At 42.8% G+C, this 283,547-nt stretch overlaps 4 protein-coding genes across 9 annotated transcripts; 1 reads left to right on the top strand and 3 right to left on the bottom strand.

Moving 5' to 3' along the window:
* Window positions 1-52,290: 52,290 nt before the first annotated feature.
* On the bottom strand, window positions 52,291-73,956 carry upk3b (uroplakin 3b). Its single transcript, XM_048556785.2, has 6 exons — window positions 73,762-73,956; window positions 61,495-61,656; window positions 59,257-59,491; window positions 58,420-58,508; window positions 56,400-56,526; window positions 52,291-55,347 (listed from the first exon to the last, which is right to left on the bottom strand). The coding sequence occupies exons 1-6, from the start codon at window positions 73,814-73,816 to the stop codon at window positions 55,224-55,226; spliced, it is 792 nt and encodes a 263-aa protein (XP_048412742.1). The 5' UTR covers window positions 73,817-73,956; the 3' UTR covers window positions 52,291-55,223.
* Window positions 73,957-138,398: 64,442 nt separating this feature from the next.
* On the bottom strand, window positions 138,399-212,582 carry dtx2 (deltex 2, E3 ubiquitin ligase). 3 transcript variants are annotated; one of them, XM_048557168.2, is made up of 9 exons: window positions 212,121-212,582; window positions 188,561-189,143; window positions 167,440-167,498; window positions 160,750-160,905; window positions 149,478-149,545; window positions 146,528-146,686; window positions 145,555-145,716; window positions 143,549-143,638; window positions 138,399-142,236 (listed from the first exon to the last, which is right to left on the bottom strand). In XM_048557168.2, exons 1-9 carry the CDS (start codon window positions 212,458-212,460, stop codon window positions 142,012-142,014), a joined length of 1,842 nt encoding a protein of 613 aa, XP_048413125.1. In that variant the 5' UTR covers window positions 212,461-212,582; the 3' UTR covers window positions 138,399-142,011. The 3 variants fall into 3 exon arrangements, with proteins under 3 accessions (XP_048413125.1, XP_048413127.1, XP_048413126.1); XM_048557170.2 differs by lacking the exon at window positions 212,121-212,582 and adding an exon at window positions 198,970-199,077; XM_048557169.2 differs by lacking the exon at window positions 160,750-160,905.
* On the top strand, window positions 155,626-283,140 carry lrwd1 (leucine-rich repeats and WD repeat domain containing 1). Of its 4 annotated transcripts, none has more exons than XM_059655491.1 (16): window positions 155,626-155,715; window positions 232,910-233,055; window positions 233,620-233,854; window positions 234,258-234,377; window positions 234,758-234,913; window positions 236,689-236,802; window positions 239,739-240,071; window positions 253,541-253,667; window positions 260,229-260,332; window positions 260,797-261,001; window positions 265,624-265,696; window positions 268,234-268,374; window positions 270,921-271,021; window positions 271,956-272,114; window positions 278,597-278,706; window positions 279,679-283,140. In XM_059655491.1, exons 2-16 carry the CDS (start codon window positions 232,976-232,978, stop codon window positions 279,817-279,819), a joined length of 2,199 nt encoding a protein of 732 aa, XP_059511474.1. In that variant the 5' UTR covers window positions 155,626-155,715; window positions 232,910-232,975; the 3' UTR covers window positions 279,820-283,140. The 4 variants fall into 4 exon arrangements, with proteins under 4 accessions (XP_059511474.1, XP_048413166.1, XP_048413167.1 ...); XM_048557209.2 differs by lacking the exon at window positions 155,626-155,715 and adding an exon at window positions 227,216-227,291; XM_048557210.2 differs by lacking the exon at window positions 155,626-155,715 and adding an exon at window positions 227,273-227,304.
* alkbh4 (alkB homolog 4, lysine demthylase) lies at window positions 218,448-227,271 on the bottom strand. The gene is made up of 3 exons (XM_048557212.2): window positions 227,007-227,271; window positions 225,104-225,301; window positions 218,448-223,074 (listed from the first exon to the last, which is right to left on the bottom strand). The coding sequence occupies exons 1-3, from the start codon at window positions 227,109-227,111 to the stop codon at window positions 222,421-222,423; spliced, it is 957 nt and encodes a 318-aa protein (XP_048413169.2). The 5' UTR covers window positions 227,112-227,271; the 3' UTR covers window positions 218,448-222,420.
* Window positions 283,141-283,547: the final 407 nt, after the last annotated feature.

The raw sequence follows: 283,547 nt of genomic DNA, 5'->3' as shown, positions 1-283,547 counted from the left end.
ACAGGGCACTGGACCCGAAACGTAACTCGGTACTTTTTCTCACAGATGCTGCCTGACCTGCTGAGCTTTTCCAGCAACTTCTGTTTTTGTTCCTGATTTACAGCATCTGTAGTTCTTTCAGGTATTTTATTTACAGAGTAGCTGATGCTTTGATGAGGTTGCAGTTTTCACAATGAGATGTTAAATGCATTTCCAAGCCTCCCTTACAGCCGCGCATAAAAGTTCCCAGGACACTTTCGAAAAGTTCTCCCAGTATCCTAGCCAACATTCCTTCCTCAATCAAGTGCACCAAAAATTGCTCATCTAATCATTAATTCATTTATTTGCTGTTTGCGGGTCTTGCTGTGAGTAATTTCACAGCAGTAAATTGTTTTGAGATGTCCTAAGGATATACGAATATGATTATGTGTATGTTGTGGAGACAACAGATGATAGTATAATACTGGAGCACAATGTGAAATATGTTAACATAAGTACCCAGACATTTCAGAAACAGCATGCTGTCACTCAGTTATAAATATCTCAACACATGTTAAACCCATTGATTCTGGTTCACCACAGGCAACTGTTTTATGCAACATTGGACACAAACCATCTGATGTAATCAGCGATTATATTCCTAACGAACAACTCATTGATTTAGCAGGTCAGTGGTCGGTAGTATCCACCATTAATGTATTTAATGTTTGTGATGTGGACGTGCCAGTTTTGGACTGGGGAGGACAAAGTCAGAAATCACATGACACCAGGTTATAGTCCAACAGGTTTATTTGGAATCACACAAGCTTTCAGAGTGCACCCCCTTCATCAGTTACAGTGAGAGAGGAGGGCACATAGATACAGAGTTTATAGGCAGGGAGATCAAGGTCAGAGAGATCAAAAGATCATGCGAGGGGTTGAGTGGAGTGTCAGATAATAAGTCTCTGCAGGTGAACAAGAGTGTTAGACGGTGTTCAAAGTGTTTATAAAGTCAATGTCAGTACTGTGCTGTCATGACAATCAGGCAGAATGATAGGAATATATGAATGGTGTCATCTCAGATCAGACGCTGAATTGTTGATGTGAGTCCTTGTCCAGAATCTGTCTCTGAGTTTTAACTTGGAATCAGGCTGGTTTTATCCCGAAAGCTGAAATTTATGAGATTCCATGCTGACTGACTGTTCTTTGAGCAAAATACAATGTATCTGCAAATAAGCAAACATCTTGGATGAAATTGTGTGTGTGTGTGTGTGTGTGTGTGTGTGTGTGTGTGTGTGTGTGTGTGTGTGTGTGTGTGTGTCTGTGTGGAAGAAGTAATTCAAGACTGTGCAAACTAATGAAGGTAGAGACATCATAACAAGTTATCAAGGCGATAAAACAGGACAGTAGGGAAGATTTTACAGGTACAAAACACTGTGGTGGGGTCACCTTTAACATGACATGAACCCAAGGTCATGGCTGAGGCCATTTTCAATGTACAGAACTCGCCTGTAAGTCCCTGCTCGGTGATTCTGCATTGTTGTGTATCTTGAAGGCCGCCCTGGAGGATGCTTACCTGAAGATCAGACACTGAATGTCCTCGACCACTGACATGTCTTGCAGAGGTTGCCATGGCAGTGTTGTATAGTGTTGTGGCCGATGTTGTCCTGAAGGCTGGGTAGTTTCCTGCAAACAATGGTCTGTTTAAGGTTTGGCTGTTGTTTGAAGGTGAGAGGTGCAGGCGTGGCGACGATCTGGGCGAGATGCTCATCATCGTCGATGACATGTTGAAGATTGTAAAGAACATGGAGTAGTCTCTCCACTCCAGTAAAGTACCAGATGAAGAAGGTTAGTCTATCACTTGTATCCTGTGTCTGTCTTCTGAGGAGACCGTTGTGGCTTTTCAATGTGGCATGTCAGAACTGGTGATCAATAGGTTGTGCATCATATCCCATTCTTATGAGAGTGTCTTTCAAAACCCTTATGTATCTGTTGCCTTCCTCCTCATCTGAGTCGACCCTGTGTATACTCAGGGCGTGTCTGTAGGGGGTGGCTTCTTTTACCATGTTTAGGGTGGAAGCTCGAGACGTGCAGCCTCATGTGGTTACCCATGGGTTTGCGGTTGAGTGAGGTACTGAGGTGTCCATCCCTGAAGGAGATGAATTTGTCCAAGAATGAGACTGATTCTGAAGATTGTTCCCAATTTTGAATCTGATTCTGTTCACGAACTGAGTTCACACTTTATATACCCCAGTAAAAAATAATTCTGCTCCATTAAAGTGTGCTTGTCATCTCAATGTAATCTCCCACTGTTTGTAAAACCCAGCCCCTGGTGAACTGATGCCATTGAAAGGATTTAATTGCCCTGGTAAGATTTGACTTGATAAAATCTTAGTCGTAGGGTTATAGAGATGTGCAGCACAGAAACAGACCCTTCAGTCCAACTCGTCCATGCCTATCAGATATCCTAGTCTCACTTACCAGCTTTGGGCCCACATTTCTCTCAACTTTTCTTATTCATGCACCCCTCCAGATGCCATTTAAATGTTGTAATTGGACCCGCCTCCATCACTTCCTCTGGCAGCTCAATCCACACACATCGTCTGTGTGGAAAAGTTGCACCTCAGGTGCCTTTTAAATCTTTCCCCTCTGATCTTAAACCCATGCTCTCAAGTTTTGGATTCTCCTACCTTGGAGAAAAGACCTTGGCTCTTCACCCTATCCATGCCCCTCATGATTTTATAAACTTCTTTGAAAAATTCAATCAAACATCCTGAGAAGCTATGGAAGAAATTGTGGGGCCCCTAGCCAGAGACATTTGCATCATCTATAAGCACGGGTGAGGCGCTGGAAGACTGGAGGGTGGCTAATTTTTAAAAATTCATTCTCAGGATGATGGTGTCGCAGACTAGGCAGGATTTATTGCCCAGAGGCAAAATTGAGAATCAACCACGTTGCTAAGAGTCTGGAGTCACTTGTAGGCCAGAGCAGGTAAGGATGGCAGTTTCCTTCGCTAAAAGAAATTTGTGAACCAAATGGGTTTTTCTAACATTTGGCAACAGATCTGTGGTCATTGTTAATTCCAGATATTTGTTGAATTCAAATTCCACTCTCTGCTGTGATGGGATTTGAATCCAGGTCCCCAGAGCATTATCTGGGTCTTGGGATTAACAGTCCAGCAATGGTACCACTAGGCTATCATTTCCCCTTAATGTTGTGCTTTCTTTAATAAAGACTACAAGGAGAAGCCTGGGAACTATAGATCTGTGAGCCGGATGTCAGTGGTAGGTAAGTTGTCAGAGGGAATGCTTACAAACAGGATTTACATGTATTTGGAGAGACAAGGACTGATTAGAGATAGACAGCTTGGGTTTGTGTGTGGGAAATCAAGTCTCACAAACTTGAGTTTTTTGATGAAGTGACAAGGAGGATTGATGAAAGCAGAGCTGTGGATATTGTCTACATGGACTTTTGTAAGGCCTTTGATAAGGTTTTGCAATGTAGACTGGTTAATAAGGTTAGATCATATGGATTCAGGGAGAGTTTGATAATTGATACAAGCTGGTTTGATGGTAGGAGACAGAGTGGTGGGTGAAGGATTGATTTTTGGACTGGAGGCCTGTAACCAGAGATGTTCCTCAGGGATCAGTACCAGGTCTACAGTTGTTTGTCATTTATGTAAGCAAATTTGAATGAGAATACAGAAAGCATGGGTAGTAAGTTTGTGGAAGACAGCAAAATTGGTGCTATCATATTCAGTGAGGAATGTTATCTAAGAGTACGGGATCTTGAGCAGTTGGGCCAATGGACTGAGGATTGGCAGAAGGAGTTTACTCAAGATAAATGTGAGGTGCTGCATTTTGGTAAAATTAACAAGGCCAGGACTTACACAGTTAATGGTAGAGCCCTAGGGAGTGTTGTTGAACAGAGACAAATAGGAGTGTAGGTATATAGTTCCTTGGAAGTGGCCACACAGTTATTCAAGGGGGATAAAGAAGCTTTTTGGCATGCTTGCCTTCATTGGTCAGGCCATTGAATATAGGATTTGGGACGTTAAGTTGCAGTTGTACAGGATGTCGGTGAGGCCACTTTTGGAGTACTGAGCACTGTTCTAGTTGCCCTGCTATGGGAAAGACATTATTAAATTTGGGAGGTTGCAGAAAACATTTACAAAGATGTTACGAGGACGGGAGGATTATAAGGAGAGGCTAGATAGGCTGGGACCTTATTCACTGGAGCATAGGAGGTTGAGGGGTGACCTTACTGAAGTTTATAAAATCACGAGGGGCATTGATAGGGTGAATATCAAAGGTCTTTTCTCCAGGATAGGAGAGTTCCCAACTATAGGGCATAGGTTTAAGGTGAGGGGAAAGGGACATGAGACTCGACTTTTTCACACAGAGGGTAGTTAGTAAGTGGAATGGATAGCCAGAGGAAGTGATAGATGCAGGTATAGTTACAATATTTAAAAGGCGTATGGACAGGTACATGAATAGGAAGGGCTCAGAGGGATATGGGCCAAATGCAGGAAGTGGGACTAGTTTAGTTTGGCAAACTTGGTTGGCATGGACGAGTTGGACCAAAGGGTCTGCTTCCATGCTGTATAGCTCTAAGTGGGTCAATCATAATCTCCCTCTAACAAAACCATACTGACTGTTCTTGGTTAAGCCCTGTCTGTTCAAGTGCAAACTAATTCTGTCCCTCAGGAATGCTTCCAATAATTTCCTCACCACTGGGGTTGGACTGACTGGCCTGTAGTTTAATGCTTTATATCTTTCTCCTTTGTTGAATCATGGGATCACAATGACTATCCTCCAGTCTTTTGGTACACTCCTTAAGATAGGGAAGAGTTGAAAATTATTGTCCTTGCTATATCTTCCTAGCCTCACTCAACAACCTGAGATATATTTCATCCAACCCAGGCGAATCAGCAGTAAAGTCTTCAACATTGCTACCAACAGCACCCGCTCAGCAATAACCTGCTCAGTGACGCCCAGTTTGGGCTCTGCCAGGGCCACTCAGCTCCTGACCTCATTAAAGCCTTGGTCCAAACATGGACAAAAGAGCTGAATTCCAGAGGTGAGGTGAAAGTGACAGCCCTTGGCATCGAGGCTGCATTCGACCGAGTGTGGCATCAAGGACACCCAGCGAAACTGGAATTAGTGGGTATCAGGAGCAGACTCTCCACTGGTTAGAGTCACACCTGGCAAATTGGAAGGTGGTCGTGGCTTTTGGAGGCCAGTCATTTCAGCTCCAGGAAATCTCTGCAGGAGTTCCTCAGGGTACTGCCCTCTGCCCGATAAGAACCAAAAGAACTGCAGATGCTGTAAATCAGGGAGAAAAACAAAGTTGCTGGAAAAGCTCAGCAGGTCTGGAAGCATCTGTGGAACAGAAAAAAGTAACGTTTCTGGTCTGGTGACCCTTCCTCAGAACCGAACCTGAAACATTAACTTTTTTTTCTCTTCCACAGATGCTTCCAGGCCTGCTGAGCTTTACCAGCAACTTTGTTTTTGGTCCCTCGGCCCTACCTTTAGCTGCTTCATCAATGACCTTCCCTCTGTCATTAGACCTGAAATTGGGATGTTTGCTGATGATTACATGAGCATCAGCAAACATCTGTGACTGCTTGGATAATGAAGCAGCCCATGTCCAAATGCAGCAATACCTGAACCATATCTAGGTTTTGGGCTAGAAAGTGGCAAATAACATTCATGTTACACAAATGCTCGGCAAGGGTCATTGCTAACAACAGAGAATCTAACCAATTGGTCTTTCACATTCAATGGTATCACCATTGCTGAATTCTCCACTATCCTAGGAGTTACTGTTGACCAAAAGCTGAACTGGACTTGTCATACAAACACATCGGCCACAAGAGTAGGCCAGAGGCTGGGAATACTGTGGCGAGTAACTCACCTCCTGACTCTCCAAAGCCGGTACACCAGCTAAAAGGCACAAGTCAGGAGTGTGATGGAATACTCCCGACTTGCCTGGATGGGTGCAGCCCCAACAACACGCAAGAAGCTTGACACTGTCTAGGATAAAACAGTCCGCTTGATTGGCACCACATCCTCAAACATCCACTCCCACCACCGCTGTAACAGCAGTGTATACTATCTACAAGATGCACCGCAGAAATTCATCAACAATCCTTAGACAGCACCTTCCAAACTCATGACCATTTCCATCTAGAAGGACAAGGGCAGCAAATATATGGGAACACCACCCCCTGCATGTTCCTCTCCAAGTCACTCACCATCCTAACTTGGAAATATATGACCGTTACTTCACTGTCATTTGGTTAAAAATCCTAGATTTCCTTCCAAAGGGCATTGTGGGTCAACCTATAAGATGTGAACTGCAGTGGTTCAAGAAGGCAGCTCACTACTGCCTTCTCAAGGGCAACTAGGGATGGGTAATAAATGCTGGCCAGTCAAAGGCGCCTTCTCCTCACAAATGAATAAAATAAATTATACGCTTTTAAGCCTGCCAGGCACCTCAGAACTCCTCTTTGTCTATGCTAACCTCTTTAACTATATTACAATCCTTCTCCCTGATTTCTATACCCACATCATCCCTCTTACTACCGAACACTGACACACAGTATTCAGATAGAAACTTACCGATGTCCTCCAACTTCACACACAAATTAGCACTTAATGGACCCTGCCTTTTCTCTAGTTATCCTTGTACCATTAATGTACTTGTAAAATAACAGAATCTTCCTTTATTTTATCTGCCATTATTCTTTCAAGCTCTCCTTTAGCTCTTCTGAATTCTTATTAAGTTTCCTCTTGTGCATTCTGTACTCCTTGGAGCCATCAGTATCTGCTGTAAACCGACGTTTTCCCTTCATCCAATCTGGCATAACCCTCAAAATGGTCTGCTGAAAGTTTTCGTCCCATCCTCCGTCTTTTTTGGAACATATTGACCCTGTGCTCTCCTTATTTCCTTCTTGAATGTGTCCCACTGCTCTTGCACCATTAAAGAGAGATTAATTATTAGGATTGACCATTCAGTGCAAGCTGCTATTGCAGTTAACCAACACAGCAGGTTAACAGGAACAGTAGACCAGCATATAACACTGGTTAGTACTAAAAGTTGAATTTATGATTTTTTGCGTTTCAAGAACATTCATTCATTTGTTGTCACTACAGTTTTTTTGGGGCAGATGGTATAATCTTTCTTCTTCAAATCTCTCTCAGTTGACGTGTCAACATTGTCCACAATTTTTCTTCTTTCTCTTCTTTTCATTCTCAATTTCTACTTCAACTGTTGCAGGTCACCTTGTTTGAAACCTGTCTGTGGCTACCTCTTTCTCTCTAACTGAATTTAGCAAAGCTGTTTCGGTACCCACAGCCCCATTTTTCCATCCATCGATATTATTCAGCAACATAATGGTTTAATTTCTATTTTTAAAAAATCTGATTGTCTAGCAAAGTTAAATCTTTGAGATATAATCTATCTCAGGGCATAATATGCATCTTAGACATAAAATGAGCGGTTACCTATCAGTAGTCAGTTAGTTAGCTAGTTACTTGAGAGCTGTTAGAGAAATACGATTAGACGAGCATTGTATTGACAACATTTCTGTTCTCAGAAATTCCTGTGCTACAAATTCATGCACAGAAAGAGCCTGTCAATTTGACCTGTATCCATTTACAACCAACAAAAGAAAGACAGGTAGTGATTTATTGAGAAAATGCAGAAAATATTCGTCAATCTTCACAGATCCTTCACAATGACAAAATAGCTTTCTAGCATCGATGTTACAAACTGCAACAATGCATGAAATAAAGCTTGTGATTTCTGACTACAATAACCTCACTAAATTATACCGAGATAAAAGGCATAGGCAATAGGGGATTGTTAGAAGCTGCTGGTGAAAAGAAATATATCGGTGCACCATCTCTGAGACTATGCCACTGCTCACACTCTCCAAAATGACTTTGAAGGTCCCTGCCAAAGCTTTCCAAGCAATTTCCCACTGTGCACCATTTTGAGGTTTGAAAATTGTTGCTATCCCCTCTGGGAGGACTGTGTGAATTGGTTGGGGATGGGAAGCTCCATGAGAGCAGGAGCTGCAATAGAAGACCTCTGAGAGTGAGGTGAGAGGTGGGGCAGTGCTACATGTTTGCCATTGCAACCTCTCAGCTCACAATCACCAAACCTCAACTCACAACCATTAGGGGTTGAAATCCCTCGCCCATATAGACACCTACGGGGTGAGTTGGAAGAAGTGTTTTTAAATAAAGGACTATATGCTTGAGATATGTGTCTTGCTAACACTTTTTGTCTGCTGTTCCTCTTTATACTTGGCTACCCACGTGGTGTTCCCACCATTATTTTAATATTACAGCATAACATTTAGTTAGAAAGGCAGAGGCTAGCACTATTTAAAATTGAGTTGGTTTCAAAAATAAGGACAAAGGGAGAGGACAGTGAAGTTGGAACTGAGCAGAGAGCTCCAGTTGGAAAACTAACACTCCTATACATAGAGTGGTCACCATTCATATCCCAATCTTTATAGTTCTTTCAGCAGAGACAAAGAGCAGTCCCTGACAGTCATTCCAGACTGACACCTGGGTTTTTCCCATTACACGGCACGGTGGCCTGGTGGTTAGCACTGCAGCCTCACAGCGCCAGGAACCTGGGTTCGATTCCAGCCTCGGATAACTGTCTGTGCCGAATTTGTATATTCTCCCCGTGTCTGCGTGGGTTTCCTCTGGGTGCTCCGGTTTCCTCCCACAGTCCAAAGATGTGCATGCTAGGTGGATTGGCCATGCTAAATTGCCCATAGTGTGCAGGGGTGTCTGGGTTATAGGGGGATGGATCTGGGTGGGATGCTTCAAGGGACAGTGTGGGCTTGCTGGGCTGAAGGGCCTGTTTCCACGCTGTAGGGAATCTAATCTAATCTAATCTTCTGTCAATGAACATTTGTGCCTTATCACAATTGTGATGTTGTGGCAGAGTTGCTGTAGGTGCACTGATATTGTTACTTTGAGTGTTGCAAATTGGCTGCATGCAGCATTAATATTCTTCTCTATAAGTGACCGTGGCGAACTGTTTCCCTCAGGGACAGTGCCCATTCCTGTATTTCATATGCTCTCTAATCCACCTTTCTTCAGACCTCCTTCCCAGCCTACAGTGGAGAACACAGAGGCTTAAGTTGATTTGGTTTACACATTATACCAAAGCGCTCAACAAGCTTAGGCGAAAGAGCTGTTCAGACTTCAAACCAACACTTACAGTGTCTTTAAGATGCAATTTTGTCACAGTGACCTTCAGACAGGTGAGACAAAAGGCCCATGGAACTAACCTGAATATACTTTTTCTTGAGTTGACGCTGACTTATGGTGAGGTGTCAATAATATTCTTGCTCCTAAGCACTGTTAGTAAAGGTTGGAAATCCTCGGCAATGAAATAAATATAATACATTTTCACTATTTTTGTGGCAGCGGAGATGCGCTTGTTGCCAACGTATTATTTTTAATGACTAACTGGCATCACTGGCTGGACCAGCATTTATTGGGCACTCTACATGTCCTTGAGAATGTGGTGGTGAGCTGCCTCTTGAACTGCTGTTGTCTTTGGACTGTAGGTAGACCCATAACGCTTTTCCGAATGTATGGTGTATCACTCTACAGCAAGCACCGTTCCCTTTACGCAACGTGATGTGTTTCCCCACTCTCCCCTAAGCTATTGGCCTGTCAGAGGTGTTTCCTGCATAAACTGTTTAAGAACATATTTTATACAAGGCAGAGGCACAACTGTCATGTTTCAATTACAACATTGACAAGCTGGTTCAGCATATTTGGCACTATCTGTTTATTTATTAAATCGCATTTGGTTCTTTTGCAAACACAAATCATTAGAAGTTTGGATCGAATGGGAAACATTACTGATTAAACCTCAAAGGTCTGTCATTGCTTAACAGACAATGTGTGGATACAATTGTTCTCAGGTACAGCATGAGCAACGATGCACAATGGGTAGAGGGACCGGAGGCAGAAGTGTGGTAGGGAGTACAATAAAATTGCCTCTTGATACATGCTTCCTGTGTTCTTTCCGTCTACATGTTGTTTAACCTGCCCTAACACATTGGAACATTAGGATTTGTCATCCACTTTGTCAGATACAGTCAGTTCATGGTCAGATATTGAATGATCCATCCCGCAGACAGCAACGCAAACAGCAGCAATGTGTAGGCCACCAATAGGAAGCCAAGGAGCTCTTGGACTGCTCTGAGAAATGTAGCCAACGTTGCTTCAAAGTTTGTCTTGACCATGTTGGGATTAATCAGATCTGCTGCACAGTTTGTGGCTGCAAGAAAAAAGTAGATGCCTCTTTAAAGGAGAGCAAAATTGATTTAACCTCAGAGCATCACAACTAAAAATTGCGAACATGGTTCCAAGACTCATCACCTGACTCATACTTCCGAACCCTGCCTGGGATACGTAAAATTCTGCATAGAACATACAGTACAGGAACAGCCCCTTCGGCTCACAAAGTAATTCAAGATATCTGGTCAATTTATGAAGTGGAATTGTATTGCAGATGCATTTAGCAGCATTTTGTGTAAACAATTTTCTCCATTGTTGAATATATAGGAAAATAGCAACAGTAAGCCATTCAGTACATTGAACCTGCCCTTCCAGTCAATAAATCAAGGTTCGTCAAAGACTTCAATACCTTTTAACCACCCAGTCCCAGAGCCTTGTGTGCCATTGGTAATCAGGAATCTATCATACTTGAAGACCGAGCTTCCACAGCCTCCTATGTTAGAGAAGGGAAGTGATTGCTGGGCCCCTTGCTGAGATATTTGTATCATCAACAACCGCAGGTGAGATGTCAGAAGACTGGAGGTTGGCTAATTTGGTGCCACTATTTAAGTAGGGGAGTAAGACAAAGCCAGGGGCTGGCGAACTTGACATTGATGGTGGGCAAATTGTTGGAAGGGATCAGTATTTACATGTATTTGGAAAGGCAAGGACTGATTAGGGATATCAACATGGCTCTGTGCGTGAGAAATCATGTCTCACTAACTTAGGAGATAGTAGGAACTCCCGACGCTGGAGAATCTGAGATTACAAAATGTAGAGCTGCAGGAACACAGCAGGCCAGGTAGCATCAGAGGAGCAGGAAAGCTGACGTTTTGGGTCTGGGCCCTTCTTCAGAAATGGGGGAGGGGAAGGGGTCTCTGAAATAAATGGAGAGAGGGGAAGGTGATGATGAAAGGTGGATAGAGGAGCAGATAGGTGGAGAAAAGATGGATAGGTCAAGGAGGCAGGGATGGAGCCAGTAAAGGTGAGTGTACGTAGGGAGTTGGGATGAGGATTGGTCAGTGAGGAGGGAGGGGCAGGTAGGTGGGAGGGAAGATGGACAGGTCAAGGAGGCGGGGACAGGTTTGGCTGGTTTTGGGATGAGGTTGGGGGTGGGGAGATTTTGAAGCTTGTGAAGTCCACATTGAGACCATTGGGCTGCAGTGTTCCCAAGTGAAATATGATGTGCTGTTCCTCCAGCCTTCAGGTGGCATCGTGGCACTGCAGGAGGCCCAGGATGGGCATGTTGTCCAAGGAGTCGGAGGGGGAGTTGAAATGGCTTGCGACTGGGAGGTGCAGTTGTTTGTCATGAGCCAACCGTAGGTGTTCCACAAAGTGGTCTCCAAGCTTCTGCTCGGTTTCCCCAATGTAGAGGAAGCCACATCGGGTACAGCAGATACCGTATACCACATTAGTATATATGCAGGTGAACATCTGTTTGATGTGGAAGGTCTTCTTGGGACCTGGGATGGGGCTGAGGGGGGGAGGTGTGGGGGCAGGTGTAGCACTTCCTGCGGTTGCAGGGAAAAGTGCCGGGTGTGGTGGGGCTGGAGGGAAGTGTGGAGTGGACAAGGGAGTCGCAGAGACAGCGGTCCTGGAAAGCAGATAATAAGGGTGGGGAAGGAAAAATGTCCTTAGTAGTGCGGTCAGTTTGCAGGTGGCAGAAGTGCTGGAGGATGATGCATTAGATCCGGAGGTTAATGGGGTGGTGCGTGAGGACGAGGGGGATTCTGTTTTGGTTGTTATTGTTGGGATAGGGTGTGAGGGATGAGTTGCGGGAAATGCGAGAGGCACAGTCGAGGGTGTTTTCAACCACTGTGGAGAGGAAGTTGCGATCCTTGAAAAGCGAGGACATCTGGGATGTTCAGGAGCGAAATGCCTCGTTTCAGAATTGGGAATAGGGGATGGCATTCTTGCAGGAAGGTGGGTGGGAGGAGGTGTATTCCAGGTAGCTGTGGGAGTCGGTGGGCTTGAAATAGATATCAGTTTCCAGGCGTTTACCAGACATGGAGACAGAGAGGTCCAGGAAGGAGAGAGAGAGGTATTAGAGATGGTCCAGGTGAACTTAAGGTTGGGGTGGAAGGTGTTGGTGAAGTAGATGAACTGTTCGAGCTCCTCATGGGAGCACGAGGCAGCGCCGAGACAGTCATCAGTGTAACTGAGGAAGAGGTGAGGTACAGGTCCAGTGTCTTCAGACTAGGAACTTCACAACCTTCTGGACTTAATATTGAGCTCAACACCTTCAAATTGTGAACCTAGTCCCATTTCTTCCCCTCATTTTAGCTTTATCTTGTTGTATTTTCTACCACCATGTCCTCACTCCCCTCCGCCTATCCCAAGGGAATGTCTGTCCTTTCCAGCCTGACAGTTAGACACACCATTGATCTGCCATTCGCACATTCTCATCATTTAATCTGAACTATCAACGTCCTTTTGCGCCCCCCCCGCACTTTACACCCCAACTCCCACCTGTAGCATAAATGCTCCCTCCTCCATACTTCACTTCAGCTCTGATGAAGAGTCATGTAGACTTGAAATGTTATCTTGTTCTCTCTCCATGGATACTGTCTGACCCACTGTGATCTGGTTGACTTATTGATTAACAGATTTATTGTCACGTGTGCTGAAGTACAGTGAAAAGCTTTGTTTACAAGCAAAACAGGCAGACCACTCTGAGAAAGGTCGTACAGATCAACAAGTCTTAGAGACACACAGAGTACATTGCACAGGGTGTGCACTAGGCAAGATCAACATTTGCAAGATCAGCATGAATTGAGGCAGGACAGTCCATTCATCTCTCTAATAACAGCCAGGAAGAAGCCCTCCTGAACCTGTTTGTGCATGTGTAGGAGGTTGTCGGAGATCGCTAGCGGGATGCGGTGGGTCTTTGGTGATGTTAGCCGCCTTTCTGTGGCAGTGAGCCGTGTAAATAGAGTCCGTGGATGGGAGGTTGGCTTCTGTGACGATCTGGGCTATGCACACCACCTTCTGTAGTTTCTTACAGTCCTGGGCCGAGCAGTCACTGTACCAGGCTGTTACGTACCCAAGACAGTATGGTTTCAGTGGTGCATCTGTAGAAGGTGGTTATGGACATGTCAAATTTCCTGAGCTGCCTGAGGAAGAAGAAGCATCGTTGTGCCACTTTGACCGTTGTATTTACAACCTCCAGCATTAGTTGTTCCCAGCGAAGAGAAGAAGGGCCTGGAACTAGATTGATTATATGAAATTGAGTCAATGGCCAGAGTCTTTCAGAGGGAATGTAAGCGCAGCCAAAGAGAGACTGGTCTCAAGGAGGAAGTGGCAGTGCATTGTGTTGAAAGTAGATTGATAAAATCGAGTGGATTGAGGAGTTGTGAATCGGCCTTGAGGAATCCACTGCATGAGGCTGCCATTACATTTTGAAAACCAGGTGGAACTTGCAGAAACCAGAAACTTGCGAGGAAAGCATTGCAGCTGTGAGAGTGAGTTCTAAGATGATTGCATTAATGCACAGTGGCAGTGTCCCTACCTCTGTGACAAGAGGCCTGAGTTCAAATCCCACCAGTTTCAGGAGTGTGTGATTATATCTGTCAACAGGTCAGTTAGAGACAATGTGTGATACTTGTGACAAGGCAGCACTTTTCATAAATTGTGTTTTGCTCAGGATATACAACGCAGCCCCTTTCATCGCTGAAATCTGTTATGGAAACTTGGCATTGAGAGCTTGACTGTACAGTACGCCCACGCAAAGCCTGATTATACTGGCTCTGATCTTGAAAGTTGGTCCAATCCTGTGTGAGCATCACAGCTAAATGATGCTGCACCCAGCCCTTTGCCATTTGTTTGGATGTTGAACATTTTTAGACAATCTTTGTGCAAGTATGAAGTGGGCAAATTCATTACTCAAAGCCCTCAGCGGTGTTGCTGCTCTCCAAGTGTCTTCTCCCTGCCACTTTATAATTGTACAGCTGAAAGTGGTGTTATACATACATAATTACAGGAAATGTGCTGTCCTATTACAATGACTCGCAGACACAGATGCATCATTAAGCAATTATCTGTATGTATATTAACTGTAATAGGATTAATTCATTGGCAAAAAGCCTTTGTGAACCTGTAAACAAATGGACTGCCATATCAATTAACAAAAATAACTTTCTCCTCAGCTTATGGGTTTTTATTGCTAATTTGCTGAATCAATTGTACAGTAACCAGCATGTTAGTTTTGATTTCAACGATTTAATTGTCTTCATCTCCTCTCCACGTAAGGTCTTGTAGTGTAGTGGTGGTGGCCCCACTTTCGGGTCTATAGGTTTAGGTCACCCAGAAGTGGGAAGGATATTATTAAGTTGGGGAGGGTTCAGAAGAGATTTACCAGGATGTTGCCAGATGTGGAAGGATTGAGTTATAAAGAAAGGCTGGGACCTTTCTCCACTGGCACAGAGGAGATGACCTTATAGAGGTTTAAAAAATCATAACGAGTATACTTAGGGTTAATTGTAGGTGTCTTTTCCCTGGAACGGGGGAGTTCAAGACCAGTCAGGCATTTTATTTTAAGGTGGGAGCAGAGAGATTTAAGCAAGATACAAGGAGCGACTTCTTTTACACAGAGTGTTTCATGTGTGAAATGAACTGCCAGAGGAAGTGGTGGATATGGGTACAATTAAAATGTTTTATAAGCGTTTGGATAAGTACATTAATAGGAAAAGTTTGGAGGGATATGGGCCAGGAGCAGGCAGGTGGGACTGGTTTAGATTGGGATAATGTTCCACATGGACTGGTTGGACCAAAGGGCATGTTTCTGTGCTGTATGACTCTGTGGGAATGACTCTATGGGAATAACTCTATGGGAATGACTCTATGATTCAGGATGTGATGGCTTTGGGGGTGTATCCTAACACATCCAAAAAGGTTACAAAGCAATTTTCTCCTTCCCTCTGTGTTAAATCTTTACCACCAACCTCCCCACCCACCGCCCCGGCCTTATTTTCAATGAAGAGATCACAAAGTATGCGTGCTGTAGCTTCTCAATCTTTTGGGGAGCAGGTATGTGGAATGGTTGGCTCCAGGCCATTTCATCTGGTTCATGCACCATCCTAATAATGTGACTTAGATGAAGAGGGGGTCACAACTGAAGCCTCATCCTATTTACTTTCAAGTGCATCCAAGCTAGTTGGGACACAGGCATATTCCACGTGAAAACTGTAAATGCCGGGCACACCCAGCCACTCAGACAGTATCTGTGGGTAAATCGAGGATGGGGAAGTGCTGACAGATTGGGCTCATTAACTAAGCCTTCCTGTCTATGCAAGAGCTCAGACTTTTCAGAATCTGCTTCATAATTCCATCGAGAAATTTCAGGGCTTGCAGTATTTTATTATATGTGTGTTTCCCAAAATATTGGGCTGTTACCTGCAATCTAAACTGCATTTCAAGTATTGCATTGATTCCACTGAAACGTAATTCACACCCTTAGGCCCAAAGGCCACCACCCTAACTCCTGACATTGGTGTGACTTCATCACAGCAGGGAAATGGATATACCACTGCACCAGCACTGTGTAATCAACACGCACATGGCATCATTAACTATACATGAGTATGTTCATTTTAACTATTTTTTTTTAATCATGCGAAGGTATCTGAATTACAGAACCAGTGTCTGCCAAAACTCAGAGGCTGCACTCTTGTCTGTGTCAGAATGTTGCCAGCTCAAATCCCACTGCAGTGACTATAGCACCAGATCCAGGGTGGCACTCCAGCTTTATACACTATCGGAGGCGAAATGCCGACTCCAGGCCCTCTCACGTAACATAAAACATCAAATGGCACTACGGACAGGAGAGTTTACCCAGTGTCCAGCTCAACACTTAGCCTTCCACCAATGTCAGCACAAAACGTTATCTGATGGGATCAACAGTCCTGCTGGTGGGATCTTGCTGTACACAAAGATACAGCTACATTTCCTACACTTCAACAGTGACAACACTTAAACAGCATTCATAGGCTTTGAAACATAGAACATAGAACGACACATCACAGGAATGGGCCTATGATGTTGTGCTGAACATGATGCCAAATTAAACTAATCCCTTCTGCCTGCCCCTGGCCCATATCCCTCCATTCTTTGCATTATTCATAGAACATAGAACATTACAGTGCAGTACAGGCCCTTTGGCCCTCAATGTTGCACTGACCTATGAAACCAATGTGCTCAGCTAAGTGTCCCTTAGATGCCTCTATCATATCTGCCTCCAACACCACCCCTGGCAGTGCATTCCAGACTCCTACCACTCTCTGTGTAAAAAGACTTGTGCCTCATGTCTCCTTTGAACTTTCCCTTTCTCACCTTAAAAGCACGTCCCCTAGTTTTAGACATTTCAACTCTGGGCATGAGATTCTGACCGTCAACCCTATCTGTGCATCTCATAATTCTTTAAACTTTTATGAAATCTCCACTCAGTCTCTGTCTCCCTAAACAAAAACAATCAGAGTTTTTCTATCCTCTGCGCCCTCCCCAAAGCCTCCACATCCTTCCTGTAATGAGGCAACCAGAAATGAATGTGATACTCTAAGTGTGGCCTAACCAAAGCCTTATAAAGCTGCAACATGACATTCTGACTCAATTCCCCAACCAATAAAAGTAAGCAGGCTGTCAGCCTTCTTTATCACCCTATCTATTTGTGTGGCCAATTTCAGGGAGCTATGGACTTGAACCCCAAGATCCCTCTGCACATTAATGCTGTTCAGGCTCCTCCTATTAACTGTATACTTTTCCTTAACATTTGATCTCCCAAAATGCAGCACTTCCAACTCAGAAGCCAGCAGGCTTTCTGAAAGGGTGAAATTTCCAATAGAATTGCAAATCCTTTCCATCATTTGTATAAAATAATCAGCTATTGTAACACGGCTTTGGTTTTTCGAGAAGGATTAGTTCTTGGGTCTGTAATTTATACCAGCTCCTTTGTATGGCACATCAATTTAAAGTACAGGCACACCCAAATGACTTTGTTTGTTTCGTTTTAATCAGGTCACTGCGTATGGTCAGGATCAGCTGCGATTTCAAGTTGTGGGGGGTCTCATGCACCTCGCTATCTCCCTCTGCTGTACAAGTGCATCATTACACAAATTGAAGAAGCTGGGACTGTGGCTGTTTGAGTAGATAGGGAGAAACATTAGCCATCAGGGCAAGTGTCAAGGATTAGAGGATGCCAATTTCCGGTGATCGGCAGAAGGAACAAGGTCAACATGAGGTTAAACTCTCCTTATTTTATTCGGCATGTGATTCAGATCTGGAATGCACTGTCTGAAAATGTTGTTCCTCTTTGAAAAGCCAAACAATGTCTCCATTATAAACAGCAATCTAATTTCATAGCACTATTGTTTCACATAGTGATACTCCCAATCTTATTTTTGATTTATTTACCAGGTCATGTTGGGTGAGACAATGGCCTATTTTAATGCTATTAATCCAGAGACCCTCATGATGTTCTGGAAATCTGGGATCAGAGTCTCATCATAGGCAGTGATGGAATTTGAAACCAATAGTAATGTGAAATTAAGGGTCTAATGGTGACCATGAAACCGTTACCAATGTTTGGGGAAAATCTCAACTGGTTCACTAATGTCCTTTAGGGAAGGGAACTACCATCCTCACCTGGTCTGGCCTACATGTGACTCCAGACCCACAGCAATCTGGTTGATCTCAACTACAGTCTGGGCAAGTAGCGATGGGCAATAAATGCTGGTCTAGCCAGTGACACTCACATCCCAGGAATACATTTTTAAAAAGTGCAAAATGCCCTGATAGACATCAAGTAAAATTGCGCAAAATTTCCAAGTCCGACATTTACATGTGTCAGCAATAATACGTGAGCATTAATTTATAAACAAGAAACACTGATAGTCCCAGTAGGTCCAGTAGCATTTACGTATTCAGCAGCTTCCGTTAACACTTCAGATTTAGCTTTCTCTGCAGTCTTTTATCTTTTGTCTCCGTTTTAGCTTAGTTTAGTCTATTTTAAGTTTGCATTTCTCTATTACTCTGACTAATTTGGTTTGCCACTCTCCTGTGGGATTAAGAATTTGATATGGAAGGCAAAATTTTGGAAAATAATGGGTTGTCACTATGAAGTGGTTGGAAGAGCTGAGGGTCACGCCATCTCTCCAGGGTGCCCCATTAGCCAACAGCTGACTGACAGTCAGTCTGCAGGCTCGAAATGTTCAGTCCAGAGGTGGTGAAGGCAGGTATTGGGTGCATATGCTTGTGCGAGTTGGTGAAAGGGATAAAGATTGTTGGAAGTGTAGAGAAACTGTGATCATTTACGATAACAACACAAGATGGCTAATGGAAAATACCTGGGAAAAGAATCTCACTTAGGAGTTACACAAGACTTAGCTGCATCCATACAACTCAGGGCTTCTATACAAAATTGGCACAAAATTCAGATCCAGAGAGCTGGATGTCGGGGTGTTATTGTAGGTTTGGAGGGTTCAAAGAGGCTTCTACCTCACAACCCTGGACAAGTCATACCATGTGCAATATTGGTGAGATCATTTATTTTGTTCACTCACAGGCATTGCTGGCTGGGGTGGTATTTTTTGTCTGTTCCCAAGTTGCCTTGGAGAAGGTGGTAATGTGCTGCAGTGTATATCTGCTGTAAAAACACACAGTGAGGATCAACTAGATCATGCCACTGAATTAGCCACATTGGAGTATAACACCATTTCAATTACAAATATGCTTTCAACAGCAGCACTGATGTCGCATCTGCTTTATTTAAAGATTTGAAACAAAAATCAGAAAATGCTGGTGAAACTCGGCAGGTCTGATAGCATCTGTGGGGAGAAAGCAGAGTTAATGTTTCAAGTCTTCATCAGAACAGGTACAGTTAGATTGATTTCTAATGGCTGGCTATAATTCAGGAACTGTTTTGTGCTTCGTAGAGTTATATAAAATTATTAAAGTGGTTAGGGAGTGGTGTGGAAGGAATTCCAGGCTTTTGCAGAAATCAATATAGGTGGAATGTACAGCCTTACTAGGAAAATGAACTGAGGCAGCACAGAGCACAATAAGCTGCAAGAAGAGGGAGGAGAAGGCAGACTGCATGAAAGGCTCTCATCAGGAAGGCTCATCTGCCTCAGAAGTGGAAGGAGCAATTCTCCCCACTGAAACCTGGAACTATGAGGAACAATGTGGCGGAGATCTGAACTTCATGGGAATGTGCTCACTGAATTTCACCACAGCCTCAACTGCAACAACTATATAACCAAAGCCAGTTCCACATTGCTACTGGCTGATCAAGTGAACATGATGAGCTCCTTCCAGGCTGGGAGCCAGAGATACGTTGCAACATCTTATGGTTTGTTGTTGCCTGTTGCATTAAGGAGCTCTCAATTCTAAGAGGGGTGTCTACACATCATTCTCTTGCCTGTGAGTAATAGGTCGAATGAGCATATGAGCTTGACAGGAGAACAGGCTTCCCCGTAATGCAGCATTCAAATCTGCACACATTCACACTTCACTTCGTTGGTGGCCAATTTTGAGGGGTATCGCATTTCGAATGCATTCTAGTGTCTTAACAATGACCTGGTTTGCAAATTAGGCACCTCAGTGCCTGGTGCCCTGTGGGTGTCATGACACCTTCATTTTGCCACATCTCCATCCATATTTGCCACCAAAATGCAAATGTGTACTATCCACACAGCTGTGGATCCCACCTCACAAGCCCTGCGCACCTACAAAGTGGGCACACAATAAAGGTCACTCAGCTGCCCTTTGACACAATAAATGAACACTGTCAGCGCTGTTCAGGAGAAGTCCTCTTTTTTTGGGCAGTGCAGGAGTGAGGATTCACTGTGTGCTCATGACCTCCTCTGTCAGGGGGCTGCAACCCTTTCCACAGGCTGCACAGGGAACAGCTGAGGGATGGGGGGAGCAGGGAGTCAGGGGACGCAGTGGCCTTTCTGCCCAGACTGTCCCTGAGTGAGCCACCTGACTGCAATCCTGAGGTTCGCAGTCTGAACTCCACCTCTCACCGGCAGTCCCCAAACCTCTCCTTACAGATTGTCACCGTATCCACTTGGCCAAGACATAAAGATAAAAGCTGATGTCAAATTAATAAATTTATAAATGAAAGTACATGACGTGCAAATGCCGACCAATCACTGTCGTGTAGTCCCTGTTTATCACATACTCCTGCCCGTCCCACTGTCTCACACCTCGCAGCATGGACGGTCAGAGCTCGCTGACCTGCAGCAGATGGCCTTGTGTCTGAGTTTCTTCTGGCATTGGATGGTCTGAAGCAGACAGAACCATCTGTCCTTGGGCAGCGACTGGCAACAGGAGGCGCACAGGCAGGGTGGCAATGGTGGGAGGGAGATGGGAGATCCATGGACTCCTCAGGGCAATGCCTCCGAAATCCTGGTGATCTGTTAGAGCACCATTTACTTGATGCTGAAGATACAATGATAGATTGAGATGGAAGAAAGCATGATCTGGTTGGGCTGAATGGCCTGTTCCACGCTATAAATCCAATGTAATTTCATCTCATTTGAACTCTGACACCAAGCATACATGTTTGTAGTGGGTTAAAAATGGAGGTGATGGCCAGGCCTTCTTAAATTGTCTCCTTTGTCTTTCAATCTCCAGATGCCCTCCAAATATGCCAGCTCCCTTCTCCCTGTGGGAATGACTACAATCAAGAGCAGGGATCTCCTCACATTCCCATGAGAATCTAGTCTCGTTGAAGCCTTCGCCTTTCCAGCAAAAGCCAGGCTTTTGTGGATTTGGGGTCGAGAGCTCACCCCCGTTTGACGCTTTGCACACAGATACCAGAATCGGAAAGGTCACAGTGAGAAAAAGTAAGGATTGCTCAATAGAAAATCTGTGACAATTCAGATCTTGATGCTGTTTGGCTCCTTGGTTTGTTTTCATTTTGATGAATTTCCTCACCTAAATGTGCCTTCCGTCACGGAGTACACACTGGGGCATCGCATAATGCCATCTACGTTCTTAACATCCAGATCTCGTAATAATATAGCTCGACTGTGACAAATCCCAACATTTTCAAAATGCTTACTATATCCACCTGGTGGTGCTGTTTGACAAAGATGAGCTACAATTTGCAAAAGCAGTGTGAGATTAAAGTCTTCAAGAGATTTCCCAAATCACCAGCCTTAACCTCAGAGAAGGACGAATGGAAACATTAACATTAGGAACTACTCCCCTCGTTTTTCTGGAGTCTCTGGCACAGTCATGGAGAAGATGTGGTACTTCTATCACAAAGCGATACATTTCACCTTGTTCCCTGGACATTATTTGTAAAGATAAAAGCTGATGTCAGATTAATAAATGCAAGTACATGACATGCAAATGCCAACCAATCACTGTTGTGTAGTCCCTGTTTATCACATAATCCTGCCCGTCCCACTGTCTCACACCTCGCAGCATGGATGGCCAGAGCTCACTGACCTACAGCCAGATGCTGACCTGAAAAGGGAACCAGTTCTCTTTCCGCACTTCAATGTTTCACTGGCGAACCAACCCCTTTCTGCTGTTTGATCAGCTATCAGACTAGAAATGGTGTGCTCACACATTTTGGGTCCAGGGATCAATCACCGTCCTACAAGAGTTAGGCCCATTCCCCAGCCTCATGTTGGTCACTCTCAGGAGCTAGCCATTGGCCAGCAGCGGTACTCTAGTCTCTGAAATAGAGGCTGGGGACAGTTCCGGTCTCACTCCACAGGCCAGCTCTCCCACTGCATGAACAAAGAAGGGCTGCATTGTGTACATGGCATCTTGTGAGTGAGCCCATCTATCCTCTCCAGTGGGCGTTGAAAGATTACAGTGCAATATTTGAAGAAGTGATGATTTTCTGATGTAACTGATGTTATTACTGAATAAATCAGATCCAAGACTGAAGTCAGGCTTAGTAGATCATAATTTGTCTTTGGATATAAAGAGATGGCCCTTCACTGATTCATTTTGGAAGGTCGAATTTGAATTCAGAATACATGGTTAATGGCAGGATTCTCGGCAGTGTGGCAGAACAGAGGGATCTTGGGGTCCACGTCTACAGACCCCTCAAAGTTGCTACCCAAGTTGATAGGGCTGTAAAGAAGGCGTATGGTGTGTTGGCTTTCATTGGCAGGGGAGTTGAGTTTAAGAGCTGTGAGGTTATGCTGCAGCTCTATAAAACTCTGTTCAGGCCACACTCGAAATATTGTGTTCAGTTCTGGTCACCTCATTACGGGAAAGATGTGGAAGATTTAGGGAGGATGTAGAGGAGACTTGCCAGGATGCTGCCTGGACTGGACAGCAGGTCTTATGAGGAAATGTTGAAGGAGCTACGGCTTTTATCATTACAGCGAAGAAGGATGAGAGGTGACTTGATAGACATGTACAAGATGATGAGAGGCATAGATAGAGTGGATAGTCAGAGGCTTTTTTCCAGGGTGACAGAAATGACTATTACAAGGGGCATAATTTTAAGGTGATTGGACAAAGGTATAGGGCAGATGTCAGAGGTAGGTTCTTCACACAGAGAGTGATGGGCGTGTGGAATGCGTTGCCGGCAGTGGTAGTGGAGTCAGATACTTTAGAGACATTTTAAGCGACTCTTGGATAGGCACATGGAGGATAGTAAAATGTAGGGAATGCAGGGTAGATTGATCTTAGTAGAATAATAGGTCAGCACAACATTCGTGGGCTGAAGGAATAGAATATAAAAGTCGAGGTGTTGCTGAATTGTACAAGGCATTACTGAAGTCACACCTGGAGTATGGTGTGAAGTTTTGGTCCCCTTACTTGAGGAGGGATCTAATTGTATTGGATTCACTTCAGAGGAGGTTCATTAGATTGATTCCAGAAATGAAGGGTTTGTCTTATGAAGAGACATTGAGCTTAGGCCTTACTCTCTGGAGTTTAGAAGAACAAGAGGAGATCTAATACAAGCTGCTAATGGGGATTGACAAAATGGACACAGAAAGTATGTTTCCTTATGTGGCACAATCTAGAACGAGAGGTCATGATGTTAGGGTAAGGGGTAACAGATTTATAAGAGAGATGAGGAGAAATTACTTTTCTGAAGGAATTATGAATCCGTGGAATTCAAAGGGCCTGCAGGGAAGTGGAGTCGAGGATGAGCCATGATTGTATTAAATGGCAGAACAGGTTTGAGGGTCTGATTGGCCTTTTACTATTCTTACTTCTTACATTCTAATGCTGTAGGTTTGGTTTTATCAGTTAATCAGAAGTTTGTCAGCAAAAGAAATTAAGACAGAATAGAATAAGCCAAATTATTTATATACAACACGTGTAAAGATTTTGAACTCATGGCAAACTACAATCCCAACAGCTGCCTGTAATAGTGCTCAAACACCAGCGGGAATTCCCTTCTCTATCACACATTAGGTTTGACCTAACTGTCACTTGAATTCACCTCTTCCTTAAGCCTTCATACAACCGGGTGTATACTTTCTCAGCTTCAAATAATCCCATCAGAGTTTTAACCAAACAATTCTGGTTTGGAACTTACAAACAGCATTGCTTACACTGAGGTAACCTATTAAAAGTTGTAAATCATCTCTTTTCAGGAAACACAACTGCCTTACACATCCAGTTTCAGCTAAGACTTCTGCAAGCTGAAGCTAAAAAGCTTCCTAAGCCAAAAAAACCCCACAATTCCCAGAACCTTCTAACTAAAGCCTAACATGTAACATTGTTTGCTCTGTCCTTATAAAACCGTCCCAAAGTAAACAAAACCTCATTAGTATCCAATAACAAAAGCTCTAATGCTTTTTAACAAAAAGAATAAGTCATCCATGGTGATAAAGATACTTACAAAATTAAACCTCTTTGCACACAAAACATCCACATGCTACACTATACATCACACACTGCATCAGTAAATACTTACAGATGATCATATTGTTGATTGCAACACCTTGATGCATCCAATTGGATGTCATAGAGTCATACAGATGTACATCATAGAAACAGACCAACTTGACCATGCCAATCATGGTCCTAAATTAATCTAGTCCCATTTGCCAGCATTTCACCACATATCCTTCTAACCCCTTCATATTCATATATCCATCCAGATAACCTTTAAATGTTGTAATTGAACCAGCCTCCACCACTTCCCCTGGCAGCTCATTCCATATGCACACCACCCTCTGTGAGAAAATGTTCCTCATTAGGTCCCTTTTATATCTTTCCCCTCTCTCTTTAAACCTATACACTCTAGGTTTGGACTCCCTACCTCTACCCTGAGGAAAAGACCTTGGGTTGTTCAGCCTATCCATGCCCCTCATGATTTTAGAAATCTCTGTAAGGTCACTCCTCAGCCTCTGACGTTCCAGGGAAAATAGCCCCAGCCTATTCAGCCCCTCCCTATAGCTCAAACCGTCCAACCCTGACAACATCCTTGTAAATCTTTTCTGAACACTTTCAAGTTTAACATCTTTCTTATAGGAGAGAGGCCAGAATTGAACTTCGTACTCTAAAAGTGGCCTAACCAATATTCTGTTCAGCCACAACATGACCTCCCAACTCCTGTAGTCAATACACTGGCCAATAAATGCAAGAGTGCCACATGCCTTCTGTACTAGTCTATCTACTCCACCTTCAAGGAACTATGAACCTGCACTCCAAGGTCTCTTTGTTCAGCACCACCTCCAGAATCTTACCATTAAGTGTATGAGTCCTGTCCTAATTTGACTTTCCAAATGCAGCCCCTTATGTTTATCTAAATTAAACTCCATCATTCATTTGTCAGCCCATGGGCCCATCTGGATCAAGGTCCTGTTGTGCTCTGAGATAACCTTCTTCACTGTCCAATACATCATCTATTTTGGTGTCATCTGCAAACTTACTAACCATACGTCCTATATTCACAAATAAATCATTTACACAAATAACAAAAAACAGTGGACCCAGCACCAATCCTTTCAGCACACCAGCCCAAAAAACAACCCTCTACCATCATCCTCTGTCTCCTAACTTCCAGCCAATTTTGTATCCAAATGGCTAGTTCTCCCTGAATTCAATGTGATCTAACCTTACTAATCTGTCTACTATACAGAACCTTGTTGAACACCTTACTGAAGTCCATGCAGACAAAGTCCAATGCTCTGTCTTCATTAATTTTCTTTGTCACTACTTCAAAGAGCTCAATCGAGTTAGTGAGACATGATTTCTCATGCTCAGAGCAATGTTGACTATCTCTAATCAGCCCTTGCTTTTCCAAATGCATGCAAATCCTGTCTCAGAATCCTATCCAACAACTCACCCACCACTGATGTCAGGCTCAGTGATCTATAATTCCCTGGCTTTTCCTTACCACCTTTCTTAAATAATGGCACAGCGTTAGCCAACCTCCAGTCTTCTGGCAATTTGCCTGCTGCTATCGATGATACAAATATCTCAGCAGGGGCCCAGCAATCACTTCCCCTGCTTCCCATAGAGTTCTAGGATAAACCTGATCAGGTCACGGGGATTTATCCACCTTTATGCATTTTAAAATGCATCCTTCTCTATGACATGGACACTTTTAAAGTTATTAATATTTATTTTTCCAAGTTGTCTCCCTTCCACATCCTTCTCCACAGTAAATGCTGATATGAAATACTCGTTTAGTATCTCACCCATCTTCCGCAGTTCCACACATAGACCTTTAGGGGGCGCTACGCTCACCCTAGTTAACCTTTTGTCCTTGACAACAAAATGTGAGGCTGGATGAACACAGCAGGCCCAGCAGCATCTCAGGAGCACAAAAGCTGACGTTTCAGTCCTAGACCCTTCATCAGAGAGGGGGATGGGGGGAGGGAACTGGAATAAATAGGGAGAGAGGGAGAGGTGGACCGAAGATGGAGAGAAAAGAAGGTAGGTGGAGAGGAGAGTATAGGTGGGGAGGTAGGGAGGGGATAGGTCAGTCCAGGGAAGACGGACAGGTCAAGGAGGTGGGATGAGGTTAGTAGGTAGGAGATGGAGGTGCAGCTTGAGGTGGGAGGAAGGGATGGGTGAGAGAAAGAACAGGTTAGGGAGGCAGAGACAGGCTGGACTGGTTGTGTGGTGCAGTGGGGGGAGGGGAAGAGCTGGGCTGGTTTTGGGATGCGGTGGGGGAAGGGGAGATTTTGAAGCTGGTGAAGTCCGCACTGATACCATTGGGCTGCAGGATTCCCAAGCGGAATATGAGTTGCTGTTCCTGCAACCTTCGGGTGGCATCATTGTGGCACTGCAGGAGGCCCACGATGGACATGTCATCTAAAGAATGGGAGGGGGAGTGGAAATGGTTTGCGACTGGGAGGTGCAGTTGTTTATTGCGAACCGAGCGGAGGTGTTCTGCAAGCCTCCGCTTGGTGTCTCCCAATGTAGAGGAAGCCACACCTGCACATCTGCCAATGTGGTATACTGCATCCATTGTACCCGGTGTGGCTACCTCTACATTGGGGAAACCAAGCGGAGGCTTGGGGACCACTTTGCAGAACAACTCCGCTCGGTTCGCAATAAACAACTGCACCTCCCAGTCGCAAACCATTTCCACTCCCCCTCCCATTCTTTAGATGACATGTCCATCATGGGCCTCCTGCAGTGCCACAATGATGCCACCCGAATGTTGCAGGAACAGCAACTCATATTCCGCTTGGGAACTCTGCAGCCCAATGGTATCAATGTGGGCTTCACCAGCTTCAAAATCTCCCCTGCCCCCACCGCATCCCAAAACCAGCCCAGTTCGTCCCCTCCCCCCACTGCACCACACAACCAGCCCAGCTCTTCCCCTCCATCCACTGCATCCCAAAACCAGTCCAACCTGTCTCTGCATCCCTAACCTGTTCTTCCTCTGACCCATCCCTTCCTCCCACCCCAAGCCGCACCTCCATCTCCTACCTACTAACCTCATCCCACCTCCTTGACCTGTCTGTCTTCCCTGGACTGATCTATCCCCTCCCTACCTCCCCACCTATACTCTCCTCTCCACCTATCTTCTTTTCTCTCCATCTTCGGTCCGCCTCCCCCTCTCTCCCTATTTATTCCAGAACCCTCACCCCATCCCCCTCTCTGATGAAGGGTCTAGGCCTGAAACGTCAGCTTTTGTGCTCCTGAGATGCTGCTTGGCCTGCTGTGTTCATCCAGCTTCACATTTTGTTGTCTTGGATTCTCCAGCATCTGCAGTTCCCATTATCACCCTTTTGTCCTTAATGTATTAGTAGAATCCCTCTGGATTCTCCTTATCCCTGCTTGCCAAAGCTATCCCACATGCCCTTTTTGCCCTCCTGATTTCTCTCACCAGGAGCAATCCAGATATTATTACCCTTAAAGAGCTACTTTTTAACCTCCTGCCTAATTCTGCTCAAGTATACTCCTACTGCTCCTATACTCCTTGAGGGATTCACTTGATCCCAGCTGTATGTAACATCAATTTCTTTTGTCATCAAGCATTCCCTACAGATACCAGCTTTGCCCTTCACACTAACACAAACGTCCTGCCTCTGGACTTTCGTTATGTCACTTCTGAAGGCCTCCCACTTTCTAGTCGCGAATCGCCGCTCCCAATCAGATTTTGAAAGTACTTACCTAAAACTGTCAAAATGGGCCTTCCTCCAATTTAGAACTTTAATGTTTAGATCTGGTTTATCCTTTTCCATTACTGTTTTAAAATGAATAGAATTACGATCATTAGCTCCAAAGCGCTCTCCCACTGATACCTCAGTCACCTGCCCTGCCCTATTTCCCAAGAGTAGGTCAAGTTTTGCACCTCCTCTAGTAGGGACATCCACACACTGAAACAGGACATTTTCTTGTGTACACTTTACAAATTCGTCTCCATCCAAGCCCTTAACAAAATGGCAGTCCCAGTCTAAGTTTGGAAATTTAAAATCCTCTATCATTACAATCCTAACATTTTTATGAGTGTCTGAGATCTCCTTACGAACTTGCTTCTCAATTTTCTGTGACTGTTGAGGGACCTTTGGTACAAACACAATAAGGTGATCATCTCTTCCTTATTTCTCAGTTCGACCCACATAACTTCACTAGATGTACTCTCAGGAATATTCTCCTTAAACTCAGCTGTAATATTACCCCAAAACATACACTCAACTCCACCTCCTCTCTTGCCCTCTTTCTATCCTTCCCATAACATCTATACTCTGCCAGCCCTGTCTTTCCCCTGAGCCATGTCTCTGTAATAGCTATGATATTCCAGTCCAATGTTTCCCTGAGTTCATCTGCCTTGCCTGTTCGGCCTCTTGCATTGAAATAAATGCTGTTTAATTTATCAGTCCTACTTCGTCCTCTGCCTTGTTCCTGCCTGCCTTGACTATTTGACTTTCTCCTCCTCACAACTGGACCAGCCTCAGACTGATCTCTTTTCTCACCCTCTCTTTGTACACCACCCCCCCGCCCGCCCTCACCAGTTTAAATCCTCTCGAGCAGCTCTAGCAAATCTCCCCGCCAGTATATTAGTCCCCTTCCAATTCAGGTGTAATCCATCCTTCTTATACAGGTCACTTCTACCCCAGAAGAGATTCCAATGATCCAAAAATGTGAACCCTTCTCCCCCGTACCAGCTCCACATCCATCTGCTCTAACCTCCTATTCCTACCCTCACTAGCTCATGGCATCAGGAGCAATCCAGGCATTACTACCCTTGAAGACCTACTTTTTAAACTCATTCCTAACTTCCTATATCCTCCCTTTGGAACCTGGTCCTTTTCTCTTCCTATGTCATCGGTACCACCCTGTAGATTCCCCACTGCCTCTAACTGCCACTCCAACCTATCCATGTGATCTGATAGGATTCACAACCAAACATAAGCATTGGGAACATTAAAATTCTCCCTAATCTCCCACTTGTGACAGGTAGAGCACGTCACTCTACTAAAGTCCATCGTTGAACCTTAACAATTGACAGACTCAGTTAGTAGCTCGGTCCTTCTGCTCTACTAAAAACGCTGCTCTAGGCAAACCTAATGCCCATGTTTTACATTTAAAGAAAAATTAATCAAGAGAAACATATCAGTTAAACAGTAAAAAAGCCCTCGCCGTGCTCACTGTTACAGATTTTTTTAAAAAGCAGACCAAGATTGCTAAGTTTTATGAACCTCAAAAATAAACATTTAGCTGATCAATGAATTCTTGACAGTCGCAGCCGTGAGTAGGTCTGATTATGGGGTCTTCCCAAGGTCATTTGTGAGCTTCACTGTTTGTCCTTTTATCTTTTTATAGAAGGACATCAAGGAAGGATTTGTTGCCTTTTTGAGGCCTCACCTTATTCCTGCAGGTGCCATCGAGCTGGGCGTGTGCCACATCAGGTCGGTAAAGTGGCCCTGAGGTACGTGCCTGAACTTTACAGCTGTACACTTGAACATTTGCAAAGTTCTGCCGTCCTTTTTACAAAGTGACACCATTTTCCGATCAGCCACCAGTCCCTTTGTCGGCTGATGGCTGAAGTGGGTGGGGCGATTTGAGTTTTCAAATGTTCATTTTCTGCTCGTGCTTGGCCTCCACCTGAGCCTATCAGAAATGCTTAGAAGTGGTTGATAGTTTGTGGATCTCTCAAGGCATTGTTGAGAGTGAAGGATAGCTCCACTTTAATGGGAAGCATCATGAATATGGGGTGGGGTGTTGTGGCAAGCCCCTGCTCTCCCCAGGAGTGAGTTGGGTGGTTGAAGGCTGCTGCTATCTACTGGGGTCAGAAAGTTCAAGGAGAAACCACCACCTTCCCAAGGCCGTCCCTCACCCCAGTCTGAGGTGGGCAGAGCCGAGAACAGCCACTTAAAGGCCTCATCTTGTCTTTGCTGGGGCCGACATTGCGGAGTGGGTCACACAGTGTGAACAAAGCACCTGCCTGGGGCCTATCTGGGGAGGGGGGATGCGGTTGGTGAGCAGCCTCTTGTTGACTGCCCAATGTACGGCCAGGGTGCTCCTGCAAGGAGACATCCCCCTTGACCCTTAAACTGGACCCCCGACCCCTCTGCCGTCAGGGCCTGCCTCACTGACACTGGCCAGCTCACCCTGACTTCCACACCTGCCCCTTCTGTTGACATGCCCTGCAATACCAGAAATGGTCACACAGTTGGTAGCAATGCTGGTGCTGAGTGAGCTGATTACGCAGTAGCCTGGGCGTCTGAACTGCAGGGCCCGGGAACACTGGCACCGACCCTGGTAGGTTCCCTCTTGGCTTCTTATTGTGTAGCACGTGCTGGATTGGCTATGTTGGAATTGCCACTGGCTCCTGTGGATGTGGCCCCTGCTAGGACCATTAAATCCAGCGCCTTCTGTAACCTACACTCTCTGAGATATCTGCTGTCCTTCAATTCTGGCCAACAGTCATTCTAATCACTAGTAATTGAATTGCTATATCTCCACACCAGGCTCACAGGCTCTGGAACTTCCTCTCCAAACCTTTCATTCAACCTCACATTCCTTGTCAATAGACCCTGTTTGAAGATTAATTCTTTTACCACCTTTCAATCCTCTGCCCAATTACATGGTTCAGTGTCAAATTCTTCTTTATTAAGGACAGTGAAGGGTTTTAGTTAGCTCAGTTGGCTGGATGGCTGATTTATGCTGCAGACTAATGCCAATAGTTTGGGTTCGATTCCCAACTTGCTGAGGTTATGGATAAGGATTATGGTTAAGGATTCTCCTTGTCAGCCTTTCCCCTCACCCTGGGGTGTGGCGATCCTCAGCTTGAACTACCACCAGTTGTTTCTGTCCACAAGAGAGCAGTGCTCTGTTGACTTTACATTCAAGGTGTTATATAAACGTAAACTGTTGTTGTGAAAGAGTTTCTTAATCATGTTAACATAATAGGATCTATCATGACACCATATCTTTTATGGAGTAGCAATAATAAATGCCTTTGAAAGTCCAAATAAAATACATTCACTCTTTCCTATTTATCTAATTGCACTTTTGAACACAACACTGTGAAAATCACAGGCTTCCTGTTTACCTACTTGTAAAACCTCTTAGGTTTCTTAAAAGCAGATGCTGGAAACCTGAAGCTAAAACAGAAATTGCTGGAGGAAGTCAGCAGGCCTGGCAGTATCTGTAGAAAGAATGCTGCAATAACATTTCGGGTCCAGTGACTCTACCAGAACACTGTTAAAGCTGGCAGCTAGTTCAGAAGAAGGGTACCTGGACTCAGGACGTTAATTCTGCTTTCTTTCTACAGACGGTGTCAGACCTGCCAACTTTCTCCAACAATTTCTGTTTTTGTCTCTTACATTTCTTGCAAGTTTACTCTCATTCTAATTTTTCATTTTATGCATCTTGGCCCTCCTTTGCTAGTTTCAACACTCCCTCAATTCTAAGGTTTGCTACTCTTTCAGGCAACATTATAAGCTTCTACTTTTAAGTTAATAATGCATTACTTTGCTTAATTAGCCACTGATAAATCATGTGACCTGTTCAAGTTTATTTCTCAATGGAGCCTATATTCATTGATAATTCGCATATATTTCGTGAAAAGTACACCGTTGCTTTTCTGCTCTCATTGCCTTTAATCTGATTTTCCAGTTATCTTACACTGCTCTCCCTCTCAGGCCACATGATCGGTGTTAGTAAGGTTGAAGGCACTAGATTCAGATTTAAGTGTGTCTCTCAAACTCAATGTGAAACTCTATCAAATTATTCTCACACTTCCCCAGAGGATCCTACAATGTGAGATTACTGTTACATTCTGTCTCAAGAAAAGACATAAAATACCCTGCACCCTGTCAGTTTCTGAGAACGATGTGTTACAGAACTAGTTTTAAGTGCCTTCTGTGTTCTTGTCCTCCAAACCAGTACAGTATGTTTGCATTGCTAATCTGATTTGTCTGTATTAAAATTAAAGTTTCCTATAAATTCAGTTGCACGATCCCCTTCTTTCTTCAATATTGCTCTGTCCAACATGTTCAGAGTATCAATAAACTACCCCTACCAGGGTTTGCTGCTCCTGGCCGTTTCTTATCTCAATCCATACTGATTCTAATTTCCAATTTTCCCAGTTTCTTCCTTATGCACACCCTTTATTATGCAGTTTCCACATTCCCTCCGTTTTGCTTTTTTTCAAACTGCTTTGCATTCTGGAAGAAGGACTTTCCGAGTTCCATGTCAATTAGCCCACGTGCACTTCACAGTGAGATGTTTGTCAGTGTAAAAGGGTACGGTTCGGTGCCCACTCTCCATGGAAACAATGTAAACAGGAACAGGAACAGGCCATTTGGCCCTAATAGCCCAATCCATCATTCTGTATCAAACGCCTTCTTGAAAACACTCAACATCTTGGCCTCAACTGCTTTCTGTAGCAGAGAATTCCACAGGATCACCTCTCTCTGGGTGAAGATATTTCTCCTCATCTCAGTCCTAAATGGCCTACCCCGCATCCTTCGACTGTGACCTCTGGCTCTGGACTCTCCAGGCATCCTTCCTGCTTTTCCCCCTGTCTAGTCCTGTTAAAATTTTACTTCCCTATCTATAAAAGCTTCAGGAAAAGAGTAGGTGTACAGTGAAATGCCAATCTCCAAACATATTCTGTCTGAGTTGATGCTCTCCAATATTCATGGAATAGAATCCCTTCAGCATAGAAACAGGCCATTCAGGCCATCAAGTCTACACTGACCCTTCAAAGAGCATCCCACCAAGACCCACCCATTACCCAATCACTGCACCTAACATTCACTCTCAGGCACACGCGCACCCACACACTCACACACACACACACACACACACACACACACACACACACACACACACACACACACACACACACTTACACATGCACATGCACACACACACACACTTACACATGCACATGCACACACACACACTCAAACTCACGCACACATGCACACATGCACAGGCACACTCATACATGCACACTCATACATGCACATACACAAGCACACACACAGACACACATTCACTTACACGTGCACGCACACACACTCAAACACACACATGCACAGACACACACACACACTCAGACACACATACACAGATGCACACATACATACACAAACACACACGCATACATGTAAGCACAGACTCACACATGCACATGCACATGCACTCACACCCACACAGACACGTACACAGACACACGGACGCATGCAAACACACGCAGACTTACATGCACACACACACACAATCACTCACAATGCACACACACACATACACGTGCACACACACACATAAACATATACACAGAAACACACACACAAACATACACAAACACACATGCATACATGTATGCACAGGCTCACACATGCACTTGCACACACACACACACACATACACAGACACACATACACGTGCAAGCACACATACACTCAATCAGTGCACACACACACGCCCACACTCATACACACAGATATACAGATACACACAGACACACTCACATACACATGCACAGATACACGTAGGCATGCACACACTCACTCACATGCACGCACACTCATGAGCACACACACACGCCCACACGCACACACACACATGCACACAGACACAAACAGACTCACACATACACTGATACACACAGCACACACATGCACACGTGCACATAAACACATGCACACACACACTTAGTCACACATACACAGACACACGCATACATGCACACTCACAGACACATACATGCACACACACTTACATGCATGCGCACACATGCACACACTTACACACAACACAGGCACACGCATGCACACACTCACTCACACGAGCACACACATGCGCACGCACTCACACAAACACATGTACACACACTCTCAACCACACACACACACACACATGCAAACATACACACGTGCACATACACACGCACACACAAATGCACTCACACACATGCAAGCATACGCACAAACACTCTCTCACACACACTCATGCCCACAGACACACACGCACACGTAAATGTACACCATTTAAAATCAACATCAAATGCTGAAAATTAAATCGTTTGCCACTATTTTGGGAAAGTGCACTTCACAGAGATAACACTCATTGCTTGGGATTACAAATCCCTCAAAGCATCTAGCTTGCAGCGGCTGTTTTTCTCAAACTCTTTTCATCGACTGGGAATCCTGAATTGGACTAGTTAAACGTAGTCTGCCACAGACCACCCTGTTGTTAAAACCACCTGAAAGAGCAGTGAGTTTGAAATTTTAAGTGATAGGAAATGCAATTTCCCTAGCATATTCCCACAAGGGACTCCAGATCAAGCAGTTTAGAACCTCACCTGAAATGTCAAGAGGTACGGAAGCCTCAAGTTTGGGGAGCAATAACTATCATTTTTCTTTTATGTAAAAAAAAATTCGTTCAATTTTTAGGACATTCTTTACCTCATCACTTTCAGAGTACTTCATTGAGAATGAGTTCTTACGTGTAACTGATGAGTAAGAAGAGTGTAGATTAAACCTCTTACAGCTCCAGTAGGAAGTGGTTGTCAGTCTCTCAGCCCGTCTCCTAATGTTTCCTTCCAGTCCGCTTCCTGGACACACAGCTACTCAGCTCCGATTTATCAGCATCTTGGCCAGAAAGTCACCCATTCTGTTTAATGAATGGGCTTTTGCATCACTTATTGTGTCTGTGCTTTGGAGATTGTTTACAAACAAACCTAGCTGCTCAGCCCCTGTGCCGTTGAGGAGTGGGTAAATTACAACAGGTTTGTGGACCTCGCCTGTTAGAACTGATTAACAGCATATTGTCTCTATAGTTAAATAAAGTATATTCCAGATCCACTGGGGCTTTCTTTTGATGCTAATGGTTGTTAATAGTTCTGTCCTGGGGTTTCTCGTGGTCCCAGACTTCATCTCTAACACTGGAGATTTTGTTGAATTTAAATTCTTCATCTGCTTCCTCCTGCTTCCCTCTCCAACATTTTCTGCCAGACTTCCCCTTTAGTAGGTATCTGTCCTGCCTCTGTTCAAATGATGTGACTGCATTATGATACCTTTCTCTCTTTTTTAGTATCCACTAATTTCCTCTTGATCTCAGCCATCTTAAACACCTCCACATTAGTCTTTCTGCCTGTGTATGAACTATGGAACACCCACCCATATGTCCATATCTCAAATCCAATCTGTTTATTAATAATATCTTTCTTTGTTGTCTATGTCTTTGTTCAGGATTAGGGTTAAGATTAGGGTTTATGCGATAGGGTTAGGGTTAGGATTTGCATTAGGTTTAGGGTTTGGATCAGCTTTAGGGACAGGGTTGGGCTTTGTGTTAGAGTTTCTGTTGATCTTATGGTTAGGCTAGGGTTATGATTAGTTTTAGGATTAGGGTTAGGATTATGAGTGGGGTTCAGTTTAGAGTTAGTGTGAGTGTGAGGGTTAGGGTCAGGGTTAAGGTTAAAGTGTAGGTTAGGTTTAGGGATATGATTATGTTTAGGATTAGAGTTGAGATTAGGGTTTGTGTAATCGGATTAGGATTAGGGTTATGGTTAGGGTTAGTGTGAGGGTTAGGATTCGAATTTGAATGGGTTTAGGGTTAGGTTTAGCTTTAGGGTTAGGGTTGGGCTTTGTCCTAGGGTTTGGGTTAAGGTTAGGCTAATGATTATGTTGCGGATTAGGGTTAGGGTTATGAGTAGGTTTAGGGTTCGGATTAGCGTTTGGGTTAGGGTTGGGTTAGATTTAGGTCAGGGCTAGGTTTAGGTTAGGGTTATAATTAGGGGTAGGGCTTGGGTTATGTTTAGAGTTATGGTTAGTGTTAGGGCTGGTGTTAGAGTGAGAGTTACGATTAGGTTTCGGGTCAGGTTTAGTGTAGGTTGTTAGGGTTCGGGTTAGGTTTAGTGTTAGTGTAAGGGTTAGGGTTAGCATTGGAGTTTGTGTTAGGTTTTTGTTTAGGTTTACGGTTAAGTTAGGGTTCAGGTTTACATTAGAATTGGGGTTGTGTTTATTCTTTTGCTTAGGGTTAGGGTTAGGGTTAGGGTTAAGGTTATGTTTAGGGTTAGCTTTTGGTTTCAGTTAGGGCTAGATTTAGGGCTAGGCTTAGGGTTAGGATAAGGTTTAGGGTTAGGTTTTGGTTCAGAGTAATGTTTTTGCTCAGATTTACACTTAGGTTTGGTGTTAGTGTTAGGGTAAGGGTTAGGTTTAGGATTTGTGTTAGGGCTAGGGTTAGAGTTATATTTGGGGCTAGGGTCAGAGCTAGAGTTAGTATCAGAGTTAGGGTTAGTGTTAGGGTAAGAGTCAGGGTTAGGGTTTTGTTTAGGGTGATGAATAGGATTAGGAATACGTTTAAATTCAGGTTTAGTTTTAGGGATAGGGTTAGGGTTTGGATTGTAGTTAATGTTAGGTCAGGGTTAGCATTAGCATTAGCCTTAGGGTTATGGTTATGTTTAGGGTTAGGAATCACATTAGTTTTAGGGTTAGGTTTAGTTTCAGGTTAGGATTAGATTTTGGCTCTGGTTTGGTTTTAGGATTAGGGTTAGAGTAAGACTGACAAGCTAACTGGTTATGAATGTATCTTCCATGGACAAGAATTCCTGTTGTTGGAACGGAATCCAGCGATTGGATTAGGTTAAGGATTAGGGTTAGGGTTAGGTTTGAGTTGAGGTTTAGGGTCAGGGTTATGATCATGGTTAGGGTTAGGGTTAGGGTTAGGTTTAAGTTGAGGTTTCCGGTTAGGGTTAGGGTTAGCATGAGGGCCGTTTTAAGGAAAGGTTTAGTGTTAGGTTTTGGTTTCAGGCTAGGTTGACCAGCAATCTGGCTATGAATGTACATTTCACAGACAACAGTTCCTGTTGTGGGACCTGAATCCAGGGTTAGTGTTAGAGTTAGTGTAGGGTTAGGGTTTGGGTTAGGATTCGGTTTAAGGTTCAGCTTAGGGCTAGCTTTAGAGTTAGGGTTGGGCTTTGTGGTAGGGTTTGCATTAAGGTTAGGGTTAAAGTTAGGTTTCGGGTTCAGGTTAGGGATCGGGTTAGCATTAGGGTAAGTTTAGAGTTAGGATTTAGCATCAGAGTTAAAGTTAGGGTAAGTGTTAGGGATAGCGTAAGGGTTAGGGTTAAGGTTGCAGTTAGGATTATGTTTAGGTTAAGGGTTGGGTTTAGGTATGGGTTAGGATTAGGTTTTGGGTTTGATATAGGAATAGGGTTAGGGTAAGGGTTTTTTTTATTAATGGCTAGGGTTAGGGTTAGGATTAAGTTTAGTGATGGGGTTTGGGTTCATGTTATGGTAGGCTTAGGGTTTGAGTTATGGTTATGTTTAGGGTTAGGGTTGGGTTAGTGTTACGGTTAGAGTTAGAGTTAGTGTTAGTGTTAAGGGTTAGGGTTAGGTTTAGGGTTAGGGTAGCGTACGCCTTAGGGTTAGTGTTAGTGTCTGGGTTAGGGCTAGCATTCTGATAGAGTTAGTGTTAGGGTTAGGAATCGAGTTAGGTTGAAGCGTTAGAGTTAGGGTTAGATCTAGCATTTGGATTAGCATTAGTTTTAGCGTTTGGGTTAGGGTCAGGTTTAAAGTAGGGTTATGGTTCGTGTCAGGGTTTGGGTTAGGGTTAGCATTTGGGTTAGTGTTAACATTAAGGTTAGGATTTGTTTTAGGGTTAGGATTAGGGTTAGGGATAGGTTTTGGGTTAGGGTTAAGGTTAGTATTGAGGTTTGGGTTAGGGTTAGGGTTAGTGTTAAGGTTAGAGATTGTTTTAGGTTAGAGGTCGGATTAGGGCTAGTGTTTGGGTTAGGCTGGGGTTAGTGTTAGTGTTAGTGTTAGTGTTAGGGTTATGGTTAGGGTAAAGGTTTGGATTAGGTTTTGAGTCACAGTTAGGGTTAGCATTATGGTAGAGGCAGTGTTAGAGTTAGGATTAGGTTTAGGGTTATGCATTAGGGTTAGGTTTTGGGTTAAGGTTAAGTTTAGGGATAGGATTTTGGTTAGGGTTAGGCTTAAGGTTAGTGTTATGGTTATGGTTAGTGTTAGCATTATTGTTAGGGTTAAGGTTAAGTTTAGAGTTCAGGTTTGCCTTAAGTTTAGGGAATGGGTTTGGGTTAGGGTTAGTGTAAGGTTTAGGTTTATGGTCTGGACTAGAGTTAGAGTTACGGTTAGGGTTTAGGTTAAGGCTAGGGTTAGGATCTGTGTTGGGTTTAGGATTAGTGTTAGGGTTAGGGTTAGGCTTAGGGTTAGCATTACTGTTAGGGTTAAGGTTAGGTGTAGTGTTAGGGTTTGGGTTAAATTTAGGAATTAGGTTTAGGTTAGAGTTAGGGTTAGGGTTAGGGTTACGGTTAGCGTTAGGGTTAGTGTTAGGGTTAGGGTTAAGTTTAACGTTGGCGTTATGTTTAGTGTTTGGTTTAGATTTAAGTTTATGGTTAGGGATTGTTTTGGGTTTGTGTTATGTAGAACAGATGATTTGAAGTGAATTTATGGACTGTAAATAATTGACACCCTCAAGATGTCAGGTCCTATCGTACCACATTTTTAGTTGAATCTATCCCCTCAACTCCACTTTTTGAGATTCAGCTGGTAATAACTCTGTCTAATGTGGAATCGACTCAAATGTAGGAGGATCCTGCTGGATCCCAAATCTGTAGTGAGTTGGCTGATCTCCATCAAACTTTCCTCCGAAACTTGATAGGATGAGTCACAGAAAAGAATTCCACTCGTAATTCTTCTGTCAATCTTGATCCAGGTCCTCTGTAACAAGCTCTCCCTCACAACTCCTGGAGTCATGCACTCCTTCATACCCTGTCTATGTCTATTACACTTTATGAAGGTCTTACTGACGGCACAGAGGTGATTTACCAGATAAATCATGGGGATTAGGGAATTTAGCTACAAGGTTAGTTTTGAGAAGGAAGAGTTGATCTCCTGGTAGCAAGCAAGATTAGGGATATCTATACAAGATAACAGCAGGTTTAAATAGACAAAGGACAGCTGCCTTATCTGCTGATGAGTCACAAACACGTGGAAATTAGATAGTTTGGAAAAATTTTACACAAAAAGTCTTAGGTTGATATGAAGAGGACAGTCTTATGCAGAGCTGGAAACCATTTGATCTTTTCAGTTTATGAAGGTGATGGAACCAGAAATGATCAAATCTGAAAAGGAAATTGTATAATCATTTTATGGAAATTAATTTGCAGGGCTGGAAATTTTGAAGGGATTAGACGGGGGTGTGGGATTAGATTTGGGAAATGGGATTAGATTGAGTAATTGGGATTAGTCTGGAGGAATGGGATTAGACAACGAAATTGGAATTAGGCAGGGGAAACGGGATTCAATTGAGGAAAATGGGATTAGTCTGGGGAATGGGATTAGAAAGAGAAATGGGATTAGAAGGGAGAAATAGGATTAAATGGGGCAATTAGGATTAGATAAGGAAATGGTATTAGAATGGAAAATGAGAATGGGGGAATGGGATTAGATTTGTGGATGGGATTAGACTGGTTGATGGGATTAGACCAGTTATGTGATTAGACTGGGGGTTTAATGGACTTGACTGGATTGAACTAGAGAGATAATATGGACGGGATAGACTCGATGGGCCAAGTGACTTCCTGCTGTGCTACAATATCATTCTCAAGACGATCATTCCAACATGTCCTTAAAGAGTTGTTAGTGTCTCTCAATCACCAGCTCAGAGGCTTCAGGAGGTTGTAACTCTGCTATCCGAAAGATGGTATTTTACATTTTGAGTTTGCTGGTAGATTGGAGAATGTCTCCTCAATATAGTGAAGGATATCTTTGAACTTTCAGCAAGTTGTTCAGTGTTTTATTGCCGTGTGAGTAGATCCACATTTCAACCTAATTGGCATAAATTCGAACTGAGTTTGGGCTGTTGACTCATGTGCCTCTTATCATTGCTACCATAAGCCTTTGGTATCTCTGTTCGATGACAATAACCACATAGCCTGCTTCCTAGTAGGTCATTAGCCCATTCACTAAGAAAGTTAAATACAGTTTTAATGCAGCACTAAATCATATGGTGGTGCATGCCTTTTCAGTAAATATAATCAGTGATGTGTTCCAATGCAATGATCTATCAAGTGGACAATGGTATCATCATCATCATCAATAGGAAATGGGCCCTGGTACTGGGGCTGTGTTTCATGATAATTCAGCATCATGAATCCAGCTGGTCTAGCGACAGAAACAGCCAACCTATTAAATCAACAGGTCTGAATAGAGACAACGTGCTGCATCTGAGAGGGAGATAAGACTGCTGCTTTCAATGGGACTGGAGTGCAACAGATATTATTGCTTCACTTTGGAGAGAGAGTACCTTGTGACCCAAACACTACTTAGAATTTATGACCAAGCATCATGTTATGTAGTAGTCATATTGTGGCACAAACTCTGCCAACCTGCTTTAAGCTTCTTTATTTAAGATATAATAAAGGAACCATTGCACTTACGTTTATATAATGGGGATTGGTTTCGATCAGTTGGCTGGATGGTTGATTCATGTGATGCCAACAGCATAGATTCACTTCCCATCACTGGCTGAGGTTATCATGGAGGAGTGTCCCTCTCAACCTTTCCAATCAGCTGAGGTGTGGTCGCCCTTGGGTTATACCACTATCAGATGTCTCTGCCTATGAGGGAGCAGCCCTATGGTCTGGTAAGACTGTGGTGACACAAGTCCAGGTCGTTTACGTAGCACCTTTGATATAGGAAGACAGCCCAAAGGACTTCATAGCATTGCACAAGGACAAAAATCAACACTGAAGCAATTTTACAACATAACTAAAAGCTTGATCAAAAGAATAACTTAAAGGATAAGGGACAGAAATAGTGATAGGTATCGTTTATGCCAGGCTGTTATTCAGACATGATTCACAATCTTCCATGTGTAACAGGCATTTTAAAATATCAGCTTCCTCATGCTTTCTGTGGCTTGCCTAGTTTAGTTTCTTTTTCGAAATGATCACCTCCACGCCTCACTTAGTATACAGGGTGAGCTGTCAGCAGTCAGTAGACACATAACCTCGGGACTTGCCATCGGGGGATAAAAAATGGAAGCCGGGTGAAAACAGCGAAAGGAGAGCACTGCCACACCAAATGCCACGCCCACCCCATTCCCAGGACCACCACCTGCCCCCAGTGTAACAGCCTGTGGAAGCCCCAGCAGTCTGTACAGCCACCTGCCGACTCACCCTGAGAGTGGAAGAGAATCATCCTCGTCTATGATGGACCGCCGGTGAAGATAACGATCATTCACCAAACATCGAACTCTGTAATGAGCTAGTGGTTGAGGGAGAGAACTTTAAGCCTTTGAGTCTTGGCAACAAAGAGGGTACAAAGAGAGTGGAGGATACACAAGGGACCAGAGCTGGAAGGAGATAAAATTCCTGCAGCCACGTGGCAAGGGATTTACAGGATTAGGAAGAGAAGGGGCCATGAAAGTTTCAGATTGGTCAAGAGAAGGCTCGTCCAGAGAACATTTGAGTATTTGAGTGTAGACAATGCGCTAGCCAGCTGGTCTGAGCAGAATCCAAGATAATAAAATGTGAGGCTGGATGAACACAGCAGGCCAAGCAGCATCTCAGGAGCACAAAAGCTGACGTTTCGGGCCTAGACCCTTCATGCATCTGCAGTTCCTATTATCTCTGGTCTGAGGAGAAGTAGGGTTCTATATTGTTCAGTCTAGTACAGTGACCAGGGAAAGGGATGCAATCAGTGGCAAGGCTATGGGTCTGAAAGATGATCGCTTGGTTTTTTTTTCCCTACTTTTAATGACAATTTGTGACTCATCCAGAGCTGGATATTACACAAACAACCAACAATAGACAACAAGAGCAAATGGGTGATGGTATCAACTTGGATATCATTGGCATCATGTGCTTGAGTGATATTATTGAAGCTCAGCATGCTGATAAGAAATGGAAAGAAGACAAAGACAGATCTTTGGGGGAAATCCGCAAGTTGTGGCACAAGGGGTGGGACACATACATTGCAGCAGTTTCACCGATCATAAGTGCTTAGTGAGGCAGTCCCACTCCAGAGGGCAACAGAGCGGAGATGCTGGAGGAGGGTAATACAGTACGTTTGACTCTGTCCATTGTCACAGTGGATTCCTTTTGGGATTTCACAGATTGTTTGAGTGATGTGGCAGGTTGGAAATCCGACTAGAGAAGTCAACAACTGAATTACAGGCAATGTGCACAAGGATTTGGAAGACAGCCACATATTCAAGGACCTTGGAGTAAAATGGAGGTTGGAGATTTTGCATGATTTAAAAGGAAGAGGATTATAATAGAATATTTTTACTCCCTCTATAAATAACAGATAACTATAATGTAGGCCTCTGACAAGTGGACAGTGCTGGAACAATTCACCTGTCCCCTACCTCTCTCTCAGTCGTCACTATTTGTAACAATACTGGCCATCTTCATTCTGTTGCTACCTAACCTTCTCTGTTCTCCTGAAAATCCCTGAAACTATACATGAGCATTAAGTTTTGGTGTATCATCCACATTTTCGTCCTTCAAATTCCTCTTTCATTTAAATTCATGAGTCTAATTTTCACTAGAAAGGGAAATTGGCACTCAAGAATCATCCAATGGTGTAAGGATCTCCCCATCTCCCACGTCCCCTCTCCCCAGAGGCTAGGACCTGGCATTTAAATGGAGTAGCAGGCCAGGGTGCCAGTGATCTGCCCTCTCTCTCAGCCAAGGACAGACCCAATAGACAAGATAGCTACCCCTGCGGAGGTGGACCCTAGATAGGAGCAGGGGCCATGACAACAGAGGAACCCCAAAGTACTCCTGGGCATAGTGAACTTTTAATTACAACATGACATTCTTTTTTTAAAAAGAACATGCACAGTCAAAAGATGTGCACAGTTGGTTAGCATCTTCCTGGCAGAATTTGGAGGAACATCTTTTGAGGATTTAAAACGTGGCCAATGTTTCACAGGTGAAATTAAGGTCGGTGTAAGAGATAGCAGAGAGATTAAAATTGGAACAACAGAAATAAGAATTTCAAGAAACGGAGAGAAAAGGCAGAGAGAAAGGGAGAAAGGAATGTGAGAGGGAGAAAACAGCAAAGGGTGGGGTAAGAGGCAAAATTTCAGGAACAATGGCAGGAAAAGGACTTTGAATTGAGACAGCTCAAGCTGAGCTACAGGAACATCACCAACTCAGGCTTAAGGACAGGGGCCATATAGTTGGTTCACAGATTTCTTAAACTGATGAACCAAATGTGAGAGCTTTCACTTCATTCCAGCAGTTTGAAAAGCAGTGTTAGTGATGAATCCAGTACTGTTCCTTATTGCTGCAGGGCAAGCTTTCAGGAAAAGCATGAGGTTTTCTCTCTCTTGCCTGATATTCCATTGATTATGATGCAGTAAAAAAACTTATCTAAAGTGCGTACCTGTTAGTGCCAGAGACATCCCATCAAAATAATTCAATCCTTTCAGGATACGCCTGACCAGACATACCTGAAAGACTGAAAAAAAGCTTTTTTTTGTCTAATGAGTACACGCACTTGGAACAGAAGCCACTTATGAAAACTTCCACAAACTAATTCTCCTTGAGGTCTTCAAAAACTCCAGACCCTTCCTGATAAGTGTGCAATAGAGGAACAGAGAGTGACTGTGTTCAGGCAAGCACTGACTGATGATTATGAACTGATCCACAAGCCCCCTGTCCAGTCCAACTGCTGGACGCTACAGGAAACATCAATGCAATTTATCAGAGCGCACACACACTCTCTGTGCAGACTGGAGTCACTCAGACAGCATTACGGACCAGGCCATGGCTGTGAGTGCAATTGTAAATCCTTTCGATGGCACTAGTGGGAGTATAGGTGAGGTTAAACTAACCTGAGAGTTACCTGGAATTTGAATCCACAAGGAGAGTTACCACTTTTCTCAAGGGTGAAGGGAGCAAGCCTGTCATGATTCTGAGGGATGCCAGAGCCAGCCACACTCTGCTGCTGGGATAAAGCACAACCTTCCACCAGAGAATGCAATAGGTGCCAAGGAGCTGGTGAAAGGGAGTGGGGGTGGAGGGTGGGGGGGGGGGGGGGGGGTGCGGGGGCGGACAGTGTCAACTTGCTCCTCGGCAGTGACCTAGCAGAATAAACAGTAATAGCATCTCATCTTGTAGATAGTACACACTGCTGTTACAGTGTGCCAGTGTTGGAGGGAGTGGATGCTTGGGGATGTAGTGCCAATTAAGCGGGCTGCTTTGTCCTGGATGGTGACAAGCTTCTTGAGTATTGTTGGGGCTGCACTCATCCAGGCAAGTGGGAAGTATTCCATCACACTCCTGACTTGTGCCTTGTAGATGGTGGACAGGCTTTGTGGGAGCCAGAAGGTGAGTTCATTACCTCAGTATTCCCAGCCTCTGACCTGCTCTTCTGGCTACTCTGTTTATGTGGTAAGTCCAGTTCAGGTTCTGGTCAATGGTAAGCCCAATGATGTTGATAGTGGGGGATTCCACCGCACCTACCATCACTCCCACTCTATTGATCTATTGCCATCTTTACCGAGGACATGTTCTTGGGTCATTGTCTTATTCATATGATGCTTTCCAGCATCTAACAGCAGATTGCAGGCTAACAACTTCCTCTTTGACTGAACTCTCTGCTATTTCTCTCTTGTCATTTTTAAACACATTAAGGAACTTGTTGTTCTTTTGATCATCGATCCTTGTGTAAGTTTATAATGTAACAGCAATAACTTTAGTCTGCAATGAAAGATGCAGATACAGCTACGCTATATTAGTAAAATTATATATTTGTCTCAAATATTAAGAGTTAAACATTTAAATTTATTTGATCTGTTTTGACAGGCAGACCAGAACGTCAACACACCTCCTGCTTTACGGTTTTCTACCAGCAGCAGGGGGCCGTAAGAACTGAGTTATGTACCTGTTGACCTGCTATGTACCTGAGAATAAGCACTGGGCAGGAATTCCCTGGGTCAAGCATTGTCAGGTCAGGCCAGACAGGGTTCACTCATAAATCAAGGCACAAGTCAAATTAGTGTTCCGCTGTGAGAATCCTGAAAGTTGGGAAGGGTGTGGAGGCAATGGCAAATTTCTGAATGTACGCTCTGTGTATGCAAAGAATTGCGAAAGGCAGGGAGGAAACATCTGAGATTCAAAGGTGAGGCAAATAGTTTATAAGTTTTTGAGCCACTCCCTGTCAGCATTATCTGCCCAGGGCGAATGGAATTTGTGATAATTGCTTGCAAAACAGGATTGGTATATGCATCTTCTTTGAACAATTGACGTAGGCACCTTGACTGAACAAATTAAAGGGCACATCAGTTTTTTTAAACTTGTTCATGGGATATCAAAGAATCCTTACATTGTGGAAGCAGGCCATTTGGCCCATCGAGTCCACACTGGCCCTCTGAGGAGCATTCCACCCCTTACACCATCCCAGATTTCCCAGCTTAGACACTGCAGGCAATTTCCCATGGCCCGTCCACCTAACCAGCACATCTTTGGAATTTAGGAGGAAAACCTACGCAGACACGGGTAGAATGCGCAAGCACCACCCTGACAGTCGCCCGAGCTGGAATCGAACCTGTGCCCGTGGTGCTGTGAGGCAGCAGTGCTAACCACATGGCCAATTCTGCATGGTGCTTTTATGGCCCATCCCTCATCGCACTCTGCAGGTAATGTCAAACTCTTTCTTGAATCAACCCAGACTTTCCATCAATGGTGAACCCACAGTTGACAGATCTTATACACCAATCAATTATGGACTAAAACCTTGGCATAAGGTGAGATTATTGTTTTTGGCAGTGGCTGGGGAAGGAGGAATGTTAGGCAGAATGGCTAGGTAGGATGGTTAAGAAGGTATTTAGCACGCTTGCCTTCATTGCTCAGACCTTTGAGTTTTGGAGTTGGGAAGTCATGTTGAGATGGTACAGGACATTAGTCATGCCTCTTCTGTAGTATGTGTGCAGTTCTGGTCACCCTATTATGGGAAGGATATTATTAAGCTTGAGAGGGGTTGGGAGAAGATTGACCAGGATGGATTAGCTTGGGCTACTTTTTATTGGAACACAGGAGGTCAAGAGGTGACCGTATGGAGGTTTATAAAATCAAGAGGGGTTTGAAAAACGTGAATGGCGGGTGTCTTTTCGCTACAGTGAGTGATTGCAGGAAAAGACTGGGGGCATATTCTTAAGGTGACATAAGAAAGATTTAAAAATTCAGGAGGGGAAACTCTTTTACACAGAGAGTGGTTTGTGTGTGGAATGAACTTCCAGGGGAAGTGGTGGATGCAGGTATAGATAGAATGTTTGAATAAATACATGGACAAGCAATGTTTGAAGGGTTATGGGCCAAGCACAGGCAAATGGGAGTAGTTCAGTTGGAGTTTATGATCAGCACACACCAATTAGACTGAATTATTTATTTTTGCTGTGTGGAGATTCCTACACGAGTTTAAATAAGAACAAAGCATGGCTCAGCCAGTAGCACTCTCGTCTGTGTTGTGAGTCCTAGATCTTTTCCAGAGACTTAAAGACACTATGAAGGCTAACACTCCAATGCAGCACAAAGGGAAGGTTCACTGTGGATTACTGTCTCTCAAATGAGATGTGAAACTCAGAAATAATTATTGTCTCAGATGGAAATTTAAAACTCTGTGCCACTATTAAAGGGCAAAAGGAAGGTTTCCCTGTGTCCTGCCAAACTCTTAATTCTCAATGGTTCTGAAGAAGTCACGTTCCACTTAAAACACTTTTGTGTTTCTCCCTGAACCAGAGTACTTTCAGGGCTTTTATTGTTTTATTCTTAATAAACTTTATTAAAATGGCTTCAATTGCTCAGTGATTTGTGCCGTCGCAGCATTTCCTACATTGGAACCATGACTATAGCTCACATTGGCTGTGGCATATTTCTATTCTAAGGATATTCTAAGGAAGTGAAAGATGATGTATAAATGCAGGGTTAGTTTTGGGAGAAGGTTGGGGACAAAATCTGACATGGAGGAGAGCCTGGCTTAATATCCAAGAAACACCAACATTCGGACAATGCACTGCAATGATGACTTGGACTATGCTCTGAGTGGGGGATGAACCATGTATCTTCAGGCACAGCAGCAAGTATCCTATCCCTAAGCCATTAAATGAAGAGTGAAGACCCTGAATGAGATTTTCTCCCCAAGCCCAGATCCTTTTGTTTTGTCATTGAGGTACAAAATAGTCAGATGACGTTTTGGAAATTCTAAATTCGTGGCCTTTCCATTTGCAGAAAACCTCTTTTTTCCTTTACTGGACAACTGTTGTTTCTCACATTCCACTAACATCAGCACCTGGCTGAGTGAGCATATTACTTCGGGGTTGGTTTGAAGTCAAGAATGTTTTAGCAAGAATTAAACATTTTACTCAGCACCAAGTTCTCTCAAATGAGTTGTGAAGCTCAGAAATAACTATCGTCTCAGATGGAAAGCAGAAAGGGACCATTCAACTCAAGGCCACACCAAGCCACTGAAGATTATTCCACCCGCCTTATCCCTGTAACCCCACATCGTGTTTTTAAAACGTAGCTAGCTCACCTAATCTGCACCTCCCTGGATATTAGGGGGAAATTAGGAAGGCTAACCTACCTAATGTACACATCTTTGGCCTGTGGGAGGAAACCAAGGCCCCTGGTGGAAACCCATACAGACACAGGGAGAACGAGCAACCTCCACACAGATAATTGGCCGAGTGTGGGCTCAAAGCTGGATCCCTTGCCCTGTGAGGCACCAGCCCTAACCAGTGAGGCACCACGGCACCCAGGTCAGTGAAATGAGGGTGTAAAAACAGCCTGATTCTGCAACGAGACTGGTACAGCAGAATGCACTCAAACCCAGCAGCCTGCTTGGCTGCATTAGCCATAACTTTTACAAACTAACTTTGGTGAAAGTTGAACTGTATGTGCTGATGGCAGGTGCTCTGAAATGGAAGATTTTGCATTGAAGAGAGTAAGCATAAAACTTAGGAGAGCTGGTGGGCCAAAACTCTTTCTTACAAGTGAGAGGATTGAAAACTGGAGGACTAATGACCATTTGTCAAAAACCCAGTGTAAAAGATAAGGAGAATTTCATGAATCCAATGCTTTGATATAATCTGGAGCACACTGCATAAAAGTGCTGTGGAAGCAGATTCAGTTTGTAGCAACTTCCAGAAGGGATTGAATAAATACTTAACAAGGAGGCACTGGAGAATGTGGTCTTCCAAATGTTAGCACAGAAACAGGCTGATTGTCTCCACAGGGACATAAACATTCACAGAATGGGTTTTACTCCCTGACCAGTGGCAGCTCTAGGACTGAGACAATCTCCTGATGTATAGCAACAATTCAGACTCCCAACAGGTAACTCCTCCCAACATTCCAGCAACACTACCAAAGCACAAGAGAAAGGTGACTTTGCGTTCTGAGGACAGGTCACTGGGCCTGAAACATTAACTCTCCTCCACAGATGCTGCCAGACCTGCTCAGCTTTTCCAACAACTTTGTTTTTGTTCTTGACTTTGGGTGTGACAGCTTGCCATTTAAAAAGACACAAATATAATACATTTAATTACTATATTTATAACTTACTGTACGTCAAATCAACCCTTCATTATCTGTGAGCTCCAATGAATGCCATCAAGACGTCATTTAAAAAGTATCGGCTTGATTCAAATCGCTTTAGTCCCAATTCTCTTTTTTAACCTAATTACACACTCCAAAGTGAATAACAGAACGTCGATGGATCACCCAACCACCAGGAGCCAACAGTATGAGAAAACCTACACCGTTTAAATCAGTAGGCATAAGCAGAGACTCCCCACTTTCTGTGGATGCAATGTACTGTTTCTATTGTCACAGGGCCTACAACAGGAAGCAGTGATCATGCAGAGACAGCATTAAGCAACTGACAGCTCTATGGGAGTTCCTCTCCCTCCAGAAACCAAGATTGTTTTGGCAAGAGGAGGGGACAGAACCAGTGGCTGAGATAAGGAACAATGCAGGAAATGAAGTCCGGAGCTTATGAACAGAGTAAATGAACCCAGATTACAGTAACACCCTGCCCCACTACTGCCAACACTCAATACCACCTGCAGCAATTCACCCTGGCTCTTTTGACACACCTTCCAAACACACAGCCAGGATATCTAGAGGAGGACATGGCCAATGGGTACATGGGAACACCACCAGCTGCAAATTCCCCTCCAAGCCACTCACCATCCTTACTTGGAAATATACTGCCATTCCTTCACCGTCACTGGGTCAAAATCCTGGAATTCCTTGGGTCTACCAACAGCACATGGACTGCAGTGGTTCAAGGAGGCAGCTCACCACCACCTTCTCAAGGGCAACTGGGGATGGGCAAGAAATGCTGCTGTAGCCTGTAATGTCCCATAAATGAAAAAAAAAGTGTAGTTGGAATCCTTTGGTGGTGACGAGAGAACCAGGAATGGAGTGGAGGCAGCTGAGGAGTTAGAAAGTGGAAATGGAATGGGTGAACAGCTGCTGACTATCTAGTCCAACCGCTCCTCCAGAGTCTGAAAGGCCACATGAAGCAAGAAAGATCCCCTTTTTGTCCAGGAAACAAGGTCCTCGATGTTTGGCGATCACAGGTCATGACGGTATGAGTCCAGGCGAAGGAGCTCCATCACCCAGCTGTGAATTCAGGAGTTAAACTCTACAAAAATATCTTGGTGGATCTGCACTATCAGTTATATAAATAGTTCATCCCTTAAAGTTGCATTTTGCTGTTAAGGCTTATAAAATCTGGACACCAGTGAAATAATCAATCCCGGTTTTATTATTCTGGTGGGTTTTTGTTTAATTGCCTGTTACATCTCAATCTCAGGATATCCCTACAGCAGTTCTTCAGGGAAGTGCCCCAAAAAGTAAACATCTTTACTGGTTCGTTCATTTAATTCCTCTCCAAAGGTTCGGCAGTAGGGACATTCACTGATAAATTAAACAGTGTTTCCTATTCAGCCTGTTCAGAGTTGTTAGTGCACACTTCTGGAAGAGGTGGGAACTTGGTCCCAAGCCTCCTGACTCAGAGGTAGAGACATTACAACTGCACCTTTGATGACAGAGAATGCTCACCTCTATATGTAATATGTTACAGCTGTACAGAACTTTCCTTAAACCCTGAGTGAACCACTGCATTCAGTACTGGGCATCATATGTTATCTGTGCAACACAGGCTTGATAATAAAAATAGGCTGATAACTTGTTGAATACAGGAGATTAACATGCCTAATTGAGATACTCGTCTAACAGTTCCGCACATCTGGTGCTCACTGTCCTCCAGTGTAACACTGGGGAGACTGTGGCTTATTCCCAGTCCCCACCATAATTTTCGAAACTGGCCACTAACATCATTTGCTTTCTAGTATGGCATATTTGACCCTAGGTGAATCCATACCCCACACCTGTCCCAACACTAAAGCCAAATGCTACCACCTCTGTCACGCTGCCTAATTCCTGCCTACTTAGCTCACCTGCTGTCAAAACCACATCTAGACACATTTTTGACTTAAAAAATGCTAACGCTGCTTTGACATACTTTCCACATTTTACCTTCTCTCAACTTGTACCAATCAAACAATGCAAGCTTATCCAAAACTCCTCCTTATTCTTAATATCATATCCCATTCCTGTCATCCCTGTGCTTACTAATGCAATTTGGCTTCAATTTAAAATTAGCCATCTTTGTTTTCAAACCCCTCAATGATCTTCCCCTCCCTAACTCATCTTGTCCCCACACTCGAACACTCATTTAATCTTGGTACTCCTCCTATTCCTAGTTGCATAGGAGTGCAGAGTTTGATTGTTCCTTCCAAAGACAAGCATGTCTTCCTTCAGCTACCTGAGCCCCATACTCAGTGCATCCCTCCCAAATTCTTTCCCCTTCCGTTACCTTTAATAAGCTCCTGAAGGTCGAGATCTTTGAACACTATCTCCTGAGCTGGCACAAAATTAAAGTCGAGTTTGAAACTCTCCTTGGGAGACTTAAGTAGCTTTAAAGTGCTATACAAATAAAAATTGTTGTTTAATATGAATAAAGGATTTGGTACGTATAGATAAAAATGGAATTATTTCCTGAGGGAGAACCCAGACCAAAAGGCACCACCTTAACAGTGTTGAAAGGTCATTCAGTTTCCCAAATAGAGATTGATGACTTCTTGTTAAGTATGTACATTTAGGGTTACAAACCAAGGCTGGAGGATGGAGTGAAGATTTAGAGCACCTACAAATCTAAGTAAAAATGGTGGAACAGGGATTAAGGCTTAAAGCAGCATATACCTGTTCCCAAGTTCCTCATTAGATCATGAATATATCCGTTTACATTGTAGCTCCACATCCCACAATACCTTCATCTATTAAATATTGCGCAAAGTTTTTTCTGTTTCTCCTCCTCAGTGGCTAAGCATTAAATTTTATTGCATCCTTGGCTTCTGAATTCCCACACCAAAAGGGATTTTTACTTACCCAGTTGAATACTCCCACACAAGAGTTATTATTTTACTTGCAATACATATTGTCATGTTCCTTTAAGACATTAATTTTCCCTTTAACACTGGTCTTGTGAGAAAGGAACAACATTGCGTCCACTGATTTGATTGTTCACAGACAAGAATTCAGAATTTTTTAGAAAAAAAACATGACAGACAAGCAATCCCCAATCACAGCAGCAACTTCAGAAAAATCTACCTTTCATCATCCTGCAAGAGTCTTAAGTAATTAATTACTTATCTTGGATAATGCAGTGAACAATCAGGGCATGAAATCAGAGGGGCTATATAATTGAAGACTTTTATTGCAAACCCCAAAATTGCTGAGCGTCAAGGGTCAGTTAGATGATCAATTTGAACCACAACAATACACACATCAAGTAACTCATGGCGCGAGTATGGGAACAGGGTGTTTGGAGACTGGAAAGAACTCCTGATACCTCCAGGAATATTTCCCATCTGGAGAGCTGACAACCTTTTCCACCCCAGATATCCCAGCCCCTTGAGGCCCAGACAAGAACTAGAGCCTGGAGTGTCCAGTTAAAGATACTTCTCTCCTCAGAGGGCAGTAGGTTAAACAAAAAGGACAGCTGTTAGACCCTCACTTACTTAACAATAGTTAGAAGATAAATTCACAAGTGAACCGTTTTCTTGCTTAATCATTTTCTATTCAGAACAAGTTTACACATTCCCCACGTATTCAGATTGGTCAAAACATTTTCAATAATATAACAATATACAAAAGTAATAGATAAAATATTATAATAGAGATAAGGTATTTCAAAACAGGGTGGTTCTACTAACAGCTCAGTCTATCCTGCTGGTGGTGTATTGTGAGGCACACTGTAACACATTTAATTTTAACTGATTCCAGGAGAACCAAATACTTGGTAAATAGTTTCTCAGATTCTGCCTTCAGTGAGATTCAAAGTAAAGAGGAGTCAAAAGGACTATCTAGAACTAAAATGGCTCCTCTGTGCATCCCATTAATCTTGCTCCATCTCTCATTCTATTTAATTGCTGCTCATCTGTAATAATTCAGCATGAAGAGGAGGCAAACGAGATCAGTTTTCTAACATTTGCGGGGTTTTATTTGTTCATTTCCTACAGGATGTTGTTAGTTTGTCAATGCTTCTGAAAGGAAGCCTTTTTGCAAAGAAATGTTGGATAAACCCATGGAGGAAAGTGAATGAGAACTTAATGCACTACAAGGCTTTTTTTTGATTTATTTAGTGTATTTTGTGCCATTCTGGGTTGACTTGTAAACAAGAGTTAGGTTAGGGGGATTGCTTTCTCCTCGACCTCGGAGTGTCGCATCAGTAACAACAGTGACAACAGCCTTCACATAGTCTCCTGCTGTGGGGGTGGAAACTGCTACCTGTTTTGGGAGGCATTACTGACTGAATTTACTCTGTGGGAAAGTCTGGGTGTGAAATTTTGTGGGACAATGTGGGGGAAACGCCAAGATCCTTGATACTGTCAAGTATCAGCAAACATCTTAAACACAGCACGGGTATAAAGCTGGAAATGTTATATACAGGACTCTTTGGCTTTTCGAATGGAATTTATCCATAAAATTTCAATAATGAGAAACTCCTGATGTCGTCAACATTCAATGCCTCGCTTAAAATTTTTATATCTGCTAATATGGTGCCAATGCCCTAAACATATGAAATTCAAATGTATTCACAGTTGAGAGCATTAAGCAAGAATCTGAGATCACTTGTCATGTTTAAAATAGAAGGATGAAGTCAGCATTGATTCTTGGTTTCCACAGAACATTCACAATTCATTTTTTCTCATTGCCAAACTCATTAAATCTTAAAGCAAATCGCTTCAAACCAATCGGATCTAGTTTCAGATGCAAAGACATTTACATTCCAAGTTCTTCAGGTTATGATTTAATCACATAGCACAGAAAAAGACCTATTGGTCCAACTAGTCCGCGCTGACCAAGTTTCCCCAAGTTAAACTAGTCCCACCAGCCTGCTTTTGGCCCAAAGCCCTATAAACCTGTTCTATTCATGTACCTGTCCAAATGTCTTTTACATGTTGTAACTGTACCTGCCTCTATCACTTCCTCTGGCAGTTTGGCTTCAAAGTGTTGGAAAATGAGAGGCCACCAACATCTGGAACTGACTTTAAAGCAATGGGTTAATACTACTAACTAGTTTCCCACAGCGCAGAGCTGCGCATGATTGGAATGTGATTTGGATGTCAAACATAACCAACTGGGTTTCCCATCCCAAACTCCTACACGCACTCCTGTTCTGTGAAGCTCTGCATCGGGAATGTTTAATTGATCTAGCAGCATATGGCATTTAAAAAAAACAAACAGCTAAAAGATATTAGCTGTACGGGAAATATTTCAAATGGAAGAAATAAAGCATAATTCGCAAAATAAGGAAAGCTGACCGAGAGAAAATGGGACAATGGGAGGAGTATATGCTTTAGCCACTGGCTAGAAGATGTTCTTAGTCCACGTGGCGTCAAGGTAAAACCAACTGAGCCAAATTCTCACCTTGGCACAGTGATGCAGACACAAACGGGCCTTTACCTGGGCTCCAGGCATCCAAAGAAACAAAAAAACCAGTTTCTCAGAAATTAGTATAAACCCAGTTACCAGCCTAATTCCCAGGGAAAAGCAGCATCTCAGATGCTGAAAACGATAAGTTTGGGCCATATCTTTAACGTCCAGCCACCCCTCCCCCTTACTTGGTTGAAAAAGTGCAAAATGCTATGGGAAGAACATAAAGAGAAGGAGTCAAACTCAAACATATTGGGTTTGTGAATGACTGATTTAGATTCTAAATGAAACAAGATGAGAGCCAGAATCTGTAATCACGACCTTCTTTTCCTTTTGGGGTAACAATTAAAACTGTTCTCTAGGGCCAAAACAGCAGCTAGCTGGGAGTGGGATTGAAAGAGGTCTAAAACATTTACTCCTCCACTGTAAAGAAAGACTTTCTTTAATACTATATATTGTAAATAGTTGTTTTTGTACAAAACAGTACAGTACTGCTAACAAAAAAGATAATTTGTTGAAGCTTTTTGTCTTGCAATCATGACAAAACAGACAACAATTAATCATTGGTACATTTCCCAAGGCAGTCAGAATCAACACAATTTTAAGTTTAAATAAAACTTGGCAGTTAACTGTCAGTCATCATCTAACTGGTAATTCTCCATGTCAAAGTTTCTACCAGAGTGCACTTGCCAACTGATCAGCAGAGCCTTCCCAGACAATATAAAGGTTGTCCCTCTTGGCTTTGTCATTTTAGCAAACATTGTGTTGAGTGCAAGAAAAAAAAAGCTTCAACAAACTGATATTAACAATATTTTGTATTGCACTGTTATTCAGAAAGAACACTGGCATTATGTAAAAGGAAAAAATGTTAACCTTAAGGAGTTCACACCTCAACATTTGAATCATCAGCGTAAAGACACTTCATCATTCCAAACACCATAGCTACATGAGTATTCCACTGTAATTGTGAAATTGGGTAGTTGGAGAGACCAAGGAGGAATGAGGCTGCTAGATTCCTGTCCACAGTCTGTAGTTCAACCACAGACACTGCTTCACATCTTGCCCTTTGGGGTAATGATACCCGGTCTTTTCTGCAAGCTGTGAGTGTTATATTTTCGGAGGGAGCCAAACGTGGTTATAGGTTCAGGGAAGTCAGACGTGGCAGATTTTTTGCAACTGCAAGGAACAGAAAGATAAGGAAGAGTGTTAGTTTATATTGATACATTGCCTGCAATAGATTTGTAGGGAGCCGAATCAATGAATAGCAGTACACAACCAGTCAGACATTTCAGAAAACACTTATGGTTAAATCTTCTTCCTAATTTTTCCCTACGAACTTGCTGAAGCTGTTAACTCTGTGTTGGTGATCTCCATTACACTCATACACCTCCAAATGGGGGTTCAGAGTAGTCATGGGTTCTACTGAGAGTCATCATAGCCACAGTTACCTATGACCTCTTTTTAACAGTTATAAATTGACCAAGACAGCAATCATGAACAGCATACTGGATGCTCCTTTTTCTCCTTGCATAGCAGCAAGAAAGAATTTCACAGCAGAATCCATTGGTACACGAACTCAGAGCAGCGAGATGGAGTTGAGATTTTCTGGTCAGTGTAGGCCAAGTTTTGATATTGTTACTGCATATTAAAAAGAGCCCACTGTTCTGTGCAACGAGCAGCTCGGCTTTGAATGGGACCAGAGAATAAAATTGGTTGAAGTTATTGCTTCTAGTAGAGCAAAGGTTTTCTGATTGACTGAGAAGAATGATGGGAGACCTCAATTGAAACCTCAAGAGATGTAAGACTGGACAGGTTAGATGCAGGAAAGATGATGGTGGAGAATCCAGACCCAAGGGGTCATAGTTTAAAGATATGGTGTAGACGTTTTAGGACTGAGATGAGGAGAAATTTCTTCGCCCAGATAGTGGGGAGCCTGCGGAATTCAGGACCGCAGGAAGTGGTTTGAGGCTAAAATATATTTCCAAGGGGGTGGTTGATATAGCTCATAAATCAAAAGGAAATGAGGGAGGAGTGCCAGTTGCAAGACTATAGTATTGAGTTTGATGATCAGCCATGATCATATTGAACAGGATGGCAGGTTTGAGTCGTCGAATGGCCTATTCCTAATACAAACCTAAGTTCTCACATATGTTTCTATCATCCAGCTCTTAGCTGGTTCTGATCTGGCAATGGTTAGGATTGTCAAACTCTAGAAGCCGGTCACTTACCAAACCATGGCGAGCATAGCCACAAACATTGCCAGCAGCAGGAAGAGCAGAATGGAGAGAATTGTTGTTATGACAACCATCCCCCCACTGCGACTCAAAAAGGGGTCAATGGTATTGGGATCTGTAGCTGAAGAGAAAGAGAGCAAAAAAAATTGGTTCAAAATGCACCACTGGGATTCCCCACAGTTCGAACAATCACTAGGGAAATCTGGAAATACCTAGCAAAAAACTGGATCGAGACTGAAAACAGTCTTCCTCCACCTATTTCCCAGATGCTAAATGGATCTTTCCCTTCTCTGTTACAGATTTTCAAACGTTCCCAACTTGTTCCTTTAGTATCTTCCACAGAAAATTAAGCGTCATTTAGCCACTCTTAAAATGGGATCCAACACAAGTGACTGAGTTGAAGATGGAAACAACACGATGACTCTTAAACAGGAGCAATACATGGAGAAATATTTCCGGATCACGACTGGGGTTAGAGGAGGCGTCACCAGCACAATGGATTGAATGGCCTGCTCCCACACTACAGTTTCAATCATATTTTTTGGAAACTCTTCATTAAGTCCAGGCTCTGGTAAACCTTCATTGCACCCCCTCTAGCACTAGAACATCCTTCCTCAGATAGGGAGACTGAAACTGCACACAATATTCCCGGGGTGGTCTCACCAAGGCCCTGTACAACTGCAGCAAGAAATCCGTGCTCCTGTACTTGAATCCTCACTATGGAGGTCCGATATACCTACACGTTTACTTTCAGGGACTGGTATACCAGGACAGCCAGGTCTCACTGAGAAAGGGGGAAGGTGCAAAGTATCACCATTCAGATAATAATCCAATTTTTTTTATTACCTTCCATTTACCCACAGTACACTGCATCTGCTATGTATCTGCTCACTCACTTTGTCTAAATCACACTGCATTCTCCTCCCAGCTCACCCTCCCACCCAAATTTGGGTCAAGTGGAGATATTATACTTAATCCCCTTAGCTAAAATAATTTATACTGTGATTACCTGGGGTACTAGTACCAATCCGTGCAGTATCCTACTAATCACTGCCTGCCACTGAGGAAAGACACATTTAATGCTACTCTTTGCTCACTGCCTGCCAACCAATTCTCTATCAATTTCAGTACACCATCCCTCAATACCATGCACTTCATTTTTCATGCTAATCTCTTGTGGGAACTTATCAAAAGCGTTCTGAAATTCCAAATAAACCACATTGCCAACTCGACTAGTTTTTTTTTAAAAATTCACTTAGCAGGTGATTTCCAAGATTTTGACCCAGTGACAGTGAAAGGAAACAGCAATGTATTTCCCTGTCTCCTGTCCATTTCCATTTATAAAGGTTGGGGTGCATTAGCAAACCTCCAATCCACAGGAACTATTTCAGAATCTTGAAAGATGACCACCAACGCATCCAGGCTTTCTAGGGCCTATTTTTGATGTTCTTCTCAGACTGCTTCACTGCAATGCTGACTGTGGGGCACCAGTTCTGATAGTCACTCTTGCTGTGTGGAGTCAGAACAGATTTTAACTGAGATCCCTAGTTCAGAGATAGACCTCGCTGTGCGAATGCATTATTTTGGGGAGTTACACTACTCCTATCAATTGCCCTATAGAGTTATAGTATTACTGTTGATTAAGAGGGAAGATCAGAGCGTTAGCAATGTTACTTATAGTTACCAATTCAATATTGTTCTGTCATTATTAGTTACTGGTGGAATCAGATTTCATCCCACTCTTCAATCCTATGAGCAACCTCTAATTCTCAATTTCCTCACTTAACATCCTGCAACATAACAGGAAATCCAATTTTCTCAAAAAGAGAGGCTCTTACAGAGTCACACCTCATGTGGTGCACACTCAGGAATGGTGTAACCAGAGGAGACGACTTTGGTGTCTGCAGATGCACAATTCCACTGACTTTACCCTCCCCACCACCCCACAAGTACACACATTCTAGTTAACAAGAGACAATGGTTCTTGGCTTTTTACAACAACAGCAATACTTACCACTTAACAGCATGATCTCATCGGTAAATAGCGTTTCTGCAACAATATTGTTTGCACTTGTGTCAGTATCAATCAAAACATACTTCATTCTAAAACGAAAAAATAAATAAGATTAACCTTGAAAGGTAGCAACTTTCTTCCGCTTCATTAGAAAAACTTAACCCATATCCACCTCCTCGTACAATATCTCAGAATATTTAAAAATAGTCTACTATCTGATGATAAATGTTACTAAACTAGTTGACCAGAGGGTCATTATGTTTTGATGCATGGAATCAAATTTCACTGCAGTGAGAAAGCTCGCATTTCTCTTTCCAAACAGACTTCATTCACAGAATTTACTAAACTGCATTACATGACTGTTCAAAGTTGGCATTGCACAAAAATCAGTTTCTGCTAATACTGAATGCTATTCATTACACAGTTTTAGTTAGTTAATATTTAGAAGATTCATTACATGTCAAACATATAGCACAAGACAGCATGGCAGGAGTACCCAAGAATCCTCCCACTGTCTTCCCATGCCATTTTATCAGCTTTCCCACCTCATAGCCCATTACCAACAGCTTGGAAAATTCATGTTTTATAAGCACTGCGTTGGCTGCAAAGCATTTCACAATACCCTCAGTCATGAAACTCCATAAATAAGAGAGAAATCTTTCTTTCCACATTCACTTGGAGATGGTCAATAAATGCTTGCTCAGCCGGCAACACTACATCCCATGAAAGAACAAACAAAATACTGCTTACATGTGTTTCTACGGCGACTTCACTAACTTACAGCTTGGCATTCACTACCTGGCCATTAAAAAAAGAGTGATTCCTGACTTGGCTTACCGGAATTTTCCACCAGAAGGTAATGGTGCATTGCAATTGGGTGTTGTACAGGGCACTTCTGACCCAACTCGCAAAGTTAAGATCTGGCCAGGAATAGCAGTTGGTGGACAGGAGTAAACATTCCTTTTTGTTTTAACAGTGAAGTAAAAACCATTTGATCCAGTGAAAGCACCTTGGTACATAAAAAGTGAAGGATCCACAAATCCAGCTTTGATATTATTAAATGTTGTAACTCCTGAATTTGAAAAGAATAAAATTGTAAATCAGTCTGTGATGCAGGCCAAGACCAAATTTGTAAGAGTAGCAGAATTAAAAAGCAGGCCACTAAGTTAGACCTAATTATACTATATGTGACAGCTCCGATCCACATAAAATCACAAAACAGATGTTATGACATTGGAGAAAATGCTAAAGAGATTTGAAAGGATAATCCCAGAAAAATCAAATAAAAACCATCAATTCCAGCAGAAGTGTTTAAAACATCTACACTGTTGATACCAGAACTGAGAGATCAGGCTATCATAGAAGAGAATCATAGAACCCCTGCAGTGAGGAATCAGGCCCTTTGGCCCATTGAGTCCACATCAACCCTCCAAACAGCATCCCACTCAGACCTACCCCTCTACCCTATCGCTGTTCCACCTAGCCTGTGAATCCCTGGACACTATTTGCAATTTAGTGTGGCCAATCCACCTAACCCGCACATCTTTGGACTGTGGGAGGAAACCGGAGCACCTGGAGGAAACTCACGCAGACACGGGGAGAACGTGCAAACTCCACACAAACATCTTGAGGCTGAAATCAAACCTGCATCCCTGGCGCTATGAGGCAGCAGTGCTAACCACTGAGGCACTGTGCTGCTCTCAGTAATGGTTGAACAAGATCATGTTCTTGTCTTTCAAAGGAAAAAGAAAGAGAGAAGGTTGAGGGGTGTCCTGGAAGAGGCGTGATAGGTTAGACAAGATGCCTTTCCATTTTTTCCCCCAATTCTCTGAAGATTTGGCCAATATTTGTTCTCTATTTTCCAGCACTGGTGGATATTCTAGAGCTTGTGGCAACCACAGCCCTAAGGAGCAGTGAGGTATGGTCCCTGTCAAAGGCCTTTCAGCCAATAATAATGAGACTGGGAACTGGATCTAATCCCCTGGTATGCACTGTAGACATGTAAACATTGACTGTAATTGTAAGTGTGATGAATGACAGACAATGTCAGATGTTTTGCAATGTCAATGTTGAACAGACATGCAATTTTATAAAAAAAACAAAAGAACTGTGGCTGCTGTAAAATCAGAAACAAAGATGGAAGTTGCTGGAAAAGCTCAGCAGGTCTGACAGCATCTCTTTCTTTCTTAAAAAATAAGAGTGAACATTTTGGGCCTGGTGACCCTTCCTGATATTCTGAGGAAAACATTCAGGAGAAACCTCTTTCGCAAGGCACGCTTACAATGTGAAACAGCTGAGGTGAACAATATTCAGGGGCAGTCACTTAAGTCTATGAAGAGAAAAGAAGAAAGAAAGAGATAGATCTGGCTGTTTAAAACAGTGCAGGGTTAACAGTAGGTCTACGTATTGATTCAAGTCTGATTTTCCAATAACAGGGGCATCACTGATGTTGCTAGCCCCTTCTCCACCTAGAACACAAAACGCCCCTCTTCCCACCCTCCAACAGTTGGCCAGGCAATGCACTAAGCCTGACAAAAGAAGTTTCAACTAATCACTCAAGTAAACCTTGTCTGACCATCTTATGACAACTACACGGTCATTATTTAATCAAGTTTGTATTTCAAATCATAGAATCCCTACAGTGTGAAAACAGGTCATTCAGCCCAGTGAGTCCACATTAACCCTCTAAAACAACATCCCATCCAGACGTAGGGCCACACCCGATCCCCATAACCCCACAATTCCTGTGGTTAATCCAGCTAACCTGTACGTCCCCTAACACTACAGGGTAATTTAGAATGGCACATCCACCTAACATGCACATATTTGCACCGAGGGAGGAAACCCACAAGCAAGTTGATGTGAAATGTACACAGTTGCCTGAGGATGGGTTCCTGGTGCTGTAAGACAGCAGTGCTAACCGCTGAGCCATCATATCACCCCTGATTTAATTTTCATCAGCCATAAAGTATGCGAATTCCAGATCCAACACAATGGTCTCACTAGCCACCTTAACCTGACAGGAGATGGAAAAAGGCCTGAATGGTCACTATAGACAGAACAAAAGATGCTCACCTGTCGAGTTAGCCACGAGCAGCCAAACGTCACAGTTCACACAGCCTGTTCCTGAACTGTTAAACACGCAGAGCGGCTGTTCAAGTGCAACTGTTGTTTGTGTGATTCGGCCTAGTACAGTATCTGGCACAATTTCAGGGACATAAGAAATTTGTGTTATAGCTGCAAAGACAAAAAAGGAGAAAACCCAAAATGAATCATGAGCAATTTCTGTCAAACTGATTCCGTAAAGAGTGTTGTAATTTACTCCACCCAAAAGTGAAGTTCCTGGTGACAAAATTCTACCGACACATGGTGGAGAAGTATTTCATTCTCTGGTCAATGCTTCCCTTACACTGCCATCAACATGATGGGGTCAAGACACTTTTGTGTAGTTTACGTAACTAAGCCGATTTTGGCAGTCACTTTTACCAAATATAAGCACCTTATGGTTAAACTAAGACGTGATGTGGAGGTGCTGGTGTCGAACAGGGCTGGGCAAAAAGTCAGAAGTCACATGACACCTGGTTATAATCCAACAGGTTTATTTGAAATCACAAGCTTTCAAAGCCTCGTTCCTGTGCTAGGTGACGAACGGCAGGGCTCCGAAGGCTTGTGATTCCAAATAAACCTGTTGGACTGTAGCCTGGTGCCGTGTGGCCTGTGAAAATAAGATATATTAGATTTCCTGACTTTTCAGCTTCTCTTCTCCTCCCTCTAATGTCTGTAGATATTGAAGCAATATCAATGACACAGATGAAACAAGGATGCCAATGTCACCCGACCATTCTGTTAAAACACAATGCCAGTTGAAATGTTTATACCAGGAAGAGAATTCTAACTCAAATTCCAACTCCAGGAGCTGAACTCAGTATTGACTGGTTCTCACATCTTTAGCAATTTGCATATCTCTTGGAAATGGGCTAATTTTGATTTGCAAAGTTTAAATTTCAGGGGAGAAGAAGTCATTGACTGCTCAAGTTGACATGATGAGCAATTACTGGCTCACTTTAATGGGCAAAACCACACAACATTTGACAAAACAGCAACCAATGTCAAATTCTCAAAACAGAGGATTTCCTTCTGCCGTTACATTGGCTTCCTGTGTCACGAGTTGTGGGAAATATCTAAAATTGACATTTGTGTCCCTGCCACTGTATTCCTGCTGCACTCTGACATCTCTTTGCCTGTATCAAAACAAATTGCTGGAGAAACTCAGTAGGTCTGGCGGCATCTGCAGAGAGACAAAAACAGAGTTAACATTGAGTCCAATATGACTTCCTTCAGAAGTGTATCTTTACTGCTGTCTGTCTTGCTCTGTACCTACGCTAACTGCTTCTCTCCCCACAGACACCAGATCTACTGAATTTCTCCAGCAAAGTGAGTTTGTTTCAAATGTAGAGCATCTACAGTTCTTTGTTTTTTTTGTGTGCTCTGTATCTATACTTTTCACACCTTGTCCAAAAAAAAACTATATCTGTCAGTCTCTTACTTGCTCCCCTTTCCACTTTTGCAAGGACACAAGAAACTGGAACAGTAGGCCATTCAGCCCCTCAGGCCTGCCTCATTATTCCACAGAATCATGGATGATCTACCCTGGACCTCAACACTAGGAGTTGAGGGCTCTCTCCTTAATATATGGGAATGGGAGAAATAATCTGTATCCCAGTGAGAGCAGGCCAGGGCATTTCATCCAACCAACTGAACCCATGCTCCTCCTCAGCCTTGCAAGTACCACTCGATTGGGATTCCATGTTCTCCTCAACATATCAATTCCCACTTGGAACATTTAGGAGATACAGTGATATTATCATTGGACTAGTAATCTTAAGGGCCAGAGCTGTGGAAACATGGGCTTGAATCCCATCATGGCAATTAGTGGGATTTAAACTAAATTAAAATGAATCTGAAATTTATAAAGCTCGCTACTAAATCACAAAGCTAAGCCAAGAGGCCATAACGTAGCAGAGGGCAGGAGAGAGTAGAGCCTGGAGGGAATGATAGATAAGGGAAAGCACTCCGCAACCAAGGAGAGAGCATGGGTCAAAGTTGACTCACGTCAGGACAGAGCAGAGGATCCCAAGTGCAAATTGCAAAATGAGAGTCAGGTCGGTGTTCCCGTACTCAAGTGACAAATCCATTCCTCCACAATGAAGCACAAACTACCCAAATATAAGGTTTCGCAGTCATACTTTCCTACAAACCAAGCCAGATGTGTGGAAGAAAAAGAAAGGGGCAGAAGTGATTGCTTCTAAATTAAATATATTTCTCTTTTGACCCAATATTGAGGTATAAAATGAAAGATTGAGCAAAGAAGTCGACAGTCTATTGTCAGGGCACAAGTGTTTGAGCAAAGAAGTTACACAGACACTTCATGTCAAAGACTAAAGATACACTGACTGGACTATAACGTTTCTGTAATGGAGCCTGTATCATCCCTTTCCCATTCAGTCTCAGCACATTCCCATTTGTGCAGAGTTGACATTACTCCAAAAATCCTGCAGTTCAAAACAATCAATCCTAAACAGAAGGCTTATAGCTGTAACCACTAGACAAATAAAATTGCTACAACTTAATTGTTTTAAAAAAGGATTCCAGAATTTTTACCACTGTTTACGGAATCACATTCTGCAAGGCGACCTGCTGAAAACTGAAAGACAAATAGATTGTCAATTATTTGTTAAAATGAATACTTATGCTGGCAGTGCAATGGGACAGGAGTTTATTGGATATAAGCCGCAGCTATGTCTAGTAGGAGTCATTCTATACTGGCCGACAGGACCTATACTCACAGGTAATGAGATTACGATATTGTAGCCTAATTTCTGTTTGATAATTACTAAATGTATGTAAAACCTCAGGAGCTGTAGACTTCTGGTGTTTTCAGAGTGCTGCCTGCTTGACGGAAAGGGAGAGTCTTAAAATTCCAGGACACGAGCAGAACTTCAATCATTCTGATCTTCAGGACAGTTCTGACGTAAGACACCTTGAATTGTTGCTGGAAACACATTGGGACTTCCAAAAACGCTGGTGCGGCTATTCTAATCAACTCCTTCCCACCTCCTCCAGATAGAAGGCAGTTACTTCATCTGCACCCCTCCCCATCCTGCAGTTACATGAACGAAGATGTCATGCTCCTTCCATGGACGCCCTTAGTAAGCCAGGAATCTCCGAGATCCAGCCTCTTGGTTGTCCTGGAACCTATAGTCACTGCAAAACCCAGCCTCAATGGGCAGTCTTTGACATAGCCCAGTCTACAGCACTCCCTTTCCCCTCATTAGAGAGTTTACAAAAAAAAAATTCATTGGCAACACAGGCTTTTAGTGAAAACCAATTGGGTGTTTACATTCTCCAAGTTAGCGATAACAGTAAGTGAGCTAGTAATGCAAGGAGATTGCAACAGTTTTTCCTTTTACATTTCTAAAAATGGTAAGAGTGGGGCGAGAGTGGTTGCTGGGCCAGTGGAAAATGAGGTTGGAAAAGCAGTAATCAGGAACACAAAAATGGCAGAGAAACTGAATGGCTTCTTTTCGCAGTGGAAGACACCAGCAGCAAACCAGACCTTCAGGCCAGTCGGGCAGAGGTGATTGTAAACAGCCATCGTGATGGAGAAAGTGCTGGGGAAGCTAAAAGGTCTGAAGGTGGAGAAATCACCCAGACCACACCCCAGGGCTCTGATGGAGATAGCGGAGGAGATTGTGAGGCATTGGTGATCTTGCATGAATTACTGGAGTGAGTGAGGGTCCCAGCAAACTGGAAAATTCCTAATGTGACACCTGTGTTTGAGAAGTGAGGGAGGCAAAAGACAGGAAACTGCAGGTCAGTGAGCCCTGGTGGCTGGTAAGATTCGACAGACTATTATTAAGGATGAGACTGCAGAGTACTTGGAAGTGCACAGCTTTCTCAGCGGGAGGTTATACCTGACAAATCTGTTTGAATTGTTCAAGGGGATAATGAGCAAGTTAAACAAAGGAGAGACAGTAGATCAGTAGAGAGAACAGTCCCTCTTCCGCACCTACACAGGCCCCAAACCCCACCTCTTCCTCCGGTACATTGATGACTGTATCGGCGCCGCCTCTTGCTCCCCAGAGGAGCTCGAACAGTTCATCCACTTCACCAACACCTTGCAGCCCAACCTTCAGTTCACCTGGGCCATCTCCAGCACATCCCTCACCTTCCTGGACAGCTCAGTCTCCATCTCAGGCAACCAGCTTGTAACTGATGTCCATTTCAAGCCCACCGACTCCCACAGCTACCTAGAATACACCTCCTCCCACCCACCCTCCTGCAAAAATTCCATCCCCTATTCCCAATTCCTCCGCCTCCGCCGCATCTGCTCCCACGACAAGACATTCCACTCCCGCACATCCCAGATGTCCAAATTCTTCAAGGACCACAACTTTCCCCCCACAGTGATCGAGAACGCCCTCGACCGCGTCTCCCGTATTTCCCGCAACACGTCCCTCACACCCCGCCCCCACCACAACCGCCCAAAGAGGATCCCCCTCGTTCTCACACACCGTCCCACCAACCTCCGGATACAACGCATCATCCTCCGACACTTCCGCCATCTACAATCCGACCCCACCACCCAAGACATTTTTCCATCCCCACCCCTGTCTGCTTTCCGGAGAGACCACTCTCTCCGTGACTCCCTTGTTCGCTCCACACTGCCCTCCAACCCCACCACACCCGGCACCTTCCCCTGCAACCGTAGGAAATGCTACACTTGCCCCCACACCTCCCCCCTCACCCCTATCCCAGGCCCCAAGATGACATTCCACATTAAGCAGAGGTTCACCTGCACATCTGCCAATGTGGTATACTGCATCCACTGTACCCGGTGTGGCTTCCTCTACATTGGGGAAACCAAGCGGAGGCTTGGAGACCGCTTTGCAGAACACCTCCGCTCAGTTCGCAACAAACTACTGCACCTCCCAGTCACAAACCATTTCCACTCCCCCTCCCATTCTTTAGATGACATGTCCATTATGGGCCTCCTGCACTGCCACAATGATGCCACCCGAAGGTTGCAGGAACAGCAACTCATATTCCGCCTGGGAACCCTGCAGCCAATGGTATCGATGTGGACTTCACCAGTTTCAAAATCTCCCCTTCCCCAACTGCATCCCTAAACCAGCCCAGTTCGTCCCCTCCCCCCACTGCACCACACAACCAGCCCAGCTCTTCCACTCCACCCACTGCATCCCAAAACCAGTCCAACCTGTCTCCGCCTCCCTAACCTGTCCTTCCTCTCACCCATCCCTTCCTCCCACCCCAAGCCGCACCCCCATCTACCTACTAACCTCATCCCACCTCCTTGACCTGTCCGTCTTCCCTGGACTGACCTATCCCCTCCCTACCTCCCCACCTATACTCTCTCCACCTATCTTCTTTTCTCTCCATCTTCGGTCCGCCTCCCCCTCTCTCCCTATTTATTCCAGAACCCTCACCCCATCCCCCTCTCTGATGAAGGGTCTAGGCCCGAAACGTCAGCTTTTGTGCTCCTGGAATGCTGCTTGGCCTGCTGTGTTCATCCAGCCTCACATTTTGTTGTCTTGGATTCTCCAGCATCTGCAGTTCCCATTATCTCAGAGACAGTAGATGTGATCTGTTTGTATTTCCAGAAGGCATTTGACACGGTGGCATACACAGGAGGAAAGAGTCCATTGTGTTAGGGGTAAGACAAAGGCATACAGGATAGACGATTGGCTGACTGGCAGAAGGCAGAGAGTGAGGATAAAGGGGGTTTATTCAGGGTGGCAGCTGGTGCCTGGTGGAGTTCTACAGGGGTCCATGCTGGAACGACAGCTATTCACTTAATACATCAACGATCTGGATGCAGGAACTGAGGACATTGTTGCTACATTTGGAGATGACACAAAAATAGGTGAAAGAAACAGGGAGGTTGCAGAAGGACTTGAACAGGCCAGGAGATTGGGCAAAGAATTGGCAGAATACAGTGCGGAAAAGGGCAAGGTTTGGTACTTGAATAAGAAGAATAGCGGCACAGGCTATTTTCAAAGTGGGAAAAGGCTTCAGGGACCTGAAGCACCATTGAGAATTCTCAAGGTTAACAAGCAGGTCCGGTTGGAAGTTAGGAAGGCAGATGTAATGTTAGCATTCATTTCAAAAGGGTTAAAATTCAAGAGAAGAGATGTAATGTTAAGGCTGAGTAAGGCTCTGATCAGGTGGCATTTGGAATATTTCCAGCAGTACTGGGACAGTTGATGGAGTTGAAGGGGGGTCAGAGGAGACTTACACAGATGATCCCAGGGATGAAGGGCTTGTCATATGAGGAATGGTTGAGGACTCTGGGTCTGTACTTAATGGAATTTTGAAGGATGGGGGGGGCGGGGGAAGGGGAGCTTGTGGAAACTTACAGAATACTGAGGGGTCTGGATCAAGTTAACACAGAGAAGATATTTCCACTTGTAGGAGAGACTAGTACAGCCTTAGAGTGAAGGGACAACCCTTTAGAACTAAGATAAGGAAGAACTTCTTCAGCCGAGGAATCTGCGGAACTCATTGCTGCAGAGGACTGGAGACCAAGTGATTGAGCGTATTTAAGACAGAGACAGTTATGCTCTTGAAAAGCAAAGGGATCAAGGGCTGTGGGGAGAAGGCAGAATGGGGTTGAGAAACATATCAGTCATGATCGCATGGTGGAGCAGACTCGATGAGCGAAATGGCCTAATTCCACCCCGTGGCTGATAGTCTTAAGGAAGAAGCAACAATGTCAACATCCTTCCAACTTCACTTCCATTTAGCCCTCTCCCCCTTCAGAATCTGCATTGCCCTAAATGAACTTTGCATGTAAAATTAATCAAGTGGACAGCACTGGTGATGGACTGGCGATGGTTAACCGGTGACCATAATTTGGTGATGGGAAAAAAAAAGACACAGGTGTGCGTATAGGCATTTCTGGATACAGGGGAAAGAAGGTCAGCGAGCTGTTGGGTTGTAGTTCCTTTCAATGTTTGTGTGCGAACCATGGTGGACGCGAGAGAGGCGCTGTGCTACTAAAGGTAACAGCTACAATGAAGAGATAGGCATCAATTGCAGGTGGGACATCTGATGGAGTTAGTGTGGCACCCAACCTCCTCTCTGCCGTCAGTATTAACTCACTCAGAGGAGTGAAACATCAGACAGCAGGCAGGGTGGCATTGCCTGGCAGAGCATGGCATATCATTCACCATCTTGGTACAGTGGAGACAGCTTTTCCTGAGTCACCTACAGGTGCCAACCTCCACAGAAAGCTCTGTCCAGGCTTTGTCAAAAAAACCAGGGGCAGCTGCTTGTTAGCACCCACAGGGAAAAGAACTTCCCCTCTTCCTCTGGACAGGAGACCCTCTGAAGAAGGTGGAGTGAAAGCTTGCTGCCTGGTCTCTGACATTCCTGGTTGGCACAGAGAGCTAAGTACCTTTAAATCCCCCAGCAGACCTTAGAACCTCCTGCCCATAAGACATGGCATTTCACAAATGAAGAGTTAGAGTTGGCCTCTCAACGCTTTGAACCTATTCCACGCTTTAACAAGGTATTGATCGTTCAGATTTTAACCTCAACTTTACATTCTCACATAGCCCTAATGATCATTCATTCACCATTGTACCTATAGGTGAATATGCAATGAACTGAGAATTGATGTAATTGTGTGGGAAAAACCACAGGAGTGGCAGTGCCTCACTCAAAGCAAAGAAGAGAACATTTTGCTCGGAGTTTTAGTGTTGAGCTAAATAGGTCTTTCCCTCCCCTTTGACCTGATGGACTGGTGTAGAGCATTTGGATTCCACATGATAGGCTTGTTTAACGCTTAACTTCAACAATATTGTGAGACAGTTAGGGGAGAGATGTGATTTTTGTCTTGAAGCCTCACCATAGACTATGGAGCAATACAAGGCTCTCGGGCTCCGAAGTTAATGATAAAATTATTTCTATTCAGTGATGGGCTGCAGGCATCATTGGCAAAGCCAACATTTTTATTGTTCCTTGCTAATTCCATTTGAGAAGGAGACGATGAGCTGTGTAGTCTAGGTATACCCACAGCACCAAGAAGGAGCAATTTATTTTTAGGAAAGAAAGTACAAAAGGGAATGGCCTGACTAATTAATATTGCAATAAAGTTAAATGTGAAAATTTCAATCACATTCTTAATCTGTAGTTGTTACTGTATTACCAGACATTAAAAGTAATGATTAATGCTGGAGATAATTGTGGGAACTGGTGATTCTCTCACACTGCCAGCTTGCTCCAGCTTCGTAACCCATTACAAGTATCTGCTCACTTTGGCTCATCAATTTTGTTTCTTTTTTGAAAGCTCTCTACCAAGATCCAAGTGCAAAAAAGTCCTAACCATAAAATTGATGACCATTCAGCTCACTGAGTTCACTTATTTGTGGGATAATACACCTCGGCATTTAATTCCAAGCTTCTGCTATCCCACTCCAAGTTTCAATCACTCTCGGAGGAAAGACATACTTAAACCTCGAGATTAGTCCATGAACTCAAAACCCCTTTCCCTGGGCACTATCTCAGAGAGAAAGAGGACTTCCTCAAATTTGTCTGGCACCTAGTTGTGCCTATACGCCATTGTCCATTTTCCACGATCTTTGATGTAATTCACCATTATACTTAAAAAAGAAACTCCATTCTTGACAGAATTCTTCTTCTGTTGGGAAGAATTTTGCTGAGATAACCAGCAGTTATTCCTTCTGAATTCAGCTGCCAACCAGACATGAGTCAAACACCACCACCTCCACCGGGGCAGTTAGGGATTGGCAGTAAATGCTGGTCTAACCAGCAACACAAATTATTGGAGAATATCTTTAAAAAAGTTAAGCCAAAAATTTTCCTTAAGTTTCTCCTACTTTCCTCATTTAACTTCAACAAAAGCGTAGGGAAAGCCTGTGGTGTGTGCAAACCAGCTTTGTGTCAGTCAACTCAAAAAGAAGTTACGGTAGTACAGGAACGGCTCGGAGGAAGTTCCCAAACTTAGAACATTGTTTATACAAATGCAAATCCAAGTCTCAATCACACTACAATAAAATAGTTAAACCAATCAAAACTTCAGTTAAAAGTAATAGCTTCCAAAATGTCTACATACTACTAATGTCAAACACAATATAAAAGTCATCACAGTGTTACTCATTATGGAGGAAGAGGTGACTGATGGTAGTTTTACCAGAGGGTCACCACACCTCAAGCTGGGGGGTGGGGGAAGAGGTTGAGAAGGTGCCCCTTCCCTATAACCTCAGTTGGTGTGAGAATTGAATCCACATTGTCGATGTCACTCAGCCACACACACACACACACGGAAATGCCCGATAATTGTTCAATTTTCATTCATCTTTCACACCATATTTCCAAATCTCAAGTACTCATACCAAGTAACTTTGCAGGAGATTTGAGACCAGACTGATTCTTGAGTGAGAAGAGTTTAGTTGTGTGGAAGATGAGAATGTGTGTGATTGCTCTCCTTACAGCATAGATGGTGTGTTGGAAGGGTTAACAGAAGTTCAAGCTTATGAATAAATAATGAAAAATTATTCCCATGTCAGACAGATTGGAAACAAATGGATACTGACTGAATATACTTGACAAAGGAGGCGAGGTGAGGTCTGTAAGGAAGGGCAATGGAAGCAAATTCAATAACTTTTGAAAGAAGGGAAAAATTTTTAAAAGTCAGAATTGAGGGGAAAAACAGCAGCTATTGGAAAGCTTGAGGAGTGACAGATGACATCAGCTTCTTTAAAGAGCCAGTACTGACTCAGAAGGCTGAAGGGCCTTTTATGCAGTGACATTCCATGATTGCAATCTCTGTACAAAAGAAAATCTACACGAATACCCCTAGAGAAACCAGCTAATGGGCCCTAAAGAGGACATTGTAGCATTTTAACCTGGGTTTATATCTTTCCCTGGTTTCAGGAAAGCATCCACAAGTGGCTATCACTTCTTCCAGCATAGGGCCCAATGCCCTTTGGGGTCTGCAATAATTTTAAGGGATACACAAAATCTGATCCAGAAATCTACAGCAAAACAGTTCCAAACAGATGTCATCCTGATGTGCTGAGTCAGTCACTGAGGCCAGGCGGTCAGTGCAGATCCAGGTGGGAATTTTGATCCTCACATTTTTAATCCAAACCATTTTTCCTCCCTTCAACCCAGAGGAAATCAGATGTTTCAGCCTAATATTACAATGCCAAAGTACATAGAACAAGAAACAGATCAGTGACTCCACAGGCAATCTATCAGGGACAGTGCAGCTAAACAAGAGACAGCGTTAACACTTTGCAATGAAGTGCTCACAAAACAAATCAGACTCCAATCTTCAGGAGAGGGGAATCCAAACCAGGGAACTCCTGGTTTCCACCAGAAAAAGGAGGCAGCTTTCTTTTTTGGACTCGCACTCACATTTTTCCTCAGCTATTTCAGAGGCAGTTAAAAAAGTCAACCACATTGCTGTGTAGACCTGGCTGAGTAAGGATGGCTGAGTTCCCTTCCCTGAAAGGCGTTAGCGAACCTGATCAGTTCTTCAGACAATTGTCAATAGTTTCATGTCCATAATGGTTGAGACTAGTTTTCAATCCCAGAATCATTAATTGATTTTAAGTGCAAGGCGAGATTTGAAACCACAATTCTGAGGCATTAGCCTGGATTTATGGATTACTGGGTGATCCAGATTGTATTTGGGACTGGATCTCTGCAAAAGATTTTCCCACGATGGTTAGTGAATTTGAACGCGAGACCATTTTTCATACTTGTTGATTTATCAGACTATTTTTACTTGTTTTAAATCAATCCTGTCCCAATGTTTACTCATTTTAGCTAGATATCCACACATCTTAAAACTTGCTAATCCCACTGAGCAACAATTTTATGTTAAATTTATCATAAATGCACAATTGCCCAACTGTTATGCAAAACCATACACCATTTTATCTAGCAGGCTGGGGAAATTGGTGAAATTTACATAACAAAAGGAAACATGGAGGACCCCAGGGTTGAACCCAGTGACAGAGCTCCTCAAAGATAAATCATATTTTTGAAATAAAAAGCAGCAGCTCCTAGTACCAGGGCTAAATACTGCAGCACTGCATTGAATGGTATAAATCCGTCCAGCTCTCAGTTCAATTTAAAAATCTTATTCGGATTCAGGTGGTTGTTGTGGCAAAGATACAGTAATAATGGGCATCATGGAGTGCTATGGAAAAGCTGAAGGTGAGACATGTTCTTTGATGCAGTCGAGTGGGGCTTACTTGGCCACAGTTCGAGACCAGCACTTGGCTGTGGGTTTGGAAATGTGGACCAAACCAGGGAAGGACTAAGTACCCCCAAAAAGGACATCTCTTCTGTTAAACAACATCCAGTTGAACTGAAATTAAAAATTCCCTCAGAAGGGAATTCTAGTCTCCCGCTCGCAGGGTTCACACTCCGGGGATGACCTTTGCATCCCGGTTCCAGACAGAAACTGGGCTCCTTAACGAGAAGTAATGCCCTCTGCCACTTACAAACTGGAATCTAATTATAACAATGCATTATCCCATCAGGAGCCATTCGCTGTTCAGGATCTCTGCCCAGACACACACTCACAGGGGGAACACCGGACTCTGGCTTGCTTGCTCAGCAAGCAGGCACACCTCTGATGCTGAGATAATAAAGTGTGGAGCTGGATGAACACAGCAGGCCAAGTCGCATCTCAGGAGCACAAAAGCTGACGTTTCGGGCCTAGACCCTCCATCAGAGAGGATCTCTGATGCTGCTTGGCCCGCTGTGTTCATCCAGTTCTACAGCCTGTTATCTCAGGTATAGCTCAGAAGGACAGTGCACTGGCTCAACTGCAGCACGTTTCAATCCACACTGCCCTTCAGCTCACATGTAAATTCAAATCCACCCGAAGCAGCAACACGATTAAAGTCCAGCACAAACCAGGAGCAAAAAGACTTGAAATACGACACGTACAGCAAGGAAGGTTCACAAATACCTCCTCCGCCAATTGGAACTGAATTTTCCACACTTGCACTCAACCGAGCTTTGAAATTAACGCGAAAAAAATACCCTTAGAAGAGAACTTGCCAAGAAACTACAAGGACCCAACAGCGCCACTTTTTGAAAAATATAGACAGCGGTAGACCCTTTCTACAAAAAGAAAGGATCCGAGATTTCACAGGAGGAGGATGCAGACTGCAGAAGCAGGGTCTTTTCCAATGCCAGGCAGACTGAGCCCCGGGTCTACTTCAGAGAATTGCTCGTTATCCAGACTTTGTGAGATAGTTAGATAATTTTTTTTACCTGCACTTCTACCGCACAAAGCGCACAGCAACACAACACATAGCAAACGGTTCATCTCCAGGATCTGGTAAACTCACTCCCTCACTGTACCCTTGGTCTGAAATTCTTGCCCTGTTCCAACTTCTGCTCGATCTAATCCCCTCTGGCCCGGTGCGGTTCAACCAGGCTCTTTTGACGCGCCAGTTCCCCTGCTGATTGTGGTCAAACGAGTCGAACCTGCTCAGAAAGACTTGTGTCTTCCCTAAAAGGTGTGGTTTAGTCGCAATTAACCAAAACAAAATGTCACACACCACCTCAAAACCAGAGCAACTTTAGGTACCTAATAATCTACGTCAAATTAACTCTACTACCCCTGTCCCAGTGCACTTTAGTAGTTTCAGGAATTCTTTTCTTGGGAATATTACTACAATGATTTACCATCCCACCAACTTGCAGCTGCTGACTTCAGGTTCAGTCTGGTCTCTGGCTGTGAAAGGGAACTAGACATTGCTGTCGCAGAATTCAGGTGTGCTGTTATTAAATAACACAGGGCTATGTCCAATGTAGCAAGTTAAGCTTTTCTAAAGGAAGCAAGGTTGTGATTTTAAAAGATCCGTGTCATTGAAAAGGGATTTGTGATATTGCCAGACTTGGTATCCTCCTGAATGATTTTCTGCGCACATTGAACAATAAACATTCCACTGGGAATGCTGGAAAACAGCTAAACCACCCAGCCCACCTGGACACCTCCCTCTGGCCTTTACCTGCCCTCGGCCTGTTCACTGAGAACTGTCCACATGTCGCCTTAATTTCACTGCCCCCTCTCCCATACCCATTCGAACCTAAAGGGGAGGTAACAAGGCGTGGAGCTGGGTGAGCACAGCAGGCCAGGCAGCATCAGAGGACCGGGAAATCTGACGTCTCGGGTCTGGACCCTTCTTCAGAAAAGGGGGAGGTGATGGCCTAGTCATATTAGCGTTAGACTATTAATCCAGAGACCCAGGTGATGTCCTAAGGATCAGTGTTTGAATCATGCTGTTGCAGATGGTAGCATTTGAATTCAGTTGTTTTTAAAATTGAAGTTGAGAGTCTAGCGATGACCATGAACCCATTGTCAATTGTTGGAAAATTCATCTGGTTCACTAATGCCCTTCAGGGAAGGAAACTGCCATCCTTACCTGGTCTGGCCTATAGATGACTCCAGACCCACAGCAAAACAGTTGATTCTTAACTCCCCTCTGGGAATGGGTAATAAATGCTGGCCAAGCCAGTGACACCCCTGTCCATGAATGAACTTATAAAAATCCTATCTCCCTCAGAACTGACTGAAATCTGTGCTCTCAGACCCAGTCCTGACTCCGTACTCTAGCCTTCTGACAAGGCTGGTGCTGTTGCTTGCCAACCCCTACATTGCAGAGGCTGAGCACCAGCTCTCAGACATCTCCACCTATCTCCCCCGGACCATGACCCCACCATTGAACATCAGGTTATTGTATCTTTTTGGTTGCTAATTGCATCTTGTCTGGGGATCTCCACCTCTCAGTCCCCTAAGCCCCATGTGTGTCACCTCTACCTTCTCCCCAAAATCCACAAATAGCATTGCCTGAGCAGACCCACTGTTTCTGCCTGATTCTGCCCCAAGGAACTATTTCTTCCTGCCTTTGACTTGATGGACATTTGCAATTCTTCTGAAGCTTAACATCAGTTTCAGAATTTCCAGTTTGTAGGCACTAGCTGCCCCCTTTTCACCATGGACATGCAATCCCTTTACATGCCCATCCCCCGTCAGGATGGTCTCAGGGCTCTCGGCTTCTTCCTGGAAAGAAGGCCTGAACTGTCTCCATCCCCCACCACCATCCTCATCTGCCTGGCTGAGCCTGCCCTCACATTGAACGCCTCCTTTAACTCTTCTCACTCTCTTTGGTGAAAACATATAGGGCCATGGATACTCTCATGGGCCTCAATTAAGTCTGTCTCTTTGTTCCAATCTTACTCTGGTCTGTCCCTGGAACTTTCCTTCCAGTATACTAATGAGAAACTTCGTACTGCTTCCTGCTCTCAGTTGGAACTAGGAAACATTATCAATGCTGCTTCCTATTTCAACCCTGTTCTCACCTTCACCTGGTCCATCTCTGACTCCTCTGATCCTCGACATCTCTGTATCCATTTCTGAGGATGGCCACCTGTAACCACTACAAACTCACAACCCCCAACACATCCCCCCGACCTGCATCCTGTAAGGACTCTATTCCATTCTCCCACTCACTCCATCGGATCTGTTTTGATGATGCCTCCGGCCACTGTGGGTTGGGAAGTGGTGGTGGTGCTCGGAAATGTCTACCATTTCGCTCCATCAAAGATTCTCCACGACCAAAGTTGACAGGGTCCTTGGCCATATCTAACCCATCTCCCACACTCTGCTCTCATCCCGTCCCTTCCGCAATATAATAAGGTCCTCCCGCTTGTCAATCTCCATCCCCTAGCCTCTGCATCTGAGGGATTGTAAGCTTTTTCTGTCGTTCTGATACCACCACCTGATACATACTCCACTCCACCTTTCATGCAGCACCTTGTCAAACATCTTCTTGGGATTGACATACACTACATTTACACATTTCCCTTAATCCATTTTTTCTTGTTAATTTCTCAAATAACTTCAGGAAATCAGTCAAACACAATTTCTCTTTCAAAGAACCATGGTTGCATTGAGACTTTTTTACATGACCTGTTATAACCTCCTTAAGAATAAAAAATAACATGATGGTAGTTAAGAACCAAAAGAACTGCGGATGCTGTAAATCAGGAACAAAAACAAAGTTGCTGGAAAAGCTCAGCAGGACTGGCAGCATCTGTGGAGGAGAAAAAAGAGTTAATGTTTCGGGTCCAGTGACCCTTCCTCAGAACTGTTCTGAGGAAGGGTCACTGGACCCGAAACATTAACTCTTTTTTTCTCCTCCACAGATGCTGCCAGACCCATCATGATGGTAGGTAAGCTAACTGGCCTGTAGTTTCCAGGTTTCAGCCTCCCTCCCACTTCTCAAAGTTTTACATTTGTCCTTTCCCATCCAATGGAACTTTTCCAGATGTAGGAATTGCAGTGAAAATATTTCTAATACTGAAGTCCATCACAACCTGGGGACTTGACAGTTTTTAGTCCTAACAATTTCCTTGTCATCTTTTCCCTGGTGAATGTATTGTTGTTCCCTCTCTTTGAACTCCTTATTTGCAATTATTTTTGGGATCTTATTTGTATCATCTGCAGTGATGGTAGACTCCACTGCTTTAAAACTTATTCATTTGTGGGGTGTGGGCATCGCTGGCTGGGCCAGCATTTCTTGCCCATCCCTAGTTGCCCGTGAGAAGGTGGCAGTGAGCTGCCTTCTTGAACTGCTACAGTCCTCCTACTGCAGGTTGACCCACAATGCTATTACGGAGGGAATTCCAGGATTTTGACCCAGCAATGGGTGAAGACTCAGTGATATATTTCCAAGTCAGGATAGTGAGTGGCTCGGAGGGGAAATTGGAAGTGGTGGTGTTCCAATGTAACTGCTGCCCTTGTCCTTCTAGATGCAAGTGTTCGTGGATTTGGAAGATGCTGTCTGAGGATCTTTGGTGAATTTCTGTGGTGTATCTTGTAGTGATGGAGCATCAGGGGTGGAGGGAGTGGATGCTTGTGGATGTGGTGCCAAACAGGTGGGCTGCTTTGTCCTGGATGATGTCAAGCTTCTTGGGTGTTGTTGGGGCTGCACTCATCCAGGCAAGTGTGGAGTATTCCATCACACTCCTGACTTGTGCCATGTGGGATGGGGGACAGGTTTTGGGGAGTCAGGAGGTAAGTTACTCATTGCAATATTCCTAGCTTCTGACCTGCTCTTGTAGCCACTGTGTTTATGTGATGAGGCCAGTTGATTTTCTGGTCAATGGTAACCCCCAGGATGTTGATAGTGGGGGATTCAGTAATGGTAACACCATTGAATGGCAATGGGGCAGTGATTAGATTGCCTATTGTTGGCGATGGCCATAGCCTGGCATTTGTGTGGCGCGAATGTCACTTGCCATTTGTCAGCCCAAGCCTGGATATTGTCCAGATCTCATTGCCTTTGGAGATGGATTGCTTCAGTATTCGCGAGTTGCAAATGGTGCTGAACATTGTGCAATCATCGGCGAACATCCCCAATTCTGACATTATGATGGAAGCAGGTCATTGATGAAACAACTGATGACAGTAGAGCCGAGGACACTACCCTGAGGAACTCCTGCAGAGATGTCTTGGAGCTGGGATGACTGACCTCCCACAATCACAACCATCTTCCTGCGTGGCAGGTATGACTCCAACCAGTGGAGTATTTGCCCCTGATGCCCATTGATTCCAGTTTTGCTGAGGGGCTCCTTGATGCCACACTCCGGTCAAATGAGCCTTGATATCAAGGGCTGTCACTCTCGCCTCACATCTGGAATTCAGCTCTTTTGTCCATGTTTGAATGAAGGCTGTAATAACGTCAGGAACTGAGTGGCCCTGGCAGAACCCAAACTGGGCATCACTGAGCAGGTTATTTCTGAGCAGAGCTGCTTGACAGCACTGTTGATGGGGCCTTCCATCACTAGACTGATAAGACTGATGAGGTGGTATTTGGCCAGGTTGGATCTGTCCTGCTTTTTGTGAACAGGATATACCTGGGCAATTTTCCACATTGTCAGATAGATGCCAGCACTGTAACCGTACTGGAACAGCTTAGTGAGCGGAGCAGCAAGTTCTGGAGCACAAGTCTTCAGTGCATTGCCAGAATGTTGTCAGGGCCCATAGCCCTTTCAGTATCCAGTCTCCAACCATTGCTTGGTATCACGTGGAGTAAATTGATTTGGCGGAAGACTGGTGTCTGTAATGCTGGGGACCACTGGAGGGGGCCGAGATGGATCATCCACTCGGTACTTCTGGCTGAAGATTTCTGCGAATGCTTCAGCCTTATCTTTTGCACTAATGTGTTGGGCTCTTCCATCATTGAGGATGGGGATATTTGGGGATTACTCCTCCAGTGAGTTGTTTAATTGTCCACCATCGTTCACAACTGGATGTGGCAGGACTGCAGAGCTTAGATTTGATCTGTTGGTTGTGGGATTATGCAAGTAGTCCTGTTGGGGGCTTCACCAAGTTGACGCCTCACCTTTAGGTGTGCCTGGTGCTGCCCCTGGCATGCTCTCCTGCACTATCTGTTGAACCAGGGTTGACTACCTGCCTTGATGGTAATAGTTGAGTGGGAGATATGCCAAGCAATGAGATTACGGATTGTCTTGGAGTATAATTCTGCTGCTGCTGTCGGCTCATGATGCCATATAGCTGGATTTGCTCAGAATCTGTCTCAGTTAGCACAGTGGTGGTGCCACACAGTAAAATGGAGGTTAAGCTCAATGTGATGATGGGACTTTGTCTCCACAAGGACTGTGTGGTGGTCACTATTCCCTCACCACCTGCCTCAGGTACAGTCTAGCAACTATGTCCTTGAGCACATGACCACCTCTATCAGTAGTACTGCTGCTGAGCCATTGCTGATGGTGGACATTGAAATCCCCCAATGTTATAAGCCTGCCAGCCAACCTGACCAAAATCCCAGACAGACATGAAGTCTGGGACTCATCCATCACCTTCTGTTTGGAGACTGCCTGTAGTCCCTGCTGGATTCAGTTACCACAACAAATGCAGAGCTAGCAGCTCTCTTGTCAGCAGATTCCTCCCAGATAAGCCACAACATCTTCTTTTGTATCTAAATAGCACTGCACTCAAATGCCCTCCATGAAATTTGTGGTGGTTCTACTTGACTGTGTCTGAAGAGGGCACAGGAGCATTAGGAACAGCAATTGGCCACTTGGCTCCTTCAACTAGATCATGGTTGGTCATTTACCTCAACCCAGGTAATAGGTACGTCCCTATAGTTCTTAATATTTTCAATATCTTGGAATCCATTGAAATCTGTGCTTAACAATCTAGGCCAAGCAGCATCAGAGGAGCAGAAAGCTGACATTTTGGGCCTAGACCCTTCTTCAGAAATGAAGGCTTTCTGAAGAAGGGTCTAGGCCCGAAACATCAGCTTTCCTGCTCCTCTGATGCTGCTTGGCCTGCTGTGTTCATCCAGCTCTACAGCTTGTTATCACAATGCGTGTTAGTTTTTTTTAAGAATGCTAACTTATACTAGTTCTTTTGTGACAAATTAAGTACAGTGGTGTGTCGGAAGTCAATCCCTGTGTGTTGTGAATTTTTTATGTTTAATGGATGACAGTGACTATTGACTATATTGTTGAATTCTTCTAACTCTGATTCTGCATGAGTTCAAATACTCCACGCATTATCACAAGTGCAGAAGATAATGTAACTGTGCGCCTGTGTTATGCAATCAAAGACCCTGTGAGAATGAGAAAGGAGCTCCTGAAAACCAAAAGTAGTCCCTGAAAATCAAAAAGTAGCCCTCAAGAAATCTGTAAGGAGTCCTTGATGAACCTTGGCGCTCTTGTGTATGAAAGACTGCAAAGGCAAATTTACTCTCTGTGTTTTGAGAGAAGTGTTGGCATTAGCTGTACCTCCCTGATCCAGCATATTCTGGTCCCACAATCTCTGCCGTCTGCGTCTCAGTACTTGCAGTTTTCTGACGAACCTACTGTGTGTTTCCATTTCTGAGAAAATGCAGCATTTTACAGGGCAGCAGAGGGGATTTCCAGGCAGCTAATTGCTGTAAAAGGCAGTTCCTAGCATTTACAAGCTGCCAGCCTGTGACCCATTCCTGGCATTTAACCATTTAACAGTGTGAAATGGTATCAAAGTGAGCAGTGAACTGTTGAATTATAGGGGGTTATTAAACATGGGCACAGTGGTAGAAGCTGATTGCTTGAAGTTTGCAATGTTTGGTCATCCATGGTGTTACGATTTAGAGACCATAGGACAGAAAAGCAGAAGCAGGCCTACTAAGCATAGAATAGAATCCATAGGGAATGGAAGCAGGCCACTCAGCCCATTGAGTCCACACCAACCCTCCGAAAGGCATCCCACCCAGACCCAAATCCTTACCCTCTCCCTGTAGCCCTGCACATCCCATGGCTAACCCACACATCCCTAGACAGTATGGGTGATTTACCACAGGCAAACCACCCAACCTGCACAACTTTGGGAGGAAGCTAGAGCACCCAGAGGAAACACACACAGACACAGAGACAACATGCAAGCTCTACACAGACAGTTGCCCAAGGCTGGAATTGAACCTAGGACGCTGGTGTTGTGAGTCAGCAGTGCTAACCACTGAGCCACTGTGCTGCCATTGAGCATGTTGAGTCCACTCCACCATTCAAAGAGACCATGGCCGATCTCATAATTCTCAATTCCACTTTCCTGTCTCAGCCCCATAGCTCCAATCCCTTGCTGATTAAAAATACAATTATTTCAGAAGTGGAAAGGTTTTTTTTCTGAAGGTTATTTTTGACTGAAAGTGAGAGTAAAAAAGTCATGGCAGGCGATAAGTCGTGAAAGGGAGGAGGGAACAGTGATTTTAGGTAGTGCTCTCACGCAGCAGTTCAGGTTTCATTGAAATGCTGGAATGAGCATTTGGTACTAGTCACCTAAGCAAAACTATTCCACAAAGAACTGACCCTGTGAATATTTGCTGCAGCAGTGTAAGAACAGATATGGCAGTAATCGATATTTTGTACATCGTGAAAACAGAAGTGTTTGCTGAAATGTTTACACAATTAATTAGCACTGAGAAGTTATCCCCAGACTAGGCATGCATTGCTCTCTTTTTGTACTATATGCTGTGCAGAATTTTAGCAACGGAGGCTTAAGAGGTGCCAACTGGAGCGAAGGAGCTAAATGACAGGGTGACTGGGTGTTCTGGGTAATTACAATGATGTGGGTGTGTCCAAGTGCTAGCACACAGACATTGACAAAAGTGGGAGCCCAAGGCCATTCGAACAGATGAGAATGTTCCCAGTTATTTAAAATGGCACCTAGAAAACTTGGATAACCACAAAGTTATGCCTTGAGTGTTTCAAGAAAAAAAAGTTGTATCAAAGGCAGAACCTGTTGCAAAAATGTTGGCAGCAATCCAATTTATGAAATTGTGCTGATGCATAACAATTGTTGTGCTCACCCTAAAGCTGAACTACTTGTTAACGTCAATGTGAGGGAAGTGTATATAGCTTAAACTGCATCTCTCTGATTCAGCGTTCTGATCGGGGTATCTTCTGATTTCAGTACTGATCTGTGTTTTTGCACTAATTGCCTTTAGCTGGGAAGTCCGTGATTGCATTTCCAAAAGAATTTAACCACAATTATACCGTTTGGGTGCTAGCTCACTTACTGTGACCAATTTTGATGTTTGAGGACAGTCCTGATGTGGCTCTAGGAGACTGATCTCACTGGATTCAGACTTTCTCAAGGCAAACAAATCATCCTCGAGTTGCTAGAGTTTACCAACTGTATGTCCAGCCCTACAGGTCACGAGAGGGAGACTTCCAGGATCAAATGGGCGGTCACAAGGACGCACCAGTTGTAAATCAACTGGCTGATGAAGGGATTATGCAAATGACATTGTGGGCTGAAGGTAAAAGAGAAGAAACCAGTGATGATGAGGATAATGAGTTGAAGAAGCAGCAGCTAGATTCAATGCAATCAGTCAGCCACAGAGCTGACAGCTTGAATTGGAGTTAAGAGGCTGCATTTCAGGGCAAGAACTCATGTCAGTGTACACAGTACAAGAGAAGTGTATCTCAGAAAGATTGAAATGCATGAGAGAAAGCAAACAGCGACACTGGCTCCAGTAGATAGTTGGGGAGAGTGATAAAGAGCATTCCACAGGTGTCTGGGCGAGTGTGATAGCCCCACAGTTGAATAGTCCATCAAAACTCACCAGCAGTAGTACACAAAAGGAGAGATGCCTTTGAAAGTGCCAGTGCCTTCAGAATAGTTCAGAGGAAAGAAAGGGATGATTTAAAAGCTGAGCACAGGGACAGGCGTTAAATGAATGGTTTAAAACCCCCAAGCTGACCCTGACACATGACCATGCCCATCGTCCAGCAAATCCCCTCCCTTGGCCAAGGCCCCACCCTGTGCTTGCTGGTTCAGGAAGTACAACCCATGTTGTAAGGAGATCAATTAATTTTAACATTTAAATGAAAGAGAGTGGATTTGTTGCTTCATTACTTGTTCACAAGTGTCTTGTCTGTTTAGTGATGGGGCCAGCTCTGCATTTTGCTTCCCCATCCATTACTTTTCGACAAGCAGAGGGTGCTATTTGGAGCTAGACAATGTGAAACAAACACATCTCCCATTGACTGCCGAAATAAAATGCTCCAGCGATTCTAATAATTATCACTTCCAACAAAACATCACTTACAAACTGCGGATGCTGGAAATCTGAAACAGACACAGAGAATGCTGGAGAAACGTGGCAGCATCTATGGAGAAAGGAAAATAAAGTTAATATTCTGAGTCTAGTATGACTCTTCTTCAGAGCAAAGTCGCTCTTAGTCCTGATCATAGCACGTGACAGTAGGCCCTATCACAGCCAAATGAGTCATATCTTGATAATAAAATGTGAGGCTGGATGAACACAGCAGGCCAAGCAGCATCTCAGGAGCACAAAAGCTGACGTTTCGGGCCTAGACCCTTCATCAGAGAGGGGGATGGGGGGAGGGAACTGGAATAAATAGGGAGAGAGGGGGAGGCGGACCGAAGATGGAGAGTAAAGAAGATGGGTGGAGAGGGTGTAGGTGGGGAGGTAGGGAGGGGATAGGTCAGTCCAGGGAAGACGGACAGGTCAAGGAGGTGGGATGAGGTTAGTAGGTAGCTGGGGGTGCGGCTTGGGGTGGGAGGAAGGGATGGGTGAGAGGAAGAACCGGTTAGGGAGGCAGAGACAGGTTGGACTGGTTTTGGGATGCAGTGGGTGGGGGGGAAGAGCTGGGCTGGTCGTGTGGTGCAGTGGGGGGAGGGGATGAACTGGGCTGGTTTAGGGATGCAGTGGGGGAAGGGGAGATTTTGAAACTGGTGAAGTCCACATTGATACCATATGGCTGCAGGGTTCCCAGGCGGAATATGAGTTGCTGTTCCTGCAACCTTCGGGTGGCATCATTGTGGCAGTGCAGGAGGCCCATGATGGACATGTCATCAAGAGAATGGGAGGGGGAGTGGAAATGGTTTGCGACTGGGAGGTGCAGTTGTTTGTTGCGAACTGAGCGGAGGTGTTCTGCAAAGCGGTCCCCAAGCCTCCGCTTGGTTTCCCCAATGTAGAGGAAGCCGCACCGGGTACAGTGGATGCAGTATACCACATTGGCAGATGTGCAGGTGAACCTCTGCTTAATGTGGAATGTCATCTTGGGGCCTGGGATGGGGGTGAGGGAGGAGGTGTGGGGACAAGTGTAGCATTTCCTGCGGTTGCAGGGGAAGGTGCCGGGTGTGGTGGGGTTGGAGGGCAGTGTGGAGCGAACAAGGGAGTCACGGAGAGAGTGGTCTCTCCGGAAAGCAGACAGGGGAGGGGATGGAAAAATGTCTTGGGTGGTGGGGTCGGATTGTAAATGGCGGAAGTGTCGGAGGATAATGCGTTGTATCCGGAGGTTGGTAGGGTGGTGTGTGAGAACGAGGGGGATCCTCTTGGGGCGGTTGTGGCGGGGGCGGGGTGTGAGGGATGTGTCGCGGGAAATGCGGGAGACGCGGTCAAGGGCGTTCTCAATCACCGTGGGGGGAAAGTTGCGGTCCTTAAAGAACTTGGACATCTGGGATGTGCGGGAGTGGAATGTCTTATCGTGGGAGCAGATGCGGCGGAGGCGGAGGAATTGGGAATAGGGGATGGAATTTTTGCAGGAGGGTGGGTGGGAGGAGGTGTATTCTAGGTAGCTGTGGGAGTCGGTGGGCTTGAAATGGACATCAGTTACAAGCTGGTTGCCTGAGATGGAGACTGAGAGGTCCAGGAAGGTGAGGGATGTGCTGGAGATGGCCCAGGTGAACTGAAGGTTGGGGTGGAAGGTGTTGGTGAAGTGGATGAACTGTTCGAGCTCCTCTGGGGAGCAAGAGGCGGCGCCGATACAGTCATCAATGTACCGGAGGAAGAGGTGGGGTTTGGGGCCTGTGTAGGTGCGGAAGATGGACTGTTCCACGTAACCTACAAAGAGGCAGGCATAGCTGGGGCCCATGCGGGTGCCCATGGCCACCCCCTTAGTCTGTAGGAAGTGGGAGGAGTCAAAAGAGAAGTTGTTGAGTGTGAGGACGAGTTCCGCTAGGCGGATGAGAGTGTCGGTGGAGGGGGCCTGGTCGGGCCTGCGGGACAGGAAGAAGCGGAGGGCCTTGAGGCCATCTCCATGCGGAATGCAGGTGTACAGGGACTGGACGTCCATGGTGAATATGAGGTGTTGGGGGCCAGGGAATTGGAAGTCCTGGAGGAGGCTTTTGTGCTCCTGAGATGCTGCTTGGCCTGCTGTGTTCATCCAGCCTCACATTTTATTATCTTGGAATCTCCAGCATCTGCAGTTCCCATTATCTCTGAGTCATATCATGTTACCTTACAAACAGTAGCCTCCTCTCAATCCTACATTGTTACATTTCAGACCTGCACGTATTGTCTCTGGTTCACTGCCCAGCGTTTGTGCCTTTGTTAGCTTCCTCTGCTGTAAGACTACAGGGGAACTCAAGACTGTACCTTGGGATGTTGGTGCCAATGCTCACCGTGATACAGCAGTAATAACACATATGTACAGAGAATTGCACCTTTGATAAGCACCAAGGCAGGCAATATGCACATACATAACAAAGTGTGGGGCTGGCTGAACACAGCAGGCCAAGCAGCATCTTAGGAGCACAAAAGCTGACGCTTCAGGCCTAGACCCTTCATCAGAGAGAGGGGGATGGGGTGAGGGTTCTGAAATAAATAGGGGGAGAGGGGGAGGCGGACCGAAGATGGAAAGAAAAGAAGATAGGTGGAGAGGAGAGTATAGGTGAGGAGGTAGGGAGGGGATAGGTCAGCCCGGAAAGGACAGACAGGTCAAGGGGGCGGGATGAGGTTGGTAGGTAGGAAATGGAAGTGTGGCTTGAGGTGGGAGGAGGGGATAGGTGAGAGGAAGAACAGGTTAGACACGCGGGGATGAGCTGGGCTGGTTTTGGGGTGCAGTGGGGGGAGGGGACAAGCTGGGCTGGTTTTGGGATGCGGTGGGGGAAGGGGAGATTTTGAAACTGGTGAAATCCACATTAATACCATTCGGCTGCAGGGTTCCCAAGCGGAATATATGAGTTGCTGTTCCTGCAACCTTCGGGTGGCATCATCATGGCACTGCAGGAGGCCCAGGATGGACATGTCATCCAAGGAATGGGAGGGGGAGTTAAAATGGTTTGTGACTGGGAGGTGCAGTTGTTTATTGCGAACCGAGCGGAGGCGTTCTGCAAAGCAGTCCCCAAGCCTCCGCTTGGTTTCCCCAATGTAGAGGAAGCCACACCTTGTACAGCGGATGCAGTATACCACATTGGCACATGTGCAGGTGAACATCTGCTTGATGTGGAAAGTCATCTTGGGGCCTGGGATGGGGGTGAGGGAGGAGGTGTAGGGGCAGGTGCAACACCTCCTGTGGTTGCAGGGGAAGGTGCCGGGTGTGGTGGGGCTGGAGGGCAGTGTGGAGCGAACAAGGGAGTCACGGAGAAAGTGGTCTCTCCGGAAGGCAGACAAGGGTGGGGTGCGACCCCACCACCAAAGACATTTTTCCCTCCCCACCCTTGTCTGCCTTCCGGAGAGACCACTCTCTCCGTGACTCCCTTGTCCACTCCATACTCGCCTCCAACCTCACCACACCCGGCACCTTCCCCTGCAACCGCGGGAAGTGCTACACTTGTCCCCACACCTCCTCCCTCACCCCTATCCCAGGCCCCAAGATGACATTCCACATCAAGCAGATGTTCACCTGTACATCTGCCAATGTGGTATACTGCATCCGCTGTACATGGTGTGGCTTCCTCTACATTGGGGAAACCAAGTGGAGGCTTGGGGACCGCTTTGCAGAACACCTCCACTCGGTTCGCATTAAACAACTGCACCTCCCAGTCGCGAACCATTTCAGCTCCCCCTCCCATTCCTTGGACGACATGTCCATCCTGGGCCTCCTGCAGTGCCATGATTATTCCACCTGTAGGTTGCAGGAACAGCAACTCATATTCCGCTTGGGAACCCTGCAGCCCAATGGTATCAATGTGGACTTCACAAGCTTCAAAATCTCCTCTCCCCCTACCTCATTCCAAAACCAGCCCAGTTCGTCCCCACGTGCCTAACCTGTTCTTCTTCTCACCTATCCCCTCCTCCCACCTCAAGCCACACCTCCATTTCCTAACTACCAACCTCATCCCGCCCCCTTAACCTGTCCGCCCTCCCTGGACTGACCTATCCCCTCCCTACCTCCCCACCCATACTCTCCTCTCCACCTATCTTCTCCTCCATCCATCTTCAGTCTGCCTCCCCCTCTCTCCCTATTTATTTCAGAATCCTCTCCCCATCCCCATTTTCTGATGAAGGGTCTAGGCCTGAAACATCAGCTTTTATGCTCCTGAGATGCTGCTTGGCCTGCTGTGTTCATCCAGCTTCACACTTTGTTATCTTGATATTTATGTGAATAGGCAAGGAATGGAGGGATATGAAACACGTAGAGGCAAAAGGATTTTAATTTAGAAAGGCATCGTGTACCAGCGCAGGCTTGGTGGGCTGAAGGGCCTGTTCTTAAGCTCTACTGTTCTTTGTTCTTTGAGTGAGTGGTGGGGAGCAACCTTCTTGACCTGCTGAGATCCATATGATATAGGGTCACCCACTAGTTTACTATGAATGGAGTTCCAGGATATTGATCCAGTTGTAGTACAGGAACATGATGTAAGATATTTCCCAAGTCAGGATAGGGTGTGGAGGGAGCCTTACAGCATGTGGGGTTCCTCTGCACCTACTGACCAGTCCTTGTGGACTGTTGAGGAAATGAATTTAGAAATTACTGTCAGTGGATATGTAGCAAGTTACAGCAGTGCATCTTGTAAATGGTACACACTCTGGCTCTATGCCATGGTGGTGAAATGAGTGAGTGTTAATGGTGCTGAATAGGAAAGCAATCAACCAGGTTGCTTTGCCCTGGATAGTGTCAAAGTTCTTTGAGTGTTTTTCGAGCTGCACCCATCCAGGCACATGGGGAGTGTTCCATCCCAAGGTGTGCCTTGGAGATGGTGGACAGGATTTGAGGAGGCAGGAAGTGAGTTACTCACTGCAGGATTCCTAGCCTCTGATCTGCTCTTGTAGCCACTGTGTTTATGTGGTGAGTCCAGTTCAGTTTCTGGTCAGTGAAATGGAGCTAGTTTTGCAGGATGGAGCCGATTGAGCAGGCTGATTGGAAGTGATTGAATATCAGAACGGTGTTGCTAGTCTGCGGGTCATGGCAAACAGAGCTGATAGTGTGGGCAGATAGCAGTTGGCAGGAACTGATCGCTCACTGGAGGGGCACTGGTTGTGGCTTGAATGAAATGGACCAGTTTGTGGATTGAATCTGACGGAAGTAAGCAATGATTCGGCTCAATGATCTGATGGAAGCTGTCAAGTGACATAATTGGGCTTAATCCTTTGTGTCAAAATCTTAATGATTGAGACAATGAATACTTTGCTCATTAATCTTGGAATATAAAGAAGATATGACTTTTGGAAATGGCTGATGGTATTGTGATGTGGTAGAGTCTTTAGAAGATACCTACACTTCAAGCAAAAACGCAAAGCCAAAGTATTGCCTCAGGGAGAAGAGAAAAACATAGTTAGGACTGGGTGGGGAAATATCTCACTTAGCAGCTCAAAGAGCTCGAGTATTTGCAAGTGATGTCAGGCCACTCCCATTTGTTACCAACAACAAATAACACAACGTAACCTTCCCTAGAATTGATGCCAAACAATTCATACGTTGTGAGCTGCCTAATAGCGTTTCAATTTGGATTAATGCCTCCAAAACCAAGAGGTCACAAGTTCAAATCCACACATTGTCTGCCCTCATTGGGTGAGGTTTGACAATTTCGGGTAGCTCTGTGTGCTCTGTCATTGCATTGGTGAAGAGGGAACGCCCGAACTGATCACACCCTGCAGCAGTTCATCTCTCGTTCAGCACGACACACGGCAGAAATGGTGAATAGGCAGAGATCTCAATTGTCCTGTGCCAGGACAACTGTGGGGAGAAAGCAATAATTCGACCCAAAAACTACGGCAAGAGGGAGGAGTAAATAAGGCACCAGCATATCAGTAGCCTGCTTTAACTAATCCTTACGTTCTACCATGTATTAAGTTTCTCATTTCAAAATATAAAGCTATCACACCCCACAGCTTTTTCTGATGTTCAAGCTGCACATTACCCCATGACCCTGTACCTCGCACTGTTACGTTACCCTTGTTGTTTTCTCCTATCAGATACCCTGAGCTTGTCAGCCAGTACTGAATCAATTGAATGACAGTGACAAAGGAAGAGCCCTGTTACTTGCTCTCACATTTGCAGCCACTGGCTCCTTTGCTGACACTGTATATACTTTAGAAGACAGTTTAGATCTGAGATTTGCAAGTGGCGAGCTTCAAGGCATAGTTGGCATGATGCCAGGGTAGGAGTTAAGTGTATCGCAGGTATTTGCGTGTCGGAGGGCAAAATTGTGCCCAGGATCTGCTCCAACCCGAGCAACATGCTTGTAAATCTTTTCTGCAACTTCTCAAGTTCAGCAACCTCCTTCCTAAGCCAGGGTGACCAGAACTGTATTCAGTATTTTAAAAGTAGCCTCACCAATGTTCTGTATAGCCACATCATGACTTCTGGAGTACTGCATCCAGTTCTAGTCACCCAGTAATAGGAAGGATTTTATTATGCTAGAGAGGGTTCAGAAGAGATTTACCAGGATGTAGCCGGGTAGAAAGGTTGGATAGGCTGGGACATTTTTCACTGCAGCATCGGAGGTCGAGGGGCAACCTGATAGAAGTTTATAAGATAATGAGAGGTATCGTTAAAGTTAATGATAATTGTCTTTTCCCTAGGATGAGGGAATTTCAAGACAAGGGGCCACATTTTTAAGGTGAGAGGAGAAAAATTTAAAAAAGAGAAGAAAGGCAAACTTTTTACGCCAACCATGGTTCATATGTGGAATGAACTTCCTGATTTAGTGGGAAATGTGGGTACAATTACAACATTTGGATAGCTTCATGAATAGGAAAGGTTTGGAGGGATATGGGCCAGGAGCAGGCAGGTAGAATAGTTTAGTTTGGGATTATGTTCAGCATGGACTGGTTGGACCGAAGGGTCTGTATCCATGCTGCATGTCTCTGACAATATGTTCTCCTGTATGCTGGGGAACCCAAATGCAGATTGGGTGAGTTCTTTGCAGAACAGCTCTGCTCAGTCTACAAGCAGGACCCTGACCTTCTAATCATTTGTTGTTTCAATATACCATCTTGAGTCAGAGAGCATTGCAGTTTTTACAGCACACGAAAATGTCCTTTGACCCATCATGACCATGCCAACCATCAAGTACCTATTCACTCTACTCCCATTTCTCAACACTTGGGCCGTAGCCCTGGTATGCTACAGCATTTCAAGGGTTCATCTAATTGTGGGCTTAAATGTTGTGATGGTTTCTGTCTCTACCACCCTTTCAGACGGCTCATGCTAACAGCTCTGTCCTCAGCTTGCTGTAGGGTCCTGGTGAACACAATGTAAGCTGGAAGGACATTTCCCTCTGAGGCAGTTTACAATCTTCTGAGTTCAATATGGCATTCAACAATTTTAGAGGAGGAGCTCTATCCTCCGTTTTATTTCTCCTACCTTGGCCCTAGCCCCTACCCAGCCCTGCGTCTGCTTTTCCTGTCTTTTGCTTCCAGCAGAGTGCCCTTTATTCTGCCATTAACTCTACTAACATCTATTCTGGACTGATCCCTTTTCTCTACAACCATTCCCACACCCTTTGCCTTTTTCTTGGTGGCATGTAAGAGCTCTATTCTCCCTCACCCTCTAATCTTGCCCTCACTTCCCTGTCTGTTCTCATTGCTCTTTCTCACCTCTTGCTACAGCAACCCCCATCACTTCTCTCTTTCGTCCCAAAGAGTCAGATTAGATCTGAAATGTTAACATTATTTCACTAGTGATGTTGAGGTTCTGCAGCATTTTATTTGCTTTCATTACCCATTGACATTTGACTCTATGTAAGGGTTCTCATGGTATCATTATCTGAGATATAAACACTAGATGATCATCTAACCATTTGGCAATGACAGAGGGATCAGAATCAATAACAGCAGAAACAACCCTATCTGCCCTGCAAAGTCCTCCTCACTAACATCTTGGGATTAGTGCCAAAATTGGGACAGATGTCTCTCAGACTATTCAAGCAACAGCCTGATATAGTTATACTTATAGAATCAAACCTTACAGACGAAGTCCCAGACACCACCATCATTACCATCCCTGGCCTGTCCCACCAGCAGGACACACCTGTCAGAGGTGGTGGCACGCTGGTATGCAGTCAGGAGGATGTTGCCCTGGGAGTCCACAACATTGACTCCAGACCCTGTTAAATCTTCTGGCTTCAGAGCAAGAAAGCCTCCTGCTGACTACCAAGTATCATCGTGCATCAGCTGATGAATCAATACCCCTCCATGTCGAACAACACTTGGAGGAAGCACTGAGGATGGCAAGAGCAGAAAATATACTCTGGTTGGGGGATTCCAAAGTCCACCATGAGGAGTGGGTCAGTAGTAGCACCACTGATCGAGCTGGTTGAGTCCTAACGGACATAGCTGCAAGTTTAGGTCTGTAGCAGATGGTGAGGTACCAACAAGAGGGAAAAACATATTTGACCTCATCCTTTCATATTTGCCAGCTGCAGACGCATCTCTCCATGACAGCATCAATAAGAGTGACCATCACACAGTCCTTGTGGAGACAAAGTCCCGCTTTCACATTGAGTAAAACCTCCATCGTGTTGTGTGGCATCATCACTGTGCTAAATGGGCCAGACTTCGCGCAGGTCAAGCAACTCAATACCCCTATGAGCATCCATGAGGCACCGTGGGCCATCAACAGCAGCAAAATTATATCCCACAAAATCTGTAACCTCATGGCCCAGCATATACCCCACTCATCCATTACCATCAAGCCAAGGGGTCAAACCTGGTTCAATAGAGAGTGCAAGAGGGCATGCCAGGAGCAGTACCAGGCATAGCTGAAGAGAACAAACTGACGAAACCACCAAACAGGACTATTTGCACGCCAGCAACATAAACAACATAGGCGGAGGTAAGTGATCCCACAAACAACAGATCAGATCTGAGCTCTGCAGTCCAGCCACATCCAGTTGGGAATGTTGGTGGACAATTAATCGACTCACTGGAGGAGCAGGTTCCACACAAATCCCCATCCTCAATGATGAAAGAGCCTGGCACATCAGTGCAATAGGTAAGGCTGAAACTTCAACAGCAATCTTCAACCAGCAGTGCTGAGTGGATCAGCCATCTCAGGCATCTCCTGTGGCCCCCAGCATTAGAGACAACAGTCTTCAGCCAATTTGATTACTCAATGTGATAACAAGAAAAGGTTGGAGGCTATGGGCCCAGACGACACTCTGAAAATAATGCTGAAGATTTGTGCTCCAGAACTTGCCGTGGCCCTGGACAAGCTGCTCCAGTATGGCAAAAATTCTGTCACCAACCCACCGATGTGAAAAATTGCCCATGCATGTTCTGCACACAAAAAGCAGGACAAATTCAACCCAGCAAATTACTATTCCACTAGCTTACTCTTGATCATCACTAAACCTGCACAGTGATGCCCAGTTTGGATTCTGCCAGGGCCACTCAGCTCCTGACTTCAAAACAGCCATGGTTCAAACATGCTGAATTCCAGAGGTGAGGTGTGAATGACTGCACCAAGGCATCATTCGAATAAATATGGCAACAAGGAGATCCAGCAAAACTGGAGACAAATAGCACTTGGAGGAAAGCTTTCTACAAAGCCAAAGCTGGCACATAGGAAGATGGGTGTGGTTATTGGAGGTGGATCATCTCACCTCCAGGACATTTCCGAAGGAGTTCCTCGGGACAGTGTCCTCGACCCAACCAGCATCAGCTGCTTTATCGATGTCTTTCTTGCTATTCATAAGATGAAAAGTGAGGTTGTTCACTGACGATAATTGCGAGTTTAATTTGGGACAAAGCAATATTGAGGTTGAACACAGACAGGGGTTAATGTGAATGGTAAGGAAAATGCAGTGTTTGATGGCGAGATCAAAAATTTTGTATTTGGCCTTCTCAATCTTTAGCTGGAAGTAGTAAAGCTTCGTCTAAAATTTTGAATGTCTGACGAACAGTGCAGCAACACAGGCAGTGTAAAGGTAGAGAGAGATAATGGACATTTAGATATGGATATTATTATGTTAAATTATCTACATCTCCATGTTTTGTTCATTTATGATGTTCAATTGTATACTAACCTGATAGCAGCAACAATCCAGCAAGATCCCACAAGACCAGGATGTGATTCAATCATGATGTGCTCAGTTAACACTATTCATTGGGTGGCAATGACAGCTCAGTGGTTGGCGCAGCTGTCTCACAGCGCTAGGGACCTGGGCTCAATTCCAGCCTTGGGTGACTGTCTGTGTGGAATTTGCATGTTCTCCTCGCGTGCTGTGGTTTCTTCCCACAGTCCAAAGCGGTGCAGGTTAGGTGGATTGGCCCTGGGAAACGCCAAGAAAGGGTGATGGGGTGAGTCTGGGTGTGGACTTGCTGGGCCAAATGGTCAGTTTCCACACTGTAGTGATTCTATTGGCGTGTACTCCACAGAGTTCATGATTTGTTCCACTTCATTTTCCCCTTCCAATTTCCTTTTAAAAGTGTTGACTCATGCTTAGTTGCATAATGGAAATTGCCTTGTGGTTTCTCAAAATCAGTCATGGTAACTGACAGGGTCAACAGAAGCCCCATTTGTCTGGGTCTGCCCACCTCTGCCAAAGTTACAGTGGGCAGAACCTGGCACAAACTCAGTCAAGAATTACTCCTTCACTGTGGCATCAAAAAGTAATTTGTCAATCACCATGGGACTTAATAACGAATGAGTACACTGAAGCGTGAGCAGGTCTGCTCCTCCCTCTCTCATACACACTCCTCTCTTTGCCTCAACTTGACTGAAGCTGTCAATCTTCAACAAATTAATTCCTCTTTCTCAACTATTCATCTTTCTCCATCTCAAATTGTTTCTGCTTCTTCCACTGTCAATTGTCTCTCATGGCCTATGGTATAAAGTTGCGTGGGAATCTCAGGTAAGGATAATGCCAGAAAACTACCCCGCCTTATTGTACTCCCTACACGGTACGGTCTCTGATGGATGCACAGCATCAGGATTCTAACAAAAACAATTCGTTGAGACGTTTTGTTGGTGCCTTAAGGCACTGAATACATCATAATCTATATCATTTGATCCTTGGGTGACATTTGTGATTCCTGAAATACAGCATAAATAGCCAAAGTGAGCTAATGCAGAAGAACTGTTTTAACCCAGCCATGCATCTAGGTGGGAGCATGTGGGAAATTAAACAGAAACCAGAATTTATGTTTCTTCCAAAAACTTTAAAGTGAAACTGAAAGGGAGGAGTTCAGGGGCAAGGAAGAGAGGAAATTAAATTCCTTTACTTTTCTTCCATCTGTCATGGGGGTAGTTTTCTTTTTTTCACTTCTTTTTGTTTTGTAATCCATTGTGGTGTCCCCCCCAGATCCTCTGTTCATGTAATCCAATTGTTAAATGACTCATAACAAGCCATCTTTAGGGGTTAAAACACAAGTGTGGCCTATTGATGTATTCAAACGTAGGGACTGATTGTCACAACACATATGCATGCACACACACGCACGCACACACACACACACAGAGTCTCTGTCTCACACACACACGCACGCACGCACACACACACACACACACAGACACACACAGAGTCTCTGTCTCACACACACACGCACACACAGTCTCTGTCTCACACACACACGCAGAGTCTCTGTCTCACACACACACGCTCACACACACACATATTCAAGCATACTTGGGAGAAATGGATTTGAAGGAATAGACAAGGTTACAATTAAGAATTTCATTTGCAGCAGATTATAAATTATAAATAGGACTCTAGTATTCACCCTAGGAGTTAAATAAGAGTGTTAGTATGTCCCCATTTATAACAAGGTTAAGTTTCTTTGTACCAGGTCTAACTCCATTCATTAATTCATGTCATTTTTGTCTGAATATGGAAAGTCAGTGTCCAATGGAGATTTTCTTTCTGAAGGAACAAAGATGCTGGTGGTGAAATTGACTGACAGTAGCATTTTGTGGCAGAATTCCCTTTTGTAGATTTTATGTAGTAGCAAATTAGGTTGGTCCACCTTTCACATGAATATAAGTTTCCTGCCAGAAACCCCCAGTTTCAAAGAGTTTGTGACTTGAAGCCTGGAACCTGGCTATAATGTTAGCAGGCCTTTGATTCCTAGCAGACTATTTAAAACAGTAATTACACTCTTGGAGACAGTAACTACTGCAGGTGCTGGAAGCCAGATTCGTTAGATGTGAAGTTGGAAAAACACAGCAGGTCAGACAGCATCCGAGGAGCAGGAAAGTCAACGTTTCTGGCCGAAACCCTTTGTCAGGACTGAACAGAGAAAGAAACAGAGATAACCAAGTGCGAAGCTGGATGAACACAGCAGGCCAAGCGGCATCCCAAGAGCACAAAAGCTCCATCCTCGTTCCGCCTCCCCCCCTCTCCCCACCCACTCCAGAACCCTCTCCCCAACACCCGCCCCCATCCCCGACGAAGGGTCCAGGCCCAAAACGCCAGCCCCCGCTCTCCTGAGATGCTGCCCGGCCCGCCCCGCTCGTCCAGCCCCACACTCGGCCATCCTGGACCCTCCAGCATCTGCAGTTCCCATTATCTCTACCCAGATACAGTATTAACTTAGATGGTTGTCAGTTAGGAGCCACTTTCAATGTCAATTTTGGTAAGAAAACTTTTCCCAGCTTGGTTATTGATATGTAGTTCTTACACTGACCCTAAATTGATCTGACTTCCAACATCAATACTTTAAGTCTAGAAAGAGTCTCGTGTTTCCTGGAACCATAGATCATATCAATAAAGATGGAGTCATATTCCTCTTGTATTGAATGGGCTTCATTCTTTATGGTGCTATCAACTAATCATTTTAAAGTTGAGGAGATTTGATATTACTCAGCAATGACTGAAAGAAAATAATCAAGTCAAAGGCTTACTCTTCTTCATATGCATCACCGAGAAAAAAGACTATCAAAAAGTCAGAGACAATGGGAACTGCAGATGCTGGAGAATCCGACACAACAAAGCATGGAGCTGGACGAACACAGCAGGCCAAGCAGCCTTTGTGGTCCTAAGATGCCGCTCGGCCCGCTGTGCTCACCCAGCCCCACACCGTGCCACCCCGGACCCTCCAGCATCCGCAGCTCCCACAATCCCCGATACAATTTTAACCTCACTGCGAAGCCTCTTCCAGGGATGCCTAACCTGAAGAAGTTACCCTCCTCCCTCCGGACAAACTTCAGGGGATCTCTCTCCGACTGCAACTTCTCTCCACCTATCTTATCCTCCATCCATCATTGATCCTCCCCCACCTCCCTATTTATTTCAGAACCCTCTCCCCCTCCCCCTCTTCTGATGAAGGGTCTAGGCCCGAAACGCCAGCCCCTGCGCTCCCAAGATGCTGCCTGGCCCGCTGCGCTCATCCAGCTCCACACTCTACCATCAAAAAGTCTATGTTTTTTCCATCCAAGCTTGTGTTGATAAAAATCCCATAATAGTCTTTATCCTGCTCGTAAAAGTGCAGAATGAGAACTTGCAGGGCAGCTACAATCAGTGATAAAGCTATTACTTTCTGTTATCATTTCTATCAGTAACCATCTTAATTAAACAAGGGAAAACGGGTTAGCATTTCAAGCCGAAAACATTACCCCTTCACAGATGCTGCCAATGTCTGCTGAGTTTCTGCAGCACTTTTGATTTATACATTTTCAAAACTGTTACTCCTGTAATCGGAGCTGAGACGGACTGAGAGTGGCCCATGGAAACAGTATTCTGGTTTTTCCCTTGAGGATTTTCAGTGCTGCAGTGTGGTTGAGGAAGTTCCCAGTCTCAACTGTTGGTCTGACCTACATTAACTAACCTGGGCAGGAGTAGAGTTGCTGGAGATGGCGTTGGGGATGGATAGTAGTGGGGGAATGCAGAATACAAAAAGGGATACAGTTAAAGGGGTGTAAGTTTCCAGGATGCTTTTCCAGTGTGATATTAGTGACAATTGATGTAAATTCTAGAGAAACTGTGTAAATGGTTGTGGAATTGGAATAGCTCCAACGGGTAGAGCAGATTAAGTCTCAGCAGGAGTTCAATCACATCCACTTCAATTCATGCAATATTCACACCAATCTGTCTCTGTGGGCAGACAGGAGAACCTCAATCATTCCTTTACCTTTCTATTCCAATGTTCCGAGGATAAGTGCAACATTCTTCCTTGGGATTGGATGAGTGTAAGCAGACGCTAATTGAGGACCTTTGCTAACCTGCAGTGGTCTACTGTCCACTGATGGGCAAAGTCCAATGTACTTCAATGCCTCTCCTTTCATTGTGACTCTCTCTTAGGTTTCATATTACTGTTGCTTTTGACATCTTACATGCTGTGTTCCTCCCTTCTGTCTGTTTCTATGTCCTTGCTGTTATTATTTGTAAGTATTTCTGCATGGCTTCTTATCTTAATATATTTTTGCAGTCTTTTGTGACACTAATCCCTCTGTCTGTCTCTACTTCTCCCTTACTTTGTTAAGTTTGTTACTTTGGCCTTTCCATTGTTGTCATTTTGCTTGAGTTCAGAAATGGCAAAAGCATGATGGTTAAATTGGCTTTTTTTTAAAACTTCATTTAAAGTTTCATGAACACTAAATAATGAATACTTTATTAAGACAGGGATGCAAGAAACCAAACTTAGAAAGGAAAACAACAATTCATACAGCATGAGAAGAGGGTGCTAACTGGTTAGACTGTGGTTGGAGATACAGCAAGGACTGTTAACTGGCAACCAAGAAATTATTTTATATCACTGTATTATAGTTAATAATTCATTGATCACCTTTTAAGAAATATTTCTCTTAATCTATCATGATTGCTCTCATTCAGAATATTATGAACGCTGGAAATTCTCAGCAGACCAGACTGAGGAAGGGTCCCGACCAGAAATGCCAACTTTCCTGCTCCTCTGATGCTGCCTGGCCTGCTGATTTCCTCCAGCTCCACACTGTGTCGCCTCTGACTCCAGCATCGGCAGTTCTTGCTATCTCTGAGCATCTGTGAAGCGTGGTTTATGTTTAAAACTTTCACATAACTGCACAATAAAAGCTTGAAATGTAGTGCCTCATCTCTCAATCCAGGTCAGACTCAGCATATTAACTCTGTTTCTATCTCTACGATGCTGCTTAACCTGCTGAGGATTTCATTCACTCTGTATGTTATTCGGTTGTTTTGTCCCAGCTTGACATTGCCTGTCTGTTCACTTCTATTTACCTATTTCTCCACTGTGTCCATCCACTTCTACCTGTCATTGCCTCTCCCTGTTTGTCCACCTCTACCTTTTTCTGTTAAGCTCTAACTGTATCTATCTCAACTAGTGCAGGATCACATTTACCTGTCTCTGTTTCTACCTGTGTCTTTCCCTTGTCAAAACCTATTCCTCTGCTAACCCAGAGACAGCAGGAACTGCCGATGCTGGAGAATCTGAGATAACAAGGTGTGGAGCTGGATGAACACAGCAGACCAAGCAGCGTCAGAGGAGCAGAACACTGACATTTTGGGCCTAGATCCTTCCTCTGTCAATCCATCTGTCTGCTTTTAATCTGTTGAAATTTGACATGGTGTTACAGGGTTTTACGCTGCAACATTGTGCATTCTCACAGACAAGCAAGTCAGTGTGCCACAATAATGTCTTGTACTGCATTAGCATGTAGGGTGTGTTAGCTTGAGTTTTTCCTACATAGCTATCATTGGAGAATGTACATTCGAAGTGCATTATATATATAAATATGTGTGTGCATGTATTATATTTTTAGGATTGTACCGTGGATAATGTATAGGTATATAGCATAAGTTAAGAAAAAAAATTATAAATAATTTTAGTAGTATATAACTATTATAAATAATTTTATATAAACAATTTATAAAAAATATATAAACTGCGCATTGTAAGGTAGCAATCTGACAACCAGAATGGAATTCCCGGAGATACACTTGTGTTACTGTAAACAGAAATTCCTCTGGCATACTAATTTGTGCCAGGAGTAGGCTTTATTGGGAAATTTTCATTCTGTGCAATCATAACTGTAACATTAAAACAGTGTACACATGAACAAATGCATCCAGCACGACCACACCCCAGAATGTCATGACGTGCTTGTAGGAAGGGCACATATATAAATTATCTTTCGATTGTGGACATCACCAGGACTGAGTCCCTGGAAAGGTGTTCCTGCCTCGATATAATGAGTGAAATACTAAGATAAAGGTCAAGCGTGGCGTGACAAGATTATTCAATCACCTCTCATCCTCCTGTGGTGTAGTACTAAAATACACAGACCTCCAACTTGGTGGTGAGGCTACAATTAGTGTCAGGACTCACGGGTTAGAAGGTGGTAGAGATTCTGAGGTAGTAGGAACTGTAGATGCTGGAGAAACTGAGGTAACAAGGTGAGGAGCTGGATGAACACAGCAGGCCAAGCAGCATCAGAGGAACGGGAAAGCTAACGTTTCAGGCCTGGACCCTTCTTCAGAAATTTTGAAGGAGGGTCCAGATCCGAAACATTAGCTTTCCTGCTCCTCTGAAGCTGCTTGGCCTGCTGTGTTCATCCAGCTCCACACCTTGTTATCTCAGAGATTCTGAGGGACCCCTCTGCAGTGTTGGTATATCGGGAAGACTGGAGTGAAGTCAAACAGCTGTACAGCCATGACACGGCCTTTATTCAGTCAACCCCACTCCCAGGCTCCCCATTTAATCCCCCAATTTGATGGAGTACTGGAAAGTGGCTACAAGTGAGTTTGGGACTGCGAACAGGAAAGACCAGCTTAGGTGTTTACACCAATGACATAAACATATACATTTTGTAACGATGGCTGCAGATCAAACCGTTATCCATTGTATGACAGTAATTTGGAACAGTTTGATAGAAGTAATAAAGGGGCCATATAAGTATAAATCCTACCCTTTTAATTCAACAGACACAATGGAAAGTCTCAAAATGTGTACACACGGCAAAGGCTTTAAAATACTCCACAGTCCAATCAGCTGAGACATCCATGGTACAGACTGAATGCAGTCTGTGACAGGACCTGAGGCAACATTCAGGCTTGGCCTGTGGTAAAGAATAATTACCATCAATGTCCTGGGTTTCCATTAAGCAGGAAGTGAACTGGACCAGCCACATAAAGACTTTGGCTACAAGAGCAGGTCAGACGCTGGGAATTTTGAGGGGTGTAATTCACCTCCTGACTCCTAAAACCTGTCCCCCATCTACAAGGTGCAAGTCAGGAGTGTGATGGAATGCTCCCCACTTGCCTGGATGGGTGCAGCCCCAACAATACTCAAGAAGCTTGACACCATCCAGGACAAAGCAGCCTGCTCAATGTTCAGCTTATTCACCACCTTCACTAAATTCCCTGGAATTTAGAAAGTCGAGCGGAATTTGATGACAGAAACAGGAGAATAAGAGCAGGAGTAGGCCATTCAGCCCTTTGGGCCTGTTGCACCATTCAACATGATCATGGCTGATCCTTAATCTCAACAACATATTCCTGCTTTCTCTCCATATCCCTCGAAGCTTCCAATATCTAAAACATTACTAATTCCATTTCTTGGATAAATTCAGTGACCCAGCCTCTACATGTTTCTGTGATAGGGAGGGCCACAGGTCAATCACCCTGAGGGAAGGCTCACCAAACCCGGAACGGTAACTCTGATTTCTCTTCACAGGTACTGCCAGGCCTGCTGAGCTTTTCCAGAAACTTCTGGTTTTGTCTATGATTTACAGCATTCGTATTTCTTTCAGATATTTTAATTTAGTACTTTGAAGAGTTGACAGCAGTTGAGCCTTTGTCATGCCCATCTTTGGATCTATTTTATTTGCTTTTGTGCTCAGTTTAGTAACATGCAGGGCCATTTGTGAGGAAGACCAATTACCAGAATGATTCCAGAATTACATATCAGCCAGGCCCAGTACAGATGATAGGTTTCCTGACCTAAAGTACAGAGCCTGTGTGTTTTAACAACAATCCACTGGATAATGCATGCCATTACTTTTTATTCCATATTTAATTCATTGAAGTCTAATCCTCAAACTGATTTCATTTGATTTATAATTGTTGTGTACCAAGACACACTGAAAAGTATTGTATTATGTGCTAACCAGATAAATCATACCTTACGTAAGTACATCAGGATAATAGAACAGAAGGCAGAATGTAGTGTTGCAGCTGCAGAGAAAGTACAGAGAAAGATCAGCTTTAATATATGAAGGGTCCACTCGTAAGTCTGATAACAGCAGGGATGAAGCTGTTCTTGAATCTGTTGGCATATGTTGTCAAACTTTTACATCTTTTGCCCAATGGAAGTGTGTGGAAAAGAGTATAACTGGGATGGGAGGGTCTAGGCCCGAAACGTCAGCTTTTGTGCTCCTGAGATGCTGCTTGGCCTGCTGTGTTCATCCAGCTTCACACTTTGTTATCTTGGATTCTCCAGCATCTGCAGTTCCCATTAGCACGTATCTTTGATTATGTTGTTGCTTTCCTGAGGCCACAGGAAGTGTAGATGGAATCAGTTGGATGACAGGCTGGTTAGTGTGATGGACTAGGCTGTCTACACAACTCTCTGTGTTTTCTGTGGTCTTTGAGTTGTGATACCATTCCAAGCTGTGATGCATCCAAATAAAAAAACTTTCTATGGCACATCTATAAAAATTGATGAGTGTCCTTGTGGACATGCTGAACTTCCTTAGCCTCCTGGAGAATTAGAGGTGTTGTGCTTTCTTCACTGTAGCGTCAACATGGATGGACCAGCACAGTTTGTCGGTGATATTTTCTCCTGGGAACCCAAAGCTCTTTACCATCTCCACCTTAGCACCATGATACAGATTGGGGTGTGTCTTCCAAGCTGCTTCCTGCAGTCAATGACCAGCTCCTTTGTTTTGCTGACAATGAGGGAGAGATTGTTGTCTTTACACCACGCCACTAAACTCTCTCTCTTTCCTGTACTCCGTTTCATCATTGTTTGAATCCAACCCTGGTGTCATCAGCAAACTTGTAAATTAGAGCTGCATTCGGCCACACAGTCATGAGTGTATAGGAATGTAGTAGGGGGCTGAGTACTGAACCTTGCTGGTGTTGAGGATTATGGTTGAGGGGGTGTTGCCACCTATCAATACTAATTGCATTCTGTGGGTCAGGAAGTCGAGGGTCCAGTTACAGAGCAGGGAGCAGAGTCCAGGTCTCAGAGCTTAGAGATGAATTTGGTGGAATTATGGTGTTGAAGGTGGAATATAGTCAATTAGTAGCAGCTGACACAGGTACCCTTGTTTTCCAGATGTTCCAGGAATGAGCGTAGGGCCAGGGAGATTACATCTGCTGCGGACCTGCTACAACAGTAGGTGAATTGTAGAGGACCAAGGCAATCTGGGAGGCTGGAGTTGATGCTTTAGGATTACATTTTAGGATTGGTTTTTATTGTCATGTGTACTCAACTGCAGGGATACAGGAGTACAATGAAAAGTGTACAGAGTTGCCAAGTCCCAACATCATCTTAGGTGCAAAGGTATTCAGGTACAAAATCTTAGACTGCCAGGGTGACAACCACTTGCATTTCTGGTGACAGGTCTGGACCTCAACAATACCGCAATGGTGCCAATTGCTGGAGTTCTGCCCGGCTCACCAGCTGCCTCGTCACTAAGCACCAAAGTCCAGCTCCAGGCCTCGGCTGACAATAGACAATAGACAATAGACAATAGGTGCTGGAGTAGGCCATTCAGCCCTTCGAGCCAGCACCACCATTCATTATGATCATAGCCCGCACTCTGATGCTATTGCCTCCATGACTGAGCTCTCTGCAGGAGGTATGTTTAAAAAAAAACAAACTAAAACACTGAAAAAAAGAGAAAAAAATACGAGAAAAGAAAAATGGGAAGAGTTGAGAAACCCTGGGCTCAGAGCCCAAGCTACCTCTCCTCCGCCATTACTAACCTCTGGAAGTACTTTGTAACTGTATGGAGGTCACAGCCAATGGGTGATAATCATTAAGGCATGTTGCCTGATTTATCTTTGGCACCAGGCTCATAGCTATCTCCCTGAAGCAGGTGGGAATTTCACATCGGATTAAGGAAAGCTTAAAGTTGTCTGCGAATACTCTCTCCAGCCGGTCTGCGCAGGATCTGATGCATGGCCGGGGAACTCCATCCAGGCCAGGCGCTTTCCATGGGTCCACTCTCAAGAAATCTGATCTAATGCCTGCAGCGGTGACCGTGAGTATAGGTGCACCTGAGGCTGTCGGGATAGGTGACATTGTTTCACTAAGCTTCTGCACAAAACTAGCGTTAGAAAGCTTCTGACCTCTGAAGTTCTGCCCGGCTCCCCAGCTGCCTCATTATTGAGCACCAAAGTCCCACTGCGGGCCCCAGCTGCTGCCACACTCCTGACTCTGATGCTCTGAGCTTATCAATGTGTTGTTGTCAGTGATTCTACTCAACTTCACTTTAGCCTTGCCACAGTTGTGTGTTTGTGTGGTTAGTCTGGGACTCTAGTTTAATCTGGTATTGTGTCTTGGCATCTCTGATGGCTTTGCACAGGTCATACCCTAGACTTCCTGTATGGGTCAGGGTCACCCAACTTGGACACCTCAGACCTGGACTTCGGTAGGGAGTGGGTCTCCCGGTTCATCCATTGTTTACAATTGGGGACCACTCGGATTAGCCTCTTTGGCACACAGTCCTGATGAAGGGGCACACTCATCAGGTTGGCTGCTCTGTCCTCGAGTATGGATCAGTCTACTGACTTCAAGCAGTCACATGAGAGCTCATCCATCACCTCACATCAGCACTGTGCGACTTTCTGCACTGGCTCTTCACGTTTCAGTTTCTGCTTGTAAACCAGGAGAAGGAGAGAGCCTTATGGTCTGATTTACCAAAATGCTGGCGAGAGATGGAGTGGTCAGCATGGTACAGACTGTTTAGGCCTCTGGTAGGACAGGAGACATGTTGATAGTATCTTGGTAACACACTCTTGAGGTTGGCCTGGTTGAAGTCAACAGTGACAATGAAGAAGGCATCTCAAGTCTATTTGTGACAATGTATATTTTGTGAACTCCCACATGGGCTAAGATATAAACTGCTGTCAGGACAGCAGAAGTGAACTCCCGTGGCAGCTAGTAGGGATGGCATTTCATTGTTAGATGTTCTCAGTCTGAGAAGCAGTAACTCACCAGGATGAGGACTCACTTGATGTGGAGGCAGACCCCTACCTCCCTTTGCCCTGCCCAAGGACGCCATGTGGTTCATTTGGTGAATTGAGAAACCCACCCACCCCCAACTCCTGATTGTAAAGCACAGTCATGTGTAGCAGGAGTGAGCCATGTCTCTGTAAAACAGAGCACACAGCTTTCTCTCAACTCTCTTTGGAAGGTGAGTCTAGCTTTAAGTTCATCCAGCTATTTTCAATGGCTTGGGCATTTGCTAGGAGTATATTGAGGAGGGGGCTTGAAGACATATTATTTCACTTTCACCAGCCAGAAGGTGAGAAAGGGGGAGAGACAGAGAGAGAGAGAGAGAGAGAGAGACGTGGGTGGAAGATGAGAGACAGGCAGGCAGACAGGGAGACATTGAATTGCAGGGAGATACAGGTACAGACAGACAGATAGATAGAAAGGGAGAGAGACAGTTACAGGTAGACACAGGGAGAGAGACAGAGACAGAGACAGAGTGACAAAGAGAGCCAGAGAGAAGTCATGAATGCAGGTAGAATAAAAGAAGTGAAGGAACCAGAATTAGAGGAGCCCAGAGCTCTTGGAGAGCTGCAGATCTCTACATGTTCGCCAAGATTGGGAGGAGTGGGCCGAAGGAAGGATGTGAAGACAGAAACGAGTGTACGAGTTGGGAAGTCATGATGAGGTTGTACAGGACATTGGTGAGGTCTCTTCTGGAATACTGTGTACAGTTTTTGTTGCCCAGTTATAGGAAGGATATTATCAAGCTGGAGAGGGTTCAGAGGAGATTTTCCAGGATGGGTATGGAATGTTTGAGTTATAAAGAAAGGCTGGGATAGGCTAGAAGCTGAGAGGCAACCTAATAGAAGTTTATCAAATCACGAGAAGTATAGGCAGAGTTATTTAGTGGTTGTCTTTTCCTTGGGATGGGGGATTTTAAGACGAGGGGGCACATTTTTTAAGGTGAGGGGAGAGAGATTTGGAAGAGACATAAGGGGCAATGTTTTTACACAGAGGATGGGTCATGTGTAGAATGAACTTCCTGATGAAGTGGTGGATGTGGGTACAATTACAATGCTAAACTTCATTTGGATAGATACATGAACGGGAAAGCTAGGGAGGGATATGAGCCATGACCAGGCCAGTGGGACTAGTTGAGTTTAGGATCATTTTCAGCATGGACTGGTTGGACCGAAGGGTATGTTTCCATGCTGTATGACTCTATGAGAATTTCTAAATTCATGAGATGGGTGAGGGATGAATGTAGTCAGAGGGAGTGGCAGTAATTGCACCACAGTTGTCGCTGGCTAGGCCAGCATTTATTGCCCATCCCTAATTGCCCAGAGGGCAGATCAGAGTCAACCACATTGCTGTGGGTCTAGAGTCACATATAGGCCAGACCAGGTAAGGGTGGCTGTCTCCTTCCCTAAAGGACATGAGTGAACCAGATGGAGTTTTACCCGACAATCGACAATGGATTCATGGTCATCATTAGATTCTTAATTCCAGATGTTTTATTGAATTCAAATTCCACCATCTGCCATGGTAGGATTTGAACCTGGGTCCCTGGAATGTTATCTGGCTCTCTGGATTAACAGTCCAGCGATAATACCACTAGGCCAATGCCTCCCCTAAATGTCACTGAATTAGTAACCCAGAACATCTAACTAATGTTCTGGGTTCAAATTGCAGATGGTGAACTCTGAATTGAATAACTTCTGGATTCAAAAGCTAGTTGCGACTGTGTAACTATTGCTGACTGTTGCAAAACCCATCAGGTTCATTACCACCATTTAGGGAAGGAAATTTGTGACCTCTGACCTGCAGCAATGTGGTCAACTCTTAACTGCGCTCTGGGCACTTAGGGATGGGCAGTAAATGGTGGCCTTGCCAGCCATGCTCACATCCCAATGGGGAAGGAAAGTACTGAATTAGATTTGATAAGATTTAGGAAGACGGCAATTGAGCACCTTTATGGATGGTGAAAATGAGAGGCTGGCCTGGAGAACATTGAGGTGATGTGAGGTTTTCGGCAGCAGATGTCTGAGGCAAAAGCAATATGGGTGACACTAGGAAGGTCACAGTACATGGTCTGGGTGATGGACAGGATATGGTGAGGTTCAACTGTATTTTCATTTACCCACCTGCCACCTTTCTTGTAGTTTGGAACTGCCCTCCAGTCTAGCTCTCAGGCACTGCATGGGGAATCCAAAACCATGTCTTAAAGCTTGCTTATTAAAACTGCAAAGGCAGATAGTTTTAATCAATCTATACAGATAGGTTATGACCCATGCCAAAAGCAGATGGGACTTGACCTTCTGTATATTGAATACGAGCAAAGGCTACAGAATCTCAATAGTCTAGATAGAGGCCATTTGGCCCATCAAGTCTGCACCAACTGTCTGAAGAGCATCCCAGTCATACCCATCTCATTCCTCCATTTCCCATGGCCAATCCACCTAGCCTGCACATCCTTGGACTGTGGGAGAAAGCAGAGCTCCCAACGGAAATCCATGCAGACACTGGAATTGAACCTGGATCCCTGGCTCTGTGAGGCAGCAGTGTTAACCACTGAGCGACTGTCCTGCCTGGAAGACCAGTTCCACTGACACATTAACCTCAATGCGCAACAGATAAAATAACAGGAATTTCAGTGCAGCACAAAAAGCTGAAGATTCCATTACTCGAGTCCTTTCAAAGTTTCACTTTAATTGACCCACCCATGCATTGTCGTGAAGGACATTCCTTGTGACAACAACTGCATTCAGATGTACTCACAGTGACGATTGCAATGAGTTACAATGTGGGTATTGCATCACAGCACTGCCTCACTGTTATAATGGAATGGCAGGAATTCACACCGAGAATTAAGAGTCACACCTTGGGGGAGGTATGGGATCGTTATGCCCACATCCTGATTCCATAGCTCAAGGGTTTCAGCGATAATGAGCAGGGGCGGGGATGGTTCAGAAGAGAGTGTTTAGTCCTATCTCAGGGTATTAGTATGGTCTGTGTACTGCTTTAAAAGCAGCACCTGCTCAGAGCAACACAAAGGCATCAGATAGGGTTGCTAACGCTGGCAGGAAGACAATCCTGGAGATCTGATACATACAAAAAAAAACACAGAGAATGCTGGAGAAACTCATTAGGCATCCGCGGAAGCAGAATCTGAGTTCACATTTCAAACCTGATAAGACTTTATTTCGGAACTGAAAGGAGCTGCGTTTCTAAATATTTAAAAATAAACTTCATCAGAAATCTTACATCTCTGGAGGGGGTGAGGTTTGAACCTAGACCTCCTGGCCCAGAGATAGTAAGAAGTGCAGATGCTGGAGAATCTGAGATAACAGGTGTAGAGCTGGATGAACACAGCAGGCCAAGTAGCGTCAGAGGAGCAGGAAAGCTGACGTTTTAGGCCTAGACCCTCTGAAGAAGAGTCTGGGCCCGAAATGTCAGCTTTCCTGCTCCTATGATGCTGCTTGGCCTGCTGTGTTCATCCAGCTCTACACCTCCTGGCCCAGAGGTAGGGACACTACAGCTGCATCCTCAATTGGAGACAGAGTAGGAGGAGGAGTGAGTGGAGGTGCCAATAGCGACCATGTTAGTGGTGGGTTTTGGGTCCCCACACAACTACATTGTCAATTATTCTTTACTCATTGTACTATAGCCAATCAAGGATGGCATTTTCCCCAGTTGGTTCTTCAATGCATTTATTTATTAAAACAATACATATTTCTCTAGCAATTCCTATTCTCTGATATCACTGCTGATCTGTGCAATCTAAATGCAGACTGAAGTCATCCATAATTACAGAAACAACCTTCTTACTTGCATCTCCAATTTACTTTTGAATGCCTTTCCCAAGATCACTACTACAGTTACGGGGTCCTATATACAACCCCTGCTTTCATTTTCTGCCCCTTGGTGTTTCTAATCTCAACCGATAAGGACTCCACCTCACCAAACCCAACATGTTTCCTCACAATGACATTAATCCTCTTTTTAATCAGCAGTGCTACTCCACCTCCTTTCCTTTTTGTTCATCCTTTCTAAAAACTGAAAAAACTATTTGGTTCCCATTCCTGTCCCGTTGCAGCCCCGTGTAATCCCAACATAACTCTGTAAGCCAAGAATTCAGAGTTCACAGATCATTGTCATAGATCATTTACATCTAATTGCGTGACTAATTCATTCACTTTAATGCAACTATATTTTCTCTCATGCCTCCTCTTTGCTTTCCGAATTGCTTTCTTAAGATTCCCCTCCATTTTCTATACTTCAGTAAGGTCTCTGTTGAATTGCTTCTTCTGTACCTGCTAAAAGCCTCTCTTTTCCTCCTTGTACAACCCTGAATGTCCTTAGACAAAAGGGTCCCTCAGGGCCCATTGCTCCTATATTTCACCCTAAAGGAAACATGCTGGGCCCGTATTCCTACATTTTGAATGTCTTCGTCCACTGTTCTGCTGTAGATTCACCCAGGGGTAGCTGTTCCCAGTCTACTTTAGCTAGATCATTGATGCTGCTTGGCCTGCTGTGTTCATCCAACTCCACACTTTGTTATCTCGGATTCTCCAGCATCTGCAGTTCCCGTTTTCTCTTAGCTGGATCCTTCCTTGTTTTAATACAATCTACCTTATCCCCCATTTATTCCCATATCATCTTTTTCCTTTTCCATTACCAACTTAAATCATAAGAGATAACACGGTGTAAAGCAGCATCAGAGGAGCAGAAAAGCTGACGTTTTGGGTCTGGACCCTTCTTCAGAAATGAAGGACGGGAAGGGGATTCGGAAATAAATAGAGAGAGAGGAGGAGGCAGATGGAAGATGGATAAATGAGCAAATAGTTGGAGAGGAGACAGACAAGTCAAGGAGGCAGGGATGGAGCCAGTAAAGGTGAGTGTAAGTGGGGAGTTGGGGTAGGGGTTGGTCAGTCCAGGGAGGACAGACAGGTCAAGGAGTTGGGGATGAGGCTGGTAGGTAGAAGGTGGAGGTGGGGATTGAGGGAGGAGTGTATATGTGGGAGAAAGGATGGACAGGTTAGGGAGCTGGGTACGAGCTGTGCTGGTATTGGAATGCGGTGGGGGTGGGGAGATTTTGAAGCTTTTGCAATCCACATTGATACCATTGGGCTGCAGGGTTCCCAAGCGGAATATGAGTTGCTGTTCCTGCAACCTTCGAGTGGCATCATTGTGGCACTGCAGGAGGCCCAGGATGAACATGTCGTCTGAGGAATGGGAGGAGACGTTGAAGTGGTTCGCGACTGGGAGGTGCAGTTGTTTGTCACGAACTGAGCGGAGGTGTTCTGCAAAGCAATCCCCAAGCCTCCGCTTGGTTTCTCTGATGTAGAGGAGGCCACACCGGGTACAGCGGATACAGTATAACGCATTAGCAGATGTGCAGGTGAACATCTGTTTGATGTGGAAGGTCTTCTTGGGGCCGGGATGGGGGTGTGGGGGGAGGTGTAGGAGCAGATATAACACTTCTTGCGGTTGCAGGGGAAAGTGCTGGGTGTGGTGGGGCTGGAGGGGAGTGTGGAGCTGACAAGGGAGTCACAGAGAGAGTGGTCCCTCCGGAAGGCAGATAAGGCGGGGGAGGGAAAAATGTCTTTGGTGGTTGGGTCGGATTGTAGACGGCAGAAGTGCCGGAAAATGAGGCGTTGGATCCGGAGGTTGGTGGGATGGTACGTGGGGACAAGGGGGATTTTGTTTTGGTTGGTATTGCGGGGAGGGGGTGTGAGGGATGAGTTGCGGGAAAGGCGGGAGACATGGTCGAGAACGTTTTCGACCACTGTGGAGGGGAGGTTGCGGTCCTTGAAAAACAAGGACATCTGGGATGTTCAGGAGTGAAATGCCTCATCCTGGGACCAGATGCGGTGGAGGCGAAGGAATTGGGAATAGAGGATGGCATTTTTGCAGGAAGGTGGGTGGGAGGAGGTGTATTCTAGGTAGCTGTGGGAGTCGGTGAGCTTGAAATGGATATCGCTTTCTAGATGTTTGCCAGAAATGGAAACAGAGAGGTCCAGGAAGGAGAGAGAGATATCGGAGATGGTCCAGGTGAACTTAAGGTTGGGGTGGAAGGTGTTTGAGAAGTGGATGAACTGTTTGAGCTCCTCGTGGGAGCATGAGGCGGCGCTGATAAAGTCATCAATGTAACAGAGGAAGAGGTGGGGGTAGGGCCAGGAAGTGGGAGGAGCTGAAGGAGAATTTGTTGAGGGTGACGACGAGTTCGGCTAAGCTGATGAGGATGTCAGTGGAGGGGTCTGGTTGGGCCTGTGGGTCAGGAAGAAGTGGAGGGCCTTTCAGCCATCTGCATGGGGAATACAGGTGTATGGGGACTGGACGTCCATGGTAAAGATGAGGTGTTGGGGAGCAGGAAATCTGAAGTTTTGGAGGAGGTGGAGGGCGTGGTTGGTGTCACGGACATGGGTGTGGAGTTCCTGGACCAAGGGGGAGAAAATGGAATCGAGATAAGTTCCCATTATCTCTAAATCAAAGGATGCTTGGTTGTTGACACTAAAATGTTATCCTTAAAAACAAAAATAAGACTGTACAAACTATCAGTACTAAAAGCTATTCCCTTCAACTTAACTCTGGTCTCCTTCTCTTTTACATTCAGATACTTTATAGACTTTTAAACGACTCTTGGATAGTCACATGGAGTATAGTAAAATGTAGGGTATGCAGAGTAGATTGATCTTAGTAGGATAGTAGGTCAGTACAAATTGTGGGCTGAAGGGCCTGTACTGTTCTATATTCTATGTAAGTGTTATTACGTACAACGGAATGTTTTTTCTCATCACCAACCCCTAAATCACCATGATATTTTTATTTACCATTCACCGCTACCAGTAAAACACCTGTGCAGCCAAATTGATATTTATATCCAAACCCTGTTAACGGCAATACTATCCATCAAAAGTGAGGAACGGGTATAGAGAGTGGGAAGGGAGTTGGTAGGTTCAAGTTTCCTTCCGTTATTCTCTGACATAGATGGTGCTTCTCAGTATGTACTATAACAACACTGTGCTTTGCTAAATCACTGCTATTTAGGGTTAGATCCTTGTCCACCGATCAGCTCATCATTTCCCTGTGACGTCACTGATTTTCCTCCCTCAGTTCAGTTGAGGAGCTGAACGAGTGAAATTCAGGGGTCACCATCTAGTCCCCTCCCCCTCAGGGATCGCAAACACCCCCCTCCCATCCCCTCTCCTTTGGGAACGCAGTGACACACCCTCCCACACCCACAGGGACTAACACTCTAGCCCCTCCTTGCCCCATAGATACTACCTCTGACTCCCCTCCCCTCCTGTGCTGGACCAAACTGTCACCCCATCCCCCCACAGGGACTAGCACTGACACCCCACCCCCACAGGGACTAGCACTGACCTCCCTCCCTCCCCCACAGGGACTATCACTGACCCCTCCCCCACAGAGACTAGCACTGACACCCCTCCCCTACAGGGACTAGCACTGACCCCCTCCCTCCTCACAGGGACTAGCACTGAACCCCTCCCTACCCCACAGGAACCAGCACTGATTCCCCAACCTCCCCCACAGGGTCTATCACTGACTCCTCCCCCACAGGATCTAGCACTGAACCCCCTCCCTCCCCTACAGGGACTAGCACTGACCCCCTCCCTCCCCGACAGGGACTATCACTGAACCCCCTGCCTCCCCCACAGGGACTATCACTGACCCCTCCCCCACAGGAACTAGTACTGAACCCCCTCCCTCCCCCAACAGGGACTAGCACTGACCACCTCCCTCCCCCACAGGAACTAGTACCGAACCCCCTCCCTCCCCCAACAGGGACTAGCACTGAGCCCCTCCCTCCCCCACAGGGACTATCACTGACCCCCCTGCATCCCCCACAGGGACTATCACTGACCCCTCCCCCACAGGCACTAGCACTGAACCCCCTCCCTCCCCCACAGGGACTATCACTGACCCCCCCTCCCTCCCCCACAGGGACTATCACTGAGCTCCTCCCCCACAGGGACTATCACTGACCTCCTCCCTCCCCCACAGGGACTAGCACGGACCCCTTCCCTCCCCCACAGGGACTAGCACTGAGCCCCTCCCTCTCCCACAGGGACTATCACTGACCCCCCTGCCTCCCCCACAGGGACTATCACTGACCCCCCTGCCTCCCCCACAGGGACTATCACTGACCCCGCCCCCACAGGAACTAGCACTGAACCCCCTCCCTCCCCCACAGGGACTAGCACTGACCCCCTCCCTCCCCCACAGGGACTATCACTGACACCCCTCCCTCCCCCACAGGGACTATCACTGAGCCCCTCCCCCATAGGGACTATCACTGACCCCCCTCCTTCCCCACAGGGACTATCACTGACCCCCTCCCTCCCCCACAGGGACTAGCACGGACCCCTTCCCTCCCCCACAGGGACTAGCACTGAGCCCCTCCCTCCCCAAAGGGACTAGCACTGACCCCCCCTTCCTCCCCCACAGGGGCTAGCACTGACCCCCTCCCCCACAGGGACTAGCAATGAGCTCCTCCCTCCCCTACAGAGACTAGCACCGACCCCCTTCGTCCCCTCCCCCACAGGGATTAACTGATTCCCCAGGATCCCCTCTGAATCCTGGCCTGTAATTTTATACCCTCGTTACTCTGTGCTTCTCCCCTGCAGAGTGCTGCGGTTCTGCTCCCTGGAAATTCGGCCCTGAGCCCTCGGCTATTAACATATATATATACACCACTCCGCTGAAGTCTTAAAAACCTGGAGATCACCTGTGAATGTCCAATAAAAAAACCCGAAATTGAGGACAGGGAAGCGAAAGCTAAGAACAGGGGCAGATCATCTAAACTGTCCCCTCACTCAGTGAGGTTGTAGCTGACCTCTGGCCTAAACCTGCTGACCCCGACCCTGACCATCTTCAGTTAACATCTGTTGGTCTCTATCCAAAAGGTTCACAAAAGGAATTGATGAATTGGGCAGCCTAGCCTTGTATCCCCTGGAGTTTAGAAAAATAGAAGGCAACTTGTTTTAAACATGTTGAGACGGTGAGGGGAGGGTGATCTCATAGAAACATAGAAAATCACGATGGGATTAGACAGGCTGGATGCAGGAAGAATGTTCCTTTTGCTGGGGGAGCCCACAACCAGTTCATTAGATTAATTCAAGAGGGAACTGGATGCGGCCCTCACAGCTAAAGGGATCATGGGGTCCGGAGAGAAAGTGGAAGTAGGAAACTGAGATTGATCATATTGAATGGAGATGCAGACTCGATGGGACAAATGGCCTACTCCTGCAACTATTTTCTATGTTTTTATGAAAGACATAACATCCTGAACACTTAATTTAAGATCGGGGGAAAAAATACCAATGTTGGTTAAGTGTTTGTTGTTTTAAGATCGGAGGAAAAAATATCATTGATAATTCAAACTAAATCAATGTGTCACATTTTACTTGTGGAAATAATTTGACAGATGATCTGAACACAACCATAATGAATTAAAAACTGTCAAATTCCTCACTGACTGCACAGAATTCATCTCTCTGGTGATTCTTGAGGACCCATTCTATTACCTGCTGCTCAAGATCAGTCCATTGGGAATCTGCCACAGGGTGTTTCATAGAATCCCTACGGTGCAGGAAGAGGCCATTCAGCCCATCTGCACCAACTATCTGAAGAGCATCCCACCCAGACCTGCATTTCCCATGGATAATCCTCCCAACCTGCCCATCTTTGGACTGTGGGAAGAACCTGGAGCACCCACAGGAAACCCACGCAGACGCGGGGAAAATTTGCAAACTCCACACAGACAGTCGCCTGAGGCTGGAATCGAACCAGGTCCCTGGTGCTGCGAGGCTGCAGTGTGCCTTCCATTCTCTCAGCACTCTCTGCAAAAACACTGAATTCTGCAGCACTTGTTTGACGGGTTAGAAAATACTATGACTTTTAGCTTGGAACAGCTTTGTACGTATGAAACTACAACTTGGAAGCAGGAATAGGCCTCTTGGGCCTCCTTGTTCAGTAAGGTTTATGACTGATCTGATTGTAACCCCAACATTCCCACATGCCATCAATAACCTTCCAGCTGCAAGAAGGGTCTAGGCCCGAAACGTCAGCTTTTGTGCTCCTGAGATGCTGCTTGGCCTGCTGTGTTCATCCAGCCTCACATTTTATTATCTTAAACACTTAACCAATGTTGGTTTTGTATGATTATATGATTGATCTGTGTTTTCAAAAGGTGCTTTTTTTAAAGCTTCAAAGATTGGCTCATATGTCATGATCTACAATAGCTTTCCTCTAATTGCTTTATTCATTTGCTTTGAAATCTTCACAGTTTCAATAAAACATGCATCAACTTCCTAAATTGCATAAAAGCAACGCCAGGCAGGCTTGTGCAATCTCTCCTTGTGATTTAGATTAGGTTAGATTAGATTCCCTACAGTGTGGAAACAGACCCTTCGGCCCAACAAGTCCACACCGCCTCTTGGAGCATCCCACCCAGACCCATTCCCTATAACCCACACACCCCTGAACACTATGGGAAATTTAGCATGGCCAATCTACCGAGCCTGCACATCTTTGGGCTGTAGGTGGAAACTGGAGCACCCGGAGGAAACCCACGCAGACACGGGGAGAATGTGCAAGCTCCACACAGACAGTCGCCCGAGGCTGGAATCGAACCTGGGTCCCGGGTGCTGTGAGGCTGCAGTGCCAACCACTGAGCCACCGTGCCACACCCTTTCTGGCAAATCCTCCCCTCCATGTAATCTCCTTCCTAAAGTGTGGTGTCCAGGCCCACTCATAGTGACTCTGGCTGTGGTCTAACTCGGGTTTCATATAGCCGAAGGCAAGCATTCCATCAGACTCTTTCAGTACCTTGTGTACCTGTTCCTGATATCTTAATAGTCTATGTTCGTGGACCTCCCAGTTCGTTTTGGACTTCCACTGATTCTAGATAGGTACTATGTAAATATTGCCCTGTTCTATCCTTTCCAGATCCTAAGAGGAAGAGGGAAAACCAAAAGGTAGTGTTTGATTGCCAGAGGGGACATGGTCAGTCTTTTGTCATGTGGTCAGGTGCACTATCACCATGTGTATAATCTTAATAAATACAGCTTTCAAGAAATACTTGATCTAAGCTCATGAACAGACAAACCCACACGAAAACAGTAAAATCCTGATTCCACCAAAAATCTATGAGAAACGCAATGAAATTTTCATGACAATGGACAATAGTGCTAACAGTAATACAATATTATATGTGTAACTGGGAATAGATATAATGACTTCGGCATATTCAGCAGTAATTTTATAACTCACTGATAGTCACCCAAACCACAACTACTATCTCCTGCCAAAATGTTCCTGTATAACCATAACACTGAGGTCTGTTAGGCAACTTGGAAAATTGTCCTCGTATGTCCTGTCTACAAAAAGCAAAATGAATCCAATCTGGCTAATTATTGCTTCATCAGCCCCTCATCAGCTTCTCCATCCTTGTGCAATTCCTATCGGCCTGACTTAGTTCATTGCCCAGACTCCCTCTCTTCCCACCTCTACTCAATTCCCAATTAATGCTTAGATTTCTTCACACGGCCACTCTGAAACTTATCCCTAGTGTCCTTCTCTCTGAAACCACTGTTCTCTGATCCTCCTGCCTTCCACACCATCCTCGCCCACCCAAACTCCTCTTTGTCCCCATCACCAAACCTCCCTTCACTTCTGAACTCACAGGAACATCACAACAGGAGGCAATGTTCCTGCTTAAGCCTATTTCTCCATTGAGTGAGATCCTGGCTGATTTGCAAACTTAATTTCATTCCTTTCTTTGGCTAATATTCATTAATACTTTCAGATAACAAATTGAAATTAATAATTCGTATTGCATCAATTACAGCTTGTGGCCAAGATGTCTCAATTCTATCAACCTTTGCGTGAAGACTTGTTTCTGAATTTCATTTCTGAAAGATTTGGCTGGAATTTTTAGACTAATAATACCCCTCCCCACCCTTACCCAGATTTCCCAATCAGTGAAAATTTTGAGAAGTTTGATCAAATCACTGCAAAGCCTTATAAATTCCAAGGAATACAGCCTGATTTGTGAAATGCTTCCTCATAGCTTAATGCTTGGTGTTCCTGAAAATCTGTACTGCAGGTTTTACCCTTTACTTTTCCTAAGGTTTTCTAACAAGAACTATGCACACTACTATGTTAAATGAGATAACAAAGTGTAGAGCTGGATGAACACAGCAGACCAAGCAGCATCAGAGGAGCAGGAGAGCTGACATACTGGGTCTAGATAATAAAATGTGAGGCTGGATGAACACAGCAGGCCAAGCAGCATCTCAGGAGCACAAAAGCTGACGTTTCGGGCCTAGACCCTTCATCAGAGAGGGGGATGGGGGGAGGGAACTGGAATAAATAGGGAGAGAGGGGGAGGCGGACCGAAGATGGAGAGTAAAGAAGATAGGTGGAGAGGGTGTAGGTGGGGAGGTAGGGAGGGGATAGGTCAGTCCAGGGAAGACGGACAGGTCAAGGAGGTGGGATGAGGTTAGTAGGTAGCTGGGGGCGCGGCTTGGGGTGGGAGGAAGGGATGGGTGAGAGGAAGAACCGGTTAGGGAGGCAGAGACAGGTTGGACTGGTTTTGGGATGCAGTGGGTGGGGGGGAAGAGCTGGGCTGGTTGTGTGGTGCAGTGGGGGGAGGGGATGAACTGGGCTGGTTTGGGGATGCAGTGGGGGAAGGGGAGATTTTGAAACTGGTGAAGTCCACATTGATACCATATGGCTGCAGGGTTCCCAGGCGGAATATGAGTTGCTGTTCCTGCAACCTTCGGGTGGCATCATTGTGGCAGTGCAGGAGGCCCATGATGGACATGTCATCAAGAGAATGGGAGGGGGAGTGGAAATGGTTTGCGACTGGGAGGTGCAGTTGTTTGTTGCGAACTGAGCGGAGGTGTTCTGCAAAGCGGTCTCCAAGCCTCCGCTTGGTTTCCCCAATGTAGAGGAAGCCGCACCGGGTACAGTGGATGCAGTATACCACATTGGCAGATGTGCAGGTGAACCTCTGCTTAATGTGGAATGTCATCTTGGGGCCTGGGATGGGGGTGAGGGAGGAGGTGTGGGGACAAGTGTAGCATTTCCTGCGGTTGCAGGGGAAGGTGCCGGGTGTGGTGGGGTTGGAGGGCAGTGTGGAGCGAACAAGGGAGTCACAGAGAGAGTGGTCTCTCCGGAAAGCAGACAGGGGAGGGGATGGAAAAATGTCTTGGGTGGTGGGGTCGGATTGTAAATGGCGGAAGTGTCGGAGGATAATGCGTTATATCCGGAGGTTGGTAGGGTGGTGTGTGAGAACGAGGGGGATCCTCTTGGGGTTTTTAGCATTTCCTGCGGTTGCAGGGGAAGGTGCCGGGTGTGGTGGGGTTGGAGGGCAGCCGGGTGTGGTGGGGTTGGAGGGCCCTTGTTCGCTCCACACTGCCCTCCAACCCCACCACACCCGGCACCTTCCCCTGCAACCGCAGGAAATGCTACACTTGTCCCCACACCTCCTCCCTCACCCCCATCCCAGGCCCCAAGATGACATTCCACATTAAGCAGAGGTTCACCTGCACATCTGCCAATGTGGTATACTGCATCCACTGTACCCGGTGCGGCTTCCTCTACATTGGGGAAACCAAGCGGAGGCTTGGAGACCGCTTTGCAGAACACCTCCGCTCAGTTCGCAACAAACAACTGCACCTCCCAGTCGCAAACCATTTCCACTCCCCCTCCCATTCTCTTGATGACATGTCCATCATGGGCCTCCTGCACTGCCACAATGATGCCACCCGAAGGTTGCAGGAACAGCAACTCATATTCCGCCTGGGAACCCTGCAGCCATATGGTATCAATGTGGACTTCACCAGTTTCAAAATCTCCCCTTCCCCCACTGCATCCCCAAACCAGCCCAGTTCATCCCCTCCCCCCACTGCACCACACAACCAGCCCAGCTCTTCCCCCCCACCCACTGCATCCCAAAACCAGTCCAACCTGTCTCTGCCTCCCTAACCGGTTCTTCCTCTCACCCATCCCTTCCTCCCACCCCAAGCCGCACCCCCAGCTACCTACTAACCTCATCCCACCTCCTTGACCTGTCCGTCTTCCCTGGACTGACCTATCCCCTCCCTACCTCCCCACCTACACCCTCTCCACCTATCTTCTTTACTCTCCATCTTCGGTCCGCCTCCCCCTCTCTCCCTATTTATTCCAGTTCCCTCCCCCCATCCCCCTCTCTGATGAAGGGTCTAGGCCCGAAATGTCAGCTTTTGTGCTCCTGAGATGCTGCTTGGCCTGCTGTGTTCATCCAGCCTCACATTTTATTATCTTGGAATCTCCAGCATCTGCAGTTCCCATTATCTCTGATACTGGGTCTAGATCCTTTTTCTGAAGAAGGGTCTAGACCTGAAACGTCAGCGTTCCTGCTCCTCTGATGCTGCTTGGCCTGCTGTGTTCATCCAGCTCTATACCTTGCTATCTCAGATTCTCCAGCATCGGCAGTTCCTACTATCTCCTGCACACTACTATGTGTTGTCGAACCAGGGCCGCATATAGCTGAAGTATAACTGCTACCCCCTTGTATTCTATTCTTATAAAGCAGAAGTCAGCAAGGCATTTGTCTTTTTAACTATTTTCTAAACCTGTCATTTTCTTGATTTCTCAACTTGGACACCACACCCAGGTCTCTTTCCACTATCTAACTTTTCACCATTTAGAAACTACACTGTATTTCTATGTTAGACTCAAAGCGGATAACCTTCACATTTGCTCACATTGAAATCCATTTGTCCTAAATTTCCTTAATTTATCGATACCTCCTTGTAACGTTATGTTTTCATTTACTCTGAGCTGCCATCTGTCTCTGCTAATTTGGAGATAGGGCTTTCTGTCCTATCAAAGTCATCGATCAATATGAAGAAGAGTTGAGGCTCCAGTATTGAGTGCTGTGGGACACCATTCATCAATGAGAAAACCTGTCCCTGATCCCTGCTCTCCGTCACCTTCCGCTCAGCCAATTTCCCAAGAAGTACAATAATTTGTATTTGTACACAAGTTTCAAATTTGGCTCACAGATAGGAGGGACTTCCTTAGTGCCTTCTGGAAGTCTATTCCTCTTCCCTTCCCTTGTTCCCAAGCCTCACACAACAGTGCTGATGGGGCTAGGAGATGAGGACAGAGCCCATAGCTTCTCTGTGCTGTGACATCATGGATTAACACAGATGTTGCCACGGTTGTGGATCTAGCAGCTGAGACGCCTATCTCCTATTCCAAGACTGTCCTTGGCAAACTGTGTTATTCGTCACTGTGAAGTTTAGTTACTGGGCTGAGTCTTGTCAGTTTGGGAGGACTTGAGTACAGAGAGTAATCTAAATGCTTAAGAGCATTAGTTGTGGGGTGTGGGAAGAGAGGAAAAGGAGACAAGAGACTTCATGACAGAACAGTTCACCGGGCCCTGTAGAGTCTACTCACTTCTGTTGCACTGTGTCAGTGCTTCTTTCACTATGTAAGTGAAAAGGAATTTAATACCGTGTGTGGTATGACTCAAAAGAGAGTACATCAATAAAAAGAATAAAAATACACCATAAGGAATTCTCTGAATGACAAATTATCAGTGTCATATCCTAAAAATGCTTGTGGTGAAAGTGAAACTCTCCAACTGTAAAAATCTAGTCACTAGGTTTCTGTATGAAACGTTGGCAGGGACGTGGGTCTGATTGCTGAGCACTTTCAGACAGCCTGCGCAAGCCCACAATGGACTGAATGGCCTTCTCTATTCTATTCTTTTTCATGGTATGTGGGCAGTGCTGGCTGCATCTGTTTCTCATCCCTGTTTGCCCTGGAGGTGTGAGATGCCTTCTGAAACCACTGTAGCCCATGTGATTATATAGGTATATTCTTTGTGCTGTTAGGAAGAGAGTTCAAGGTTTTAAAACAGAAACAGTGAAGAAACGATAATAGTGCTCAAAATCCAAACGGTGTGTGACTTGGAAGAAAATTTGTAGATCGCAGCACTCAGATGAGTCTGCCATCCTTGTCTTTCAAGATGGAAGATGTCGTAAATCTGGAAGGTGTTGTTAAAGGAGTCTTAAATGGGAGGGTTGCCGCAGTGCATCCTGCAGTGTCATTGTGCTGCAGTATTCTGTCGTATTGATTTAGTTTTGTACATCTCCCATGAAATGAGGTAAGAAGGGTCTTGTCATTTTGCTTGAGGCATCATGAGTACACAGCATGCTTGATAGGCCCGACATTCCTTTCTTGCCCATTATTCTCATATGCTCATTCTGAATACATAGTCCATGCAAAACTTACAAACGTCCAGCCCTGCCTTACTGAGTCACACTTACTGAACCAGTCTGATTACAACACACACCCTGAACCATTGCTCACAACTTGACAAATTGGAGAAGAATTTTGACATAGGCTCAGGTGCTCATTCTAACCTCATGCTCTAGCATTGAGCCTGTCACAAAGTCAATAGGGGAACCGGTAGAGGTCAGCTAATCCATTGACCTAATATCAGAAAACACAAATAGGAAGGATTTACAAACCGAATATACAGAAGTCCCTCTCTTCTCAGAAAAATCCACTTCTTAGAGAAAACTCGTACCCGAGTTTTGGAACTTTGCGTTCACACCCTTATGCCACCACTCATGGACAAATCACAATCCTAGTTCCACTATCTACCTCACACAGAGTCATCCTTTTCCTCCAACCCCTTAGCCTGGGCTCTTTGTCATGTGTAAGCATTGACAATGACTTACATCAATTACAGAAGGAAACACATCCAGTACATTGGAACATGTAATCACCTGATAAAGATAGACAGACACCTGGATATGGGCGCAGGGTATTGGTCAGGGAAGGGTTCGGGACCCAGGTATATTCGGAAGAAGAGGAGAGGTCATTGAGTAAATATAAATGGAATATCACAACGTGGGGATTAAATGTAGACCCCAAAACAGCACCCCTGGTAATTCAGCACAAAATCCATCCTAGCCTTGGCTAACTGACCACTAGCCATGACAAAAGTCTTTTCCTCCACTGCTTCATAGTTTATCTGAGCAGCTTTCTGAAGAACACAGGGCACATTGTGACAGGCCAACCACCAACATCACCAACCCCCTACCTCCACACACACACACACACACACACACACACACACACACACACACACATGCACAGACACACGAGCGCACACACGCTCATGCACACACACACACACACACACACACACACTCGTACACACACACACACTCTCACTCACTCGCACACACTCTCACTCACTCGCATGCACACACACACAGAGACGCATACACGCGCACACACACACAACACACACACACAGTGGCATGCCCACTGCTGGGACAAGAACAATAGCCTATCACCCTGAAGTGAGCTGTGCAGCCATTTCCAAAGGCACTTTTCAGAGGCTTAGAACTAGTGAGTGTGCTGGCCATCCACAGAGTCAAGACTCACTCTCATTTACAGGATGGTTGATAGCAACTAGATAACCACTGACAGTTCAGCTTCCCCTGTAACAGTTCAGCTACACCCACTGGGGCTAGAGCAGGTTGGGTTAGTTTTAGGTGGTAGGTGTGACAAACACTTGTTGCTTATTCTCCATGCAATTTAAAGCCCAGGGCATAAATGATTCATAACCACCACTGCACCACAACTGGTTTGTATGAAACAATAGAGCTGATTCCTTTTTTTCTGGTGAATTAGTCACTTCCCTGGGTCAGGGTGGGCATGGGGGGAATGTAAATGGTTTCAAGCCCTCAGTGTTCACACAGAGTATCTCTGCTGCAGACAGCACTCCATTTTCCTTCCATCCATTTTTCCCTCATCTCCCCTGTAGGTGTTACTCTTTCCTGGGCAGTTATACAGGTGTGGCCATTCCCTGGTATCTTGCTTATATAGAACTGCCTTTGCTTTGAACTCGCTTTCTCTAAAAACTCAATTTCAAAGCTACCTGTCTGAGTTAAGAGGGACTTCAGTACGTTAGGTTTGTAAATCATTCTCGCTTTGCACTTGTAACCAGACCAATTAAAACCTTCAATCATACTTGAATTTTGATTGTGAACTTGAAACGCAGTTTGTCTCATCCCATCCCCAGTGGGGAATAAAACAGCAATAGTAATGTTTAGAGATAATAGGAACTGCAGATGCTGGAGAATCCGAGACAACAAAGTGTGGAGCTGGATGAACACAGCAGGCCAAGCAGCATCTTAGGAGCACAAAAGCTGACGTTTCGGGCCTAGACCCTTCATTAGAAATAGTAATATTTAGATGGGTTGTACTGGGCCTCTGTCTTGAAATTTACAAGATGAGTATTTACCACTTTAACTGTTTTTTTCATTTATTCAATGATGTTCTCATTGTCCCACCAAGGGGTGATCAGTAGACAGAGATCAACTGCAAGAACCTTAGCTGACTTAGTCTTCAGTGAACACAGGGATTTATGGTGCGCTTAAAGCCATTCTAACTGAGATCACAAACCCACCATGGACCTTCAGTGAGTTCAGCTAATTGTCTGAGAAACTGCTTCAGCTTGTGGGGTTGGGCCTGTGCCCTTTAATGAATACCAAGGACCCCGCCTAACTCATATTATTATTGAACGTGCATAAATCATTTTCCAATTCACAAATTGTCCCAACACACTTCACAAATGACGAGTTTTGTTTCAGCAATGCATTAGTCCATTGGTCGGGAAACACAGTAGCCAAACATAACAAGAATATGAAAACACAAGTGAGATAACGATGGATGAGCAGCGGTGGTAATGTTGGTTGCAGGCCAGAACGTTACCTCCCTGCTTTTTTATGAAAAGCAAGTGGGATTGGTCACACGTCCAATATTAAGGTAGGGCTTCAGTTTCATGTGTTATATAAAACAGAGTACCTCAGTATTACCTTGAAAAAGGGCGGGTTATGTGTAGCCACAGAAACTGTTTGGAAAAACAGAAAATTTCAAGTAAATTCTAGTTAAATGCTAAGTGTGGTGCCCACAGTAGCTGCCTGACAGATTATATCAGGGAGGGTGGTGCAGTAGTTACGTGGCTGACTGTGAACCCAGGTTATGTGATTGTCATTTACTGATTATATGAAGCCAGGCCTCTGGGTTGATAAACCAAGCAAAGAGGCATTCGAATCTCACTGGGCCAGTTTGTGAATTTGGATTCAACTTGCAAAAACAATTTGGAAATAAAAGTGATCAGATCGTTGGAAAGACCTAGCTGCTTTGCTCATTTTACAGAAGCAAGCATGTAACATTTATGTGGTCTGGCCTGCATGCCCTGAGCAATGGGCAGGGCCAGAGGAGAGCTACAGGCAGGATACTGAGAGATATCTAAAAGGTCACTGGGTGGATTGGAAACCTGGCACAGCCCTGCCTCCAGGTGATCTTGCTGAGCAATGCAAGTAGCTATCTCCCTGTCAGCACTACTTCCCTGTTCGTGCCAACTTTCTGTCAGCGACCCCTAGCACCAGGCAGCACATTGTTGTCAGTTCACTTCCCTCTCAAGCTTTTATGGTGGGAATCCTGCTGGGATGTTTCTGGCAGCAGATGGGCCCACGGCGTGAGCAAAATCCAGCAGGTCACTGACAGCAGTGCCCCGGTGACAGACTGGGGCAAGAGGAAGAGCAGAGTCTCCATCATTTGCAACACAGTTCATCCTTCCCACTCCATTTGCTGCCATGCCATGTCTGCCACAGGATCAGGGTGTTGGCCACAGGCCATTCCGTGGAAAGGATCCATAATATGGGCCCCTAGCTGCGCCCACAGGTAAGTCTTAAAAATTTCATACATTGTCTGAGGATTCTCCACCTTGAGACATCCTTATATTCCATTGCTTGTTGTAACACCCACCTCTATTCATTAGTATTCTGTATTCAATGCCCACGATGCAATTGCCTGTATGTTACATACAAGGAGACCGACGAACTTATGAATTAAGAGCAGATATAGTCCTTCAGACAGCTCTGCCACTCAATAAGATGATGGTTGAATTGGTGGCATAGTGTCTCAGTGGTTAGCACTGCAGCCTCACAGCACCAAAGACCTGGGTTTGATTCCAGCCTCGGGCAACTGTCTGTGTGGAGTTTGCACATTCTCCCTGTGTCTGCGTGGGTTTCCTCCGTGTGCTCTGGTTTCCTCCCACAGTCCAAAGATGTGCAGGCTAGGTGGCTCAGCCATACTAAATTGCCCGTAGTGTTCAGGGGTGTGTGGGTTATAGGGGAATGGGTCTGGGTGGGATGCTTCCAGGGGCATTGTGGACTTGTTGGGCCAAAGGGCCTGTTTCCACACTGTAGGGAATCTAATTGTTTCTGTTTTGAATTCCAGATCCCAATCTACTCCTGATAGCTTGGATTAACAAGAATTTACCTACCTCTACAATGACCCCACCACCACCACTTTCTGAGGCAGTATTCCCAAAGTCTTACAACACAATGAGGGACATCTGTTTCCTTAACTCTGTTATATAGGGCCATCTTTAAGTTTTACACAGTGAACCCCCTCCCCCCAGCCGACCCTGCCCAATCAGACACATCCATATTTGCAAACACAATTTCCACATTCACCTGGTCAACACCATACAGGATCTTATCAGCTTCAATCAAGTCACCTCTCCCTCTTCTAAACTTGAGAACAAAACAAGCTGAGTCTGCTCAATCCATCCTTGTAAGACAATCTTCCAAGTATCAAATGAGAAAACTCCTTTTAAAACATCTCTGATGCATTTCCATTCTTCCTTAAAAAAGACCGAATCTGCGCAGTTTTCAAGGTGTGTTCACAACAATGCCTTGCATAACTGAAAAAAGATCCTTACTTCTATGCTTAATTCTTCTTGTACTGAAGGATTGCATTAGTCTGCTTTGGTGAAACCAAACACAGATCATATCTCTCCAGTCTGTAAGCATGACTCTGAGTTCAGATCACTTGTTTTCTTTCTCCATCACTCCCTTTCCGTCTTCTATTCTTGGTCTCCTACACTAAGCTCAGTGGAAGTTTGAGGTACAAAACCTTATCATTCAGTCAATCACTTTGCAATCTACTGGCCTCATCACAGAGTTCAACAATGCCAAATTATAACTATTGCTCCTAGTTTCTCAGATAGCGGGCATCTCTTTGTGGCAAATCTTATCGATAGTGTTTTCAGTGCGACCAATCCTGGCCATTGTTTTGCCCTGTCCCTATTATGTATTTGTGTTATCCCACCTCACTAGGGAAAGGAATTTGATATTTAAGTATTGCCACAAAAACCAAACTAGTTTGGTATTCTGTGCTATATGAGGTTGTGGAGGCCAGATCGTGGAGTATATTTTAAAGAAAGAAATAATTTGCTAAACTCTAAAGGTATGAGGGATTTGGGGAGAGGGCATGAGTATGGTTTTGAAATAGAGGAACAGCCAAATGGCGGAACAAGCAGGCATAGTCCTGCTTCCATTGTCTATCTTTCTGTGAAATGAGCTGGCATCCAGCCCAAAAGTAGAGAATTGAAATGCCAAAGCTGATGCCACCTTTTAATAACCTCAAAGATCCTCAAGGCTTCTTATTCAACAAAGCTCATGTAACAATTCAATCTAGTTGAAGAGCCTATTCTTTTTAAACACAGGTATCTCCACCACAGATCTTCCGGTTGCAGTGTGTGTTACCTGCAGGTTATCTAGATAACTGAGCACTTTTTTACGACAATGACACAGACAGGGTAGAAGTACATGGATCCTGACTATTACTGTTGCAAAACGGCTCTGATGAAGGGTCTAGGCCTGAAACGTCAGCTTTTGTGCTCCTAAGATGCTGCTTGGCCTGCTGTGTTCATCCAGCCCCACACTTTGTTATCTTGGATTCTCTAGCATCTGCAGTTTCCATTATCTCTGAGTATGATACTGAGCTGGTTCACACAGCTGACTACTGGCCAGGACTAACTGCTCACTCTGAGTGCATGTTTTTACATGTTTGTAAAGAACAATAAACAACTGCAATTTTGGGAGGGGTGGATCTTTCACTGTGTGCCTGAAACCAGTTCTGGTGCTGTTCTCATTATTATTTACCTGGTTTTAAGGAAAAGCAGTCCAGTTGTTAATCAGACCCGATGTGGCAAGGTTTAATAATTCAAAATACACTGCAGTCAGTTGCAGCGTTTACCAAGAACAGATGTCTTTGACATTTGGCAAAAGGTGAGCTCGCGATTAAGAAGCAAAGTTAATTAATGCAGACACGGGCAGTTGATCCCTTGTTCTTCATTCGCTTGTATAACAGCAAAGCCCCACCCAGCTAATGTAGGTGCTTTCTCAATTTGACTGCTCTCCTGAAAATAACAAGATATATTTTTATAACAGATAATGGGAACTGCAGATGCTGGAGAATCCAAGATAACAAAGTGTGGAGCTGGATGAACACAGCAGGCCAAGCAGCATCTCAGGAGTACAAAAGCTGATGTTTCGGGCCTAGACCCTTCATTAGAAAAGGGGGACGGGGAGAGAGTTCTGAAATAAATAGGGAGAGAGGGGGAGGCAGATCAAAGATGGATAGAAGGGAAGATAGGTGGAGAGGAGACAGACAAGTTAAGGGGGCAGGGATGGAGAGGTGAGTGTAGGTGGGGAGATAGGGAGGGGATAGGTCAGTTCGGGGAGGATGGACAGGTCAAGGGGGTGGGATGAGGTTAGTAGGTAGGGAAAGGTTTGCAGCTTGAGGTAGGAGGAGGGGATAGGTGAGAGGAAGAACAGGTTAGGCAGCCGGGTACGAGCTGGGCTGGTTTTGGGGTGCAGTGGGGGGAGGGGAGATTTTGAAGCTTGTGAAATCCATATTGATACCATTGGGCTGCAGGGTTCCCATGCGGAATATGAGTTACTGTTCCGGCATGGTTGTGGCACTGCAGGAGGCCCAAGATGGACATGTCGTCTGCCGTATGGGAGGGGGAGTTGAAAAGGTTCGTGACTGGGAGGTGCAGTTGTTTATTGTGAACCGAGCGTAGGTGTTCTACAAAGCTGTCCCCAAGCCTCCGCTTCGTTTCCCCAATGTAAGGGAGGCCACAACAGGTACAGTGGATACAGTATACCACATCAGCAGATGTGCAGGTGAACATCTGTTTGATATGGAAGGTCTTCTTGGGGCCTGGCCTGGGGCTGAGGGAGGTGGTTTGGGGGCAAGTGTAGCACTTCCTGCAGTTGCAGGGGAAGGTACTGGGTGTGGTGAGGTTGGAGGGGAGTGTGGAGCAGACAAGGGAGCCCCAGAGAGAGGGGTCTCTCCAGAAAGCAGACAAGGGTGGAGAGGGAAAATTGTCTTTGGTGGGGGGGTCAGATTGCAAATGGCGCGAGTGTTGGAGGATGATGCATTGGATCCGGAGGTTGGTGGGGTGGTAAGTGGGGACGACGGGGATTCTTTTTTGGTTGTTATTGCTGGGGGGGCGTGGTGTGAGGGATGAGGTGTGGGAAATGGGGGAGACACGGTTCTCGACCACTGTGGGGGGGACATTGTGGTCCTTGAAAAATGAGGACATCTGAGATGTACGGGAGTGGAATGCCTCATCGTGGGAGCAGATGAAGTGGAGACGAAGGAATTGTGAATAGGGGATGGCATTTTTGCAGGAAGGTGGTTGGGAGGATGTGTATTCTAGGTAGCTGTGAGAGTTGGTGGGCTTGAAATGGATATCGGTTTCTAGGTGGTTGGTGGAGATCCAGGAAGGTGAGAGAAGTTTTAGATATGGTCCAGGTGAACTTGAGGTTGGGGTGGAAGGTGTTGGTGAAGTGGATGAACGGTTTGAGCTCCTCATGGGAGCACAGTGTGGAGCTGGAGGAACACAGCAGGCCAGGCATCATCAAAGGAGCAGGAAAGCTGACATTTCAGGTTGGAACTCTTCTTCAGAGTGGGTTCTGAAATAAATAGATGGTGGAGGCAGTGATAGAAAGTGGATAGTGGAGCAGATAGGTGGGAGAGAAGATGGACCGGTCAATGAGGTTGGGATGAGAGGGCGTGCTGGTCTTCGGAAGAGGCCGGGAGTGGGGAGATTTTGAAGCTAGTAAAGTCCACGTTGAGACCATTGGGTTGTAGGGTTCCCAAAGCAGAATAAGAGGTGCTGTTCCTCCAATTTCCGGGTGGACTCATTGTGACACTGGAGGTAGCCCGGGATTGACATGTCGTCCAGGGAGTGGGAGGGGGAGTTGAAGTGGTTCGCGACTGGAAGGTGTTGTCGTTTGTCATGAACTGAGCGTAGATGTTCCATGAAGCGGTCTCCGAGCCTCCACTTGGCCTCCCCGATGTAGAGGAGGCCACATCAGGAACAGTGGATACAATAGACCGCATTAGCGGATGTGCAGGTGAACATCTGTTTAACAGGGATGGTTTTTTGGGGGCCTGGGATGGGGGTGGGGGGGGGGGGGGAGAGGTGTAGGGGCAGGTATAGCACCTCCTGCGGTTGTAGGGAAAGGTGCCGGGGCTGGTGGGGCCAGTGGGGAGTGTGGAGTGGATGAGGGATTCACCGAGAACGCGGAGAAGGCAGATAAGGATGGGGAGGGAAATATATCCTTGGTCGTGGGATCAGATTGCTGGTGGCGGAGAATGATGCATTGAATCGGGAGGTTAATGGGGTGATACGTAAGGAATACCCAGAAACTGGAGGAACAGCACCTCATATTCCACCTTGGAAGCCTACAACCCAATTGTCTCAATGTGGACTTTACTAGCTTCGAAATCTCTCCAACCTCATCTGAAGACAATTCCACCCCTCATTGACCTGTCCGTCTTCTCTCCCACTTCACTGACCAATCCCCACCATTGCCTACCTGCTATTACCACCCCCCTCTATTTACTTCAGAGCTCCCCTTCCCCCGCCCCCATTTCTGAAGAAGGGTCTTGACCTGAAACGTCAGCTTTCCTGCTCCCCTGATGCTGCCTGGCCTGCTGTGTTCCTCCCGGTCCACACTGTGTTATGGAAGATGTGTGGACAATATCACAGTTGTTTTGAGAACTGACCTAACTATTCAAGGGGAGGGAGGCACAACTTCAGTATGTTCCCTCTCCTGGGCAGCATGCAAGGAGCCGCAGTTTTCCAGGGGAGCAGGATGGAGGTACACATGGAGCTGGTTTGCGGCCATCGCCGCGACTCGTACATTGACAACATCTACCTGGATGTCTATTAATCTCTACTCTGCTAAGAGTCACTTTTGGGAAGAAATCAGAAATCAACGAGGAAAACATATCCCAGTACAAGTAAGCCCCTGGAGCAGTGCGTGGGCAGCGAGCCCCAGAGCAGCATGCGGGGTAAGCACCCCGGAACGCCACGTGCAGCGACCCCGGAGCAGCTCGTTGGCTGTGTGCTGCAGAATAGCGCAAGCTTCAAGCCCCAGAGCAGTGTGTGGGCTGCAAGCCTCAGAGCAGCATGGGGAAGCAGTCCCGGAACACCGTGAGGGCAGTGAATCCCGGGTAGAGACTGGCATGGGGATGGTAGTTTGAGTGCAGCTGATTGTGGGTACAGAGTGTCAGAGATAATGGGGACTGCAGATGCTGGAGAATTCCAAGATAATAAAATGTGAGGCTGGATGAACACAGCAGGCCAAGCAGCATCTCAGGAGCACAAAAGCTGACGTTTCGGGCCTAGACCCTTCATCTGATGAAGGGTCTAGGCCCGAAACGTCAGCTTTTGTGCTCCTGAGATGCTGCTTGGCCTGCTGTGTTCATCCAGCCTCACATTTTATTATGTGGGTACAGAGTGGTCTGGGATTTGGTACAAGAGCAGGGACAGCAGTTGGATTGGGGTCTGGTGTGGGTGGTCAGACTATGTGTGGTGGCCCTGCCCTGAGCTGTTTATTTGAAATTTCCTACGTTACTGTAACATCAATCCTTTAATGATGTCCTATTTTTAAACTTATTTTTCAACTGTAAGGAATACAACTACTTTTATTCCTCTGCTGCAGCCAAGAATTTAACCTCAGTACTTGTACCAAAGATGTTGCCATAAAAAGGCAGACTTTGTAAAAGCTTTTCACTGTACTCCTACAATGGAATATAGGTGACAATGAAAAGATATTGCGTTCAGTTAACAAGGTGTAGAGCTGGATGAACACAGCAGGCATAGCAGCATCAGAGGAGCAGGAAAGCTGACGTTTCGGGTCTGGAACCTTCTTCAGAAAAGGGTCCAGACCCGAAACGTCACTTTCCTGCTCCTCTGATGCTGCTTGGCCTGCTGTGTTCATCCAGCTCTACACCTTGTTATCTCAGAATCCCCAGCATTGGCAGATCCTGCTATGTCTATTGCATAGGGGTATTGTATATCGAGATCTGTAAACAAAATCAGACATTGCAGTAGAAACTAAGCCAGTCAGGCAGAATCTGTTGAAAGCGAGCAGAGTTACCTTTCTTCAGAACTAGAATCAGCTACGAAAAAGTGGTATTTATGCTGATGACAGGGGTGGGAAGGGGAAGTGAGACAGAACCCAGTGAAACAGAGAGAAAGAGAAAAAGATTAGGCAAAGGGGTTATTGATAGCACGCTAGGGAAGAGGATAAATTAGATCGGTGACAATGTAGACGATGAGTGAGTGAGTCGGCTGAGCTGAAAGTAGTCCATGTGGGGTGGGTAAGAGACATGGAAGAATGTGCTCAGATGCTAACATTATTGAATTCAAAATTGAATCCTTAAGGTTGCAAGGTCCCCAAATGGAAAACAAGATGCTGTTTTTCCAGCTTGCGCTGAACCCACTTGAACAACAGAGCAGGCCTAAAGGCAGTGCTGCGTGGAAGTGGTGGGTAACTAGAAGCTTGGGATCATTTTTACAGACAGAACATCGGTGATCTGCAAAGCAATTACCCAGAATGCTTTGCATTTCTCCCGTATAGAGGAGATCACTACGTACAGCAAATAGAGTAGGCTGGGCAGCTCTAACATCCATCATTTCTTTCAAAAAGTTAATAATGGCACATATTAACTCCAGCCTCCCAGATTGCCTTGAACCACTACAATTTGCCTACCGGCACAAGAGATCCACAGTAGATACCATTGCCCTGGCCCTGACTCTGTCCCTACACTCATCCCAGGAACATCTGGATAACAAGAATACCTGCATCAGACTCCTATTTATTGATTTAGCTCCGCCTTCAACACCATAATTCCATCCAAAATCATCTCTAAACTCAGAGACCTAGGTCTCGGCTCTCTGTTCTGCAACTGGATCCTTGACTTCCTGACCGCAAATCAGTAAGAATACGACATCACCTCCTCCACAATAATCCTCAATACCATTGTCCCACAAGGCTGTGTACTATACTCCTCACACAGTCACAGCTGTGTGGCCAAATGCAGCTCTAACTCCATTTACAAGTTTGCTGATGACGCCACAATAGTGGGTTGGATCTCAAACAACTAGACGGAGTACAGGAAAGAGATAGTGCTTAGTGGCGTGGCGTAAAGACAACAATCTCACCCTCAATGTCAGCAAAATGAAGGAGCTAGTCATCGACTGCAGGAAACAGAGTTGAGGACATGCCCCAATCTGGGTCAACGGTGCTGAGATGGAGATGATAAAGAGCTTCAGGTTCCCAGGAATAAATATCACCTACAAACTGTGCTGGACTTTGCAGGTCGATGTTACGGTTAAGAAAGCATACCAATTCCTCAACTTCCTCAGGAGGCTATTGAAACTTGGTATGTCCACAATGACTCTTACCAATTTTTATAGATGCACGTGGTTAGCACTGCAGCCTCACAGCATCAGAGACCCAGGTTCGATTCCACCCTCGGGTGACTGTCTGTGTGCAGTTTGCACATTCTCCCTGTCTGTGTGGGTTTCTTCCGGTGTTCCAGTTTCCTCCCACAGTCCAAAGACGTGCAGGTTAGGAGGACTGGCTATGCTAAATTGCTCTGTAGTGTTCAGGGATGTGTAGATTAGGTGGGTTATCGGGGGATGGATCTGTGTGGGATAGGGCCCGTTTCCACACTGTAGGGATTCTGTGATCTATGATCATAGAAAGCATGTCTGGATACGTCACAGTGCGGTATGGCAAACGCTCTTCCCAAGACTGTAAGAAATTAGAGTCGTGAATGCAGCCCAATCCAACAGGCAAACCAGCTTCTTTGGATTGGCTCCATCTACACTTCCCGCTGCCTTGGGAATCAACCAACATCATCAAAGAGCCCTCCAAATTCAGGTTATATTCTCTATAATTGGGCAACAGATACGAAAGTTCGAAAATACATACCAACGGATTTGTAGTCTCTTCTCTACCATTATCAGACTTATAAACATACATCATACATAGTTGATCTTTTGCTGCACGTTCTCTATAGCTGTGACACTGTTTTCTACATTCTGTTCTAATACCCTGATGTAGTTACGTAAGGTATGATTTGTCTGGTTAGCATTCAAATACCTTTCACTGTATCTCAGTACACGTGACAGTAATAAATCCAAATGTGCAATGCAGGTAAATTGCTGCTTCACCTGGAAGGTGTGGCTGCAGAGAAGCATAATGATGAGAGAGATGGCATGTGTCACAAGGAAAGGTGCCATGGGGATGTGAAAGCATGCTGGGAATGGAGGAGGATGTCCACAGTGTCCCAGAGGGAATGGTCCCCGTGAAATACTGACAAGAGAAAGTACAGGAATGTGTGTATGGTGGTAGCATTCTGTTGAAGGCAACAGAAATAGCAGCTTATGGTCCTACGGATGTGGAGGCTGTTAGGGTGGAGATTGAAAAGCAGGGGGACCCCGTCACTGATGTTAGAGGGGATGTAAGGGGGCGAGGGCATAAAATTTGAGAGATAGGTTAGACATGCCAAAGGGCCCTGTCGACCGTGGTGTTGGCTCTGATGAAGTCATCCAGGCTCAAAATGTTAGCTCGCTTTCTCTCCATGGATGCTGCGATCTTCAGCATTTTTTGTTTTCAGTTTGATTCCAGTGATTTGCTCCTATCGTGAGGATAAAGTTGGACATTCCTGAGGGTCCCTTGCAGAAGGTGGCATCATAAGAACAGATGCGATGGATGAAGAAACTAGGAGAATAAAATAGTGTACGAGGATGTGTAATTCAGGTAATTGTGGGAGTTAGTGGGCTTATAGTGGATATTGATGGCCAGCCGAAGCCCAGAAACTGAAACAGAGGTGTCGAGGAAGGGAAGAGAGGAGTGAGAGATGGATCAGGTGAAGGTGAGAGCAGGGTGGAAATTGGAAATGAAATTGATATACAAAAAGGTGAGAAAAGTGAGCAATGGAGCAATAGATATACTTCCTGTGTCAATGGCGTGGGGAACAAGTCTGTGTCAGGGCCTAAATATGCCTTCTGATGTTTTTCCTGACAGCTTTCTTTCAGCTTCCTATTTTACCCTGGTTAATTGGGACATGAAAGTTGATCACAAAATCTCTGCCTGAGGCATAAGGACTTGTAGCTTTGGTTGTGCAACTTTTTTTCTTAAAATAACAATGGGTTTCGCTTATTGGTTCAGGGATCAGTCATGTTTCATGGTCTTTTGACTTTCCCTCCAAGTGAAAAAGCACGAGACTTGGTTTGGCAATTCCTCCTATTGATATAACCAAGACTGGAAATAGATTGTGCCAATATATACACAATCAAACACAAACTAACATCAGGCTAGTCTACGCAATATCAGAGACAAGGACCATCTTCGGGGCAAGAACTGATATTCAACAACCTTGACTCAACCCAGCTTCCAAGGATCACCAGACCTGAAATATTAACTGGTTTTTTTCTTCACAGATGCTGCCAGACCTGCTGCGCTTTTCCAGCAACTTCTGTTTTTGTTCCTGATTTACAGCGTCTGCAATTCCTTCGGTTCTCTTCAAAGCCTTGTCAGTTTTCTTGAAGCACAATTGAACACGATGCTTCAGCATAGCCAGTGCTTGTTAAGTATTTTGCACAACTTCCTCACTTCATTAATAAAGTTATGGATCCCATTTCAAAACAAAAACCTTCTCAACTTGGTCAACCAACTTCAAAGATCTGTGCACCCAGACCTCCCTCATTTCCCTGTTCCTGCAAATCCTAGCTTATACCATTTTGCTCATGTTGCATCTCTTTGTTCTTTTTAACCTAAACTGAACACACTTCACACTCAGTTGTGATCAGAGATAATGGGAACTACAGATGCTGCAGAAATCTAAGATAACAAAGTGTGAAGCTGGATGAACACAGCAGGCCAAGCAGCATCTTAGGAGCACAAAAGCTGACGGTTCGGGCCTAGACCCTTCATCAGAAGAGAGGGATGAGGAGAGGATTCTGAAATAAATAGGGAGAGAGGGGGAGGCAGTATGAAGCTAGATAGAGAAGGTAGGTGCAGAGGAGAGTATGGGTGGGGAGGTAGGGAGGGGATAGGTCATTTGTGTTCACCCATCATGACTACCCATTTCACCAAAGCCTTCTTGCTCTCCTGAAATTTATCACCTTGCTCATTGTTTTTACTACGTTTGAGTTCTTTTTTAAAATCAACTGTACATTTTGAAATTATGCCCAAAAGCCCAACTTTAAGTTACTGATACAACAACAGCAGTTCTAATGCTGTCACTGAGGGAACACCAATATATGCTGCCCTGTTTGTAAAATAACCATATACCACTATGCTGCTTCCTATCCTTTTACAAAATCTTAAAAATATCTGTGCTGCCATTGTATTTTTAATGCAATAGACTTTACACACCTCAGTATATATTTTGTCAAACAACTTTCTAAATTCTCATGTAATATTTCAAAGAACTTGATGATCTCCACTGTGCTTTAATTAAATAACAATTTTGTTACAGTTTTGTCTCATGACTGATTTTGGAGACCACAGTGAGTTATTGCTCAGACTTGAACTGCGGTTTGAATGCTACAGCAGAGGGGTCTTTCCGATTTCCAGAATGAATTCAAGGGCACGGCTTAGTTGAGTCAAAAAGCTGGGCTAGTAATATCAGTAAGTGCAAAACAAAAGGCAAAAATGAAAACCAACAAATCACACTTGGAAAATGTGTCCATGATGACAATACAATAATTGATCTGATATGCATACTTTAACTAGTTTTAGTTTTGGACAAGGACTTTAATGCCAGCATTTTAAGTTTTTGCAGCAAAATTATACAGACCCTGTTGGAAGAAGTGAATCAATTTCCAAGTTCAGTGTGCCATCTAGGGGCCATTTTAACAGCATTGGCCCATCTTACAAGGCGTATAGACCGGAGATGATTGTGAATTGCTCTGTCCATTCCTTTTAATTTCTCCCCATGTGCTGATTATTTATTTTAGGATGAGCAGAGTGACCTACAGTTTAAAAATCCACTAGGGTTCTTGTGGTGCAGTGGTAGTGCCCCTACCTTTGAACAAAGAGGCTCTGGTTTAAGTCCCACCTACTTCAGAGGTACATAATAACATCTCTGAACAGGTTGAGTTAAAATTTCTAAAAATTACAACAACAAGCCATAAAGAATAGCTCAGCAAGCAGAATGTAGTTTCAGTGAGTAAGCAAGAATTCCAAGCAACAACAATGTCTTGGTTGGGGAATAACTTGGCATTGGTGAAGTTACTTCTGCGGATTTCTGTGAAAACCTTTAGATTGTTCATGTGCAAGGCATTTAATGCAACCTGAATAAACTTGTAGACCAATTTCCTATATAGATTACAATTAACAGCACTGCACACTGGCTTGGTTTTTGGTGGTTGCGAGCGAGCAGCAAAATTCTCGACATAACAGCAGCAGTTCCCATTATCTCTGCAGCAATACAATGTTGGGCCATCTTGTAAGGGGAAGCAATTCTATGGTTGTGGAGGGGTCAGTTCAGAGGCCAGAGAATGTGATGGGGAAAGTTAGCCAACACTCTGAAGCTCAATATGTATTAGTTGACTCCTACTGGGAAGCGCAATATACTGTGGATATTAGGTGCAATCAGCATCAGGCTTGGCTTTGATACTTCCTGATGTAACCTACTTTGAAATGGTAACTGAGGTTACTACATAATTACACTTAACTATGGGCTTGTGCAGTTACCCTTCCCACCAGACCACACACCATCCTGACTTGGAACTATAATCACTACTTCTTCACTGTTGCCAGAACAAAATCCCAGAACTCCCTCCCTAATAAAGCTGTGGGTGTAGCTGTACCACACGGACTACAACAGTTCAGACAAGTAGTTCATACCACCTTTCTCAAGGGCAATGAATGTTGGCCCAGCCAGCAAAACCCACATCTCATGAATGAGTTTAACAAAAAAAAGTAGTATCTTGAAGAAAGGAAGGTAGATGACTGGAGGGCAATGAAAGAACTGTCATTAAACAGCACCCATCTAAATGCTAAAATAAAGTGCATCATATCGTAACATGGTCAGTAGTGAAAAGATTGACCGTACCCTGCAGTAATTTGCAATTCTGTACCTCCCTTCCATTTACCAACATACAGCAGAGCTGAAAACAGTCAGTCATGGAAAAGCCAGGCTTCAATTACCAATTTAAAGATTGCTTAGTCCATCCCAATCTTAAGACACAAGTAATTATGCACACAATACCATTGAGCATTCAGCTATAGTGCTGAGGGATTTCAGAATCCTCGTGTACAACTCAAAAATCTAGCAGACAAGTTTAGCAGGTCTTGCTGAAACTATACAAGGCATTAGTTTGACCACACCCAGAATACTGTGAACAGTTTTGGTCCCATTATCTAAGGTAAACTACAGTGGTATTGTAGGCAGCCCAGAAAATGTTCATAAGGCTGATCACAGGTGAGGAGGGATATTCTTGTGGGCCGACTAAGTAGGTCAGGCACTAAACAAAAAAGCCAAAGAACTGTGGATATGGGCTATCAGAAACAAAAGCAGAAAATGCTGGAAAAACTCTACATTGATAAGACCATATCTGGAGTATTGCACACAATTTTGGCCACCTTGCTAGAGGAAAGATGTCATTAAACTGGAAAGGATGCAAATAAGATTTACTAGTACAATACTGAGACTGGAGTGATTGAGTTATAAGGATGGGCACGATAGGCTGAGACATTTTTTCCCCCCGGAGCATAGGAGGTTGAGGTTTATAAACATTTATAAAATCATGAGGGCCATAGATAAGGTGAATAGCCAAGGTCTGTTTTCCCAGGATAGGGGAGTCCAAAATTAGAGGGCATAGGTTTCAGGTGAGAGGGGAAAGATTTTAAAGGGACCTGAGGGGCAACCTTTACACACAGAGGGTGGTGTGTGTATGGAATGAGGTGCCAGAGGAAGAGGTACAGCCAAGTACAATTACAACATTTCAAAGCTATTTGGACAGGAACATGAATGGGAAAGGTTTAGAAGGACATGGGCACAATGCAGGCAAATGGGACTAGTTCAGTTTGGGAAACCTGGTTGGCATGGATGAGTTGGACCAAAGGGTCTGTTTCCATGCTGTATGATTCCATAACTCAGCATCTATGTAGAGTCAGCAGAATTAATGTTCGAGTCCAGTCTGAAGGAAGGTCATTGGACCTAATACATTAACTCTGATTTGTCTCTACAGATGCTACCAGATCTAAGTTTTTCCAGTAATTTTTGTTTTTGTTCGAGTATGTGGAGTCTGTACTCACCGGAGTTTGGAAGAATGAAAAGTGATCTTATTGAAACACAGAAGATTCATAGGGGACTTGACAGGATAGATGCAGAAAGATTGTTTCCTCTTGTGGGAGAGTCTAGGACCACAGGGCATAATCTCAGAATAAAGGGGCCACCCAGTTACGGCAGGGACAAGGAGGAATTTCTTCTGAAGATAGTGAATCTGTGGAATTGTTTACTGCAAATAGCTGTGGAATCTGGGTGGCTAAGTATATTGAAGGGCTGAGAGATTTTTGACTAGTAAGGGAATCAAGGGTCATTAAGAAAAGGCAAGAAAGTGGAGTTGAGAACAATCAGATCAGTTGTGATTTCATTGAATGGTACAGCAGACTCGATGGGCCAAATGGCCTACATCTTATGAAAATTCTACTTTATCTTGTTGTGGAGACCAATAAAGTAGATTTTTGGGTATCAGCTGTGTAGGTTGAGTTATGAAAAATTGTAGAGAGCATTTCATACTTTGTTAGTAACTCTTACCAGAAATTCAAGAATACAACTGTAGACAAGATGATTATTTAATAATATGACAAGGAAAACCTCTAGAATCCAGAAATTCTTAAGCAACAGCACAACTGAAAAAAAAATACTAAAGACATCAGGTCACAAACTTTTCTAGGAATTCGAAAGACAATTACATAAAATCAAAAATGTTATTAACATGCCACCGGGATAACAGCACAAATACAAGCTTAATCCCCACCTGGTTGGAAACACGTCTTCAATTTACTTAATAACATAGTTCTCAAGTGTTAAGGTTCACAACATTCTTGTTATGCTCTGCTTAAAAGTTGGTTAAAAAATTAGGAACTGGGGAAACAAGTGAAGCAGAAACAAATGGGCACGTGGATGCAAAGTGAAGCAGGTGAACTGGTAGGTGAAAAAGACAGAAGGGATGTCACTGGACTAGTAAACCAGAGGCTGAGTGTAATGCTCTCAGGGACTTAGGTTCCAACAATCAATTCCAGTGCCGAAAGTTTGTCTCAGTATTGGTGACCATGAAACGATCATCGATTGTTATACTAATCTAATTCTAAAGTCATTTAGATAATGAAACCCGCCATCCTTACTGGGTCTAGTCACATGACTCCAGGTCTACAGCAAATAGACTGATGTTCAACTGTACTCTATTAGCCAAATAAGACATTTAGTTCAAAGGCAATAAAACTTGCCAATGATACATACATCTCATGAAAAAAAATGAAGAAAAGGTACAAGTATTGTCTCTGACAATTCTGACATCCTTGTTAAATGATAATCAAACTCTAAGAAACAGTACCAAAGCCTCTGTCATTGATAAAAGACAAAGTATAGACAAACAGTGCTATTCAAAATAACTCTTATTTCTAGTTTAGTGCCTAAAAAATCATAATCACCTTACCAAAAAAGTGTCAGGAGTAGAGTGTGACATCATGGTTATGTTCAGGAGAGGGAGACTGAATTTGCTTTGCAATATCTTTAAAAACAAACAAAAAATAACTTGTACCTATTTTAAGATTGCAGTTATTTGATGCCTCCCTGAACACAATACCTGGGCTAGAAAAATCATTTGCAGGTTACATTTCCTTGAGCCAAACATGTAGATTTGTAGAAGAGGATGTAGACTTGGGCACAAAACTGCACAGAATTGTTGCCCAAAATGAATAGTATACTAACACAAACAGTATCTTATACTGTAACAATCAGGTAATAGTGCAAATGTTTTAAAGTTTCACATTCTCTTAGAAACAGCACAATGGTCGGATGATTTGCTTGTCGAGATTTGGTTAAATTAGACCGTCAATAGGTCTGCAAATGTACTGACACAGCACCAAGAGGAGAGTTTGCTCATCTGGAGAGGCTGCTGGTGGTTGTCAAGAGTGCTTGCTTTGATGCTCCTTTCCATTCTTCCCAGTACCAAGAGATTTTATCCTAAAGCTTTAATTGTTCGACCATAGCAAGGATTTTTGTATTGTATTATATTTGGATGTAGAAGTAAACAAGATGGAGGGAGATTTAGATTGATAGTGCTTACGGAGCCTCAGAGTTTTGACAGCCTGTCTCGATCACTAATATTTAACTCGGATTTGGCAGAATGGGTCATCGAAAGTCAGCAGACATTGTCTATCAATTGAGGGACTGACTTAAACTGTTTGTTGTCTTAGTTCCTGAGCTTAGCTTGACCATCATGGCAAAGTTCCATATTGCATCAAGCTTGGGGTAAACCGGGTAGGCAGAAGGATGAGAGTTTCAGGAACATGCAAATCTGTACCCAGGCACTGATTTCTCCAGTGTCTCATATTTCCCTTTGGGTTTATGAAGTTCAGAGTGCTTGGAGGGATTGGCTTCAAAGATCACATCTCCACATTAAAAAGACTTTGTGGTATGCTGAGTAACACAGACTCTCAGCTGCTTCCACTACATTTCCTAGCACTTCAATATCTGAATGCTGACGTGATTTTAACACATTACAAGAAAGGGTAAATTCATTCATTGGTAAAAAGATGTGATAATCATATCAAATTCAGTGGTATCAATAAACTCCATGAAACCTGAGGAGATCAATGGCACTCTTGTGGAAACTCCACATTTTCTTCATCTTCAATGTGCTGTCTTTAAGAAAATTAGTTTATGAAGTATTATGACCATCATCTCTAAATTAAGAAATCTGTGCACATGTTCTATTTGGGATTACAGTGTACTCCAGTTAAATGAATTTCAATCAATACCCCATAGCCAAAGCAGGGGAAAGAAATGAACTGGTGTAAGAAAACTGCATATATTTAGAGTCAAAGTTCCACAGCATAGAAACAGGCGCTTCGGTCCAATTTGCAAATGCTTTCCAGTTTTCACAATTAGGCTAGTTCAATTTGTCTGCATTGGTCTGTATCCTTCCATACCATGAAAAGTACTGCAGCAATTTCTCTTTCCAGTCTTTGCCCACCCACTTCCTCTATCAAGTTTGTGTATTCTTCTGCTACAAGCTTTGATAACAGGAATCTGGTCTCAGGACAGCAGCAGACTTCTGCATCCTAGTAGTTTTATCCTTAACTAGCAGATCATTACTGCAATAGGGGTTGGAGTTAAGGGTGAAGTTCATTTCCACATTATAGCCAACTGCTCTTAATGAAACCTGTGAAAATCATTCCACTTCCCATATTGTCATTACTCAACTCATGGGGCTTTTCAAATACAAAGGAAATGTGATGCACTGATCAGGGTAGTGTTTGTCACAGAGAAGATTTCTATTTTATCAGCTACTCTTGATGATGAGAGGCAAAACCAAAATATTCTGTTATGCTGCAATTTAAATGGAACACAATGTGGTGCAACCATTTTGCTCGTGGAAAAAAATTATTACTTACATCACTTAATTACAAGGCTTCCCTGAGCACAATAGAAACCAGTAGAAAAACGACAAATTTACTGATGGCATATTACACTGCCTTGCCCCAGGTATGAAACAAGCAGTAGAATTGGGCACAAAACTACACAATCTGTTACCAAAGTCAAATAGTAACACACAAGACTTTACAGCCTCATGCCACAAAGATCAGGTAGTATTTCAACATAGAATCAGATAATAATGCATGTTACAAAGTGTACTGCCAACCCCACTTTGAGCAGCTGGTGGTGCACACATTACAGAAATTCTATTGTCAATCAGATTCTGTTCTATTTTAATTTTACGCTTAAAGACTTGATAAACAAGAAGGATACACAGAAGTTCAGGTGCTACAGTTTCTAACATGGCTGCTGCGGTAAATTGCAACATCTTAGACAATGCACAAAAAACTGTAACCACATTCAATTTGTTCAAGCTTTTGTTGGCCAATGTTATGTAAACATGCATTGAAATCGTTCCAAGATGACAGCAGGAGGAGGTGGGGAAACAGAGGGGAAACAGAAGGAGAAACATGCGAGTCCAGCTCAGCTCAGTCTGGCTTTGAACTGAAAAATCACTGGTGCTGCAACAAGAGATGTCTGGCCTTAGGATATGCAACCTGTGCACCCCTGCTTCACCACAGACAGCTACCAAAATTGATTCTGCATTTAAAAGAAACAGGGAGGAAGGAAAATGAAAACACGGCTTGCATTAAAGAGAAGTGCAGAAGTTCAGACCCTTCTGACAAGCAGCACTGGATTGACAGGCCTCCCAAAACATGTTCAATTATTGCCGAAGACATTCCTCTGTGATGCCCTGAGCGGCCAGCTCTGCAATGACATTGTCCAGGTAGTTGGGGTCAGGGTATCCATGCCCTGATAGATTGGACCCCATCTCCGTTTTATGGTGAATTTCATTCCAAACCACGGTGTCTGTTTCCCCAGTTGTGCTTGATGTTCCCACAGTAAAAATCAGCCTTCTGTTCCATGCTACTTTGAGAAGTTCCAGAACCTGAAATATGAGATTCAATTCAGTTTGCATTCATTCCCTCAAGCAAGCACGCACATAGCTTTTCAGTAAGATTGCTAATAAAAAGGAAATTAATCAGGCTACCCTAGGATTGAACCCCTTTCTGACTTCTAACTAAGCTTAGGAGAACTTTACCAGCACAGCATGCAGAACCCATCAAAGGGTGCATAACCAGAGCACCCTCATGGAGTAAATGATTGATTTTTTTCAAGAAACAGAACTCTATGCTCTCTTCATAAGATTATTCTTGGAATTAATCCAAATTTCTTAACTATGAAATGGAAAACCTACTCAATACCAATGTTAGAACAGGGGGCAATCACAAACTATTATGTGCTTTATGGATTACAAGTAGTATTTTGGTAGTACAGAATTTGAGTATTGCTTAAACAAAAGAAGGTGATTTTGCTGGAGCAATTCTTTCACTCATCAGAATATTCTGCAACAAAAAGGAGGCCCTTTGCATTAACGTAGCTCCAAAAACAAATGTGCCACACTGCAAGCCCAACTGACAACTGGTGACCAGCATTATTGCTAACACACTGAATTACTGAGCAGATGTCTTCCAATTGTGGAATCACATCTAATATTGGACACTGCTTTGTGTTGTGCAATCTCAGGTTGATTGCAACAAGTGAGGTATAGAGTGCATCCAAACAGCCAAAAGGATACGCATTTGATATAAGATAACAAGGTGTAGAGCTGGATGAACACAGCAGGCCAAGCAGCATCAGAGGAGCAGGAAAGCTGGCATTTCGGGCCTAGACCCTTTTTCAGAAATTTCTGAAGAAGGGTCTAGACCCAAAATGCCAGCTTTCCTGCTCCTGTGATGCTGCTTGGCCTGCTGTGTTGATCCAGCTCTACACCTCGTTATCTCAGATCCTCCTATCTCTGCATTTGATATAATCTTGTTTTGGGATTTATAGCCTATGCAACTAGTATCACCTTTGCAGAGAGAAAGAACATGTACAGTTTACCGGTTTTAATTCAACAGCCATTCTCTGGTTCAGTCCTCAAGGTAAACCATTACCCACAGTCTACCTTAATAAATTGAACTGACAGTCATCAGTAACTGCTGCATTCCCCATGGCAAAACCTCTACCCGTCTGCCAACTCTGCTCTCTCATACTGTATAAATGTTACTTGCCTCTTACATTGGTATTTCTTATGAATTGCCCAGATCAGTGTAAATGAAAAGCTTCAATGAAATGTGCTCTTGTTTCAGGAATACTCAATTGATGTGTTCTTTAAGTCATTAAAGCAGTTTAATTCACTCAGTTACCCTGTATCTTACCTGTCTGCCCTTTTCACAGTAAGGCAGGTAGCAGTGCCGGGGGAAGCCACGAGCAGTATATGGTTTACCTGGGTTAGGGTGCTCTGGACCCTGTGAGAAAAGGGAAGTCGGTTAACATTAGTAAGTAAAAAGGTGAATTTCAGATGCAGTTTCCAATTGGGATATCAGCCCTCAATTCAATTTTCAAGCGCGTTTATCTTTAATAAAGAAATAATTACAATATAGTGTGATAAACAGAAGATGAACCCTCCCAATGGCTTAAGACCACCTGGTTCAAGATCCCTATAACACAGCCCGTTCTCAATTCTAACTGCCAATGTATTCTATGTTATCTGGTCTCTTTTGTGGTGGCTGTTGTGACACCAACAGACTTCCGTGTTATTGATTTAAGCTCGGGTGGAGTGCAAAGAGGGAGTTGCAGCTCCTGTTATTCTTTATCGTTTTTATAAAAAACATTGACAGGATGTGGGCATCACTGGCCAGGCCAGCGTTTATTGCCCATCCTAAACTGCTCAGACGGAGACTGACGATCAGCCACGTTGTCACCCGAATGAAAAGGGGTGACCATGACTTTCAGGCGAGAACTGGACTGGAATTCCCTCCATAGATAAATAGGCTGTAATTTGCCATTTAAACATTTTAAAATATTAATTGATGGGATGTGAGCATCTGTGACTGGCCTAGTATTTATTGTCTATACCTAAGGTGGCGGTGGTGAGCTGCTCTTGGGCAGAAAAGTTTGGACATTTATTTCAAAATTGAGTTTTTTTTAAACATTACTAATATGATGAAACTGGGACGTGTAGACTATTCAGCCCTATGAGCCTGGTCCCCCATTCAATATGATCATGGCAAATCCTCTCTCTCAATGTCAGATTCCTATTTCTCCCCAATACTATTATTATCTTTATAATCTAAAAGTTTATCTCTTGATGAAATATATTCAGTGATATGGTTTCCATAGCCTTCTGTGGTAGAGAATTCCACAGGTGCACTACCCTTTAAGTGAGAAATTCTTTCCTCATCTCAGTCCGAAATGGCCTGCCACATACCCTGAGACTGTGTTCCCTGATTCAAACTCATCCAACCAGGGAAAACATCTTATCATCTACTCGGTCCAGCCCTGTCAGGATTCTATGTTTCAAATGGATCTTCTCTCAGCCTTCTAAACTCTAGTGAATACAGGGCCAGTCAAACCAATCTCCCCTCATAGCACTCCCATAAACACTATGCATGAAAACATTGCTTTGCGCTAAATATCTCCCGGCCCGCTAACAGGATAGCAATAATGTAATCCCAATGCTAGCAACAAGATTAACATCCTAATAGAAAAGGAGTCCAAGAACACAGTAAGTAACAATGTTACAGCCTCAAGGTTTCTATGAATATATGAAATAAGATTTGGGAACACTTTCTAACATGTGATACCTGCCTTTCTTCACCTTCCCCATTCTACATAACAAACTTAGGTAGAAACTGATGCAACAGAAATAGTAAAACTACCTTCATTGCAAAAAAAAAATTCTGACACCAATTTTATTGAATTGCACCAAGGCACATAGCAAATAATTAAAGAATGAATCAGGTTATTCAAGTTTAGATATTATTTGAAACCTGGCTGCAGCGAACTTTTGATGATGAATGAATTTAACTTGAGCATCAGTCCCCTGCTTCTGACAACTATAAACTCAAACTTGCACCACACAAACTGCAGACACAGTAACTCAATTGTATGACCATAGGTAATGGATTGGTACAATGCAAGTATGAATAGTCCCGAAACATTAATTGTCTATTGCTGAACATTGAGGAATTAATTCATTTAAAGAGTAAAATATCTACCAACTGCATTCAAATTATTGCAATAAGCCCAGATTGTTTTGAACACACAAAATGTGAATGATAAGAAAATCTTGCTTTCCCACGACCTATGTGTGAGGTAGTCAGTCGGAATCTTCAGGAACCAAAATTTCTATTATCGCAAGTGACTCAGGAGAAATACTTACCTGAATACCATGAGGGATATTATATACAATTTGTATAGATCCAGAGTCTGGATATCCAGGCAGTGACTGTGGTAGTAAATAAATGTCCATTTTTCCTTTTGGCTGTGTTCCAGTCTTCTCACCATAGATGGTCTTACATGAAGGACACTGTAAACTGCCATCCTGAAATGAATTAATCCAGTTTCTTAACAAAATTCTCTAATCTGAAATGACGACATTATTCTGGAAGAACACATTTTCCTACCACAATGCAATAGTCTACAATGTTTAACATTCAAATGATCCTCCTACAGAGCATTAAGGAAAGTGGATAAGCAAGGCCCCTGATTTGATCAGAGTGCACTTAAAACATCGCAGTTGATGTGCTAATAAAAGAGTTATGCCCAACTTTACAACAGTTTTTTTTTAGCAACATATCACAATCACTAACTTTAGCTATTAAAAACAATGGATGATTCAGTGGGGGGTAAAAGTAGAAACAAAGAAAGGCACTTTGGAAAGGAACAAACACCCTAAAAATTGCTGTAGAACCAGTGCAAAATCAATGCTTATCACTCTCAATATCCTATCTAAAGATGACTCAGCCCCTTCTGGGAAGGTTGTAATGACACTTCTGTCATTGGGATGTTGCAGCTGTTTATTAATTATCAATTAACTGCCCAGAGGACAACTAAAAGTCAGCAACGCCGCTGTAGGTCCAGGGGCACAGATCAAGTAAAGACAGTAGATCGCTTTCTGGCACAGTTAAACTTTATGACAATCAACAGTGATTGCCATGAGGCCAGCTTTATTTTAAAATTCCAGAGTTTTGCTGGCTAAAAATTACACCGTCTGAGGTCGCAGGATTCAAATTCGTATGGTGTAAACATTTGCCCAGGGTTCTGGATTACTAGCTCGGTGACATCATCTTTAAACCACCATATTCCCTTTGAAAACAAAACATTATTGCTAGTAGCATGACAGTTTTCTGCACCTTGTTTCCATTTTCATACATGGCCATCATACACAATAAGTGGAAGACATGGCCACATCTTGTGAACTTCCCCACTGCACCCGGCCGAATGGTTCTTGTCCTGGACATTCCATCATAGCCAGACAAGGTACTCAACTTCTCCATGCAGATTATACAATCCTAAAATACGCAGAAAAAAAGATCAATATATAGCTTTAAAATCTCAACATTCAGTAGGTTTGAGGATACTATACTGATATCCAGTTCAGGGCCTGCAATGCATCACACCACTTTCTTGGTGCACTCTACTTTTAGAATTCTCAGGAATGTGCAGTCAGTCACTGTAATTAAGCAGAAGGATTGAATCAATGTGTGTGCTAGAAAACTGAGTTGCAACAAGTTAGTTGAAACTTTCAACCAATAGTCTCAGATTGATCCACTGATCTCTACTTTCCAAGAAAATGCAAATAACCTTTAGAGTGTCAGCTTGGCTTTCCTTGTAGCATACGGTGTTCAGGCATGTTATTATACATCTTAGCCTATAGGTTCAGCCTTCAAATTTTGCTCCAAACATCAGCATATGGTCTGAGTACTACTGAAGGGAGCATGGTTTTTTTTTGTTTTCCTGACTCCTTGCCCAAAATCCATCTCAGTCACACTTTCAAACTTCCATTCATTTGTTGTCTGTGAAACTGTGATAATTTGGTACCACGTTTACCCATACAACTGTGACTGTGCTTCAAACACAATCCTCTGATTGGAATTTTAAAAAAAGAAAGAACTGCAGATGCTGTAAATCAAAGAAAAGGAAAATCATTGCTGGGTTCTGAAGAAAGGTCACTGGGCGCGAAACGTTAACTCTGCTTTCTCTCCATGGCTGTTGCCAGACCACTGAGATTCTCCAGCAATTTCTGTTTTTGTTCCACTCATTTGAAAATGTTTTGGGAAAATATTGGGATGCTAAATTAAATTTGAGTTCTTTGTTTTTTTTACTTCTTTATAGAACAATAAAGTGAACGGCTACGTTTGTTTGTTCTATCTCAACGTAACACAGAATAGGCCTAGAGTGTAAAAACAATGGAAAAACAATGAAAACATTTCGTGATTAAAGCAAAGTCAATGCAACCGACAACATCCCATTTTCAGTCAACCCATTCAGACATGTTGTGACCCATCTCTGGGGCAGCTGGGACTTGAATGTAGACCTTCTGGCTGAAAAGAAGGGACATTACCACTGTACCACAAGAATCCTTCAAGAATTCAGTCCCATTTAACATATGGAAAAATGTTAACAGCTTAAACCAATGCTGGAAACCTCAAAAGATTAAATGGGCAGAATTAATTTCCAGGCTCTGATGAGCAAATATCTGTCAACTGGAACTTAAGTATACTTCAAAGAAAAACAAAGAACAAACATAAATTTCAAGTTTCTGGTATAAGCATATTACAGTTTTTGAACTCACACATATGAGCAGAGTAAGTACTACTAAGGGTCCGGAGGCAAGGCTGCAACAACCCACTACATACATTCTGTTTAATCTTGGTCCAGAATCTTTCCCTGATCCTACGCCCAAGCACCCTTCAATCTACTAGAAGCAACCAACATGCAGAAAATTCACAGGGGATGAAATAGCTTTATATGATGTACTTCTACTAATGGCTGAAGAAAGCAAACCCCAACAGGCAGGTTCTGCTACAAGTTCACCATATGACGTGGTTATCTAAAGTCATTGTGGTTTGTTGTTTTCAATGTTGGTATCTGTTGACAAGCAGCTGTAGCCACCGATTATTGTGGTGATCCACTCTGCCCATCAGCAATATCAATGTTTTCCTCTGCTCCTGGTTAATGTCACCAGGTGTGTAAATTTATGTTTAGGGCCTTCTCATGCTGCTTTCAAAAATCTTTGATGTAGAGCTTTGAGCACCCTGCTCTTCTGGCCCAGATTTTCGAAGAAAAATTTAAAAAATGGGTGCGCCAGCTGGCCAGCATTTACTTCCAGTCCCTAGTTGCCCTTGAGAAGATGGTGGTGAACTGCCTTCTTGACCCACAATACCACAAGGGGATGCCAGGATTTTTGACCCACAACAGTGAAGGAATAGAGATATATCTCCAAATTACCTAATCATACTAAATTCCTAGCGTACACATCCACCCTTCTTTCCTGTAAGCATACCCAAACAGTCACATCCATGAGATGAGTGTGAACATGCTTTGAAGATTTGTCTTCGAGAGGACTATTGCATTTGCAACATAATCACGATTCATGACTAGATATGATCCAACTTAACCAGGTGTAACTGTAAAATTGTATAAAGCCTCAAACACATCTGTATTCCCTCAGTGCCATGACCTGTAGAAAGATTATGTACAATACAGTAATAAAATACCTTCATTCGAAGAAATTGGCTAGCTAGTGGTATACAGTCTATAATTGAGATGTGCACTGACATTCCAATTGTATGGTCATACAGTTGTTGTTAGGGCTAAAGAAAGAAATCCACATCTTGTGCTCAGGTCTGGCCTGTTGAAGAAAACGGTGTGTTTTGTTTTGGTCCCATTTAGGCAAGCTATTCTGACATGATCCTTCATCAAGTCTTCCTGGGTCACTTGGTAAAGGGATTTGATTTAACCCTGGAGCTCTCTAAATGTGCCAAATATCAATCCCCACCCAATATATTCCTGAACTGAAAGCAGTGCAGGGGGGAGAAACAAACTTCTAGTTATTCAAAAAAGTAGAACAACAAATGGAGATGATTCACAAAGAATAATATCCCTACAACTTCCATCGGGGTAGGATGGTGGAGCAGGAGTAAAATAAAATTTAACCTTTTTAGAACAGCCATGTAATGCAATTGCAGTAGGTAAGACAAACTACAAAGGAAACTTCTGCTTTGGAATTATTTGCATTTGAATATCTTCATGTTTAATAATAAAAGTTACAAGCAGCTGGAAATAAAATTTTGACTTCACCTCATCTGGAATTTCTTCTATTCTCATCATATACTTGTTTACCACCTCCTCCGGATCCTTTACCATTTCTATAATGGAAAAAAATGGAAAGGCAACAATTATACAGTGAGCTGACTGACAGGTACCCATTACTGCTCCACATCCAGCTCACACAAAATTTCCTCAATTCTGAATTTTACAAGTGATAAGGTGTGAAACAGTGAAATATAATCAACAAGTGCTAAGTGACAGAAAACAAATTCTAAATCGCTTCTAGTAAAGACAAATGGTTAAGGTGGCATCACTGCATCAATGCCCAGTTTTACAAATTTAGGTGAACCGTGTTGAGATTTCAACACCTGATATCCTGGTGCCATGTATCGCCCTAGGGTTAAGAATTATTGACACAAAAACAGAAGACAAATAATCTCAACAATTTCTGGGGAAAGCAAGGCAATCTAAAACAATCTGAATAACTGATCTTCTTGTATTAATTCAGACTTTCATAGGGCTCACAAATTTCTGAACAATCTTTCGAAACATTGTATGTACAATGCTCAATTAGATGACCAGGCAATAATTACTGAAATAGTAGGAACTGCCGATGCTGGAGAATCTGAGATAACACGGAGTGAAGCTGGATGAACACAGCAGACCAAGCAGCATCAGAGGAGGAGGAAAACTTGACGGTTCGGGCCGGAACCCTTCTTCAGAAGAATGGTTCCGACCCGAAACGTCAAGCTTTCCTGCTCCTCTGATGCTGTTTGGCCTGCTGTATTCATCCAGCTTCACAGTGTGATCTCAGGCAATAATTACTCTCCAGTTTCATTTATTTCCCCAGATAATTGCACCACTACTCTGATCTCTTCCTTTGTTTTTACATTAATACTTTACAAATACTTAGTTGAAGGTATAAAATGGTACGTACTATGGACAATGCAGGAACATTCTACAATTACCAAGCAAAGAGGATTATGGAGCAGTACTTGTACTGTTATGATTGTGTTAGTGTTTTACTGCCGTGTGTAGTCTATAATTTTAAGTTGTTTAATTTAAATTATCAGCTAATTAGAATTCTATTAATTCAACTGTGTTCAAACATCTGTTGTGTTCTTATTAAATTAATTTCAATTCAAAATGCTGAATAATTTAAATCTTTATCCAAGCAAAAGATGACTTTAAATTAACAAGAGTACAATAGTATCCAAGTGGGAAATGGCGACCTCATTCAGAATGGGTAGATGCATGAACCTCAAAAAGGTTACGAGTCACACATATACTGACAAACCCAAAAGACCTAACCTTGGATCAGGAGAAGTTAATATGCAGATGGCATTGAGGGGGAGCACAACAGATTGTTACGTAACAAACAGAAAATAGATCTAGAAGAGAAAGCTCTGAAACAGAATGTATATTTTCAGATGTGTCTTTCTGTAAGCAACTTCTTATTTATCAGTTCATTGCTTAACTGATGAAGTCTGAGACAGGGATGAATAATCAATCACGGGAAATTTAACCACCCTTCAATAAAATGGCATAAAATGTCAGTTAGAAATGCAGATTCCCTTACAGGCTTAAACAGGCAAGGGACTGACGACAACAGGTGATCCACTTTGGATTTTGGACCAGGAGTCTCAGATTCAAGTTCTACCTACTCCAGAAATATGCAATACATCTCTGAACAGGATGATTAAAATATCTTTTCAAAACGAAAAAGGCTGAGTTCGTAGGCTCATGTGATACAGCAGTGGTGTTTGAGCCAGGAAGCCTGGGTTCAACTCACAGCTGCTCTAGAGATGTGTGATAACATCTCAACAGGCTGCTCTGAAAAACAGCTGCATTCTTGCTACGTATGATTTGGTTGTGGGCTATACAAAAGCAATAAGTTAGTTCTCCTATTTTTGCTGTACTAAACTTTGTGGCATTGCTTCTAAATTATTAATTGTTTAATTAGTGACACAGCTGGTTTGGTGGTGGTTTAAACAAAAAAGCTTCATACAGAGGGTGGTGCGTGTATGGAATGAGCTGCCACAGGAAGTGGTGAAGGTGGGTACAATTACAACATTTAAAAGGCATTTGGATGGGTATATGAATAAGAAGGGTTTAAGGAGATATAGGCCAAATGCTGGCAAACAGGATTAGATCAGTTTAGGACATTTGGTCAGCGTTAACAAGTTGGACCGAAGGGTCTGTGTCAATATTGCATAAGTCTGACTCAATGAAGGGTTCTTGCAGCATAGTGTAGTGTCCTACCTCTGGGCCAGGACATCCAGGTTCAAACCCCATTTGCTCTAGAGGTGAGTATAACAACTCTGAAGAGATTGATTAGAAGATATAAAAAATACTGGTTCTACACCAACATCTTCATGATTTGAGACAGGTCAGCACTGCAGAGGCTGGACTGAATTATTTTCTGCTCCTTCTCTTCCTACATTCCCTATTTTCGTAGTTGCTGCACTTCTTATTGTGGGAGGATCTTGTTAACTGTTATTGTTTAGTTGTTTCAACTAGTTATTGGTGGAGAGTTATCAAAAAGTGCTCGGTTCTAAGAGTGCATGTTGTGCAATGGTAGTGTCCCTACCTTTGATCTAGGAGGCCTGGGTTTACATCCCACCTGCTGCAGACATATTCAGTAACATATCTGCACAGAATGGTTTGACAAAAAAGAAAAAGCCCAGTTCTGACCCAGGAAGTCTTAGGTTCAATTTTCACCAGTTCCAGTGGTACACAACACCATCTCTGGACAGGCTGAAGCAAAGCAGCAGGGGTCTGAGCTAATCAATTATTACTAAAAAAAAGGCCAACTTCTCAATGGGGCCTAGCATAGTGAGTGTTTGCATACAGCACACCAAAGCAATCATAAACCATAAACCTACGGACCCCCAAATCTGTTGTTCATTCACTGCTTTGGATTCTGTGGGCCATGTATAAGTTGGGTGTGGGCAACTGCACCCAGTTGAATTACCTTAGAAATCTTTTGCTGCTCTTTTGATTGCACATCAGTCCCACGCTCTTGATCTTTGGGCACCCAGTCTCCAGGAGTGTGGGCACAGCAGGGGACTTCCTACAGGGCGCGGCCAAGGTGGTTATCAACAGATCCAGGTTAGTTGGTTTTAATTCTGCCTGCCTGCCCCAGTGGTGAACTTTGGGTCTGGATGTCCTCAGTGAGAGGGCGCAACACACTTAATGCCTTCAGAGCGGCAGACACTAGGTTCTGGGGTTTTTGAAGTGGGGGGGAGCAGCTGGAATGCATTATATCCCCTTCTAACTGCACGTTAGTCCCCTCCCCTATTTTTGTTGTTGTTACATTACCCCTGTAGGCAGTGTTGTTCAAGTGCTGTTTAGTTGATAGCTTGGGTGATTTGGTAGGGGGTTTTTTTTTAGGAAAAAAGGGGAACCTTCTCATTTCCAAACAAGTTGATAAGAAAATATTTAAAGTAGTCAGGTTGATTTGAAGGTGGATTTCAAAAAAAAAATCAGCCGAGATCTTTAGGGCTCTTTTGGTGATAGGGATAGTGTCCTTCCCTTTGAGCTGGAAGGCCCAGATTCAATTCCCAACCACTCCAGAAGCATGTCACAACCCTGAGCAGGTTGATTATAAAAGACAGTAGAGTTCTGAAACAGGTGAGTTGGTGGGAGGTATGAAAAAAAAAGCTGAGTTCTAAAAGGCTTTCGTGGTGAAGTGGTAGTAACCATACCTCTGATATAGATGTGTCATAACATGTCTAAACAGATTGATTAAAGAATATCTAAGAATGAAGTTCTTTAGGCTTTTAGAAAAAGACAGCTACTGCTTAGGCTGGAATTCATTATCTCTTCCACCAACAATATTTCAATTTAGTTCCTACCCTCAATTCCCCATCTTTTCGTTTTGTTGGTGCAACAGTTTGACAGTGTTTGTTATTTGTTAGTTACTTAGTTGATTGGACATTGGATATTTCAAAAATGAAAGCTGAATTCTCGAAGCATTGAGAGAGAAACGTACACTGCAAGGCTTTCAGTGCATTATTTCTTCCTCTGATATTATTTTTATTTAATCCCCTCCCTTGTTATTATGGAGAGTATTTAAAAAAATAGGTTGATAGGTATTAAACTTTCAAAAGCCAAGTTCTTTCCCAGTTGGATGTTTGCTTCAGAAGGAAAAGGGGGAAACAGGAGTTTGTTCTACACTACAGATCTACAATAAAACATTTTTGTAAAGTCTGGAAGTCTTTTGTTGCATATGTACACATATTGGAGTTCTTAAGAATGTGTGCAGTTTCTTACAGAGACTGCAAGATCCATATTTTCTTTCACACACTGGGATCAGCTGGTGCCAGCAAATCTAAAATGCTAGCTAACTCAGCAGTTAGTATTTGAGGGACCAAATGCAACCAGTTCTTTTACATTCTGGTTGACAGTGCTGGCATTTTATACATTTACTTTGATGCTTGTTGCATTTTTTTAAAATAACTGCCAATCCTCAAAACAGGATTGTGGTTTAATGGTCACAAATATCTTAGGCAAATACTGTCAGTCATAATAACATAGAGCTACAGGAAGAACGTCAAGCCCTATTTCTAAGTTTAAAAATGCACATTCAGCATTTAATGTGGACACTGATGTGGGTGAAAATGCCAGCACATGGGATTTACAAAGAAGCATTATGATCAGAATCAACTTGCAAGATTAGGATTTCAAGACTAGGGGACAATTTTTTAAGGTGACAGGAGAAAGATTTAAAAGACAAAAGTAGAGGTGTAGTGGACAGAGAAGAACATCACCTCACAGTACAACAGGATCTTGATCAGATGGGCCAATGGACCTAAAAGTGGCAGATGCAGTTTAACTTAGATAAATGAGAGGCGCTGCATTCGCAAAGGCAAATCAGGGCGGACTTATACACTTATTGGCAAGGTTCTGGGGAGTGTTGCTGAACAAAGAGACATTGCAGTGCAGGTTCACAGTTCCTCGAAAGTGGAGTCACAGGTAAACTCAGTGGTGAAGGTGGGGTTTGGTATGCTTGCCTTTATTGGGCACAGCATGGAGTACAGGAGTTCGGAGATCACGCTGCTGCTGTACAGGGCATTGGTTAGGCCACTTTTAGAATACTGTATGCAATTCTGGTCTCCCTACTATAGGGAGGATGTTGTGAAAAAGTTCAGGAAAAATTTACAAGGATGTTGCCAGAGTTGCAGGGTTTGAGCTATAGGGAGAGGCTAAATAGGCTGGGGCCATTTTCCCTGAGGCATTGAAGACACAGGGGTGACAATATAGAGATTTATAAAATCATGAGGGGCATGTATAGAGTGAATAGACAAAGTCTTTTTCCTGGGGCATGAGAGTCTAAAACTAGAGGGCATAGGTTTAAGGGGAGTGGGGAAAAATTTAAAAGGGACCTAAGGGGCAACGTTTTCCATGCAGAGGGTGGTGCGTGTAAGGAATAAGCTGCCAGAGGAAGTAGTGGAGGCTGGTACTACATTTAGAAGGCATTTTGGTGGGTATAGAGTGGTTTGTGTGCATAAGAGGTAGATGCAGGTACAGTTAGTCAGAATGTTTAAAAGCCATTTAGATAAGTTCATGGATAAGAAATGTTTGGAAGGATATGGACCACGAACAAACAAACAGGTGGGACAAGTTTAGTTTGAAATTACGGCAATGGTTAGCATGGACTGGTTATACCAAAGGGTCTGTTTCCATGCTGTATGTCTTTATGACTCTAATGCATGAACTGTCAAATCTATCCATCAAAACACAGTCAGCATACTATGGGGCAGGGGGGGTGGTGGTGGTGGTCAGGGGACGAACAATGGATTGATGAAATCAAATGTGCTAGTTGATGGAGCATTCTACTTTGTGATATGTCATATAACAGAAATTTTACTATGATATAAAAAGCCAAACAAGGAAGGAAGCACTGATGAATTTAACGATGGGAAATATTAATTATAATGGTTAAGTGCTAAGTATAGGGGAGTGTCTAGGAAGTAACAAAAATATAATAAAAAAGTTTCAAGGTAAATATTGAACAGGATCATAAATAAGATAAAAGGACTGTAATATGATCTTCTGTGTATAGCAGTCAAGTAGTAGGTGTAACATTTCAAGAATGAGTGGCCAATTAACCGCATGTCAACAGTATAAGAGAGATTATACTCTACTCAAAGATAATCTGGAAAAATACCAAGAATCTGAAAGTCATAAACACAGTCTCTATGGATTCCAAAGGGAAGATCATGCCTGAACCAGCCTTATTAAAAATTCTGAACAGCAAAGGCAGGTAAGAGTAAATATTTAACTTAATTTGCATTTTAATGGCCTCATTAATCTGTTGCACTACTTTGAGCGATTTTCAAGTTTGCATCCCTCGATCGAGGTTTAACTGCACCATTTAAACTGTATCTTCCCAGGGAGTATGTTGCCTCCTTAGTTTTCACTACAAAAACATTCTAACACACCCCCACCTACATTGTAGTTTGTGCGCCAATTACATACCTATTCTGCAAGTTTTATTTATTAATGTCTTCTTGTATTGTCACCATCCTCCAGTATTAACTATATCCAACAATTTAGTGTCACATTCAATTTGGTACCACTAATTGTGTTCATGTTTGTGAACCTGTGAGAGATACTAGCAACACACTTTGTGGAAGACCGCTTCCCACATTTTTGACAATCTGAATAAGTAGTTTTAACTCACATCTCATGATGGGTGTTTTGTGATAAGCTTGCTTTCATACTGCCTCTTTTCCCTTAACTCCACTTGTCTCGAGTTATAAGTCTACCACACAAGCTAAGCAATATCTTCACATCGTCTACTGCTGACTCCAAAACACACAGTGAATGGAGTTTAGTAGTGACAATCATTGATTATGAGACACATACATTAACATTTAAGTAGAATTCTTTTTATTTTCTTTCAGGGGATGTGTGTGTCACTGGGAAGACCAACATTTGCTGTCCGTCCCTAATTATCATTGAGACATTAGTGGTGATAACCAAGTGGCTCACTAAATCGTGTTAGGTGGGTAGCTAAGAGTTATCCACATTGTTGTAGTTTTGGAATCAGATGTAGGTCAACCCAGCTGAAGGTGGCAGATTTCCTTCCCTAAAAGACAGTAGTGTACCACAAGGGTTTTCATAACAAATCAGTAATAGTCTCACAGTCACTGTTACTTAGATGAATTGCAACTCTGAAAATGAAAAGCTTTTAGCACTTTTGTAATGCTGTATCATTTTCATTACCATTTAGATAGATCATACTGATTTTGCCCTGCACAACTGAAGCATATAATAAATAATCTACAGATTTATGACATTGTTGAATAGCTTGCAGTTATCATGTTGATGCTAAGACAGTGTTACGTTCTCGAGACAAGTGTGGATGCTTTGTGTTGTGACTTTTTGATATTGCAAATTCTGATATTTCAGTTAATTATTCAATTTAATTACTTAAGTTAAATAACGATGCATGTCAAGAGTTAAAGAGATGATAGTGAATGAAAGTCTAAGTATGTCCCTCATGTTAAATAGTGCAAGGTTTTGAGAATCATAATAGCACGATTAATTTGGAGGTTGACTTTAAATTGTGTCTCATGTCTTGTTCAAATTTGAGATCAGAATAATAGAAATCTGAGTGTATTATAAGGCCAAGCTGTAACAATGAATTCAGAAACCCTAAACTACAATGTAGAGAATCCAAGCTGTATAGAAATGGCACCAGAATTCTACAAAAGGGCTGAACCAGCAACTTGCTGTGAAATAAAATGGCGGTGTGAAAACCAGCAACTGTTACCACTTTTAGTAGTCAAACTTAACTTAATTATATATTTACATGTGAATGAGGACAGGAAAAGAACTACTTCTGAGAATCATTTAAACTACTCCTAATTTGTGCACACATTGGTGATCAAACCACAAATCTGAGCTAAATAAAAAAAAAAGACTGTGGGTGCTGGATTGAGTTTCGGTTTCTAGAAGAGGCCAGTCTTGTAGGAGCCTAGAGAGATGTTTGCAAGAAACAACAACAGAAAACCACAGTACAGTCTGATCCTGTTCTCTCTGGATATCCATATAAATGGGCTTCCTAGCAAGGGTCAAAGGACTGATTAACTCTCTTTAGCACAGAGAAAATGGGGTTAATTTTGATTGCTGTCTTGCTATTATTAGGTGAACTGGCACAAACTGTGGATTGATACGGGAACATTGTGTAGTACAAAAAAACAGGCTGGTACATCCTGCCAAGGCATCAGGCAGCATATTCACACTTTTATTCAATAAACCATTACTGGGATAGTTTATAACAAAAGGTAACAATTTATTTGGAAAACAATCCAGTTCAGTACCCTCTTCACATGCACTATATATCCCAATCAGACAGGCGCTACCCATCCCCAGTGTTGCAAAGGATGGGTCTTGCCTTGTTGCCACAGAACACCCCACATAGTTGGGCCATTCCATACCACCTGTCCTTAACAGAGACCACAAGTCCTTCAGGACTTGGTCAGCACGTAGTGTCCTAGAGATCCTGCAGGGAAATGATAGGGTAGATCCTGTCAGGTTGTTCTTGACCAGACTGTCAAAGTCACTAGGCAGAATGCCTCAACGCCAGAACTTTCTAACAAGCACCAAGACATCACTTGGCTGGTGGTGAGAAGGGCACTACTTGTGAAATCCTTCACGTATGCCCAAAAAAGATGCAGTGATTTTTGTCGAGGTTCATCCTGAGCAGCTCCATGATGCAGGATTTTGTGCTATAGGTTGCACACCAAGACAAACATTGACAGCTGTGCCTGTAGGATCATAAACTCGGTGAAAGACACTCTTTGGCCTGCCCAAAACTTGTTGGTCTTCCAGAGCAAGGAGTTGCCTTTGACTGAGTGTTGCTGACTGGCACATTTTAAGGTCCAGGACTACGCGCTGAAGGACACAATAAAGCCTGGGGCAGCTGCTGCCAAGACACAGTCAAGAAAGGCCATCGTCTAAAATCTTTCTGCAGAGGTTAAATTGAGGTCCATTCAGTTATCGGATCCTCCCAATGCCTCACATACATATAAATATCATCCTGTACAAGTACAAAATGCCTGTGGTTTGTTTGTTGGATAGAGTCAAACTCCAGTGTTTGTTTCTTCATACGCTACTATACAGAACCAAACTGCTTCAGTGACTATGTATGCATATAAAGGTATTTTTAAGAATAAATTATATTTGGGATTTTTTAAAAACTCAGTTAGTTCCCAGAGTGTTCCCACTGAAACCACCAAGATGGACACTTATGAAATTGATGCAATTCTCTGTGGACTTACTTGCCTTCCCTGTGGAGATAAAGACTTGCAGGATTTTCACTTCTATATTCCAGCAACACCGCACTGGCTAAGGACAGCTATTCATGATACTGTCAGATCAGGTCAGTAAGTCACCATTTACTAGCATAGTAATTTATGCTGTCAGTCCTTTCATACTCTCAAAAAACTCGCACTTTTCATCCCTTCCAGATGGCAAATTATAGTCTTTCTGACATATACTATGCAAACATGGTATATTTATCAAATAACTGTAATGACAACATCTGATAAATGTAAACATTTAAATAAGGTCACATTAAATTTGCAGGATAAACAGAATCCTTACATTCCTTACATTACAAGGAAAGGCTGAGGGACTTGAGGCTGTTTTCATTAGAGAGAAGGAGGTTGAGAGGTGACTTAATTGAAACATATAAAATAATCAGAGGGTTAGATAGGGTGGATAGGGAGAGCCTTTTTCCTAGGATGGTGACGGCGAGCACGAGGGGGCATAGCTTTAAATTGAGGGGTGAAAGATATAGGACAGATGTCAGAGGTAATTTCTTTACTCAGAGTAGTAAGGGAATGGAACGCTTTGCCTGCAACGGTAGTAGATTCGCCAACTTTAGGTACATTTAAGTCGTCATTGGATAAGCACATGGACGTACATGGAATAGTGTAGGTTAGATGGGCTTGAGATCGGTATGACAGGTTGGCACAACATCGAGGGCCGAAGGGCCTGAACTGTGCTGTAATGTTCTATGTTCTATATTATACATTCAGTTTTGGGCATCACACTTTAGAAGATGATGTAAAAGGCATTAGGGAGGATGTAGAAAAAAATACAAAAATTATTCCGAGGATGAAGGAACTCAGTTATGTAGCTAGACTGGAGAAGCTACGCCCATTCTGAGGAGAAGAGATTTGTTAAAATTAAGGAAGGAAAAATCAAAAAAATCAGGGGACACCAATTTAAAGGGGGACTTGTAAAAGAAGCAATGACAGGTAGAATTTGAAATTCTAGGCCCGAGAGCTTGGCGGAGTTGGATTGAATCCAGGCCTTCAAGAACGAGAATTGAAAAATTATCTAAGAAAAAAACAAAACAGTAGCAACTAAGTGGGATGCTCTTGCAAACAGCCATATGAACATGACAGGCCTGATGACCACATTCTGTGCTGTTAGCAGAACCATTCTATTTTTGCACAAGTACAATGAGAACACTAAACAGGATGCAGTTAAAATTTCAAAAAAAAAATCAGATACAGTTTTGTACAAGAGAATGAATTATAAAACTGCAATGGCAAAAAACACCAAAAGTACACAGTTGCTTTGAAACAAAAACTAAAAGGCTCTTCATTAAAAAAAGGACGGCAGCATGCATTTTGCTGTAATCAATATACAAGACTGCATTTTGCCTTCCATTTAAGAATGGGGTTCATTAATGAATACCACTTATGGGATAAAATCTGACATGTCTGGTCACTGGTGATTAAATGTCACATTATGAAGCAAATATGGAAACAAAGTAGATGTTGATCTTCAACATTTAAAGTCAAAACACAGGAATTCATATTACTTACTTGCACAAAAGAATATAGTGACCAAGAGAAAAAGATGAAGTTTTGGTACTTTAGCTCAAACCCAAGATAGCCTGGAAATAGAAAATGCCAGAAATGCACTTGAAGGAGAAGGATGGGTTAATGTTTCTGGCATACTCCTTGATTGGGGCATGGCTGAAACATCAAACACTGCTGGATCACGAATCTGCTCTGCATTTCCAGCATTTGTGGTTTTAATTTTTAAAGTTACACTGAAGTTAGTGCAAGATCATACTTGACACTTAAGATCCATTTTTTGTCCCAAAAGTACAGCCAATAATATTCAAATTCAGCCATATTTCTGGGATTGGTTGGACTGTCATATATAAAAAGAAAAAAATGCCATTACACCAAATTTGAAACCTCTCCCCACTGAGCAACAAAAAAAAATTACCACCAGATGTAGATAGGAAATGTCTTTACTTAACTACCTTTTCTGGATACTTTCTTCGATCTCCTAAATGATTTATCTTGGGCAGTGCTGAGTTTTTTACCGCTTTTTCTTGAGTCAGGATTGTGTACAGGTTTAGTTGCGTGGGTGAAGCACACAGGCAGTCCAGCAGCACACATCAGAATTGCAGTCATGCCTACAGAGGTTCAGTGGTCATCAGCATGCATAGGGGTAATGGTAAAAAAAACAAAATAAAGCACACAAAAATAAATTTAAAAAAGGAACCAGAAAAAATAAAGGAAAGTCAACAGAACCAAATAAAATCCAAATCACCAAGTGACAAATGAATTCCTTAGGCAAAAAACGTGCAATTAGTTTAAACATTGTAGGCTTCACCAGTGATTTGAAAGAGACCGAGTGAACAAAATCCCACAGAATAAGCAATAAGGGCAGCAGGCCTATGCAAATACCATGGCAACAGCAGAATTTTCTGAAACAGTTGGATCAGAGAACATCTCCATTCAGACTACGTTTTACTGCAGCACAGAAAGAACCCTACTATGAAGTAACTACATTGTTTATTTAAAGTCCAAAGAAAATATCAATACCTAGGAACTCTGACACTGGTGCTCAGATAACTGACATCATCTTGTGGTTTGCATTTGTTTTCATGAGTAAGGGTGAACAATGTATTCTTTTTGAAAAAGAAATCCACTTCAACTTCAATATTAGGTGCAGGTGCTCTCTACAGCACTGCTCCAAACCATTTCCCCCTCAGATAATCAAATTTCCAACTACTGGTAGGTCAGAATTGTGGAATTAAAGCAGCATATTCAGCAACTTCCTCTGTAAGCTTTGATTTTTCATAACTGAAAGTAAATTTCTCCAATTGAGAAGGTGGAAATTTCTCTAAATGCTAATGCAGGATAGAGAAGACTTTCTAACTCTTCTGACAAGAAAAATCAAACTGTTGCTATGATCCAACTACTCAAAGTGCAGGATAATTAATGAAGTCAGTGTTCATTGAAGCCCAGCATTTGTCTCAATCTGAACTCCATTCATAAAAAATGTTTTGGAGGTGAGATGTAGTAATAGCCAAAAACAAACCTTGTTGTGATGCAAGCACATCAGGTCAATTTCAAGGAAACAAGAAATACAAATTTAAATTTAATCAAATGCCATTTAATTAAATAAAAATAAACAGCTTGAACGTTTGAAAGTTTAGTAGGAAAAGTGTACAACGATACACCAATGACTGCCTCTTTCAATGAACTGCAACGCTATGTCTAAGTGTATCACTTCCCATGTTTAGATGGTGTGTAAAAGCATCTAAGAAGCAGATAGGAATGTCAGGGTACACAGTCAGATGACATCCAGGCATGGGAGAAGCTATATTGATATCTGTTGCTGTATCATTACAAAGATAATATATTAGAAGGAAAGATCATAAGTGTGTAACCAAGAGAGTGATGAGTAGATTTTCCAATCAATATAAATTGATTCTCCTTTGGCTCCTTGAAGCAGACTTCAAGATTTCAGTGGATGATGCTTATTGAATACAGTCAGCAATGGAAACTGGAGGTCTGAATCTTTTGTATGTTTTTAGGTGGCCGCTGTGAAATGTTAGGAATCTACTCCGATACTGCACTTATGTTAAATAAACATCCAATTTAATTTCCAGATAGAATTATACCCGAGTGTAGGCAACACATCCCATTATCACATTAAATGCTCCAATGGTTTACCTCAGATCATTGTAAAATAATGAGTGAAAAACAGTTAATTTCACAAAAGTTGAATATATTTGAAGAGCGATGGTAAAATCTTATAGCAAAATGCTTGCAAGCACCAGAACAACAAATCTGCTTCTCCAATCCCTCAATATTTAAGTGTCCTGAGATCTTCCGGCAGGATCTCTCAACAATGACATATAATGGGACTAGGACCTCAGCGAATCAATTCATAACAGTGACCCTATATTGCTGCAGAAAGCTTCTTGAAATGCAAATGTTAAATTGATAACTCTGTCTAATCCTTCCTCTGCTGATGTTAAGTCAGCTTTGCCACTTGACATGAACATCTGCTGAACATCCAGTATTTTCCTGAAACAGCCTCCTTTATAGTCATTTAGAAGGTGGGCCATGTTTTTGCATAACCAGGTGACTGTGCTATGAAAGAATAAAATAGCATGGGCCCTGAAATTATATCTCATCATACTGACAAATGAACATTTAGCACACTTGTTGACTATTTCGACAGACAGTAGCATACAATCAGCTGATTAATTCTTCTATTAATACAGGCAGTATAGATGAACATATGAGGAGTTCATGGACTGGCATTCCTCAGTGTATGTTTAGAGCTTGGCTTTTTCAATAAATTAGTGGACTTACAGCATTTTCAAAATGAAATACTGGATATCCAACAATTTAAATAGACGGTCCAATCACAAAGAATAGCTAACAAAACTTTTCAGACTTCATAGATAAGAGATAATGGGAACTGCAGATGCTGGAAAATCCAAGATAATAAAGTGTGAAGCTGGATGAATACAGCAGGCCAAGCAGCATCTCAGGAGCACAAAAGCTGACGTTTCGGGCCTAGGCCCATCAGAGAGGGGGATGGGGTGAGGGTTCTGGAATAAATAGGGAGAGAGGGGGAGGCAGACCGAAGGTGGAAAGAAAAGAAGATAGGTGGAGAGGAGAGTATAGGTGGGGAGGTAGGGAGGGCTTAGGTCAGTCCAGGGAAGACAGACAGGTCAAGGAGGTGGGATGGGGTTAGTAGGTAGGAAATGGAGGTGTGGCTTGGGGTGGGAGGAAGGGATGGATGAGAGGAAGAACAGGTTCGGGAGGCAGAGACACGCTGGGCTGGTTGTGTGATGCAGTGGGGGGAGGGGATGAACTGGGCTGGTTTTGGGATGCGGTGGGGGAAGGGGAGATTTTGAAGCTGGTGAAGTCCACATTGATACCATTGGGCTGCAGGGTTTCCAAGCGGAATATGAGTTGCTGTTCCTGCAACCTTCAGGTGGCATCATTGTGGCACTGCAGGAGGCCCATGATGCACATGCCATCTAAAGAATGGGAGGGGGACTGGAAATGGTTGGCGACTGGGAGGTGCAGTTGTTTATTGTGAACCGAGCGGAGGTGTTTTGCAAAGCGGTCCCCAAGCCTCCGCTTGGTTTCCCCAATGTAGAGGGAGCCACACCGGGTACAATGGATACAGTATACCACATTAAGCAGAGTTCACCTGCACATCTGCCAATGTGGAAAGTCATCTTGGGGCCCGGGACAGGGGTGAGGGAGGTGGTGTGGGGCAAGTGGAGCATTTCCTGTGGTTGCAGGGGAAGGTGCTGGGTGTGGTGGGGTTGGAGGGCAGTGTGGAGCGAACAATGGAGTCACGGAGAGAGTGGTCTCTCCGGAAAGCAGACAAGGGTGGGAATGGAAAAATGTCTGTGGTGGTGGGGTCGGATTGTAGATGGCGGAAGTGTTGGAGGATGATGCGTTGCATCCGGAGGTTGGTGGGGTGGTGTGTGAGAACGAGGGGGATCCTCTTTGGGCAGTGGTGAGGGATGTGTTGCAGAAAATGCGGGAGACGCGGTCAAGGGCGTTCTCGACCACTGTGGGGGGAAGTTGCGGTCCTTGAAGAACGTGGACATCTGGGATGTGCAGGAGTGGAATGCCTCATCCTGGGAGGAGATGCAGCGGAGGCGGAGGAATTGGGAATAGGGGATGGAATTTTTGCAGGAGGGTAGGTGGGAGGAGGTGTATTCTAGGTAGCCGTGGGAGTCAGTGGGCTTGAAATGAACATCAGTTACAAGCTGGTTGCCTGAGATGGAGACTGAGCTGTCCAGGAAGGTGAGGGATGTGCTGGAGATGGCCCAGGTGAACTGAAGGTTGGGGTGGAAGGTGTTGGTGAAGTGGATGAACTGCTCGAGCTCCTCTGGGGAGCAAGAGGCGGCGCCGATACACACAGTCATCAATGTAACGGAGGAAGTGGTGGGGTTTGGGGCGTGTGTAAGTAGGAAGAGAGACCGTTCCACGTAATCTACAAAGAGGCAGGCATAGCTGGGGCCCATGGCCACCCCCTTTTTCTGTAGGAAGTGGGAGGAATCGAAAGAGAAGTTGTTGAGGGTGAGGATGAGTTTGGCTAGGCGGATGAGGGTGTCGGTGGAGGGGGACTGGTCGGGCCTGCGGGACAGGAAGTGGAGGGCTTTGAGGCCATCTGCATGCGGAATACACTTGTATAGGGACTGTACGTCCATGGTGAAAATGAGCGGGTGGGGGCCAGGGAATTGGACGTTCTGGAGGAGGTGGAGGGCGTGGGTGGTGTCACGGACGTAGGTAGGGAGTTCCTGGAACAAAGGGGAGAAAATGGAGTCTAGATAGGTGGAGATGAGTTCGGTGGGGCAGGAACAGGCTGAGACAATGGGTCAACCAGGGCAGGCAGGTTTGTGGATTTTGGGAAGGAGATAGAAACGGGCCGTGCGGGGTTGGGGAATAATAAGGTTAGAGGCTATGGGTGGGAGGTCCCCTGAGGTGATGACGTCCCTTCGGTGGGGCAGTTCGTCCCCTCCCCCCACTGCATCACACAACCAACCCAGCTCTTCCCCTCCCCCCACTGCATCCCAAAACCAGCCCAGCCGGTCTCTGCCTCCCTAACCTGTTCTTCCTCCCACCCCAAGCCGCACCTCCATCTCCTACCTACTAACCTCATCCCACCTCCTTGACCTGTCCATCTTCCCTGGACTGACTTATCCCCTTCCTATCTCCCCACCTATACTCTCCTCTCCACCTATCTTCTTTTCTCTCCATCTTCGGTCCGCCTCCCCCTCTCTCCCTATTTATTCCAGAACCCTCACCCCATTCCCCTCTCTGATGAAGGGTCTACGCCCGAAACGTCAGCTTTTGTGCTCCTGAGATGCTGCTTGGCCTGCTGTATTCATCCAGCTTCACAATTTATTATTTTCAGACTTCATTTCAGGCAAGTGTTCAGAAACTGAACTTCACCAGCTAAACATGAACTGCACATGACACCTCTCTGAATTCCAAAAGTCTACAATCATCAACAAGGTACAAGTAAAGAATGCAAGAATATTTTTCATCATCTGGAGTACAGCTCCAGCAACATAAGAAGCTCGACACCATCCAGAACAGATCAGCCTATTTGACCGACTCCTCATTCACTATTTGAGTCTCACGCTCATACTACAGCAATAATGCACTGTTTCTTTGACAGAACCTTCTAAATCAGTGACCTGCATTTCCTAGAAAGGATAGCACGTTCTTGGAAACACCCCTTCTTTAAATCTCACTCCATCTAGTCTTGGGACTATATCCCTATTCCTTTGTTATCATTGGGGTAAAATCCTCAAACTCCATACTAACAGTATCATGGGAGTGTGTCTACATTTCATAGATCGTAGTTCAGGACAATGCCCTTGAGAAGTTGATTGAGAGCCAATCAGGGACGGGCAATATGAGCTAGTCAGTGTCACCCACATCTCATGAATGAATTCAAAGTATTCAGTGGTGATAAAATCTATGAAAAGATATTTTATAGAAGGATTTATAGAAATTGTAGAAAATAGAACACTTACCTTTTTAGTCGTCAATAATACCAATCAGCCATTCTGAAAATAAGGTCTAGTAGGGACAAAATGTATTGCAGGACACCTCCAATAATGCTTTAAAATGCATTCACTCCCACCTTCAAAACAGCAGGCTCCATTGCCTCACTATTCTTCTTTTCCCATTCTTTTTGCATCTCTACAGCCTTCTCTGAGCAATCTAATGGATGGTATTGTCCTGTGGTGTCAAATGGAAACTAGTTGGAGATCACCTAGATTTTTACTGCTGGCATATCTGATTATGCTCTTTTCCCCTCTCCACCCTCATACTTGCTTCACTTTTGACAGTATAGATTCACACTAGGTGTAACTCTTATGGTATCAGAGAAATGGACCACCACTGAGTTACAGGGTCCTGTGCTTTCATTTCTTGAAATCCATATTAGTACATAACCCAATGCTATTAAACAGAGTATTAATTTTCTGGACCCCCCTCCAAAGGTTCACTAAGCCACAGAAAATGTGATAACAAATCACACAGGCCAACCAGTACCTTATACAATTGAGCATTCATCATATGTTTGTTGACAGGCTCAATTATACAATCATGACTTGCTCAATATCAGCGTATTTATTCGAGAACTGGCCTGTTCAGTCACACGAAGAGCCATAGCCAGAAGTCACAATCGTGAGAAGACATCTTTGTTGAAATGAAGCACAGCCATCAGTGACTGACTTAAAAGGATTAAGAGCTCAAAAGTAATCCTTGTTATCATTTACATTTCCTAATCTTGATTTGCTGAAGGCAACTATATTAGCTCTATCACAGAGAAGGTTGAGATCAGCTAGTCCAGCAGTAACTGGGTGATAGGGAAGGGGTCATTCTCATGTGTCTTGTTAGGCAGAATATTGACATGTACTCAAGTAGAACATCACGTTTCTGCCTCCTGTGTCACATTATTTTTTGGATACAAGTTACGAAAACTGAAAGTCTACTGCCCTATAACTCAAAAATCCTTGCAGACAACCCTAACATTGAGCAGACATTACTACTTACATGATGCAAACATCAATCACAGGTTTACTTTGTATTTTAAAAGGATCTAGAGCTTCTGGGGCAATTTTACTGATCATCCACATATCATTAATAAGTCAATTGATTACCTGCAAATGCTGGGAATACATTGTTTGGACCATTCAGCTGTATTGGCAACGTTTGAATGCTGGCAAAAACAAAACAAATGCAGAGCAGGTTATTGGGGTTGAACAAGATAAATAATAACCACATATTATACTAAACACAAGCAGAATAATGGGTCTGCTAATATTTGATATTTATCCTATACAGCATCTGGACATTTTTTGTTATAGGCACTATACAAATGCAAGCACGGTCAACAATTTCTGGTTAAATCACTAATTCTGGGCAATCCACAGCTTCACAACACTTAGCGTAAACATGTTTTTCCTGCTCTCTTTCTTAATGCCAAAGATCATAGTATCAGGTCAGGTTTATGTGTGACATCCAATATTGCCCTGGGTTATCAGGGTAAAGAGAGAAACCCCATATGCAATTCATCTGCATTACTGTCTTGACAGTGACAGCAAAGGAAGTGTTCTGTCTACGGAAGAGTTATTTTCAGGAACGTTTAATCAGGAAGCACTGACTGCACAAGAATTGTTAGATAAAAGGATGCATTGCAAAGTAACAGCTCAAAAGGTCCCTATAAGACAATCTGGAGGAAGAGCTAATTTTAGTAGCTATTTTTCATAAAAATAGATTATAAATGGAAATGTGTGGATTCTCTGGCTTCAATAACTTGCTTCAAGATGAGTAAGTGCCACACTATGATAAGGACAAATGTATTTTGAGTATTATGGTACAATGGAAGGGAGGACATTGGTCTGACTTGTGTATTGTATATTTAGAACAAGGTCAGCCAAAGATCTTTGTGTAAAATTGCTAAAGAAATCATTGGACAATATCAAGATTGGGAACCTTGGGTGATTTTGCCCACCCCCCTAGCTCAGAGACCAACCGTCCCTTCAAGAAGCCCAGCCAGCACCATCAAAATCTCTGTTCTGATGATGTCATCATCTTCTGCAGGTGAGTCTTACAAATATCCACCATTTTCATCAACTGAGGAATTTCCCTCTACCTGATTGATAAGGCCCTTAGTCATGTCCAGTCCATTTTCCACATTTCTGCCCTCATCCTTTCTCTCCCCTCCCACAAAATTAACTGGGTCTCCCAGTCCTTACTTTCCACTCCAACAGCATCTGCATCCAAAAGGTTCACAAGCCACCATTTCTGCCAGTTCCAGCAGAATGCCCTCTCCAGACACATATTTCACTCCACTCCCTTGTCAGCATTTTTTAGGGAACATTCCTTCCCAGTCACTCTGATCCATCCCTCATCCACTCACGACATTCCCACTGCACCTTCCCCTGCAATCCCAGATGATGCAACACCTGTCTATTTACATCCTCTATCCTCATTACCGAAGGCTCAAGGGATACCTTTCAGGTGAAGCAGCAATTTATCCACACTTCACTCAATCTACCATATTCACTGCTCACAACACAGCCTCCTCTATACTGGGGAGTTGAAACACAGAATGGCTTCTATGTGTCACTTCAAAAGACTTCAACACACCACTATATTCCCTGGCCAACACTTCTGCCTTGGGCCAGCTGCAATTATTCAGAGGTTCGGTGTAAACTTGATGGGCCAAATGGCCTTTTTCTACACTGTAGGGATTCTATTATTAAGGCTCAGTGCAAGCTGGAAGAGCAGCAACTCATTTTCCTCTTAAAGACGCCGCTGCTTTCAGGAGTCTATATATAGAGTTCAATAATTTTAGAGCCTGATCAACTCTATCCATGGGTGGGGGAAGAGAAGGGGTGAGGGCAGAAGTGAGAGAAAATGTGTCGGACACGGGTAAGGGCCCTATCAACCTCACACCCCAGGCCCTATTATGCCATGGGCTGCTTTTAGTGCAGCCAATCCATTTTCACCAAATTATGGTCCCATGATTAGCTTTTCTCTTTCTCCTGAGCATATGGTTATCCATCTCTTTCATTTCCCAACTGTTGCTTCTCTTGCTGGGCTCCATTTCTGCCTATCTTCTCACTCTTTGCTCCCCTCCCTCTGCACTTTAGCATAAATACTGCTTTCTGCTAGCTACCATCAGTTCTGAAGAAAGGCCACTACACTCAAAACATTAACTCTGCTTGCTCTCCACAGATGCCACCAGACCTGAGTTTCTCCAGCAATTTCTGTTTCCATCAACATCTTCCCGTTTGAGTATTACACTCATCAGGTGAACTCCGCATTTTCCAAATAAGCGCTTCAGTAGATCGGGGTGGTAGTTGTGTTATGGTAACTTCATTTGACTAGCAATCCGGAAGCCCAGATCAATGCACTGGGAGCACAGATCATGCCAGTTGGTGGAATTTAAATTCAATTTAAAAATCTGGAATTAAAAGCTGGTATCAGTAATGGTAGCTACCAAATGACTGGAGTAAACTTTATGGTTCATTAATGCTCTTTAATGAAGGAAATCTTCCACCCTTACCTGACATGGCCTATTTGCATCTCTTGTTCCATAGCCATGATGTTGACTCTCGAATGCCCTCAGTACTGGTCAGCAAGCCATTCAGTTGTATTAAACTGAGGAACAGTCACTCAACCCAAAGCATTAACTCTGATTTACCTCCACAGATGCTGCCAGACTTGTGTAACTTTTCCAGGAATTTCTCAGTTTCTCACCAAAACACACCCCCTTGGCTAAGGCAAATTAAGCAAAACAGATTTCTCTCACTTGCAATCTCCGCCATCCAGGAGAAAGGAAAAATTGAAAGCACGTATCTAATGGCAGAGAGAGAACTCAAGATTTTTGCAGCAGCAGACTTCAATGTCAGCTTCCAAAGTGCTAACGACTCAAGGCAAAACTAAAATCTTTGGTCTGACTGCCTGATTCCAGCCACTCATGATTTTCCATGGAGCAGACACATGGGAAAATCCAGCCCTGTGGACTTGTAGTCATAGAGTCATAGAGCTGTACAGCATGGAACAGACCCTTTGGTCCAACTTGTCCGTGCTGACCAGGTGTCCCAAATAAATCCAGTCTCATTTTCCAGCATTTGGCCCATATCCCTCTAAACGCTTCCAATTCATATGCTCGTCCAGATGCCTTTTAAATGCTGTAATTGGTCCAGCCTCCACCACTTCCTCTGGCAGCTCACTCCATACATGCACCACACTCTGCATGAAAAAGTTGCCCCTTTGGTCCCTTTTAAATCTCTCCCCCTCACCTTAAACCTCAGCCCTCTAGTTTTGGACTCTCAACCCAGGAAAAAGACCTTAGCTATGCACCAAGCCCCTCAAGATTTTATAAACTTCCAAGAGGTCACCCCTCAGGGTCTGACACTCCAGGGATAATAGCCCCAGCCTATTCAGCCTCTCCTGATAGCTCAAACCCTTGCAACATCCTTATAAATCTTTTCTGAACACTTTCAAGCTTTACAACATCCTTCCTACAGCAGAGAACAGCACTGAATGCAGTATTCCAAAAGTAGCCGAACCAAAGAGCTATGTAGCCACATGGCATGACATCCAAATTCCTATATTCGATGTACTGACCAATAAAGGCAAGCATACCAAATGCCTTATAAAAACAGAAGTTGCTGGAAAAGCTCAGCAGGTCTGGCAGCATCTGTGAAGAAAAAAAAAAATCAGAGTTAACGCTTTGGGTCCGGTGGTGACCCTTTCTCAGAACTTAGATTTTTTCTCAGATTTACAGCATCTGCAGTTCTTTCAGTTTTTTATACCGAACGCCTTCTTTACTTTCCTGTGTACCTGGGACTCCACTTTCAAGGAACTGTGAATCTGCACTCCACAGTCTCTTTGTTCAGCAACACTCCCCAGGACCCTTATCATTAGTTGTATAAGACCTGTCCTGATTTGCTTTTCCTTGCTAATTCTTGGGGCCTTGTACCAGAGTTGATGGCGCTGTCCCATATACAAGCCAAGCAATGGTTTGGCAATCATAGTCAGCGGTCTTATGCTTCAGATAGCGGCATCACCATTCCTGTTCATATGCTGTCCCAGAAGGCACCCACCCAACAGTTGTATACGATAGGAGGAATTCCATTCTGACTTGAGCCTTTTAGGTGTCATGGCATCAGGTTAAACATGGGCAAAGAAGCATCCTGCTATTATCATGTACCATTCCCTGCCACCTCAGCTGATGAATCAACGTTTCTCCATATTCAATGCCACCTAGAAGAACAATGGACTGTAGCAAAGGCACATAATACATTCTGAATGAGCGACTTCATTAACATTAGCTTGGTAGCACGACTACTGATGGAGCAGACTGTGTCCTAAAGCACACAGCTGCTACAGTGGGTCTGTGGCAGGTGGCATGGTAACCAACAAGCAGGCTAGACGTACTCACCCTCAATCTATTTGCTGCAGATGGACCAGTCCTCAACAGGGTTTGGAATTTCACCTTCACATTGAGAATACCCTCCATCATGCTGTGTGGCATTACTCTGGTGCTAAATGTCACAGACCTGAATTAAATGTAACACCTTAAAAGTTGACATCTACCAGTAGCCAGAAGAACTGTATTCAACTACAATCTGCAATCACATGGCTTAACATATCCCCCACTCCTCCATTAATGTCAAACAGGGCATCAAATCTGCCTCAAATGAAGAATGCAGGACAGCATACCAGCAGCATATCTAAAAATGAGGCATCAACATGGCGGTGATACAGGATTACTTGCGTGCCAAACAGCATAGGAAGTATGCAATAGTCTGGGTCAAGTAATCGTACACCAGCCGATTACATCTAAAATCTTACAATCCTGCTACAATCAGTAATGAATGATGGTGGACATTTACACACCTAACTGGAAGAGTCTGCTCTCAAACATCTCCATATTCAATGATATATCAAATCATAATTAATCATTTGTAACCATCTTCAGCCAGAAGTGCCCAGGGGATGATCTATTTTGACCGCTGAGGTTTCTGGCATCACAGATCTAATTCCATATTTCAATTCACTGAACATGTTATCAAGAAACAATATCGCAAAGGCTTTGGGTCCCTGACAACAGTTTGGCAATAACACAGAAGACTCCAGAACTAGTGTAGCCCTAGCCATGCTGTACTAGCATAGATACAATAATGTGGAAAATTGCCCAAGTATGTCCTAATTACGAAATGCAGGACAAATCCAACTCAACAAATCACTGCCTTAACTCAATCATTAGCAAAGTAATGAAGGCGCTCTTGACAGTGCTATCAAGCGGTACTTACTCGGCAATAATCTTGCCGATGATACACAGCCTGGGTATGGCCAGACGGAAATCTAAAGCCATTTAATTTTTGGTCCAAATATGGATACGAGAACGTAAATCCAGAGGTGAGGTGAGAGCAACTGCCCTTGGCATCAAGGCCCATTTAACTGAACGTGCCTTAGCAAAATCGGAGTTAATGAAACTGGGGGACAAAGTCTGTACTGAATTACACTTAGCATAAAGGAAAATGGTTATCATTGGATGTAGTCATCTCAACTCTAGGATTCACTGCAGGAACTGCTTAGGTTAGTGTCCTAACTATCTTCGGCTGCTTCATGAATGATCTTCTCGTCATAATTAGTTCAGACGGGGAATGTTTGTTGCTGATTGAAAATGGGGCTGACCATTTAACAACTTCTGATACACTGAAGAGTCCATAGTTAAACTTGGTATTGTCCAAGCATTGTTACGTATGGGTTGGTAAGTGTTGAGGTACACTTGTGCCAGGCAATGAAAATATTTAACAAGAGAAAATTCAACATGTCCCTGCACCTCCTATCACTGAATCCCCCACTAGCAACATCCCACATAGTACCACTGACTAGAAATCAGTGCGATCAAACAGAATCAACATGGTTTTGTAAAAAGAAATTCTATGAGGACCTAACCAACAATGTGGATAAAGGGAATATTTTGAGAAGGCACGTGATAAGATGTAATATTAGAGATTATTACACAAATTAAGAGGTCATGGCATAGGGTGCAACTTGTTAGGATGGACAGAGGATTCATTAACGAACAAGAGAAAGACCGCGTAAATGAGTCATTTTTGGGTTAGAAAGAGGTGACAAGCTGGGTAACACAAGAATCAGTGAATGGCCTTATGTATTTGCAATTTCTCAAGAAATAGGACAGAGAAACCAAATTTGCCATAAATAACCAACGTGGTTACTAAATTTGCTGACAGCAAAAAGACAGGTCGGAAAAATAAACTGTGAAGACAACACAACCTATTTATAGACCTTGCAGACTTGAGTGAGTAAAAATTAGACAGATGGCATGACAGGAAGAATAGCAGAACAGTAGATTAGTAAAATAGGCTGGGTTATAGAACTCTGAGGTATATTGGGATTTGAATGTTATGGTGCAAGAATCACAAACAGTTCAAGTACAGGTACAGTAAGTGACTAAGAGACAAATGGAATGCAATTGTGTCAAAAGAACGTTATACTTTGCTAAAACTAGGCAGGGCATTGCTCAGACTACATCAGAGATACTGTGAATTGTTTTGATCTCTTTAAGAATGTAAGTAAGTGCATCAGAAGCACATCAAAGAAGTACAATCAATTAAGTCCTTTGATAGGGTATTATCTAACAGAAAAATTGGATGGACTGGGCCTGTATGCACTGAAGATTAGAAAAATAAGAGTTGACCTTATTAAATCATACAAGATCCTGAGGTAAGGTGATGTGACAGGGTGAATGCTCAAAAAATGTTGCATCTTGTGATACGGACTAGAACTACTGGGTATAATTAAAAATAAGGATACGCCCATTCAAGACAGACGAGGAATCTTCTCTCTCAGAAGTTTGTTCATATTTGGAACCCTCTTCCCCAAAGAGTGGAGGAGGCAGGCTCACTGAATATTTTTAAAGTACATTTGATTAGTCTAGAATGCAAACTTGTCATGGATAGGTCAAAATGTGGAGCTGTGGCCATGTTTTACTGAATAATGGAACCATTTGAGGAAATGTGGTCTACTCCTATTTGGAATTTGTATGTTCATGTGCATGGGACCAGTCGTATAAATCATGGGAAGCATCATACTTCCCAATGCCTATCCATCAACTAAAGGCTCAAGTCAGGATTGTGATGGAATACTCTCCACTTGCCTGGAAGAGTGCAGCTCTAACAACACTCATCCATCACCTTAAACGATCATAACTCCACCTCCAGAGCAGAGCGGCAGCAGTATGTACTCTACAGGATGTATTGCAGTAATTCACCAAAGCTCTTTAAACCGCAACCTCTACCATCTAGAAGGTCAAGAGCAGCAAGTTCCTGGGAGTGCCGCCGAATGCAAGTTTCCCTCCAAGTCACACATCATTTTGACTGGGAACAATAAATCAATATTACTCACTTCTGTTGGGTCAAACATCCAGTACACCTTTCCCAATAATACTGTGATTATACCTATACTAGGATGGATTGTGTCCCCTGAAAGATTCATATCAGATGTCTGAGAAACACAAGAATCTATAAATAGCCATTTATCACACTCGGCACCATGCAGCAGTAACACAACCTTAGGTATTTAGGTTCAAATAACACAAGTAGTAGTTTAGGAGTAGCTGGCACACCAGACATCACAATTAGGTGTCAAAAGGATAAAAATAAATTAGGAATTAATAAAAAAAGTGCGACTGTTTAATTGACATGTAACCAGACTTTTACAAGCCCTGATAGACTTTTCTCACCAACACAGATGTGACACACTGGCGGACCTGCTCAGACACAGCTCCACAGATTATATCTGAGCAAATGCCTCACAAGGCTGGAGCTAAAGACAAATGTCCATCAGACACATGATCAAAATAACTGATTTACTGATTTTAATAAATTAAAGAGTTAATTCTACTTGCTAATAAGCACTTGTGTTGAGTTGCCAACAAAATGTTACGGAAAGCAGAATCTACAAAGGCAAGCTACGATAGGTTATTTTAATGCTTTCAGTTCTTTCTTTCCCACCTCAAAAACGCTAGGTAAATGTCACTGATTAGTTCCAAATGAATATTTTCCTTTTAACCATACTGGAAATCAACCATCTCCGATTATTGAATGCCCCAGAGTAAGGAAACCAAAAAAGTATAAAATTGGACATTTAAGGGCTCTTGTGGCGCAGTGGTAATATGGGCTAGAAGATCTAGATTCAGATCTCATGTACTTCAGAGATGTGTCATGATATGTCTAAACAGATTGACTCAACATAACTAAAATTGGATATTTAAATAATCTGACAAGGTGAAACAATGGTCAAAATATGCAATGTCATAAGTTAGTCAGCTATGTGAAGATTTTTACATAAAAATAGTGCCAGCAGGTATGCTGATAAAGACTGTAGACCATCTCAACATTTTTCAACCCCTCCACTGACTGAAATGCTGTTTGTCCAAAATTCAGTCTCACAAATGGCATACATTTTGTCCATAGATACCACCTTTAGCTAAACAAGACAGTTCACAATAGCAGCACTAGACTTAACCCAGGCACCAAGCTTCTGATTCCGTATGCTTCTATTAATAACCCCTATTCCCACCTGCATAGCAGCATGAGGAAACCCTATTGTAACAGACTTAAGGGGGCTTGACATGGTAGATATGGCAAGATTATTTCCCCTTGTGGGCAAATCTAGGAGCACAGTGCACTGTTTCAGAGCAATGACTTGCCCATTTATGAAAGTGACAAGGAATTTCTCCTCTGAGAAGTACAGAATGTGTAGAATTCTTTACCACAAAGAACTGTCGAGTTGGATAAAAAGTACTCAAGGCTGAGATAGCCAGATTTTTAATCAGAAAGTAAATCAATAAGTCGGAGAAAAAGGCAGGAAATTGGAAGAATATCAGCAATGATCTCAGTGAATGCTCAATGGGCCAAATAGGATACTTCTGTTCTATTTTACACTCTATGGTCTGAGCAAACTTCATTCATTCATTGATGAACTCCTCATCCATACCTTTTCTCGCAACTAGATTCCATTATTCCAATGCTCTCCTGACTGGGTTCTCACTGTACAAGCTCTGTAAAAGTTCACCCAAGTATCTGTGATAGCTGGAATACAGGTAGCAAAGTCCTGGTCACCTATCACTTACTGCTACCTGAATAACAGTGTCTTCAGATCCAGCCTCAGATTCATAGCCACCCTACCTCTAAAGCTCCTAACATGTCCCCTGAGATCAAATATCCTATGACATTTGCCAACTAGACTTACACAAGAGGAATGGTGAATTAGCAAGGCTGATCCAGTCCCAACTGAACTGCTACAGAAACAGGAGAATTGTGAATATGACTAAAGAAAAACCAGACAGCTTCAAACTCCGACCTGAAAAGCAACAGACCAATATATTTTCAACGTTTAATGCTGCAAGATTATCAAACCCCTTCAAGACTTAAAATCTTGACAAGCTGCCAGGAATGTTAAAAATTTGCTGGCATTATTAAAAGAAGTAATGGTACAAATAGCTTGACTAGGCTGCCAAGCATGATATCATGCAGAAAGATTAGTTGTTGCTGCAGGGATTTGTTTTAGTCATTTACAGATTGACAGATTATTAAGTAAAAGGAACTTCATAGAGTCAGCATGGAAACAGACCCTTCGGTCCAACTCATTCATGCCACCCAGATATCCTATATGTCTAGTCCCCTTTGCCAGCATTTGGCCCATATCCTATTAACCCTTCATATTCATATACCCATCCCCTTGCCTTTTAAAATGTTGTAATTGCACCCGCCTCCACCACATTCTCTGGCAGTTAATTCCATATGTACATTACCCTCTGCATGAAAAAGCTGCCCCTATACCATCTAGTTTTGGAATTCCGCCCTAGGGAAAAGACCTTGTCTATTCATTTGATCCATGCACGTCATGATTTTATAAATCTGTATAAGGTCACCCATCAGATTCTGACACTCCAGGGAAAACTACCCCAGGTCTATTCAGCCTCTCTCTATAGCAAACCCTCCAACCCTGGCAACATCCTCGTAAATCTTTTCCAAACCCTTTCTAGTTTCACCAACATCCTTCCTACAGGAGGGAGACCAGAATTGCAAAATACTCTAAAAGTGGCTGAACCAATGTCTTGTACAGCCTCATGACCTAACTCCTATACACAATGCGTCAACCAATAGAGGCAAACATACCAAACACCACCTTCACTATTCTATCTACCTGCGACTCCATGTTCAAGGCACTACAAGCATGCTCTCCAAAGTATCTTTGTTTAGCAACACCCCCCAGTACCTTACTATTACACGTATAAGTCCTGCCCTGATTTGCCTTTCCAAAATGCAGCATCTCGCATTTATCTAAATTAAACTCCATCTGCCACCCCGGGTCCATTGGCCCATCTGATCAAGATCCTGTTGCACTCAGAGGTAACCTTCTTCGCTGACCACTGCACCCGTCATGTGCAACTTACTAATCATACCTTCTACGTTCACATCCAAATCATCTGTATAAATGGCGAAAGCGTGTTCCAACAGATACGTTTTAAAACAGAGTTCTTCTCTAAACAATATCTTTTTTCTGCAGCAGCTGGTGGGGATAGAACAGATTTTCAAAAAAGGTTCTTAAGCTTGCAGTAGTTACCAAAGTGGCCACGAAGGTAGTCGAGGGAGAAGGAAACTGATTTTCTGGGACTTGTGGACTATTATTGTTTGGTCTGATATTTCACATACATCAGGGGCATGAAATTTATCATTTCTACCTTTTTAGAAAGTTACAACCACTGTCAGCTTACAGGTTACATTTACATCCTACATTTGGCCTCTTGATCTGCCTCCCTCCTAGTTCAAAGGCCTAATTTTGGCACAGTGCAATATTTCCAGCCTCTCACCCAGGTAACCTTTTCAATAGATTTTCACAGCAATTGAAGGCACAGCAAATTGATAGATTGTTTAATCTTCATGCTATACTATACATAGGTTAATCCTATCCAGTATTCACACTTCGAGAAAATGGCACTTTGTGGCAAACTAGAAAAAATGACAAACGTTCTGTTGCAGAAGTGTATCACGGTATACTTCATCCAGTTTGGATGTAGAATGGATTATTGGTATCCAGTGAGGACAGAATTCTGCTTGACTGTGAAACCTCAAAAAGGATAACACAAACATCAGCCACAGTATTGGGGACTGCTGTTGTCAACTGAACAAAAATAAAAGACCAGACTAGGGAGATAGAGATAAATATTTCAGTCTGATACCTTCATATTTGAAGTAAGGGCTAGTACTTTTGGTCAATGTGAGAATCATAGTTAAGTGAAACACTGTAAAAAGGAAAATTGCATTCAACCTTGGCTGAATGATATATGAAGCACCGCACACTGTTTACCGGCACTCTATCAAATAAACCAGAATTTCTAACAACTTTTTAAAATTTAATAAAAGATCCTGCAACTTCCATTGTTGAGATATGCATTCTTTAAAAACTTAGGATTTATGCTGAAATTAAGTTATTGCGTTATTTTTGGTTATTGTGCCTGAAAAAAAGACACTGCTCAAGCAACTGTCAGTAAAACTGAATGCAATCTTTTTTTTAAAAAAGCAGGCCCAGGGGAGGTGATTCCAGCCTGGTCTTCAGTTCGAATGGTTTTATGGTGATGCCTGGCTGTGCTGAGGCATTCACTTCCCCAATTGCTTTCACACTCCCCTTAATGAATCAAAGACAGAGCAGAAACTGGTCTCGAGTCCACATTAATGCAACTCCCTGTTGAGCGGTATTTTAGAATAACTGGCACCACCCATTCCTTCATCATGCCAGATAACAAAGCATTTACTGTGGTTAGTGATGCACACGTTCAAACAATTAAAGGAAGTGTGTGGGGCAGCTGCTACTCCCATCTTCACTTTTATTAAGTCTACAGACAATGTGGAAATCCTGTCCACTGGAAAAGATCAGAGACCTGAAACACTCCCTTTGTCCATCACTCCAGACTTAGCGCATTTGATCATTTTGTTTTCATTTCAGATTTATAATATTTGCTGTACTGTTTTTTCTTTTTGCGAAAAGACTTTAATTGCATTATCGTAATCTTGATTTATTATAAAATTCTACACCCCCCCTGCTGCCTCCTCTCACCCCCCCAACTGGTATTGTTAACTGGCCAAATGAACAAATACCAAATGACAGTTGATGCGTTATGACTCAATGGGAAAAGTGTTGTACAAATCAAATCCTACCACTCCCAAAGTCTTCAAAAATGAGAAAATTTGATAAAAGCAAATTTCCCAATTTTACCAAACTGACTAATTCAGGTTAAAAGGATATACATAAGAAAAGAACTTTGAGCAGAAGTAGGAAATTCAGCCTATCAAGCTTGCTCTGCTACTTAATATGACTATGGATGATCTCATCTCAGCCTCGGAGTCGACTTTCTGCCTGCTCCCCATAATCCTTCGAACTATTACTAATGAAAATAATCTATCTCGTCCCTAAATTTACTCAATATCCTAGTATGAGCTACGCTCTGGGGTAGTGAATGCCACAGTTTTAATGACCATTTGAGAGAAGCAATTTCTCATCTGTTTTAAATCAGTTGCTCCTTAATCCCTAAATTATGGCCTCTCATTCTAGCTTACCCCACAAGGAAACACAGGCTCTCCACATACCTCAAATAGATCTCCTCTCATTCTTCTAAACGACAGAGTATCGGTCTAAACTGCTCACTCACTCTTCATAAGATTGACTTCAGAGATGAGGGATTTAATCTAGTGAACTTCCTCTGAACTCCATTGGAGTCACATCCCTCCTCAAGTAGGGGAACCAAAATTGTATGCAACACTCCAGGTGTAGTCTCATAATACCTTGTACAGTTGCAGTGATGCTTACCTAATTTTGTACTATATTCCTTTAGCATGAAATGCCAAGATTCCATCCAGCTGCTTTATGACCCTCAAATGAGTTTTCTGTGATTCATGCAAAAGGACACCAGATCCCTCTGCACCAAAGCACTCAGCAGTTTCTCTCAGTTTAGATAATAAATTGCCTTTATTCCTCCAACCGAAGTAGATAACCTCGCACTTATTTTCATTAGACTTCATCTGCCATATTTTGGCACATTCACCAAACCCATCCATATCCATTTGTAAACTTTTATCTTTTCATTGCAATTTACTTTCTGATATATTTTAGTGTTACTTGCAAATGACAGTATTGGCTATAGTACTTTCAATCCCTGCATTCAAGTCATTAAATATAGTTTTCAAATAGTTTGGGCCCCTTGGACCAAACCTTGTGATACCAGACAAGTTACATCCTGCCACTCTCTGCTTTCTGTTGGTTAGCCAATCCTCTAAGCTAATAAATTACCACAACCCCTTGTGATCTTAAAACTGCACATCAGATATTCTCCCACTGGCAAAGAATTATAATAATCAAACTGTTTTCAGCCAATAGCAAAAAGGAGACAAGTAGAATTGCTCATTAATAATTGTATAACTTAAATTTTCCCCCTTCTAAAATTGCCCATTCACACCTACAGACACTTTGCTATTGACACATAGTGGTGGGTGCACAGATTCTTAGTTGTTTATTTCTTGGCCTGACATTTCACTCTTTCAGGGCCTTTGAATGTGGTTTTCCCTTTCTGATTTCAACAGGGAATTTGCAGAGATCAGCTTAAAGAGGAAGAGTGAGGGAGAGTACCAAATTACTGAAAACTTCCTTTCATTTTACACACAAAGGGGAGACAACGAGAGAGGGAGGGAGAGAGAGAGAAGGATGCTGTATTGTACACATACAAGGCTATAGCTAACTGCCAAGGAACCAGTCAAGAAGTTGTTGCTACGCAGAACTCTCCTGAAAAAGGCACCACTTGAAAAGACAAATCAAAAGACTGTCTTTGGGAAAAACGGCCCTGAAGACACATGCATGGCAGTGATTTGTTTTGATTTCTCCCTTACTGCTCCATTAAGACAACATTGTACATACAATTCACAATGCACTTGCTTTTGAAACTGTACTCATCTTACATGGTTTAACACATATCTAGCCCATTTGCTGTTCACTGTCCAAGAAAAAAAAAACAAATGGCTTTTATATATGCATTACTTGCCTTTTTTCCCATTGAGCCAGCCAATAGAGATGGGGTTGGAGAGCGTGAGGCAGGGAGGGGGAGCGCGTGACTGAGAGCGAGGTGGGGGGTCAGGGGGAACCCAAGAAAGAGAATGTGCAAGTGAGCAAAAAAAAAAGCACGAGTGAGCAAGCAAACAGAGAGCGAGCAAGCGAGACCTCGAATCACGAGCTGATTGCAGAACATGTCCAAATATGAACACTTGTACCCACTCCACTGTTGACCACATGAGGCTCTTATCCTTATAATCAGGTATCTTCTACAGGCCAACTAGGCAGGATGGCAGTGTGGCAGAAACAGATCACTGAAGTCCGAAACATGCTTGCACCGAGGCAAGAATGAAAGCAAATCTCAGAAAAGAGGCATGCAGCAACTATAGGGGAAAACTGACAATAGCAAACCAACATTCTGAGTCTAAGGGTTTGGAGGAAATTGTCTTTTGCTAGAACCATTAACTGATGGACACAGATTTCTCCACAGATGTTGCTTCACATGCTGACTCTGCCCACCTCTATTTCAGTTCCAGATGTCTAGCATCACCTGTGCTCTGCTTTGAGATAGTTTCTGGTTTCATTCTGAATTTGATTGTATTTGAGTCACAGGACGTGTAAGAGAGTTTCAAAGGGATGCAGCAGCTAGAGATGACTACGGAGATAAAGACAGATCATAAATTACCTGCTTTCAGCCAGTTTTCAAGATGACGAGTATGGATAAAGCAAATGCAGACAAGGAAATTTAAACGAGCAATAGAAGGAGGAGAAAAAGAGAATTTATTTGTTAGTCAGTACGGAACTAGGTGAAGTTGTGTTGCATTAAACATGCAAGTGTACCAGTTGGCATAAGGGTTAGTTGGCCCATTAGCAGTTAAGTAGCCAATTAATTATCAAACACAGGCATGTAAATTTAATAGTTTGAAAACTGAAAAGTTGAAACCTCTAGCTTGAGCGCAAAATAATCTTTAATTTACTTTTGTACCTAATCAGATTACAAACTGAAGTTTAACCAGTGACTTAACTTTTACCTCTGGATGATATTACAGTCAATGATACCCTCTACCCAGTCATTATCCGACAGATGCTGATACCCACTCCCAAAAGTCCCAGTCATTACTGAATAGCTAATGATTTGTAGATACGAAAAATAATCTGATGAATTGCTCAAAGGTTGCGGTTTGGGTTAAAGCTTTCAACATAACTTGATGAGTAGTTATTCTGTTCTATAACATTTTCCTTTGGCAATAGCTGTTTGTACTGCTGTTCGCAATGTCCTAGTAACTGTTATCCAGTCGAGATTCAAAGGAAGTGAAACAAGGAAACAGTTGTCAAAAAAAGGTAGCTGAAAGTTTTGTACATTTAAAGAGAGTTCTGGTCTCATTCCAGGAAAAGGACACAGAAGGGAGGTCAAAACCAACACTATTTAAATCGATTCACTCAGTTGAGCGGAAGACAGGAGGGGGAAATCTGACAGCTTTGAGAAAGATTAAAATAGTTTTAAGTGGGAGCACTGGGGCTGTACACGTACCTTTCAGAGCAAGGGGCCAATGAATTTGCTTTTGTGGTACTTGTTCTGAACTGCTACCGAACATGATCAAAACAAGTCAACAGCAGGGTTTCCTACCCACTACAGAACGCTTCTACATCTTCCCAACAATAACAATTGGAGGATGACACTTATCAAAGATGACAACTGAAAACTGACAACTGGAAAGCAGAAATAATAGGAACTGCACATGCTGCAGAATCTGAGATGACAAGATGTAGAGCTGGATGAATACAGCAGGCCAAGCAGCATCACAGGAGCAGGAAAGCTGACATTTCGGGCCCAGACCTTTCATCAGAAATGGTGAAGGGGAAGGGGCTTCAGAAATAAATAAAGAGAGAGGGGGAGGCGTATCGAAGATGAATAGAGGAGAAGATAGGTGGAGAGGAGACAGACAAGTCAAAAAGAGGTGGGGATGGAGCCAGAAAAGGTGAGAGTAGGTGGGGAGGAGATAGGTCAGTCCAGGGAGGATGGACAAGTCAAGGGGGCGGGATGAAGTTAGTAGGTAGGAAGTGGGGGTGCAGTTTGAGGTGGGAGGAGGGGATAGGTGAGAGGAAGAACAGGTTAGGGAGGCAGAGACAAGCTGGGCTGGTTTTGGGATGGAGTAGGGGGAGGGAGATTGTGAAGCTTTTGAAATCCACAGTGATCCACGAGCCGATGCCAATACAGTCATCAATGTAACGGAGGAAGAGGTGGTGTTTAGGGCTAGGTTACATGAAACGATCCCTCTTCCATACCTATAATGGTCCTAAACCCCACCTCTTCCTCTGTTACATTGACTGTATCGGCACCAACTCGTGCTCCCACGAGGAGCTCGAACAGCTCATCCACTTCAACACCTTCCACCCCAACCTCAAGTTCACCTGGACCATCTCTAATACTTCTCACCCCTTCCGGGGCGCCTCTCTCTCCATCTCGGGCAACCACCTAGAAACCGATATCTATTTCAAGCCCACTGACTCCCACAGCTACCTAGAATATACCTCCTTCCACCCACTTCCTGCAAAAATGCCATCCCCTATTCCCAATTCCTTCACCTCCGCCACATCTGCTCCCAGGATGAGGCGTTCCACTCCCATTCATCTCAGATGTCCTCCTTTTTCAAGGACTGTAACTTCCCCACCATAGGTGATTGAGAATGCCCTCAACCACGTCTCCCGCATTTCCCTCACACCCCGTCCCTGCAATAACAACCAAAAAAATTCCCCTGGTCCTCATGTACCACCACACCAACCTCCGGATCCAACGCATCTTCCTCCGACACTTCCGCCATTGGCAATCTGACCCCACCAAAGACATTTTTCCCTCCCCACCCTTGTCTGCTTTCCGGTGGGACAACACTCTCCTTGACTGCTTCGCCCTCCCCTCCAGCCCCACCACACCCAGCACTTTTTCCTGCAACCGCAGGAAGTGCTACTATACCTGCCCCCACGTCTCCTCCTTCAGCCCCATCCCAGGCCCAAGAAGACTTTCCACATCAAGCAGATGTTCACCTGCACATCTACTAATGTGGTATACTGCATCTGCAGTACCCGTTGTGGCCTCCTCTACATCGGGGAAACCAAGCGGAGGCTTGGGGACTGCATTGCAGAATACCTACGCTCAGTTTGCAATAATCAACTGCACCTCCCAGTCGCGAACCACTTCAACTCCCCCTCCCATTCCTGAAATGACATGTCCATCCTGGGCCTCCTGCAGTGCCACAATGATGCTACCGAAGGTTGCAGGAACAGCAACTCATATTCCGCTTGGGAACCCTGCAGCCCAATGGTATCAAGTGGACTTCACAAGCTTCAAAAGCTCTCCTTCCCCTACCACATCCCAAAACCAGCCCAGCTCGTCCCCGCCTCCCTAACCTGTTCTTTCTCTCACCTATCCCCTCCTCCCACCTCAAGCAGCATCCCCATTTCCTACCTACTAACCTCATCCCACCCTCTTGACCTGTCTGTCCTTCCTGGACTGACCTATCCCCTCCCTACCTCCTCACCTACACTCACCTTTACTGGTTCCAACCCTGCCTCTTTGACTTGTCTGTCTCCTCTCCATCTATCTTCTCCTCTATTCAGCTTCGATCCGCCTCCCCCTCTGCCTTGTATTTCAGAAGCCCCTTCCCCTCCCCCATTTCTGATGAAGGGTCTAGGCCCGAAATGTCTGCCTTCCTGCTCCTACGATGCTGCTTGGCCTGCTGTGTTCATCCAGCTCTACACCTTGTTAACTGGAAAGCAGAATACTGGCCCCAATTTCCCTATGTGCACAGTAACACAGAATCCTACCCCATCTATTGTATCTACCGCATTGTCCTAGTCAAACTGTACCAAGTTACATGAGCTCTGGCATGTCCCAACATTCCATGAAACTTATGTCAGACACTAAAATACAGAATACTATGTAACTGAGTTAAATCATTTCAAGATAAACCCTCCCTGTGATCAGTACACCTAACAGCAAATGGGGCAAGAGGCAGGTGGAATCCAATCTCCCAGCAGGATGTGATTAATTGAAGACCATTCAGTAGCAAGTCTCTCAAATTGGCCTCCAACTGCAAACAACTGCAGTTGATGAAGGACACATGAAAGCAATTACTTCATAGTACAGTACAACATTTCTGTTGAGAAATGTTAAAAATCCAAAAATAATTCTGCAGTCACATTAAAAAAAGTAGGGGAATAGACCATCAAGCCTGGTCCTCCAAACAGCAGTTTCGCAGTTTGTGTTCAACATTAACTCTCCAATCTCACTTTAAAAAATAATATCTTTTCATTTTTGAGCACTAAAACAATCTATTAAATTCAACTTTGAACGTATGTAATGACTGAGTACTGAAGGTCTTTGGGCTACAGGATTCAAAGGATTCATACTGTAAAATTCTCAACCTTGGCACTAAACAGTCAATGTTTTGTTTTGTATTCCTTTAGATGGGGCAATTAAAACAATAAAAAAAATTAATGTATCCCTTCAGAAACTCCTCTTTGATCAAATGGATTTGCAAAATATTACTTTGTTCATACTCTCACCAGTGTATCATAACAAAACATTCATTAATACAGCACCTTTCAAAACTTCAAGATGTCTCAATTGCTTCACAGCCAATTGAAGGTTTTGAAGTGTAATTACTGTTAATTACTGTAATTACTGTGAAAGAAAATTTGGTAGCCAGTGTGTACATCGTATGGTCCTAAAAATGCAGTGACATCAAAAACTACATTATCTGCATTTCAAAGATGCTGGATGAGGATGAATGTTTGGCCGATAGCAAAGAATAATTTTGCTTTTCTTCCAATTCGTGCATCCAGAATTTTGTCTTAATTATTGAAATCATTTCTGTAAAAGCGTTGAAACTCTATAATCATAGCAGTCCCAGGAATGTTCCTGGACTTGCAACAGCCTTGACAGAGCAGACAAATATTTAAGGAAAAGCAGCACCAACAGTTGTGTCATTATTCTACTGAATGCCTTCAATAGGAATATAGGAAAATAAGTAGGTCGATCAACTCCTTGAGCTTGCTCCACTATTCATTAAGATCATGGCTGATCCATGGCCAACTCCATAATGTTTGCCATGGATCCATTTCCCTTGCTTAATAAAATTGTTTGCTTCACATTTTTAAATTTAACAATTGAATTACCACCGACCGTCATTTGAGGAAGAGAGAGTTCCAGACCTCCATTACTCCATGTATCAAAGTGCTTTCTAACATTTCCTGAACGGCCTGACCCTAATTCTTAGACTACAGCCCCTGTTTCCAGAATCATCAAACCAATGGAAATGGTTTATTTTTTATCTCGCCTGTCGGCCTGAGTTAATACTCTGAAGACCTCAAGGGGTCAAGTCCTGAAGCCCAGAGCCATGAAATGGACTATGTGGACTTTGTCTTAAATTCTCTCTCCTTTTTAAAATTGTATTGTTGTGGAAGGACTGCTATTCTGAACTTTTCATTTCTCTATTTTCTAACTTACTACAATGATTTTGCACTTTTGAAGGTCTGTAATACGTGACTTTTTAATTTCATTATTTTTTCTAATTTGATTCCCCCCCTACGAATTTGTGCCTAAGATGGTGTCGTAAGCAGTGACTTGTAAACCTTTCACTGTCTCCATGAGTACATGTGCCAATAAAGCTGATTCATATGAATTCATGCTTTACCTTCTAAATTCTAAAAGAATAAAGGCCTAATTTGTCTAATCTTGCCTCATAACTTACCCCCCTCAAAGTCCACATAACATCAGCCGTTGAACCTCCTCCACGGCCAAAACATCCTTCCTGAGGCGTGATGCCCAGATCTGCTCTCAATACTCGAAGTGCAATCTAACTGTGGTTTTATGTAACTGCAGCATACCATCTGTACTCCTACATTCCAGCCCTTCAGATATTGCCAGCATTCCATTCGCCTTCATAACTATGTTCTGTAACTGTCTGCCACATTTTAAACAGCTATGCACCTGAACCGTCAAATCTCATTGGACATCCACTGTATTTAATTGTGCGTTCTAAAAAAAAATACCCTGATCGATCCTTTTTCAGTCTGAAAGGGATAACCTCACATTTGATTAAGACCAATCTGCTGCTGCTTCTATCATTCACCTAACCTATCAATATCCCGTTGTAATTTTAGGCTGTCATCACTATCTACAATGCTGCCCAATTTTGCGCCATCAGCAAATTTGGATATTTGACTTGTGCCATTACAAGTCGTTAATGAATATTGTGAATAATTGAGGACTCCCTCCCATATTAGCCTACAGCCTATTGTGGGGGGACTTCATCAAAAGTCTTCTGGAAGTCCATATAAATAAAATCCATCACCTTACCTCTATCTACCATTATTGTCACCTCTTCAAGGAGTCAAAGGTTTGTCAAGCACGACCTACCTAATGAATCCATGATGAAGCTCTTTGATTAACTGAAATTTTGCGAGGTACTAAGTTACCCTATCCTCGATTATAGGATCCAACAGATTCCCCACCACTGATGTTTCGCTAACAAGTCTAATTCCCTGGCTTCCCATGGTCATCCTTCATAAACAACAGTGACATAATGAAATTTCCAATCCAGGAGGTACTACTCCTGAACCAGGGAACTCAAAGATTATGATTAGGGCATTGACAATATGCTCTCCTCCCTACCTCATTTAACGCATGTGGATTAAAATGGTTAGGTCCTGGGGATTTGTCACTCCTCACCTCCATTAATTTTGCATTGATTTATATAAACTAATTTATTCAGACCCTGTTCATAATCCTCTTAATTTCTTTGGGACTTCCGGCAACTTATCCTCCTTTACGCTATGAGTATTGAAGCAAAATAATTGATCAACATGTCTGCCATCTCTTCATGGTAATTGACAATATCCCCACTCTTTGCCCTTAATGGGCCAACAGTACTCTTAACCTGTCAATTTCCCTTTATATAGCCATAAAATTTGTTTTTATTGTCCTTTACCTCAATATAACTGGAGCTATTAATTCATCCTCAATGTTTCCACGTACAGGGCCTTGATCAGCCAGCAGGTTCTATCATTTAGCAATCAATGCCTTTTAAATTGTAAATGAAGGAACTGAATTAAGGTTTATTACTATACCTTGAACTATTGGTGAACTGAGAGCTATAGGTTGTAGATTGACCCGGAGTAGCTGCTGTAGTAACTGGCCGACTGGGGCTTCCAAAAGACATAGGGCCTACTGACGCTGGTCTCTTGATGTAAGGAGAGTATCCATGATTATGAGACATCATTAGAGATGATCTATTTGAACCTAGCTGAGTAGAAGGGCCTGCCAAGTTGGAAACAGTGTATCGACTACGATTTGAAATAGGTCCAGAGCCGGTATAAGCTAAACACTGATTGCAAGAACAGATTTGACTTCCATGGATCAATCCAAAAACAGCTGATGGATAGGGTGCATCAGAAAGTCTTTGAACTCGTCTTTTGAACCCAGTGGTTTTATTTATCTGACACAAGCTGGCAAAATTCACAACGTAGTTGTAACCGTAGTGCCCCAAGTCCACTATCTGCTGCTTTGCAGCAAGACAATCCTCTATAAAAATGGAAATGGTCATTTCATAGGTCGTCCAGCCACCTTCATCGTTTTCCCATTGCCATAACAATCCTTGTCCAGGTGCAGATGACTGAGCATATAGTTGCCTCCTAACTCGCCTCATTCTTCCTGTAAGAACATTGTGAAACAGGGAATTAAAATTAGAATCGAGACAAAACACATAACAAAGCAGAATATTCATGACCGCACATAGTCAGCACTTTTCCATAGAAAACACAGTACAGTAACTCAAATATTTCATCTTCTAGAAGTGCACCTAGTCCTTTCCCACAATATTTTAAAGTGAGGTGAATAATTAATATAGAGACCCTGAGGTATCACTACCCCAGAAAGCTCATCCCTGTCTTCCTAATTTAGATTTCATCAAGAAATCATATGCTTCACTGGTTCCCCTTTTCTAAGTGAAACTTTGAGCAGAGAATGATTTTATGGTAAAAATTAAATACGCCTCCTTTCTGCTGTTTCTAACTTCTGAGTAATGAAGGATAGCGTGTTTCCTCAAAAGAATCAACTGTCAGGCCCCAACTTGTTATAGTTAGTTATAGGAATAGCAAATCTGGGAATAATTCAATTGGTCTGTTCTCTTAGTTGGGGAGTGACTGTGTAGGCACAGGGAATACCAAATTGAACGAGCAAAATGTCTAGCACGACTGATTCATCATGCAAGTTAATAAACTGATTGCACAGTAACAAGTGACACTTCTTAGGGGAAAAAAGTTGTTCAACCTGCGTACTTTTGTGGTTAGCCCAACCGCCAAACACAGGCAATTTAAACAGACTGCCCAAATCTGAAAAGTCATGAAATACAAGGTAATATAATGAATTGAATGGGCTTATAACCAACAAATATGATGCTGGAGACATCAAGGGAAGGACCGTATCCTTGGCACTTCTGCCTGAATGCACAAAGTGCTTCAGTTTTAACTTGCAAAGCTATTTTTTGTATTGTTTTATTGTGGATGAAAAAGTTAATTACAGCTCCTCTTCGCTTTAGTTCTTTCATTCTCTTTCACTGGATGTTCCAAGACCTGTTCCTTATGGATTCGTTTCAGTCTGTCTATTCAAGTATCAGAGATAATGGGAACTGCAGATGCTGGAGAATTCCAAGATAACAAAGTGTGAGGCTGGATGAACACAGCAGGCCAAGCAGCATCTCAGGAGCACAAAAGCTAATAAAATGTGAGGCTGGATGAACACAGCAGGCCAAGCAGCATCTCAGGAGCACAAAAGCTGCTTGGCCTGCTGTGTTCATCCAGCCTCACATTTTATTGTCTATTCAAGCATGCTTCTTTTGTTGCCTAGCAAACGTGCAGTCTTGCATCATCACTTCACAAGGCTTATGCCATGGTGAGGGAAGGAATCATAAAAGATCAAAGAAAGAATTGAAAGTTGGAGTAAATGATACAGATGAGGCTCTGTTATCAGGGACTAAGAAAGAAGGATGGATAGCATGGAAAACGCAGCACACGAGAAAATATTAGGAGAAAAAGATAAAATCAGCAGAATGTATTTAAAACTTTGTATCTAAATGCACACAGTATTCAGAATAAAGTTGATGGGCTGATGACACAAGTAAAGACAAATGGGTATGACCTTGTGGGGATTGCTGAAACATGGTTACTGGAAGATCAGGACAGGAGTTAAATGACCAAGGGTACTCAGTATTCCATAAAGGACAGACAAGAAGGAGCAGGAGATGGGAGTTGCTTTATTAGTTAAGGCAGACATCAAGGTTGCATTGAGAAACGATATTGGTGCTAGGGACCAAAGTGTTGAATCAGCCTGGGTGGAAATAAAAAAAAAGGAGGAAACCCTTTGGTAGGAGTAATTTACAGGGTCCCCAAACAGGGCTTCTGAAGTAGGGCATAGTATAAACCAGGGAGTAATGGAGAGTTTGAGAGAAGGGCATAACAGTAATTAAGGATTATTTGAACATGCATATTGACTGGATTAATCAACTTGACAAGGGGAGCCTTAAAGATTGTTTCTTAAGAGTGACATATCATGGAACTGGTTGTATTAGATTTGGTATTATGTATGTGGAAGGATTAATAAATAGTCTTGTGGTTAAGGACCCTCTCGGAAAGAGTGAACACAACATTCTAGAGATCAAATTTAGCTTGAAAGAGTGAAGACACAGTGTCATACTAGATTTTGAGTGTTGGACATAGGAAATTATACAGGCTGAGGAAGGAGTTGGCCCAAGTGCACTGGGGAAAAAGTATTAAAAGTGCAGGAGAACTGAAGAACAGTGGCAAATACTTAAGGAGAAACGAAACCCCTCTCAATTAAAGTATGTTCCCGAGAGGAACAAGGATTGTTGTAGAGGTGAAAAATCATCCATGGCTTAATAAAGAAGTCAAGGATAACAAAGGCAAAACCTAGGGCAGATCATTCTGCAAAGGTTAGTGACACGCTGGAGGGTTGGGAGTACTTTAAAATGTCAGCAAAAGGGTCACTAGAAACAAAAAACCAAGAGAGCTAAGATGAACTACAAAAGGAAACTAGCAGAAAACAAGCACTAATATCAAAAGCTTCTAAACATATTTAGACATACATGTAAGAGAATAGTGAATGTAAATGTTGGCCCTTTAGAAGAAAATGTCAGGCTAATAATGGCAGAAACTCAAATGGCAGAGGCACTAAACCAATATTTTGTCTGTTTGTACAGTATAAGATAATAATTCCTTCCCAAATACTGCAGTTACTACAGAGGAACTTGGTGAAATTACTTTAATTAGGGAGAAGATATTAACAAAACATATGGGATTAAAGGCGTGGCACGAGGTGGCAGATATAGTGGATGCATTAGTTATGATATTCTGAAATTCCTTAGATTCTGGAAAAGTTCCAGCTAATTGGAAACATGCTAATGTGACAGTTTTATTCAAAAGCAGAGACAGGCAAAAAGTGAGAGGCTATAGACCAGTTAGTTTGACCTCTACAGTCAATCAAAAAGGAAGGTGATAACTGAGCACTTGGAAAAACAAAGCTCAATTCACTGGTGTCAGCGTGGTTTCATGTAGGGCATGGTTTGCTTGACAAACTTGTTGGAGTTTTGCGAATATAACCAGCAAAGTGGATAATGAGGATCCAATGCATGTGGTATATCTAGATTTCACAATGGCGTCTGACAAGGTGCCAAATAAAGGACTACTCCAGAAGGTTAGATCCCAGGGGTTTAACAGTGGAGTACTGGCTTGGATAGTGGATTGGTTGATTGACAGAAAACAGTGTGTCAGGATAAATGGGTCCTTCTATGGATGATGAACTGTAATTAGTGGGGTGCCACAGGTTCACTTCTTGGACCTCAACTATTTATAATTGATTAAAAATGATCTGCAAGCAGGGATAGTGTGTAATGTAGGCAAATTTGCAGATGATACCAAAACAGTTGGGAAAGCAGGCTATGATAAGGAGATAAAGGGTTTACAGATAGATATTGACAGACTAAAATAATGGACCAGAATCAGGCAGACGGAGATAAGTGTGAACAAGTGTGAGGCTTTCCATTTTGGCTACAGAAAAATCAGGCAGATTACTATTTAAATGGGAAGCAGATTTAAAGTACATGAATGCAGAGGGATCTGTGTGTGTGTTTGTGCATGAATAACAGCAAGTGGGTATGCAGATGCAGCAATAAGAAAAGCAGATAGAATCCTGGCATTCACTGCAAAAGGACTGGATTATAAAAATGATGATGATTTGTTACAATTATATTAGGTGCTGGGGAGACCACACCCAGAGTATTCGGCTGAGTTCTGGTCTCCTTACTAGAAGAGGGATGTGGTGGCAGTGGGAGCAGTTCAGAAGAGTTTCAGCAGATTGATTCCAGGAATGAAACAGCTGTCGTATGAGGAGAGTTGAATAGCTTGGGATTGTACTCACTAAAGTTCAGAAAAACAAGGGGGAAATCTAATTGAGGCATATAAAATAAGGAGATTGACAAGATGGACATTGAACAGATGCTCTCCTTTGTGGTTCAGCCTCACACAAAGGAGTGAAAGGAGGTAGATTCTGAGACGAGGAGAAATTACCTCTGAGGGTTATGAATCCGTGGAATTCTCTGCCCCAGAGTGCAGTGGAGGCAGAATCAAGAAAGGGCTATAGGGAGCTGGCAGGAAAGTGGAATTGAGACCAGGATAAGATCAGTCACAATCATGTTAAATGGCAGAATGGGATCAAATGGGTGAAATGCCTATCCCTGTCCCAAAATTCTATACCTCATTAGTTAATATGCCTGCTGTTGCTGCTGGCATATTTACTGACTCTAAAATGACCTCCTGGCCTGATGGTAATTAAAGAATGAGGAATATTAGCTCATGAGGTCGTAGATGATGGTTGAATATGCTGACATGCTGACAATATTTTACTCTAAATAAATGTTGGATGAGTATGGGTTAGCCTCAGCACTAACCTTCACCAACAAAACCAAATTGCTGGGAAACTCAGCTGACCTGGCAGTGTCTGTGGAGGGAATGCCTCATTTCGATAATGTTAGCGACAGAGCGGGTGTTACAACAAGTGAAATGGTTTGAAAGGCTGCCTAAAGCAAGAGGCAAAAGCCAGTGACAATGGTGGTAAAGGAGAAAAAGAGAGAGAGAGACATTTAAAAGGCTGCAAATGAAGGTATAAAAGAGAAAATGAATCTATTTTAATTTGAGGATCCCCTATCCACTCCTCCCTCAGCCATGTCTTGTGGCTTTGTAGCGTTCCAAACTCATGATAAAATTGGAAAGACATTCGTACAGATAAGCCCCATGTGTTGGTGAAAATAATACTGGGCTTTTCTTGGCTGTGTATGCTTGCGTCCAGTGCCCAGATTGATAGTGTTTAGTTTTAAACTTGTCGTAGCTTAAATCAAATGAGTCATTTACTTGGCCACTCCTGAGAAGTTAGGGGTCAGTAAATCATTCTGGCAATACGACATAACAGGTCAACTCAGAATCTATATGCCTTTCCAGGTCTATCCCATAAGCACCCTCAAAACTTTTAGCCTTCCTCTCAGTTGCTCAAAACCTCATGCATCACAAACTCCACTGTCAGGACACAGAGTCATAGAGATGTACAGCACAGAAACAGACCATTTGGTCCAACTCGTCCATGCTGACCATTTCTCCTAAATTAATCTAGTTCCATTCACCAGCATTTGGCCCATACCCCTCTAAACCTTTCCTTTTCACATACCATCAAAATGCCTTTTAAATGTTGTAATCGTACCTGCCTCGACCATCACCTCTGGCAGTTCATTCCATTCACGCACCATCCCCTGCATGAAAAAGTTACCCCTTAGGTCCCTCTTAAATCTTTCTACTCTCACCTTAAACCTATGCCCTCTAGTTTTAGATTCCCCTCATTTCAGGGAAAATACCTTGTGTATTTATCCTATCCATGTCCCTTATGATTCTACAACCTCTATAAGATCACTCCTCAGCCTCTGAAACTTCAGGGAAAATAGTCCCAGCCTATTCAGCCTCTCCCTATAGCTCAAACCCTCCAACCCTGGCAACATCCTTGTAAATCTTTTCTGAACCCTTTCTGGTTTCACAACATCCTTCCTATAGCAGGGAGACCAGGATTGAATGCAGTATTCCAAAAGAACCCTAACCAATGTCCTGCACAGCCACAACATGACCTCCCAACTCCTCCACTCAAAGCACTGACCAATAAAGTGTACCAAGGAAAGAAGGCAAGCCTTTTCACTACCTTATCCATCTGCAACTCCATTTTCAAGGAATGATGAATCTGCACCCCAGGACTTTCCTGTTAAACGTATAAATTCTGCATTGATTTGCCTTTCCAAAAAGCAGCACCTCACATTTATCTGTGCAATTCATTTTCCAATTGTCTAACTTACAGAACAATTACCACACGTAGCTGGACCTTTCTGTAGTTTCAACAAATCACCTCTGCACAAAACAGGTTTCCTGTTGTTCTTTCTGGTTTCCTGTGAAGGCCACTGTGTCAGTGTGCAGACAGCTGGTAAACCATTTTGTACAATACAGCCCACATGTCTATCAAGGAGTATTTTGTCTGGACCTGCCAACAGCTAATTCTTTCAGATATTCAAATCCATTTTTTTAACCAATTGATTGCCCACAAAATAAGATGAATATTTCTCACTTCATTTAGAAAATAAGTTAGGAAGAGAGATCAAGACCTCGGTTACAGATTAGCACACTCCCCTTCACCACCAGGACTTGTTGAATACAAGTCTTCTCTTTATCAGCTAGACAGCTGTGTCACATAAACACGTATCAAACCAGACCCTTGTAAGGAGTTCCAAGGGCAACGTGTCCTATCATTTCAGCACAAATTAGTGTCAAATAAGCTCTCAATGAGATTGTAGGTATGGCTGACATGGAATATTTTATACCTGTGCAATGGGCTACTTGGCTAAATTTCAGGTTTTCCACTAAGCTGAACAGGATTTGTTTTAACAAAAAAATTCATTTATGGGATGAGGGTGTAATGAGGGTAAGGCCAGAAGGCATTCAAGAGTCAACCAGATCTGGAGTCAAGCAAAGATGGCAGACTTCCTCCCCTTAAAAGGGGATCAGTGAACAAGGTGGGCCTTATGACAATCATCAGTAGTTATATAGTTGCTGTTGGGCCAGTTATCATTAAATTGAATTCAACTATCACCATCTACCATTGAGAGATTTGGACCAATGCCATAGAACACAGGTCTGGAATTCTGGATTACTAGTACATTGACATTACCACTTAATAGCTCCTTCATGAAGATGATCCTGATGCTGCATCCCAAAACAGAAATGCTCCTTTCTTTAGCAATGGTAGCTAATTGTCTAGAATCTATCCAGCTCTGTCCTGATAAGTTCGAAACCTCTCTTTCTATCTCGCTGTGCAGTGCCATGGAGTGTGCTTTATTTTGAAAGCAATACATAAGTTGAGACAAATACAAGCTACTGGTCCAGCTCCCAAATTAGAAGAAGCTCACTAAGCTTTCTGAAAAGGGTGAAATGGGGCAGAGGTGGGGTGCTTTCCAAAAAGCAACGTTTCTGGAGAGTGGCAATGTTCTGGGAACTGGTTTCTACTAGATTGCTTACAGTAACAGCGAAATTCAAGATATCAGAGAGCATGCTTTCATATTGGGAAATCTGGAATTCTTTACAAAAACATATTGAAAATCAAGGCATGTTGGAGGAGTTAAGATACAGATCAGTCATTATGTAAATGACTTGTCGAACAGTTTGAGCGTTAAGTTGCTAATGCCAGTTCCTTTGTAAGTTCAAATAAATTGAAATATATCAAAAAACAAAAAGTGAAAAATGCAGAACAGTCCAACAATTCTTACTAATGGTGGATTTTAAAGGAAGTTCTTTACATGACCAAAAAATTGCAATGAATCTTCAGAACTCAATGCTAAAACTGTGGAAAAGAACTGCGAATGCTAAACATTAGAAACAAAATTAGAAATTTCTGGGAAAATTTAGCAGGTCTGGCAGCATATATGAAGAGAAAGCAGAGTTAATATTTTGGGTCCAGTGACCCTCCTTCAGAACTGGGAATATACCTTCACTTTCAAATGTCTATTTTCATAAACGTGGTTGTGTAATTCAAGCTTCGGAACCTACATGATACCTGAGCACAACAAAACCATGTGGTTTCAACAACCTGATATAGGAGTAGTTGTGAATTCAGAGAGGAGCTTCACTTAAAATAATCAAGGTGGCCGAATGGATATATTTGAAGTAATGCACGAAATCTTTCAGACATTGAAAAACATTTTTGTTCAACTGATTTATTTGAAGCTTGTACAGATACAGTGTCTTGGGCGGAGCGCACACCCCAAAATAAAAATGGTTCTGGAGGTATTTCGCAGCATTCACAGTGAAGTTATGGAAAGGCTGCTAGTGCTCAAACTTGAGGCAGCAAAGCAAAAACTGGAAGTTGATTTTGGAAGGCTGACTTAAAAGTACTTCTAAAAAAAAATCATGCAAGGTCATTGGAGCATTTAAAGAAACACTCAGAATGGAAGATGTGCAAATCCCATAAATTTTCTAAGCTGGATCAGGTGGTGTACAGTTACTCTTACCACATGAAACACAGGAAATGACAGACTTGCAAAGTAGATAATTAACAAGTGCATACAGAAACTCCCTGAACAAGCCAAAAGTTTCTCACCCCACTCATTTAAATGATGCTTAAAATGTTTGCATAGCTTACTTAAATAAAAATCTGTCTTGTTTTTGAAAAGCTGGATTTCAGGTGCTACATTTCTACGAGTGGCCTCTGCAGTAATGATTGGTATTTATTTAGAATTACCGATAGCAAACAGATTCCTGGGTATAACCATTATTTCAAGGGTCAAGTTATCAAAAAGTACCAAAGCCTGGGCTCAATTTCACTGAAGATTGCCTGATATCATTAGTACTATTTGAATCGTTCATATCAATTGAAATCACTTAATTTATTACAAAGCCAACTTGCACTCATTACTGAGAATCAGAAAATAGAATTCCATTGCTAGTTTCATATTGTTCTTTTCACCACTTGTGGGTAATTTGAATTATTTCAAAAAAATTCTGGATCATCTTCTAAGCAGATTACAGCAAATTTGATCTTCACCCAAAGAATGTAAGCAGACCATTTAGCCTCAAGCGTTGTTTACCTTTCAATCCACAGCTCAGCCCTATATATGCTCTATAGCTCCATATCCTGCAATATATCTTTGTTTTTAAAAAAATCTAAATCTCAAATTTAACATTGACCAAGCTTGGTAAGATTTTTTTTATTCACTCACAGGATGAGGGCATTGCTGGCCAGGTAGCATTTATTGCCCAACCCTAAATGCCCAGAGGGCAGTTAACAGTCAGCCACATTGCTGTGGGTCTGGAGTTACATGTAGGATAGATTGTGTAAGGACATCAGTGATGGGTTTTTCCTGACAATTGACAATAGATTCACAGTCATCACTAGACTCTTAGGTCCAGGTATCTAATTAATTCAAAATCCATCATCTGTTGTGGCAGGATTCGAATCTGGCTCTCTAGAACACTATCTGGGTCTCTGGGTTAACAGTCCAGGGATAATACCACTTGGCCACTGCTTCCCCTCTGCTACGTTTTGTCCAGAATGGTTTCTGAATTTCTATCTTAAACATTTAGACTTAACACTGGCACTAAATTTTAAGACTACATATCCAAGTCCTCAACTTCCCACCAGCAGAAATTTTCTCTGTCCTTTCAATTCCCCTTATTTGATCAAGTTGCAAGTACATGATAAAATGCATTAATTTTCATTAGTCTCAGATCCTAGTCTTTCTTACACCAATTTACTTTAGAGGTAGTTTCACAGTTGCACTTCAAGCACCTTGTCTTACCTGAAAATTGATCTAAGTAGGTACAGAAAGTGATCTCCTATTCATAAAACCTACGGAATTTATTGTCTGTTTTCTCAAACAAATTACTATGATAGAGTGTTCTAGCACTGTTAGTGGTGTCTATTTGACGATATCCTATGAATGCCTTTCCTGTTTTGCAACATTGTCTTATATTCAACCCTGTATCTCATGTTTGCCATTCACTTCAGATACCAATGTTAGCTTTTATTTTAAAAACCGTTCAAAACTGAACTGGGTGCATTGAAAACCATTTTGCAGATACAAAACAGATCTGGTCACAATTGTGTAAGTTAATGTATTTTCAAAAAAAATGTCATTGCACACTGGGGGTTTTGGTTTCTCAGTCTCAAAATTGCTGTTGACTATTCCTGCATACAGAATTGTTTCTTTCATTAGCTTGTAAACTGCACACAAGAACTGGTTAATTAAAGACATTTTGCCAAGTGAATAATTAAAAATTAAACTAAATAAAGATCATATACTATTCTCCCCTAACTATCTACAGCACAACCATCCTCTCTTTCTGTAGATTTGTTTGCTCTCACTCATTGGTTGAATGTACAGTACCTTCTGCATTTTTATTTGTTGATGCATGGCGGACATCACTGCCAAGGCCAGCTTTTATTGGCTTCCCCAATTGCCCACAGGGCAGTTAAGAGTCAACCACATTGCTATGGACCAGCATTTATAGAAACGCCAGACCAGGTAAGGATGGCAGATTTCCTTCCTGAAAAGGAAATTAGTAAACCTGTTAGGTTTTTATGATAAATTGACACAGGGTAAATAGTCACCCTTCGGCTAGATTTCATTCCCCCCCACCTGATTTTTAGCGAAAATTTAGACTTACTACCTGCCATAGTGAGCTCTAAACCAACGACACCTGAATATTAGACTGGGTTTGAATTACAAGTCCAGTGACATTACCACTGTGCTACCATCTTGTGCCTCTGCTTTTTCCTTTCTGTCTTCTTCTCCATTGCCCCATATCACTGCTCGCTCAAGTATTGCTGGCAAAGTCAAAGTCAGAGTTTATTACCCTTTCTTAACTGCCCTCATGAAGGGGATGGTGAATGCTTTCTTTAACTCCTGCAGTGAACAATGCTATTATGAAACGGGACATTTCTGGTTTTTGGCTGAGTGTGACAAAATGGTGATATACCTCCAAGTCAGGATGGTATAGATTGGAAGGAAAAAATTATAACAGTGTTCCCATGCATTTGCTACCCTTGTCCATCCAGGATGGCAACGACCACAGGTTTGGAAAATGCTGTTGGAAAGTGTCTTAGCGGGTTGTTTCAGCACATTCTGTAGATGGTACACACTGCTACCACTGTGCACTGATGTTGGAGAAAGTGAACATTTAGGGTGACGGATGGGGTATTTTGTCCTGATTGGTGTCAAGTTTTAAAATATTACGTCAAACACCTAACTAATGAGCTATAGAATGGATAGGCTTTGGGGAGTCAGGAGGTCAATTATTCAGTGCAAAATTCCCAGCTGACCAGTTCTTGTCATTGCAGTATTTAGTGAGCTCACCTAGTTTCTGGTCTGTTGTAAACTCCAAGCTGTTGATGATGCAATGAGGTTGGAATAACAGTGTGGGGTTCATTGTGTGGCACTTAAGTGGAAAGTGAAATTCCCACCACATAAGTGAGAAGCTTGAATGCTATCCAGGTTTTGCTATATATGGCTAGAGTGCTTCAACATCCAAGGAGATGCGAATGGAATAGTAATCATGTATTGAGTGTCAATGATGAAGCAGCTGTAGATGACTAGGCCTGGGGCATTATTCGAAGGAACTTCTCCAACACCCTGCAGCTTCCAACAACTAAATCCATCTTCCTTTTGCCCAACAACAAAAAGAACTGCAAATGTTGGAGATCTGAAACGAAAACATTGGAGAAAGTCAACAGGTCTAGCAGTGTCTGTGGGGAGAAAACAGAATTAATACTTCAAGCCCATTGACTAAGAGTTACTCGAATCGAAACGTTCACTGCTTTCTCCCCACAGAAGCTACCAGACCTGTTGAATTTCTACAGTAGTTTCTGTCTTTGAACCTTTATGCCCAATTTGACTTCACTCAAAATATTTTCTACGGATTCCCACTTACTTCAATTTTGCCTGGGCTTCTTAATGTTACATTTGGTTAAATGATGCTAGAAGATCTCCCTGTTCTTCAAACTGCTGCACAAGTCTTTAATATCCATCTGAACAGCCTGAAGAATATGAAAGGCACCACCTTTGAAGCGTTGCAACTTTAATTATTGCTCAGGCCCTGATGCAAGGTTCAAATTCATAACCTTGTAACTTTTAACCAGATCCAATCAAATCAAAATAAAATTGTTTTGCTGTGCAGTAAACCGGACCACAAGACACATTCCAATCTTGTGTCGAAAGTGTACTAGTGTAGCTGCATGTGGAATTTATTTCAGGTGCAGAAAATCCAACATGTCAGCACTAACTTATTAGTACATTCCTACACTAATAGATTATATGATCGCATAGAAGAAAATTTCAGACTTAGACAGAACAATGCTACCTATTATTTTAATCAATACTATGCAGATATGCAGCTGAAGGAGGGTAACAGTTTCTCAGTAGGAAAAGCAGTGCTACAAGTGAAATGTCATCACTGCAGACTGAACATAATTTAAGAGTCTCGAAGAAGGGTCAACATTGCAGCCAAGTTTTTGTTTTACCAGCACTTTCTGGCTTTTGTTTCAGATTTCCACCGCATCAGGCAAAACTTAATACTGTATTGGTAATACACTTTGAAAAAAAAAATGCCTCTTATAAAGTTTTGACAAAGATAGAGAATTTTCACTCCTACAGATGGTGGAAACGGGCACAGACAGAAACATAAAACTGCACAGCATATCCAATACAGGCTAACATTCCAAGACTCTTTGCAAATCGCAAGAAACCGAGGTTGCTGACTTGCTCGCCAAGCTGGCTTTATTTGTTCAGCCATTTTGTCACCGTGTTAGGTGACACCAATGAAGCCTCTGATGAAGTGATGTTATTCTATTGCACTTAGAATTTATACTGTCCAGTCCATTATAGTGAATACTGTCATTTCTGGTTTTGATCTAAGTGGGTTTATACATGGGGTCCAATTCTAATTTTTGTTGATTTGGAGTACAGGTGGAGAACCATGCCTCTAGGAATTCACATGCATGTCTATGTTTGGCTTAGGCTACTGTCGTTACTTTGGCCCAGTTAAACTGATGGCCTTCATTGTCTGAATGTACAGATATTAAGGAGAGTTCATTGCAGTGTTTTGCTGCTGACTGATGTTCGTGTATTCTGATGGCTAGTTTCCTTCCTGTTTGTTCGATGTAATGTTTGTGGTGGTCATTGCACGGTAGTTTATAAACCATGGTCCTTCTGCATGTTGTGGGAACGGGGTCTTTAATCCTTGAAAGTGTTTGTCATGGAGTGGCTGTGCTCTTGGGGGCCACCATGATTCCTAGTGGTCTTAGGAGACTTGTTGTCAGTTCTGATTTGTTTCTGATGTAGGGAAGTGTAGCCAGTGTGGTAGGTCATACTGTGTCCTCCTGTTGTTGTGTTTTGTGGATATCTGTGGATGAAGTTGCAAGGATATCCATTTAATGTGAGGATCTTGTATAAGTGTTCTTCCTCTTCCCGACGTAACTTTGGAGTGTTGCGGTGTGTCCTGGCCCATTTACATAGTGACCTAATGCAGCTTTGTTTATGGACCTTCGGGTAGTTGCTGTGGAAGTTGAGGATTTGAACTTCTTAGTTCAAATACTTAGGACACTAAGTAAGTGGACCAGTGTAGCCACAGCCAGCCAGATCAGTGTCTTGATACATCAAGTGCATGAGGGTCTTCGAAAACGAACCTAACACCACGGCACACTGCAACACTCCAGAATTACGCCGAGAAGAGGAAGAACACGTTTATATGAGGTCCTCGCTTAAATGGATATCCTTGCAACTCCATCTAAGTGCCTACATAACAGACAATAGGAGCACACAGTATGACTGAACACACTAACCATACTTCCCAAAATGAGGAAAATATCAGAACTGACAACAGGACTCCTAAGACACTAGGAATCATGGTGGCCCCCAAGCCCACAGCCACTCTACGACAAACACCTTCAAGGAGTAAAGATCCCATTCCCACAACATGCAGAACGAACATGGTTTACAAAATACCATGCAACGACTGCCACAAACATTACATCGGACAGACAGGAAGTAAACTAGCCATCAGAATGCACGAACATTAGTCAGCAGCAAAACGACACAATGAACTCTCCTTAATCTCTGTACATTCAGACAGTGAAGGCCATCAGCTTAACTGGGCCAAAGTAATGACAGTAGGCCAAGCCAAACAGAGACACAAACGGCAATTCCTAGAGGCATGGTTCTCCACCCGTACTCCAAACCAACAAACATATAGAATTGGACCCTTCATATAAACCTGAATAGATCAAAACCAGAAATGACAGTACTGACAATAATGGATCGGATAGTAGAATAACATCGCTTCATTGGAGGCTCCACTGATGATGTCACCTAACATGGTGATGAAACGTCTGAACAAAAACAAACCAGCTCGGTGAGCAAGTCAACAATCTCATCCACAACCTGAGCCAAGGATCTTTACCAAATCTTTAAACGGTAAGAAATTGAAATGATTTCTAAGACAAAGCAATTGGAAGAGGTAACAGATTTGGTTGCAGAGATAGACTTTGAAAACAATTAACAGGGGAAAGGTAGAAATGTTTAGAATGGGAACTGTGGAGATTAGAACAAAGGCTGCTAAAGGTCCTTGCACCAACAAAGAAACAGAATACAAATAAAAGCTGAGAATCACAAGGGGCTTACAGGGCTGCAGCAAGCTGAAGAGGAAGGGATAAAGATCATCTGGGGAAGATTTATACAAAATGAAGAGGATTTTTAACCATAATGCAATAAATGAAAGCAATCAGGTTCCTTGCTACAAATCATTAGACAGACTGCAATAGAAAGTCACATTTTGTTCTGGGTCACCCAAATTAGGAAAGGAAAACTGCTACAAGGCAAAAATAAAAGACAGGAGACAATTGCTGAGATGATAATAAAGATTAGAAACATTGGTTATCAGAGACTGAAGTCCATGGAATGAAAGTGACTGCAAAAAAGTTGGTTGAGTGACGAGAGACAGACGAGTGGTGAGAGTTGTTTGTCAAACTGAGGGGAAATATAGTGAGGTTCCTGAGACATAGGATTAAGACTACCGCTTTGCTTGCTCTATATGACCTAAATTTGCGTATGCAAAGCGTAATTGAAGTGTGCAGATGATTAAAAAAGTCTTAGAAGTACTGTGAACTATGAAGAAGATGGTGATAGACAAAGTAATATGATTTGTTGAAATGGGCTGAAACTTGACAGATGAAAGGCAAGCTAGAGAAGAACGAAGGGATTCATATTGGTTGGAGGAACAAGGAAAGGCAAGATAAACAGTACAATTCGAAATGGGATTGACGTGGTGGTGTATGTACGATCAAAAATGGAAGGGGAGATCAACAAGACATACAGAATCCTGATCTTTATGAACGGAGGCACAGATTATAAAAACAAGGGGGCTGTTCTAATCCTTTATCAGACACTGGTCCTGCTTCAACTGGGAGTACTATATTCGATTCTGAGAATCATTGTTTATGAACGATGTGGAGGCACTGCAAAGGGTGCAGAAATATTTAAATAATTCTTCCAAGGTGGTGAGAGACTTCAATTCGATGGATAGATCAGTGAAGGTTAAGAAGTGATTTGATTGGGGTGTTCAGTATCAGACAAGATCTGGACAGATTAGAGGGGAAAATATTCCCATTGGCAGAGTCAAGAATGAAAAGACATAATTTCAGATAAGTAGCAAAAGAATCAAGAGCCGTCAAGGAAATAATGACACAACATAGTGGGTGGAATGCATTGCCTGACAGGATGGTGGAGGCAGGTTCAGTTACTGCTTTTTTAAAAGGGAACATGTTTTTTTTTGAGGAGAAGAAAACTGCGCAAGGCAATGGAGAAAAGAAACAGGAGCAGGACCAGGTCAGTTACTCAGAGCACTGACACTGACATGATGGCCTCCTTTGGCACTACAAACATTCAATGAAATTAAGTCAAAAGAAATTTTGACAGAATTCAAAACTGATGAGTTGAGATGATGACAGAGGTACTAGTGTGACTGGTGTGCCGAGATCAAGAGGGCATCAAGATAAGATAGACAGGAGAGAATTTATAAATGTTTTCTTTTTTAAAAATACATGGCCAGTAAGGACACAAAATACCTGATTAGGAACAGTTTGCTCCTGGGGGCTGGATTACAGCCAATTTGAGGCTTTGAATTCACCCCATTAACCAATATGGCTCACTTCTCTTACAAATACACAAATAAATGAGTCATGGTGCCTTGTGGAGCAAATCCATAAAGTCTGAAAATAGCAGCTTTCCAGTTGTCAAGAATGTATAGCAGCTGAAAGGAATTGTGTTATGGTAAAATATGGAGGGTTATTGTCTCATCAATACCTAAACAATGCTGGGGACAGAACCACACTATTCCAACAACAGGCAAAAAAGAGCTGAGTTCCATTTAAGGTTGAGTGACTGCTGAGGTCAAGCCAACAGATGTCTAAAAATGTCATTGAGAGACCCTAATAAAACTACAAATGGGAACTTGGGATATCTCTCCACTTGTTACAGTCATACCTAGAAGAAAGGAGGGCTGCGATTTTTCTGAGGACAATTTTTGGCCCTGGGACTTTGCTGATTGCTCAGTGGAACCCCTCACATGGAAGCACTCAATACCCAAATGAAGCGAGACCCAGACAACATTCTTACTTGGGCTGTCAAGGGTGAAGGGCAGCATAAATTTTACAAGGTCCAGATAATGAGAGAATACCATATAATTTCCCTTGATGATCAACAGGGTTACCATGGCTGAATCTCTCACTATCAACAACCTGTGGTCAACAGTGACCCATAATTTAATTAGCCTAAACATACTGTATTATTCCAGGTTCTACATTTTATGTACTGTGGTTATAAGAAAGATCAAGGGCTGGAAATCCTACAGTTGGCCATCACCATCTTACTCCCCAAAGCCTGTCCACTATCTTTAGGGCATGATGGAATATTCTCCCCTTGGCTATATAATTGTGGATCCAATAACATAAGTAGCTTGACACCATTCAAGATGAAGCAATTTACTCAACTGGCACCTCATCACCTTAAATATCTATTGTCTCCACACTGGCAGCAATATACAAGATCCACACAGCCTACTGGTATTTTTCGCTGGATTGCTAATCCAGAGAACCAGGTAATGTTGTGGGGTCAGGAGTTTGAATTCCACCACAATAGATGGTGGAACGTGAATTCTATATTCCAAGTCTCATGATGACCATGAACTCACTATCAGTTGTCGGAAAAACCTGTCTGGTTCAGAGTTGTCCTTTAGGGAAGAAAGAGGCTATCCTTACCTAGTCTGGTTTACGCATGATTCCAGACCTACAGCAACATGTTTGACTCTTAACTGACCTTTGGGAAATTAGGGCTAGGCAACAGCTGCTGGCCTAATCAGTGAAGCCCTCACCCATGAAAGGGCAATTACTTGGCATCTGGATCCCAGTTTGGAGTTAGAATCAGACAGGCCAGGCTGGGAGGCTCATTTCAGGCCAAGAGTTCATCAAAAACATTCCTACAGGCACAGCAACCCCAGGAAAAGCATTGTGCTTAAACAGATAACCAACTCTGCCATTAATGAGGTCAGTACAGGGGAATGGTTTTTGGCAAGTCTGAAAGCAACCATATGTTCAAACAGGTGACAGCTGTTGAATGGTAATTGAGGTTTTGGTAGGGCACTCAGTCTATCGGGGTGGAATTGAAGTTGTTTTCGAATAGTGCTTTCTGGCGTGATGAGCCTGGCTGCTGACAACACAGCATGAAGATTTTACCAGATATCCTTAGGCAGCACCTTCCAAGCCCTAGCCACTTCCATCTGGATGCACAAAGACAGCAGATACTTGGGAACACTCTCACCCGCAAGTTCCCCTCCAAGCCACTCATCCCATCCTGACTTGGAAATATAATCACCGTTTCTTCACCATCATTGCATTTGAAATTCTGGAATTCCCTCTTGAACGACATACAGCACATGGACTGTAGTGGTTCAAGGAGGCAGCTCACCAACTAGCAACTCCCACAGTCCATGAGTGAATAAATAAAAGCTCTCTGCTTTCTATTATTTTGGCTTCCAGAAGGTGATGTTGGCGATTAAGCAAAGTTAGAAGTATTCCTACCTACACCTGCGTGGACGTAGGTGATGACCTTAAATCAGCAGATCCAAACAAAAAAAAACAAGCAATTCACATCTATGCCTGTGAAACAAGGCATCATGAAAGCCATTTAAATAATCTGGCCAGTTTGTTATTTTCTTTTTATTTATCCCTTAATTCTGTTTGTTAGGTTGTTTTTCTTTTGTTTTTAGCCATCATTCACACAAATGTTTTGGGTTTAAAGTATAGACGTTAATTAGTTTGCCTTGTGTTTAATTTTTGCTCTGCTAAAGTTATTGAATACTGTGTATTATTGTTTGAAATATAAAACCATCGTCTGGAATTGGTTATTCAAAAGTCTGGTATTGGTTATTTACAAGTCTGGCCAGGATCCACTGGAGCAACTACTGGGGGTCTTCAACAATTTAATTTTACTGTGTTGCAAATACAGAGGGAGAAAGGCTGATTTGGTTGGCTGACTGTCTAGTATCGTAACACTACCTCCACCCCAGATTAACCACTCTCACAGAACAATTCTATTTGCCCAAACCCCAATTAATTACCCTGGACATCATGTTCACTCTCAACTTCACCTGACTGTGCCCAACCTCAAATCACACCTATTCGATTCCCACCACCCACAGAACTATCATGGAATCCCTGCAGTGTAGAAGCAGGCCATTTGGCCCATCAAGTCCACACCGACCCACTAGGGACCGTCCCACCAAGACCCACCCCCTACCTTATCACCATAACCCTCCATTTTCTTTCGGTTAATCCACCCAGCTTGCACATCTTTAGACTGTGGGAGGAAATCACAACATCTGGACAAAACCCATGCAGACACAAGGAGAACATGCAAAATCCACTGACAGTTGTCGAGGCTGGAATTGAACCCAGATCCCTGGTGCTGAGAGGCAGCAGTGCTAACCACTGAGCCACCATGCCCCCCGGATCTGAGAACCACTCCCAACGCTCCCCTCACCCCCAAAAAATTATCTTCCAAATGCCTCAACCTCCTCTTGCCAACTTACCCTAAGACTTCACGTACCACCTACCTTTTTACCCAAACAAACACTTCATTCACCCACATTCATTCACTCGAAGTCATTTAAAAAATTGAGCAAAAGCTAACTAGATTTTGACATGAAACGTTTAAGAGAGGTTTTGAAAATTACTTCATAATTAATCAATAAAATAAATATTAGATGCTTAAAAGAAATAGAGAAGTAATTTTAAAAAGCCATATAACATCTATATAATGTTTGTCACAAATGTTAAACTCTATGCTTTTTGCTGTTGTCATTAAGAGGTGTTCATTCCCAGGTCTTCTGGTGTTTGGTGGCTTTGCCCCTATTGCAGTACATTCAGGCTTAGACAGGAGCTTAAAGTGGAAGATCCAGGACACGCCGGACCAAGAAGTCTTTGCCGTCAAAAACACAGAAAAATAAGTGGGTGTTTTTCGATATAATTATCATTGGATGGGCATATTCCAATGGAAACAGGTTCTGGATCATTGCCTTTACTAGCTAATAGGACAAAGACAGCAAACACACTGGGACACCACTACGTGCAGACTCTCCTCCTCCATACACCATCTTGACCTTGAAGGATACCACAATTATTTTACAGTCATAGTTAAAAATCTGATCTTTCTGCATTGCAGGAGTATCTACACTGCATGGACTGTAGCAGTTCAGGAGGGCACACACCAGCAACTAGAAATGCAAATCAAACGCTGGCCTTGTCAACAATGTTTACATCCCATAAATGAATAAGAGAATAATTGGTTTCAGCAGTAATAGATTATCAGAAATTGGATCACAAGGACTAGAAGTAATCCTTCCAGTTTACTTAGGTTAAAAACTACTCAGTGCCTAATAATAGAAAATAAAAATCCACAAGACTTACGATGAGAATTTTTTCCTATAAGTTAGATGGCACAAGTGAAACTGAAGTCTAGAATAAGATATGACCATAATGTTCTTGGGATCAAAGTTATTTTGTATTGGAACTAATATTGACGCCACAGTTCCCATAATCTGCACAATACCAGCTGCAGCAATTAATATTTGAGGTCACACTAACCTTCCGTGATAGAGTTCGAGGCCAAATATGCCCAGTGTGAATTTCTAACTGTGACTGTGGAGCTAATAGATTCCATCAATTCCTACATTTCTAAAGAAAATAGTTTCAATAAATAGAACCTTTAGAGAATCAGCAGTCCACATACATCAACTTGGTTTTAGTAGTTGCATCTTCACTCCTCAAATCAAAAAGATTGTGGTTAAGTAAACAGGAGTTGAGTGCATAATTTAGGCTGCCAGTTAGCTGCAGTACTGAAGAAGTGTCATTGGCAAAGTCTGTCTTTTGATTAAGGTGTTAAACTGAGGCCTTGACTCCCCTCTTGAAGAGCAGGGAAATATCTAAGGTTTTGGAGTAGATTTGTAGCTCGGGTCGTGAATGTTGAGGTTGGCTGGTTTGTTGTTTCACAGACGTTTCGTTACCATGCTGGATAACATCATCAGTGCAGAACATCAGTAACACACTGGAACTAACCACAAGACTCCAAAAACTGCTGGGCATCAGGGTGGCACACAAGCCCACATTAACCCCACGACAACTGCTCACCCAAACTAAAGACCTACTCCCCACCAAGGACAGGACCAATATCATCTGTAAGATCCCCTGCAGAGATTGTGAGAAACACTATATTGGACAAACAGGAAGGAAACTAACAACAAGGGTACACAAAAAGACATGACCAATACGCACTCATCGCAATCCACATGGATAAGGAGAACCACCAATTTGACTGGGACAACACCAAAATCCTGGACAAGCTAAGCAGCGTCGGGCACAGGAATTCCTAGCAGCCTGGCACTCCACAAAGAAAGCCATTAGTAAATACATAGAACTCGACCCCATATGCACTCCACCTCGAAGGAAAACTGCAAGTGAGACAATCCAGCTCAAAGGACTCCAGAGTTTAAAAACCAGGTGGGAAAACACATCGACACTTCATCTGAGGCTGCACTGCATGGTAACGAAACGCCTGCGGAACAACAAACTAGCTCGGCGAGCCAACCAACTTCAACAGGGAAATATGCCTGGAACCCTAGACAATATTTATCCTTCGCTACCAGCAAAATTAGTAGGCCATCTAATTTTTGTTTTTGGGATTTTACTACAATAAAATGATGAGTCAAGGCCTGCAGAAGGGTCAATGGGCTTAAAATGTTCACATTTTCTCTTCATGGATGCTGCCAGATCACTGAGATTCTCCAGCAATTTCTATTTTTTGTTTGTCTGTTGTGTTTGGCAAAAACATTTAAGTACGAAAAGTAATGCAAAGAACTTTGGGATTTATGTGATATGAAAGTTACTACAAAAATTAACATTCTTGCAATCTAATGCAAGACAGGTCTCAAGTGTTAAAGAAATCCTTTAACATTAACTGAATGTACTGTTACGGTCAAATTACTGGTCTTGTTAATCAAACTCATGGGCAAAAACTCCAACACATGGAAAAAGCCTCCAACACAACTAGAATTTAACAAAATACATGGCAGCTCATGTTAAAAAAAGTCAATAAATCCAAAGTGTTCAGGTCCAGATTGTATTTCAGTTTAAAATAGAAGTCAAAATCCTAAAGTAACTTTATTTGCTCTCTTTTCATCCACCCAAAGAAAGCCTGTTTGCATAATGCTCTGCAAAACTGATTCCTTTTTTCTCTCCTGTTTCAATAGACAAGCCAAATAGATTCTTTCCTGCCAGATTTCAATATCAAGATGAAGCTGTAGAAAGTTTCTAAAATTGAAGACCAAAAACTGCAATTTCAACATAACAATGATGTCTGAGGGGGCATTAAACTTTCTTGACAGCCAGCTTTAAGGTCATAAACACCTTCAGTTTTCTCGTCATGCATGAACAATCAACAGTCCCAATGTGGAGGAGCCACTGACAACTTTGTGAAAGCTCATCTTTACTTCATGTGTTTGACTCATTTCTCACGTTAACTTTGCAAAGTCTAGCTCTAAAATCACAAATGAAACATGGAATCTTATTTTTGACTTGAGAAAGCATACATTTGTCTTGCTTCTTTTCAGACTTGAAAAAACCTGAAAAATGAATCATTCCAAACTACAGTAAGTTAGCACATTTCCACAACACGCAGAACATCAAAACTTAAAGTCAGTGCTAAGACCCCAATTTCCCTGAGCCACAGTTGCAATTATGGGAAGATATCAAAGATAAAGTTCCAACTATCTTTGTCAATGAGCTCATTAAAAACAAAGTCAGCATTTGGTGCCCATCCCTTGTCATCCTTGAACTGAGTGGCTTGCTAGGCCATTTCACAGGGCAGTTAAGAATAAACCACACCGCTGTTGATATGGAGTCACACGCAGGCTGGGTCAAGTAAAGGTGGCAGGCTTCTTTACAAAAAGCAATTAACAAACTACTTAGGTTTTTAAAATAATCGAGATTTGTCTTATTGGCATAATCAGTTTTTGAATTACTTAAGTGAATTTAAATTCCCATTGCTGTCATGGAATTGGAATCCATTTCCCTGGAGCCAAAGCCTGGGCTTCTGGGTTACTAGTACCTTACCATCTCCCCTTGAAATAGAGAGAGAGGGGGAATCTGACAAATATATACCCTAATTACAATAGCAACTATTACCAAGGTATTGAAATGATTAGTCTCACAGTTAAATATTAACAATTACCTATGTTAGTTTTAGTAGCCTAAACAAACTGTAGTGCTGCAGAAAAATCTTTTAACCTTAATATAGTATGGCTAATATTTGAGAGAGAGTAGGAAGTGCAGATGCAAGAGAATCTTAGATAACAAGGTGTAGAGCTAGATGAACACAGCAGGCCAAGCAGCATCAGGAAGGTTGACGTTTCGGGCCTAGACCCTTCTTCAGAAATGAGGGAGGGAACGGGAGTTTTGAAATAAATAGGGAGAGAGAGGGGGAGGCGGATAGATGGATAGAGGAAGAGGAGAGAGACCGATCAAAGAGGCGGGAATGGAGCCAGTTAAAGGTGGGTGTAGGTGGGGAGGTAGGGGCGGAATAGGTCAGTCCAGGGAGGACAGGCAGGTCAAGGGGGCGGCATGAGATTAATAGGTGGGTTGCTTGGCCTGCTGTGTTCATCCAGCTCTACACCTGGCTAACGTTTGATTTCTTTTCGGTGATATTAGTTTTTGAAAACACTGTTTCTTAGTCAAAAAAACCTCGGGCTTAAATCGGCAAAGCAATTTACAGAAGAAATGCAAACATTTTAACAAATAAATCTGCACCTGGAGCAAACATTTAGGACGACTGAATGAATCACTGATAGCAACACCAAAAGTGAAGCTGAAGATTGTAAATAATCAGTATGTGATTAAATCTTGCTGACACTTTTGAGAGCGAGGGGCTAGTCTTACCAGTGTCTTGTCGGAACTGGGTGAGTGTGGGGATATCGATGATGTAGGGAGCCAACCTGGGCTCGGCCTGGCCCAGGGAGATGCTGTTGATTCCTTTAGCTGTCGCCGCAGCCGCTCCCTGCAAATGCTGGAGGTTGCGCTCTATGTGCTCGCTCACCCGGCTGCTGTAGGGCCTCCAACGACCCGCCTCGTCTTCCCACTCCCACACGGAGACCAGCGGACCCAGGCCAGCTCCTGGGCCCGACACAGAGAAAGGGGTGACCGAGAAAGCCGAGCCACTGGCACCGAGGCCCCCTCCTCCAGCAGCTACCCCGCCATTTCCGACGCCCTGACTTGCCATCCTCGTCCTCTCTAAAGTGGATTTACGAGTTTGTATCGGCTACAACAACAAACACCGAGAACTTTCCGATTCAAACTCCTCCCTCTCACTGTTTTCCTCGTCTCCAGGGTGTCAACGCCAGCGCTGCCTTCTGGGAACTGTAGTCCTTTCCGGCCAACAGCGCCGGAAGCCTAGCTGCTGTTTCACTAGCTGTGAACAACAAATCCCATGCGACCCCGCTCCAGCGAGCGCCCACTCTTGACGGCTGGTGTCAGGTGCGAGTCGAGAAATGAAACTTGGTAATAAACTTTTATCGGAATGATAGTGTATATCTGGCGGGGGAGACTTAATTACACAGGCCACATAAAGTGAACTCTGTAATTATAAACATCACCAAGGTTTCAGCAATACCCACGTGTAAAAACAAAATGCATAATCATTGTAAAACACAGTGCTGGAGAATTATAAAACTCCCAACAGTCATACTAAACGCGAAACGTTAACTTTGTTTCTCCTTCCAAAACCAGAGTTTCTCCAACACTGTTTTTATTTCAAAATCTCCAGAATCCGGGTATTTTGATTTTATTTGAGTGCATAATCCACTTGGCACGTTTAGGAATGAATAAGCGAACCGCTGCTCCCATTTGTCTACTTTATTTCATGCTCCTGTCAACGCTGGTTTCGCAGACGCACATTCAATTCGGGGTCATGCTAGAGCACAATAGAATAATTGTACAGGGCTGATGGGAAAATTCGTGTCCGGAAGATTATTTCTAAGGCAAATTATCATTTGGAATGAATGCTGCGTTCACGAAGACAGCACAGACTGGTACAAGGGGTAGTAGTAACATCCTGGTAAATCCAGTCAATAGGTGCAAATACATTTATTTCTCTCCCAAAAACTTATGAAACGATGATGAGAATTAGACGAGTTATAAATCTGCAGGGGTATTTCTTTTAAATCCGATATTAAATCAATATAGCGTCATTGTGGTACAAAGAAACATCTGGGATTTAAAAAAAGGTAAATCCACCTTCGAAATTGACTAGTGTTTCATTTAATTGTATTCTGTGCAGTTTTTTTCAAAATCACCACCTTATTTTTCTTAAGTGGTGCTACGTTCACTTAAGCAGCTGTATTATCTAATTATTCCAGCCATATGCATTTCAGATCCTTACACTAATTCAGTGTCTTTTTAAAAAATACGTGTCTCTGCTTCTATTTATGGTACCATACTTCAGAACTACTGTGGTCTTTTAGCTGGATCTCTTAAGATTTACCTTTGCAAACTTGTCAATGACCACAACATTCCAAATGGTTTACAGTGAATAAAGGATCTTTTAAGCAGTCACTTTGATAATGTAGGAAATGTACAGCCGTTTCCACACACCAGGTTCCCACAAACAGAAGTATCATAATAATGATCTCTATTGTTAAGGATGTTGAAAGGAAAGAAAAGTCAGAACACAGAGAGAACATTCCTGTTCTTTCCATGGGACAATGGGAACTTTTACTTGAGATGATAAGGCGACAATTTAAAATCTGACTAATTGGGGGAAAAAGCCTCACAGTACTATGCTTGATGTGTCAATTCAGATTACGATTTTCAGAGTGAAATTTAGACCCACAACTTCTGAGTCAATGAGGAAATTGTTACAGTTTGAGTCATGGCTGGTTTAAACTTACATCCTTTTTAGCCCACTCAGGCAGGTTGAGATTCCGCAGCATGAGATGTACATAAGAAAGTTTTAATGCTTTATATAACATTTACTTCTCAAATAGCAGCTTTATCTCAAAAAATAATTTTTATTCATCTCATTGTACAATTTGGGATCTTTCTGCGTGCATTTTGATGTCACATTTACCAACAAAAGTATGAGGGTCCTGTGTTGTGGTGTTAGTGTCACTATCTGTGAATCAGATGGTTTGGGTTCAAATTCCATCTGCCCTGCAAATGTATTACAGCATAATTTGGCTATAAAGTATTTTGACATGTCAAGTGGACCTAAATAACTCTGTACAGTGCAGTTCTTTTAGAATTTGTGTAATTATTTTTAAAAATCAGTGTGCAAAATAAAATTACAGTGAAAGGAATAGGCCTAAACAGGGAAGTGATGGCTTGGTATAATTATACTAGACTATTATTCCAGAAACTTAGCTAATGTTCTGGGGACCTGGGTTCAAATCCCACCACAGCAGATGGAGGAATATGAATTCATTTAAAAAAATACTAGAATTACAGATGTAATAATCACCATGAAGCCATTGCTGATTGTCAGAAAAATTTGTCTGGCTCACTAATGATCTCCAGGGAAGGAAATCTGCCATCCTCACCTGGTCTGGCCTACATGTGGTTCCAGACTCACAGCAATATGGTTGACTCTTAACTCCCCTCTAAAATGGCCTGGCAAGCCACTCAGTTCTTGGGTGGTGAGTAATGACCAAAACTATGTCCCATGAGTGAATAAAAACAGTTCTAGAATTATCTTTTCTATGTTCCCCCTCCCTCAAGGGATAACATTCTGTTTGAGTTTCATGTTGAGACCATTTGTGCAATAGAAAGCAAATAAACCTAATTACTCAATATTTCATTATCAAACTTACTATACCCCAGTGGTTTGCTGTGATGGCCAGGAGCTGGCTACAAGATTGGTGATCTGGAAAGTAATGGTTTTGGCAAGGAACTGGCAGAGACAAAGGGGATAGTGACCAGATGAAATCAAAGAAATGTCCAGTAGTAAAGACAGGTGAATGGGAAAGACAGAGAATGACTTCAAAACGATACAGAAAGAATACCTGTAATTTTATGGGTGGCACGGTGGCTCAGTGGCTAGCACTGCAGCCTCACAGCGCCAGGGACCCAGGTTCGATTCCAGCCTCGAGTGACTGTCTGTGTGGAGTTTGCACGCTCTCCCCGTGTCTGCGTGGGTTTCTTCCGGGTGCTCCGGTTTCCTCCCACAGTACAAAGATGTGCAGGCTAGGTGGATTGGCCATACTAAATTGCCCGTAGTGTTTAGGGGTGCGTGGGTTATAGGGGGATGGGTCTGGGTGGGATGTTTCAAGGGGCGGTGTGGACTTGTTAGGCCAAAGGGCCTGTTTCCACACTGTAGGGAATCTAATCTAAATTGACCACAGTGTTCAGGGATGTGTAGGTTAGGTGGGCTATAGAGAGTATGGGTCTGGGTGGAATGCTCTGAGGGTTGGCGTGGACTTGTTGGGCTGAAGGGCCTGTCCCCACATTGTAGGGATTCAATGATTCTTAATAACTTATCTTAAACAAAGTTAAATAAATATTGACTTCAAGCAATATAATTCAGCAGAGACATCTAGAGGTGATAGCTCACAACTACAAGCAAACAGCTTTATTTTGTGATAATGGGAACTGCAGATGCTGGAGAATCCAAGATAATAAAGTGTGAAGCTGGATGAACACAGCAGGCCAAGCAGCATCTCAGGAGCACAAAAGCTGACATTTCGGGCCTAGGCCCTTCATCAGAGAGTCTAGGCCCAAAACGTCAGCTTTTGTGCTCCTGAGATGCTGCTTGGCCTGCTGTGTTCATCCAGCTTCACACTTTGTTATCTCAGCTTTATTTTGTACTTGCTACCTGATGAGAGTACGATGTGACAGTTTGCGGGACACTCATAAAAGTGCCTTGTGTTGCTCACTGATGTGTTGAAGCCTCTCACAGGGAACCTCTATTGTTGAAAGAGGACAGGGATGAAATGTCACATCAGAAGGTTGAAGGACTAATTCCCCAATATCTGAGAATCCTTGATCAGTTGTCCAGCGTCACCTACAATATTTGATGTGTATATTAGTTGTAGTAACCCACCATTAGGATTAATAGTATTAACACAGTAATAAATATACATTAATTGTAAAATATAAACAAAGTATAACATGTCAAACATAAACATTAATTATATAATTAACATTCATAGTTTACATTTTAATTATTAATAAAGTTAATGATATAATTTAGGATAATTTATTTCCCAACCGCCAACTGAAATCCCTGGTGATTGTGCCCGCACGTGTCCTCGAACAGTCCAATGAACCCTGGCCCCGTACAGGCAGTGATAGTCATGTATGGCAAAAAGCTGGACGGGAATTATTGTTCCAATTCACCTCTCTCCAAATACTTGAATTAGTTCCAGTGTCAAGGATATAGTTAAATGTGAGATGTCCCAAGTGAAGGACATAAATCTCTGAATTCCAAAGAACTGTACGAGGGTGTTGTTCAATTTAAGCCATTTCAATAAAGCTGAAGTGAACAGCTTTAGATCCTGCAGTCAGTTCCAAGATTGCTTGGTCTAGATGTTTACATTTTATAACTCTTTCATTCCACGCAGTTTCCAATGCTTTACTATCATTCTCAAATTGAACTGTAATACAAACTATCATAGTTTCTTGGTCTTTTCTTGAAGATCAGATTCCAGTTTCCATAGCGATCAGTCTGTCATTCAACCGCAGCTCATTGTATGTCATCCATCCAAACTTTTCAACATGTTGTTGTTACTTGGCAGTGGTCTAGTTGTGCCATTTGATTTGTGTATTTTTAATGAATGGACAGTTCCCTGAAATATGAGCTAATGTTTCCAGTGGGGCCTCACATCTACAACACTCCTTGAGTGTGCACATCTACCTCTTGATAGAGTAGGCTTAATAGGATATGGATTACAATCCAATAGTAAAATCATTGATTAATTTGATGATTTGATATTGTATGATGATTTGATAGAAGTATTTGAGACCAATCATTTTTGTAATAACTAATCCCAGATTCTTGGGTTTTTAACTCCAACCTTTTGATCATTCCCAATCTCTACAGGTCTCATAGTTAGTTGTAGGTATTGTTTCCGATATTATTTGTTCAGCATCAGGGTGATTCATGGACTCTTCTGTTTCTACTTAGGGTTTGCATTTTTGCTTTTGTGCAAAAGTCTCAATTACCTTCAGGACCTTAAGTACTTTTCACAGTATCCAAGTTGTCCTTACCAGAGAATTGGAAATGAGGCCTGTACTACAAGATCTTTGAATGCTTCGATTAATTCCTATTTCAGAATTGCAGCAGCTGCAATTTAAACCTTGAGCTTAGGCATTCCTTGTCCACCATCCCTCTTTTTGATATATGTAAGGCCATCCGTCATATTCAGTAGGAGACAGATAGACTGCTTGGTTGCATTATAGATAATTAAGTCAAGTGTGGAATGTTTTCTGGGATGTTTCGTGAGGATCAAGTGATAATACACCTGAGAATATGGGTCCTTATGAGTGTGATCTTTTGAAATGGTCAGAAAGCAGCTAATTCCAGGTGAGCTATTCTGTTCTTAAACTCTTCTACCCAACATATGTCTGCAACACTGCCCATGAATCGATTCAGGCACCAAGCTACCTCTCCAACGCTCCTGCAGGAATATATTCAATACCATCTCTTTTCAGTAACCCAAATCTTTTCACAATTATATTGAAAGGTCTTCTCTTTAGAAGTAAAGTGAAAACCTTTGGTCTTTGCGTTATTAACTGTAAGACCACAGTTTCACAATATGCTTTGACTTTTTAAGGTTCTTCATCATACCGGCATGCAAGTCATTAAAACTACAAAATTGTCTGTGAAGCTAGGGTGGAGTAATTCATTCTTTTGTTGTTCAAAATCATAGATATTCCTGAACTGGCTTCTTCCAAGGTGCGCGATGAATTCGACACGATGTTAAAGAATATTGGAAACAGGAGGTTCCCCCTGCTTAAATGTCTTTTCGATTTTTATTGGGTTTGATTTTGATTGGTTACCTTGATTATGGTCATGTTGTGTATGTGTATAGGTTGTTGATTAATTGTATGAATGTTTTTGGGAAACAGACTCACTGTAGTGTCTTAATCAGTAATTTATGTCCTACTGAATCAAATGCATTTGCAAAATCAACAAAAATAAAAGGTTCTTTCAATTCCATTTGGCATCTTTAATGATATTCTCCAGGATTGTGAATGTTTTCATTATATCCTCGGCTTGCCAGTGACGTTCCTCTAGTTATCAATGTTTCTCTGACATTCTGCATCTTCTGTCTTTGGAATCAAGCCATTCTGATTCTTTTTTAAGGAGTTTAGGATGGTGCTGCTTTTTAACCACAGAGAAAAGAGTCAAGGCAAATGTGTGGCATTTCCATCGTGAATATTTGTGAACACCCACTAATTTCATTCCATCTGGACCAATTGCACTCTTTGGGTCTATCGCCACAATGGTCGAGTTGACTCCTGTTCACTATGGGATGTCTCAACTGAATGTCATCCCTTTGATTCAAGTATTAAAAATTTATCAAGATTTCCCATATTGATCAGCACTGATCATTTTGTACTGAAATTATGCTCGGGCTCCTCCTTAGAAAGGGGACACAAAGTAATGGCTGCCATCCCAATTATCTAGTGAGCTAGTTGATGCCTATTATTTTTATAGAGCAATTGAGTTTCTCAGAACTCTGTCTTTTACTTGCCCATCATTTCTTTGCACCCATATTCTTTTCACATCCATACCTTTTAACCTTTCTTAAGCCATGTTCTATTGGTCTAGGAGTAGGTTTGCGCTGAACACATCCAGTCATTAGAAAGTCAGTGATCGGTCCATAGGCCCTAACCCCAACACTCTGACTTTGGGGTCACCTTTTTTACTTAACATTTATTCATGCTAGGTTGATTGATTGTGAATATCATGATTTTCAGATTAGAGGCCAGAGGTCAAATGATCCTTTTTGTTTCTTGGGTGACCTCCTTCTAGGCAACAGCTTTGTTAAATGGACCGACCTCCATGGTATCTTCTTCAATCTCGTCAGGGATTGGTGGTTGTGCTACCATGTGGATGTTCTACAACACTGCTCTTTCAGAAATTTGCTTGGATGTTTTGGTAGTAAGGAAGCTAGTGATCTTTTTATTTATAAATGAGCATCCTGCACATTGCTGTTATAATTGATAAAAATGATATGTTTTTTCTTCAATCCATTTGTAAGATCTCATCCCTGGCTTTGCAATAACTTTTAGGGTTTCCAACCATTTTTTAATGTGGGGCTGTCCACACCTACGGTGCTCGTGTTGGCTGAGGCTGACCTTTGATGAGAATGTTAATTTGCACTTAAAGCGAGTAAAGATGCTGACTTGTATGACAGGTCCTCCACCTTTAGCACTTAGCATAATGACAGGCTATTGTGTGGTATTCTCCACTCATCACACTTCTTAGCGACGTGGGTTATTTGTCACTTGACCTCCTCCCACAGTGCTCGGTATTCTTCCAGATGGCAATTGTAGGCTCCTGTAGAACAGAGACCTTGGGGTGCAGGTTCATATTTCTTTTAAAGTGGAGTCGCAGATAGAAAGAATAGTAAAGGCAACTTTGGCACGCTTGCTTTTATTGGGGACTACACTGAGTATCAGAGTTAGGAGATCATGTTGCGGCTGCACAAGACATTGGACAGGCTACTTTTGGAATACTACGTGCAGTTCTGAACTCCCTGCTCTAGGGAAGTGTTGTTAAACTTGAAAGGATTCGGAGAAGATTTATGAGAATGTTGCCAGGGTTGGAAGATTTGAACTATAGGGAGAGACTGAATAGGCTGCGGCTATTTTCCCCAGAACATCAGAGGCTGAGGGGAGGCTTTATAATAGCTTATAAAATCATGATGGGCATGGATATGGTAAATAGGCAAGGTCGTTTCCCCAGAGTAGGGGAGTCCAAAACTAGAGGGCATAACATTGAGGGGAGGATGTACGATTTACAAGGACATAAGGGGCAACTTTTTCATGCAGAGGGTGGTGTGTGTGTGGAATTAGCTGCCAGATAAAGTGATGGAGACTGGTACAATTATGACATTTAAATGGTATCTGGATAGATACATCAACAGAAAGGATTTAGAGGGATATGTGCCAAATGCTGGCAAATGGGATGAGTATCTATAACTTGGGAGTACCTTGCTGGATGTTCTTAATCTGATGTTTCTCATCCCTATGGATGCAGGAAGTGCCTAATGTTGAAAGCACAGCGTTACAGAGTGTACGAAATAATTGCTCAGTGATGTCATGTATCACAAGTTTATTAATGGCACTTCTTTTATAGTTCAATGATGACTGGATATGACACCTATATTGAGCCAACGTTTCATTGCTGAGAACATCGTCAACCCTTCCCAAATCCTTGAAGAAACTGTTGCAGGCTGCCTAAACACTTTCTTCTATCATGTCTTTGTCCGCATTGATTGGAACTCCTAATCCTAGATCCAGGCCTGCATAAGAAATGCACTACAGTCTTGTGGGTCTCACTCCCATTTCTTCTGTCTGTGTAGAGACGGACTTCTTGCCAGCACTGAGTCTTGTTGGAACTTGTATGGTTTCAGCATTTTCCACAGCACAACCACATAAGCACTTATGGGAGTTGTTTTTTAAACCTGGGATGTATTCTATCTGGATTTGTAGGTTATTAAAACCCTCCATATGCTGTGCCATCTGACAGTGCTACCTCACACTGCTTGGCATCCTGATCCATGTGCATCACACAACTGTCTCATGATTTTTCTAGGTCTTTTGGCCGGCCAGTTTCAGATGATACTGCTGTTTCTGGTGACGGCAGTGGGGAGGCATGACTGTTGCTGTCATAGACAAAAATCACAAAACTACCACAGAGGTAATCAGCCAGGCAAGGCTCCCATCAGAGACCCATCCAGCAGAGTGATAGTTGCATGGAGTGTCACATACTCCCATAAGTAAGATGTATCTTGCTTCATATATGAAGGTGTATTTCAGTGGACAGAGCTGAATCAATATTGAAAATGTATATTTGAAAGGATGGACGTTAACATCATGAAGGCAGGTGAAGCTTAAACAAAAACAGTGCTGGAGAAACTCAGCAGAGGTCTGGCAGCATCTGTAGGGAGACAAACAGAGTTAACGTTTTGAGACCAGTGATCCTTTGTCAGAATTGAATATAACTGGGAAAGGGTGGTATTTGTGCTGACGGCGGAGTGGGAGGACAGGGAAATGGATGGACAGCAAGAAAAGGAAGGAATTGGCAGCCAAAGCAGTTGCTGATCTAAGCCAAGAGATAGTTAAATGCGAGGTAGGGGTGCTAATCCAAGAAATGTAAATGGTTGAGAAAGGACTGTCCCATTCCAAAATAACTGATATTTTAGAAACAGTAATTAGATATGCAACAACCTAGTTCTCAATTCAAAATTACTTAAATCTTAAGCTCATTGGGCAACAGAATTCCAAAACATTGAATGTCATGTTTGAGTAATTAAAGTTAAAGTTAGATTAGAGCATAAAATTGTTTAAAAATATTAGCATTTATTCAAATTAAAAATCGGAACATTTGAAAGTAAAATAGATCACTACCTCCTTGCTTTGAGAAAACCCCAATCATTGGTTTCTGAGGAAAAAGCTTGACAGGTTGATATAATTTGAACTGTGTATTAATTAATTAATTTAAAATAAGTTCATTAATTAAAAATAGACATCACCCTCTTAACTGGTCAACCCTCAAACCAACACGTATTTTCACTAAATGTGCATTGAATAGATTATAGATTCCCCACACATACCTCATGTTTCATTTCCCTCATCAATAAAAGCCTCATTTTGGCTCATGTGCGAAGTACATGAGCGGATAACTGTGACAAAGCATGATTCTGATTCCATAGTTTCTGCCGAAAGACGACTGTTTGCTTAAAAGGGGTAAGATTAGGAGTGGACTGTTTTTCAGTGGGGCAGCAGAGAAAAAAAATAAATCAGATCAGAATCTCACTGCTCTTTTACAACTCGAACAAAACATTTATAATGCTGCAAAGGTTTGGACAGATACTGGAACATCCATTACATCCTATATGATCCAGAACACAGCATAGGAAGATGGGTTAAATAACAACTTTTAAAAAAAAAAGATACCCCAAAGCTGACTTTGTAATGATGATTACTTGCACTTGACATTTTATAAACAGTAATTTCATACAGGAACACCTTGAAAGCTCAATGCAAGATCCAAGAGCTCTGTTCCCAATGCCTCTTGATTCCCTCCATGGCTGAATTCTTCTGATAGCTCTCTAAAGGTACTGCAGATCCGCCTTGATTTAATATCTTCCCTGTTTATGCCATGTTTCCATTTATATCGTGCATCATCATATAAAACAATTAAAGATCTTCTCGGCAAATGAATGGCTACCTCTATGTCTTTATAAGGGACATGCCTTTGACAGTTGTCACCGGTGCTTTTCACACTACAGTTATCTGTGCACAGAAATTGAGTATTATCTGCATGGAAATTACAAAGGCTGTCTGAATTATCCGTTACTGGATCACAGGACTGATGATGGAGCTGGATGAGATCCTCTGAGTCACAAGACATTGATAATATAGTTTCAGACAGTAGATTCAGGCTGACCAAACGTTCACCCCACAACCACCAGTCATCAAAGTGTGCGTCAATGGAAGAGCCACGTTCTGGTCTATAATCCAGGTTACATTGCTCCACAGGAAGAAAGCTTTTCAACACAGGATATTGTACCATTCGATTTAGGAGGAGACGGCTGAAGCTTGGTAGGCCACTGAAGCTTCCTACTTTCAATTTGTGCTTTTTAAAATTCACCTTTGGACCATAGTCCTACATATTGACAAAGAAAAAAAATATGAAGACCCAAGAAAATTATCTACGTATTTCTAGCAATTACAAAACATTTCTAAATGTGAAAATTTTTCAGAAAATGCGTGCAGGTAAAAAAGCAGAGAAAATAACAAAGCCAGTGTTGAAAATTGTAATATCACAGGAAACAATACAAAGCAGCTTTACTTAATTTTGTTAGATAAGACACTGTATATCCCCAAGTGCAATGTACAAGGTGTTGTAGAGTAAATAACTTCTACATAGGGTGTCCTGCAGTGTTGGAAATACCATTTTTCAGATGAAACATGAAACAGAAACTCTAATTTATCCTCTTAGGAGGTTGTGAAAATGCTAATGCTATTATCCTTTGGATAGCAGGAGAGTTCTGCCAGTGAGTCAATATTTAGCCCTCAACTGAAATCGCAAAAAGGAGATGCCTACTGTGATTACTGATTCTTGGCTAGAGAGATAGTAGGAACTGCAGATGCTGGAGAATCTGAGATAACAAGGTGTAGAGCTGGATGAACACAGCAAGCCTTCCTGCTCCTCTGATGCTGCTTGGCCTGCTGTGTTCATCTAGCTCTACACTTTGTTATCACTGATTCTTGGCTGCTCCTTTCCCTTTATTACAATGGTAGCAACACTTCAAAGATTATTGTGCAGTACTTTAGAAAGACTTGATGATGTGAAAGTTCCTCCAAATAAAAAAGCAAGATATTTCCTTCAGGTTATGGCAATGATGAAATTAGAAATGTGAACTTCCTAAATTAACTGCAGATTGCTTCACTTTTCTGATTATCTAGTCAGTTTTACTTGCTAATGTTTATTACACCACACTATGACCAATTCATTAAATCCTGTTTAAAAAAAAAACTGCCCGTGCAAGATTACTTTGGGTTTGTTCTGAAAAGGAAATGAAATATGATTTGTCACAAACGGATTCCAGACTGAAATTAACCAGATGCAATTATAATGTTAAACAGAAACACTCAGGGATATAGATGATCTTCAAAATAATTGAAACTGATTTAAGGTTGTGCACCTCAGGAACTCCCTTAACTCTCTGTGGAGCTGGATGAACACAGCAGGCCAAGCAGCATCTTAGGAGCACAAAAGGTGACATTTTGGGCCTAGACCCTGCATCAGAAAAGGGGGATGGGGAGAGGGTTCTGAAATAAATAGGGAGAGAGGGAGAAGGCAGATCGAAGATGGATAGAGGAGAAGATAGGTGGAGAGGACAGGAGAGTTGCAGTGGAAGAGAGATCCTCTGAGGTTTGTCCAGAGCGAGGAGGGTAACTTATTCAGGTTAGGCATCCCTGGAAGAGGCTTCGCAGTGAGGTTAAAATTGTATCAGAGATAACGGGAACTGCAAATGCTGAAGAATCCGAGATAACAAAATGTGGAGCCGGATGAACACAGCAGGCCAAGCAGCATCTTAGGAGCACAAAAGTGTGCTCTAAGATGCTGCTTGGCCTGTTGTGTTCATCCAGCTCCACACTTTGTTATCTCAGATTCTCCAGCATCTGCAGTTCCCAATATCCCTTAAATCGCTTACTTGTTTAAACAAAAATATTCAGAAAAAAAAAGCTTAAGGGAATCCTTCTAGTTACCTGATGTGGTGTTCAACATCACATTCCAAGAGATTGAGGATATTACAAAACATAGGAAAGTAAACTTCCAAACCAGGAAATGTGAAAAGATCAGTCTAAATACGAGTGCATATTTTCTTTTAGCTATTGGCAGTAGAATACTTTAAAATACAAGTTTGATTTGCATCAGAGATCAGTTTGTAATGCAGTACATTGCCAATTAGATACTTGGGACTCCTACTATCAGTTCTTATAGTATAATTGGGAGCTTTTGCACAGGCTGTACCGCAAAGTGACGGGAAGTTGGTTGGAGCTATGCTGAATCTGTCGTAACGCATCGTATTGTCTTTCATACAACAAAGTGCTGACAGGTGAAATATATAGACAGCATTCTAACAATGACCCATAAATTGCACGTTTTTTGAGCCAGGAAAACCTACCTGTTTCTTGCGTCCAGATTGTGAAAGCTTCCATTCATCATTATCCATCAGGCTCACCAGCTTAGTTTCTTCCTCTTCATTCACAAATTCATCCAATAAAAATACTCCAGGAAATGAAAAAGTCCAGCCATTTAAACTACAGGAGTGATCCCCAACTGCTAAGCCCAATGTAGGATGAAAAGTGAAATGGTACTTCCTCTAAGGAAAGAGAAGAACAAGAACAAAAAAAAAGCATAGGAATAGGCCCTTCAGCCCAAGCCTGCACCGACATGCTGCCCATCACAACTAAAACCTCCTGCCCTTCTGGGGACCATATCCCTCTATTCCCATCCTATTCATATATTCGACAAGACGCCCTTTAAAAGTCACTATCCTATCTGCTTCCACTACCTCCCCGGCAGTGGGTTCCAGGCACCCACCGATCTTTAGTAAAATACTTGCCTCACACATCACCTTTGACCTTGCCCCTCGCACCTTAAACCTGTGCTACCTAATAACTGGTTCTTCCATCCTGGGAGAAAGCTTCTGACTGTCCACTCTGTCCAGGCCCTTCATAATCTTGTGGATCTCTATCAGGTTGAACCTCAACCTCCATCATTCTAATGAGAACGACGCAAGTTTCTCCAACCTCTCATCATAACTAATGCCTTCCACACCATCCTGGTAAATCTTTTCCGTAGCCTCTCCAAAGCCAGCACGGCCTTCTGGTAGTTTGGCAACCAGAACTGAACACAATATTTGGACTGCCACAAACGCTATATCAGACAGACCAGGAGAAAACTAGCTTTCAAGGGTACACGAGCACAAACTACCAAGAGATGTGACCAACTATCACACATTTCCATATACTTGGACAAAGAAGGTCACCAATTCAAATGGAACGAAGTAACTATCAGAGGACAAGCTAACCAAAGACATGCAAGGGATTTTCCAGAGTCCTGGTACAAAAAGTGTAACTCTGTCAACACACATGGAAATAGATCCCATATAATCAACCACAACAAAGCAGCATCAGAAATGAGGCCAACCACCACATCACAAACAACAAGCAGGACAGACCACCAATATTTCATTGGAGATAGCAGGCACTGCAGATGCTGGAGAATCTGAAATTTTCTGAAGAAAGGTCTAGGCCCAAAACATCAGCTTTCCTGCTCGGCCCGATGTATTCATCCAGCTCTCTACCTTGTTATCCAACATTTCATTGGCGATGCATTGATGATGTTACCTAGGATGGTGACAAAACATCTGCAAACCAAACTACCTGTTCAGTGAACAAATCAACAACCCCGCCTCCATAACTCCTTTCAAATCTTATCCAGTTCCAATACATCTTCCTTCTTGTTTGCATCAAAACTTTATATTCCAGCAAAATCACATCTTGAGCTTCTCTCCTATGATAGCCATCAATCCTTGGGAAGTTCTGTGCAAGAAAGGACGTGTTGAAAGCAACTTCCCATAACAACCCATTACTTCATAGCATTTGTTACAGTGGTAGAGACAGAAGAATATGCACACGAATTAGGAATATGAGTCAAATACTGACTGGGAGAAGGTTTGTACCAGTTTGAGTAAAGGATAAAGGGCTACATAAACCCTTGTCATTTTGCAGGTGCTGACTAACTGCTGGTAAGTTTTATAACTTTCCGATGTGATTTCGAATATTGCACGATGTCAAATAACACAAAGCAAAATGATGCTGGAAATCTGCAATCTTGGACATTGATATTCTCAGCAGGTTCCGGCAGCACCTTTGGGAAGGAGGACTAGTGTTTGGGGGTTTATAGCTGCGGATGTTGAAGTATCTCTGTTTCTATCCACTCTGCTGTTTATCAGTCAGTTCTCAGAGCCCGGGCCCAGGCTGGGGTTCATCCTGTTCCCGGAGTGGAAAGTGAGCTCTTACCCGCTGGCACTTGGTGAACCCTTCAATCCCGCCGCGCTCACACAACAGGCACGAACGGATCCCTTTGCAGCCGCAGCCGGGCGGACCGTGGCTCTGCACGGCCATGCTCACTCCTGCCGTTGGATTCAGGGCCACAGGCCGGCACCGAGACGAGCAGCCGGCGGTGGGCAGATCCTGCCCCTCGAGGTGCGCGTGCGCGGATAGCAACCGCCGGCGGTCAGGCGCGAGCAGAGCGGTGCGCGCGCCCTGTTTAAACTTCGCGGGAAATTCTGGAATCCAGCAAAGGTGACGATACAGAGTCAGTAATTAATACCCGGCTGCTCGGGCCAAGCGTCGAGAAATAGGGTGACGATAAACTTTGCGCAGACCCCGTTTTACATCATCCTCGGGCCGATCCGTGGATTTAACAAGCGGGTGGAGTGGGCTGAGGGCTGGCAGGCGCTGGGCCCGAAGATTATAAAACCGTGGTAGCGGCGGTGAGGACAGCAAACTTGCATTTATGTAGCGCCGTTCGCTTTCACTACCTTTGGGGCGTAAATCGCTGCTGAGAAAAGTTCCGCCCAGATAATTACGCAGAGCATTAGCCCACAGGCAGCAACTTGGGAATGACCAGTATCAAGGGCTTAGAGTAATGTTGCTTAGAAGTAAACGTTGGCTAAGATCCCCTCTTCCAAAAGGTGCAATTCACACGTGATGGCGCGACACAGAGTTTAGTGGGTCCATATTTGTGAGCCAAGTACGACTAATCTGTCAAAACTCCCCGTTAAAAGTTAGATAAAACCGACAACAATTTTTGGTATCTTCTGACAAGTCGGTAGGTGATAGCTGACTGGAAAAGTGAGGTAGGAAGAAGGTTGAAAGACAGTATAAAGTAGGGGGTACCAGTCTTAAGAGGGATGCAGGAGCGAGGGGAGCTGGCTGTGTGCAAATGTACACAGATCATCGAAAGTGGCCGGACAGTTAGAGAAAGCAGTAGGGAAGGCATTCCATGTTGTTGGCTTTATTCATAGGGACTTGGATTACAAGAGCAGGGCGGTGATGTTGAACTTGTATAATACGGAAGATAGCAAGAACTGCAGATGCTGGAGTCCGAGACAACACAGCAGGACAGGCAGCATCAGAGGAGCAGGAAAGTTCATGTTTTGGTTTGGGAACCCCCCCTTCAGAGAAAGGGGGAAGGGAGCTGGAAATTAAATAGGGGAAAGGTAGGTGGGCTGGTGATAGGTGAATGCAGGTAAGGAGTGGTGGGAATTGGTCAATGAGACAGGTTGTGTCAGGCCAAGGAGGCAGGAATAAGCGAGAGGTTTGAATAGGGGATGAGGCTGAGGCTGAGGGTGGGGAGATTTTGAAACTACTGAATTCTATGTTAAGCTCATGTGGTTGTAAGCTCCCAAGGCAGAGTTGCTTCTCTAGTTTGCGTGTAATGTCATTGTGGCACTGGAGGAGGTGTAGGATGGACATTTCATCAAGCAAGTCAGAGGGAAAGTTAAAGTGGTTGGCAACTGAAAAGTGTTATATTTGTGGTGTACTGAATGCAGATGCTCCACGAAACAGTTCTGAGTCTGCACTTGGTCTCACCAATACAGAGGAGGCCCATTAGGACCGATGGATATAGTAGGCCAGGCTGGAGAATATACAGATGACCCCCTCTTGGATGTGAAATGTTTGCTTTGGGTTTGGTGGGAGGTGGAGGGGCAGGTGCAGGGTCAGGTGCTGTGTGTGTACGGTTAGTGGGGAGGTGGAGCGGAAGAGGGAGTCACGGAGTGAGTGGTCCCCACAAAAGGCAGATAGGGTTGGGGGGGGGGGGGGGGGGGGGTGGAAATAACTGTTTGGTTCTAGGATTGGATTGCAGGTGGCGGAAGTGGCTGAGAATGATGTGGTCGATGCAGAGGTTAGTGGGGTGGTACGTAAGGACCGGGGCATTCTGTCTTTATTTTTGTCGGAGGGAGGGGTTTTGAGGGCAGAAGTGCAGGAAATGCAGGAGGTGTGGTTGAGGGCATTTTTAATCACTGGAGGGGGGAATGTTGCAGTCCCTGAAGCAGGAGCACATCTGGGATGTCTGGGAGTCCATCTTGGGAGCAGAGGTGGAGGAACTGGGGAGTAAGGGATTGCATTCTTACAGGAGAGAGAGCAAAGAGACCAGCACTTTTCCCTGCAAATGCAGGAAGTGCTACATCTGCTCCTTCGCCTCCCCCCTCACCTCCATCCAAGGCCCAAAGCAAACTTTTCACATCCAACAGGGGTTCACCTGTACACCCTCTGACCTGGTCTGCTGTATCCGTTGCTCTTATGGCCTCCCCTACATCAGTGAGACCAAGCGCAGACTCTGAGACTGTTTGGTGGAGCATCTGTGCTCTGTGTGCCATAATTGACAACACCTGGTTGCCAGCCATTTTAACTCACCCTCCCACTTCCTTGAAGACATATCCATTCTGGGCATCCTCCAGTGCCAAAATGACACCACTACAAACTGGAGGAGCAACACCCCATATTCCACCTCAGGAGCCTACAGCCTGATGGCCTTAACGTAGGCTTCATCTCTGGCCTCATCCTCTGTCCAAACCTCCCTCTCGTCCCTGCCTCCTTGATCTAGTACAATCTGTCCATCTTCTTCCGCCAGACCCTCCCCACCAGCCAATCCCGATGGAAATTAAATAGGGGAAAGGTAGGTGCATCCACCTATCTCCATCCCATCTATCTTTCCCCAGCCCCACCCCTCCTTTCTCTAGTTATTTCCCAGCTCCCTTCCCCCTCTCCATTTCTGAAGAATGGTCCCAACTTGAAACATCAACTTTCCTGCTCCATTGCTGCCTAACCTGCTGTTTTTGTCCAGCTCCACATTGTGTTGTCTCTTGTATCAGACACTTGGTGGAGTATTGTGTGCAGTTCTGGGTGCTACAGTGTAGGAAGGATGTGAATGCATTGGGTAGAGTGCAGAATATTTTATAAGAATTATTGCAGGAATGAGGAACTTCAGTTAGGAGAATGGATTGAAGAAGTTGGGACTGTTCTGCTTGGAGAGAAGAAGGTTGAGGAGAATTGATAGAGCTCAAACTTCTGAGTAGGCTGGATAGAGTAGGTAAGAGAAACTGTTCCTGCTTGTAAAAAGATTCAGAGATCTGTAAAAGAAGCAAGGGTATAGTGAGGAAAAACATTTTCACACTCTGAATAGTTAGGATGTGGAGTGCACTGTTTGGAAGTGTGGCGGAGGCAGGTGCAATTGACGTATTCAAGAGAGCATTGCATGATTATTTAGATAAAAGTAATGTGGAAGGGTACAGAATGAAGGGAATTGGCACTAGGTAATAATGCTCATTCAGTGAGCTAGTACAGCCATGATCGGCCAAAGGCCTCTGCGCTATAACACTTATGTGATGTGCACAGTAAGGGGTGAAATATGCTGTCAGTGAAGCCTTTTATTGCCACAGGAAATGCTGTTGCACTCATCACAGTTAACCTGCACAGGCATCAGTGTTAAGGTGTGAATTTAGGTTAATTACCCAAGGTCTGTTGGGAAAAACTCAAGCATAGTTTGGTCAAGGTGAGCATGTTATCAGTGCTATTAATTCACCCTTCCTACCAAAGAACTTCTGACTCTGAAAGTTTGAAGTCCCAATCCCACAAGTAAAATTGATGTTGCAGATCTTTGTAAACATAAAGACAATTTTAATAGCTTTGCTTTTATGGCCTTTTTAGTTTAATTTGTATGAGTCAATTTATTTCTTTTAATATTGATTTGAATAACTTGTTTGCTGTTTACGCGCAGAGACTGTAGAATTCAATGGGACCTGAGGGACAACTTTCTCACATAGAGCGTGGTTCGTATCTGGAATGAACTGCCAGAGAAAGTGGTAGATGCAAGTTTCAGTTACAACATTTTAAAAGACACAGAAACAGGCACATGAACAGGAAAGGTTTAGAGGGATATGGACCAAATGCAGGCAAGCGGGTCTAGTTTGGGAAACTTGGATAAGTTGGACCAAAGGATCAGTTTTGACACATGACGTTTTGACTATAATTTTAGAAAATTTCATAAAGTCTGTGGGAAACTTATGCACAAAAAAAATGTCCCTGTTGCTCAAGAAATCTTGCATTTGATGAACTGAAATATGAGACTTCCAACGTGATAAATCCAAAGATGAACTGGAGTGCCTAATAGAATTTTATGCTCATGTCTCTGACTTGGACACACCACCTTCTGACTAGAGTGCTGCTGACTGAACCACAGCTGACAACTTTTTAAAAAGTCATTAGGTTTATTTGTGTTAAGCACATTTATAACACTTTAAACTGTGGTGTTGTCTATCTGAAATAAAGAAACAAAACTTCATCTTAATACTCTATTACACTATTAACAGGTATAAAAACAAAATCTTTTTCTGATCATTCGATGTGAACCTCAGAAGACTAAAGATGATAATAATATTCAAATCACTTTAGTAGTCAAAATGTAATGACCACTAATTAGAGTTAGTATAGATAATGAGTGGGTCATTTGAATTTTTGTTAATGTTAACAATTTCTGTTTAGTAAGGGATTGTATTGGAATGGTTGGTGTGCAATCAGCGTGACAATTGTATTATTTTGTAAAAGGCCAACTTTTAGGATGACTTGCTAATTTGACCTTTTTTTGAGGCTCACCATTTAAACAAATTGAGCTGTTTCAATGTAACCAGTAATTTACAGCATATACAACGTAACAGCGTATAAGATCATTATGTTTCCCAAAGTTTTGATTTATAACATGTAAGCCACTTGATTAAAATCAATGAATCAGAATCCGTGTGAGACCCTCAAGATGTATCTCATGATTAACATCTGGTGGCTTGGATGTGATTGTCTTCTTATTAAGAGCATTGTATATTAGCAAATGGGGAATGATTTCAGAGTTATCCCAAAGTACAAGACACTTGCATTGAGAAAATAAGATGACATGGTCGTCATGTTGATTAAGGGGTGCTGTAGAAAACAATGAAAGTGGTGGCACTTCTGTCGTCCTCTTTATTTACTTAAAATATGAATAATTAGGTTTAGGAAGGTACGGATTTAGATTATAGATGGATTCTTTTTAATGCAATCATGTAGAAATAACATTCCATGGCTTCATCTGTTCAAACATAAAATGCAAACTTTAACCTGATCGTACTTGGAACCTGCACTTGTCCATAGACATTGATGGTTTTTGAAATTCTGAATTCCTGTCGAATAATGTTTTTGTTCTGAGAGAGCACAAAAATGATTTTATTGAGGAATCTGTTCATCCTAGGAAACTGTACCTGCAACAGTACAAACAAAAATGGTATGTAGAGCTTCACTGAAAAGGGCATGAATAAACCATTTTTAAAAATTAAGAAACTAAGCACCAATAATTAACACTAATAGCGATTCTATAAACCAGTACTAGAATGTCTTTGACCTCTAAAATTATTAAAATTAATTGTATGTTTAAATCGTGTTCTGTTCAGTGTTGGGTACTATAATTTATTACCTAGAATGGTGACGAAACGTCTGAAAACTAACCTTCCAGCTCAGCGAGCAAACTCACATCCAGAACCTCAACCTGAGCTACAAATCTTCTCAAAACTCGATAATTTATTAGGCTTGGTGTCTTTAATGGCAGTGTGGCTTTTCCATTTAATACATTGAGGCACAAATCTATTGTTCCCATCTTGATCCCTTGCTGTAGCAAAATCTTTAGACCTAATTATCGTGAACTCAGCAGTAACAATCACTGCAAAGATGTCTGGAAACAGTTGGAATTTCAGTTCTTTAGACCTTAATACACTTCTACTAAATTACTTAATTAATTTTCAGACTGGGAGAACTTGGTTTTGTCTAATAACTTTGACTGGACATTGCTTTACAGACCTTCCAATGCAATATGTTTGCTCTTTGTTGCTTAGATTTGAGTGAGTGAAGGGATAATATCTCTGAACAGACTTCTGGATATCTAGAAAACAATTTAAAGAATGACAAAGATCACAAAAGAACTGTTGCTTCAAAGAGGAACCCCAAAATGCTCCAATTTGGGTCAAATCAAGAAAATCAAGTAAGTATAATAGATGTACCATTACAATTTTCTCATAAAACATTCTGAAAGTAATTTGCACCTCATATGTATCAGTAAATAAAAGACTGTCCAAACATCATCATAAAGATGGCTGCAGTATTTTCAATTTTGATTCTCTATTAAAGTCACTTGGGTAAATTTGTGGTTTTATGTGTGACTTTGAATTGACTTTCAGCTATGGAAAAATAACAGTAGTTTCATAAATCATTTATGATTGATCCCAGATTTTGTTTTATGTCTTTAATTAATGGATACTGGATTGTTATGGTAGGGTGATTATAGACAGGCATTATTTTGATAGTTGAAGTTAAAGCTGTAGAACAATTTACTTTTATTATGCCTTTGTAAATATATTTAATGTAAAAGCAAGTGCTAAAATATGCACCTGTGAAGTACAAATGAAATGCATGTCTGTTGAAGCAAATTGACATGCAACACAGGAAACTACTTGCGTAGATCTTGAGCAAATTTCAGTGGAATTGATAACTTAGTTGTTGTTCAGATTTAATCGGTCAATATTTTTCCCCCCCTGTTTTTATTCAGTCTTTCCAACTTGAATTTGAAAACCAGTGACTTAGATCCAAAGTTATTTTCCCAGCTACGGACATTGGAGGAACTTGATGTGTCTGGAAATCTGCTGACAGAAATTCCAAACAATCTGGGACTTACCAACCTGAGGCTTCTCAACTGTGCCAATAATGATATGGAACAAATTACAACACTGAACCAGTTTAAGAATCTTGAGGATCTCAATTGTGAAGATAACTTGTACTTAACAGTAAGTAATTGAAAACACATTGAGTTTGAAAACAATATGATTTGCGATAAACTCTTGACATAGTTTCAATTATTTGCATAACTTTCTGTTTTAAATGGCTACATAAATGGTTCTTTTGCAGAACCAGAAAATCATCTTATTTTATCACTTGTCTATTTAATGCATTTCTGCTGTCTTTTTCATTGTCCTACTAGTGTTGTGATGCCCCAATGGAAATGAGTTGATTTATAAGTCGTATTTTATTTGGTTTTATCTCTTTTTATGTTTTTTATCTAGAGTCCTATAGATAAATAATTATCAGTAATGAAGAAAAAACATTAAAGGAAGAATTCTGTATATTATTATCTCACGATTTTGTAATACTGTTGCATAGCTGACATGTAAATCTTTTATTTCTTTCCAGATCTGTGACAATTACAAGGTAATGTACCTGCTGCCCAATCTTCGACAACTCAATGGTAAAGATATAACGTCCACTGCAAATCATCTGAAGTTCATCAACAGCCAGAAGCTAATGTCTCAAGTGAGTGCATGGCATTAAAATAACAGTTTTTTTCCTTGATGAAGCTAGGGCTTGATTTAAATTGATTTTAAGAGTTAGCACTGTTAGTCTCTAGTTCAGAAATTTACAATAAATCCTCAATACATCAGAAAGTAGATAGTGAGGTAATGTTGTTAAGTACATATTAGATTTTTTATTATTTTGTATTGTTACAAGGTGTGTATATACAATACATGGTTAGACCTTTTAAATTCACAATTTTAACTGATTTTTCATGCACAGTTCCTGTGTTGTTTTCCCTCTCAAATATTGGTATGTTCCTAAACCAGCCTTAACACTCCTGAAAGAATATGTCAGTTTGCATTTTCAGAGTATCAGTCCTTTGTTTTGATTTTCTACAGGTAACTAATTTTTGGGAGAAAAATTACAGGATCCGGTTCTCTAAACTCCTCCCAACAGCTGCTGAGATCAATGCTATTAAAAAAGACTTTGTGAAATGTGCAATTGCTGAAATAAAATATGGTCCAAACTCTCTGAAAGAATTCACAAAGTGGAGAGTAAGTTTTTTTTTGTCCCTTTCCTGCGTGTCATCTGTGATCCTTGCAATTTGTTTTTGTTAAATAGATGAAGGAATTGATTTGGTTGTTATGACATTTAAAGGCAGAATGCTCGTAATCTGTTCTAAATTATTCACAGTAAATATGCTGCTACAATTTAATATTGATATCAATCTCTTTTATTATGCTCCAGCATGGTTTCAGTGTTCCTCATTATGCCTGTTGGCATTGGACATTTCAGTGGAATAATTAAGCAAACCCAACTTCTCATCACTCTATGGGTCCATGTGTTGGGGTTGTCTCATGCCGTTCTTCAGTACTAACCAATTGCTTAGTTGTTTCCTTGTACTCAGCGTTCTAGAATAAATATCGTTGAATGCTATATCTACACACCAAACATAACAATTTTAATTTCATTTTTCAACCTTCTTAACGTGTATTCTTAATATTTGAATTAACAACTTGGAATTTTGCAAATAACAATTGCTAACTTAGGAAGTGTATTGTTTTAGAAATATTTTTTAAGCAGACAGTTGCTCCTGTAGATGAGTTAAGGATGACTTATCTTCAGGATAAGAATTCTTCCTGAATCACTGGAAGGCTTATCATTTAAAATATTAGTAATTGTGACTCCTATAGCTGTGTATTCTTGACTACCTACATTCAGAATTCAGTTGAAACAGTTCATTTCTCAGTCAATTCATTGAAAGGAGACAAGGGGAGCTTACTAATTTGTTAAAACATTAGGTTGATCACTATGTGGACATAGTTCTTTCAAATCTGGGTGGTTTTGTTTTTGCCCATCCTTCTCCATTAGATCACATGCTAGTTAAGTTTGAGGAAGAAAATGTTCTTACGTTTTACTTTCATGATTCTTAATCCCTAACACAGTATAGAAGGATTTCTTTGTCCAAAGGCAAGTGGAAAGATTTAAAAAGCAATTACTGCATGCGAGTCCTCCAGCCTCCTCTGATCTATTGCTTAACATCCTGAGAGAGAGGGGCAGTCTTAAAATTTCATGATGAGACACAGATGAAACCGCTTAAGATGAATGTGCCTGGTCTGTAGAATTACCTTTCAAATGTAAAAACAGCTGGCAACTTAGTCAGTTACCTGAAGACCGTTTGATGTCTGTTTTCCATGGGGAGAGGTAAATGGGCCTAGTTGAAACTAGCTGAATAGACTTGCAACAATATTAGATCTGAGAACATTTTTGACAGATTGAGTAATTTGATACCACAGAGTCTGTTGCCATTGAAAAAGGACTTGGGACAGTAATTACAGCATAGAGTTGTATGAAAGTTCAAAATGCCAAATCATTTAGTTGATGTTTTGAACAAACCAAATGTTTGTAGTCTTACATTGTTGAATCTGTTGTGACCGTAGTCTTTACCACATTTAATTTTAAGCTGCGCTTTCTGGTTGGGAAATCTAGGATAAGGAAGCAAGTAGGAAGTATAAAATCTGAAATCAAATCTTTCAAGAGTTAAATATAGAAGCAGTACAATACACAAAATGTGATCAAAGTTTGGAACATTCTTCTGCAATGGCAATTTATGTTAACTCCATATTAAATTTTTAACCTCTCTTTGATCACTGGACCAAGAAGGGAAAAGGTCAGAAGTTAGGTCACAGATCAATGATATCAATGAGTAGCAGAAGAAGACTGAGATACTAAATGACCTGCTTCTGTTTCTATATTCTGATAACCTGCAACTCTGTGGATAGAGCCTGTTTTCTTTCACCCCCTTGTACTCATTTAATTTCCTTTTTAGGTGGAAATGATAGCTAGAGAATTTGTGAACTCCTTACTCCAGCAAGACAAGCAGGGATCGTCTGATGCAGCAGAAAGTAAAGATGAGGATGGAAAGAAAGCTAATCACACTGATGTAAGGACTAATGTGTTCTGTTGTATAATTTTAGGGATTTATTTTCTTCAGTTACTTCTTGTCTTGAGACAAATCCAAACTGGAGAAGCTATTGGTACAATGTAGCATGCAGAAATTTTATGTATTCCATGGAGTAGTGATCACCAATTGCCTGCTACATGTACACACTGCTTGCAGAATGGTCCTTTGTTCTTTTATTTCCTGTATTGACAGCAAAGTCTTGATGTTTTTCTTTTAGCAGGTTGTTCTTTAAAGTTACCCCTCACCCATCCTTCAGTTTTGCTGGATGATCACTGTTGACGTTATCTTAAATACTTAAGAAGTCGGAACTGAAGAACGTGATAGAACTGCTTGAGTCTTCTCCACTATTCAATAAGATCATGACTTAACCTCCATATTCACTTGCCTACTGTACTGCCAGGTCCTTTTAATTCCCTAAGTAACCAGAAGTTCATTGAGCGTATTTAAGATCGAAGTCAATGACTGACCATCCGCCGCTCTGTGGGGTAGAGAATTCCAAAGATTTACAATTGTTTAAGTGAATAAATTTCTCCCCGTCTCCATTTTAAACGGCTAATCCACATTCTGAGTATATAGATTCATACAGCATGGAAGGAGGCCCTTCAGCCCAACTCATCCATGTGAACTGAATGAGGCCCATTTGCCCGCGTTTGGCCCGTATCCCTCTAAAATTATTCATGTACCTGTCCAAATATTTTTTTAAATGTTATAACTGTACCTGCTTCGACCACTTCTGGCAGCTTGTTCCATATATGTAACATCTTATCTGTGGAAACATTGCCCCAAGTCACTTTTATATATTTCCCTTCACACCCTAAATCTATTCCCTCTAGTTTTTAACTCCCCTACTTTTCTGGGGAAAAGACCTTGGCTACTCACCTTCTCTATGCCCTTCATGATTTTATAAACCTCTATTAGGTCATTCTTCGGCTTCCTACACTCCAAGGGAGAAAAAGGTTCCGCCCTCTCCTTATAATTCAAACCTTCCTTTTAGTTTTGCTCCCTTTCCAGTTTAATAACATCCTTCCCATAGCAGAGTGACCAGAATTATTTGCAGTACTCTAAATGTGGCATTATCAATGTCTTGTACAGCTGTAACAATGACATCCTAACTCCTGTACTTGGTGCAATGACCTATGAAGGCAAGCGTGCCAAATGCCTCCTTCACCTCCCCGTCTATCTTTTGATGCCACTTTCAGGGAACTATGCACTTGTATCCCTAGGTGTCTCTGTTTGACATACAATTTGTGGTAGGGCCCTGGGGAGTATGTCCTGCCTTGGTTTGTCTTGCCAAAATGCAACATCTCAAATTTACCTGTGGCTCAATGGTTAGCACTGCTGCCTCAGAGTGCCAGGGACCCGGGTTCAATTCCAGCCTCGGGCGACTGCCTGTGTGGAGTTTGCACGTTCTCCCTGTGTCTGCGTGGGTTTCCACCGGGTGCTCCCGTTTCCTCCCACAGTCCAAAGATGTGCAGGTTAGGTAGATTGGCCGTGTTAAATTATCTATATAGTGTTCAAGGATGTGTAGGTTAGTTAGGTTACAGGGGGATGGGTCTGGGTGGGATGCTCCAGAGGGTTGGTGTGGACTCATTGGGCCGAAGGGCCTGTTTCCACACTAGGGATTCTAATCTATTCTAAACTCCTTCTGTCATTTTTTTGTTTTTGGTCCTCTGGCCCAGATAATCAAGATCCCTTTGTACTCCAGATAATTTGCACTGTTCGTTAAACCAATTTTGGTGTCATTCGCAAACTTATTAACCATGTTTCCTATGTTCTGGTCCAAATCATTTATATAAATAATGAACTATAGTGGACCCAGCTCCGATCCCTGAGGAACACTGCTGGTTTTCTAGTTCTAGACACCCTAGTTGGGAAGACTTTTTTTTTCAGCACCTACTCTGTTAAGCCCCCTTAAGAATTTTCTAAACTACATTAGGTCATCCCCTCATTCTACTCAACCTGCCCTAATAGGAGTCAATCTAATAAACGTGTTACAAATCCTTTTAAGGATTTCAAAGGAATTAATCCTTTCTTTGGTAAGGAGACCAAAATTGTAGTCTGTAAACCAAGATGTGGTTTTACAGGTGTCCTCTATAATTGCAGAAGGACATCATTTCTTTATACTGCAGTCCCCTTTTAATAAAAGCTTGACATATCATTGCCTTCTTAGTGCTTGATGTACCTGCATGTTAACTTTATTTGATTTGTGTGAGGATATCCAAATCTCTTGAATCATAATATTCTCATCTTTTTAAAATATTATGCTTTTCCATCCTTCCTGCCAAACTGGTCAGATACTTGCACACTTCCCCAATTTATACTCGTTCTTTCCAAAACTCCTAACTAGCCAATTGTCCTTTTATAGCTGTGTTTAACTTTCTTGTATCTTACTTTCCACCACCTTCAGGTTAACTCAGCTATAGTTGTTTTGGTGTTGATCCATATAGATAATTTGTTTGCAATATGAAGAAATCCAGTTGAAAAAAGACCACATTTTAGTGTCTGGATAAGTATTCTTGATAGAATCTCACTTTTAAGTTTCAACCAATGTTCATCTCTAATATTTATTGTGTTTTACCTTTTGAGATTTGACTCCTTCATTCCAAAATAGCTGCTAAGGTAGAAAAGCAAGGCTCTTGCCCCCTGTATATTGAATGATTCCTCCTAAACAGATGCAACCACTAAGAACCAGCCTGATGAAATGTATTCATAGACCGCATATGACAATTATAGTTAGTATTGTTTATTGCTCAGTTTCATTAAGTTTCTGAGTGCTGGCACTTCCTGCACAAAAGGACCCAAAATAGAATCGTAGTGTAATTTCTTGATTATATGCGATAGTGACAGTTTGCTGTGATATTGATTGTTTCCTCTTTTAAGTGGTGCTACTTCACACATTTCCTGTTTGTATATAGGTCCTAAAAGGGTCTAGTAGAAAAGATTTGCTGAGTTCTCAGACCTCCGTTGCAATACCTCCAACCAGAAGCACTAGGTTTCTTACTGCACATGGTACCACTAAGAGCAGAAAGCAAGTCACTTCTGAAATTTCAAAGAATGACACTGAAGATGTTTCCAGTAAAAGTTTGAAAATTCAGCTTGGAAAAGAAAGACAAACAGCTCAGAAGGCTAAGTGTTGCAACAAAGCTGGTAGAAATGACATGAAAGTGGAACCCAGGACTACAAAGAGGAGTTGTTCAGAAGCACCAGTTGTCAGTAAAAGTATTCTAAGGAAGAAATCAAAACACAAGGTATTTGGTTTGAAATTTCAACTTAACCTATATTTGGAGATATTTGTGTAGCTTTTTATGGAGTTTGGAGTTTACCCTAAACCGTATAAGTAGTGTAGCAAATCTGGAATGATCCCTTTTGTTCAGATTTGCCCCACGTTGTTATGGGGGTTTCTTTGCTCCCATAAGTAATCTAAGTACCTTGCTATAGAAGTTGGATCTCTAATGTGGCTAATGTTTCTAATATGGTGATACACAGTCACCCCATACTTTTTGAACATTGTTTACTACATTGGATAAATTAATGAAAAAAGCTGTAGTATCATTTCTGGAAAATTAAGTATTGGATAACGTGTTTACTTAGAGAAATATTTACACTTCATTTTACAAATAGTATTTAAGAATATCCAAGAGTTTTCTTACCACTGCCTCTTCCTACAAGTTAAATCTGAAGCTTTTATTGTACTTTTTTGTATTTGCTACCTTTGCTTCTTTGAACTTTCTTCTCCCCAGCCTTCCTAGCAAAAGCATTTCTGTCTGCTGGGCACATTTCTGTGGCTGCCAGTTGTTTTCCAGTTGCTCGTTTTGATTGTTTGTTCAGTCTTGAAGAATAAAGGGTAGAATTTTGACTGCCATGGGCAGTTGGGTGCAGGGTAGGAAAGTAAAGTCCTGCAGAGTGGCAAAGGGTTAACCATCTGACATGATCATATCCCTTTTCAAGTTTATCCTAGGTAGATTTTCAACTTTCAGGAAATTTCTGTGGAGTTCCTGAACACAATGGGGAATGCTTCTGATAGTCCAGGAAGCCTTGGAAAGTAAACTGAAGAGCATTACCACTGCTTACATGAGAAGCTTACACTCCCTGCATTTTTTTTTCTGAGTGTGCTGTCACTGCTTGACACATGATTTCCGATTAGTTGGAAGTCTGTTTACCTATTATCTGCTTCACTCCCCTTGATCTGCATTTCACAGTTATCAGTCTTGGTTCTCCAAGGAACAAAGCCAGTAGCAGAAGCAACAGCAGCAGAAGCAACAGCAGCAGAAACCACACCATGCTGGTGTGAATGGGTGGAAAGGATAATTGTGAGGCATGACCACGAGAGGATAGAAAAGCGAGGGTGAGTGTTACTGTTAGCTATTCAGACGGGTTGCATCTGAACTGGAAGGGGACCAATGTCCTGGGTGGAAGGTTTGCTCGAGTAGTTCGAGAGGGTTTAAACTAGTATGGCAGGGGGGTGGAAACCTGAGCTGTATACCAGAGGTGAGCGTTGATGCAGGTGAGGCAGTAGCAAGAGGTAGACCAGCTAGTGGGAAGGATTTTCCTGGGAAGGAACCAAGGGATCGGTTAAAGTGTGTTTGCTTTAATGCAAGGAGTATCAGGAATAAAAGTGATGAACTTAGAGCATGGATCAGTATCTGGTGCTATGATGTTGTGGCCATAACAGAGACATGGGTTTCTCATGGGCAGGAATGGTTGCTGGATGTTCCAGGGTTTAGAACATTTAAAAAGAATAGGGAGGGGGGAAAAAGAGGAGGGGGTGTAGCACTACTAATCAGAGAGGGTATCACAGCTACAGAAGCTTCCTTTGTCGAGGAAGATCTGCCTACTGAGTCAGTATGGGTGGAAATTAGGAACAGCAAGGGAGTAGTCACCTCGTTAGGGGTTTACTACAGGCCCCCCAATAGCAGCAGGGAGATTGAAGAAAGCATAGGTCGACAGATTTTGGAAAAGTGTGCACACAGTAGGGTTGTTGTAATGGGTGACTTTAACTTTCCTAATATTGATTGGAACCTCCTTCGAGCAGAAGATTTGAATGGAGCTGTTTTTGTAAGGTGTGTTCAGGAGGGTTTCCTAACGCAGTACGTTGACAGGCCGACGAGGGGAGAGGCCATTCTAGACTTGGTGCTCGGAAACGAGCCGGGGCAGGTATCAGATCTTGTGGTGGGAGAGCATTTTGGTGATAGTGACCATAACTGCCTCACATTCTACATAGCTATGGAGAAGGAGAGGATTAGGAAGAATGGGAGGATATTTAATTGGGGAAGAGGAAACTATGATGCGATTAGACATGAGTTAGGAAGCATGGACTGGGAGCAGTTGTTCCATGGTAAGGGAACTATAGACATGTGGAGACGGTTTAAGGAACAGTTGTTGGGAGTGATGAGTAAATATGTCCCCCTGAGACAGGCAAGAAGGGGTAAGATTAAGGAACCTTGGATGACGAGAGCGGTGGAGCTTCTAGTGAAAAGGAAGAAGGTAGCTTACATAAGGTGGAGGAAGCTAGGGTCAAGTTCAGCTAGAGAGGATTACACGCAGGCAAGGAAGGAGCTCAAAAATGGTCTGAGGAGAGCCAGGAGGGGGCACGAGAAAGGCTTGGCAGAAGGAATCCGGGAAAACACAAAGGCATTTTACACTTACGTGAGGAATAAGAGAATGGTCAAAGAAAGAGTAGGGCCGATCAGGGATAGCATAGGGAACTTGTGTGTGGAGCCTGAGGAGGTAGGGGAAGCCCTAAATGAGTTTTTTGCTTCTGTCTTTACGAAAGAAACGAACTTTGTAGTGAATGAAACCTTTGAAGAGCAGGTGTGCATGCTGGAATGGATAGAGATAGACGAAGCTGATGTGCTGAAAATTTTGTCAAACATTAAGATTGACAAGTCGCCAGGCCCGGATCAGATTTGTCCTCGGCTGCTTTGGGAAGCGAGAAATGCAATTGCTTCGCCACTTGCGAAGATCTTTGCATCCTCGCTCTCCACTGGAGTCGTACCTGAGGACTGGAGAGAGGCAAATGTAATTCCTCTCTTCAAGAAAGGAAATAGGGAAATCCCCGGCAATTATAGACCGGTAAGTCTCACGTCTGTCGTCTGCAAGGTGTTAGAAAGGATTCTGAGGGATAAGATTTATGACCATCTGGAAGAGCATGGCTTGATCAAATACAGTCAACACGGCTTTGTGAGGGGTAGGTCATGCCTTACAAACCTTATCGAGTTTTTTGAGGATGTGACTAGAAAGGTTGATGAGGGACGAGCTGTGGATGTGGTGTATATGGACTTCAGTAAGGCATTTGATAAGGTTCCCCATGGTAGGCTCATTCAGAAGGTCAGGAGGAATGGGATACAGGGGAACTTAGCTGCTTGGATACAGAATTGGCTGGCCAACAGAAGACAGCGAGTGGTAGTAGAAGGAAAATATTCTGCCTGGAAGTCAGTGGTGAGTGGAGTTCCACAGGGCTCTGTCCTTGGGCCTCTACTGTTTGTAATTTTTATTAATGACTTGGACGAGGGAATTGAAGGATGGGTCAGCAAGTTTGCAGACGACACAAAGGTCGGAGGTGTCGTTGACAGTGTAGAGGGCTGTTGTAGGCTGCAGCGGGACATTGACAGGATGCAGAAATGGGCTGAGAGGTGGCAGATGGAGTTCAACCTGGATAAATGCGAGGTGATGCATTTTGGAAGGTCGAATTTGAAAGCTGAGTACAGGATTAAGGATAGGATTCTTGGCAGCGTGGAGGAACAGAGGGATCTTGGTGTGCAGATACATAGATCCCTTAAAATGGCCACCCAAGTGGACAGGGTTGTTAAGAAAGCATATGGTGTTTTGGCTTTCATTAACAGGGGGATTGAGTTTAAGAGTCGTGAGATCTTGTTGCAGCTCTATAAAACTTTGGTTAGACCGCACTTGGAATACTGCGTCCAGTTCTGGGCGCCCTATTATAGGAAAGATGTGGATGCTTTGGAGAGGGTTCAGAGGAGGTTTACCAGGATGCTGCCTGGACTGGAGGGCTTATCTTATGAAGAGAGGTTGACTGAGCTCGGTCTCTTTTCATTGGAGAAAAGGAGGAGGAGAGGGGACCTAATTGAGGTATACAAGATAATGAGAGGCATAGATAGAGTTGATAGCCAGAGACTATTTCCCAGGGCAGAAATGGCTAGCACGAGGGGTCATAGTTTTAAGCTGGTTGGTGGAAAGTATAGAGGGGATGTCAGAGGCAGGTTCTTTACGCAGAGAGTTGTGAGAGCATGGAATGCGTTGCCAGCAGCAGTTGTGGAAGCAAGGTCATTGGGGTCATTTAAGAGACTGCTGGACATGTATATGGTCACAGAAATTTGAGGGTGCATACATGAGGATCAATGGTCGGCACAACATTGTCGGCTGAAGGGCCTGTTCTGTGCTGTACTGTTCTATGTTCTATGTTCTATGAATATGAGGAGGTTTATTTCTTTATTCATTTAATAGGATGAGGACATTGCTGGCTAGGCAGCATTTATTGCCCATCCCTAATTGCCCAGAAGGCAGTTCGGAGTCAACTACATTGCTGTGGGTCTGGAGTCACAAGTAGTCTAGGGCAGGTTAAGATGGCAGCTTTCTTTCGTAAAGGACATGAGTGAACCAGATGGCTTTTTCCAACAATTAACAATGATTAATGGCCATCATTAGATTCTTAATTCCACATATTTTATTGATTTCTGATTCTGCCATCTGCCATGGCAGCATTTGAACCTGAATCCCCAGAATGTTATCTTGGTCTCTGGATGAACAGTCCTGCGATAATACCACTAGGTCATCGCCTCCCATGGTGCCTGGAGAGAAAAGAATGAATGAAGCTGAAAGATGTGTGGTCGAAGTGTTATGCAAAAGAATGCTTGGAAAGTCAGAATGTGGATCTTGGAGACTGAATGGATTGTTATACTTCCCTTTCCTGTCTTTTTAAGATTCTTGAAATTCTTGGGCACGATATCCATTTTCAAGGCAACTCATCCTTTCTGCTCACTCCTTGCACATTTCCACCCATCCTGCTTGGTGTAAGAGAGTAGGCTATTCTTCGTGATCTTTGCATATACTGCCTCACTTCCATTTTTCAGATCCCATGCTAGATCCAAGTCCAAAATTTGGGATGCATCCATTCCAGGTCCCCATTCATTCCTATGAATGCTGAATCAAATTGAATAGACTATATCGATGCCTACTGGATTCCCTTTAACCAGAAATTCTTTCTTTGATAGATCTGGTACCTCATACCACTTTATGTCTATCCATAACCAGGAATCTGGAAACAGGAAGCGGATGCTATGGCTGGGTTACGTAGCAAAGACAAAAACCAACTGTTGATTGAAAGATTCCTGACAATTGCTGGCGTCTATTGGGGCAAATATCCACCCAAATGGTCTAGTAATGCTAGTAGGAAGTAGGGGTTTTCTCCAGGTCCTACCAAATTTAACACCAGGACTAGGTGCACATTATTTTTGAAGATTTTGCATTTATAATATAAACTATCATATTTGACAACTATTAGCATGAGCTAGCTATTGGAGCACCATGGTGAAGACTAACCATTTTTGTCATATAGCTATTAATTTCTCAGTATATTGTAGTACCTTCCTATTACCACGATGTGGCATTGTCACTTATATTTATGTTGCAGAGTTGACATTCTCAAATTTATGTAGAAAATTGCAGTAAGTTTCCACAGAAATGTTAGGAAGAGCTAAACTGGAAACAATTAAAATTTACTTATTGAGTATCAAAACTGGATTGAAGGGGAAATTGTGACAAGAATGAGATAGCAGAATGGTGCAGAAATTCATTGAGACAAACTGTACAGTTATGCTTTGAGAAATGTTCCTGACAGATGGCTGGCAGCCTGTGGCTTGATCCTTTCTCATTTGACCAGTACTTAAAAATCATGAACTGGTTTCTCCCAGTAATGAAAAGTGAGCAACATTGGAAGGCATCTATAGAAATAGCTGTAGCTGATGTGACTTCCTGGAAGACCTACAAGGTTCTGTGGAGAAAATTGCCAAATACTGGGGATTCTTTTTTAAATGATGTTTCTAAGTCACTTTTAAAAGAAAGCCTGGACGTGTCAGAAAACCATTCACCCAGTATTAGCTTCCCCTCTTATTGAATGCCAATAAAACTAAACTAATTGTACCTATTGAGTACAAAAGTGGGCTGATGCAGTGTCAAAAGTTTGGATGGTGGGGAATTTGTGAAATGTGTTGAAAATTTTCTTTATCAACATTCCTACTAGACAAGGAGCAAAACTTGACCTTCTGTTAGGAAATAAGGAAGGGCAAGTAACTGCAATGTTAGTCAGGGAACATTTTGGACTAGAGATCATTAGTTTTAAAATAGTTGAGGAAACAGATAAACCTTCATAAAAATTTGAAGTTCTTACTCGGAGTAAGACAAATTTTAATGATATGAGACAAGAACTTTCAAAAGTTAACTGGAATAGACTGTTTGCACAAAAGGGAAATGTGACAAGTGGAAGGCTTTCAAAAATGTGATAATGCCCCTGAATTCTCGTTATGTTCCTGTTATTGAGGCAAAGTGGTAAGATTAGGGAACAATGGATGAAAAAAGATTGAGATTCTAAAAATGAATCATGTGTTGCATATGGACAACTGGGATCAAATGAATTTCTTGAAGTGTGTTAAGAGGAAAATCTGGAATGCAAAGAGGGGATATGAGACAGCCTTAACAGATAAGGATAATCTAAAGAGATCCTACAAGTTCATTAAAAGCAACGAGAGAGGGGGCCCCCCTCAAAAATCAATGAAGTCATTTTTGCGTTGAACTTCAGGAGATGGGAGAGATATTAAATGAATATTTCATGTCAGTTTTTACTCTGGAGAAAGAAATGGAGTCTAGAGAACTCGGGGAAATAAATTGATGTTTTTAAAACAGTTCACATTGCAGAAGAGGATGTGCTAGAGGGCTTAAAATAAAACATGAAAGTGGATAAATCTCCAGGAATTGATCAAGCATATCCCAGGACTTTGTGAGAAGTTAGGCAGGAAATTTCAGGACTCCTTGCAGGATTATTTGTAACATCTATAACCTTGGGTAAGATGCAGAAGAACTGGAGTGTAGCAAATGTTGTGCCTTTATTGAGAAAGGCTATCAGGAGAAGCCTGGGAACTATAGACCTGTGTCTGATATCGGTGGTGGGTAAATTTTTGGGGGTGGTTTGAGAAGGTAGGATTTACATGCATTTGGAGAAGCGAGGAATGATTAGGTGTAGTTAGCATGGTTTTGTGAGAGGGAAATCATGTCTTACAAATGATTTGAGTTTTTTGAGGAAGTAACTAAAAAGATTGAGGGTAAACATTGTTTACTTGGACTTCTATTAAAGTCTTTTGGAAGGTTCTGCATGGTAGACTAATTAGTAAAATAGATTCATGGGATTCAAAATTGGCTTGACGGTAGGAGACAGAGGTTGGTGATGGAGGATTGTTTTTCAGACTGGAAACCTGTGACCAGCATTATTCCACAGGGATCGGTACTAGGACTCTTTTTTGTTTGACATTGATATAAATCTATTTGGATGAGAATTTAGGAGGCATGGTTGGTAAGTTTGCGAATGACACCAAGATCGGTAGTAGAGTGGACATGAAGAAGGTTATCTAACATTTCAAAGGGATGTTGATCAGTTGGGTCAATGGGCTGAGGAGGGGCAGATGGAGTTTAATTTAGATAAATGCGAGGTTTTGGCAGTAGGACTTATACAATTAATGGTCGGGCCCCACATAGTGTTGTTGAACCGAAAGATTTGAGGGGTTCGGGTATATAGTTCTTTGAAATTTGAATCACAGGTAGACAGGGTTGTTCAGAAGACTTTTAGCACGCTTGCCTTTGTTGCTCAGACCTTTGAGTGTAGGAGTTGGGACGTCATAGTAAGGTCGTACAGGAAGCTTGTTTGGCTTTTTCTGGAGTGTAATTCTTGTCACCCTGCTTTGGAAGGATATTATTAAACTGGAGAGGGTTCAGAAAAGATTTAACGGGATGTTGCTGGGAATGGAGCATTTGAGTTATAAAAATAAGTTTTTTTTTCCCCACTGGAGCTTAGAAGGTTGAGGGGGTGACCTTTTATAGAAGTTTTTAAAATCATGAGAGGAATAGATAAGGTGAATAACAAACGTCATTTCCCTATGGCAGGGGAGGTAAAAACTAGGGGACGTATTTTTAAGGTGAGAGGATAAAGATTTTAAAAAGGTCACGAGAGGCAACTTCTTTTAAACAGTGTTCATGCATGGAATGAACTGCCAGAGGAAATGGTGGATGCATGTACAGTTACAACATTTAAAGCACATTTGGAAAAGTACATGAATAGGAAAGGTATGGAGGAATATGGGCCAAATGCAAGCAGATGGGACTTGTTTAGTTTCAGAACACGGTTGGCATAGACTAGTGGGATTGAAGGATCTGTTACCATGCTGAATGACTCTGAAATTTCAGCAATAATTGTGATCTGCACAGAGTGAAAAGCTACTATCATTTAAGCTTGAAACTCCTGTGGTTTTTTGATTACTATTGAGTCAATAGCCTCAGTGCTAGCTTAATTACTAATTACACCATTAGCTGTTATTTCATGAAGGGAAACTGGAGCTGATTTTCCTTTGTTGTAGGCCCCTTCATACTGGATCATAACATCTATTTAATGAAGAAGCAATTGTTTTGTTATGGAGATTAGGTAAAAGAGAACATACTGTGGCATGTATTTACTTTGTTCAGATTAAAGCTTGAGGCTCGTTTGTCTTTCTGTTCAGTGTTTTTTTAATCTTATCTAATTTTAGGCAGTTTGTCACTTTCACACCACTTTAAGCCACCCATATCCCACACTTTTTTTTACCAATCGATAAAGACTGGGTACAGTTTGGTTTCATACACTTGCCTGTGGCACTGTGAATCCAATTCGACACAATGCGAATTCACCCTGAGTTCTCCAATTATGCTGGAAGTACCTGTTAGTTGACTACACTGAGATTGAACACAAGGTTTCAATGTGATTCGGTGAAGTTGCGTGTATGGACAACTGCATGATAGATGTAGTATAATATTTTAAATGAGGGGTTATCCATTTGGTAGCAAAAACAGAGTGATCAGTATGATGATAATTTAGGAAGGGGAGAGGTACAAGATGACCCGGATGTCCTTGTACACTGGTCATTGAAAGTAAGCATGCAGATGCAGCAGACGGTGAAGTAGTCAAATGGTTTTCTTCACCTGAATGCGTTTCCTGATCCACTACTGAACCTTTCATTACCAATGGTGATTCAGTCTGATTATTCCCAATTTCAGGGAGTCCAGAACCAGGGGTCAAAAATGTAAGGATGCGAGGGTCAGCCAATTATCGCCTGAGATAAGGGGAAATTTCTTCACCCAGAGAGTGGTGAGCCTGTGGAATTCTCTGCTACAGAAAGCGGTTAAGGTCAAACATTGTATCAGTGATAATGGGAACTGCAGATGCTGGAGAATCCAAGATAACAAAGTGTGGAGCTGGATGAACGCAGCAAGCCAAGCAGCATCTCAGGAGCACAAAAGCTCCTGAGATGCTGCTTGGCCTGCTGTGTTCATCCAGCTCCACACTTTGTTATCAAGGTCAAACATTGAATGTTTTCACGAAAGAGTTAGATATAGCCCTAAGGGCTAAAAGGGTCAAAGGGTATATGGAGAAAGCGAGAACGAAGTAGTGAATTAGATGATCAGCCGTGATGATATTGGAGAAGGCTCAAACGGCTGAATGGTGTTTTTTATTTGTATGTTTCTATAATGGAGATTGATGTTAAGGATCGAATTCAGCAGCCGGAAGTGAAATAGTACAGTTCTCGATCTGTAACATAGTGCATTAAATAGTGGATATGAAACTTCAGAGGTGGAGATCTTTCTGGAACACAACCTAAAGGAGTTGTAGCATCAGAATCCAAATGAACCTTCAGGAGGCAATTAGACATGTATTTGGAGAGGATTCATTTTAAGATTTAAGGTGAAAAGGCTGAAACTAAATGATCAGTTTTGTTATCAAAGAACTGATGCAACATGATCAGGCAATGGCTGTCTCCTAAGTTTTAAAGTTCCATGATAAGTGAGAGAAATGTGGAGAAACAGCAAGTTGCTCGAGATAGCAAGAAGATATGCTTCATCAGATCTCTCTGCTTCCTAGATAAATAGAATTACAAGGAAATAAGTATTAATTGATCAGTTTTTAAAAATAAAGTTGGGGATGAGACTGTTGTGACAGAGGAGGACAGTTTGAAAGTATCAGTTATAATTTATAGGTTCTGTGTGAGAAGATGAAAGGATAATGACTCACAGCGTGGCCTGAAAACTAAAATAACTAGGACTATAGACAGGTACTAAACTATAAAGAAGGGTGAAGGCTACTGGAGAAGGGACACATAGGCTAGAAATCAAAAGGATCTGTTTGTATTGAAGGGCAGCTATTGAATTAAGGTGCTAGAATAGGACAGAAGGGGACACAGCCGACTAACATTTTGTTTTCAGAAAGCAACAAATAAGGTCAAAGGACAAAAATGTAAAAGGGTAAAATTTAATAGCTATAATGAAGGTCACCACAGTCCCAGCGGACTGGTAGTGGTTTAAAATGAGAATCGCTATGCCTCAGGCAATAGGAGAGGTTGTGAGGAGAGTCCTTCATGGTATCCTCAGATGTTGCAGGAATAGAACCAGTGCTGTTAGCATCACTTTGCATCACAAACCAGCTGTTCAGCCAAATGAACCAACTGAACCCCATCACCTCAGTCAGGGATGGCTGAGTGTGGGTTCGTGGAAGCAAAAATACAAAAGTACTAGGTAAGCTAATGGGGCTAAAAGCCAAAAGGTACCCTGGACGTGATGGGTTGCACCCTATATCAGTATAGGAAGTAATCACAGAGATGGTGGATACGCTATCAGTATTTTTCCAAAAATCCTTAGACTCTGGAAAAATCCCACAGGATTGGAAAACTGCCAGTGTAGCATGCCTTATTTAAAAAGGGTGGGAGACACACAAAAAGCTAACTATTAGCTAGTTAGTGTAACATCCATCATTGAGAAAATTTTAAGAGTTGATTGTAAAAGACGCAGTATGAGAGCACTTAGAAATGTACAATGTAGTCAAGTAGGCGTCAGCATGGCTTCATGAAGGTTACATCATGACTGACATTGCTGCTGTTCTTATGGGAACTAATGAGCGGCATAGGTAAACGGGAAGGAGTAGATGAATTTTCAATAGATGTTTTGTAAGGTACCATGCATTAGGCTATTCAATAAGACACCATGGTGTTGAAGGCAGTATAGTAACATCGATAGATATTGTCTTCTGATAGTTAGCCAGGTGGGATAAGAGGGCATTTTTAGTATCTATTGGAGAACGACAGGAGATAGTGATAAAGCAACAGTTATTTACAATACATATTAATAACTTGAACGAGGAAAGTGAATGTACTATCACCAAGTTTGCAGATGACACCAAAAATAGATGGGACAGCAATTGGTGAGGGTTATAGAGATAGTAGGAACTGCAGATGCTGGAGAATCTGAGATAACAAGTTGAAGAGCTGGATGAACACAGCAGGCCGAGCAGGAAAGTTTCGAGCCTAGACCCTTCAAAGCTTTTCTGCTCCTCTGCTGCTTGGCCTGCTGTGTTCATCCAGCTCTATATTTGTTACCTCTGGTGCGGATTATAGCTCGGATAAGCGATGGGCAAAAACCTGACATAATACAGTAAAGGAAAACTGAAGATGGTGCACTGAAATAAAACAAAGAACTGCGGATGCTGAAGATCTGAAAGAAAACAAAAATTGCTGAAGAAACTCAGCAGGTCTGTCAGCATCTAGGGGGAGAAAACAGAGTTAATATTTTGAGAAGTGATGAACAGTCACTGAACTCGTGAGGTTATGCACTTTGGAAAGGAACAATAGAGGAGCTGAATTTTGTTTGAATGGAGGAAGAATGCAAAAAGCTACACAGAGGATTTGGGAGTCCTTGTCCATGAATCATGAAATGCTAGCATTCCAAGCTGGCATTCAGCTGGTAATAGGAAAAACATGTGGAATGTTGGCCTTTACTTCTGAGAGGATGGCGCTTTAAAAATTGGGTGCCTTGTTAATACTGTACAAGGCACTAGTTGGGTCATACCTGGAATACTGTGAACAGTTTTTGTCCACTTACCCAAGGAAAGACATAGTCGCGTTTCAGAGAAAATTCTCAGCTGATACCAGCGTGGCCTGGGAAGTCCTTATGAGAAGACATTGAGTAGGTTGAACCTGCGCACACTGGAATTTTGAAGAATGGAAGGCAACCTTATTGAAGCATATAGGCTTCTTAGGAGTTATTAGAGGCAGGTTCCCCTTTAGGAGACCTTCCTGTAAGCAGAGCATGTCCTCAGATTAAGGGGTCAGCTATTTAAGGCAATTTAGGAAATTCTTCTGAGACGGTAATGGCTGACATTGTTAATCAGTAAGGGAGTCGTGACTTTAAAGGAAAAGGCAGGAAAGTGGAGTTGAGAATTATCAGATCAGCGATGGTGTTATTGAGTGGGAGAGCAGACTCGATGAATGGCCTGCTCCTGCTCCTATGGTCCTAAAATGTTAGATTTAAAAACACAAAATTCAGTGAAATGAAAGATAAAATGCACAATAATTAGGCAACAACATAATCAAACAGGTCCTAAAATTCAAAGTGGAAAATTATCAAGCATGAATGTGTAAAGTGTAAACTACGCTGTAAAGCAAATAAAGCAAGAATTCTATGGCTAGAAATAAATGTTAAACGGAAACATAGGAAAACTGCCAGTGAAGAACAAAAAACATACTGGAACATACTGGAAAAATAGAATGCACAAAATGGCGTGGTGCTACCTGGCAAAAGGAGATCAGAAGGATTCCAAGAGAATGTGGAAAAATTACTGGCAAACAATGGTAAAGTGAATTATTAATTTTATTAATATACAAGTGAATAAATATTTAGAGAGCAAAGCAGTTATGGATAAAACAGCAGGATCTAGTTACAGGACATGAAAGTATCAAAGGAGAAATATTTTATATCAACTCCTAGGGTTGTTGAGGGAAGTAAGAATGTAAATGTTATGGTGGAGGATTTGGAACAATTGATTGAATTAACCACACAAGTCAGTTGATGCCGATCGCCGGTGCCTTGACCTATTGGATGAAATTTAAGCCTGACTACAATGACATTGTCTGCAATTTTTAATCATCTTTCCAGACACATGGCACAGCATGTATATTGAGATTTGTTGATATAAAACACTTCAAGGATAAAGAGAAATGTATAGTTCCAGTGGAAAAACATGTCAAAAGCCACAACAGAGTTTAATGGCATTGAATCATCGGCAATCTCTCTTGCTAACAAGTATGATTGTTCACCTAGCCACCTAAAAATTCTTAAGATTTTTGACAAAGTGACTATGAAAAGCCTATTTTTTTCTGGGTGGGGAGTTAGTGAAATGGGGCCACTGTTTAAATTTATTTAGAGGATGCAGAAAAGACATTTGAAGCATGTTATAGAGTTGATGAGGAAGAGACCATTACTGGAAGGGTTCTGGGAAGAAAGCAGAATTTGTTTTGCTTCAGTATAGAACATACACAAGTGTTATGGGGCCAAATTACTTTGATTTGTGTTGCAAATGTCTGTGGTTCTATGTTGTACCATTTACTTACAATTTTCTGTTTTAAATCTTTACCAGAATACACTAGTCCTAGAGCCTCTACATTTTCTACAGAGCCACAGCAAGGATAATAATCCCAAGGATTTGAGTACACAGCTTTGGGCCTGTGCTTTTGAACCAGAAAGAAAGAATTCTCAGATTCCAGGTGACGTAATATAATTGAAACATAAATAACACATAATGTTGACTGTACAGTTTGAGTTTTTTAAAAGTACTTTAAATGTAATTTAGGCACCTTAAGTGAAACTGTGTGCACAGTACCTGCAAATATTGAAATTTATTTGACTGGACCTTTTCTGTCATTGGAAATTCTTACTATAGCATGTATTTTGATTTTAGCAATACTTTTGGCAATGTGTTACACCAGAAAAATGTTCCAAATTTGAGAATAAAAATCAAGCTTCTAATGGAATAAAAGTTGAGCTCCTATAAGAGATTGAAAATAAGTTGAACTACAGAGGATGGTTGTGAATTGAATTCTGTCAACAAGGCAAGACGGTCATTGTCCTGATCACTGGGTCTGTTGATATTTCTTATGGGCTTTTTGTTTTCCCAAGTGATTTGAAGCTGGAGTTAAAAACAAAACTAAGTTTGCAAACCCCACCAGATCTCAACCAGTAGAAAGGAACAAACAAAATACAAATTCAAATAAGCATGTTGGTAAGGTGGTCTGGTGAGTGGCAAATGGTATTTAATGTGGACAAATTTCGTGGCGGCAAGACCCGGAATGAGATTTGGAATGGGAGTATAAAGTTAAAAGGTGCTGAATCTTATGATGTATTGACTAAGTGTCAGTTTCATTGAACTTCACTTAGGGTTTCTGTCTGTTAGGCCTGGCAAGATTTATTGCTGCATCGTCTCAAACGTGCCTCATTTAACTGCCTACCTGCCTGTACGGTACCCCTCCCAGTCCTTTTGCTGGCCCTGTTCTACCACTTGCTATAATCAGACAAACTTGCCATTCATCCATGATCCCAAAGTGTACTTGCATGCCTGGAATCTATGCCATCATTAAAATGTTATTATAGACTGGACGAGGATTTGCATTCCAATGCTATTCTGCACAGTTCCAAATCAGGGACAATCCCTGGAAATGGTATACAAAGGAAAATTGGTGCCTTACGTTGCTTGGATGTCCTGGTCAATGAGGTGGTGCAGAGGAGGGATGTCCTCTTTCCCAGCACTTTCAGAGAAGGCCTCACCATCTGACCCTGCCAGTCTGGTTCAAGGTAGCCACCTCGACCACTGCAGTCCTAACTGCCAAGAGGAATGCCCATCGGTGCTATAAAAAGGTCAATGATCTTCTCCACTCAGTTGGATACAACTCCCTGCCCCCATCAATGTCCCACACTGTGGGGACGCACACTATAAACACTGTGTGCCTTCTACACTGCCCACCTCATTCATTCTGAACATCCATACCTATCTCCCACATGCACTTGGTCTAACAGCAACCTACTTTCACCACACTTTATCGCTCTATTTACCTTATCCAGGGAAAGGCAGCCTAGGTAGATAGTGAGCTCCACAATATTAGGACCCTCACCTTTCACCATGAGTACCATTCTTCATTCCAGTGCATCACTCACCTTAAACCTAAGAATTCTGAATGTAGATCCCTAGGGTAGCCATCGACTTTACTGTGGAGGCCATCAGATGATCAAATGCAGCCTCTAAGCTGCAAGGGCCACTGCCTCTCTCACTACCTACGTAGCATTCTTTTGTCTGTTTGTGCATTTTAGTTTCATTCGTTGCACACAACTTATTTCACTGGACTGCAAAGCCTTCTCTCTTTTGTACCCTGAATGTTGAAGTGGGATGTCCACTGTCTTGGTGGCCAAGCAAGCTTCCCTACATGAAAGACCTTCCACCTCTTTACGAGAGTTCAGAGGTGTCAGAGGAAGCTTCGGCAAGGCTGCCTCCTGCACCCCCATGCCATGGCCGATTCTGCCACCACTGGTGGCGTTTAGAAATAATGGGCACGCAGATGCTGGAGAATCCAAGATAACAAAGTGTGAAGCAGGATGAACACAGCAGGCCAAGCAGCATCTCAGGAGCACAAAAGCTGATGTTTTGGTCCTTGATGAAGGGTCTGGGCTCGAAACGTCAGCTTTTGTGCTCCTGAGATGCTGCTTGGCCTGCTGTGTTCATTCAGCTTCACACAGTGGCAGTGTTTAGTCAGTTTACATTGAGGGGCACAAGCAGATGAGCATATCACTGTCACATTTCCAGAGCTGGTCAAAGAAGAAATGCTTCTGGTTGCTGGCAGGTGGGAGACTGCTGGAGGCCAGGTGCCTGTTCATCCCCAGGCAGGAGAGGACCCTGTAGTTTGGCAATCAGGGTCTCTGTGCATATGAACAAGTAAACACAGGAAAAATAGGCTTATGGTAGGTGGTGGCCCTCATAGCCTAGACGCTGTAGGATGTAGCCACAGCAAGTATGCAATCATCTGATGGCCTCCATGGACCAACTCTAGGATGTTAATTATCAGGCCTTGGTGATTTATCAGCCTTCAAACCTAGCAATTTCCCCAATATCCTTTCTCCACTAATACAGATTTGCTTCATTTCCTCCCCTTCACTAAACCCTGCCTTCTATATTATTTCTAATGTTATTCATATTCTCTTTTGTGAAGACAGAAGCAAGTATAAATTTAGTTCATCATCCATTTCTTTGTTCCCCATTTATAAATTACTGATTTCTGACTAAAGGACTTGCATTAGCCTTCAATTTTTTTTCTCTTTACATATCTATTGAAACTTCTATAGTCTGTTCTTGTGTCTCTAGTAAGCTTACTCTCATACTGTATTTTCCCCTTCTTAGTCAATCCCTTGGTTTATCTTTGCTGGTTTTCTAAACGATTCCCAATCCTTAGATCTATTTTTCCTTCGGCCACCCAGCTCCAATTTTGTGAGGCAACAGTACCAGGTATGCTTGTGCTGTCCCTCCTTGGAAGCCAGGGTGATTTTTTGTTTTTACTGTTAACAAGCACCCCTCCCCTTCCAGTTGCTCCTATGATTTATCATATGCCCTTGTTATATACTGCCCATTTACAATGGTCATGCTTACTGGTATGCAGCTTTTAATCCTTACAACTGGGTTTCCCAGTTTTCTCCTTGCAGCAATGGTCCCCACCCCATTCACCTCCCAATTTTTCTCATCTCTTGTCTTCATTGGACAGATGGAATGGACTGACTGTGACCTAACCAGACAGCTCTAGACAGTAAGTGCCCATAGCCCTGACTGATGCCTTTCCATCTTCCTGACTGTGGTTGCTTATTTTCGGATTGGCCAACAAGGGGCTATGAGGCTGAATATGACCCACCCCTGGACGGCAGAGCCACAGATCCCTGGACTGAGAGCACCCAAAATCAGTGCCACAGGGATCAGTGCCTGTGTCACAATTATTTGCAGTGTTTGTTAATAACTTTGAGAAAAGTGAATGTATTAGATCCAAATTTGCAGATGACACCAAAGTAGGTAGATTGGTAAATGGTGACGGTGACGTTGTCTGCAGAAGGGTATGTACAGGTTAAGTGAGTAGGTCAAAAACCTTGGCAGATGGAACATAATGTGGGGAAAATATTGAGGTTACGTACTTTGGTAGGAAGAGTAGAGGAGTTGAAGATTATTTAAATGGGGAGGCAGTGGCCTAATCATACTATCAGTTTCCCGTGTGGAATTCTTAAAGCAGTGGATTGTAAAGTCTAGGCCATTAGTGTATTCACGCTTGAGGTAGACAGATTTTTAATCCATAACAGAATAGATGTTTATGGGGATTTAAAAGAACGAAAGTGGAGTTTGTCAGATCAGCCATGGTCTCTTTTGAATGGTGGATCACCAGACACTCAATGAGCTGAATGGTCTACCACTGCTAAGTCTTATGGGTCCTTGCAGTGCTAATTGTCAATTTATGCCCTGAAGTGCAGAAGTGTTCTGCAAGTGGATCAGAGAGATGCAACAAGGTCGTGATAGGCTGAAAGGTGTCAGATGCCAGTATCTGTGGACTGTAGGTGTGTGTAGCTAGTACCTTGAGATGTTGCTGGTGGCCTGATAGAGCAAGCAGCAAGATGTTGTACCCACTCTGACTTTCATGTTTGGAATTGCCAACATCTAATTTCCTCTGGTGGGTGATTGAATCTGCATATTAATGAGGCAAGATTTGTTGTTAATGAGTGTGTTAACAGTGATAATCCCTTTACTCAACATCTCTCTGGTTCCTAGCAAGAATCTTGTCTTAATGCTTAATGTTTAAAATTCCATGAGTTGCCCCCCACTGTCACGGAAAATCTTTTGTGTGACTCCTCCCACAATTCTCCCACATTTCCTGACATAGCCCACATTGTTCACATCTAACGTTCCACTCTATGCCTCTAGAAAAGACAAGAGGAGAAGAGATGAACATGGAAGTACTGAAGGATGGCTTACTTAAATCAGAAGTATTCTGATTTACTGGTCATGATAGCACTGGGAAAATTCAGGCATTTAGAAGAAATGAAAAATGCAGACTGTGATTATTTATTCTGGTGCATAATTTAGGGAGCTATCATTCAAATCTATTCAAGATGCTTTAGCTGCAAATACATCAAGAATAAGAGAACTGTATATTTCCACGAACTCGAGAACTAGGAAACTTTAGCGGTACTTTAGAAAGCAAATGATGGGTGGATAGATTTGATATAATGAGCACTGGGGGTAAGCATAATCAAAGGGGAAATTGGCCACACGAGAGACTAAACTTGTATATTTTTCTTTAATATTCTAACCACAATGCTGAAAGGATTTTTGTTTTCCAAATGCAACTCTTAAAATGGTGCTTTTCCGTGGCGCAGTACCTGAGGGAAAACTGTCCACCTGGAAACGATTCCTCATGTACTGCACCAAGAGAAATCAACATTGGATCTCTGTCCTAAAAACATTTTGCTGAAGTTCCCAAGTACACAGTGCTGAGGCTACCTAGTCATTCAAATGAGATGCGGTGGCATTCCTACCATGCCATCACATTCTATCATCATTTTTTAACAGTTGGATGTACACGGGGACCAGCATAGGAAAAACATGCATTGGGTCCACAGAGATCTCAAGTGAACAGTCTGAAAATGAGTTCACAAAAAAAAAGTTGAGTAGGAATCCAAATGGGATCTAAAATTTATTTCCCTTTTTCTGAGTGACCCTAATGTTGTGAGGTCTTTAACTGCCATTGCACTTTGTGAATGAACAGGCATTTGAAATTAAAGTCCTGATGAAGGGTGTAAACCCAAAACGTTGACTTTCCTGCTTCTGTAATGCTGCCTGACCTGCTGTGTTCCTCCAACTCTACACTGTATTGACTCTCACTTCAACATCTGCAGTTCTTGCTACAGAGGAATTAAATTAATGTATCTTTGGAATTGGATACATACTGTGCTGTACTGTTCTATGTACATTCTATCACCCCTAAAATGAACCTGTTTTGAGAATTCTGTACATTTATGTCTTCGGTTATTTCAGTTATTGTAAACAGATTTCATGTGGGATGTCAGCAGACATTTAACCTTTGACACTGCCATAGAGAAGAATGATGTAGATCATATTCACTGTGTTTTAATTCTGGCTGTGTCAAATTCCTGGACAGCTCAGGTTCCCACAACAGACAAAACAAAAATCAGTGTCATTAGTGCTAACTTCACGTTAGTCTCATAGCTGTTTGGTGGAACGGTAGGCCGAGGTGCAAGTTATCGACTTTGTCATGAGGTGTATAAAAATTTGGATTCCCAACTTGTACCCCAAGTAACTCTTGCCCTTTAGATCCACTCTTATGGCTGTTACAGCTCTAGACATTTGAACACAGGGCTGAGCAATTGAAAAACACCATTCCCCCTTGTTAGTGAAACTCAAAATTGCGAAGCAACATTTCACAATCCTTAGCTCAACATTTAAAAATCCAAAGCTAATGAATAAAAAAAACCCACATCAAAAGATTTCTGAGCCAGAGAGAGCTGTCTCCCTGAACTTAATGGTGCTTGAGGGTGTAGGTGGTCTTTTACATGTTGTAAAAATATGAAAACAAGAATTACAGCGCAAGAGACATCCTAATTAAAACTGTTCTGAGAGGTTGTTTGGGTGATGCTTTGCAGGACTAAATATAAAATAATTCCTGCATGTAAACTTCAAATTAATTAAAACAATAGAAATTCCAGTTATAGAAAAGTAACAATTAATCTGACTTCTGTGAATAGTCAAGTAGTTATGGAATCATACAGCATGGAAACAGATCCTTTGGTCCAACCAGTCTACTATGCGGAACATTGTCGAACGGTTTACTGAAGTCCATACAGACAACATCTAATGCTCTGTCTTTATCCTTTGTTACCCCTTTAAAAAACTCAATAGGCATGATTTCCAATGCATGATTCCATGTTGACTATCCTTTAATCAGTCCTTGCTTTTCCAAATGCATGTACAAATGAAAAAATGCAATTTTTGGCATAACATCGTGGGCCGAAGGGCCTGTACTGTGCTGTCCTGTTCTATGTACATTCTGTCCTTCAGAATCCCCTTCAACAACTAATCTGCCACTGAAGTAAAGCTTACCGGTCTGTAGTTCTCTGGCTTTCCTTTACAGCCATTTACTCAGTTTTCTTGACGTTTTTAAAAATCATCATGGAAAATGTATGTCTTCAAGAACTGGGTATGCCTTGTATTAAGTGACTTTTGTCTCACTTAGGGCTGGAGTCATCTCGGTCTGTTGCTACATGTGGAGGGGATTCAGTTTGCATCATTGACTGTGAAACTGGAATTGTCCATCATAAGTATAAAACAGTTGGAGAAGTGAGTACAGTTATACATGTTGTCCACCTAGAGATATAGGATATTGCCTGGCAATTTGTGCAAAGCTCTTTCTCTTTGACCTTTTTTTTGGCATTTGGAATAAACATCTAACCTGTTGGGAATTAGACTAAACACAGAAATAAGATATATTATAAATTTAGGGAATATTGTTAAACCAGTGATTTGATCCTTATGCAAAATATGCATTTAGTCAAATATTTAAGTGTGTAGACTAGAATTTTGGACTATAATTATGATATGCATAAAATACAATGTACTGTCCAGTATGAACATAGGTGAGATGTGAAACATTACTTTGTTAGTGTCTAAGTTAGTTTCTATGCCAGAAAGTTTTCTTTTTTTCATTTGTACGCGGACTAGTAATCCTCATCAATTGAGGGATTAGTGTACAATAATATAGTTAAAGTGATGAGTTTCTAATCGTTTTGTATTATTTTTCTCAGGAATTCTTTTCCCTTGCTTGGACAACCTTAACTGTGTTTGATAAGAATCAGAAAAGAAACCTCAATGTGTTAGCTGTAGGTGGAAAGATGGGTGCCGTAAAGCTGATACATGTAAAAGTGAGTTACTGCTATGGAATGATAAAGGCTCACAAAAAAGCTATCTCAACTCTCTGCTTTTCTCCAAAACATGAGACGTTTCTCTTTAGTAAGTATTGAGTTTTCTATGGATGCACTTTAAGGTCTTTTTCTTGCACTGAGAAAGGAGATGAAGTCTTAGGCTTTTTTAAAAAAATCTAATTTGAAGGTGCGGGCAACACATTAATTGTACTTGGATAACACTGTGTGGAGCTGGAGGAACACAGCAGGCCAGGCAGCATCAGAGAAGCAGAAAAGTTGACATTTTGAGTCAGGATTTTTCTTCAGAAATGGGGGAGGGGGAAGAGAGCTGGGAAATGAACAGAGAGAAGAGTGTGGGGCTGGGGAAGGTAGGTGGCATGGTGATTGGTGAGTGCACGTAGGGAGTGGTGGAGATTGGTCAGTGAGGTGGGAGGAAATGGATAGGTGGGAGAGAAGATGGACAGGTTGTGTCAGGTCAAGAAGGCGGAGATGAGAGGGAGGGTTGGTCATGGGATGAAGCCGGGGTGGGGAGATTTTGAAGCTAGTGAAGCCCACGTTTAGGCCATTGAGCTGTAGGCTCCCAAGGCAGAATGCGAGGTGCTGCTCTTCCAGTTTCCAGGTGGCATCATTGTGACAGTAGAGGTGCCCCAGAATGGACATGTCACCCAGCGAGTAGGAGGGAGAGTTGAACTGGTTCATGACCAGAAGGTGTTGTCATTTGTTGTGAACAGAGCGCAGGTGCGTTACAAAGCAGTTTCCAAGCCTCCACTTGGTTTCACCGATGTAGAGGAAGCTACATCAGGTGCAGCGGATGCTATAGACCACATCGACGAGCGATCAGGTGAACCTGTGTCTGATGTGAAAAGTTTGTTTGGTGCCTTGAATGGAGGTGAGTAGGGAGGTGTAGGGGCAGGCGTAGCACTTCGTGCGGTTGCAGGGAAAGGTTCTGGCGCTAGTGGGAAGTATGGAGCAGATGAGGGAGTTGCAGAGACCATGATCCATACAAAAGGTGGGGAAGGAAATATCTCTTTGGTTGTGGAGTCGGATTATAGGTGGCGGAAGTGGCGGAGAATGATACGTTGGATACAGAAGTTGGAAGGGTGATATGTGGGGACAAGGGGTATTTTGTCTTTGTGGGGGAGGGGATGTGAGGGCAGAGGTGCGGGAATTGCAAGCGATGCGGTCAAAAACATTTTCAACCCCCGGGGGAAGTTGCAGTCCTTGAAATAAGAGGACATCTGGGAGTCAAACGCCCCATCTTGGGAGCAGACTTGGCAGAGATTGAGGAATTGAGAGTAGGGGTTCACATTCTTGCGGGAAGGTGGGTGAGAGGAGTTGTAGTCTTGGTAGCTGTGGGAGTCGGTGAGCTTGAAATGGATGTCAGTTTTGGGCTGGTTAACAGAGATGGAGACGGAGAGGTCCAAAAAGGAGCGAGTGGTATCAAAGATGGTCCAGGTGAGCTTGAGGTTGGGGTGAAAAGTGTTAGTAAAGCTGCTCGTGGGAGCACGAGGCAGCACCAGTACATTCATCGATGTAGCGGAGGAAGAGATGGGGATAGTGCCAGCGTAACAATGGAAGAGGGACTGTTCCACGTATCTCAGGAAGAGGCAGGCATAGCTTGGGCCTGTGCAGGTTCCCATGGCCACACCCTCAGTCTGTAGGAAGTGGGAGGAGTTGAAGGAGAAGTTGTTAAAGGTAAGGATGAGTTTGGTTAAACCGATGAGGGTGTTGGTGGAGGAGGAATGGTTGGGCCTGTGAGAAAGGGAAAAGCAGGGGGTTTTTCTGCCTTCCACGTGGGGAATGCAAGTGTACAGGTCCATAGTGATGTCCATAGTGGAGATGAGGTGGTGGGGGGGCCAGGGAACGGGAAGTCATTGAGGTGGGTGGTGTGCCCAATGTAGATGGGGAGTTCCTGGACTTGGTGGGTGGGGGGTGGTGTGGTGGCAGGGACTGGGGGGGTGTGGTGGCGGGGAGGCGGGGTGGAACAGAGTCAAGGTAAGCAGAGATGAGTTCAGTGTGTTAGGAGCAGGCAGAGACAATGGGTTGGCCAGGACAGTCAGGTTTGTGGATTTTGGGAAGGAGATAGAAATGGGCAGTACGTGGTTGGGGAACGATAAGTTTGGAAACAGTGAATAGGAGGTCACCTGAGGCGATGAATTTGTGGATCATTTGAGAAATGTTTTGGTGGTCAGGTGTGAGATAATGATCTAGGGAGTGGTAGGAGGAGGTGTCAGAGAGTTAGCATCTGGCCTCAGCTATGTAAAGATCAGTGTGGCATACCACCACTGCCCCCTTTTACCTGCGGATTTGATAGTGAGGTTAGGGTTGGAGCGGAGGGCTACAGGTTCTGTAGGGGAGAGGTTGGAGTGAGTGAGACAGCAATCAATGTCGTGACGGCAGTTAGAGATGATGATGTTGAGGGAGGGGAGGAGGCCTTCAGACGGTGTCCAGGAGAATGGGGTGTGTTGGGGGTGGGTAAGACTCCGGGTTAAAAAAATAGGCACGGAGACGGTGGAAAAAGTGTTCATTGTCGAAGCGTGAATGGAATTCATTAATGTGTGGGCAGAGGGGAATGAAGATGAGTCCTTTACTGAGGACTGACCATTCACCCTCAGTGAGGAGGTGGCCTGGGGGTATGGTGAATACCCAGCAGGGCATGGGTCTGGAGGTGGGACTGGGTGTAGAGCTGGTGGCTGAGTTGTTGTACAGTTATCTTTAGATAGACTAGTTGACAAGATCTGCTAAAATAAGACAGACTTAGAGTTGTTTGTGTGTATAGGATCATAGAGGTTTACAGCACACCCATTCAAATCAGTATTTAAGACATTTCTCTAAAGGTCATTCTAATAGTTTGAAACTGATGAAGTCTTGTTATTGACCATTCAGAAATTTTTTTTCTTTAAATCCTCTTGATCTGCCCCAGTGCAAATCTAATCTCCATATCTCTTCCTGCCTCATAACACTTTAGTGACAACCTTTATCTATGGAGTACTATATTCAATGAATATTAAATGGAATTATGTTCTGGACAGGAAAGTCCATGGCCGGTGGCTGCCAGTTGAGATCCTCAGCCTAATTCTGCCTGTCAAAATGCAGGTTCTTCCAAAAGCTCGAAGAATGCAGGCTGCTTATCGCCAGGGAATTTTTCACTGTTTTATTGACTGGCCACGCAGCTTTTTTAATGTCTAATTTGCATCAAATTGCTAATCATCCTGAACTTTCTCCTTTCAGGTCCAGCGTCTTACCTTTTGACTCTTCTTTATCTTTTTTATTTTTAATCGATGGTTTAATTGTCCTACTTCATTTCCAAGACAAGTACCATTTAAATTTGTATTCTTCATCAGGCTAGAAACAACAGATTTGGGAAGAGCTCCAAAAGAAGAGAAGTCATGATCCCTTTCTCAAAATGAATTGAAGACACCCTGTTCGAGTCTGTCTTCATTCATTGACCTATAGAGTTTTAAAGGACCTGCCTCTTCTGAAACACCTCATCCACTGCCAACCTGGCTCTACTCATCGCTTGTGACACATCATACTCCGCTCCCGCTCCCTCTCCCGCTATCTTTTCTTTTCCCCTAACTCCACTCCCATTTTCACACCTTCTCCCCCATGCTCCTAACCTGGCATAGCTCAATCCCAACTGCCATGCCTCTCCCTCCACCTCGACAAACCCATTTGTGACACTGTTCACCCACCCCTTTCTCTCACCCCCCTGTAATTTTTCAGCATCCCTGCGCACATTCAACGATGCTGAACTTCCCTATTCACAAAATGTGCGCTCTACGTCAAACCCAACCACACCATACAATGTTCATCCTCTGTTTAGTTTAAACCATTCTCTTGCTCCTCAACAGTGCTCACGCTGATCCCATGCAATTCAACGTTATCATACTTCCATACCAAATATACACCCTTTCTCCAATTCCCAAGAATGTTCACAATGCCTCCCTCCTCTCTCCCTGAAAAATATTCACACTGCCTCCTTCATACCCCTCTGACAATGTTCATACTTCCTCCCTCAGCATTTCTATCATAATGTTCATTTTTTTCAGCTGTTTATAACATCGTCCATGTAAAGACATCTTACTTTCAATTTTTGCGGTTGACCTAATCATTGCCTTTCATGTAATGACTCCTGCTTGAATACTTGTTTGGGTGATAGAGGTCGTAGTTCATCTCCCAATAAACATTTGTGGAACATTTGTTGAGGTCATAATCAGAGATAGATCCTATCTGTTTAATTGGGAATTTTCATCATTCCCACTGTTCTTATGGATTTAACACAGAGGCTGTCGCCATAGGTGAAAAGAGAGGAATATCAGTGTATGTTTATAGAACAATACCTATTGAATAATGGTGTGAAGAATATTTAATTGATTGAAATGCCCCTTCTTTGACATTGACATGCACTGAGTAAGTGGAATCTGAGACTCCCCTTCTTAAACAACATCGTTTTGAGTGTTCTTGGCATGCACTACTGACTAATTGAATTTCATAATTTTTAAAAATCCCATGGAACCAGTTTACCTTAATATTAGAATCACAGTGTGCCAGATCAGTCAACATTACAATATACTGTTGATGTACACAAAATAATGGTAACAGCAGGATCCTAAAAGCCATCTGTTCAAGTAGATATAATTTAGGTGTGTCCTTCTCATTTGCCTAAATGTTTTAGACTTAATGCTTTAATTCATTTTCTTTAACCAGCTGGATCCTATGATAAAACCATCATCTTGTGGGATATTGGTGTTCCAGATTGTGATTATAACTTCAGAGTGAGGTAAATGTAGTGTGGATTTGCTAAGTGAATAGAAACAGTATTTTTAAATATAACACTATTTGCTCATCCATTGCTGTTTCAAAGGACACTGTGTACATGAAAATCATGTTTTACAAATTTTTGGTTTCAAGACAGTGGAGGTTCATGCTTGTTTTAAATAGGTGATTCGATGATGAGTGTCGATGCATTGCTTTATAAACTAACTGCTTGGATGGCCTTCCCCATGGATTTTTCATGAATTGGTTGCATCAGAATTAAATTTGTAATTATAGGGAAGTTAGCAGTTATCATACTGCACTGAGGATTTGTGGCATTGTCAGGCTGCAGCACATGCATTGTTGACAGAATAAGGAGGAAATCAATGAAGTGAGCTTTCAGACGAGGCAGTTGAGGAAGAAAGCGACTTGCTGGGAGGTCACACTGTGCTATCGGTGGGATTGGCTGTCAGAGTGTTGGGCAGTGCCCACTCTAATCTTTTTCTGCCAATAACAGACTGGGGGTTGGGCAGAGGCAACTGTGCATCTGTGACCCCGACAACTAGCTGTAGCCCTTTTGTCTGGCAAAAAGAGGGAACAGCAGTAAGTGACTTTTTTCATGCAAAATATCTTCATTTTTAAAGTTGAACATGAATAAGTGAATGCAAAATATCTGAAAGAAAAATGCCAAAATTTGGAATATTTAAGAGGTCTGACAAATATGTGAAATCATGTCAAAAATTAAAAAATATACTATTTGGAATAGGAAATGAAAAGAAAAACTTAACAGCTAAATGGAAATTTTTTAAAAAAATTTAAATGTTTAAAAACTACTCAATTGGCAAAGTGCATCTTTGGAGCTGAGGAAACTATAATGTTCCATGGCCTATTCAATGGCTAAAATATTCAAACTTGTGCAATATTCTTCCACATTCGTTCTTGCCAGATATTCTGTGGCACAAACATTATGTGACAGCACCATGTCAGCTGTAACATGCAAAATACTGGTGTGTCATCAACAGACTAAAGGTAAATAGAGACACTTCTGTTCTGCATTTTAAAATGGAGTGCCATGCATCATATACGAGATTAATATTTAATAGTTAGGAAGCACTGTTGGACATGCTGGCAGAGTAAATTAGGCTTTGGTTAAATGCTAATGCAAAATCAGAATACCGAAAGGGATGTCTGTTTGAACCTTTGGCACCTAAGTGGTTACCAGCTGGCCTTCCCCATGACTGAAAGCCTCGGTTCAGCAAGATTCCCCTGCTCACACCTGCTGGTCAGTCCAAGATCTGCAAGCTCCTCACGCAATCAAAAAAGCAGGACCTATAGCTGCTGTCAGACCTGGACCTGAACCCGGATCACTGTGGGACCACAGACCGAAAGTGAGCAAAGGCAAGGAGGCAGGTTGTAGGAAAATTGGAAGGATGGTCATAAGGAAAATGTTAGATTTTAAGTACTAGCACCTTGACAATGTTGGGACCTTTGATTAGAAGCAGAGTCGCTGATAACAAAGTCCCTCATGTGTGAAGCCCTCTGTCAAACCCAATTTGGTTTGTTGGGGGCAGGGTCCTCTAAGAATGTGTGAAAGCTGTCGGCTCCCATTTAATCCCCAAGTCACCATTAAATTGTGGTGAGCTCTAGGATAATGGGTGCCAGTTGGCTCATTAATGTCTGACATTAATTCATCTGACATCCCACTTAACCAGGGGGTAGTTTGTTGCTGCCAAGAGTCTGACATAGGGAATCTCTCACAATTCAGTGGGCCCACCTGCCATGTTTCCCACTGCGATGGGCAGCATTAAAGCCAGTTTAATGTTTCGAGTAAAAGCTTTAGTTGTTTGTTTGAAAGGTTTTTGAACTAAAATGTTAACTCCATATAAATGTGTTCCTTCATTATGATTTTATTTAAAATTGTACATATGTCATTGGATTATTATATGGTATATTAAACATAATATCTAGTCTGTAAGTAACATTCTTACAAAAGGAATGAAAGCACATATTCTGCAGCTCTGGTAGAATTAAAAATACAGTGCTTCTAGACTTCTTCCAGATATGGTCCCAGTTTAATGCCTCAAATTGCGTATGACACAGAACTGAAAATTGCGCAGAGGGATAAGGGAATTTTTGAGTCAAGGTTGGGAGCGTAATTGAGTATGGAGAAGAGGGAAAGCTTTGTTAGGCAGCACATTAAAACTACTGGTTTTACCCTGAGGAAAGGTGAACACCCACTTTTTAAAGGCTGGAGTGGTGGCAGCAATTGAGTCACAGAGTGCAAACAATTAAAACATGCTCACCAACAGGAAGAAACCAAATGTGTAAATAGGTTTTGCAACTGTCCAAGCTTCATGGTCGCTATTGGTGCTTTGTAGCTTGCAACCCCTAAACCTCCCACTGAAGTTCAGGACTCCGTCTTGGAGCCCTGTATTAATGGATTTGCAACTGCACCATATTCTAGAGGAGAGTTTTATTTTTAAGGATTTTTTTCTTTGGGAACAGAAGGACTTGTAACTGTTCTGACTAATTCCAATGATCGTTTTGTTCTCATTGTAATAGTCGGTTGCTGGTTTTGAAAGCTTGTTCAACCCCTTTGAAGATGAGTGTTGTTCCAACCTGCCCTGATCAATACCTTGTGGCTGCTTGCGAAGGTGGATGTTTTGCCTGGGATATCTCACTAACTAACTATGAAAGCAAAAGGTGAGTAGTTTACTTTGCATATTGATATTTAATGACATTTGTGATAAATATGTACCATCCCTGCTGAAACCTCTGACCCTTACTGAGTGTAATCTCATGGGTGCGGTGATCCTACTTTATTCAAAACCTCCAATACTTCTGCAGTTGCATCTGTCTTTGTCCCTGCATCTTCCAACTTGGTTTTCCAACATTGTGTATAATGGGTCTTCAATTACAATGCACACACCCACTACTCACATACCGTCCCCACTCCAACGCACCCCACTCCTACATGCGCATGCACATGCACACACACCACACCAACACACACAACCCCACCTTCATACCTGCAATTTGCAAAGCTCTTCTGAAACCGCTTAGCCTTGGTACATCTGCCTCATCTTTAAGTGCCTCCTGAAAGGCTGTCTGTTTCTGTTATTCATCTCCTGTAACTACTTAGCCAAAGCTTACCTGCTGGGCTCCGATTGCCAATAAATCGCCTTTAAGATGGGCCAAGTGTAAATTTAAGTCAATGACTTATCGTTGTGCATTCTTTAAACATTACAGCAATTAATTTGGGAATTCTTATGTTACTATTAAGTGAAATTTCATGTTCCTAATGCTGCAAATTTAATTCCAAATACCAGTTCAACTATGTTTTGACTGTACAATAAAGTCAGTTTTATAAACTTACTTTTGAGTTTGCCATTGGTTGCTTTTTCTCAGTACTGCAGCACCAATTCTATTGCCACACTGGCTGAGGTCACCATGGAGGTCCTACCACCTTAACCTTGGCCCTTACCTAATTTGTAGTGACCCTCACATTAAACTCATCACCAGTTGTGTGTCTCTAACTGGGACTAAGGCGACTTTAACCTAATACTCTAACTAATTCTATTCACAAACTTTTTTTTTGTTGGACAAAGAGGTAAATGTTTCTTGCACAATGTGAAGTTTCCCAAGTAATTGGGGATGCTGCAGTGGGGTACCTTGAGGTGAGGTTGCTGGAGAAGTGCACTCCAGTCTCTTGCTGGCATTTAACCCTCCAGTAGGAAAAAAGAGGCAACAAATTTTCCTTTAGCTGATGTTGAAAGAAACTTGTCTCACCAAAGGAAGTTGCACCAGCACATTTCTGGTGGAGGCATAGACATGCAAATACCTAACTGACGAGGTCCAACAGACACAACTGAGAATGACCATGGAAACTTCTTTTTTTTAGAGGCTGTGTTAAGGTTAGGCAAAGCAAAGGATGCCAAGCTGTGGTACCTGTCGTAAAGGCACCTGGAGCATGCAAAACTCATATATACACACAGGAATATTAAGGCCAGGTGTGGCAACTTCACTGCATTCACTTGCGTTGCTGACATATGGGGATAATTCTGTGGAGTAACAGAAGCTTAATCCTTACACAGATTGCTTGTACAGCTCCATCTAAATTTCAGAAGCTTTTAAAAGGCATCCAAGTTCTGGCTGCTCTCATTATTTGCCATCAGACCTGTCTCTGAAGCTTTTTTTCTCATTATCTTGGCCTACTAATTATGAATTCACTGTCTTGTCACGTAGCAAAGGTAAAGCTAGACTTCCATTCGGAGCTTCCATATGACATTTCCACCTGGCCCAGTAAAAGTTTCCTATAATTGCCCCTTTACTTTACATTTTAGTAGAAACAGATTTTTCATGTAGGGCCAACTGTCAACACATCTGAATTTATATCTGGAATTGTGAATAATTGTACAAATAGGTTTTGATTACCCCATCACAACTGATCATATGAAATACAAATATTAGGATTGAGTGGTTAGGATAAAGAATCTCCTTCCTACCTGCACTTTCTACATGGATGGAATAGAGAAAGGAATATGGTTTGCACTTGAGATTCAAGCTAATCATAAAACACTAAAATTGGCTCCTTCAGTTTACAATCTTCAACCAAATGTTAGCATTTCTTGAAAATTGCTGTTGGTAATGAAATGTTGCTTATGAATAAGAAAGCGTCAAATTGCAATATTTTATGTAAATATTGCTTTTAAGTATTCTATTGTTCTTTGTCAAGTAACCCATTTTGGACATTTTCCAACTGAGCGAAGTCTAGCAACTTTTGCAACAACTGCAGTTTATCTAAAAGTATGAAAATCAAACAAAAGTTTAATTTGAAATTAAAATTCTCTCCAGTTTCTTTCCTTGCAACCACATCAATTCTGTAAAATGAAAACAAGTTGCTGGAAGACGAGAAATAACGTATCTTGAGACTAATTTTCCTTGTTACTAATTTCATTTTTACTGTCTGGTAATATCGAGTGGCTGTATTTGGGATTCAACAGTGAAGAAATCAAGTCTGCATGTAAATACTACGGAGGCATCAAGAGTACATTGCACTTGTTTTCACCCATTTTTGTTTTATTAGTTTGTAAGTTGTCATCCTTTTATAAATAGAGGATTGATCAGTTGACAGGACCAGAAATTGCAGATTATTGATCTGATATTGAAATAAAGTGCATTTTTCATGTGCCACTGAGTGCAGTGCTTCATTATTAAACTAACATATTGCTGTCCTCTTATACTATTAGAAATATTAAGATGGAATTTCTGTTCCCAGTCTACACTAAAGAAGGTGGCAAATCTCAATCACGGATTGTTGATTCATTGGCATTCTGCGATGATATTGTAGGTAAGTATGTTTGGATTTAATGGAAATTGTAGGAATGCTGAAAGCCACTTAAATCTGAGGTGAAATGTATTTAAATTAGTCTAATGTAATGAATTTAAATTGGTTTACCAAGTTTGCTTTGCATCTGTGACCCAAGTTCGTAAGCAATCCAACATTCCAATGGAATCAAAATTTATTCCCTTAATAAGTTGTATTTTTGGGCAGTTTTATTGGTTGTCCAGCTTCCCGCTGTATGTTTCCAGCACAAAGTTGCACTTTCTTATGTACAGTCACAATATAGCAGAATCAACCTAAAACACGCTGTTCTACAGTTCAGCTTTTAGAAGCTTACATTTGAAGCCAAATTTACATGAAGAAACAAATGGCTGTTTTTCAAGCCTAAGATGCCAATAATGAAGTTGTTGTTATAGGATCCCCACAGTATAGAAGCAGGCCATTCAGCTCATTGAGTCCATACTGACCTTCCAAAGAACATCCCATCCAAACCCATCCCCTAATCCTATCCCTGTAACCTTGCATTTCCCACAGCTAATTCACCTACCCTGCTTATCCCTGGACACTATGGGCAATTTAGCATAGCCAATCCACTTGACTGGCACATCTTTTGGACCGTGTGAGAAAACTGGAGAACCTGGAGGAAACCCTCACAGACACAGGGAGAATGTACAAGTTCCACACAAGGGTGGAATTGAATCTGTGTCCCTGGTGCTGTGAGGCATCACTGCTAACGATGTAACCTGTAATTGAGTAAAAGTCACTAGTGTTTCTGATTGAAGCATTCAAGTAAGGCTCATCACTGTATAACTCATTCATAAAATATCAATATAAATTATTTATATTCTGTTTAACTTGTAATTGGTGTTTATGCACAGCAATAGTTAGAACTTTTAGATTACTGAAGTTGCTATACTTAAACTATTTTGTCATTATGCAGCTTCCAAAAGTTTTCTGCAAGGTTCTATATACTTGTGGAGCTGGAGTCAAACTTTAAAAAGATGGAACAAACGTCAAACAACGGTTCATGCAGTAATTCTGAGAGAGATGGAATGGTCAAATACAGAAGAAGTTTACATCGCTCTCACTGCTTCTCCAGGTTAGTGCCCAAAATCTCTGGAATAACAAGACCTTTTAAAGAAAAGCAGATTTTATTACTCAACATTTGTGCTTCCGTTTTTTTTTCTCCCAGGGCATTCCAAAAATATCTTATGCTGAACAGTGTGCTGTTTTCAAAGGATGTTGAAGTTTTTATTTCAAGGAGAAATTGTATTTCCCTCAATTATTATATGAACCTTAATAATATGTAATCGCATTGCAACATATCAGAATGCTTCATGAAATGTTCCCCACCCCCACTCCCCCCCCAAAATACACTGAGCATAATGCAGACAAAATGTTACAGTTATAGATGAGTTAATTAATTTTGGGATTTGTTGGTGTTTGGTTATTCTGTGTTTAATGTTTTACCATGATTGGTTAGTGACACCCTGAGGATATCTCTTGATGAAATTTCTGTCTCATCACAAATGAATGCTAGTCATGACAGTAAAACACTGTTCCTGAATCCATGTCATGCGTTAAGGTCTTCAATAGACTACGTTTTTGTAAATAGAATGAGTGATCTTCCAATTCAGTTTAGGAATTAGTTACTGATGGATACAAGTTATAATGGAAATTACCAAAAAACTCTGGAAATCTAGTCTTGAGAGATCTTTATTAATAATCCTTGATTACAATTGAAATTATTGTATAGAGGGGACCCTAGCTTAATATCTCATCTAAAAGATAACACTTCCAATAGTTCAGCATGTCCTTGGTAGTGTATTGGAGTTTCAGCCTAAATTTTGTCCTTAAACCTTGAAGAGGGTCTTACATTTCTAGCATTTTTATTCAAGAATGAAAGTGTTACCACCTAAGCCACTGCTGACAAAAGTTGGAAATAGGATTGCTGAATCAGCAGGCATATAATCCAATCAAACCAAACCACATCCATTAATAGCATGTATGCATGAGATTTATGTGTTAGAAACATCTTGGAGGTTATACTTTGAGATATGTATGCAGTAATTAGCTTTATGAAACTGATGGAGTGACTTATAGTCCAATCAAAATATTGGAGACATTTCACTGCTCCCCTTTGAATAGTTCATCATGCAACATCGGTACTAAATTAAACTCTGTGCTCAGATCTGTGGAGTAGGGCTTGAACTCTTGACTCTTTGATTTGAAGTCTGCTATTACTCTGCCCAAGTTGACTCTCATAGAAAGTGTCAGCAGATTCTGTGCTTCGGCTGAAATCATTGGCTGGGGAGAATTTTCTTTTAAGATGGAATGGAATCATTGGAAAATTATTTTTAAAATTTGTCTGTTGCAGGAAAAAGTCAGGCAAGATCATTCATCATTTAAATATAAGTCAGCAATATCTTGTAAGTGATTTCTAAAATGGTTGCATATATTGGGGTGCTTAGAAATCTACCCTTAGATTCCCAAAACCTAGTTACACAGAGATGTTGTGGATTAAGGGATAGGGCACAAAACGGGTGTTTGTAACTTCTTGTGTCAGTCAGAAAACTGTTAAGACAAAAAATAAAGAATAAATGCTACAAGTCTGAAACAAAACAAATTGCTGGAGAAACTCAGCAGGCTACCTACGTCCGTGACACCACCCACGCCCTCCACCTCCTCCAGGACTTCCAATTCCCTGGCCCCCAACACCTCATCTTCACCATGGACGTCCAGTCCCTATACACCTGCATTCTGCATGCAGATGGCCTCAAGGCCCTTCGCTTCTTTCTGTCCCGCAGGCCCGACCAGTCCCCCTCCACTGACACCCTCATCCGCCTAGCCGAACTCGTCCTCACCCTCAACAACTTCTGTTTTGACTCCTCCCACTTTCTACAGACTAAGGGGGTGGCCATGGGCACCCGCATGGGCCCCAGCTATGCCTGCCTCTTTCTAGGTTACGTAGAACAGTCCCTCTTCCGCACCTACACAGGTCCCAAACCCCACCTCTTCCTCCAGTACATTGATGACTGTATCGGCGCCGCCTCTTGCTCCCCAGAGGAGCTCGAACAGTTCATCCACTTCACCAACACCTTCCACCCCAACCTTCAGTTCACCTGGGCCATCTCCAGCACATCCCTCACCTTCCTGGACAGCTCAGTCTCCATCTCAGGCAACCAGCTTGTAACTGATGTCCATTTCAAGCCCACCGACTCCCACAGCTACCTAGAATACACCTCCTCCCACCCACCCTCCTGCAAAAATTCCATCCCCTATTCCCAATTCCTCCGCCGCCGCCGCATCTGCTCCCATGATAAGACATTCCACTCCCGCGCATCCCAGATGTCCAAGTTCTTCAAGGACCGCAACTTCCCCCCCCCGCCCCCCCAGTGATCGAGAACGCCCTTGACTGCGTCTCCCGTATTTCCCGCAACACATCCCTCACACCCTGCCCCCGCCACAACCGCCCAAAGAGGATCCCCCTCCTTCTCATACACCACCCCACCAACCTCCGTATACAATGCATCATCCTCCGACACTTCCGCCATCTACAATCCGACCCCACCACCCAAGACATTTTTCCATCCCCACCCCTGTCTGCTTTCCGGAGAGACCACTCTCTCCATGACTCCCTTTTTCGCTCCACACTGCCCTCCAACCCCCCACACCCGGCACCTTCCCCTGCAACCGCAGGAAATGCTACACTTGCCTCCACACCTCCTCCCTCACCCTCATCCCAGGCCCCAAGATGACATTCCACATTAAGCAGAGGTTCACCTGCACATCTGCCAATTTGGTATACTGCATCCACTGTACCCGGTGTGGCGTCCTCTACAATGGGGAAACCAAGCGGAGGCTTGGGGACCGCTTTGCAGAACACCTCCGCTCAGTTCGCAACAAACAACTGCACCTCCCAGTCGCAAACCATTTCCACTCCCCCTCCCGTTTTTTAGGTGACATGTCCATTATGGGCCTCCTGCAGTGCCACAATGATGCCACCCGAAGGTTGCAGGAACAGCAACTCATATTCCGCCTGGGAACCCTGCAGCCTAATGGTATCAATGTTGACTTCACAAGCTTCAAAATCTCCCTTCCTCCACCGCATCCCTAAACCAGCCCAGCTCTTCCCCTCCACCCACTGCATCCCAAAACCAGTCCAACCTGTCTCTGCCTCCCTAACCTGTTCTTCCTCTCACCCATCCCTTCCTCCCACCCCAAGCCGCACCCCCATCTACCTACTAACCTCATCCCACCTCCTTGACCTGTCCGTCTTCCCTGGACTGACCTATCCTCTCCCTACCTCCCCACCTATACTCTCTCCACCTATCTTCTTTTCTCTCCATCTTCGGTCCGCCTCCCCCTCTCTCCCTATTTATTCCAGAACCCTCACCCCATCCCCTTCTCTGATGAAGGGTCTAGGCCCGAAACGTCAGCTTTTGTGCTCCTGAGGTGCTGCTTGGCCTGCTGTGTTCATCCAGCCTCACATTTTATTGTCTAGGTCTGGCATTGTTTCAGGTCCAGTCTGAAGAAAGATCATTGTACCTGAAATGCCTTTGTTTTCTCTCCATGGATACTTCCAGACCTGCTGACTTCTCCAGTAATTGTATTTGTTTCAGAAGGCTGCTAAAGATTAGTGATCCAATTTATATTCTGGCTTAACGTCCTATTGAATAGAAGTAAAATTTTGCAATTTGTAAAATAGGCGGATGAATCCAATCCCTAATTCTTTCCCACCAGATGAATGGTCTTAAAATTAGCACTGATGACATATCAAGGGTTAATGATGTAGAAAGATTATTTGCTTAATCCACTGCTGATAAAGGATGACATAATGGAATATGTGCAAAGCACATAAAGGAGTGATACTAGGTATTGACAACTGGGAGCAAGTGAACCTCTTGAAGAATATAAGGGTTCTAGGGGCATTCTTAAGAGACAAATCAGGAGGGCGAAAAGGGGATTTGAGATGGCCTTGGTAGATAAGGTTAAGGATAATCCAAAGAGATTCTACAAGTACATTAACAACAAAACAGAAACTAGAGAGAGAATAGGGTCCCTTACAGATCAATGAGGTTGTCTCTGTGTGGAACCTGTTGTGGACCAGACCAGACCACACCACCTCAAAATATTTTAAGAAGGTAGCCTAGACCCTAACTTTTTCTTATTTTAAAGGCAAATATAAAGTGTTGTGTTCCAGATGCAATTTGACTCATCAAACTACTCAACCTTAAGCAACATACATTTTATTCAAATACTGTAGTTAGAATACTACAAAAAAATTAACTCTATTTAAAAACTTAACAGTAATAGATACAGTAACTATTACAAATGATCTGTTCCAAAATAATAAAATCTGTAAATACATGCTATGGCAAAAGGAGCAAATTCAGGAAACAGATTTTGCCTCACATGCAATCCAGCAGCCTATCAAGAGACCCCCACCTTTTAGCTATGGTTGAAAATAGGAAAAATGTCTTCAACTTGTTCAAGCCCACGACAGCAACTGCTGAAAGCTAACTAAAAATTCTTGATCTGAGAGCTTGGCTACACCCACTCAGGCTGCTATGTTGTTACAACTTTTCTAAAAAAAAACCCAAGGCCTTATAAGTTGTTTAACTGTTCGGCAGCTGTCTCCCCAATCTCTCTCTCTAAAAGAAGCCAGGCCAAATACACCTCTTGAAGCCACAGCATCGTCACAAACCACAGGAGATGGGAGAAATAGTGAATAAATGTCTTCAGTTTTTACTGTGGAGAGAGAAATCAAGGCTAGGGAACTTGGGGGAAATAAATATTGATGCTTTGAAAACAGCCCACATTACAGAAGAAGCACCAGACATTTTAAAAAAAATATAAAAGCATATAAATGTCTGGGACATGATCAAGTGTATTCCAGGACACTGGGAAGTTAGGGAAGAAATTGCAGGACCCCTAGCAGAGAGATTTGTATCATCTGTAGCCACAGATGAGGTTCCGGAGGACTGCAGGGTGGCTAATGTTGTACCTTTGTTTAAGGGAATATAGATGTGTGAATCTTGTATCAATGATGTGTAAGTTGTTGGGGATTTTAACAGATAGGATCTACATGTATTTTGAAAGGCAAGGACTGATTAGGGATAGTTAGCATGTGATAGTTAGTGTGTGAAAAATCGTGTTTGCCAAAATAGAGATTTTTGAGGACATAACCAAAAAGAATTGAGGGCAAAGTAGTCGACATTGTCTACATGCACTTTAGTAAAGCCTTTGACAAGGTTCTGCATGGTAAACTAATTAGTAACGTTAGATCACATGGGATTCAGGAGGAGCTTGCCAATTGGATATAAAATTGGCTTGATGATAGGTGATGTGGTGGTGGAGGGTCATTGTTTGGATTGGAAGCCTGTGACCAGTGGTGTTCTACAGGGATCAGTGCTGTGTCTGTTTTGTCATTTCTTAGAAATGATTTGGATTAGAAAGTAGGAGGCTTGGGGTTGGTAAGTTTGCAGATATTACAGAAATTGATGGTATAGTCAACAGTGAAGAAGCTCATCTCAGATTATGATGGGATCTTGATCAGTTGGGCCAGTGGACTGAGGAGTGGCCGATGGAGTTTAAATTGGATAAATGCAACGTCTTGCATTTTGGTAAGACAAACAGTTTTCACACCGTTAATGCTGGGTCCTGGGTAGTGTTGCTGAACAGAGACCAAGGGTTTTAGGTACATTGTTCTTTGAAAGTTTCATCACAAGTAGACAAGGTTGCTTCGAAAGTAATTAGCACACTTAACCTTCATTGCTCAGACTATTGAGTACAGGAGTTTGGATGTCATGTTGAGGTTGAACTTGACATTGGGGACGCTTTGAAAAAGATTGACCAGGATGTTGCTGGGACTGGAGGGTTTGAGTTATAAAAGAAGGCTGGATAGGCTGGGACTTTTTTCGCTGGAGCATAGGAGGTTGTGGGTGACCTTTGAGGTTTATCAAATCGTGAGGGGCATAGATAAGGTGAATAGTAAAGGTCTTTCCCTAGGGTGGGGAGGTTCAAATTGAGGGGGCATTATTTTTAAGCTAAGAGAAGAAAGATTTAAAAGAGATCTGACAGACAGCCTTTTCACTCAGAGGGTCGTTCATATGTGAAATGAACTGCCAGATGAAGTGGCAGATGCAACATTCAGAAGACATTTGGATAGGTATATCAATAGGAAAGGTTTAGACGGATATAGGCCAAACAGAGGCAAGTGGGACTAGTTAGTTTGGGAAACTTGGTTGACATGGACAAGTTGGACCAAAGGGTCAGTTTCCGTGCCATTATGAGTATGACACTGAATGTTGTATCTTGTATTCTATAGTAGCATCTATGCCATGATAATAGATGTAGCTTGTAGTGATGCACTTTTATTGTAATCTTACGGTCTCCATGTAGGAGCACTGTTCTTTTAATTTTATTTTCATTGCCTAATTTTACATGCTATTGATGCTATATGAAATATCTAGTACAAAAACTAAATCTGAATAGTTAAAGAATAAACATATGGTGTAATACATATGTACAGAAGAAGGAGCATTGCAGTAATGAAACAGTGTGTGGTTCTTTACACAGTTGAAAACTATGTCCTGTGTGGCGATGAGAAAGGAGACATTTGGATGTATGAGCTCGAGGGGGTCACTAATGAAGAAATGACTTCCGGCAAGAAGACTCCACCAACACAGGTAGGTCATAAGATACAGGAGCAGTATTTGATCATTCGGTCTATCAAGTCTAATCAGCTATTTGATCGTGGCTGATATGTTTCTCAATCCCATTCTCCTGCCTTTTCCCTTGATCCCCTTACTAATCAAGAATCTATCAATCTGTGTCTTAAATACAATCAATGACTTGGCCTCCACAGCTGTCTGTGTCAATGAATTCCACAGATTAACTACTCTCTGGCTGGAGAAATTCCTCCTCGTCTCAATTCTAAAGGGTTGACCCTTCACTCTGAGCTGTGCCCTCAGATCCTAGCCGCTCTCTCTTACTAGTAGAAACATCATCTCCACATCCCCTCTAATAAGGCTTCTCAGTATTCTGCAAATTTCAAGATATCTCCCCTTTCTTTCTAAACTATATCGAGTACAGACACAAGAGTCCTCAACTGCTCCTGTTACGATAAGCTCTTCATCCCTGGGATCATTTGCGCAAACTCCTCTGGAATCTCTCCAACTCAGGACATACTTACTTTGATACAGGACCCAGAACTGCTCACTGTATTCCAAATGCTGTTAGACCAAAGCCAAATACTGCATCTCTGCTCTTGTATTTTAACCTTTTTTGAAATGAATGCTAACATTCATTTGACTTCCTAATTACCAGCAGAACCTGCATGTTAACCTTTTAAGAGAGTCCCGAACTAGGATTCCCAAGTCCTTTTGTTCGTCAGATTTCTGACGTCTTTCCCTGCTTAGAAAATAGTCTACTCCTCTCTTCTTAGTATCAAAGTGCATAACTGCTGCAACTTTAATGGCAAAATTAACTTCTTTATAGTGACTTCTTTAAAGTTAACTGATTTTTAAACAGTTTTAAATGATTTGTCTGTTCATTTATATTTATCTGCCACATGCAGTGGAACTTTGCTTGATCCTCTTTGCTCCTAGGTGGTAGTTTGTCCATTTGCTCACTTGCTTCACATTCTTGTTCATTTGCAGATTCTCAAGTGGCCAGCCATAAAAGCACAAGGGGAAATAATTGAAGGAACATTGATAAATAATGTAGCCACGGACCCAGAACTTAATTACCTTGTAGCAGTGACAGACAAAAACATAGTTGTTATTTGGAAAAGAACATAAAGTTTTCAGCAAGGAAGCAGAACAACTGAATGTCCAGAATCAAAATTTGCAGCTATCTTGACTTGAAGTGGGACTGAACGATGCTGTAATAGCACTGTAGTTTTGTATTCAAAATAATAGTGTTTTATGTGAGAATTATGAGTTTCTTCTGAATAAGAAATGTGCATGTTGAAGAAGATGGACAAGATCGAGGAGTCATTGAGCCAATGTAATAATACTAGCCAAATACTTGCAGCGCTGCTTATGGTTAAGTTGAAGGCTAGACTGAATATTTTTAAATTGAATTGTATGGAAGTCAACATATCGTGACCACGTATTTGTACTTTTGTAGACATGTACATGGTAGTTTATAAAACCTAAAGTCAGAACACAATATTTAATGTCATATAATGCACAAAACATAATTTTCAGCAGAAGGGGTATTTCCAGGATGGGAGAGAAGAGCTAATTCAGAAAAATTGTGAAGAAGGTGATGCTGATGAAATTGCGGAAGTTGATGGGACCAGTCTGGCTACCTTTTTAAACTTCTTGAAAAACATTGAGGAAAGATTGAACTGATGTCTTTTCCTTTTCTTGTTTCCTGATAGCACAGCAGATGCTCTCAATTATATGGACCTTGGTATTTTGATATTCTTGGGTATTTTTCTTCAAGCTACTCATTCTTCCTTCAAAGAGTCTGAAACGATCTGCCAGTTGTTTGGATGTGAATTACTTAGTGTCAGGAATCTCTGCTTCTTCTTCTACGATCATCTGGTGTTTCAGTTCCATCAGGTCCTCATTACTTATGAGTGAGATTCAGGCAAATCCTGAGAATATCATCAACCATGATATCAAACTCCAGGCGATTGCCAAGTTCCACCACTTTGTTTGCCAGTGCCTCAATAGTTTCTTCAAAAACCTTAGAAGCCATTAATAATCTGAGGGCAAAGTTTTTTTCTGATACCATTCATATTGATTTGCCTTACCTTCATCCCCATGCCTTTGAAATGTTCTTTAATACTTGGTAGATGTAAGACTTATAAAATTTGTTTTTGTGTTTTAACCTCCTTTGTCTATTGCTGTAATGGCTTGGGGAAAATGTCCTCTGGTGGTAGCAGGTTTCAAAGGACACAATGACACTCTGATTCATAGGTTTAAGAATGAAGGTTGTCTTGGGTGGAAAATGCACAAACTTGATGTTGGAATGAAAATCATCCAAATATGCAGGATGTCCGGGAGCGTTATTTAGGATTAGTAAAATCTTGAAGGGCAGTTTCTTACAGACACAGTACAAATCTATCTTGGGTACAAAATTAATGCCAGAACTGGACCTCAAAAGGCTCAATGTCACCCAAGCCTTAATATTGGACTTCCATATGATTGGAAGTGATGTCCCCTAGATTCCCTTGAAAACTCCTAGGATTTTCAGCAGAGTGCATAAGCACTATGTACATTCGCATCTTCCAAAGCAGCTCCATCTCATCAATGTTGAAACCTGTTCGGCACTGTACCTGTGCCTCCTCTAATTATTTCAGCCAACGCATCATGATCAACACCAGCAGCTTTCTCTTGTAATTTAATGTTGTGCAAATTTGCCTTCCTTTTAAATCTGTTTAACCAACCTTGCCTAGTGATTAAATTACTTTCTCTTGATTGAGCTTTAGGTTTCATTGATCCTCAAGCACAATTAATCTACTCTTTTGTTTAGTAATTACTATTGCACTGAGCCCTTCACATTGTTCCAGAATGTAGGCTTTATCTTGTAAAATAGTTCCGACTGTTGAATGGTTATGGCCTAATTCTTTTCCAATGCTCGTCAGCCTCTTTGCCTTTTTCAGATCACTTGAGTATTGTCTATGTTTGCCTCCCAAATGATGGTTTTACATTTCTTTGTACTATCAGCACTGGTATCATGTGTATTGGGTCTGTATGATAACTACTGTACTGTAACATAGCAACACTTTGAAGACTTATGAGGTACTGTAAATCTCCAGAGTTGCATTGTTTCTCCTTTCTTCTATTGGCAAGTATGAATGAATGTTCACATTGTTGGATCCTTAAAATTAGTAGTATCTTAAGGGATCGTATTCGTAAGTTAGATGTTTATAAATTGGAGTCTGCAAGTGTATTACTGCTAGTATGTTACATGTGCCTTGTGTTTCTTTAAGGCCTACAGCATGTTATTTATATTCTAGCTGTTCCTCAAGTTAATTCAGAATCAGACGCTGACTTGCAATTTTTATACTCCATCATAGCCTCCCCTCCTAACACTGAATTTTTAAAACCAGTTTAAAGCTACTTCTTGTTGCTGAAAAAAATCTATCTGTGTTAGAAATTGTTGGCTTTCATTGTTTCTTTTAAATGTACTTCTTAACCACATATATTTGCATGCATGACGTGAAATATGATGGGTGCAACTTGTGGCACAGTGGTAGTGTCCCTACCCCTGGACCGAGAGACCAGGTTCAAGTGTCACCTGTTCCAGAGATGTGTAATAATAACCCGGAACAGGTTGATAGAAAAATAGGTTAAATTTTTAAGTTTTAAAAATTAAGTGTGGAAAACTAGTCATTGGAATTTTATAATTCCAAGTGCATTCACAGTCTGCATTTCCTTCACTAAACAACACAAAGTTTGATCTGAGGCTTTATTAACAGATGTGGTTCAAAAAAGACTGTACATGACCTTCTGAAGTAATATAGACCTGACAACCATGAGCAGTCATGCAAGATTGCAATTCAGTAGCCCAAAGAAAAACTGGTATGTGAAAGAAACCGTCAATATTGGAATGTTCTAGGATGGGTCACTGGACCCAAAACTTTAACTCTGATTTTGTTTTTCCTCCACAAATGCTGCCAGATCTGCTGAGCTTTTCCAGCAACTTCTGTTTTTGTTCCTGATTGACAGCCTCTGTAGCTTTTTCAGTTTTTATTTGGAATGCCCACAATCTCTTAGCTATGTAATGAATAAATCATGAGTGTTAATCATGGATACGTGCTAGTTACTTCAATTTTATTTTGTTTCTTCAAGGTTTTACTCTTAACAATGCTATGTGTAGATTCGTTCATTTAGGAGAACTGTAAACCTTATTCCGGCTCCCACCCTAATATGACTGTTTTAATAAATACCTGCTATGCCTTCCTTACATTATTTTGTCGATGCCTAGATATTACCTTCAATTCTCTTGATTTTTCTCAGCTTTGACAAGGTTTCTTATGAAAGATTGGTAAAGGCATTTTTTTGAAGGTCCAAGTAATCCATTATATCATAATGTAAAAGAGAAAATAGATCTCAGATGCAAGTTACAAATGCATGACAGAAAATGCAGTGACTTCCTAACAGTCAGGCAGCATTTATGAAGAAAGAAACAGTTATGCAGGAGATGAAGGAGCAGAATGAGGTCATTCAAGCCACTTGGTCTCCACCATTCAATGAGATCATGGCTGATCTAATAATCTTCAACTCCACTTGCCTGCCTTTCCCCATAATGCTTGATTCCCTTGCTGCTTAAACATCTTGAATATACTGCGTAGCCTTCCTATGGCCAGATAGGATTTGAAAATTGATGCCAGAGGTACTGCAATCTCCTCCGTTGCCTCCCACAGCAACTTTGGCCTGAGGGTTTATCCACATTCAAGTTGACTAAAACCACTAATACTACTTCTGTCTCCATATAATTTGTTCAAGTATAGCTCAGTCCCTCTCTCTGATTTCTGTATTACATAGTCCTTCTCAATGTGGGATTCTCA

The sequence above is a fragment of the Stegostoma tigrinum genome, chromosome 27 (assembly GCF_030684315.1).
Source record: "Stegostoma tigrinum isolate sSteTig4 chromosome 27, sSteTig4.hap1, whole genome shotgun sequence".
Classification (NCBI taxonomy): domain Eukaryota; kingdom Metazoa; phylum Chordata; class Chondrichthyes; order Orectolobiformes; family Stegostomatidae; genus Stegostoma; species Stegostoma tigrinum.
Note: the sequence above shows the minus strand (reverse complement) of the source record. Positions and strands in the feature narration are given on the sequence as shown.

Coding starts and splice junctions, on each gene's coding strand:
- upk3b (XM_048556785.2), bottom strand. CDS start 73,816: ATGAACCGTTTGCTATGTGTTGTGTTGCTGTGCGCTTTGTGCGGTAGA. Junction 59,492..61,494: donor GCTCGTGGCTAACTCGACAG/GTGAGCATCTTT, acceptor TTTCAAATTCAG/GAGTTACAACATTTAATAAT. Junction 55,348..56,399: donor GCTATGCTCGCCATGGTTTG/GTAAGTGACCGG, acceptor TGTTCCTTGCAG/TTGCAAAAAATCTGCCACGT.
- dtx2 (XM_048557168.2), bottom strand. CDS start 212,460: ATGGCAAGTCAGGGCGTCGGAAATGGCGGGGTAGCTGCTGGAGGAGGG. Junction 143,639..145,554: donor ATATCCCTCATGGTATTCAG/GTAAGTATTTCT, acceptor CTTTTCTCACAG/GGTCCAGAGCACCCTAACCC. Junction 142,237..143,548: donor ACTGTGAAAAGGGCAGACAG/GTAAGATACAGG, acceptor CTCATATTTCAG/GTTCTGGAACTTCTCAAAGT.
- alkbh4 (XM_048557212.2), bottom strand. CDS start 227,111: ATGGCCGTGCAGAGCCACGGTCCGCCCGGCTGCGGCTGCAAAGGGATC. Junction 225,302..227,006: donor GGTTCACCAAGTGCCAGCGG/GTAAGAGCTCAC, acceptor CTCTTTCCTTAG/AGGAAGTACCATTTCACTTT. Junction 223,075..225,103: donor AATCTGGACGCAAGAAACAG/GTAGGTTTTCCT, acceptor GTCAATATGTAG/GACTATGGTCCAAAGGTGAA.
- lrwd1 (XM_059655491.1), top strand. CDS start 232,976: ATGACAAAGATCACAAAAGAACTGTTGCTTCAAAGAGGAACCCCAAAA. Junction 261,002..265,623: donor ACATGAGACGTTTCTCTTTA/GTAAGTATTGAG, acceptor TTCTTTAACCAG/CTGGATCCTATGATAAAACC. Junction 271,022..271,955: donor ATTCTGCGATGATATTGTAG/GTAAGTATGTTT, acceptor GTCATTATGCAG/CTTCCAAAAGTTTTCTGCAA.